Source organism: Eublepharis macularius, chromosome 6, assembly GCF_028583425.1.
Source record: "Eublepharis macularius isolate TG4126 chromosome 6, MPM_Emac_v1.0, whole genome shotgun sequence".
In the NCBI taxonomy this organism is placed as follows: domain Eukaryota; kingdom Metazoa; phylum Chordata; class Lepidosauria; order Squamata; family Eublepharidae; genus Eublepharis; species Eublepharis macularius.
Genome location: NC_072795.1, coordinates 31,642,287 through 31,930,644, shown reverse-complemented (window position 1 = coordinate 31,930,644; position 288,358 = coordinate 31,642,287). Strand labels below are relative to the sequence as shown.

At 42.8% G+C, this 288,358-nt stretch overlaps 3 protein-coding genes across 4 annotated transcripts; 1 reads left to right on the top strand and 2 right to left on the bottom strand.

The window, feature by feature from the left end:
- Positions 1-40,830: 40,830 nt before the first annotated feature.
- On the bottom strand, positions 40,831-53,788 carry CCNL1 (cyclin L1). 2 transcript variants are annotated; one of them, XM_054982414.1, is made up of 11 exons: positions 53,412-53,788; positions 52,989-53,063; positions 52,170-52,279; positions 46,982-47,102; positions 46,648-46,712; positions 44,973-45,072; positions 43,920-44,024; positions 43,672-43,813; positions 42,463-42,574; positions 42,240-42,338; positions 40,831-41,619 (listed from the first exon to the last, which is right to left on the bottom strand). In XM_054982414.1, exons 1-11 carry the CDS (start codon positions 53,688-53,690, stop codon positions 41,253-41,255), a joined length of 1,575 nt encoding a protein of 524 aa, XP_054838389.1. In that variant the 5' UTR covers positions 53,691-53,788; the 3' UTR covers positions 40,831-41,252. The 2 variants fall into 2 exon arrangements, with proteins under 2 accessions (XP_054838389.1, XP_054838391.1); XM_054982416.1 differs by having other exon boundaries at positions 40,831-41,601.
- Positions 53,789-97,636: 43,848 nt separating this feature from the next.
- On the bottom strand, positions 97,637-287,245 carry VEPH1 (ventricular zone expressed PH domain containing 1). The gene is made up of 12 exons (XM_054983455.1): positions 287,108-287,245; positions 281,317-281,532; positions 274,162-274,336; positions 245,576-245,742; positions 233,695-233,904; positions 202,059-202,279; positions 175,238-175,632; positions 155,152-155,291; positions 144,878-145,012; positions 131,641-131,758; positions 100,258-100,394; positions 97,637-98,020 (listed from the first exon to the last, which is right to left on the bottom strand). The coding sequence occupies exons 1-12, from the start codon at positions 287,243-287,245 to the stop codon at positions 97,784-97,786; spliced, it is 2,289 nt and encodes a 762-aa protein (XP_054839430.1). The 3' UTR covers positions 97,637-97,783.
- On the top strand, positions 258,003-268,953 carry PTX3 (pentraxin 3). Its single transcript, XM_054983454.1, has 3 exons — positions 258,003-258,248; positions 258,653-259,186; positions 267,156-268,953. The coding sequence occupies exons 1-3, from the start codon at positions 258,122-258,124 to the stop codon at positions 267,773-267,775; spliced, it is 1,281 nt and encodes a 426-aa protein (XP_054839429.1). The 5' UTR covers positions 258,003-258,121; the 3' UTR covers positions 267,776-268,953.
- Positions 287,246-288,358: the final 1,113 nt, after the last annotated feature.

Below are 288,358 nucleotides of genomic sequence, written 5' to 3'. Positions count from 1 at the left end.
TTTTCAACGATATCTCTGTTCAGACACCCTTGGGCCTGTGGTCGTCATCATCAGAGATCACAGCACTCTTTCTCTTGTGTCTCCCAACCAATGTTCTCTCTAAGCTTTGCAGTGTTGTGAGCTAAAAATCTACTTTGTGAGCCGAAACAACTTTCATTAAAGTTTTCAGTGCACCTCCTTTTTAAAAAAAATTACAATCAAATTGTTTTGATTACGATCAAAACAATTTAACAATAAAAGCCATTAGGTGAAAGGGCCACAAAAATCAGAGTATGCTTCTGTATAAAACTGGATATGGATTACAAAGGGGTAGTTGTATTAATCTGTTGCTACAAAATAAAGCAGACACACAATGGCACCTTAAAGACTAGCACATTTATTTCAAGATGAGCTTTTGTGAGTCAATGCTTACTTCTTCAGCTTCCTTCTGCACCAAGGCCAAGTTAAATGATGCCTTCACCATGGTGGTGGCTGAGACGCTACCTCCTATCCTGCACTCTCTGAGGCTGAGGGGATCCTAGCAATTTCAGGCTGTATGGGTCAGGCCAGACCCGATCACTCAGCTCTGCTCTGTTCCCCAGCTAGAGAGCCAGCAGTGGCTGGAGGCACTCTCTGACACCACCCTGGGGGCCAAACCGGCCACAGCCAGGAAGGGAGAAGTGGAATGAGGCTCCATCCCTGCTCCATCCCTATAGGGCTCACCTGCAGATGCTGGCCGAGTGGGAGGGCGGGGCCGCCTGAGGGTTAGTATCTGTGAGCTACATCTGAGAAGCTGTGAGCGGAGGAGTCAGAATCTGTGAGCAATTGCTCACGTGCTCACTTTAGCGGGAACACTGCTCCCCAACCTGGGGCATCTTGGCAGTTGAGCAGAAAGTTCTTTTGGGCTGGTAGGGAAGACACCAATAAGGAAAACCCTGGAATGCTATGGGATAAGAGTGATGTCATTTGGATTCTTTTTAAAAAACTGGGTGGACGTATGATACTTGGCTATGTCTGAATAAATAGCCAGTGTAGAAGCAAACATAGACACACCCTCTTCTCCTGGAACTCCCTTCTCACAGACAGCAAAAATCTATTAACTAGAAGAACAGTGGGTTACCATTGCCTCACTCATCAGTCCAGGTTGTGTTGTGAAGTACTCATGTTGCTCGGTACTAGACATTTGGTAATCAGTAAAACACACCAGAACTAAGTTTGCTGAAAGGCAGGGAACATTCATGTTCTTGGGATATAGCCAGTTTGTAAAGAGCTAGATTCAGTTGCTCAGCCAAAAAGCTCTGACCATAATATGTGGGGCCTATAAGCATTACTTTCAACACATTGTCAGCATCTGGAATTAGCAGGAAAAACATAGTTTTAAAAGAGCCATGGAACCAGGAGAAATTTTTCAAAAATGCTTTGTTGAAATTATAAAAAGTGAATATAGTTTGAAGAAGAATAATTCAGTAAATAAGAGAATATGAACTGAACATTTTTTTTTTGCTGTGGACTTAGTTATGATCATTTTTAAGGGACCAGTGATTATGTTGAATGCTGTATGCATGTGAAATCCCTGTGGGATTTTTATGATCTGCTATTTGAAGATATTTCCTAAACACATTACAAGCGATTGAATACCTTAGCTTTAACCTTCTTCAATGGCCATTTGAAAACTGAATGAATTCCAGCAGTACTTCAGAAGTCGTTCATTTTCATTCATTCATCACATTTATGTTCTATCCTTTGCTTGAGTAGCTCATGATAATGTGAATGGATGTGATGCCCCTTTTATTTCCTCCAACAACTGTATGAGGTAGGCTGGGATGAGAGAGAGTTACTGGTCCCAGAACACCCCATGAACTTCATGCTTCAAGTTGGGGCTTGAACCCAGATAACGTCCATCACAGGAAAGACTGCATAACACTTGCTCCTCAGATAAGCTGCTGCTTATACCATTCAGGAGTGGCAAGGGATGCTTGTGAGCCAAGCTACAAGTGACGCCTGACACAGGTTGGACACTTGCAGGGCCGGATCTAGGGTTGCCGGCGCCTGCACTCCCCGGCGCGGTGTGATGACATCATTTTGGTGACATCATCATGCAGGGCGGCGGAGGCTGCGTGCAGGGCTGGGAAGCTGCCCGCGCCATTCGCCTCCCTGCAGGTGAATGGCGCGGGTGGCCTCGCAGCCCCCCGTGCTGCCCCTGAAAGGTAAAACAGCCACTCAGGTGTTTCATTCCTGAACCTATGGGCGTGCTGCCCCACCATCCAATTGCCAGTGGGAGGTTGGGTGGAAAATTGGATGGAAACACAGCAGCCGTTCCGATCAGAGCTGCCTAAGGCAGAGAGCAGTTTTGTGTATAGCTCTGCTTGGTAGGGTGGCAGAGTGGTTTAACTCTACCTCTGGGAGAGGGCAGAGTTGTCTCTGGTGATGAGCAGATCTAGTACCCTTTCCTCTGACTCTTGGGAAAGGGCAGGCTGGTGTGGGTGGAATCCTATGCATGTATGAAAGTTTCTAACCTAGTGGCTAGTAGTTAGCAAAAGCCTGTGTGTACTTGAAAGCATTAAAGGGAATTAAAATCTCTATCTGAAACCATAATTAGCTGAAATGTAAGGTGCCTCAGGCAGGTTTCTCCTTTGAATGTTGGGAGACCTAGGCTGCAGATCTGTTTGTTAAAAACAACCTGTACATAAATAAATCTTTGTTATTTTTATAACTCTCTTGCTTCAGCAATCACTGAATTCTTACTGATCACAAAACTTACCTCAGAACAGAGAATCAGAGTTTTTACACTTCCTACCAAAAGTTCACCTAGCAGCTGAGGAGAAGGTTTACATTTCAAAACAGACGTAGTCTCCCTAAATTATAGGAGGCTGTGTGGGTCCCTTCAGCTAGAAAAAAAGGCATGTCACAGACACCAAACTGAACAAAAACTTATCTGCACTAAAGCTGGAATCTGCAACAGAGATGGGTAGAGTGATAGTTACAGAGACAGACAGACACAGAGGAAGAGCAGTCACAGATGGTTATTTTGTATGGTAAATGATTTTCTGCCACATGTTATATGTGGTAAAGATTAGCATCAGTACCAAATGGTAAGCCTTCCCAGCATTATTTACATACTAATGATTTGAGGGTTTCTTTTTTATATCTGGAGAGAGAAGAACTATATACGCCACTCCCCACTAGGGGAAAAGGCAGGATATAAATGAAGTAAATCATAAATTAGATAGATTTTGCCTTCCACTCATAATCCCCATGAAATCAACAACAAAACTGAAAAAGAAAAAAATTCCTCAGTTCACACATTTAAATCAAAATGTTCCCCATTCTTTGTGTTGCCTGTAAATGTTGTATGTATGGGTCTAGCAACTAAATGTGGAGTAGCCACAAAACATTACAAAAAGCAGTCTGTTCATTGGTATCATCGCACTTGAGCACACACATCTAAAAAGTGAGGAAGCTTCTCCACATTTCTCCCAGAGTTAAGCTGTTCACTTACCCCTAGTATTTTTGGTTAGTAAATGGGAATTATATCATTTAATGGGAGCGGGCTTCCTATTCAGCCCTTTTGAGCAAATCATTTGATTTTGTTTGCCTTACAAATGTGTCTTGATTGATTTGGCCCTTTCCCATTGGGGGGGGGCTGCTTATGCTATGATGTCTTCTGACCCAGGTCACAAATCTGCAACAACTTATTAGAATGGGCATTTCAGTACATTTTGTATGTTCATTTCATCTCCTCTCTGCTCGAATGTCCTGTTTGTGAAATGGCCTGTGAGAATTTTTTGTTTGCAAAGCTTGTGAAATCCAAAAGACTGTGCCAGTAGACATTGACTTCTCTGTGCTTTACTCCTTGTTTTAATTAACCAGACAGAGAGTGTGCACAACCTGTTCACTTAATGTTTTAAAGGATCGAATTTGGCCCTCCCCACATTTTTGTACTAACAATGTTCACTAAAATCTTAATTAGCACATCCTGGGCCTTGGCTTTCCTAATATACTTTCTGTTTCTGATTAACAATAACAAAATAGAGTTGTCAAGACCATTATTTTTTTATTGTTGTGACTATTATTGGGTTGAAGCCAATGTTTCTTAGCTGCCTTGTATTCATGTATGCTTGGAGTGTGTATTATGTACTGGGGTGTGTGTGCTTTGTTGAGTTACCATTGTAATTAATTTGGCAGTTGCTTGGGTGACTATGGTTAGCTGGCAAACAAACAGCCTGAAATTTTTATGTGTTGGGTCATCTAACTGGGTGTATTTCCACAATATGCAAGATGGACAATATCTTTTATTTGTTGATTTTGGTTTCCTTGATAGCAAACCACGTTCTGCAATGTTAGTCTAAGGAATAGTCACACATTTTAAAAGTATTGGCATAATATCTATGAAAGGATACTGAAAGGGCTTCAAGGAGAATACAGTCTTTAGACATACTGTCATCTGAGCCACAATAAAGAAGGAAAGAGGAGTGAGTTAAAGGGGACTCACTGTCCATAATGAAAGCATACTTCTATCTTGTAAACTAGTTACTGAGTGCAGAGTATGAAAAGTTGTGCCTTCTTGTATTTTCCAGTGATATGTTTTATTATAGCTGTACAGAAGCTTTGCACTGTGAGTCACTGAGGGCCAAGCTACACATGACAAATGACGCTTGAACGGCAAGTGAATTGAGTGGAGGGCAAGTGAACAGGGAGAAATACACTTGCTGTTCAAGTGTCATTCGTCATGTGTAGCTTGGCCCTGAGACTGCTTTTCAGCCTGAAGCCAGTTATTGTTTAATCCCAAAGACTCAGGTGAGCTAGGCCCAAAGACAAAGCTGGAAACAGATGACAATATATCTAATTCTCAACACGGCTCCATTTGTGGATACTTAAACCTGCAGACTGAGGTCATGAACAGACAACGACAAATCTGAGAAAAGGCTCAGGTTTGCAGAAAAATCTGAAATCTTAAAAAAAAAAGGAGGTGGATCCCCAAAAAGATAGAAAAATTGCCCATAGCTTTAAGAAAAAAAAATGCCCTCTGTTGTGGGGGTGTCTAAGCAGCCATAATACTATTGCCGGCCTTCAAGCCTTAGTTTCTCACAGTAAAAGGCAGAGAGAGGGGGCAAGATCTCTCTGCAGGGCTGTTTTGGCCTTTGAGGAAGAACTCAGCAGGGCATACCCTCCAGCTACCACCTGACTTGCCTGACTCACCCAAGCCTAGTTGCTTGCTACGGTTCAACAACAGCCACCCTATGAAATCCAATGTGCTGTAGTGGTTAGAGTTTCAGCTAATAGTGCCAGGTATCCCCTGGCAACTAGCAGCAGATGAGGGGATCTTACTGGGTTGTGGAGGGGCCCAGCTGGCCAACAGAGAGAAAAATGAGGGGATTGGGGGGACATTGTTAACATCCCAACCTGCTGATGTCACCCATGCACCTACTGGAACCAACATTAAACCATACAGTTCCCCCCAAATGTTAGAGCATCTTTGGCATTCCCTGGGGATACACTGACACATCTTGCAAGTGCACAGGGAATGATGTCAGCTCCACAAGTGCACAGGGAATGATGTCAGAAATGATAAGTCTGGTTTCAGCCTAGGATCTGGGAGACCCAGGTTAGAATCTTCATTCTGACATTTGTTTCAGGTAGGTAGGCATTTTTGAGTGCAGTAGAACAGTAGGATTTGAGTCCAGTGATACTGTAGAAGGGAGCTTTTGACTGTCGAAAGCTTATACCCTGAAAATCTTGTTGGTCACTGAGGTGCCAGTGAACTCAAATCCTGCAATTCTGATGTGTAAGCTCACTGGGTGACCTTGGGTCAGTCATACACTCTCAGCCTAACTCACCTCACAGGGTTGTTGTGAGGATAAAATGAAGGGGGGGAATGGTTTAGGCTGTTTTAGGTCCTCTAATACTTTCCAACTTTTCAGTGTAATTTGCCTCTAAGGATAAGGTTGCCACTGCCAATTCTGGGTTGGGAAATTCCTGGAGATTTGCTGGCCAAGAATGGGGAAGGCAAGGTTTGGGAGTGGAGGGACATAAGTGGGCTACAATGCCATAGACTCCACCATCCAAAGCAGCCATTATCTCCAGGGGGACCTATCTCTGCTGTCTGGAAATAGGGTTGCCAGGTCCAGGTTAGGAAATTCCTGGAGATTTGGGGGGTGGAGCCTGAAGAGGGTGGGGTTTGGGGTGGGGCCTCAGTGGGGTATAATTCCATAGAGTTCACTCTTCAAAGCAGCCATTTTCTCCAGGGGAACTGATCTCTGTTGCCTGGAGATCAGTTGTAATTCCAGGAGATCTCCAGCTATCACCTGGAGGCTGGCAAGCCTATCTGGAGATCAGTTGTAATTCTGGGAGATCTCCAGGCACCTCCTGGGGCTTAGCCTACCTAGCTAATCTAGCTGAAGGGCTAACCTACCTACCTAGAAAACCTAGCTGAGGGGTTGACAGAATTTCTGTAGCTGAGTTCTGCTTTGCCCCTTATCACCAGTGACAGTGGCCCACTGGGAAATTTTCCTGTAACTTAAATGGCCAGTTTGCTCCTTTAGGACATTAAGAGAGAAGTAATATCCAGAAAGTATCAGGGCATACAGGATTTCAAAACACACATGGGCCTCTTCTGGAAGGTGTCTGGAAGGTGAAAGTGCGAGGGAACTGCAGTACCTGAAACTAGGATATATGAAGCTCCTTTATATAGAATCAGACCATCTAGCTAAATACTATCTAGTATTATATCTAGTCCGCCTGACTGTGACTCTCCAGGAACCCAAGCACTTTTCTACACTCAGAAGTTGGTGCTGTGTCACTAAGTGATACCTCCTCCCTGACCTAGCCTAGTGAACTAGTTTTAGGATTGCCGCATGGCCTAGTTATCCACATTTTGTCCACATTCTGGAAATTCCACTTAGACAGTGCTTATTTGGATTTAGGCATACTACACTACATCATACTAAACTACATCGAGTTCAAGAGGTTCCACAGCATTACCCTAAATAGCAATTCATTCTTTTTACTAATTTTTTTTATATGTAGGGCCCCGCAAAATCTGAGGCCCTAAACTGTAGCATGTGTTTAAATCCAATTCTGCATGTGCAGGGGCGGCGCGCCTATTGAGGCCAGGTAGGCGGTGGCCGCAGGTGCGGGGTGCCGGAGGGAGCGCTGGAAGAGGCGCGGGGGGCGAGAGTGCGCCCCCCAAAGCAGAAGCCTCCTATTCCTCCCACCCCATGCCGCCGCCACCGCCAGCACAAGCCCCCGGCCAGGCGCAGCCACCGCAGGCAGGCATCTGCTCCGGCGGAGGCAACTGAGCGGGAGAGCTCGGAGGCCGCCCGCCGCAGCGATCGGCGCGGGCGCTCCCGTGATGACGTCACACATGATGTCATCACGCAGGCAGGTGCGCGCGTTCTCGTGCATGCGGGGGGGGGTGCTTGGCCGGCCGGCTGGCCGCGAGCGCAGCAAACCCTAGTGCCGCCCCTGTGCATGTGGCTAATTAGGTGGTTTAATCAGAATGTTGGACTAGCATCTGAGAGACCCAAGTTCAAACCCCACTATGCCATAGGCGTACCAGGTCTCCTGGTGGGGGCGGGGGATTCCCTGCTCCCACCCTCTGCTCCCCAGGCCACCACTCACATAGCTAGCAAGGGAGAAAGGTGGGGAAACCAGCTTCCCAGGTGCACTCCTGGGGTGGCGCAATGACATCACTCCCAGAAGTGACATCATTGCACCATCCGAAGAGCACTCTCATGCTTTGCACTGGGCCGATTTGGGCCCAAATGGGCCGAATCAGGCCAGTCTGGGGCCCAAATTGGCCCACCGTGGAACATATGCATGCTCCCACACCTGTGCAATGATGTCATTTCCTGAAAGTGACATCATCATGCAGGTGTGGGAGCACTCTCAGGGCAGCATGAAAGTGAGTGCTGGGTCCCCCTCCCTCTGGAAGGGTAAGGGGACCTGGCAAACCTACTGTGCCATGGAAGCTGCTGGGTGACATTGGGGCAGTCACCTATACCTACCTTACAGGGTTGTTATGAGGATAAAATGGAGAGGTGAATGATGTAAGCCACTTTGGGTCACCAAGAAAGGTAGGGTACAAATACATATGTACATTTTGTTTTAAGTCTCTAAAACTTAGTGATCCAGGCAGAAAAGGCCAAATATGCAGGCAGCAAGAAAATCCTATTTACTGTTCCACTCTTCTACCTGATGAAGGAAGTCATAGCTATGAATAACATCCCTGAAACAGCTCTTCCCTGACAAGCATTGTGTTCAAATCTTGCGTAAGAAAATGCTCAGGTGAGAGATGCTTCCTCTATGTATGTGCCATACAAGTTGCAATCAACTTATGGTGACCCCTGCAATTTGCCATTGCTGCCTTCTGCAGAATCTTCCATGGTCGTCATCCATCCAAGTACTGACCCTGCTTAGCTTCCGAAATGTGACAAAATTGGGTTATACTTTACCATTCCACATCCCATACATCCTCCAAGCCTTCCCCCAGTTTTTAATTTTTTGGTGGAAGTTGCCTGCAAAGGACATCAAACATCTGGGAGACTGTGCAACTCCTAATGTACTTGTTTTTCAAGCTGTATGCATAAAATGCAAACTAGGTTGCTCTGATGTGGAGAATGGGAATATGGCAGCCTCAGTGACTGTGGACTGTGTGCTTTCTTTAGCCATCCATGAGGAAAGGGGTGGAGAACAGCAACACTGTGATTAGCAGGCAGTGTCTAGAATTCAGAAGTATGTAAATACTAGAAATCTGGCTGACTGTCATTGCCTGGTCAACAAAGCAGAACCCTTTTCATGTTACAATTCCAGCTTCCATCTGATCTGGGGTATTTTAAGTGGAAGAACATGCCCTCCAGCTCAGTATCTATCTGGGTACAGCTCTTGACTCTCACTTAGGCCAAATGGATGTAATTTGAATAACCTTGCCTAGTGTTTACTTCCTGGTTGAAGGTTTTATGGGTTATCATTTGCTGATTGAGGGCTGTTTGGTTTCCCACATGGAAGGCACTTCCATGTAGTAAATAGAGTTGCCAACTCCAACTGGGGAAATTCCTGGAGATTTGGGAGTGGTGCCAGGGAAGGATGGAGTTTGGGGGGTGGGGAGGGAGTTCAGTGGGGTGTAATGTCTGCTCTCCCACACTACTATGGGGAAATGAATGATTATTATTTATCTCTGTTGTCTGGAACCATTTGTAATTCTGGAAGAACTTCAGTCCCAGGCCTCACTTTGAGGTTAGTAGCCTTTGCTGTAAATTGTCTGAACTGCGTGTGCAAACACACACACCCCTCCCACACACACATGCCTATCTATATGTGTACGGGGCAAAATAACCCCTGTAAGATTAATGTGACTAAAACTACAGAGATTTAACATAACTCCTTTATTTCATTTCTACTGTTGTCTCTATAAAAAGTCAACTAATACAAACAAACGTGATTTATCAGCTGGAGAAAAAATTGTTTGCCTTAAGATCCTTGGCACCAAAGTGACTGTCATAATATCACAAGAAAACTCTTATTAAAATATCTTTCTGTATTGACATGGTAATTAAGAACGATAGCAAATACTTCACTTAGTCATAGAGGAGCAAAAAGTTAAGAAAAATGCCCATAGTTTATTTTTAAAGGAAACTTACATTAATCTGCTGCAAATTATTTTTTTCAATCAATGTGAATGTTTTGGGAAAGTTTTGTATTTTTTATTTTTAGAAAAAACAGTTTAGGAATAAACTGATTGCCTTTTTACTGTGATGAGTAAGATATTGCATGCTTAATACATTGTCTTGTCCGCTTGTGGACCATTATGGCCGTTTCCACACACGTTGAATAATGCACTTTCAATGCACTTTAGTTATCCTTTAGAAGTGGATTTTGTGTTTCACACATGAAAACCCAGTTCCAAATGATCACTAAAGAGCATTGAAAGTGCATTATCCAACGTGTGTGGAAGCAGCCTATGACTCAGTCACAATGATGGATATCAACCGGATCCTGGGTTCTGTGAAGGCCACCAGTTGTGTACTGGATCCTTGCCCATCTTGCCTCTAACATCATGGAAGGGCCACGTGTATAATCCTGTGATGTCTATCGTAAATCAGTTACTAACTCAAGGCACCTTTCCTCGTCCACTCAAAGAGGCATTTATCTGCTTACTACTTAAAAAACCATCCCAAGGCAAAAATGATGCGGCCAGTCATCACCTATTCTCTAATCTGCCCTTTCTAGACAAAGTGATTGAGAAAGCTGTAGCTGACCAGCTTTAGGATTTCCTGCATAACTCTTGACCCCTTTCAGTCTGGTTTCGGGCCAGGCTATGGGACGGAGAGAATAATAGCAGTGTGCTTATATACCACTCTTCTGGACAGATTAATGCCACACTCAGAGCACTGAAAAAAGTCAGTGTTATTATTATCCCCACAATATGGAGAGCTGGGACTGAAAGGAGTGGCTTGCCCAAAGCCACCTGCAAAATTCATGACAGTAGCAGGAATTGAGCTAGCAAACTACTGATTTTCAGCCCAACCACTTAACCACTGTGCTATAGCAGCTCTGTGGTTACTGATAGCTTTAGTGGATGACTTCTGTCTGAATGTAGACAAAGGCCATGCTTAGTTGTTGCTCCTGGATCTATCTGCCGCCATTGCTATATTAGATCACGCCATCCTGTTGAGGTGTTTGGAGGCAGAAGTAGGTATCAGGGAATGTGCCTTGACTGGTTTAAATTGTTTCTCATGGAACAGACTCAAAGGATTGTGGTTGGAGACCAGCTTTCTTCAGCATGGGAATTGTCTTGCAGGGTTTGACAGGGCTCAGTCTTATCCCCCATTTATTCAACCTTTATGTAAAGCCTTTAAGAGAACTCATTTGTAGCTGTGAAATTGGATGCCATCAATATGTGGATAACACCCAGCTCTATATCTCTCTGTTGAAATGTCCTGGCAATGCAATAGAGATCTTGGGTCACTGCCTGACTGCTGTGGTCAAATTGCTGAAAGCAAATAAATTGAAACTGAGCCCAGGAAAGACTGAAGTGATGCTAGTTGGGAAAGTGGAGGACTTGAAGGACATTATCCTCCCCAGTTTTGGTGGGGTTCAGTTGATCCTTGCAGATATGTTTACGAGCCTAAGGGTTATCTAGAGAGAAGCAATTAATACAACTGCAAAAATCACTTTCTTCCAGCTCTGCTAGCCCACCTGATGGTCCCCTACCATTACATGGCTGATCTGGCTATCTGGATCCACATCACAGTAACACTGAGACTAGACTACTGTAATGCACTCTACATAGGTCTCCCGTCAGAATCAACTGGAGACCCCAGTTGGTGCAGAACACTGCAAACTGGCTTTTATTGGGAGCTAGATAAGCATGCATATTACTTCTAGTCTGCATTTACTCCATTAGCTACCATCAGTTGTGTGTGTTATATGCCGTCAAGTTGTTTCCAACCCATGGCGACCCTATGAATGAAAGACCTGCAAAACATTTTATCTCTAACAGACCTACTTAGATCCTGCAAACTGGAGGACATGGCTTCTTTTATTGAGTCAAGCCACCTCATTTTAGGTCTTCCTCTTTTCCTGCTGCCTTCCACTTTTCCTACCATTATTGACTTTTCCAGAGAATCTTGTCTTCTCGTGATGTGACCAAAGTACAATAGCTTTAGTCTTGTCATTTAACTTCTAAGGAGAATTCCAGCTTGATTTGGTCTAGTACCCACTGATTTGTATTTTTGGCTGTCCATGGTATCTGCAAAACTCTCCTCCAGCACCACATTTCAAATGAATCATTTTTTTCCTGTCAGCTTTCTTTTCGATGGTTGTTGTGGGTTTTCCGGGCTGTATTGCCGTGGTCTTGGCATTGTAGTTCCTGACGTTTTGCCAGCACCTGTGGCTGGCATCTTCAGAGGTGTAGCACCAAAAGACAGAGATCTTTTGGCGCTACACCTCTGAAGATGCCAGCCACAGCTGCTGGCAAAACGTCAGGAACTACAATGCCAAGACCACAGCAATACAGCCCGGAAAACCCACAACAACCATCGTTCTCCGGCCATGAAAGCCTTCGACAATACAGCTTTCTTTTCCATCCAACTTTCACATCCATACATGGAAATGGGGAATACCATAGTTTGGATTATCTTGAACTTGGTTCCCAGAGAGACATCTTTATCTTTAAGGATTTTATCTAGCTCCCTCAAAGCTGCTCTCCCAAGTCTCAATCTTCTTCTGATTTCTTCATTGCAGTCTCCCTGTTGGTTGATGATTGAGCCAAGGAATAGAAAATCTTGAACAACTTCCATTTCCTCATTGTCAACTTTAAAATTGTGTAGTTCCTCGGTAATCATTACTTTTGTCTTCTTGATGTTCAGTTGTAATCCTGCTTTGGCGCTTTCCCCTTTAACCTTCATCAGTAGTCGTTTCAAGTCTTCACTATTTTCTGCTAGTAATGTGGTGTCATCTGCATATCATATCTCAAATTGTTAATGTTCCTCTCACCAATTTTCACTCCACCTTCTTCTAGATCTAATCCAGCTTTCCTTATGATATACTCTGCATAGAGGTTGAACAGGTAGGGAGATAATATGCATCCTTGTCTGACACCCTTGCCAATTGGAAACCATTCATTTTCCCCATATTCTGTCCTGACAGTAGCCTCTTGTCCAGAGTACAGGTTGCACATCAAAACAATCAGATGTTGTGGAACTCCCATTTCTTTTAAGACTCTCCACAGCTTTTCATGATCTACATAGTCAAAAGCTTTGCTGTAATCTATAAAACACAGGCTGATTTTCTTCTGAAATTCCCTCGTATGTTCCATTAGCCATTGTAAATTTGCAATGTGATCTCTGGTGCCTCTTCCTTTCCTGAATCCAGCTTGAACATCTGGGATTTCTCATTCCATATATGGCAAGAGTCTTTGCTGTATAATTTTGAGCATCACTTTGCTTGCATGGGAAATTAACGCAATTGTCCGATAGTTACTGCACTCCTTGGCGTCCCCTTTTTTGGGGATTGGAATGTAGACTGAGCGTTTCCATTTGGTGGACCATTGTTTGTTTTCCATATTTGCTGACATATTCTTGTTAAGATTCTGATGGATTCCATTTCTGTGGCTTGTGGTATTCCATCTACTCCAGGTACCTTGTTTCTCTCAACTGCTTTGAGTGCAGCTTTTACCTCACTTTCTAGGATTTCTGGTTCTTCATCAAAAGATTCTTCGTCAATGGTATCTGTCATCCTTTCATCTCTTTTGTATAGTTCCTCAGTGTATTGTTTCCATCTTTCCTTTATTTTGTCCTGATCAGGTACTGTATTTCCATGTTGATCTTTTAGTATCCCGTGGCTTGAATTTCCCTTTGACTTCTCAGATCTTTTGGAACAAATCGCTTGTTCTTCATTTTTTGTTGTTCTCTTCTATTTCTTTGCACTGGTTATTATAATAGATTTCTTTGTCTCTGCATGCAAGTCGCTGAAAAGCTGCATTGAGAGTTTTGACCCTATTTCTGTTGCCTTTTGTTTTTGCTTCTCGTCTATCTTTAGCAATTTTAAGAGTTTCCTCAGACATCCGTTTAGGCTTCTTCTTTCTTTTGGCTACAGGGATAGTCTTTGCACATTCTTCCTTGATAATATCTCTAGTTTCAGCCCATAATTCTTCTGGCTCACGATCAATTTAACTTAGTATTGCAAATCTGTTCCTTACCTGGTCTTTAAATTCTTCAGGAATATTATTTAGATTGTATTTTGGCACTATGATTCTTTTAGTGTTTCTCTTCAGCTTTATTCTCATTTTTGATATTAACAACTCATGATCTGTATCACAATCAGCTCCTGGTCTTGTTTTAGCTGAGAGAATAGAGCTTCTCCATCTACTGCTTCCAATTATGTAATCTATTTGGTTCCTGTATTGGTCACCTGGTGATCTCCACGTATACAATAGTCTTTTTGGTTGCCTGAAGCAAGTATTAGCAATGAACAGGTTGTTGGCTTCACAGAATTCTATGAGCCGCTCTCCTGCTTTATTTTGTGATCCTAATCCAAATTTTCCAACAATGTTTAATTCTGCTTTATTGCCTACTTTTGCATTCCAGTTGCCTATGATTATCAGCATATCTTGTTTAGGTGTGTGGTCAATTTCTTCTTGGATACTTGCATAAAAGTTTTCTCTTTCTTCCTCTTCACCAGCTGTAGTTGGAGCATAAACTTGAATGATGGTTATGTTAACAGGCTTTCCCTGAAGTCTGATTGATATTACTTGGTGAGACTTTGTGTTGTAGCTCTTGACTGCTTGTGCTATGTCTCGCCTCACTATTAGAGCAACAGTTTCTTTTGAGTTCATTTCCGCAGTAAAACACTGTGTGATTTTCTGACTGAAAATGTCCTGAGTCGGTCCACATTAGTTCACTCACACCCAGGACTGCAATGTTTAAACGTTCCATCAGTTACCAGGCTCAATACAAGGTATTGGCTGTTGCATTCAAAGCCCTTCATGGCTTTGATCCTTCATATCTACAGGACTGCCTCTCTTCTTATACTCCACCATGGCAGCTTTGCGCATCTGAACAGGGCCTTCTGCAAGTACTACCCTGCAAATGGGCAAAAACAACAACTGCCTGTACATGCACATTCACTGTTGTGCCCCCCTTTTAGAATGGTTTGTTGGATGTTAGGAGGGCCCCCACTCTCCTGGCTTTATAGAAACTATGCAAAACTAAATTACTCAGGAGGGCTTTTTACACAAGTAAGAAGGCTGTAATGTAAGGAAATGGTGCGGAGAGATGTTGGTAAAGGGATAGGGACTGTGGACTATACTTCTGTGTACCTACTGAGTAGTTTCTGCATGTTTAATATGTAGGGTTGCCAGGTCCCTTCACTCTCCTGGTGGGAGATTGGGATGCTGGCTCTTACTTCCCCTCCTTCTCCTTACCTTCATCTCTCTCTCATGCGCGCTCTCGGCTGGCGTGATGACGGCACTTCTGGGAACTGATGTCATCACGTGGGTCAAAGGGCGGCCCGGGAGTGTTCCTGTGCTCGCCAAAGGGCTGAAACAGGCCTGCTGTGGGGCGTGGGGGTGGGGATTGGGAGGTGGGAGCAGGGGATCCTCTGCCCCGGGCATGGGAACAGCAAGCCTATTAATATGTCATGTTAAATTACTTATGCTTTGTTTCAGCATTGTGCACTGGATTCTGCTTATATTCAAATTTCTGCAATCCACACCTTACTGCAGTGTTTTTTTTGAATGTCTGATCGTATTGATCACACTGTGTAATATACCTTGAGTCTCAACAAGAAAGGTGGACTATAATTAAGACAAACAAACAGACAAAGGGGGATAAAGTAGACTCAGTGAAGTTTGGTGGGCTAATCTTTATTAACGGTACAACTGAAGGCATAAACTAAAATTCAGGGAAACCAGTTACAGTAGAAGGGTATTTAGTGACTTCCCTGGGTCTTTCTGGGGTAAAATGGCAAAAATATTAATGGACATTAATTGTTCTATATTTGCAGCAGTCACAAAGTCAAACTGTGGTTTCAATGACAATTATTAAGGCAAAGTTAAAAAGTGCATCGGCATCAGTCGATTTCCCACAATTCTTCTCCGCCCCAAGAGCTGGTTCGCTTTTTCATTTCCTGTTTCTTTGTATAAAGAGCCTCATTGTCGACATACTAATCTTGTAATTTCTTGCTCAGGTTTTTGCAAACTACGGGGTGTTTTTTGTTGCCCTTCCTCCTGGCTGCCGTCCTGATCCATCTCCTCCCTCACATCTGGAAATTTCTTCTGTTAGAATGCTGCAGGATGATTTTGCAGCTGTCCACATGTGCACCCCCTGTGATCATTACTGGAGACGTACGCCTCCTTTAAAGCTGGATCTGTATATTTCCTTTATTCCCTTTAGGGACCATGCCAATTTCCATTCCTGTTTTCTTATGGGAGGGAAGAGGGTTGCTCATAACCTTGTACAAACATAACTTACCTCACAACCCGATGGCATCTCAATGTCACCCCATTTTCCACATTATATCACTCTTATGTTGTGTGCAAATGAGCACATGACTGTAATTGCCTGTGATGAGCACTGGATCAATTCCGTGATGAATAAAAGCTAAAGAGACTGGCAGAGCAATCCTGTGGATCTACTCGGGATCCTACTCAGGTGTATCCACTGGGGTTTACTCCCAGGAAAGTGTGCTTAGGACTGCACTGTGAAACTTTTTCACTTTAAAAAAACTCCAAAGGGGAGGACTTACTAGAGTTTTATAAAATGATTGCTGATGTGGAGATCAGAGAAAGAAAACATTCTCATTCAAAACATTGGAATTTAGGATCATCGGATGAAATTGTTACCGACAGAAGAATTTTTTGATGCACTTTTTAATTAACCTATGGTCTAGGTGATGATTGTTTTTTTTAAAAAAGGGATTGGATGGATTTGTCAATGGCTATTAGCCACGAGTGTCCAAAATAAAACGTCCACAATTAAAGGCAGTATACCTTTGTTTACCAAATAGTGAGGATGCACAACAGGGGATAAACTGTCACCTTCACAGGTTGATTGTGAACTTCCCAGAGACGTGCCAGAGATTGCGTGTTGAACTACGTGAACTTTGATCTGAGTAGACTGATTATTTTCACGTGTGAAATAATTAATGGGAGACAGATGGAAGAAATGCAGGAAGGGGTTCTAGTTCAACCATATCTTTATGCTCAATGCTCTAAATAATGCAATCTGTTTATCATCTGTTTCTTGTTATACTCATTAGCTTGGCGTTCCAAGCCCAGCTGAAAGCAGTCTTTCTCTCCACCTTGTGAGTGACGGTGTGCATACCAGCCCTATAATATATATTCCTCTCAGTTTCCCATGTAGGCTGCTGGCCTAGCCATGTAAATGCACTACAGCTACTGTCAGGAACCAATGAGATTTAATCTTGTTCACCGTGAGTAATAAATGGAGGTATTTGTGCTGTCAACTGCAGCCTTGGCTGAACTCTCTATGGTTGGTTAAGCAATAATAAGGTATCTTCTTTCCACCACACATTGAAGTGGCTCTGAGTTCTCCCCAAAGAAATTAGGCCTTGCAGTGTCTTGTGCTTAGGTGCACTGTAGACAAATATTTTCTGTTGACCTGACCCTCTTCCTGCTATCTCACAAGTGCAGACATCTTTCTTTCAAAAATATTATTCAAGCCTTCTGTTCCTTCACACTTTTTAGGAAAACCAGAAAACTTGATGGCTTCTGAAGTGCCACTCAGTTCTGAATATTGATTTCAGAAGCCAGTAGATGCATTTCTGCCTTCTTCTCCTCTTCCTGCTTAAATCAGTCAGGCAATGAGCCTATTATTTGGTATCTGGAGCTGCCTTACATGGGCTCAGACCATTGGTGCCTCTATCTCAGTAACATCCACTCTGATTGGGAGAAGCTCTCCAGGGTCTCAGGCAGTGAAAGGTCTTTTCAAATACCTGCTGCCCTTTTTAACTGAAGATGCCCAAGTCTGAACTTGGGACTTTCTGCCTGCAAAGCAAATACCATATTATTGACCCATGGCTTCCATTCTTCTCTCCGTGACAAGGTGCCAAGAAGTATCAGTATCAGGATGTGGGATTGACAAAAGAGTGGGAGGAACAAGTGGGGCAGAAGCTGAGGAATGGGGCAATAAGTGGAGGAAAATTGGGGGGTGTAGGGCTCTTGACTCGAGAGCCATCTCACACAACAAGGGAAAGAGTCTTTATATGGTTCTCCTGGCACCCCTCAAACCCCATCCAAAAGTTATATGAAAGCAAGTCAAATGACTTGTCTAGCTTCACAAACCTCCAGAATTTTGTCCTGCTAAGAAAAGTGGTGAAGGTTTGAAGATATGGAACTGATTTTTGTTATGAAGCAAACAGGGATGGGGGGATTGCTAATTTTTGAACCTCTCATGCCACAAAAGGAAATTCAAAGGCATTCTGAAATGGAAATGCTGAATAAGCAACATATGCTCTTAGCTCCATAATTGCAGAAACAAAAAGACTGGCCACACCTTGCAGCGGATGGAACACACAACAGAAGATTAACGTGCTGAAAGGGGAACAAACAACAGGGAGTTTCTTTCCCTGTGTTCCTGCTGCATTCATGATGACTCTGGTCTGGGAGCCACTCTGTTCTGGGAGGCAGAGTGTCCAAGCCCTGATTTTCCTATTATTACAGAATGCATCATTCCCAGGCACACAGGCAGGCTTTATAAATGCTTCGGTTTGCCAATCTGATCACTCCTCTGTTCTTTCAGTGCATGCTGATCCCAGATCCTTCATCTGGACGCTGTGACTGCTTCCAAGACATAATATGTATTTGAGTGTGTTTATCCTTTTAGATTTTCCATACCGTATCTTTCTACAAATGCAGCCCTTTTGTTGGGTCAGATGTATCGCTGCCTAGATTCGTGTTTATTCTTGAACCTTTCTTTAGGTAATCTGATCCCGCCAGGATATGTTGCTGCAGCTGGATTCAGACTGTAGGTCTACCAAGCCTCTTCCGTGCTAGGGTAAGTCATAGGCCTTCTGGGGCCTGAGGAGTTTTATGAGCCCTTTGCCTTCCTCACATGGCGATTGGTCCTTGCTCTTTTCTGTCCTGCTAGAACTTTCTTTCCCTGCCAGAAGACTTTGAGGTGATGGTTAAGCGAAGCACTGTACAACACACAAGAGCATCTTTGGTGGTTAATCCCCACTGTCTACCGAGCCCACCCAGGGCATTATGCTCCTCTGGACATACTCTGTGTCACTGAAATAAGGCTCTACCATGTGCTGCCAAGATACTCAGTTCCGCATTCTCATCATGACTGATCCTGCTTCACTTCACTGGCCCTGTGAGCCTTTTCTAGTTCCTCAGTGATGCGGGTCCCTGCTCAGACTGCATTTTGGGGGTTGACCTTGGCTCGCTCCTCTTACCAGTGCTTTGCCCTTTTGCTAGACCCCTCGGGCCAACCCTCCTGGAAGGGCAGCTCTGGATGTAGAAACATCTTGCCTCCGCTCTCTCATCCATATCCTTGTCTCTGAATGCTTCATCAGCTGTGCAAAAATAGAGAACGCCTTGAAAACCTCAGTAGGAGTCACCATAAGTGGACTGTGACTCAACAGCACTTTGCACACACAAGAAGGTATAGATCTCGAGAGGCCGGCCAGCCTTCAGGGCTCTGAGCAACTGGTTCTGCTTTCAACATGCAGAACTTTGTTTGTTTCTTTTTAGGGTTTGACCCAGAAGAGGTGAGAGATGTTTGGTTTGCTCACAGTGTGGGTGGTTTTGGAGCAGCTCCACCATCCCTTTCAGCTGTGATGTCTGTTTTCACCCTGACTCGAGTTCACTTTGGGGATCATTTCTCAGTTTTCCATTTCAGATCACTTTTCGGTTGACAGATTCCAGAGTCTGAGGGATGAGATGAGCCCCCTCACATTCCCTTCTGCTGAAATCCTATTTGCCCCTCTGGCATCTGGTGAGAATGCCTCAAAGAGCCCTCTGCCCACTTGCTTGTTATAATGACAACATATCACCTGCCACAGGCATGTAGCGGAAGCACTTTGGTGTTGGCAATTAGGCTGTGTCATTGGTAAGGACATTTCCTTCAGGAGCCTTTGCCAAAAATGGCAAGTGGTGCTGTATTGCCCCATGACTGATTGGCACAGGGCAAAACATGCTTTGCCATCATCCTTGAGGGCCGGTGACACACGGTGTGGCCTGTCAAGTTTCTTACAAGAAAGCTCTGAGGTGTGCCCAGGCAGCCCAATCAATGCGTCCTAAACTGCAGGAACAGGTGAACTTGAAGTATTTCTTTCCTTCATCTGTGGAGAATGTCATGCTGAAAATGGTTTCCTGTCTTCTTCAGTGATGGCAAATTCAGTTAGACAAGGGTCAAAACAGACAGGAAATAACCCTCCAGCTCTAAAGAGCGGTCAGTAGAGAGCCAGTTTGGTGTAGTGGTTAAGAGTGCGGGACTCTAATCTGGAGAACTGGGTTTGATTCCCCACTCCTCTGCTTGAAACCAGCTGGGTGACCTTGGGTCAGTCACAGCTCTCTCAGAGCTCTCTCAGCCCCACCCACCACACAGGGTGTTTTGTTGTAGGGATAATGACGACATACTTTGTAAACCGCTCTGAGTAGGCATAGGTTCTTGTAGGCAAATCAATTTAGAAATAATGGGATTGATCCTATGGCAGGCACACTCTCTATTTGCCTGCCTTTGCTTTCCTGAAGCAGACCTCTGTGTCCTCCCAAAAGGCTCCCAGTGGACAAAAGCCTCCATAAAGCTTCAGTGAAATCCCACTCCACACTCTTATACTAATGGGGCTCTTATGCCTGTGAGGTTTTCTTCGTGGGTTTTTTGTTGGAGCAAGAGTGGGAGGGGGCATGGCTTAGTGGTACAGTATCTACTTGTTACACAGAGGTTCTAGGTTCAATCCCAGCGACTCTGGTTAGAAGGATCAAATGGTAGGTGATGTGAAAGATCATGTGAAGGAGCTGCTACCAGTTATAATAGACAAGACTGACTTCACAGACCAGTGGTCTATTGCAGTATAAGGCAGCTTTGTGGCTTCATGCCCAGTTTCCCTCTTCATTCTGGTGGCTTTTTGCCCAGAGGAGTCCTGTGATTACTGGCTATGACTGGGTTGGGGGTGGGGGGAGTCACATAGGATTATCATGGGAAGGCAAAGACAGGAAAAGATGCGCCATTGCAAGTGCCTTCCACTCGTGCGATGTGATAAATTTTGCATATTTGGTATAGCGATGAGTCTCTTGTTGCTTTTATGCTGGTGTCCCCTATTACTGAAGTGCTTCAAGGATAAGGTAAGGATTTCAGACTTTAGGTGGCACCGCCTCAAATGCCATGAAACCTCTGCTGATTCATTAGTGATAGACAGGGCTTTTTTTCAGCTGGAACGCAGTGGAATGGAGTTCCGGAACCTCTTGAAAATGGTCACATGGCTGGTGGCCCTGCCCCTTGATCTCCAGACAGAGGGGAGTTTAGTTTGCCCTCCGCGCCACTGGCGTGGAGGGCAATCTAAACTCCCCTCTGCCTGGAGATCAGGGGGCGGGGCCACCAGCCATGTGACCATTTTCTCGGAGGGCAACCCACTGAGTTCCACCACCTCTTTTCCCAGAAAAAAAGCCCTGGTGATAGATACATTGATTTCAAGAGAGCTGTGCTAGTCAGACCTCATCTGGAGTACTGTGTCTAGTTCTGTTTGCTTCACTTTTAGAAAGATGTAGACAAACTGGAAAGAGTACAGAAGAGGCCGTGAAAATGGCCGAGGGGAGGGTCTGGAAAACAAGTCCTTCGAGGAAATGTTGAAAGAGCTGGGCATGTTTAGTTTGGATAAGAGAAGACTGTGGGGAGACATGGTAGCATTCTTCAAATATCTGAAGGGCTGTTACAAGGCAAAGACTTGTTCTCTGCTGCTCCAAAGGGCAAAACTAGGTCTAACGGCTCAAGTTACAAGAGAGTAGTTTTCAACTGAGAATTGGGAGAAATTTCCTAATATCAAGAGCAATCGGACAATGGAACGACCCACCTAGGGAATGGGTGGGCTGTTGTTCATTGGAGGCTTTCAAGTAGAGATTGGACACCCATCTATCGAGAAGGCTCTGTTTTTTTATTTCCAGACAGGAGGAGACAATAGATGGCCTATAAGGCTGTTTCCAATTCTAGTAGAGCAATTATAAGCAAATGACAACCTTTGAAGAGCTAGACTAAATGCTACCTTTTTTAATAAATTCACAGTTCCACTCATGATGCAAGTTGGCTTGTTGGCAAACTCATAAAAAAGTAATATTTAGTTTGGCTCTAAGCCCACTGACCTCAATGGACTGATAATGATGTAGCTTTGCTCAGGATGATACTGTAGGACACTAAGACTTGAGCATTTCCAAACATAAAAATGAATTGGGGTTAGGACCACTTCATCTATAATGTTCCACATTCCTTCTTTCTCATGTACGAAAAAGTGCATGCATGTAGCACCAGTAAGAGCTGTTCCTTTTATTTTATTTACCGTATTAATGTTATTTATAGTCCACCTTTCTCACTGACACTCAAGGTGATTACCCAGTGTAATTTAATACAGTCAACAGCTGGGGCATTCAATAAACCATACAGTAGGGCATAGATTGCAAAAAGCTGAAAACAAGCAGAAATCTGATGCGATTTTGATGTGAATTAAGGAATCCCATCACCTGATGTGTGCAAAATAAATTTTGGCCTCTAACTTCTCACAGGACAGCATATGCCCTTTAGCGTGTGCTGGGATTGTCACCTTGGAAGCAAAAAATGTCAGGTGTGAAGCAACTCCAAAAGCACAACAAAACAAAGGCAATTGCTCTAGTACAAGGCGAGTGTGCTGTGCATGGTACTGTTTCTACAATTACCCCTGTTATCCAGAGGACAATTCCAGTCACTCCAAAGTCAACATAGGCAGAAAACAGCTGTAGTGTCACTGCCATCATTAAGGAGGTCACACGGGTTGCACACAGTCTGCTTGTATCTAAACCTAAATGGTATGTTCCAGATTGTATTTGGCATAAATGAAACAGACATCTGGACTCAGCACACACCGAAAGCAATCAGACTGTCCCTATTAAATAAGCAGACATCACTGGGTTTCAGCATGTTAAGAAACATACAGATGAGTTGGAGACAATGTCTCCATGTGCGTTCCAGGCCAGGAAAAAGGAAAGCTACAAATGAATGATCTGCACATAAGGGAAGAGCTGGATTGAAGCTTGAAGTTCCATTCCACTGATAATGGTACTTTACCCAGTGCAAGAGGCATTTTGAATGAGGGGGAAGCTTCTTGCATGGGAGGAAAGCACCACAGTTAAAAGAAAAGATCCCCAAGATCCATCCCACAACTAAGATTGAGTGTAGAAGCCACAAGGTTTCAGAACCCTGGCAAGGATCCAGGGTCCATCCTGAACAACTCGTGAGTCGTGACCCACCAAGTCAGCCACACGTCACCCAGCTTAGGAAGACACCATGGCTTAGTGGGCGGACATCTGGTTGGTACACAGAAGATCCCGTGTTCAGTCCCTGGAATCTCCCATTAAAAGACTCAGGTATCTGGTGACATGAAAGACCTCTACTGGAAATCCTGGAGAACCACACCAGTCTGAGTAGACAATACCAATCTTGAGGGTCTGGTTTAGTATAAGGCAGGTTCATATGTTCACATATCCATCAGGGGCTTACTAAGCTTCCTGTCTGTTGCTACAGGACCTTCAAAAACAAGGGGTTTGCATAGTACCTAGAAGATCACAACATATAACTGAAGGGCTAAGCTTGGCATGTGGGTGGATCACTAATTGCGCAGGCCTGGCCCCATGCCCTGTGCCACCATCTTTCTCATGGGGCTTCCATTCCTTCTTCCATCTGCCTCTGAAAGCAGGGCAACTTGTCCTGAGTGTTGGAAGAAGCAATGTCTGGTGTACAAAGAGAAAGAGAAGAAGACCCTACAGTGGGGAAAAAGGGCTAGTCAGAGAGAAACATGAGGTCAGCAGCACCACTCATTCTATTGAGTGTAATTTCCTTGTCTCATCTCCAGATTGGTACTCTCAGGGTAATATCCTGCTTCTTTTCTGAACCCTTCTCTCTTAGTAAGATAGCTAGACGTCTATCTCTATCACTCCACTTTACTATCAGGTATGTTAGTTCCTAACTTTATTTACTCTTTAATCAGCTTGTGTGACTATTGTTGTGTAGATCCTCTGCCAACACTGAGTCCTCTGTAGTTGCTTTATTAGTTCTCGGGATGAAGAAAACACTTTGTGGGGTGGGCAGGGTCAGCCAGATCTCATGCCTTGACCGTAAGACTTTAAAATTGTTCTAAGGGCAATAGGTTGAAACCTCAAAGCTATCTGCTAGCCTGGATACTTGATAGCTTCTTTTAAGCCTTCTATGACTGCCTGCTTGTGGTAACTACTGCACGTGGTAATTGGAGATGGGAGAAAATCATCCAGCACTAACAATTCAGACATGTTTAGCACATTGTTAGTTTTCTTGTTGTTTATTTTGTGTAATGAATAGACCCTCTTTTCAAAGCCACGTAACTGAAGATTACGAATGCCTGTGGCCACAGTTCCTAGTGGTGTGAGGTACCACTACCATTAGTAGTATGGTTCGATGTGATATCACCTAGCCCCTCCCCATGGGTCTCAGGGTTTGGGATGCTGGAGACCAAGTATGAGTGTTGATGAGTATTGCTGGGTAAAACATCCAACCGTTACTTGGCAAAGACCAACTCCTCCTCTTAAAGCCAAACACAATGGGAGCACAGCATGACCCTCCTACAAGTATCCTCCATCTCCTTCCTCTACATTTGGCAGCTGAATGATTATTTCTTGAGAACCAGCCTTGATGTGCATCTTTTACTAAATGCATCACTGACATCTTCCTCAACCCAACAGCGTGTATATTTAAGCTGGCCAGAAGAAAATGTTATGGAACGGTTGCATCTACATGTCTATATTTCTCCTTTCTTCTAACATCTTGCCCCGATGGAAGATCTGCCCACCATCAAAACTCAAAAAGTTGACTTCTACTGAAGTGGGCCTTTCATCCCAGTAACCTTGCACTTTCAATACTGAGTGTCCTCAGCACGCCGCGGTCTCAAGAAGTTGTCCGCAGCTAAGGACTGAACTCAAGACTTTCATTACGCACAATATAAGAGCTATAATTGCATTATGACCCCTCCCCACATCATCTGAAGTACTGTATCCATTGCTGAGAAAGAGTTCATCAACGCACCTTTGCATGATGGGATGGGAGATCTCAATGCCTTTCCTTTGTTAATTTTTTGGAGCAATGCAGCATCTCTGATTGCTTTACAAAACTGCCACCTACAGGCTGGGATACAGAATTACACACAGATGGAAGTACAGGCTGCTTTGTGCATGATATAACTCATGTTATGCTGAAGCCATGTAGAAGAACCAAATGTAAATTTAAGATCTCTTTTCTTTCTCTCTTCACCCAGTGTCAGTGTTAATCTCAAAACCCATCTGAGCTTGACATCTGTATATTGTTTTAAGTCTTAAAAACTGCAAGACCAATAAATGTGTGTTCAATTCACTTGCACTGTATGTACAACACTCCTTTATTATCGCATTGTTTATTGGGACGGGACCTCACATTAGTGGAACCGAGAGCCAGTGTGATGTAGTGGCTAGTGTGTTGGATTAGAATCTGGGAGGCCCAGGTTCGATTCCCCACGTTGTAGAAACTTGGGCCAGTTTCACATACAGCCCAATCTACCTCCCAGAGTTGAGAGTCACACACTCTCAGCCTAACCTCACATGCTTGTTGTGAGGATAAAATGAAAGCAATGTAAGCCACTTTGGGTCCCCACTGGGGAGAAAGGTGGGGTATAAATGAAATAAATAAATACATAAATATGAATAATGCAACAGCATATCAGGATCATGAGCTGAGCCATAAGTATTCCTTGCTACTCGATATCACTGCAGGTGGCTCTTTCTCCCCTTCCCCAAGTCTAGCTCTCATCAAAGCCATCAGTCTAGAGGGGTGAAGGTGAGGTAAAGTGAAGGAAAAGAGTGCTATATGTTGGTTAAATTTGTAGGCCAGACAGGGCATGGGACAGAGACATTACTAGTAGCGTTAGTGGATGATCTCTATCTGAATATAGACAAAGCCTCTTTATTGCTTCTATTGAATCTATCTGCAGCCTTTGATACATTAGACCATGCCATCCTGTTGAGGCGTGTAGAAAAAGAAGTGGGCATCAAAGGATGTGCCCTGGACTGGTTTAAATTGTTTATCTTGGAGCAGACTCAAAGGGTTTCCGCTCGAGATCAGCTATCTCCAGAATGGGAACTATCTTGAGGGGTTCCACAGGGCGCAACCTTATTTCCCATGTTATTCAACCTCTATGTAAAGCCTTTAGGAGAACTTATTTGCAGCTATGGAGTTGGATGTCATATACAGATGACACTCAACTCTATATCTTGCTATCCAGGTCCTCACAGAATGCAGTAGAAATCTTAGATCACTGCCTGACAGCGTTATTACTAGAAAAACAAGTTAAGGCAGCGGCAAAAAATGCTTACTACAACCTCACTCTAGCCTGGAAGATGGCTTCTTATCTTGACACAGCTGCCCTGGCTATGGCCTAGATCCATGCTATGGTAACATCAAGACTTGACTATTGTAATGCTCTATACATAGGTCTCCCATCTAAGTTAACTAGGAGGCTCCAATTAGTGCAAAATGCTGCAGCTCGACTGTTCTCAGGAGCGAGCAGGAGCATGAACATCACTCCCATCCTACATTCACTCCATTGGCTACCCATCAGTTACCGTGCTCAGTTCAAGGTATTAATTATTACATACAAAGTTCTTCATGGCTTTGGTCTGGCATACCTATGGGACCACCTCCCTCCCTATGTTCCTCTATGGCAGTTTTGTTCATCTGAACAGGGTCTCCTGCAGGTGCCAGGCTGCACATGGGTGAAGTCAGCAGCAGCCCGTACGTGGGCTTTCTCTGTGGTGGCCCCTACCCTGTGGAACCCTACCCTGTGGAACCTGAGGAGGTAGGGGGGACTGTGCTGAACCCAGGCACAGTGGAACTTTCATCAATGTTATTAGCAACACAAACTTTAGCACATATTTTTTTACTTTTAAAATTATAATTCTTTCCAAAGTGGTTGTAATAGTCTGAATCTCAATCAAAGAAAGAGGAGTCTGTGAGGAAAGATGTCATGAACTCCATCAATGAGGCAATTAGATCTAATATTTCATGTCTGTATGAAAGGAAATATTTCCTCCCCCCTCCCTCTTTTCCTCACAACTACCCTTTGAGATAGGTTAGGCTGAGAGACTATGGGACTGACCCAAGGTCACATATAGTGCAATCCTAAGCGGGTCCACTCAGAATCCTGTTGTTTTACTTTATGGGCCTTCCTCCCAGGAAACGGTTGTTAGGATTGCCCTGACAGTAAACTTCATGGCTAAGTAGGGATTTGAACTGTGGACCCCCAATCATAGACCAACACCCTAACAACTACACCGTTCACATACTGGATATTTGGTAGGAATCTCCACATGAATCTCAGAATCCAGACTAGAGGTGGGCACGAACCAAAATATGAACCAAAGTTCATCACGAACTGGGCTGGTTTGTGGTTTGCGAACCTGCGGTTCATGGGAGCTCATTTCTCACAAACTGTGAGGAATTTTAGCTCAGTTCGTTTGGTTTGTATTTCTGTTCATCACTGCAGACAGCCTGGCACCGATCAATCAGTTTCCTAGGCAACGAGGGGAGGATGAGCTCTCTGCAGACCTTCTGCTGACCCAGAAGTGATCTTTTCATGAACCGTAGAACCAGTTCATGAACCAGGGCAAGTTCGTGAAAGTTCATAGTTAGTTAAACTTGATGAACCATGAACTTCACGGTTTGGAATTCTCTCGGTTCATGCCCATCTCTAATGCAGACTAAGTATTGGTTTCTCAGATATCCTGGCCTAAAAGTATGAGAGCATTTGTTTCATTGAAGTACAGTCCAGGACAGCAGAATCACCTTAATTTCCATATTTGAGAAACCAGCTTTATCTCTCCCTCCCACCAAGCACAGACATACGGAGGCAAAGAAACAAAAGGGCTAAAGTCAGAAATATTCCCCTCTCTTCCATTCCTTTTTCTTTAAAGCAGGTTACAAGACAGCATACTCTCCCTCACACCATACATCACCAAAGACGGAAATATTCCATCTCCTCCATTCCTTTTTATCTAAACAGGTGATCCAGGATAACCAAATCAACTTAACTTCCACCATTTGAGCCACAAACCTCTGCTTACCCCCCACCTCCGCAACACATTACTTCTAATATCCCCCAAATACACCAGGCTAAATATAAAATGGAGATGGAAATATTTCTTTATTTAAAGGAGGACCTAGGTAGTAGAATAACCTTCTCTCCTTTGAGGAATCAGTTTATGTCCCCCCACCCATAGCTAAAGATAAAATGAAGATCGGACCTTTTCTTTGTCTAAGGCAGGGCCTACCAGGACACAGTAATATTGCAATTTTTACCATACCATTTGCAAAGGCAAACCATAATTCTGTTAATCCATTACTTCCATCAGAGCTTGTGTTGCCTTGCTGGCTTCAAGAAATACCTGCCTCAGTCCAGCCACCGAGGCCTTCTGATTTTCCCTGTAATTATCTGGATCTCCCTTGGATCTCTTTTTTAAAATTGTCATTACATTTGCTAATTTCCAATCCTTTGGAAGGGAGGTCAATTTTAGTGATATAATATTTTTTAATTGTCTCTTCTATATAATTGATATTTTGCAAGGAGCCATATTCCAGTAACTCTTCACTTTCCACTGGGCTTCTAAAATGCCAACTATATCTGTACTGTTGTTTAGTATCAAGCACTGCAGAGTTCCATTCTTAGTTTGGAGGCGTTTAGCATTTGAATATAAACACCTCTTTATCTACATGCCCTCAGTGTGCAGATGTACTCCCAAAGCCCTTTGGTCTCTTTCATAATGGCTGCCATATCCTGCAATACTCCAGTCTGCCTCATCCCCTTCTAGAACATCTATCCTACCATCCCTTAGGGATGATTGGTCCTCCTGAATGAGATTCTTCCCAATTCCTTGGAGATAGATCAAGATGAGTAGCCATGTTTGTCTGTAGCAGTAGAAAAGAGCAAGAGTCCAGCAGCAGCTATAAAACGAAGAAAATTCTTGGTAGAGTATGAGATTTTGTGAGTCACAGCTCGCTTCTTCAGATATCTGAAGAAGTCCAGTATCTGAAGAAGTGAGCAAAAAGCTCAAACCCTACCACAAATTTTGTTAGTCTTATAGGTGCTACTGGACTCTTGCTCTTCCCAATTCCTGATGGCTTTAGCTGAGGAGTTAGTTTAAAAGCTGTACTATAACCTGTTTGATATTAAGTGCCAGCAGTCTGTTTCCATTTTGCTTCACATGAAGCTGTTCTCGTGTTCCAAAATGTTCTTCAGTTTAACAAATCTAATCCTTTCCTCCTGGCACGATTATATGGCTACACATTGTCAGTGGACTTAGACTGAAGTAGCTCTTCTTAGGATTGCACTATGACCCCTAACTTTCACCTAGGTAGCTGGCAATAGGCAGAGAACAAACTGCATTTCTAAGAATGCTACCCCAGATGACTTTAAGAAAAGGAACACTATAATCCCAAGGGGTGGTCTAGGCTGCAGTACTTCTTTTGAAGGCTACTGTAGTCCTAGGCTACGGAAACAAAAAGGTCTTCCACCTGATGGGGAAGGCGGGTCAGAACATGTGCTCTGAATGCAGCAGGTTCGTTCCAGCACCTCAAGTTAAGGTTGCCAGCCTCCAAGTGGGGGAAGGAGATCCCCCAGAATTTCAACTGATCTCCAGGTGACAGAGATCAGTTCCCCTGGAGAAAAGGATGCTTTGGAGGATTATGGTATTATATCCTGCTGAGGTTCCTCCTCTCTCCAAACCCCACCCTTTTCAGGCTCCGCCTCCCAAATCTCCAGGAATTTCCCAACCTGGACCTGACAACCCTACCTCTAGTTAAAAAGATCAAGTAGCTGATGATGTGAAAGACCTGCACCAGAGACTATGGAGAACTGCTGCCATTCCAAGTAGGCCCCCATTATACTGTTCCTGGGGTCTCGTTCCCCAAGAGCAGCATTTGTATTGTTTAAAATATATAATAGAAGTCCTGCTCCACAGATGAAAACCCCTTACATCTGTAGAAATCTTTGGTGGATCCAAGATTAATTTTTTCAGCGGTGCGTAAGGGGAAGTGAAAGACTGTGTGCATCTTAGCACCTCCAAGTCTTGTTTCTGTAAAGACAAATGATTGTGTATGAATTGATTGTGTATGAATAATGCCAGAAAGATTCTTACTTTCACTGTGCGGACATAAAGTCGTCTGTTCTTCATATCTGGTTTAAATGCCAGCCTTCCAGGCTAACCGCAAACTCGCTTTATTGGTCCCCTGAGCTTATTACAAGGAGCGCTATCAAGCTAGAGTTTGACTTCTTAATTCCCAAATTTTAAACCTAAACCCAAAAGGACAAACCAAAATGTAATTGGAGATACTGGAACTGTCAAAAGCAGCAAATCAGGTTTGACAGTTTGATGACACAGCTGACGGTGAGGGAGGCCTATGAGTTCAAGGCAACACGCTCAAGGGTGTTCAAGTTGCTCAAGATCCCTCCAAAATCCACCAGGCCAAGTATTAATAACAAAATCCATCCCTGTAGAAAGAAGATGGTGACCCAGAACAATAACTGCAAAGAACATTCCAAGTGATCGGCCTGAACTTCTTACTCCTCACCCCAATTGCACAGCGTTAGATAAACTTTGAAACTGTCAGTGTAAAAAGAAGTGTGTGTTCTAGGCAACGTCCTTTTAAAAATCTTGGTGTTCCAGTGACATGGTAGTGCCTCAGCCCAGTACCCCTCTGTGTACCTTTTAAAAAGGTACACCATGTAACCAATGCTAACCGCATCACATTTTGCACTGGCAAAGAATGATCATGCTGATTTAAACTACATCTTTCCTGCGGTGCGGCAAGAATAATTTGTTTCCTTAACTGGAGCTATACTAAGAAATAGGGATGGAGAAAAAAAACCTTGGGGATATTTCCCTCCACAATAACTCTTCTCTCTCTCTCTCTCTCTCTCTCTCTCTCTCTCTCTCTCTCTCTCTCTCTCTCGTTTCTTTCCAGATTTATGAGCCACAGCAGATTTCTGTGTGATGGATGCTTCCCCTCTGTATTCTTTTCTCTAAGGTTCATTAAGTTACAGCTATCTGCTCTGAAATACACAGGCTGTTTGTCTTGCATTTACTGACTGTGTGCTAGAGACTCGAGTACACTTTGCATCCTTGCAAAATGAGCCATGATTTGCAGACAAGCAATATTGGTAGCTACACCATAAAATGCTATGGAGGGAACCAACAATATAACTTTACCTGTGCTGGGAAAGCTTGTAGTTCCCCTTAAGACTCAGCTGGGGCTTCCCTTCAAGCCAGCATTGGCCTTTGAAGCCCAGGAGGCAGCTGTAGCCAAAAGCGCCAGTCACCAATTAAAACTGGCTTGCCAGCTGCGCTTTTTCCAAGAAGACAAGAACCTAGGGGCCAATATGGGAAAAATTGGCCTCTGAGATCTCACAGTATAGCCTCATGAGATCTTGGTGGCTTACTTTTCTGAAAGCAGCAGCCATTGCTGCTATAATTTTGAGTTTTTAAAAACCCCATTGCATTTTCTTTTTGCTTTTCATATTTCTCTGCAAATCTGGGGCTTCCCTCAAGCTTGAAAACCTCCCCCATCTGTCTCTGGCCTCATTGTGTGGATTTTTTGATCCGCAGTCTAAAGCACTGTTCAGAATTAGATATATAAATGCAAGACTGAGCTGTTTAAGACGGCATGTGAGAATAGTTAAAAAAGTTTAGTTTTTTCATTGGATTTGTTGACTGGTTCTGCAGATGCCTGTGGTGTAAGTTTGTTTTATGATACTGGTTATTTTCAGCTTTATTCGTTGAATTGCATCTTTCTGCTTGTTCTTTTTGTTACTGGCTTTGAGCCCATTTGGGGGCTCATTACAATGATAAATATATGCATTATGAACTATATTCTCACCAAGCAAAGAACCCCCAAGTGTAAGGTCTTTTTCATAGGCACTGTTGCATGTGTGTGTGTGTGTTGTATGTTATGTGCCGTTGAGTCACCTCTGACCTGTGGCGACCCTATAACAAAAGCAGGGCTTTTTTCTGGTAATAGAGGTGGTGGAACTCAGTGGTGTAGTGTGAGTTACCACCTCCCAGGGCAACTCCTGGAAGGAGGTGGCACCCCTGGCACCATGTGTGTGCACTTTGCGTGCTTTCCCAAGACTTTGCAATGACATCACTTCTGGGAAGTTATGTCATCATGCAGGGCACAGCCACCCCCCTGGGAGTGCTCAGCATACTGAGGAAGAGCTAGGTGCCCTGGACTGGACTCCACCCAGCGGGGGCAGGGGGGCCAATTGCGCAGCCCAGCCAGGCTGTGGGCCGGCACCTCGGGGGGCAGGCAAGCAAGTGCACTACCTTGATGAGCCGCAGCCTGCTGCTTCACCCCTGCTGGCCCAGAAGGGTGGCAGAGGGGGTGCGCACGCAGCTTAGCTGAGCTACGGCCCAGGTCCTTCCCTGCTCTGCACAGGTAAGCCGGGCCAGCGAAGGTGCCGCACTGCAGCGCCATGACCCGCTGCTTCTCTGCAGTGGGGGCTGGCACGGGCTGCTCAGCTGAGCCGTGGCCTGGCGCCTCACCCCGCTCCACTGGGGGAGGCTGGGTAAGCAGGTGTGTCGCACTGCCAGCTGCGGCCCGGAGCTTCGCCCAGCCACAGCCCAGCTAAGGCGTGCCCAGCTCCCCCGCTCTGCCCAGGAAGTCCAGGCAAGCAGGTGCATCGTACCATCGGGCCGTGGCCTGGAGCTTCACCCAGCCATGTCCAGGAGGGCTACACAGCGGTGTGCGGCACCCAGCGGAGGTGTAGCGTGTTACTCTGTGCTGTTAGTAATGTTGTCCCTGGCAGCCATGAGGCAGGCAAACCCACAGCCCCACCGAACCATGCCATAGCCCCCCTTGCAGCCCACTCCTACACCCAGCAGGGGGGGTGTCAGCTTTGGGGTGGGTGTAGGCATCGCCGGAGGTTGGTGTCCCAACCTGCCTCCCTGACAGAGTGGAGGGGAGGAAGTGCCTGATGTGGGCCAGCATGCTGTCCCCCCCTTGCAGGGGCAGGCTTACCAGAATCCAGCAAAAGCCTCCTGCAATAGAATCCCCCTTCCAAAATGTCCATTTCCTCCAGGGGGACTGATCTCTGTCTGGATATTGGGGGGGGGGGCACCAGACATGTGATTACTTTAGAGAGGTCCCGGAATGCCGTTCCACCACGTTCCAGCAGAAAAAAAGCCCTGAATGAAAGACCTCCAAAGTGTCCTATCATTAACAGACTTGCTCAGATCTTGCAAACTGGGGGACGAGGCTTCTTTTATTGTGTCAAGTCATCCTGTTTTAGGTCTTCCTCTTTTTCTACTGCCTTCTACTTTTCCTAGCATTATTGACTTTTCCAGAGAATCTTGTCTTCTCATAATGTGACCAAAGAACAACAGCCTCAACTTTGTTATTTTAGCTTCTAAGGAGAATTCAGGCTTGATTTGATCTAGGATGCACTTATTTGTCTTTTTGGCTGTCCATGGAATCTGCAAAACTCTCCTCCAGTACCACATTTCAAATGAATCCATTTTCTTCCTGTCAGCTTTCTTCACTGTCCAACTTTCACATCCTTACATCGTAATGGGGAATACAATTGTTTGAATTATCTTGATCTTGGTTCCCAGAGAGACATCTTTATCTTTAAGGATCTTATCTAGCTCCCTCACAGCTGCTCTTCCAAGTCTCAATATCCTTCTGATTTCCTCATTGCAGTTTCCCTGTTGGTTGATGATTGAGCCAAGGAATAGAAAATCTTGGACAAATTCAATTTCCTCATTGTCAACTTTAAAATTGGCCATCATCACACGGGCCCTTATTTCGTCAGTTTTGCACTAGAAATTGTTTCTTCTGTTATCGTAATTAGAACAGATTCTCCCATCTTTTGACAACTGCTTGTATTTCCAGTCAGTCACATTAAAAGGGAAAAGTGCAATTCGATGGTCAGTCAAAGTGCATCTGGAAATGGGGCCCTAAAAATCCCACCCCTTTAAAAAAAATATTCGCATATTTGCGCTATATCACTCTTCTATTATACCAATGTTGTGCTGGGCCAACCCAAAAGCCAACCGTGACAGGTAGCAGAGGTTTCCTGCCCATGGTGTGAATTGGGGAGAATGGCAAAATCGCAAGACAGCCAGAATAAGGTGAGCATTCAGAGGGAGATGGCACTAGTTTGGCGCTAAATTTATGGCCGTGCGACGATGGCCATTGTGTAACTCCTCAGTAGTCATTACTTTTGTCTTCTTGATGTTCAGATGTAATCCTGCTTTGGCGTTTTGTCCTTTAACCTTCATCAGTAGTTGTTTAAAGTCTTCACTATTTTCTGCCAGTAACGTGGTGTCATCTGCGTATCTCAAATTGTTAATTTTCCGCACACCAATTTTTACTCCAGCTTCTTCTAGATCTAATCCAACTTTCCTTATGATATGCTCAGTATAGAGGTTGAACAGGTAGAGAAATAATACGCATCTTTGTCTGAACCTTTGCCAATTGGAAACCATTCTGTTTCTCCATATTCTGTCTTAACAGTAGCCTCTTGTCCAGAGTACAGGTTGCGCATCAAAACAATTAGATGTTGTGACACCCCCATTTAACGCTATCCATAGCTTTTCATGATCCTCACAATCAAAAGCTTTGCGGTAATCTATAAAATGCTGATTTTCTTCTTAATTTCCTTAGTGCGTTCCATTAGCCATCGTAAATTTGCGATGTGATCTTTAGTGCCTCTTCCATTCCTGAATCCAGCTTGAACATTTGGCATTTCTTGCTCCATAAACGGTAAGAGTCTTTGCTGTAGAATCTTGAGCATCATTTTGCTTGCATGGGAAATTAATGCAACAGACCAATAGTTGTTGCACTCTTTGGCACCCCCTTTTTTGGAATTTGAATGTAGACTGAGTGTTTCCAGTCTGTGGGCCATTGTTTTGTTTTCCGTATTTGTTGACAGATCCTTGTTAAGATTTTGATGGACTCAATTTCTGTGGCTTGAAATAAATAGCTCTGTTGGTATTCCATCTACTCCAGGTGCTTTGTTTCTCTGAACTGCTTTGAGAGCAGCTTTTACTTCGTTTTCTAAGATTTCTGGTTCTTCATCATGTGCCTTACCCCAATATGATATGTATTGGATGGGCTGCTCTTTCTTTTTTGTGTTGCTTTTTTCCACTGTCCTTGTGAATTTCAAAATGATCTGTGGAGGTCTGAGGAAAGGTGAGGTACAGCAGAAATATTTTGATGCAACAATATAATCTAACAAAGACTTCACTAGCAATGGTTTGTTGAAATATAGGTTTACAGGAGTTGGCATGAACTTACTATCCTTTCTTATTACAGCCATGACAACAGAAAGAAATTAATTTCACTTAATTTAAAATCACTCATATCACCCTATGAATCATTCCTTCTAGAAATTCAAACTAGTATCAATGTCTACTGCAATTTGTGCCATTCTTTCTGAGAGTCTGATTTGCAAACTATAAAGTGGAGATAAACATTTTTTTGCCACACAGGCCAAATTATGACTGACCAAGGCCCTAATCTATGTCAAATTTACAAGGCCCCATAGTGTTATCAAATAATATGTATTGTTCTAACATTGAAATTTAGCACATTTTTTGTGTTTAGTGGCACCTTATAACCCGTTCCCTAAACTGTAGCTTAGTTTGTAGTAAATCCAGCTATGTTGCCACATTCTAGTTTACTGTGAATGGGGTAAGAAAGAAGCACCATTTTTTTACGGGAGCAAAGATTTTTACGGGAGCAAAGATATTGTATTACAGGAACAAGATATATATTCAAATTGAATTGCATAACTAAAAAAGTTTTTTTAAAAAAATGTGTGTCGTGGATAGTGTTTAAAATTCCTCATTACTATGGAAGCGGTGTTATTTGTTCAAGCCGTTATCTTTTAATGCACTTAATGTGATGCTTGTCATGCACGTTGGAATTTGGATCCAGAAGTACACTGACAGATGGTTTTCCTTCACCAGGATTAAAAATCTCTTGACCTCAAACCTCTTGAGGTTCAAGGTTAATGAAAACAGAAATAGACACACAGATAAGCAGAACAACTCCTACAATTATAGGTGCATTTTAAAGGGGGACAGGTATTGAGTGACATTCCCTGGGAAGGATGCACACTGTAAATTATAGTTCTAACCCTGTGGGTTATAACATGTGGCTGGGGAAAAGGTCAGCTACCAAAGGGAAATTCGAGTTGCTTGGCACTCATAAGCACCCGCACCCAGGCTTACCAATTGCCCGCCAGTGGCTGGCAACATCCTGGGGGTTTGCTAAGTTGCCCACTGATCAGTGGCGATCAACAGGAGGTGGCAAACCCCCCCAGCGATCGGCTGCCACCAGCAGACAACCCAGGAAAGTGAGCACTAGGACTGCTCTGGGTGTGTGTGATGTCACTTCCTGAAATGGTGTCATCGTGCTAGCTGTGGAGGAGCTCCCGTTCTTTGTTGGCGCCAAACGGGCCAGAATTAGCCCTTCATGAAGCGTGGGAGCACACCCGTGGCTGGCGTGATATCACTTCCTGATAGTGACATCGTCATACCTCTCCAGGAGCACATGTGCATGAAGAGGCCTTGGAAGGTTAAGTCCTGGGTCCCCCACTTCCTGCCAGGTGCTTCTATGGTATTTTGAATTGTGTTGTAGTGTATAGTATTTTTGGTATTATTTGCTGCTTTGGCTCCCCATTGGGGAGAAAATCAGGCGATATTAATTCTCCTTAGGGCCAGTCTTGTACCACCATGGGAGTCAGTCATATTATGGGTCTAGCTCAGAGGCTCTTAATCAGAGAAGGCAATTAACAACTTCTGAGTAGGAATTCAGAACAGAATTCAGAAAGATTCTAGATCCCAAATTACAAGAGTTTCTGATAGCCCTTGGAGGAAAGTTCCTTTATACTGTGCACTAGATACAATCCCATATCCTAAATTCCTCCCTCTTTTGCTTAAAAAAAACAAGCTTCCAGAAAGAAAGAGTGTGCGCGTTGTAACAGATACAAAACCAAGGAGAAAACTGGTTCTTCTTAAAGGGCCATTTACGCTCAAATAAAAATGGATACATTTCAAGCACCTGTTTCTCAGTTGCCTGCATATCGGACTTTCATACAATCCCATGCACACAGCTAAATAATCTGTTCCAGGCCCAAGACACTTTTGCTTCATATCGGGTAGCCCTATGGCATTCTAGAAAGTGGTACGGTTGACAGTTAAACACTGCAGGGGCAGAGAAACCATAACAATACCATAACTAACAATCAAATTTTTAACAGCGAGTTTCACTTCAAATCGTACAGATCTTTCACCTTTAATTTTTGAACAATCTCCCCAGAATTTTTTTTTAAATCCTCACAGTAGGAAGAGACAGGGGAGATTCCTTCTCCCAATGAGTCCTCATGAGCCCCCTGGTTAAATAAATTAAGTTCCATACTGTGGTTTCTATAGTAGAATGGAAGAAGGAAAATAGGTGAGAACCCTGGTTTTGAAAAAGCCCAGTTACTCCCTCAAAATGGGCCATTTTTCTTCAGGTGTTCTGATTTGTTGTTATGAAGGAAAACGTCTGCAATTTTGTTTCATGTATTCTTTCGGATGGGATAATCCTACCATACATACCTGATATTGCTGTCTTGTACAAATAAGGTTTTTAAAAATTTGTTTCACTGTGACTGTTATTGGGATATGCGATTGTGGCTGTGACCTCTCACACTGACCGCAATGTATAGACTACTCAGCCAGTGAACTGATGACGGTTGTTAATGCGTGACTGCAATTGACTGCTTTCATTTCTGGGAATTTACCTATGTGCTGCAACTGCAAAGACCAGAACAAAACTGTAAAATACCTGGCTCAGATATTGCTACATGGGGCCAACCGAGTCTCTCCTGTGGTCAATGTTAAGCCGGTATCAGTGGAAGGGGAGGAGATAAATATGCTGTCACAGACTTGAAGTGCTAGGCTCACTGTTTTTTTAAAAATTGTTTTATGGAATTGTATACAGCTCATATCTGCAAGAGCTGAAAATTCTCTCCCCATTCATACTTAATACAGTATTGAGGGTGCATTGTATTTATGTAGCAGCTGACAGTGTGACAAAGCTTTAAAATCCTTCAGGCTTTCTTAGTCCAGACTCTGAATGGCTGGTTAATTAAAATCCAGATTGATAAGATTTTTCTGCCAGGAGAGTCAAGGCTCTGGCTTAGTGAGAGAAGACCAGTTTTGCCTACAGGAGGTCTCAGGTTCAGTCCCTGGGACCTCTAGATCAAAGGCTGCAGGGCCACAGGTGCTGGAAAGACCTTTCTTTACCTGCAGCCCTGGACAGCAGCGTCAGCAACAGGCCATTCCTGAGCAATAAACCAAACAGGCTTATATATTCAAGACTGATGGGCAAGTCTCATATGCAAATAAGCAATGGTCCTCCTATCCCAAGTGAAAAGGCTGAGCTTGGTTCCTCCACACCATCTGTAACAGATTAGCTGTCATTATACTATGATGAGGCTATAACCGCCACCTGTTGCTGGATCAGACCCAAAGCCTGTTGTTTCTAGCACTCTGTCTCCAACAGTGGCCCCAGGAGCTCTGAAATGATAGACAGCCACAAGCAGCGACCCACAGCAACACAGGATAGAGGCCTCTGTGAGGCAAAATGTAACAACACAGTACACCAAAGCTGAGCAATCTATTTAACATATTTTTTTGCTTTTCTCCATCAATTTATTCCAAAGCAGCTTAAAAACAAACCCTATCTCAAAAGCAGAATAACATAACAACATTCGATTTATGTACCGCCCTTCAGGACACCTTAATGCACACTCGAGTGGTTGACAAAAAACACCCTGTGAGGTGGGTGGGGCTGAGAGAGCTCCAGAGAGCTGTGACTGACCCAAGATCACCCAGCTGGCTTCAAGTGGAGGAGTGAGGAATTAAACCCAGTTCTTCAGATTCGAGTCCTGCACTCTTAACTACACCAAACTGGCCTTTAAATAAACAGATCACAACTGCTACTCACAAGCTACTGGAACCATGTTTAAAAGTTCTGCTTTACAGATTTCCTTAAAACTTTGTGGTGTCAAGGCCTATTGGTTGCAGTGGCAGGCTTGAACAAGTACTCAGCTATATTCAAGTCCTAGGAACATTCTTAAACTTCACTGGCTCAGACAATTTTAAGGGAGCTTGAAATGAACTGGTGGCAGCATGAACGTAACAGGAAACCCCCTGGCTATCGCCTGAACATAGAAACTTCCAGAAAACTCCTCTAAGTACATGGTTACTTGACACTAAACAGAACAGTGGCTCAGAGCTTTAGTTACTGGATTGCAGGCTCCAATTTGGCCTCTGTGGGTACCTTTCAACAAACCACCAAGCAAAAAAACATGGAAAGGCATGTACAAGAGAAAGCAGTATCTTTAAGTCTCTCATTCTTTGCAGCTTTCAGTATGCACCTAACATGTGATAGCTTCAACATGCTCAGGGATGTAAGTTGGTCTTGGGCTTGTAGAAAAATATGTACTTTCTCCCACATTCTCCCAGTACCTATTATATGCCATAGTGAGAAGCTGGTCTGCAGTTTGTTAATAAATAGTGACCTCTAGTGGCAAACAGTTGAAATAAAGTTCAGTATCTGCTTCTTTCACTCGGCACATCAATCTCTAGCATAGCATCTGTGGTATTAAAAAACCTGTCAGAGTTAAGTACATTAATACTTGCAAAATGGCACACTTCAGTCGTTCTTCCTACTAGTAAGCAATGAAAACAGCATGTACTTTTAGCTGCTTGCTATGTTCTCACAAAGGCATTTACTACTTGGGTTATTCAGTTCTGCTGGGCTTGCAGGAGTTTTAATTGCCATGACCGTACGAGAACCTGGCCTTTTCCCACTTGAGGTCAATGGTATGGTTCAGCCACTTTGGACTTTACAGGGGCTCTCCCTTTAGGTGCTTGTGTGCATTTCTTCAGCTACTTAACATGTAAACAAGCACCCCTTTCCAACGTCTCTACTCTGTGGCTCAACCTAATCCCATGCATATTTACTCAGTGGTTAAGTCCCATATGTTCAACAAGGCTTACTCAAAATAAGCATTTGCACAAGATTACAAGCAACCTTCACAGAAAGATATGACAGAAGAGACCAGAGAAACAGAAAACACAAAGGCACCCCCCTGCTCTGCCCCCATGGGACTACCCCTCAAAAATGTGGTCTGTGGCAGATGCTCCCCATTCCTGCAGTGGCATGCACTCCCCAACGCACCCTCTCTCTCACACACACAGTAGATAAGTCTGCCACACCTGTTTATGCACTCCTTCCTGCTGGCCTACAATCCACTCCCTGCTATGATCCAGTTCAAGGACTGTAACTCTTCTGGAAAGAGCACCCTGGCAAGAAGATGCAAACACCAGACAGCTGCTGCTATCATAGAACAGCTACAGATTGCTGTACTTGAGTGCCCCTTGCTACACTGGGGCTTCAGACTTCTATCCCAATGTCCAGCACTGATAGTGCTGCTGGTTATAATAGCAGGCTAGCAGCCAATACCTACAAAATGTACACCTTCCATCTCCAGAAAGTGAAGGCTCGCAAAAGGATGCAGTATAGTTCTGCAAACCAGTGGGAAATTTGCAAATTTAACAAGTTCCCCATTTTGATGGAACTTCCTGAAACAAACTTTATTGGTAACTGAAGACCTTCTGGAGTTAAAATGCCTCCTTCATTGAGTAGGCCTATTCCTCATCTCTTGGCAGCCTTCTAGATTTAAGCAAGCAATTCTAGAAACTTTCAAAAGGATAAGGCAGCTGTTGGTAGACTCCCTATTCCTATTGTGATATGTACTAGCTGCCTAGTGACGTTTTGGTACAAAGGCCCTTGAATAGCGAGCCTCCGCAAGACATTTAAAAAAGCTCACCTCAAGCTAATTAGAAAAAAGATTGGTGACATCAACAAGGTATTTCAGTAATATTTAAAAGAAGACTTCTACTGGTCAGCAGATTTTTCAATGCACAAGCATTCCTTGAAAACTGAATAGGAAGATACATACTGGTTAAAAAGTTACTTTGTTATGAAAACCTCAACATCTTGGCATAAAATAGTTTAATGAGGTATTCAGCAGTATAGTAAAAACAGCTGTATATTTTATTTCTTGTAAAAAAGATTTTTTTACACATGCAGACTAAAACCAGTGTAAGAAAGTATCCACCATTATTTTAAACAAATAACTATACTTAAATAGAAGTGTCTGCAATATGTTTTGTATAAAAATAAGATACATTTGTACAGAAACAATTGTCCAGTTTTCATACAGATACACAACTCTAACACGTACAATTTAACCTGATCAATGTTTTAAATCAGTTGGATACTGCTAAGGTATTTTATGTGCAAAAACTCAACACAGTTCTTCAAAAAGAAAAAAAAAAGTCCTACGTATTGAAGGTGCTGGGCTTCAAATCAAATCCTAATTGACTTCAAGTTTCAAACAGTCCCATACGGTGTATCATATGCAAGCACAACTAAGGCAGTTTTGCTTCACAGTCAGCGCCTGTGCCGGCTATGTCCTGAACGACTGCCACTGTGGTGTTTGCCTTTATGTGATCGCTCAAATGAGTGAGACCTTTCTCGCCTATCCCTGTGATGTCCCCGTTCATGCCGATGTTTCTTGGCCACATCTGAATGGTCCCTGGATTTGCTCTGGGAACGTGACCGAGACTTTTTCCTTTTGTGACTGTGTCTGTTTGCACCTTTCAACTCTTCCCTGCTGTGCTTGGGTTTTAGGTGTGGAGATCCATGATTATGATGCCTCCGTGGACTGCCGCTGTGGCTACGTGATCTACTTCTGGATCTGGAGCTGTAGGTTCCGGACAGGCTCCGCCTATTGTTGTAACTTAAGACACAACAATACCTATTAAAATGGTTAAAAACCAACTGTTAAAAAACAATCGATTCCCTTCTTCTGTTAAATAAAAAACCCCTGTCACTTATCCAGGGAGACTAGACCAAAATAGAATGATAATGTTGCTTGCTGATAAAAATAAATGGGTAACATCACAAATGGCAAAGTTTATCACCTGGGTGATAAAGACACTTGGTTTTGAAAGACACTTTCAAAACCATCTATTGCTAGTTTGGTTGATAGATAAACTGAAAGTACTAAGGTGGGTTCAATGTGTTAATATAGGAACAGTAAATTTCTATTTTATTGCTATGATTTTAATTATTACTATTTTCATTTTACACAGACATTTATGGGTTTAAATTGGTTTTGAGATTGTTTGTACTGTGGTTTTCTCCTGGTATCGTTTGCTAAGGCTATGGGCTAATGCAACAAGGTTGATGATGATGAAGTAAACTACTAGTAAAGCAGACCATTCCCTTTAAATTCAATTGTTTTCCCAAAGAAAACCCACTCATTTCTATATGCTATTTTCAGATGTTATGTTCATGCCACTAAGCTTCCTTAGAGTAATATGTAGGAAAAGAGAATGTCGTATTTTCCAATTACAAGTTAACAATTTTACTCACTGTCTCCTTGCAGAATGGGATCTAGATCGTGACTTTGTTCTCGACTTAGATCGACTAGCACTTCTGCTGCTTCTACTTCTCTTGCTCTCTTTTCTCATACTTGAGAGGAACAGGAAAAAAGTAAATACCTGATCAGTTACATGGATATACAACAGTAGATAAACAACCCAGACTGAACTGCAAAGGTAAACATCTAGATCTGTTGTAAAAGATTTCTACTTACCCATTGTAAGGGCTCTTGGAAACTACTTGTCTATCTTCTGGTTCCTTTTTGATAGTTTTTGCATTAATACATACTGGAGATTTCTCTTCTGCTTTCATTTCTCTTGGAGAGCCTAAGAAATAAAATAGTTCAAGGTCAGTATGCCCAAGCCACAAAACTCTGACCTTTAATTTAGTACAATTAATAACAACCAGGCTCTGAGTATCAAGTAACACCACCAAAATTAATCTAAGTTATTGTTTACGTGTATATTTTCTACAGCCTATTTCTACTACAGTAATTATATAGCTGACATGCAGAAAGTCTCAAGTTCAATAGTTGGCACCTACGGTTAAGAATCAGGTTGTAGGTGATACGAGACGACCTCTGCCTGAGACCCTGGAGAGCTACGGCCAGACTGAGTATTAACTGTAACTGACCAATTACGTGATTCAATACAAGGCAGCGTCATGTAACCAATCTTCTCTTGTACAAGTTCTAAAAACAGCTTGTTCAATTTAAGCTCAGAATGTCGCCGCAGTTACTTCGAAATTAAAGTGAAACCAAAACACTCTTAAGCAGTGTAATACACAAAATTATTTTCTAGATCAAGTATGACTAACATTCCATCCCGGTCAACTGACAGCACTGAAGTAAAGAAGAAAACCTAAGTGATACCCAATCTTTTAGGCAAACTTAATGGACACTGCACTAGACATGTAATTTCCATTCCTCCTCCATCCTGGTTCTTGGGTCTAATAGTCATGCCACTGAAGTTCTGAACCAGGAGACAGAAGCAGGAAGAGGAGATGCACACAGAGTGGTGGATTTTCAGCATGCTTGTATTCCTCAAGCTGAACCTCCATAGTATAGCTGTTTCAGTAAAGACTACACCCATTGACCAGGTTGACTTCAAGAGTAACTGTTCAGTATTGCACCATAAATTCCTACTGAGGGACTCCTGCTCTGCTTTGCCTGTTTTGTCCTGATAAAAGATGAAAAATGCAGCATGCTTGTAATAGGGAGGAGCAAACAGAAAAGGCTTAAAATTTTGACAATTATCCAAGTTAGGCGTGACAGCTAAAAAATTGATTTAGGGCAACTCCTCCAAATCAGTGCTGGAACAATCCACAATTGCATAAACAAGCCTTGAGAAACTGATATATTTTGTATTTGTGAAATAAGTGAACAGAAACAAGTGGTTTAAAAAAGAAAAGGCTTAAAACTTACAGGGCTTAGAAGCAGGTGAAAAACCTCCCAGTGTTGAAAGAGCTGGAGTTCCATCAGGATTTAATCCTTTTGCTTTTAGTTTAGCTTCCTGTAGTGCCATTTTTCTCTTCTCTACTTCCTTATCAAGCAATTCATAGTTAGGCTATAAAGAAAGGCAAAATATTTGGAAATCAGATCACACAACACTAGACAACCACTTCACTTTCCCTTGCACACATTTGCATGCCTGATTCAGCTAGACAAGTTACCTTCTTTCTTGTATAAAGCTTGAGAGTTGTTAAGCATATCTCCTGAATCTCTTCCTCGGTAGTACCAAAAAGCAAAAACCAATGAGGACGGTTAGGCAAAGGGATCTAGAAGCCAAAATATTTTAAGTTTAACAAATCTGAACACAAACATCACTAAAAGCTAAGGGTTACATTCAGACTAAATTGGCAATTTCTGTTGATTATCCTTTCCTTGGGCTCCCCTATCCCCCATGAGCAGAATTTCACGGAGATGAGTGGGCTCTCGTGGGAAAGCAGGATATTTCCGTTCTGCTACTGGTTAATTAAGTCTGGATCCAACTCAACATGTCTATGAATTTTTTTTTAACTTGTTGAAATGTTTATTGTACTTACAAAGTTATTCGCAGGTTTTTTTTAAATGCAAATGTGAAAACAACTATCTGATTGCAGGTTATAGGTCATGAGCTATAATAATCAATCTTTTTTAAAAAATATTTTTTTAAATTTATGCTTAATAAACAGTTACAAATATAATAAAGGTAGATATTATACAATATCAAATAAGTCTTCTATTACAGATGTTAAAGATAGTTAGCATACAATGATATTATTAGTTTTCTTTCCAATGTTTGCTACCTATAAAAAACAGTTAAATAAATGAGTAAAGTTTTTTCTTGAGCATTATCCAAAGGCCTGACACTATTATTGAAAAATCTTTATAATGTTATACTTGATATAAGGCTCTATTTCTATATTGATGATACTCGGTATATTGGCAAAGATAATATATAAAAAGAGATTCTTCTATAAAGGTGATTAAATAAGGATTGTCATAGTGCCAGATCTTCAGTAGATTGGTTACCGAAAATGATATATAAAAAAGAAAACAATGAATTGTAACCATTATGTAAACATTAACCTGCTTAACTAATCCCTCCTTCCCTTCCCCCCTCCCTCTCTTAACTCTATTCCTTCTTAAAAGAAAAATATTGATTTGTAGCTTTTATTAGAACTCTTATCAACTAAGATCATTCCTTCCTTCAACATGTCTATGAATGATGCACAGAAACTTACCTGAAGAGCTCTAGCAGCAAGGTAAATACAAGCACATGCTATTGTCTCTGGTTGAAATCGAACAAACACATTGGTTCGAAGGCTGTCATTCATGTAATTCCTGCAAAATATGAATCTGAATTTAACCTTGAGCTCTAAAGCCTACTATGGGAGCAAACATACCAAATTGGAGACTCAATCTACTTTATTATTTTTTCTTTATCTTTATTTCAATAATTTATACTTTAATGTGCCAAATGATATGCCTTAAATGGTTTTTAAAAAGGCTTCAAAAGTGTCCCTGGACCTCTGCAACAATCATGCTGTCTCATCTCTCTAAAACCCTACACCACAAGATGAATTTTACTTTCTCTATCATTACAGCAAGGTGCAAGTTAATCTAATGGCTGCAAAAACGTAAGAATTTCCTACATATTTGTAAATTTTTAATGAAGTGTCCATCAACTAAGATTTCATTTACTTCAAATTAATTTGTTTATATGAGAAAAGTGGTTTTTACAGTGAACCCACGTAATAATTTGAGACATTTAAAGGTTAATTCAGTCTTATGTCAACCAGATTCAGATACCTTCTACAGCACTGCAAATGCCTAAATGCATCCTTCATCCTACATTATTATAAGCAACATCTATATGGCACAATACAGACACAGTTAAGCATTTTCTATCCTGCCAATTTTAAGGAAATGGTTCATGAGCATATTGAGGCAAAAAGACAAATAGATGCTTAACTCTGGCAGTATCATGCCCTAGACATTTTATAAACAATTTACTGACTGCAGAATTACAGCTTCTAGATGCTGTGCAAAATGAATGATAGTGTACCAACCTGAAGTACAGGTAACTGCAACATACACACGGTAGAGCCACGAGCTAACAAGCATTCTTTCCCATCCAGTATGGTGTTACTGAAAACTTCAATTATTTTGGAATGTAGTAAAATTTCAGTTTACAAAAGGGGGAAGGGGAGATCTTTAAACATGCCAATTGACCTACAGTGGATATTTGCTATGTAGAAAACTATGCTCAATATACAGACAATAATTAGATTATGTGCGAGCCTTTTGCATGCACCAAAAGTACTTAAAAAGCAAAATTTAGATAAAACTGGAAAAGTCAGTCAATTAAGAATTCAGGCTGGCTAGAACCAGAATCTATCCAGTTTATGTCAATAGGCCATGCCACACAGCTACAATAACCAGGAAAACAAATATACATTTCATGACATGTATGTTGAACAGAGGTACTTCTAGAAGCAAATATACAAATCCTTTTGACACCCCGACAGAACTAGAAGATGCTGCCAGATGGACATGGACCACTTCAGTAAATCTTGGATGAGAGCTTGCACTGGATTGGCTGAAGAGAGAGAGAGGCAGCCAATCAAGCCATCCTTGGATCATGAGCTGTGGTGCAGAGAGCAGAGTTCTATGACTTACCATCAGGGACTACCCTTTAATCAAAGAGTAGAAAAAAGAACAAAGTTAAATTGAGTTCTCCAAAAAATTATGTTATGAAAGCCATGAAAATAGTAAGCAGAAAACAAGCAACAACACATTTTGCAAGGCACTGTTTTTAACTTACACTTCATTGTTTGGCTTATGGGACATCAAGCTTGTTTTTATTTTTTCTGTTACTATTTTCCTGGCTAAGACAGACAGAAGAGAATAACTTACCAGGCTGTCTGGACGAGCGTTTGGTTACGTTCACATTCTAAGACTTGCAAATACATAACAATGATCTGAAGGGAAGGGAAAAAAAGAAAGAAAATTCTTGAGTATGAACGACATATTTAAATGCTGAGTAATGCATTCTTTCCTCTCCCATCTGGAGCATAAGCCAACGTATAGTCAAGAACTGATCTTCCAACACATTCACTCCAGCCCCAAATCAAATTCTCTCACAAACATGCAGCTTATAAGCATGAACACTATTCTTCACACACTCCAATATTCACCTATCTGTGCTTCTCACCACGTATAGAACGATATAGTACAAAAACTGACTCACCTTATGAGGATGCTTGACATGAACACAAAATCCCAATTCCTTCAGCACCCTCCTTTCTGCCTTGATTACTTGATTTTTGGTGTTTATGTAGTTCTGATCAAGTATCAATGGGCTTGGAGTCCTACAGTTTGTAAGAAATAGAGTCAAAACTGTTTTGCATATTGAAGACTGCGGCTTCTCTGTTTTCCCTTCCAACCAACTAATGGCAACAGAAACCAGATTTTAAACTCCTGCAAACAAGTTTAAGCTTTAATCTTATGCTGTCCAAGTTAAGCTAATTTACTAGCTACAACTCTGTTTACTTGTTAGAGCAAAAACAGTTTTCCTGTTAACATTCAGAAATGGACGGAGAGATGTTAAATAACAGTTGACCTATAAAGCTGAATCCCAAGAAACGTTCACTGGTCTCTTATAGGAAGATTCCACTCCCTGCAAAGGAACACAGTGGTACATTTCTCTTCAATTACCAGTGCCAATTTTACATCTGTGAAATAAATGCCCAAAATACTCAGAAAAATCATGTACATAGAGCCACTTATTTTAAAATAATCACCGAGTGTGGGCGTGTATGTGTATATATAGCTAAGACATAGATATATACATGCAGTAAATTGAAAAATAGAGCCCCTTAAAAAAACCAAATCTTATCTCAGACACTAAGTAATGAGCAGATAAATCTGTCTCATCATTTACACCATAAACTGAGTATCAAAAGATGAGAAAGTAATACATAACTTGTTTTTCCTGTTAAAACAGCACCTTGCACTTTTTTCCATTAAACAAATTTTATTTTTTTAAAAATATAATGCAGAGAAACAGGTTTGTGCGCAACAAGAGAATGTTTTTAAGGCTGCCAGTAGATAGCATAACCACTTTCATGTGTCTGCTCCAAGAAACTCAGATGCATAAAAATTTAAGTTCCACCTATCCTGCTTACCACATTTGAAGCTCGGAATACTATTTAGAGAACGAAAATGAAGGAACTCTCAAAAATGATTACCATACTTTCTATACCAGATTGCCCCAATGACATAGCTTCAGAAAACACTTCAGCTCCTGGTTAATACAAAAAAATCTGTTTACATAGCATTCTCTATAGAAGCTCATTTAACTGGACTAGGGAAGAATAACTTCAGTATGAAGTTTGGCTTGAACACTACTGCACTAAAGACAGTTTAACCCCAATGAACACTGCTTGTTCCTCTGAAGATATTAAAGGAGGACAAAAAGGCTAACCCGAACAGCATTCTAATGCTGGACATTAGATTATATTCTGTAAGATTCCAGACCACAAAACCCAATAAAAGCTGACTTTGTGCTAAAGCTACAATACCATAATTTAAGATGGTATTTTTGCTTAAAGCATATTGACTATCAGGAGATAAATTAGGTTACCAATTCTTGCTGGTATACGGACTTGTAACATTTGTGCCTTAAAGGATATCCAGCAAGTTAACTGAACCTCTACTATGCACTTTTCATGGCAATGAAAAGTCTACAAAGTTCTGAATGTCTGAAGTACCATAACACTTTCTTCTTATGGATACACACTAGGCTACTCAAATGATCCATCATTTGAAGAGGCACTCATTTTTTCTGACGTTCATATTAAGATGTTTCAGACATATACAGCCAGATTTACTTATAAATATGCCTTTTAGTTCCTCAAATTGACTTCTTAAGGTCTTCAACTTAGGGAGAGGAAATTCACGCAAGGTAGACTTGATTATTCAACCGTGCTAACTTTTTCAACTCACTTTTTTGCAAACTTAGTTCTGCTAAAATTTTAAAGCTTGTAACTTTTGCTCTTATTAAGAGGATTTTGACACAAAAATATACAGGAGATGCTACCCCTTATAACAGCTGAAGAAAGTTCCTAGAAAGGTGAATACCAAGAAAAATACCACTCTTTGCTTATCTAGATTTTTTCCAGATGAACATGGCATGTTTTCCCATCAAGAAGATGCCATATTACTATTCATACTTTCTGGACAGCTTGATATACTGAAGTCTGCTGGTAGTTTTGTGTGTAGCCAAAGGATATTATTAAATATAACGAGGAGCATTTGTAGATCAATCCTTAAAAATTCCAATTAACACATATATTTTTACAAGAGCTCTGCTTGTATATTACCAACATGCTACTGCATTAGCATTAAAGTTAGCTTTGGTTGAGCTGTGGCTATATAAGCTTAAAAATTACAATTTTAAGGTGACAAAAACAAGATACAGTCTGAAAATTACTCTTCTGAGAAAACAAATGTCCCAAACATTCTTCTCCAATGTGTGCAGAACTGAACTGACAGTGGAAATGGCACATAAGCTAGAGTCTACCAACAACTAAGCTGGTGACATATGAAGACTTAAGATTACATATTCATGCCTAGACAGAAGTGCAAGAGCTTGATGGGATGCATTGACTTGGGAGTAAATCCCATCCTCTTTGGGCCTTACTATCAAATAAACGTGCATAGAATTGCAGAGGTGGTTTGCCACTGACTACCTCTGCATAGCAACCCTGGACTTCCATTGGTAGTCTCTCATCCAAGTACTAGCCAGGGTCAACCCTGCTTAGTTTCCGAAATCTGATGAGATCAGGCTAGCCTAGGCCACACAGGTCAGAGCAATCCTGATCTACACCACCTGTATTCGCCATCCCAGCACAGTTGTATAAAATAATGAAGTATTTCCCATGGCTTCTGATGTTAAATGGAGCAGCTGGTCAGCAAGCTTGTATTTGTGGCACAATACATGTGTGTAGCTATCTATGCAAATAAGCATGAGTTATTTTCACATTCATCTAATGGTTTCTCAATCCAGTTATGGGCTCAAAACAGATGGCTTGAGCCCCTAGTAAAGTGACCAGCAGCACATTTGATTTTAAACTTGTGAAATTTCAATTTCATGTTTAGTAATGAGACTACATGCGGTGCAAGCACATATTTGGTAATGAGACTACATGTGGTGCAAGCACACAATTACTAAATGTATTGAAGTTTTCCCTGAAGCTCATTTTCCTTTAATGTACAGTGTTTTTAAAGTTTTGAACCTATGAGACAGGTGTTATAAAACTCATATGCAATTAATATGGAATTGTGAAGAACTCAGGTTATTTTCCCTAAGTTTCTTCTAAAACCAATAGTTACTTTCCGATCACTACACAAATGTAAAGGTAAAAAAAAAGACGCCTTTGAATTTACTATATGAGGATAAGTTCACTGGAATGCTAGGACTGAAAAGCCTTCCCAAACATTGTTTTTAAGCATACCATTGCAAGCCTGTAGATATTACTCAGGTGTAACAAATAAGAACAGCATCTTAAAGTATCCCAGACACCCATTTCTTCCAATGAATTATTTTTGTGCAGCAACTGGATGATAGTACTTAACAGTAAAAGTCTGATTTTGGTGAACTTGACACTATGCTACTTAAAATAAAACAGATCAAAGTGTGACAAAACAAACAATAAGCATCTAAAATTTTAACATACACATTTAGCTAGTTTCCAAAACCCTGGACAGCAAAGATAAAAGCTTAAAACGAGAAACAGGAGTTCTTCGAAACGGTTCACCAGCGGCCAACCTGTCAGTCCCCCGATTCCAGTGACCTATTCTCAGAGCACTGGCTTCTCCTTGGGGATTTTCGATACTTCACTCACTGTTGCCATGACGACAGCTTCATCTCTATGAACCACTCCACATCACCCAGGCTTTGGTAAATGTAGCTGGTCGCTGTATAGTCGGTTGCAAGGGAAAAAAGAGCTGAAGTTAATAACGTGCACAACTGATTTACTCGTAAAACTGTAACACGCATAGAAAAATGCTTAAATCCTGTTGTTTAGAAAAAGTGAACCTGTGAGACAGGTATTAAAACTTCATATACCATGTTAGATAGATTTTTCACACACTTTTAGGTTAGTTAAAAATAAAGCCCCAAACCCATATTTGCTTGAATGTGACATCACTCACATGGTATATGCACATCTGACATGCCAATTTGTTTTTAATGAGAAAAGGATAATTCGTACGCATCTTTTTTTTTTTAGCTAACAGTATTTCAGATCCAACCTAGATTGGAATTATATTGACTGGCCATTATCCTGACTGGCCAAAAAACATTTACAAGTTATCAGTTAACTGCAGTTTTAACTTGATTTCCAAGTTCCCAAGTAAAAAATGCCCCAATTACATAATTGTTTCATTCAAATTACGTTGAATTTTCTGTTAAAATAAACACAGACTTGACTACTCAGGGCAAAGAACACATACACCTTTCTGAACCGCAAATAGTTGCCTAAATACAATCTATCTAAACCTAAAGATACAAATGTGGCAAAGAAAAATAACTTCGCATGCTTTGAGAGATTTATCAAGTTCACTGAAACGAAGTCCATTTTTACTACAAGCATAGCTTCAGGTAACTACAGCCCAAGAGGACAAAAACAGGGAATCTTAAAAAAAAAACTCAATGCTAGACTTAAGACTCTTGCGCAAGTTTTCCTTTAAGTACATTTGCACCTTTTCCTTCATTTAACACTTTATCTTGTCTAAGCCCCCACCTCCACCTTGAGCTAGATAACTGATGACCACTCTAGAGGGACCGTTATAAACACACAAAATTGAGACTCATCTGATTTAGAGACAATCAAGCTGCATGAAAGAGTGCTGTTCCTCTAATTCTAGGTGAATACTGTTTCCAGGATTCTCTTTATATTCTTGAAGATGTAGCTAAAAAAGGCACATATCATGAACCAAACCATTCTGTCAGCTTTCACAACGAACTCTCTAGTACAAGTTTAAAACCTGACACAAGGAACATGCTACCAAGGACCAACCGTAATTTCCTAAGGAGTTAACATCTAGCACGAAGGTCAACATAATAGGTACAAGAACTATGTAAGCAAATTAAGAAACCTACAAGTACTAGCATAGACCTAAAGCTTCCTTGCCACGCTGTTCAGTCTGTTCAATCATAGATAATTAACATTTCATGTAATAACCACTGATTCACATTAACACCACGGCAACAAAACTGATCAAAGTTGGTTTCAGAACACTCACTGTCCCCACACAGTCCAAAGATCACCCCACTCAAACTACAGAGATAAGCCTGCCCAATCAGAACCTCTGCAGCCTTTGGATTACATTACAGTGAAAAGTGCATATACTGAAAACAGAGCTGACCTTACCTTTTAACTCTCAACTGACGCAAGTGGTGGAAAACATTGATCACATCTCTTATGCGACGAGGCGCTTCTTCAATTTTGGAAGCAAGATTGATACAGGCCATAGCAACAATCTGAAAAGAAGCCCATTGTTGTGAGAAGGCAATTCGCCCAAAATCAGAGACAACACACAACTACTAAGCGAGTGGAAAATAAAATAGCTAAGCCCCAAAATAAGAGCTGCTGAGAAAACCTGCCCAGTCCCACTGCATATTCTAAAATTGCCTCAGTGAGAAAAAAGCATTGGGCAGGTAGCCCAACCTATCTCAAGATAGGATATTAAAGAGCATAGTAACCAGTATTTCTCAGTAGGATTGGAGTTCAGTGGCACCTTAGAGACCAACGAGATTTTCAAGAATCAGAGCTCCCTTCTTCACTCACAATTATGAATGAAGATCTCTGACCCTTTATACCCCATCCTAAAAGGTGGGTGAGGTGTTACAAAGATCATCAGGATGTAAAGGTGCAATGAAGCTAAATTACATCTTGATGCCCTTTCTTGTAACATCCAAGCAAAAATCATCTTCGGTGATTCTCTCTCCTTTGTAGTCTTTCTCGTAACATGGCATCTACCTTTTGGTTGGGATGCAAAGGCTCAGGGATTTCCATTCCTACTCAGTCTGAAGAAGGCAGCTGTGACTCTAGAAAACTGACACCTTGAAAATCTTGTTGATCTCTAAGGTGCCACTGGACTCTAATCCTGTTTTAATGCAATGCAACACAGCTACCACCTAAAAATATTTCCCAGTGTACCTCCTTCCCAAATATTCACCCGAAACTCACCTCGAAACTGTGCTTGACGAAGGACTTGGAATAGAAGAAGCGATGAAACAGCACCTGCCCCGTCGCCATCGCCACCTGCGAAGATAATCCCCGAAACGGGGAAGAGAGGAGGATGAGCGAGGTCAAGCCGGCGAAGACGGCGCAGGCGCAGAAGCCCGATCGAGCGAAACTCGCTCCTCCCCCTCCCTTCCCGGAAGCGGCCTGAAAGGCAGGCCGAGGGCCGCCAACCCGCCGCCATTTTGTGTCCGGCGCCCACCGGCACGCAGCTCCCCCCACCCTGGCATGAAGGAGCCCGCGCCCTTCTACCGCTCAGGCCCGGCTCTCCCTTCCGCCCGCGACGGAAGGATTCAAAGCCTCGGGTCTATGTCAGGACCCGGATGAAAGCCGCGCGCGCCAGCCCGGCCCCTCTCCGCCCGCCCTGACCTGCGGCAGGCGAAGGATGATCCCGGCGCCCTGGATGAGCTCGCAGCCCAAGATGCGCAGGTCGGTCTCGCTCTGGAGGTCCAGCCCGTCCTGCATGGAGGGGGTGGGTGAGAGCCGCTCCTCGGGGATGAGCGAGTGGTCGATGGTCAGCGAGACCTCCGAATACAGGCGATCCCCGATCAGGATCCCCGCCGCGGGCGGCGGAGGTGGCGCCGAGCCCAGGGCGGCGCTGCTGGTGGCGGCGGTGGCGGGAGAAGGATGAATCCCTACGGAGGCCATGACGAACGACCGCTGAGTGCACGTCCGACCGCACCCGGAGCCGGCCACGCAGAGAATAACCCGTCTGCGCCCGGCCTCCCGGCGCCCGATGACGCAGCTCCGAGCGGTGCCTGATGGGAAAAGAGTCCCTCCCCCCCCCCAGCCCTCTCTTCCGCGAAACGCTCAGTGCTCTCCGCCCGCCCTCTTGTCGAGTGACGTATTTGGCGCCAAAAGGGGAGGGGAAAACTTCTTTGAGGGGAGCGCGCGCGCGCGCGCGCTATTAATAACCGCCGCACCGAGTTTGTGCGTGCGAGAAACAAAGGCCTGCTTTACACGGCCCGGGGGCGAGCGCCTGAGACGATACCACGTCAGAATACGGAGAGAGTGTCTGTGACCTCTCTCAGGGCTTCTCCCATACGAAAATTTCCTGTAAATAAAAAAGCTGTCCTCGCAGGGTGAAAGATAGGAATTCAGCTCAGTGGCCGTTATACTGGCTAAAAAATAAAGGGAACCACCACTTCCCGTTCCCCACTTGATCTCTGAAGTGGTACAATCCGATGTTATTTCTGATGCAGGTTTCTTCCCTCGTTTGCTGCCCGCTTACGTATGGACTAAAAACTTCCATCTACACCTGAGTTGCCACCTCCAGGTTGGAAATTCCGAGATTTGGGGGAGTGGAGCCTGGAGAGGGTGCGGTTTATGAAAGGGAGGGGCCTCAATAGTGTATAATGCCACAGAGTCCACCCTCCAAAGTAGCCATGTCTTCAGGGAGCTTACCTCTCTGGCGTGGACACCAGTTGCAATTCTGGGAGAGCTCCAGGCTCCATCTAGAGGTTGGCAACCGTCATACTAAGCTAAGATGCTTTGTATGCTAGCGTGCTTAAAAAGAGTTGATAAAAAGATGGGGGGACCCATAATCAATATCCTGAACTGAACTGGTGTGGTGAGAAGCTGAGGAGGGGTGGGGGAGAGCTGTATTTTCACTCTCCATGACTCCTGCCTTTAGGGATTCCCCACCCCCCACCCCCAGTTATGCTGGGTGCATGGAACAGTCTGGGGATACTTGGTGAGCAGCCCTAACAGGCTCTAATCAGAAGGCTTTTTATTCAATGGGCTTACTTCCAGGAAAGTGTAAGATTGTAGCCTCTGTCAACTAAGCCCTGCAAGTCGCCCATATTACCCTTTTGTTGTTACATATGCCAGTGTAACTCTTTGAGTTACACTGGCATATGTGTTAGAGCTTAGTCAATATCTATTTGAAGGCAAGGTTTAGGATTGCCTTGTTAATCTGTTAGGCTTCCAGATGCTACAAGATTTGTTGTGGTATTTGACATATATTCCTTTCATATCTGGGTGCTTATTGGTATGAAGCGCTCATCAGTTGCTCAAAATATAAAAATATCCTTTAAGACATTATCACATTTGATGATCTTTGTGAGCTGTGTAAAGAAGCAATATGGTGTTCAGGAAAGAGTGCTGTATTTGGTCCAGGGAAATCTGTACACAGATTCCCATTCTTTGAGTGGCTTTGGGCCACACTGTCTCTCACTTTAACCTACCTGAAAAGATTGTTGTGTTAGGGAGGAACAGTTAAGTTAAAATATCCTTGAAGAAAGAAGGGATAAATATAATCAGTACAATGTAATTTTAGTATAAACTCTGCTTAGACTAAAATTATTTACTTCATTATACCCCCGCCTTTCTTCCTAATGGAGACCCAAAATGCCTTGCATCATTCTTCTCTCCTCCATTTTATACTCAAAACAACCCTATGAAGTGGATTTGAGTCCAATGGCACCTTAGAGACCAACAAGTTTTTCAGAGTATAAACTTTCAAGATTCTGAGCTCAGTTCTTTGAAGAACAAAGCTCTGACCCTCAAAAGTGAAAATCTTGTTGCTCTCTAAAGTGCTACTGGACTCAAACCCTGCTGTTCTACTGCAGACCAACACCTAAACAATCTGCACAAAAGTGCCTTAAACTGCTAGCTTGCATATTGGTCAGTTATGGGATGTTTACTGCCCTGTTCTACTGCAGACCAACACCTAAACAATCTGCACAAAAGTGCCTTAAACTGCTAGCTTGCATATTGGTCAGTTATGGGATGTTTACTGCCCTGTTCTACTGCAGACCAACACCTAAACAATCTGCACAAAAGTGCCTTAAACTGCTAGCTTGCATATTGGCCAGTTATGGGATGTTTACTGCCCTGCCTGCCTATTCACTTTTACAAGATGGAAAAGTACATACCTTAAGACCTGCCAGGTCAGTTTGCTGAGGAAAAGTACACTTTGATTATACTGCTTGTTCATTCGTGATCCATGTGAAAGAATATGAAGCAATTATTAAACCCAGCATACTGAACTCATGAGTTGGTAAGAGATAAGCTCCATCTTTTCAATCAGAAAAATGCATTAAAATAAGATTAATGAAATGTATAGAAACACTGGGCTGTGTTGCAAGGGACCTTAAAAACTATCTAGTTCAACTTGCAGCTCACAGCGCCATCCTAAACTTAGGTACACCCTTCTGAGCCCATTAGCTTCAAGACACTTGGAAGGGCGTAACTCTTTTTAGAATTGTACTATCGATGTAGGAAATCTAAAATTAGATCATCCCAGGCAGATGGCTGTCTGGTGAGAGAGAGAGCGCGCGCCCTTTGCCCTAGCAATTGGTTCCATTGTCAAACTACTGTTATTGTGAGAAAGATCCTCATAAGGTTCACCTGAAATTATTCTCCTGTTAACTTAAGCCCACTAGTTCAAATAAAATTTAATACAAATTTACACAACACCAATTTCATAATTAAAATATGAGCATGCCCCAGAACCCTTTCTCGACATAGGTTTAATATATATATTTAAAACTAGTAAATAAATGGGTTCAACAAGTTGTTGATGATATTGTACTATTTAATACCATGCCCATTTTATGTAGCGGCCAGAGGAACAGGAAGAACAGTAGTCAACAATTATTTCAACATGATTTACATTTTTAGAAGGCAAGAATAAACATGACATGACAGACTGTTTAAGGTTGCAGCAAATAACATTAAAACTAAAGTTGTGGAGGTTAATGCTGAATCCATCTGGTTATAGTGGAGGTTGCAGACTACGTGTTTTTGAAGTCTCTTTCATGATGACCCTTTGTTTTAACCAAATAAAAATAAACTGAACTAACAACAAACTTATACTATTTTTATATAATGCTACTCTTTAGCATAAATTCCTATCTTAAATCCACAGAATATTTCTTTTGGTTTAATTCAGAATGTTGCAACCATTACACTTTTGTCACACAACGCAGGAAATATGCAGATCTGTTTTACTGTAATCATATTCCTGGGGAAGCCAGGATTGGCAAATGTGTCCCACCATATGTATAAGTAATAAAACAAGCCTACATGATGACACAACAATTTTCTATGGAGGAAATATATAATGCCTGAAGCATCCTTATGTAGTAATCTAAGCCAAATGCAGCCAAAGACAAACACCTTAGAGGCTAACTTTTGTGGCCCATAAACTTTGGCAAGTCCAAACCCACTTCATATTGTGCATGAGAGCCAGTGTTGCATAGTGGTTAGTGTATCAGACTATGACCACCTAACAGAGATACAAACCCAGAATCCAAACTCTGCAACAAGCCAAGCCATAAACTTTGTCCCCATATACACTCAAGTGATGCGATTACAAAACTCAATAACCTCAGCTGTACCATCTTGGGTTCATTTGCAGGATTTTCTCTAGTGTGATATATGCCATCATGTGTCAACAATGCCCTTCTACTTTCTACACTGAGAGGGCATAGGTCAATTGCTATGCTAAAGAAAAAATGGACACGGATTTGACATTAAAAACGGAAATATTCAAAAGCTAGTGAGAATGTTTTAATTTTCCGTGCCCAAAGTGTTCTGTTGCTGATCTAAAAGGCACTATTCTTCTACAAAAGAACTTCTAAGGGAGAATTCAGAATGAAACTGAAGAATAAGAATTTAAGAAGTTTAGTACTAACTCCTCCCCAAGACTGAGCAAAGATTTGGGATTTCTGAATTAATATAGGCATTACTATAGGTCATTAATCTAGGACTCCCACCCTTTACAGGTTTTAACTACATTAGCAAAACCAGTCTCCGTACTTTCTTGATTGGAGTTTACTTTAGCATAATATATTTCATTCTATACTTTTCCTTGATTAGATTTGAGTTTACGTTCAACCTTGCCAATTCTTCTACAACAGGAAGTGGTCCACACCAACTCTGATTGAATTGTTTACTCTTTAGACTGTTAGGTTTTTGTCTATGCCCTGCCATGTAATGTTCCACTCCTCTCTCTCCTGACTTTCTGTTGTTTATAGCTTTGGGTTGAACATATAATTGAATGTCCACTTCATGCATCTGATAAAGCGACCTCTGACTCACAAAAATTCTTGCTGGAATAATTTTTTGTGTGTCTTTTATGTCGCCATCGGGTTCCTATTTCCTTTCTGCTATCTCAGGGGGCTGCAAAAATAAAATGAGGGCAGGGTTCCAGATATGCTGTCTTGAGCCTCTTGCAGGAAGAATGGGGGAATAAACAAAAATGTTATGCAGAGGTACACAGCAAGCCAAGAGATGGGTGTGTAACATTACTAAGCAGAGCACAGATGAAACAAGATACAGTAAAGGATCCAGTCAGGACTGGTATGGCCCACTGCCAACAGCTGGTGAATATCTACAGTACATGAACTTGAGAGCAATTCCTTTCTGGGGAGGCTGGCCACGGCCAGGTCTTATATACTAATAGCAAAGTGGCCCTGCTCTGTGGATACTTAAATCTGGAGTCTGGAGCCATGGACAAGACAGATCTTACACACCTGAAAAATGCCCCAGGTTTGCAGAAATATCTGAAATCTTTAAAAAACAACACCAAAACAATTAAAGCAGCTCCTGTAACAACAACATTCGATTTATATACTGCCCTTCAGGAAAACTTAATGCCCATTCAGAGCGGTTTACAAGGTATGTTATTATACCCACAACAATCATCCTGTGAGGTAGGTGGAGCTGAGAGACCTCCAAGAAGCTGTGACTGACCCAAGGTCACCCAGTGGTCTTCAAGTGGAGGAGTGGGGAATCAAACCCAGTTCTCCAGATTAGAGTCCTGCTGCTCTTAACCATCACACTAAACTGTAGCTTTAACCAGATGCTTTCAAGTGGTTGTTTTTAGGCAACCAAGTAATAGATCAGTATTCTAGGTTTCGTTTCTGTCAGGAAAAGGCAGGGGGAGGGGAAAAGGTCCCTTTTGAGGACTCGTGCAACCATTAGGTGGCTTGATAGCACATGAAACGCATGACTCACCCAGGCCAGGCTGCTTGCTACTGTTCAACAGCCCCCCCCCCCGCTGCCAAACAAAGCTAGAGTAGTGCAGTGGTTAGAGTTTCCAAGTAGGAGCTAGGAGACTCTGGTTCGAATCACCACTTTGCCGCAGAAGTTCACTGGGTGACTTTGATCCAGCCACGTACTCTCAGCCTAACTTTCATCTCAGGGTTGTTCTGGGGGTAATATGGAGTCGAGGAGAATGATGTAGCTGCTTTGGGTCTCCATTGTGGAGAAAAGCAATATGTAAATTAAGCAAATTAATAAATATAAATGAAAATGGGGGGGGGCAGGTAAAAGGTAAGTTGTTTAGTGGGTTTGAAGGAGAGGACAGGGAAAGGTGAGCATATGGAGGCCGCCAGGAGGAAGGAAAGAGGAAATAGTGATAGTGTGGAGAAGGGGATACAGGGAAAGTGAACTACCTCTCAGAAGTCCTTGCAGGTCACCCACTCTGCAACTGGGCCATAAGAGAAAGGATGCCTGGGGTGGAAGGAGGAAAAGTGAAGACAGACAGTCAGGCAGACAGAGTTGGTGGTAAAGATACAAGGAAGCGGGGAAAGGGGAGAGGTTTTGGGGGGCAGGGAAGGGGGAAATGAGATGCCTCCGAAAATCCTGGACCCCCTACTTGTTGAGTCCAAGTGCCAGATCTGTGGATGAATTCCAGGTCCAGAACTCCTTGAGACTCTTGTGGTACTGCAACCTTCATATTTTGCTCAGTGTCAACAATATTAGTTGAAACTGTTAATCAGCTTAAGGCCGAAATGGCGTTATCTGAGCGTTTCCATTTTAGAAGCAGGCAGTGTTGTTCTGCAGTAGAACAGCAGGATTTGAGTCCAGTAGCACTTGAGAGGCCCACAAGATTTTTAGGTTACGAGCTTCCCAGAGTCCTTTCAGATGTCTGGTTTGTGACCATTTATGGCGTAAAAACAGTTCAGGTGGGGCAACATTAATTGGGACTACACAGGTAAGCGCTACTGTGGTATAAGTAACTCTTTGGAAGAATGAACCGCTCATTTCTCCAAAATTCTCCGTTCACACGATGATTAAAATAACCCCTTTCTATTAAGTCTACCCAGCCTTTTATAAGAAGGGAAAGGACATTTCCTAAAAGCTAATCCCGGGAAAGGCGCTCTGTTCGTACACCAAAGCACAGCCGTTTGCTCGTCCGCTGCATAGAGTGAGCCCCACACTGACTTTTCCTTCCCAGTACAATCCCGCGCGGAGTTGCGCCAGTCTAAGACCACGGATTTCAAAGAGTTCACGCTGGACTAACCCTGCACTATCCGCCAGCTGTTGCATGCCTGCTCGCTCCGCCGCCTTAGCCTCTGCCCCGCAAACGTCACTACCCTCCCAGCGTTTCGCAACCCGCTGAGCAACGCCGCTCGCACGAGGGATATTCCCGACATACCAATCACTTTTCGGGAAAAACCACCCTCCTTCTTAGCCCGCCCAAATCCTTCCGCAACCTCTAGGGCAAGCCGGCTCTTCTTTCCACGCTGACCGGGTGAATCGAGCAGCGGCCTGAGCAACTGCAGGGGCCCGAGAGCCGAGTTAGCGTTGCGCGCAAGCAGGCTTATAGCTAGAGGTTGCATTACTGGCTGCGGTCAGTTGCCGGTTGGGGCTCTCTCTTTCCTCCCGTCCGGCGAATTTTCAAGAGCTGCGAGCCGTCGCTTTGTTTAATGCACTACTGCAAACCAGTGCTGGCCCCAGGGCTGAGAAGCATGCATCCTGATTGTTGTGCCAGGAAGGGGGAGGGGAGCAAAAGTGCACCTAAACCCTGGAAAGGTCCCCTGCCTGGTTAGCACATCCAAGAAAATATTCCAAAGCGAGGATGGCACAGTTCGTGAGTGGGGGAAACTGAGTGTAGGCTAGCACTAGCACATACGAAAATTGTTCTGTAAGCACAGGATGTTCTAAAAGAATACAAAAGGGACGGATAGTTTCAGGTGAGTAGCTGTGTTGTAGTAGATGAGCAAGATTAGGGTCCAGTAGCACCTTAAAGACCAACTAGATTTCCAGGGTGTGAGCTTTCGAGAGTCAGAGCTCCCTTTGTCAGAAAGGAGAGAGTGCAATCCAAAGGGCCCTTCCTGATACCATGCAAGATCAAATGTAGCTCACAGGACAGGGAATGTGAACCTGGAATCCTAAGACTGCAGAGAAGGAGAAATAACAGTTGATAGGGAGCCAAGGGGAGCTCTAGGCTTCCACCACTTCCAACTGCAACAAAAAAGAGGTCGGACTATAGAGGTAAAGAGCAGGGTTGCGGGACCCCCCCCCCCCATTCCTTCACTGATGACACAGCCTCAAGTGGAAGCTGTCGTATGTAGGGATGGGTGGGAAAGCATCCAGCTATATAATGTTTGGAAGATGTCAAACTTCCCCCAACATGCCTTCTTCAAACATGAGCGGGAGTCTGTATTTTCTTTGTCATTCACCCTAAGTAGGAAGGAAATTGGCAAGGGTGTTCCCTCAGTTTTCATTAGAAGGCAAAGATTCACACAGCAGAAGAATTGCCGCAGGGAATTGCACAGGTTGGAAACAGGACAAAGTCTGCAGAAATTGCTTACTGGTTTAATCTCAGCTGGGTCACTCTAAGCCTGATTTAAATATGATCTTGGCAGGTAAGAACTTTCCCATGCAAGGTTGCATGTGCTCAGCATCTCATTTAAAGTAAGCCTCCACACGTACAATGTTAGCATGCCAGTATGATGCCTGCTCAGCCTACAGATTTCTGGCATACTGAGTTTGCACATGTAGCATCTGAAAGAACAGTACAGACCAGGTGCTCAGTGTGTGTAATGTGTGCATCAGTTCTTGCCTGCTAATGTGGTAAAATTAGGGATAAAAGCAAGCAAAGGTTGAAGTCTCCCTAGTGACAGGGACTAAGTCACCTGTGGAACTTACTTACTTCATTTGTAGTCCACCTTTTTCACTGAGTGAGACAAGGCAGATTACAAAATGGCCTATGTGTGAGTGCCTTGCCTTTGTAATATATGGAGGTGTCGCTGGGCTCATAACAAGGCCATGCTCACATGGAGACACACATGGCCACTGATTAGTAAGATTGCTGTGGTCCACGGAGAGTTGGCACAGACATTTTTGTTTGAAGTTTGGATTGTTTCTTAATATGTCACAGCACAACGACTGAAGATCAGGGAGGGTTCCTAACATGTTCAGATGTAATGCCTGTTGGGTTGTTTTGACTGTGGCTGTAGCCATTGTGATCTTCTGCGAGTCCTCATGTCAAAGATTTATGCTGCTCAAGTATGTAGAACCCTTGCCTGAGCAGTTATTTACTAGGATGAGAAAGGGAATTATAATGACTGCTGTCTTGGTTGGTGATTGTACAAATTGTGGTGTAAAAGTGTACAGTTTCCGTGTGAAACCTTTGGTTGTGACAAATGTACCTTCAGCCTACACAGGCTTCATAGAAGGTGTTTGTGTGAGGCCAACATTAGTATGAACTGTACTGGAGAGAGAACAGAAAAGGAGCATTTCCATATCTTACCTGGGAGATTCCGTATTGTGGACCAGGAACTGGAATTAGGGTAACAGCATTTTGTGTGTGTGTATGTGTAAGTGGCCATGTTAAATAGGGGAAGAATATTCTCCCCTTCCAGGGGGAAGAGTGGAATTTTTATCTCATGCATTATAAAGAGGAAAGGCCCTTTAGGTTGCTCCCTCCTGCTGCTTCTATCTTTTAGGAAATCTGTTCCTTGAAAAGGCAGTTTCATAATTTATGTGCCATTTTTTAAAAAACAAATCAACCGTAGCATCTTAGCTTTGGAACACCTTTTCCTGAGGTGTGCACCTGGCTCTGGATCTTTTACCATCCCAGTATCTATTTGTTCCCTAGGAATGAAAGTAACCTAAAATTAAAGCCTTCCTCAGTTCAGTTGCTGTCTGACTTGTACTCCTTACCGATTTATTTTCACCCCTCTTGCTGACTTTTGGTTAAAGTTTGCTTTTTGTCTGTACTTTGAAAATGTCAGGTTTTGGTTTAGTTGGCTGTTTTAAATGTAACTCTGTTGGATACTGCTGTTTTATTCTGTATTCATGTTTATCATTAACTAATTTCAGCTATTTGGATTTGATGGTTTTTGAGTTTTTAAATTTAGTAAATAAATACATGAATAATTTATTTGACCTGGTTTTAAGTGTCCCTTAGAGCTAGTCATGTGCTGATGGACTGGGATATAAATCTTTATAACAATAGCAACAAGACCCCTACCACATTGGAACTGACACAACTGATCGCTTCTTAAGGAATTTGTGCTTTTCCTGTATGTCAGTCAATGATTGTATGCCATCTAGTGGCAATAGCTGGTTTTGCAAACAATGCTTTCAATCGAAAAATAAATCCTCCACAGAGCTAATAGGTCAAAGAAAAGAAAACAAGGAACAACAACAACAGAAAGAAAACAAGAAACGTAAAAGAAAGCAAGGAATCACTTCAAGTAAACTTCAGACCTAGAACCCCACAGATTCAGAAAAAAAATCCTCTTAGTGCTGTATTTTATTGACATCCATTTATGGTACGATATAACCAATTTAATGACAATCATAAATATATCCATATAGATATTAAAGATATGGCTGGGTTGACTTTTCCATAGAGAAACAGTGTTGTGTAGTGGTTAAAGTGTCAGACCAGGATTTGGGAAATCCAGGCTTGAATCTCTACTTTGCCGCGGAAGCTTGCTGGGTGACCTTTGGCTAGTCACACTCACTCAGCCGAACCTACTTCCCAGGGTTGTTGTGAGAATAAAATGGAGGAGAGGAGAATGATGTAAGCTGCTTTGAGTTCTCATTGGGGAGAAAGTGGGGTATAATCAAGTAAATAGACAGTATGTAATCGACTCAAGTGATTCATTACATCTTGGTGTTTTCCACATGGGGACAATCTTCTCTAATTTTTCCATTGCTGCTGCAGTTACTGATAAAGCGCAATAGCAACAGGGCATCTAAATTTTAGGTTACCCCATAGTTTTCCTTCCACAGACCCACAGCAGTAAACACTACCACCATGTCACTAGGGCATTTCCAGGTTGTTTTTTTAAAACTCAGCAATTGGATATCATTATAATATAACCATCTGTGGATCAGGTTCTCTGAATTCTCAGCTTTCATTTTACAAAAAGTAAGTCTCTAGTCCAGTCTATTGCAGATATACCTTTCTCATTATATCTCTGCAACAAAAGGGGCAAGAGCCTTACTTTTTAAATAACAAGCTAGGAAATCAGAAAGCCTGAACCACAGATGGCTATATATTGTTATGACGATATAACAATATTCACTTACTCATTAAGGAAAACAAGCCCTACAGTGGCAATGGGAGAAAATGGCTGCTGTGGGGGTCAGGGACAGGGTAAATGACTGCCATGTGGGTAGGACTGGGAAAATCCTAACTTTCTCTGTCACATAGCAGCCATCCAAGATTTGCAGTGATCTCTCCCAAACTTGGTAGTAAAGCATGCTTTGGAAAGATTGGAGATGGAATGGTGATGGAAGGGCACCGCTGTTGGTGGTGGAGGAGAGGAGAGCTGTTTTTGCCAATTTGCCCATTTCACCACAGACCCTCACTTTGCCCTGTATACTGTTCATAAAGACCAGGGCTTTTTTTCTGGGAAAAGAGGTGGTGGAACTCAGTGGGTTGCCCTCGGAGAAAATGGTCACATGGCCGGTGGCCCCGCCCCCTGATCTTCAGACAGAGGGGAGTTCAGATTGCCCTCCGCGCCACCAAGCGGCACAGAGGGCAATCTAAACTCCCCTCTGTCTGGAGATTAGGGGGCGGGGCCACCAGCGATGGGACCATTTTCAAGAGGTTCCAGAACTCCGTTCCACCACGTTCCCCCTGAAAAAAAGCCCTGATAAAGATCCCTGACATTCTAGAACAGAATTAGGTCTGGCTCAGTGGACTGAGTTGGAAAAGCCCATTTCTGCCTGCAGATCTTGTAGGCTACAAGCCATTTTTCTTTCTGATGTGCAGATAGTCTCTGAAAAAGCTGGTTTGTATGGTTATATAGCTGCGTGAGTGTATTTGAGGCAGCTGTGTGTATTGGCCTAAATGTGATGAGTTTTGCCTGGACATCTTTGATACAATGGTTGCCTTTTCTAAAGTCACTCTGTAGCAGTCATACCTGTTTAGCACACCTATGCATTTAGAGGCATGGTGGCATGAGAGCTTCCATCTGCCTGATCAGCACTTGACTAAACTGGAAGTTCAAGAAGCAAATCAGTGGCACTTGGGGCTTTGTGCAACATTCCCCTTTACGACTCTTCCACATTGGCTGACCTTGAAATTTTCCTCTCTGCTCCATATTGCATAGTGGCAGTCGGCAAGTTTGTGCTGTGTGATTTGCGGATTCAAGAGGAGCTGAAGCATATGTTTTCATCAGATAAACAGATATACCTTGAATCAATATGCCTTTCTTTTGTTTTTCTCTCAAGGCATTTCTTTTCAAAGAAATGAAAACCTGCACTCTGTGGTGTGTCCAGAGGCCGCTGCCAAGATTCTTTGATCTGCAAAGGTACGACCCTTGCTTACTTTCCAGCCTTTGCTCAAAGGAGAGACAGACCATCACCCTGTCACGGAAGAGACACTCAGGCTAATTCCAAGCATGTTTATACTGAAGCAAGTGATGATGAGTTCTGTGGGACTTACTTTCAAGTATGTGCCCTGACTACTAATATAATTAATAATCCACCATTATTGCAAGTTTAATTCCAGGATAACATTCAGTGACAAGAAAAGTTCATCGCATTCACGAGAATGATTCAATGTACAAACTCCCACCAATTGTTCATATCTGTCTGTACTTGGTTGTTCCGAACTAGATTTTTGGAGAGATGTGAAGCATTAACTGGCATTTCCCACGGCATTTAAGTGAGTCACTTCACTTTGACGTCTTTGGAAAACCAGCCCTTATGTATCTGGTGATAAAATGTAACAGTACTTAATGCTGCAAACTCATGTCCCGGTCTCCTAAATTCAGGCTCCTTGTAATGTTCCTTTCTGTCCAGCAGGAGGCACCATCCCACTGGAAGAACGATCAGAATAGCCTCCCAAACCTATAAGAAAAAAGGTGTCTTGAAACCCCTGCAACTGTGTAATTTCTTTCTCAGGGTCCTATAAGACGCTTTGGTATGGCTTTTCATATTGTGCCCAATCAGCTGTTTATGTAATCATTTAACCCTACAAGCAAATAATAAACGTGGCATATTAGTACAAATCTTGAGGATCTGGGCTTGCCCTGCCTCTTCGAAATCTTCTGGGCTGTCACTTAAACCTGTTGAACATGGCAGGATTATCCTCAGAATGAATAAATTTAAAGACGGGCTCTAAACATTAGCTGAGTGGAAGAGCACATACTTTGTATCTAAAATGTTGCTGGTTTATTCTCTACCATCTTCATTTTTGAAAGGCACTTAGCAAGACTGGGGAAGAGCTTGGCATGCAGCCCTGAGGAACTCCTGCTATTCATGGGGAGGGGGTGCCTTTTTCAGTCATGTACTGGGGGAGCACGCTGTGCATGCGATCCTGATGATAGATGCATTCACTATTTTGTATGGATAGGGAAACAAATGTATTTTCCAGCTTTGATACATGCATTCAGAAATGGAGACTTTGGGGGAGTGTGCGCTTATGTATGTCAAAACAAGCCTATTATCCTGGTCACACAAAACAGCGGACTTGGTATTGAGAGAACCGCAGGTAGTGTGTTCTAGCACATGAAGCAGGAGCCCCCAAACTGTAATGACTGAACTAGGCTTTTTCAGCCATCACTGAGAGATGGTAAGACATTCCTTCATCCTTACACAGCAGAAATGGCACCAGAGGCACTTTTTAAAATTTCAAAAAATTACTAACTGCTTTATTTACTTTAGAGGAGAAAGGTCAGGTGAATTCAGGGGTTGAACATTTCTGAAGTAACAGAATATGCACAGACTTCTGTTGTTATGCTTTTCACAGATACTTAAATGTTTTGAGGCTTTGGTTCCCTTGTTTTTCCCCAAGTACTCTAGTATACTTTCTTTTAGTATTCTCTTTCTTTTCTGGAGTTAGGAAGGCTGGTAGCCACTTTCTAGTATCCCAAGGCCCCTCTCTTCACACACACGTGCTTTCCTTCAGTCGTTAACTGAATCTGAAGGTCTCCTCCAGCAGTTTTCAACCACACCCAACCAGGGATCTCTCCACTCTCCAGAGCTACCTCCCTGTTTGACTAGGTAGGGAAAGTTTCCTCTCCTTAGAAGATCTATCCCCTTTCTTTGGCCCATTTGGGAGTCTTCACCTACTTCCAAAAACTCCTTGCCAACTTTCCCCAGTTCTCCTGTTGGTGTTAAAACTGCTCTCTCTGTTAGGACTCCATCGCTCAACTCCTCACACTCCATTCCACTGCTAGGACTGAAAAAAGACCCTCCTCTTTACAGTCTACGCTACCCAATCAAATGCCTTGGAGTAGCCTGTCACTCACAGCTCTTTGATTCTGTGAGGGATTAACCCTTAATAGTCAGCTGTTGTGTGTACAGCACTTCCAGGATTTTTTAAATATGCAATCCATCACAGATGGCTCTGAGGAGGGAGGGGACTGTGGTAGAACAGCTCTGGCATGCAGAAGGTCCTAGATTCACAGTCTAATCCTAAAAAGAATTATGCCAGTCTAGATCCGTGATTTCAAAGGACTTAGAGCAGAACCACAAGTGACAAAAGGCACAGATTGGACACTTGTCAGCTTCCCTCAAGTTTTGATGGGAAATGTAGGCAGCTTGGCGGAATGTTGGACAAGTGACAGTTGAAAAGTCCATTGGACAGCAGTCGGAGACCCAAGCTGCAAGACTAGGATGCCTACATTTCCCATCAAAACTTGAGGGAAGCTGACAAGTGTCCAATCTGTGCCTTTTGTCACATGTGGTTCTGCTCTCTGAATGGAATAGGATTGCATCTGTTTAGGATTGCACTGTCAATTCCAGCATCTCCAGCAAAAAGGATCATGGTAGGTGATGTGAAAGACCTCTGCCTGTGAACTGCGAGAGCCACTGCCCCTCAAAGTCGACTAGGATGAAGTTGATGGACGGATGATCTGATATGGGTATAAGGCTGCTTCATGTGTTCTTGGGAGCTGGGATTGGATGCAGTGTGTGCTTATTTGTGTTTAAAAATATTTGAATAGAATATTTCAAAAATGTGCAGCCTTTTGTTTCTCTGCTTATAGATAATGTGCTCCCAAATAGAGATGTATTTGCCCTGTTTCTGTCCTTTCTGTCTTAGAAAACAACCTTCCTTATTGGAAAAAAAGTATTCTTAAAATAAATCTTAAATTGAAATAAACGTATTTACAAAGGAAACCATTTATTTTTCTTCTGTGTTGGATACTTCATCTGTAATAGGCATCTCTTGGTTCCTAGTTTGATTTAGGAACTCCACTGATATCCATCAGATCTCCCTGTAGCGAAAAAAGGCACAAATTGGAAGGTGGGTCCAGGAGTGATTGGTGGTGCATGCCTTAAGCGTATTTGTGCAAGGGCACTGCTGTGCATTTTTGATGCTACACCTATCCTGCCAGTTGGAGTAAATGTTACTGAGATAGATGAACCAATGATGTGACACATTATAAGACCTGATATGAGCAAAACTTTAAAAGTATATAGATTTTATCTACATTTCCTTCTATCACTGGTGATAGAACTCTTGTTGGATTCAGCCTGGCCCCGACCTGGTGGAATGCTCTGTCTTGTGAGACAAGGGCCCGGCAAGATTTGCTTGCATTTCGCCGGGCCTGTAAGACAGAGCTATTCCACCAGGCATATGGCTGACGCTGGGCAGTGCCCCCCCCCCCGTGAAGGGGGGGTTAAACCATCGCCCCTATGCGAACACAGAGGCATGTATGAACCACTGTGCAGCATGAACTGTAATATTTAATGTTTTTAAATGTTTTTAAATGTATTATTTAATGTTTTTAAATGTTTTTAATGGTGTTTGTATTTGTTATCCGCCCTGAGCCTGCGAAAGCGGGGAGGGCGGAATATAAATATAATAAATTAAATTAAATTAAATTTTAACTGTCAGCTATTTTAGCTGTTGGCTATTTTAACCAATTTAGAATTGCCACATTTTTTCCTGAGCTCTGAGACTTTTTAACATCTGCACAGTGATCAGAAATTCAACAGCTAGTTTTGTTTAAAATATAGAAATGTAGTAAACTCATTTGTGCTTGCTGAACTCTTTTTCCTAGCATGTAAGTGTTAACGGGAAAAAATGGAACCAGGGTGGGGGAGTTAGGAAGCTCTCATGTCCAAAATTATCACAGAGAAGGCGGTAAACTCCTGCAGTGAGCAGTTAGCTCCAGCTTTCTTTCTGGGCTCAGTTCAGTACAGTGAATTTTAGGATGTCATTATGGATCCACAGTTTGGTTCCAAGCAACTTTTCAGCTGGCGAAAAAAGGAAGGCCCTCTTTTACCATCAGAGTGGCTGTGCTGGAGATGAAGGGGCCTGCATGGACAGATGCCATGTAGGACAGGGGCTGTAGCAAGGAAAGGAACTGGGCAAGGTTGAATGAAAAAGCTGGCTGGATCCATTCCCATGTGGGGAAACTGGGGTGCCTAAAGAAGCAAAATCCAAACGGCACCCGCATGGGATAAGATCATAATAAAATGGACAATTGGTAATTTCCTGTGTTTTGGTTCCTCCACATTGGCTGCATGAAGCGAAGTGGGTGGCTTGCTATGCAGAGCGATAGGCCAAGACCTAGGGGAAAATATGCCTCGTGGTAAATCACTACGACTTTGTCACTGGTTCAAAAGAACATCAGACTAGGTGCCATAAACAACTATGAAGGATAATCACAATGCTTTGCTGCTGGTTTGTGTTGAATTAAACCCAATAACTAAAAGCCGTTCTGTGAGAAATAATTGGCACATCTTATCCTGTTTTAGAAAGTTTGGCTTTGCAAACTTTACAGTTCTCTGAGCTCTAGAAGATGGCTCCTTCTTGGAGTCTGTAGACCCTCCAGAATTGCTCTGCGGGGAGCCATCCCATCAAGTTAGCATAGCAATATAAACATTATCTCAGCATCCTACTATGGGGCAAGTGACAGGACATGAAAACACCAGAACAAGAATTATGGGACTTTTGTCCCAATGAAACCTAAAAGACAGAGCAACTATTCCCAGTTTTAAATGAGCAAACTGAGTTACAAGTGAATTTATTTGTGACCTGTAGACCTTTAGCTGGAATTGTGAAAACCCTTTGCTCTCTGGACAGAGAGAATATTGTTCAAAACTGTTCTGGGGTTTAATTCTGGTTGTGTAATTACCAGTACAGGACAGATGAATTCTAAAAAATCCAGGTATGTTGAGGGCAACAAAACTGATAAAGTCCGGTCATCCTTTGCCTTCACGTGTTGAGCTTCTTGGTAAGCAAGAAGGGATTCTGAACACAAGGTGAGTGGACATTAACAACAACATTTAAAACTAGCAAGGTGAGAGGAAATTAGGGGGGGGGGATTAAGCTAGCTATTTATGTGTTTGTATTCCAACTTTCTTGCTGAGACTAAAGGTGGATTACAAATACAGTCACCCAGCACCAGACATCCAATGAAGAATGCAGTTGGACTGGGATTACAGAATTCATAGACAACAAGAACCACAACTGCCTAGGCAAGGATTTGTGGAGTTACAAAGGCAGAAAACAAGATAATAACTAGAATAATCGTTGCAGTGGAGTACAGTCTTGTTTCGTTAGAAAGGCACCCTCCTGGACTGTTCCATTGTACTTTTTTATGCTGTCAAGTTGCAGCTAATTTATGGCAACCCCTCAAGGGGTTTTCAAGGCAAGAGACAAACACGTGTTTTCCCCATTGCCTGCCTCTGGATAGCAACCCTGGACTTCCTTGGTGGTCTTTCACCTAAGTACTAACCAGGGCTGCCCTGATTAGCGTCTGAGAGCTATGAGATTGGGCAAGCCTGGGCTATCTACGTAGGTCAAGGCTCCAGTGTTCTACAGTTATACAAAAATGCCGTCTTGAATATTTCTGTTTAGCATATTCTGTGGAATGATACAAGTGTGGGAACCTTCCTGACCTCCTCAGGTAGGCCGTTCCATAAGGTGGGAGCCACCACAGAGAATGTGTGTGAATGGAATGGGCAATTGCCTATCTTACTCATTTGCAGGGTGCCTCGGTTGTCAAATCTCTCTTCTTTCTGACAGTCCTGTGTTCTGTCCCCTCATTTCCATTGTTCTTTCTGTTTTCCTTCATTGGCTGATTTGCTTGGATGTCACAGTAGGCCTTTTGTGCTATAAGGCCTTCCTTCATGGTACAAATGAGATTACCAGTCTTTTGCTAGTGCTATGTATTGCTGCCGATATAGTAGTAGTATTAATAGGGAAAGGTGGACAAAATGGTGATCAAGGCAAGAACCAGAACAGTGCTGAAGAAAGAGGGTGATATAGGTTCACTTTGGCTAGAAAGCGAGTAATGTTTTCTGGCAGGAGTATCTCCTCACAACAGATTCCTCCCTTCACATTGCTGTGTCTTTTCCCATTGGGCAAAAGTGTTGTGACTATACCCTTACTTCCCTACTATGGTCCGACTTTCAGAAGGGCAGTGGAACAGAAGACTCTGTTAGGAACATGGTTGCCAACTTCAGTTTGGGAAATTCCTGGATATATGGTGTGGGGGGGTTGAGCCTGGAGAGGATGCGGTTTGGGGAGGGGAGGCATCTCAGTAGATATGATGCCCAGAGTCCTCCCTCCAAAGCAGCCATTTTCTTCAGGGGAACTGATCTCTGTCATCTGGAGACCAGTTGTAATTCTGGCCACCACCTGGCTTAGCTGCCACCTTTGAGCCTTGACTGTTTGCTGCTTGATTGTTTGACTGTTTGCCTTATGGCTCTGTGAATAGCACTTTATGAATGATTGGTGGAATTTGCATCCACCCCTGAGGAGGTTCTTTACAAAACATCAGGTATTCAAGCCATCGGGCGGGCAGGCTAAGTCCCCTTCGGGCGACCCGGCTTCTTCAAAACCACCTGTTAAAAAGAAAGGAGGCATTAATTTCTTATCCAGCAACTTGATTTTGCTTATATTCTACTTACCTACTGAATATTTACTTACCTGGATTGTTCATCGGACTCTGCACCTGTTGAACAGTATGACTATAAGGACTGAGAATGTTGTAGTAGCGGCTTTGACTTATGACTTAGGATACGTTTGTTTATTAGAGTTTTCATATGAATATGAATGTTATTCTATAATTTATAATTTATACTTTACTTTGGATTGCTTGTTAAACTGAATAATTAATAATCTCTTATTTCTTTTCAGTCTTTCATTGGACATTAGTTGTAGTTAGTTGTAATACATTTATATCCTTCACGTGCAGTCCATACTACTCATATTATTGGACCACTTGGAGGTTGGCAAACCTAGTTAGGAATCATGAAAGAGCACAAAGGCCTACCTAACTGCTGTTTTCAAGCAGGCTGATGTATCATGCTTTGATTCCTCCTGTTATAGTAGAAAATAGGTAACATCAGCCTACTAGGGTAACTCTTGCTGCTCCGGTTCATCTTGTATAAAACCAATGGAAACGTAAGCAAAGCTGTAGTTTAAAAAAATGCCCAATCACAACCTCTTGTTTCTCAAGTTCAACAGTGGGCCAATTCAGATGTCATACCTCAATTTCCTAAGCCATAGTATGAAGTACATCTGAAAATCATAGGTGGAAGGAAGTGCTTTCCAGAATATACTGATGTCGCCAGAAAATAATGTGGTTTGGGAATACTAGGATGTGCAGAAAGTAATGTGTGCAAGACAGAGAGGAGGGAGAAAGCAGCATGCAAGCCCACAACCCTTTCCTGTGACCCCAAACCGTGCTTCAAGACATCTAAACCAGAATGGTATCTCCTTAATTATGCTATGCATCTTTCACCTCAAAAACAACCAAGAGGCTTCCCCAGGAAGAGCTAAAGAAAATACAAAAAAAAACCACACTTGGGGAAATGATCTTAATAATATCTAATAATGCCTAATAAATATTCAATAATTTCGCAGTCAGTTTTATAAGTGCTCAGTGAATTACAAAATTCAAATATATACATATATATTTTGTATATAATGCATTGTATACATATATACAACGATGTTGGTTCTGACCTCGTGCACAGAATGAACTGCACATGAGATTCTTTGTTGTTGCAATTGAATATTGAATGGTGGATTCTCTGTTGGCTCATGAGGAAGTTCTTGTGGGATGAAACAAGCAGAGAGCCGTTTGGGGACTCCTTGGAGTTCTCCCTTTCCACCCTTTCCACCTGCTGAGAGAGAAAAAGCAAATCAGATGTTGCTACCTTTTATGGACTTCTCTCACCTTTCAAGATACCTGCTTTCCCTTGAATAGATGGCAACGCGGGGCTCCTCAACATTTGATTTATTTGGAGATTGTGGACATTTCACCTTATTAAAATGAGACTATATTCAATGATGAGAGAGTGTTTGGGGGCTACAGTCTGTTGAAAGAGTTATATGTTGTTTCCTGTATTGATTCAGTATGATGGATTCTTGAATTGTATATATGTATATATTTGAGTTTTGTAATTCACTGAGCACTTCTTATAAAACTGACTGTGAAATTATTGAATATTTATTAGGCATTATTAAAGATTATTAAGATCATTTCCCCAACTGTGTTTTTTTTTTGTATTTTCCTTATGCATCTTTCACCTGGCAAGGAATCTAACACACAGTGAATATTTGTTTGCCTTTTTTCTTCTGAAGGCGGCATTTTGTTATAATGAGCCTTATATGCATACTAATTCTCTCTCTGTGTTGGTGATCTACTGTTTTTTGCAGATGTGCAATGCATACACAAGAGTTTCAGCACTTTGAGTTAGACAGACTTGTGAGACTTAGCATTAATACTGTTCTTTAGAAAAGGGGTCCCCAGCATTTTTGAGCCTGTGGGCATCTTTGGAATTTTGAGACAGGGTGTCAGTGACAAATATAAAATGGCTGTCACAGGCGGTGGAGCCAAGCACACATACATCAGTGCTGATGGGAATAGAAACATGCACACGGAAGAAGCCCATGGGGGAGAAGACAAGAATGCAGAAGACAACAATCAACGAGTAAAAGGGAGGATAAAACACAGTGAAAGGATACCAAGGGATGAAAGGGGTGCTCTGGTGTTCCCTAGGCCCTCCCTCTGCTTCATAGTGGATCCACAGGTCCTGTTTACAGGATTCTGGATACTTCTCTGGTGAGCAGTGGGGAGGATCCAAGTGAAAATCCCCTTTATTTGTGTGAAGGCAGCCAGTCTCTGGTTCTGCCTTCACAATGGCCCTACCAGCTTGCCTGGAGCATGTAGTGGGAGCCTGGGGAAGTGCCTGTAGATGTCATGGTGTCCATGAGCTCCACGTTGGTGAACATGGCTCTAGAACACAATCCTGGACAGTTTAGGGCGGACAAGAGACTTCCTTCGGCAATTTCCCGTCTAGAACCTCATAGAACTTTTTAGAGAGTCTAAGAGTTTCTATTTATGACTCCCCAGCTAGTGGTAAGAACTGCAACTTGTATTCATCTGTCTCTCACAGAGGAGGGTGACAGTTGTCACTTCACTTTGCTTTGTTCTGTAGTTGCAGCTTAAAAGCTTTGACAGCACACACCCACAGAATAACTGAAACACTAAAAAAGTGAGTCTTCCTACAGAGGGCAGGCAATCTTATTGAACCATAAGCCTTCCTAGTTACGCACTTTAAGCATCTTCCTGCCAACCCACTGACTCCAAATAATATTTCCAGAAGAGTAGCCGTTTTAATCTGTTACAGTTAAAAAATAAACAGGGCTCTTGTGGCATTTTAAAGACTAACAAGTTTTTGTTCTAGCATGAGTTTTTGTGGACCATAGTTTAGTGGTAGCCTCATAAGTTCCATATTATGTTGCCCATGAAGCAAATAAGCTAGTTTTAATGTTTGTTATTTGGACACTGTAGCGCCTCAAGCTCTTCTATACTGGAATGCAATGAATGTGAATGACAGGAGAATTCCAAGAGAGTGCAGCCAGAAGCAGGGAAAGAACTGTGGCAGCTAGAAACCCCGAGGAAAAGCATACTGTCAATAAGAAATAAAGCAAAAGGTCAGAAAAGCAATAACTTTGACATTTTGTTATTTTGATACAGCAGTAGTAAATATGTTAAAAGTTTGTTAGCTCTTATCCTGTTTAGTTACGTGCTTCTGAATGTTTTATGAAAATACAGAAATATCAAACTAACCACCTGGCAGTCTGGCTTGTTACACCTACCCAGGACTACTGTTTCTTTCTCCCTGCTTCTGTTCTTGATTCCTGCCTTGACCATCCTCCGTGCTCTTGGTACACACCCACTAACTGGCTTTGTACCCTGGTAGACAAACCTGGTCCTGATCTGAATGGCCCAAGCTAGCCTGATCTTGGAAGCAGGGTAAGCTCTGGTCAGCACTCAGATGAGAGACCACCAAGAAAGTTCAGTGCCTCAATACAGAGGTAGGCAATGACAAACCACCTCTGTCCATCTCTTGCCTTGAAAACCTTATGGGGGATCATGATAAGTTGGCTGTGACTTGATGGCAGCTCACAGAGCAACTTGATTCCAGGGTTTCCTTGGCCACTGCCCTCTCTTTACCCAGCCCAAATCCTGTCTTTCACTGCCTGAACACCCGCTCTGCCGAGAAGCATCCCCCATATTTCCCCAAAGACTGACTTGCAGATTTTGACCTTTGAGCCAGGAGTGTTGTCATGTGACTTATTACATTCTGTCTTAATATTAATCTTTGCACTTCATTTATATCCTGGCTTTCTCCCCAACAGGAACCCAAAGTGGTTTAACCTTGTTCTCTCCTCCCATTTTATCCTCATAATATTTTATCTCTGTGAGGGAAGTGAGTCTGTGAGTGTGTGATAGTTCTAAGGTCGCCCAGCAAGTTCCCAGGGTAGAGTGGGGACCAGAACCAGGGTCTCCCAGATCCTTGTCTGACACCCTAACCACCACACTGCAGTGGCTGTCTCACTGTGGCTTGATTCCCCAACTTGATCCCCTTGCCTGAATCTCCTTTAGTTTGTTCCCCCCCCCTGAACAGAACCACTTTCCTGAACCAAATTAATCCTGACCTTACCACACAATCCTAAGAATACTTTCCTGGGAGAAAGGCCCCTATGAACACGCACCCCCCCGCCTAAACTAAACATTTTGAATGGCACTTGTGGCATTTTGAAATTTAAAAATAACAAAATATTTTATTTAACATAGATGGGAAAGGACAGGTGAAATCAGGGTTGAAAATTTCTGAGGTAACTCTATATAGATAATTCTGAGGTAAAATCAGTACATGGACAGACTTAAAGTCTAATGTTTCACACTAATGAGAATTTCTTAAGCTCTTCACAGTTACTTAAATTTTTATGTTGAGAGGCTTTTGTTCTAGTGTTTTCCTGAACACTCAAGTATACTTTCTTTGAGTATTCTCTTACTCTTTTTGGTTTCTAGAAGGCTGCTGCCTCTTTCCAGTACCCAAACCCCTTCTCTTGAAACACCAGTACTCGTCTTTTTTAAAGGTCTCCAAAGGTAGTTTCTAAACACACCAGACCAGGGATCTCTCTCTTCTGAGCTAACTCCTTGTTGGACTGGGTAGGGAAATTCTCCTCTCACTAGATCTATCCCTTTCTTTGGCTCGAATGGGAGCCTGTGCCTACTCCCCAAACTTCCTTACCATTTTTGCCCAGTTCTCCAATCTGTGTTAAACTACTCTCAGCCGGGGCTGAGTCTTGAAACTGTCAGAGCTCGCCTCCTCTCAGCTAGGGCTAAAATCAGACTCTCTTCTCCCCAGCATGCAGTTCAGAAGTCTTTTCTCTGTTCAGCTCATGCTACCAAATCAGATTCCTTGGACTGGCCTGTCACTCAAGGCTCACTCTTACCATGAAGAATTAACCATTCACAGCCCTTCAGATGTTGTTACAGCACTTCTAAGTTTTTAAAAAGTGCAGTCTGTCACAGCCCCATTGACTAGGCCTGAGCAGGATTTTGAGTAAACCTCTTTTATGTATTTTTTTAAAAAAACATCTATATCCTGATCTCCTTGGACTCAAGCCTGCTAACAGTGCAGCAAGAGTGTTGTGAAGAGTTTAGGATTGCTCTCTTTATTTTGTAAGTGCCGTGCTCAGCCTGAAGTCCCACAGCTACCCCTGCAGCATGGGAATCTAAGCAGTTGAACTAATCTATTAGGCTTTGGAAGCATTGGCTTCCATGGCTCGTAGTGTGGCCCTTGAGCTTTCACTCAACCCTGCGTGTCATTCCATTTACGGCCTTTCTCTCTTGAATATTGCAATGGAAAAGAATGACCTTTCTTAACTGATTTGAAACATATGCTTAGACATGTGTTCCCAGGTTTGGCCATGTCAGCATTGGCATTTTGAAAAATCCCCTTCTAAATTCTGAATTATTGCTACTAAAGAGGAAATTAATGGGGTGTCATCTTCATGTTCTTTTTGATTTACCAGCATAGCTGCTATTTAGATTAATGGATGATGGGTTTTTGGAGAGGAAGGGAGAAGGAATCCTGTCTCCTTAAAGGATAATATGGATTAAAACAATCACCTTTAAAAAAAAAACATAATTAATTCCATCACCTAGAGCACTCTAGGGGACTGAGGAGGAAAATCAGGAAATAGCATATGGGAGAGGTCATGTATAACAAAGTGCTGTGGAAAGGAATATATTGCTTTTTATTTTTTATTTAAATACCATGAAGCAATTATGGTTGAAAGGATGCGGCCTTTAGCATGCGCAACCACAGCATGAAGCTGAGGTTGGAACTAAATGTTATGACAGAAACATGATGCTCCCGAAGCCAGGTTCCCTTGAGAGGAAGGCCAGGGTATGGCTTGAAGGCACATGAGGGAACAAATGTCGCTCTGGGACTGGTCATTGCCCTCACAGGAGATCTCCTGGGAAGCCTAGGCATATTACTTGAGTTCCAGGATTAAAGAAAGGTAGGATATAAATACAAGACTTTTTTTTAAAGGGAAAATTGGTGGGAGGAGAATTCTAACTATTTCCTCTGCCAGCAGGTCTCCTGTCCTACTATTTAAAATCACCTTTTTCCATAGCTGGACTCTGAAAGCCTGGCTGGAAGAAAAACAGCCCAGGGGAGGCATTTGCCGAATCAGTAGAAGATGATCTATGGGTGGGAGAGACACTGCTTAGCTCTTCCTCTGCTCACCCATTTACTTCTACAAATTTCTTTTTATATGTATCCCCCCCTCCCCTGGCTTTGAAAATAAAAGGAATCCTGGATGAAAGAAAAAAATATAGGGGAGCTATATTTACTGGGGGGTGGTGGGGAAGAGTGGAGAAAAATGAACAAGTAGGAAAGAGGCTGCTTCCAGGTGGCAACAATTCACTGTGTAGCTTTCATTACTGTTGTTATGGAGCATCTACACAGCAGTTTTGTCTGCTCTTTCCTTGCCTCAGCCTCCCATAGGTACCCTCCACCTCTGGCTACCTGGTGGGCTTTACATGCTATAAAACCTGCCAAGCAATTGGCATATCTCTATAGCATTATAACAATCTCTCCACTAGTTTCTCTGAATCTTTGAATTTCCACTTTCATGTTTAAGAAGTCTCTAGTAGAGATGGGCATGAACTGGAAAAAAAACGAGCCATGTGGTTCGTGGTTCATCACATTTCATGAACCATGAACTTTCATGAACCTGCCCTGGTTCGTGTGAACTGGTTCGTTTGGTTCTTGAAAATGTCACATCCAGGTCAACAAATTGTCATTTCCGGGCCAGCAGAAGGTCTACAGGAAGTCCATCCCCTGTTGCCTAGGAAACTGATTGATCGGCGCCAGGCTGTCTGCAATGACGAACCAAATGAACCAGCCTAAAGTTCGTGGCAGTTCATCAGAAATGGGCTCTGACGAACTGCTGGTTCACGAACCACGAACCGGCCTGGTTCATCTTGAACTTTGGTTCATATTTCGGTTCATGCCCATCTCTAGTCTCTAGCTCATTGGTTGTGTGGAAGGGGAAAGGCACAATGAAAAGTGCTAGAGACTACTTTTTTAAAAAAGGAAGCTAGGGTTGCAGTGGAGTTAGTGGATAGATCATTGTAATGTATAATGGTGTGTGTGCATAAAGTGCTCTCAAGTCACAACTAACTTATGGTGACCCCAGCACGGGGCTTTCAAGGCAAGTGAGAAGCAGAGATGGTTTGCCAATGCCTTCCTTTAGAGAGTCTTCCTTGGTGATCTCCCATCCAAATACTGACCCTGCTTAGCTTCTGAGATCTAATGAGATTGGGCTATCCTATGCCACCTTCCCTCTGCATAATGGTATAGTGATATGGCAAGTACCAGTTGAATAAAATCTTTAAAAACCATCTGTTATCATAGGGAAATGGTGCCATGGGGCAGGGGAAGGCAAGGGAAGGCAAATCGTGGTGATGTGGGCAGGACCTGCAAAAATGCACACTTTCCTGTCTGTGCGCATGCGTGTACGCACACGCACGCACGCACGCGCACACACACACAAAGGTTTTTACCAAACTAGGTTTGGGAAAGATTGCAGCAAAGTAGGAGGAAATACCAAAAATGGATAATTGGAGGATGACATAATGTGGATGCTCCAACCCGCCCCCCCCCCCCCAGCTCTGGTCTGGACACTAAACTGGAGTGACAATTCTATGTAGAAGCAACCAGAGATGATCAGTTCTCAATGATTTGTAAGAACACAAAACATAAGATGACCCCTGCTAGATCAGAGCAGTGGCCCATCTAGTCTAGCTTCCTGTTTTATACAGCAGCAAAATTAAGTGATCTTTGACTGAGTTACGTGGTTTTTCAATTTACACCTGGAATAAATAAACTTCAGTTCAGAAGGTTATAAGGCAGTAAAAAGAGACTGAGGAAAAGAATGCCTTTTAATACAGTCCCATGCTTTAGACTGCTTTAAACTATTGTGTCTATTTTAAAAATAAATATCCCCCTGCAGGAGAGGTAATGTTCCTCAACAAGGCAGAAGCCATGCTGATTTTCCCTTAGGAAGCTTTGTTCCTCTACATTCCCCAATAATTCTATCTTTGATTACAGTTTCTATTAATTTGCATGGGACAGAAATTAGGGTAACCGGCCTGTAATTTTCTGGTTTCCCTCTGGACCCCCTTTTAAAAATTGGTGTAACATTTGCTACTTCTGGTTCAGTGGCTGATTTTAGTGATAAGTGGCTGATTTTAGAGATAAGATAATGGGTTAGTAGATCAACAATCTCACATATAAATTCCTACGTCTTTCCTGCAAATGCCCCCACACTTTACGTGCGAATTATTTTGGCAACCACAGGCTTGGAAACCCATTTACTGAAATATCTAGCTCTCCCCCTACAATCAGTCAAAGATAGGCTTGGTTCTGTGTATATGTGCACACATGGAATTTTGTGGAAGGCTAAGTTATCCTGTTCTTTATCTTTTTAATGTATAAGTTTTATTTGTAAAGAAAAATAGAAATGACAATAGATAGTGCATAGAGACTTATACAGAATGCAAAGTACTACATTTGAACTACAACAGAAAAGTATATTCAAATATGTGTCAACACAACTAGCTTATGGGATAGTTCTCTTCTCCCTCTCCTTGATTGCTTATACCTAAACTTTAATATCAATATCTCTCTATGGTTTTACAACTGCTTTTGCAACAAGAATCAAACTACAAAACAGTCTCATCATGCATTTTCAGAAATTGAAATAGCAACCACAGGAAAGTCCAGTCCAGACTGGGATCAAGGAACATGTGGTGCAGTCTTAACCCTTTTCTGCCCAAATGGAACCATCCATGGCAGCTCCTTAGAACAAGGATAAATTACAGTCAGTGAAGGACAGAAGATCAAGGTGGGGGCTGCTGAAGCTACTTGGGTCAAGTCGTTCTTGAAAGCTTCTTAAACTTGCCTCCCAAAGGATCCAGGTTCAAGGGCCTTGTTGCCAGCAGCAACACATTTTCTATCTCTTCAGGCTGATTTATACATGTATCTACATCCTTTGATGTCTCCAGCATCAAAGGAAGATGCCCAGGTGTCAATAAGCCATCATGGATCAAAGAACTACAGCTGGAACTTTTACATCTGTTTTCTTCAAACAAAACATATGTCAACAGGAGCCAGTTCACACATGCAGTGTGAGTCCCTGAGATTTCAGAAATCAAGTGATATATGTGCCAGTGAGAATGATTTTGTTAGTCTTTAATGTATGCAAACAGAGTTACATTTCATAGTAATGATTAACACCTATTCAGGCTAGAGGGGTGCTGTAGGTTTCAGGTAAACAGAGTATTTTGATGTGCCAGGGTTGAATGAATCTCATATTAATAACAGAACTTCAGTATGTTCCCAATCATTTTAATGGCCCTGCAGGCTAAACCAAGCCCGATTTTGTTTCTTTCCTCAGCTAATTAGACAATTGGGAGATTTATGATGTAATAGAGTTGGTTTAATGTTTTCTTTAATTTGACATCTAATTCATCAATGCCCATTGCCTCTGCAGGTGTAATTTAAATTCTTCTATCCTGAGGCACAAAATTTTCTAATTATTGAAGGGAGTGCATTTATTTCTCTTCATCTCCCTGACATTTTTAAAGCACTCACCATATCAGGTATTTGGGACAAAGTATAGCAAGTTATTTTCATAGGTTTCTAAAAATGTTTCCATGGGAGACAGCAGCAGATTTTTTATGGGTGTGCCCCCCCTCCACTGAACAGTAATCCCAGGTAAATTGCTTTTGGAATTCAAGTGGACCAGATCTATTTAAACTTACCATAGTTGAAGGTTGTGTCTTCCACATGCTGATATTTCTCAGTAGTTTTCTCAATAAATCTGCAAGTGCTGATTCAGAGCAGCAATGGAGTTTCTACATGGCATCTTGCCCCTCATTTTCTCTGCTTCAGACACCGGTAGCAGCCCCGTTCCCTCCTCTGTAAAAGTGGGGGCATTTTTAGGGATTTTTAAAAAGTTTCACGGGTAATTGACAAATTATCAACCATGATACCAGAGACACTTTGGGAGGGAAGATTTTATGCATTTCTGACCTCATATGGAATCAGCTGATGAAACCGTAATAACTACACTGTACTGAAATATCTGTAAAAGGAAGAAGAGGGAGCTTTGAAATTTCAAAAAGGCTTTCAGCTGCAGAGTTGTTTATTCTAGCTGTATAGGTCAGCATAGTAGGGTATCCCCAGAAGAAAACTAAAGTCTAGAATTCATGGTTTGGATAACTATAATTCCAAACTCATGAGATGACTGAGATAGAGGACCAATGGCAACATGTTCCTTTGTGTGTTTACTTCATGTACAAACTCCCAATGGCTACATTCTGAAAGCTTTCATTAGCTCATTTATTCTGGCTTGCGAAAATGTTTCACGTTTACTGTATTAAGTAATTAATTAATTAAATTTATAGTCCATTTTCCCTGCACGTGGGAGACATTAGAAGGAAAACTAGGGTTAAAAAAATATTCTGGATAACTTCCTCGAACTGAATTCTACTCTTATTTATAAGCTCTAACTGTGATAGTCCTTTGGCTATGCCTATACCAACTAGCTACATTGGTGCCCAGTGTACAGGGTTGCTTTGTGGATCTTTTCTTTTGAAATCAGAGGGACATGAGATTTTAGCATAAAATCTAAAGAACCACAAAAGTCTTTATGTAAAGACAAAGATAGGGATGCATTGTTGTTTTCTAAATGTTTTCATAGAAAGACCTATCATTTGGAATGATTTGTGTAGTGTAAACCAAAAGACAGACTGAGGAAGAGTGATAATCTATTCTGAGTAATATTACATAATAGCAACAAATCAGTTATGTTATCAAGCAACTTTATGTAGTAATGCTGTGAGTAATGAGTAAGGTTATGTAGTAGCAATAGAAGGCAAGTGGCTAATGCACTCTGCTCATAGAGTGAGCTACAGATTTGAGAAAGCAGCACTACCCTATTGCTCTTCCAGTTCTACACCTCCAGCTTGGGGGTTCTCACACAGTGGAGTCCACCTGTAGGAGGAGATAGCATAGACACTGAACTAATAACACCCATCTGGGGTCTTGGGACTTCGATCCTGCAAGGCAAAAGCAGACACGTCAATGTTTTCACTAGTGTAATATTACATTCATTTCTGGGGAGAGACATTGGCTGAATGGTAGGGTACTGACCAAGATCCACTTCCTCCCTTAGCATGACTTCTGGTGCAACCCATTTTTACTCCTCTTTTACACCAACGATATCAGCAGTGTGCTACACTATGCTGGTGTAATCTCCAGAAAGGATAGATCTCCATATTACATCAGCATATCTTCTGGTTACATCTTTTATACTGGAATGGGGCTTAATTGCTATACTAAGCCTTTTACAGGCAGACCTTAACATTACCTTGAATGCATCTTAAAGAGCCAGTTGGGTGTAGTAGTTAAGAGTGGCAAGACTCTACTCTCCTCTGCTTGAAGCCAGCTGGATGACCTTGGGTCAGTCACCGCTCTCTCAGAGCTCTCTCAGCCCCACCCAACACACAGGGTGATTGTTGTGAGGATAATGACAAGACACTTTGTAAACCACTCTGAAGTGGGCATTAAGTTGTCCTGAAGGGCAGTATATAAATTGAATGTTATTATTATCCAAAGAGCCTAGCTCTCATTACCACCATAGACATAAGTTTTGACCTTAGCATTGCCTTCCCCATGGAAATCAGTGTGCCTTCACTTTTGGTTGCATTGTGTGCCCATTCAACTGCAATGACAAAATATTTAGGATAGCCAGATGGTGTATAATATATCTACCTAGCATGTCCATGTGAGCTCTGCGAGTGCATTTAGTTGAGCAAGGAAGCTATTTAGTTTCATTATTCTGATGCAATACTGTTGGCACATCTTCTATCCCCTGACCTATACACCTGCATGCTTGAATGTATGTTTGTATAGCTTCCTAAGGCCACTATTCATAGAGCATCTCCTAGATTTTCACATGGCTACTCAGAGGAATAGCGTCCTGTAAACTGTGGGGAAGCTTGGCGGTGGCGCTGCATGATCCTCTATGACTGGATCTTGCAGAAAAGCTAGAGAGGCCAGACCATGTACCATAGACTAAATTTTTATATATAGTTAAGTGTTCCCTGACCTGGATGGCCCAAGCTAGCCTGATGTCATCAGATCTCAGAAGCTAATCATGGCTGGCCCTGGTTGGATGGGAGACCACCAAGGAAGTCCAGGGTCACTACGCAGGGGCAGGCCCTTAATAAGATGACTTTAAAATGAGATTATAATTGGTCTACTGACAGCTATTAACTGAGATAGTTAAATGCTATCTCCATACTCTGAAGCAATACACCAGATGGTGGTTATAAACAAGGAGCAGTTGCTGTATTCATCAAGCTACTTCTGAGTTTCTAGAGGGGCCTCTGGCTGGCTGCTATATGGATCTTGGTTGGATCAAAAAAGCAATTCTTATGTCATTGGGTTGGATCCTATGAATCCATCTGCTAAACACATATTCTTCCTCCAGGGCAAGGAACCCTGCTCTGGTGAAAGAGCCATGTTCCACTGGAATAAGACTGCATGTTCAGTTTTGCTGGAACACATTCATAGGATCCAACCCGTGGTGTTTAAACCAATGGCATACAAGCCGAGCTCCATGGCTTCCCTCATTTTGAAAAATCCACTGGGAAAACAGATTTTTGGGGAAGAGATGATGTGGTTAAAATACACAAAAATATAACCCAATCTATTTTTTCTGAAGCAAAGATCTTCACAATGTAGAAAGTCAATGTAGTCTATTGTGTGGCCTTCATGATTTCCCCTCCAACAAATTGCAGCTAACTTATGGGGACTGCACAGGATTTTCAAGGTAAGAGACCTTCAGAGGTGATTTGTCATTGGCTGCCTTTGTGTAGCAGCCCTAGACTTCCTTGGTGGTTACCCATTCAAACTCTAACTAGGGCTGACCCTGTTTAGTTTCTGAGATTATCTTATGAGATCAGGCTAGCTTATGCTATCCAGGTCAGGAGGACTCCCTTCATGATACCAGATTGATTTTGAGCAGCATTTGTTTGAGACCTATTGAATGTGTCATATATACAGGAGAGGTTTGGTAGATGACAACAGCCATAAATTCTATCAGCCTTACATTCCAGTGTTTATTGGGGGCTGAAATCCTGGCTGTGCCTGTTGCAGTATTTTGACTTCTGCTTTGCCAAGTCTACTCCCTTTCCGGGCCTTGGAGTGTTCCTCCTCCAACCACAGGGGGTCTGCTGTCTAGTAGCAATCTCAGGGAGATAACATTTCTGTTCCATCCCTACTGCACTGGATTTGCCAGTGCTAGCTAGAGAGATGTGAGCCAACCACTGTCATTGCCAAAGTTGTCATATGTTTCCATTTTGCCTTCCTCGCACCAGCCAGCTAAAGCAGGAGGGTCTGTCATTACCAGTTCTCATTAACGGAGGAGGAGGAACTGCAGCAACCAAGATAACGTGTGTGTGTGTGTGTGTGTGTGTGAGAGAGAGAGAGAGAGAGATGTGCTGGATGGTAACTAAGCGGAATACAATTTGACTCTTGGCTATAAATGGAAAAGCAAATGACATGATTTTGGGATACAGCTGCCAACTTTTAAACTGATCCCTCTATCTGTTTCTTTATTATCAGTCTAATCTACAGCAATTATCGGGTGATATTATTTAGCTCCATGCCATGACAAGTTTGCACTGCAGATTTCTACATTATTAAATCTCCATTAAAGAGACAAGCCAGTTGATGACCTTTATTTGCAGCTTAATCACCTTCAGGAACATTCAGACATAACGTTTTTGAGGTGGGGAGAGGGATGGAGCAGGATAAATTAGCTACAGTTTGATGGATTCGATGTTGTTGCCTTGCCTCTGACCCATCCATACCCACCCTCTAAGTAGCTGAGATGTCCTGTTTTGACCAGTTATCTCAGAATCCATCTATACTTCTGAGAATTTGTTTCTGTTCTGCTTGAGGCTTTATGAAATAACTTTGGCAGAATCGTGGGAGGCTGAAGAACTACTGGATGAATGAGGGGGGAGGATTTTTTTTAATTAAAGGGACTTTGGCACACTAGTCACCTACTTGTCCCATTAATTTTTCACACAGCACAGAGTCAATAATACATTCGCAGCCAAACAGAAGTAGAGATAAGGAGCCAGGAATATTGCATAACCATCCCAATGCTTTTTTGTATCTGTGGCATAGGGGGTGTAGTATGCTTTAAAGTGATGATATTCAGCATTGCTGAAAGTTTAGCTAGTCTAGCAGCTGAGTTCTAGCTCACCAGAAGAGGCCTGGGGTTGGGGGCTACCTCTAGAGTGCTGCCACCACCACCGCTTTCCGGAGCCAGAGCTTGCTCCTGTTAAAGGTTAGGGAGCATCTTCCATTTGCCACCAGTAGAAATATGTGAAGGATCATTATTAAGCTGTTCAGAAGGTTCTTCTGTTACAGCGACAGTTTTTTTTTTAATGGCCAACCACCAAGTAGTGATCTCAGGACCTCTGGTGGGGGCAGGGGATCCCTGCTCCCACCCTCTACCCCCAATCACCCACCTGGCAGGGAAGAAAGGCGGGAAAACAGGTCTCCTGAGCACGCTCCCAGGGCGATGTGATGACATCACTCCCAGGACTGACATCATTGCATTGTCCCAAGAGCACTCCTGCAATTTGCAGGGGGCTAATTTGGGCCTCAAACAGACTGAATTGGGCCCGTTTGGGGCCCAGATTGGCCCGCTGAGAAGCGTGCACGCCCCTGCACCTGTGTGATGGTGTCACTTCCTGGAAGTGATGTCATCATACAGGTGTGGGCCATATGCATGCAAAGCATGTGCGCAAGGAATGCCCAAAGGTGAGCACCCCCCCCCCCACATCAGGAGGGTAAGGGGACCTGGCCTCCCTACCAATAGACCTAGGATCTGTGTTCCAGCTCTCCCATGCACAGTCACTCATTGGGAGTTATGGACAACAAAGTTTATTTATATGTTACCTTTCTGAAGACCTGCTTGAGATGGGTCACAGGAGTGGCAATGGTTGGTAATGTGGGGAATGAGAAAAATATATAGGCGGGTTTAGAACTGCCATTTTTCCCACAGCCCCATGTGCTATTGGCAGCAAACTGACATGTAGACAAAACTTCCCCGTACCTCTTGTCCTCTTGCTACAAAAAGCTTTACATACTTTCTGTATGTTAGCCTGCTGTTGAAGGGACCAGTAAAAGGTGTCTGTACATGGACTGGAGATATTGTGGGAACAGAAGTGTGGCACCTAGATGACAGTACAGAGCAGAAGGGCCTGTGAGCACCAAGTTGTTTATTTTGCAAAACATTTACACCTCATCTTTCCTTCCATTTAAGACCTTCAAGGTGACTGACAATCAACAAAAGCAGTAGACCAATAAAACAAAGAACTTCCATTATTCAAAAAACCATCATAAAAATGGCACAAAGAAACCTACCCATCCCCAACTTGAAGCATAGGCAAAAAGCAAATTTAATTTCCTGCCTGGGAGTTAAGACCACAGGGAGAGCCCTTCCGAACTGTCCCATCAAATAAAGAAACAAGAGAGGGCCTTTTTGCTAGCAGTCTTGAACTGTTTTTTTAAATTTGGGGGCTGGTGGTGCATTTTTATTATGGTTATATTATTTATCCTGTAAACCTCTTTGAGTTCCTGTAAAGTAGAAAAGTGGCCAATAAATGTTTTAAACAAACAAACAAACAAACAAACAAAATGCAATTGAATTTACTCTGCAACTTAAAGTCCACCAAATTCATCTGACATCCAAAAGAGAGCAATGAGGGAGATAATGAGACTTCTTTGGGGCAGAATTTCAGAGATTAGGGGCGACAGTCAAGAAAGACCTACCTCATGTATCCACCTGCTGTAATCCAGCCATGTACAAAAACCAGAGCAGGGTTTCTGAAAAAAGAAGAGTTGGAGACCCTGAATCTCCTTCCCTCAGGAAACGTGGTAAGAGGCATGCTTTGATTGTTCAAGCACAATTTCTCCTCAGCATAGGAAAAGCTGGGTTTAGTGCTGTTGAATTCTATGTATTCCTTCTAAAAAGGAGAACCACAACAAACTTGACTGTGAAAAGTCTGCGGTGGCCTCAGTTTCTTGGCTTCAGAAGAACATCATTCTGGGAAATCAGTAGGCATTTTATAACATCCTGCATGGGTTTTTGTTTTGTTATGTTCCAGATACCACAAAGGGATCCCTATAAAGAGATTTAAATATTTAAATGAAAAGAAAAACAAACTCCAAGCATCGAGATGATTTTAACTCATTTTGATTGAAAGTTAAATTGTAGGGGAGGAAAGGAGAATCTTTTCTATTGTGAGTTGTATAAGATAGATGAAGAATGGTTTCCTGGGGCACATTGACTTTAGGTATGGTTGCTTTTGTCCCAAACAATGAGGGGTGGGGTGGGGCTTTTTCCATTCTTGAGTGTGGTTGCTACCATCTATGGAAATAAGGATGGGATCAATAATGGAAAAACAAATAAATGTCAACATGTAATGCTGTTTCGAATCTTCTTAGAAACTGTTCTAGTTCAGTGAGCTTGGCGGCTATGCTTCTTGAAGAACTTTGCCCATTGTAGGTCTGATCCTCTCCTTGGCACGGGAATAAAAAGTGCAAATAATATTTTGCCAATTTGCCAGTGTAGCATTTGTTTCAGCGGTGCTTTTCCTTTGCATGGTTTTCACAGTTTTAATTACTAAGGTTACAATCCTTCCCAGGCTTGATGAGCATGGAAGCACAATGCCACATGGAAGGGAAACCACAGTCTTGCCCATCAGCAACAGGAAGGAGCTTTCTGGAGCCCCTTTATTCTTGGCAAACGGCTGATTGACAAGACTTTTTTTGGGGTCGGGGGGACAAGTACTGTGCATGCAATTATTTCTGTGCTCATAAAGCCTGGGGAGAATCATGCCCTGTGTGTTTTTGTGTTTGTACATAGGAACCTCCCTTAGAGTGAGTCAGAGCCTTGGTCTATCAAGGTCAGTATTGACTCCTCTAACTGGTAATGTCTCTCCAGGGCCTGAGCCGGAGGTCTTCCACATCACCCACTGCCTGATTACTTGAAGTGGAGATGCTGGTGATTTAAACTGGGATCTTCTGCATGCAGAGTAGATGACCAGGCCACTAAGTCACAGCCCCTCCCATGTTGTTCCAGCCTTGCACCAGTGCTAGGCAGTGTTAGCTGGACTCTGCTTTTCAAAAGAGATGAAATGCCAGTGTGCTATTTAGGGATCCACTAAATCCTCGCCATACTTAGGGTTGCCAACAGCTTGGAAAGAAAAAATTGTTCTGCCCCCTTAACAGAGGCTTAATGCGTGGAATTGGACAGTTTTCTTGGCATGGAGGTAAGTAACATCCCATTATGTCTATATTATAGGGTTAGAACATTTTTCTCCAGGTTGTTGGCAACCTAAATCCAGATGCCCCCCTAATCTTCCCCAACACAGTAATTAAAGATACAGGATGGTCCTCCCAAGTCTCTGCCCCAGGCTGTTCCAAGAAGTTGTTTACAACTGTGTCAGTCTGGATGTAAGATCCAAAAACCAGGAGCACAATCCATGTAATATCTTTTATTAGGACCAAGACAATGACACATAATAGTGAGCATGCTTCTGAGTTCACCCGAACTTCAGGCTGGTTGTTACAAAAATAAAAGTATAGAAAGAGTTTGGGGAAGGGAGAATGCTTCAGCAAAGGGTAAGTTAGTGGCATTAAGCAGAGCTGGTTTCAACTTATTCCAGGCAAGAGGCAATAAATTGGTTATGGTGGAAAGTGCTGTCACGTTGCAGCTGACTTGGTGACCCTATAGGGTTTTCAAGGCAAACTGGCAACGTTGGTTTGCCATTCCCTGCTCAGCTCCAAAAACAAAGCCCAACAAATGTTCAGTCTTGCACCAATGCTAGCTAGGATTGTGAACAGCCTGGAGAAAAAAATATCCTGTCCCTTTAATAGATGTTTAATAGGATCTTTATTGCGTGATGTTATTTACTTCCATACCATGAAAAGATTTAAGTGCCCGTTTCCACAGATTAAGCCTCTTATTAAAGGGGCAGAACGTTCTTCAAACTGTTGGCAACCCTAATGCTAGCCAGTGTCAGCTAGACTCTGCTTTTCAAACTAGATGAAATACTATTTTGCTCTGTCCGCCTGAACACCAATCATAGTAGGGCGTACTGTAGTGTCAGACAAAGATCTGAGAGACCCAGGTTCAAATCTCTACTCTGCCATGGCATTTTGCTGGGTGACCTTGGGCCAGTTACACACTCTCAACCTAACCCACCTCACAAAGTTGTTGTGAGGATAAAATGGAGGGGAGAAGATGATGGAAGCTGCTTTGTGGCCTCATTGCGTAGAAAGGCAGCATATAAATGAAGTAAAGAAATAAATAAAAACATGCCTAAAGATGTACATAATCAAGGGCTCTTGAGAGTGCTATTACTCCTCCTGATAAAGGAGGGAACCCTAATTTCAATGCAGATGTTATTCCTGCACCTATCAGCATATAACTACACAACAGGCTTCAACTTCTGCAAGGGTCCTGTTAAGGAGACTGTGCTCTCACCAAAACTACAATTCCCATGATTCTTTGGAAGATGTCACAATAGTTACTGGTGCAAAACAAAGATGTAGAGTTAATTGGTTGTATAATCCTATTCTGCTCCTGGTACAATATCAATAATTGAATATATACTAAATTAAATAAGACCATGTGAGCTCAGTTTGCACACTGCAGGCTAAGGATGGATGTTGCTTTGAATGTCCTGTGGAAAAACAAAACTTTGTAAAAGTTGATCTGGCGTTTTGAAGTAGCAAATGTATAGCAGCAGTGGGAGATTCTGTTTCCAGTTCTAGTTCCCTCCGTATTCTGGATGATGCTTTCTGCTTGTCTTTTGCTTAAAAAGCAACTAAAAAGAATGCCAATGAAATTTTCCTTTTATTGCATTCCAAAGAATAATAGGCTACAGGAGAACCAAACTTGTGCTCTTTAGCTGATGCAATTAATGCTTGGCTCCGAAGCCGGGCTCGCTTTCATTTCACAGCTCCATATTGTTTCAATAACATTTAGACTGAAGGATTGGATTTAAGATAGCTGAGAAAATAATAGGTTGCAAAATTGTATTGCAGTAGGCACAACCAACACTTCAATTCCTGAAATCCATACGAGTACTGCTGAAGTGTGTGTGTGTTTTTTTAAAGCAGTCTTGTTCTATAGGGCTGAATGGATATGGTAAGGATTCTCCTTGTAGCTTTTATTGCTGTTGCAAATGATTAGAAAACGACTTGTGGATGCTCAACAACAACAAAAAGTGTTCCACTTTGGAAGCAAAATGTGGAGCAAAATGTGTATGTGGAAGCAGGGTTTTAAATTATTGAAAAATTGCTAAAATGTTGCATTTCATACTTATTTCAGCTTCTGCCCTCTGAACCTGATCTCATTGACACAATGGGCCGATTCTTCCGTTACCACACTGATAGTCCTGCTATAGGCAGAGGGGAAGAAAGGAGACCCTTCTCAGCTCCTTCAATTTGTGATGTATCTGATTTACCTGATCTTTTTTTCTGGAAGCACCTGAAATGAGCACTTCCATTTCACAGGAAGCAATCCTAAGCAGGTCTACTCAGAAGCAAGCCCCATGTTATTCAATGTGGCTTTAGGGCTGCATTGTAAGCTTGAGAGTGTCTGCTTCATGTAATGGCCGTCTGTGTGATGGCCAGGAAGAGATGTGCTCGTGGAGCACTGCTGCTTGTAATCTCTGAACTAGAACAATACTTGTAGGCTACATGGGTCTTTGTGGATGGGTCTGTTTTGCCATCTACAGTAATTGTGTATGTGTGTAAAGGTCATCAAGTCACTCATAGCAGCCCTAGCAGGGTGCATTCACAGCAAGTGAGAAGCAGAGGTGATTTGCCATTGCTTTCCTCTGCAGAGTCTTCCTTGGTGGTCTCCCATCCAAGTACTCAGCCTGCTTAGCTTCTGAAATCTGACAAGATCTGGCTGTACCATGCCACCTCCCCTCCCCTCCAGTAATTACAGGACTTCATTTAAAATTCTGTTGCTGAATAACTGCAGAATTTAAGGTAAATCCTGATTTCAGAACTTAGTGCCTAGTCCTATGTGTTGGCATTCCACCACTGTATTGTTTAGGACTGAGTATCAAGGTTCCAGCTAGAGTTGCCAGATTGTCTAGAAATTGGCCCTTTATTTTTCAGTCTGTGGTTGAATCAGACTTCCAAACAACTAAGCCAGGAGAAAGGTTTCAGGGTTGGTTGGAGGGGACATGATGTAGCAACCCAGTTGATGCTAAGCAAATCTGGGTCTGGCCAGTGTCTTGAAGGAAGATATCCTGGGAACGCCATCTTTGAAATCCTGAGTTCCTCAAAAGAAGGAAGGGGGGCTATAAATGCAAAAAATAAACAAGCTACAGCTTCTCCCACATATTGTCATATCCTCCTCTTCCTGTTTGCTTTGCAGTATAAGTGGAATCCTGTAACAGCTTGGGGCAGGGGAATGGGAGAAGAAGAAAGTACCAGTATGCAGTGGCTGTAGAAGACACGGCTGTCTCATTTCTTGAATCAACCACAGGTTTCCTAGTAAAGAGGAACTCTCTTGGAAATCATACAATAACACATGCATTGCTCCTGCACTGGCAGTGGATGCAACATCTGAAGATGCCATAATGAGTCAGACCATCAATCTATCTCACTCAGCCTTGTCTATTCTGATGGGAAATTACTCTTCATGGACTTGGACAGTGAAAGATCTTTCCCAAGACCTGCGCACAAAGCATGTCTTCTATCACTAAGCAACAGCTTCTTCCTCAGTCTTGGCCCAATATTTCAGATAGCAGAACATTTGCAGCATCAAAAATGTACTTTAGATATAAACCTTTGAACACCTAGTTTATCTTTCAAGTCATTTTAATTTATGATGTACTGTGATCATGATCAATACACAATGTCATGTTGGGACTGGTAGGACAAAACTCAACAGTTCACAGTTGTGCCCAGAATACGTGTGTCTTCTGAAGCCAGTTCCTTTTTCCTTCCCACCCACCCTCTAGAGTCCTTTGAAATAATTTTGTGCAGTGTGAATTGGCTCTTTGTATGGACTATGCCCCTATCTTCCATTTTTCCCTCCATACAAAAGATAGTTTACAGCTTTCTAGACAGTGGCCTTTCAGACATTTGAAGTTAGCTATCGTATCTGGAAAGATGACTTAATATTTATTTTTCTTTTCCAAACACTGTGTTTTTGCTAGTGTGTTTATTATTGGGGATGGCAGATAAATCTACTTCTAGCAAGGGTATCAGAAAATCCTCAGCAAGGCTTCTCTGCTTTTGCTAGAATCAGCCGATTCAATGTTGATTTATGCCCGCTGATGTCAACAGCAGTGAAGGAACAGTTCCAGAACACTTTCGTATCTAAGGAGCTTAACTTTCTTCTATACTTATTCCAAGATCCCAAACATTTCAGAATTTTCTCTAGGCTATCGTAGCTGTTGAGACAGTCTGGATCTGGTTAAAAAAATTCTTTACTTGTCAGATTTCCTTCTCCCCTACCCTACATCATTAGGGCCATTGTTGAGTTTATCTCTTTTTTATCTCTGAATATCCTGTTGGTATGAAAGTTCTCCCAATTTTCACTTTATGTGGGAGCGCTTCATAAGGATTTTTGTTCTCAGTCACATACCATGTGACATGATTTAGGCATGATTTCCTTTTCTAATTACAGTGTGAAGACTGGGAATAAGATATACTGTCTATCTGAGGCAGACCTTGCCAACCTTTCTGAAGGCGGAAGCCAAGTCTATAATTTGAAATGCTTTGAGGCATGTGTTCATGTTTTATGTTTAGTGTGTCAGTAGGACCATGTCTAAAGAAACCCAGAGAATAATGTATGGATGTTTGGGTCTTCTGTCAAATTTCTCAAGGAACTTTGTCAAACCAAACATGGAGCAGGAAAGTCAACCAAACAAAATAAACATAAACAATGGGCCCTGTAAAGAATGAAGAGCTTGTTCTGCTTTTTGTTTAGACGATTCTTATCAGTAAGGAGAGAAAGTATTTGTGGTATGAGGAGAGAGAAGAAAGTGAGATCAGCAAGGTAACGATATTGTAGTTACCCATGAAAAACATACCTTTTAAAAATCATTTTAAAGAGGCCAGATTTGATAGGTTACTTGTTGCATAAGAAACATTTCCTTTTGTTTGTTCATAAGTTTTAGATATTGGAACCACTGAAAGAGCATTTTTGGGCCTCCATAAAGATCTCCATTTAAATATGTGCCCACAAGGGCTATATAGAGCATATATGTACAGCTGCTGTTTCCATAGTAGTTAGGTTTTGTCAGGGAGGCTTAGAGTTGCCAACTTCAGGTTGGGAAGTTTCTGTAGATTTGGGGGGGGTGTGCCTGAGGAGGGCAAGATTTGCAGAGGAGAGGGACCTCTGTGGGTGTAATTCCATAGAGTCCATCCCTTTTTGCCCAGGAGAACTGATGCCAGCCATCTGGAGATCAGCTGGAATTCCAGGAAATCTCCAGGCCCCACCTGGAAACTGGCAACCCTATGCCTTTCCCTTTTAGGGGCCCCAGAAAATAACAACAGCACCAGTTCTTGGCAAAGCATGATAGTAATTAGGCAGGAGATATTTTGGAAATGTAAATAGTGGCCACTGGGCTAGTTGACCAGCATGGACTAAAGGAGTGAGGTGCAGCTAAAGAACATTAGCACATAACTCAGATAGAAAAGGTTTACCAAAGACGATTCCTAGATTTTAATTTAAACATTATTTTCTAAAACATATTCTGTTAAAAGAACAAGACTCTGAAAATGTGGCAGTGTTAGAGATATAAAATCAGATCAGTAATAACTTCCAAATACTAAATCTTTTCATTTGCCAGAATCATTCACCAATGGAGTAGGTTTGCAGAGTGATTTGCAGTGAAATCCTCGACCAAGTTACACCCTTCTAAGCCCATTCAAAGCAATGAGCAGAGATGGGTGTACTTTCCTTAGGGCTGCACTGTTGCCAGTTATAAGATGTACAGACACAAATGGACATTTATTGTTTTAAAAATGAGTTAAATCCCCTCCCCATATAATGAAAGAACAGGTAGTCATGAATATATGTGTTCATTAGGAACTCGATGGTTTATGCAACCCCCTAAATTATCTAAGTTTGATGTGGGTCCCCTCCATCCATCCATCCATCCATCTGCACATCAATATAATGCCGTATAAATGGCATAATTAATATTCCTATTTTATTGGAACATTGTATTGGTTGTCCCCTAAACGACTGGTAAATGAGGTGGTTCACAAAAGTGTCCATCTCAAAATCAAAATCATACCTATATGAACAGACCTTGTATTTCCCACCAGCTGTACTCCTCCATAATATTCAACATATGGCCTTCAATATGGTGCACAAAGTCATTCAAACAACAATCAGAATGTAAAATCTCTTTAAGTCCCTAATTTAAAAACAAACAACAAAAAACAATAAAAGCAGCAGCAGTGGCAGAACATCAGTTCACATGTCAGCTAAAAGCTTGGTAGAACAAAAAGGCAACCTTTCTAAACCCCAAGTGAGACCATTTCTTGCTGGGCAACCAAGGCGCTGGTAGATAATGTTACAGTCATGCAGCAATGACTTATGGGGTAGTTTGGTGGGGATAAAAGACTGCTGCAGCTGAGTGGAAGATTATGGAGAATGGGATCTGATGTCCTTACCAGAGAATGTAGCTAGACAGAGGTGGAGGCATGAAGCACAGCTGCTGAGTGGCTAGCAGCGCCCAGTATAGAGGTGTGTCCTAATTAGAGATGGGCACAAACAGAAAAAAACCCGAACCATGTGGTTCATAGTTCATCAAATTTCATGAAACACGAACCACAGACTTTCACGAATCTGCTCCTGGTTCATGAATCAGTTCGTTTGGTTCGTGAAAACGTCACATCCAGGTCAGAAAATCATCACTTCTGGGTCAGCAGGAGGTCTGCAGGAAGTCCATCCCCTGTTGCCTAGGAAACTGATTGATTGACACCAGGCTGTCTGAAGTGACGAACCAAAAAATGAACCAAATGAACCAGCCTAAAAGTTCGTGGCAGTTCGTCAAAAATGGGATCTGATGAACTGTGGTTTGCGAACCACAAACCAGCTGGTTTGTCCTTAATTTTGGTTCGTATTTCGGTTTGTGCCCATCTCTAGTCCTAATGTCAGTAATGTACTATGGGCACTGCTAGATATTTAGTGATTAGATACCTAAACTGTGGTAAGCTAGCAGCTCCAGAGTTCTGCTGTCTCACAGTGCTATCTGGTAAAGGCATCAGGTCTCCTTTCATCTGAATTGCTGCTCAGTTTTTTACTTCTACTGGTTCTTCTGCAATACCGTAAATACCAATGCCCAGTATATTTATTACTCAGCATCAAAGGAACGCCTTTCAAGAAAAGATCAATGCATGGGATGTATTATGTGCCCATGTCTTACTCAGATCATTTATTTATTTACTTTATTTATAGCCCTCCTATGTTGCTGAGACTCAAGGTGGATTACAGCTAGACCCTTGTTTGGGACTCATCTCAACCATTGACTCACCAGTCACTTTCAGCCCGATTTCCCATTAGAGACACTAGCATAAGTCTGTCTTGCATACTGCGACTTTAAGCTTTAGGAAATTTCTAATATTTTAAAATCCTGATATGTTTCTCCACCAGTCTATTTTCATTAGGGCCACAGCAGCAAGGCAGTCCTAGAATTGGGTTGGATGTGGACAAGATGGCAGACAGGAAGCACAATTTAGTGGTAAAGCAAATGTGGCAGCTTCCCTATTCAGGGTCTAGGTACAAAGCAAACCAGAATGAGTCCCACATCCACCCAAAGTGCAGTCATATGATACTGGAAAAACTACATATGTACTAATATTGTAAGGATGAGATGAGCCATGGATAAGAGCTGGTGCTTTCTAAAGAAAAATTGTGGTGGGCAACTGTCAGTAATGCTGCACAAGGTGTCTGATGATGCTTAGAATGGAGTTTTAGGGTTGCCATCTGGCTGGACTTTTCCTAGCAGAGCTAGAGATGGGCTTCCCCTTGCTAAGCAACTAGTACAGGTTCTATAAAATAGCCCAGCCACAGTGTCTCTTAATAATAATACACAAGTCTTAACCCCATGCTTCTTAAGCTGTTTTCACAAAGACAATAGCAAATAACATTAGTACACCTTCTAGAGTGAGAGTCTTGCTTCTGTAGCATTCACACGTTACAAAAACTGGACATTCTCCATTTTCATCTCCTTAAGGAGGGGCATGTTCTGTGAATTCATGTAAAGATAACTGATTGTATTTCTATTTTGCTTCTTAGACAGGAATGCAGTTCTTTAAGCTGAGATGGACAGAGGTATCTGGAGAACAACTGCAGTGGGCAGTAAAATGGTACTGGACTCATGAACAAACACTGTAGGTATTACAGGACAGGAGTTAACATGGTTGTTTCCTAAACGGAAACGAACATAATGCTAGTGTGAACAATGACACTTCACTTCAGTCCTTCTTGCAAATGAAGTATGTAGCCCAGTTGATATCCACTGTCACTGAGAGATGAAATTCTCTCTTTTTTCAAATAATGGGACACTGTGTATTTCCATGTTTGACGAATATCACGAACATGCTCATCATTTTTACAAATATGTAGTCGCTTCTCTGCTTTCCCTTTCTTTCACTTGTGCAACTGCGACATTAATGCACTGGAGCCATTCCTCTGCATTCTTTTCATCTTTGGCCTTGAAAACATAGGTCTTACTGTCTGTGAAGATTTCAAAGGCCCTGGGAAGGCTGCGATCTCTGCGCTTCTTGGCCACAACTTTGACACTCTGGACCTTACTGAGCTCAATGGGGCAGTCATCTGGGTCATCCTTCTAGAACAGAAAAAGAGAAAAGAAGGGCAGGGCGTGAGACCTCAGCATTGGTTCTGACGTTTGGTTACCAGGCCTTAAAGGGCATACGTATGCAGGGCCGGCGCGCCCATTGAGGCCAGGTAGGTGGTGGCCTCGGGCGCGAGGGCACTGGAGAGGCACCGGGGGGGTGTCGGGGGGTGGAGGCGCGCGCAGCAGAGCTGGTGTGACTGGGCTGCAGCTGCTGCTGCAGCCAGCCAGCCTCGTGCCGCCGCTGCCACCGCCACCACATGCCTCAGCCTGGCGCAGAAGTCGCGAGCCACTGCTGGGGTGGCGCGCGGAGACTGCTCTGTGTTCCCCACGCCACCCCAGCCTCCACCCCACAGAGCAGCCTCCGCACGCCACCCCAGCAGCGGCTCGTGGCTTCTGCGCCCAGCTGGGGCATGTGGCGGCGGCAGCGGCAGCACGGGGCTGGCTGGCTGCAGCAGCAGCTGCAGCCAGCCACACCAGCTCCGCTGCGCACTCCTCTGCCCCCACACACCCCAGCCCGGCGCAGAAGCCGTCAGGCTGCTGCTGGGGCAGCGTGTGGAGCACGGAGCAGCTTCCGCGTGCCGCCCCAACTATCCTGTGCTGCGTGATGATATCATCGCACGATGACATCATCACGCAGTCCGTGGTGTGCGTGCGTGCTCTGTGCACACACGCACAAGTGGCCACAGGCGCCAGAAACTCTGGTGCCGGCCCTGTATGTATGTGTTATCCACTGTCAAGTCGCGCTTCCAATTTATAGTGACCTTATGAATGAACGCTCTCCAAAACTTCCTATCATTGACAGCTTTGATCAAATCTTGCAAACTGAAGGCCTTTGCTTCCTTTATTGAGTCAATCCATTCCCTCTTTTCCTACTGGCTTCAACTTTTCCTAGCATCATTGTCTTTTCCAGAGAGCCTTATTTCCTTATGATGTGACCGAAGTATGACAGCCTCAGTTTAGTCATTTTAGCTTCTAGGGAGAATTCAGGCTTGATTTGATCTAGAAAAGGGCTTATGGGCCCTTACTCACATTTCTTACTCACATATGACTGACTGTTATTCAGTCCTCTCAGGGTATATCCATATTGCAGGCATAAACTAGTTTTTCCCTCCTTCCAGAGATCTGAGGGGACTACAGTTCTGTCAAAGAAAATTCTCAGCATCCCTTCCAAATTACAGTTTCTAACAGTGACATCTTAAGCAGAGTTACACCCTTATAACACCATTGACTTCAATGGACTTAGAAAGAAGTAATTCTGTTTATCATTGTACTATAAGAGACTCTGGGGGAAGTGATGGTAGTTAAATTGGTATGAAACCATTATAAGTTTGAAATGTAGATAGCCTTTAACACTCTGTAGGGGGAAAAATCCCCTCCATTTTTGAATGCATAGCTCCACAACTCTTGCATAATGCTTGCACTGGATCAAACCCGATCTTTGCAAATTCACTGTTGTAGGCAACTGTGATAAAACTCTATTTGATAACCTTATTGGCATGGCAACAACTACATGGCCTAACCCAGCCAGGGACTGTGCAGTACAATGACATGTAGTGGTATTCCACTTGGAGCCCATCAAAAACAGCAATCTTGCATAGGACTGTAATGTTACTTACCTAATGCATGCAAGCTCAAACCACCCCCAGTCACACACTCTCAGCCTAACCCACCATACAGGGATATAATGGAAAGGAGAAGCATGCAAGCCACTTTGAGTCCTCACTGGGGAGAGTGGCTGGATGTGAATGAAGTAATTAAATAAATAAAAATAAAGAATAAACTGAATCTTAATCCCAACAATATGGAATTGCTATGGGTAAGCAGAAGATCTGACCAGGGATTTGTGGTGTCACCCATTCTGGATGGGATCGCTCTTCCCTTGAAGGAATAAGGCTATAGTTGTGGGTGCTATTGTCACAGGGCTATTGTGAAGATAAAATGGAGAAGGGGAAAACCATGTGATCTCCTTGGAGGAAGGGCAGGATAAAAATTCATTCAACAAATAAGAAAGGTAAGCAGTGGCATATTTGGGAGGAGATGTTCCTTTAAATGTCCAAGGCTTAGCCAGTTTAGGGCCTCAAAGAACAAAACTAGCAATTTTCTCAAGAAACTGTGCAATTGATGGTCGTATATTGTACACTCACCCTCTGTTCTCTTTCCAGCTTTTTCAAAAGTGATTTTGGTTGCAGTAGAACTACTAAATATAATGGATATTTCTGCTAACTTACTGATTTTCCTTTGCGAAAGAGAAGCTGATTGCCAGCAAGAGTGAAGTATCGGGTTTTCCACCTTTTGATGAATTTCCAACGGACTTGCTTTTCTTTCAGCTTGCCTTCAATCAGGGGTTGGCCATCTTGATTCACAACTAGGGAGATTTAAAATTTAACATTCTCATTCATTTTTCTTCTTTCTGCTTTAGATTTTGCCAACACAGCAAAAATCAGCCACCGAGAAAATAGCATCTTTGTAAGCCACTTGGCCACACTTCCCAGAATAAAACATTGTAATAGCAAAGATAGTATTGCTAATCCAGAATAATCTTTTTCAGGGAAAGGATGTATCTTATTGCCCTTATAACAGAGTCAAACTGAGTATCTGTCTTACTGATCCGGTCTGGTGTAGTGGTTAGAGTGCCAGACTAAGATCTGGAGAGACCCAGGTTCAAATCTTCTTTATACCATGGAAACATGGGCCCTCTTTAGGGAGAAAAGTGAGATATAAATATATCAATCACTATAACTCCTTAGAAGTTTTGCTCAATGTACGGTTGTTTTCTTCTGTCTCTGTCTAGCTGTTGCTACCCAATGCCCAGTATGTGTGCCATCAAGTCACAACTGACTTATGGCAATCCCATCAAGGAGTTTTCAAGGTAAATGAGGAGCAGAAGTAGCTTGCCATTGCCTTCCTCTGCAGAGCAACCCCAATTTTCCTTGGAGGTCTCCCATCCAAGGACCAACCTTGCTTAACTTCCAAGCTCTAACAAGACTGGGCTATACCATGCTGCCTTCCCATTATTCAATGCCCTATCAGAAGAATATATCACAAACTGACATGCAAGTTAGTAAATTTAGACTAATTACTTAATTTATTCCAATTACAGAGTTTAAGACTCCTGTTTACAAAAATACATCAGTACATGTATATTTTCTGTATTGGGGATAATAGCCACTCTCAGAAATAAGGCAACATGTTCAATCATCTGAGCCTCCAGAACCCCAATTTAATGCTTCCCTACAAATATTTATAGAAATTTAAAGAGATGGGAGATCTGTTATCATCTAGTTGCAAGATGATATTATGCTGAGAATGTTGATATATCTCTTAGGCCAAAAGTGGTCACAGGAAAATCTCTAAGTGGTAGCTTTTGTTCTATATATTTGGAGATATGCAGCAATGTCAGTTTTAAAGGACTCCCCAAGTGATGAGATGCCAGCATGTCTGAGGAGCGAATTAAAACAAAGAAGTTCAAAGAGGGTCACAGTGAACTAATATTCCAAATACTTTAGAGTCCTTTGTCACATATTTTGTTTGCAATTAAGCTGTCTAAGCATATACACTCTGGTACAGTAACCTTGTGAACCATCTTATTACTTTAATGGAAACAACATCTTGTTACAGGATTTCGGCCACTTGGTGCTTGTTTCTGAAGTGCTTTTGTCTGAGTCGGAGCAGCTTCTTATCGCAGTGTGTAAGATTAAAAGTCAGCAGCATTAATAAAAGCAAAACTGGATTCTAAGTCAGTGCCTTTCTAAGCATAAAGATTGCTGGATAGGAGCAGTCAGCAAAACATTTTAATGGGTGACAAAGCTGGGAGTGCTGGTGCGGGAATCCACTTATAAAAGCTGCATACATCAAACAACTAAATAAAATAACAATGCAATCTTAAACAGAGTTACTCTGGTGTAGTAACTCTGGTGTACACTACAGTTACTCTAGCGTAGTAACAGACTTGCTACACCAGTTTGGTGGAGTGGTTAAGAGCGCGGGACTCTAATCTGGAGACCGGGGTTGATTCCCCATTCCTCCACTTGTAGCCAGCTGAGTGACCTTGGGTCAGTCACAGCTTCTAGGAGCTCTCTCAGCCCCACCCACCTCACAGGGTGTTTGTTGTGGGGATAATAATAACATACTTTGTAACCCTCTCTGAGTGGGTGTTAAGCTGTCCTGAAGGGCATAAATCAAGTATATAAATCAAATGTTGTTGTTGTTGTTACTCCAGTCTAAGCCCATAGAAATCAATGGGCTTAAACTAGAGTAAGTCTGCTTAGGATTGCTCTATAAGTCATATACAGTGCAATCCTAAGCAGAGTTGATTTCATTGGGCTTACACTGGAGAAGCTCTGCTTAGGAATGCACTGTTAATAACCTTATTCAATCTCCTATAATTGCCAGCTCTGTCCCCAGTCAGTGAAAACAGGCAAAACATCTAGCCACTTTTAAACTAAGCCTGAACTTATTTCTTTGGGGAAAAAATTGTTTGCAACCTGGTCAATTCCCAAGCAAAATAACCCCAATAATCTTTAAATAGACATATATGTTTATTAAACATCTGAAAAGGGATAACATCCCCTTTTACCCGTAAAAAAAAAGCTGTACCCCAAAGTGAGAGAGGCTAGGGAAAGGGATGCTTCAATTGGATAGTCCAGAGTTTGGCAAGCATGTTCAAAGGAAAGGCTACTGTATGTCAACACTACGCACTACGCATTCTCTTTATTTATTTAGAAATATCTATGCCATTAGAGAATGTGCCCAAGGTGGCTTACAAAATAAAACATAATAAAAAGTATGAAATGCCATAAAATGATTAACAATTAAAAACGTAGCCAGAGCATAAAAGCAGCACAAAACCCTAAGCAGCTTAAAATGAATCTCAAAATAGTTCTCAGGCTAGAAGATGACTATTAAAAATCGTAATAGATCAACCCCTTAAATAAAAGCCTGGCTAAGAAGAAAAGTTTTGGCCTGGCGCCTAAAAGACAATAGTCTAGGCTTATTAGGGGAAAGGGGTAGATCAGCCGTTTAACTTACTGGGAAAGTCCTGGTAGGCCAATCCACTAGAAGGCTGGATTCTGGGAGCAAATCAAGGTGAGCTCCAGCAATGCTAGCAGTCTGAGCCAAGTGCCTGCAACAGGAGCTACTCGGGTCAGCTTACTCCCAAGCTGTTTTAATGGATGAATCTGCCCATGTCGGGCGGTGGTTGTGTACCTTATACTCTTTTCACTAGGGTTCCTCTCCCTTTCACGCCTACCACTCTCATCTGTTTCAGTAGGACTACCACGCAGATGCTAAGCCCTGTAAAGCTAAATTGTTTCATGAAAGAATAATGGATCGCCCTTGGGGCTACACAGATGCTCACTCTTTTCTTTCATTCTTTCCATTTTTAAAAAGAAAGACTGCCACCTTGCCACTTAGGGTAAAACTGGACATTATTTGAGAAATTAGGGGTTCTAACTATAGTTATTTTTAATTTATTAATAACCTCTAATACAAAATTATATTCAAAAGGTAGACAAGAGTAAGCATTTCAAACATAAAATCCAAAACACCAAAAAAAATCCAGAAACAGAAGGCCAATAACAACAAAAGCACTAATAAAACAGTGGTAAAGCCATAACAACAGATAAAAGCAGTAGTCAATAAGAAATCAACCTCAATGGAAAGCCATTAGAACAGATCAAAAAATTTTAAAATACCCTCCGAAACACAAGTTTTAATCAAATACTGGAAAGCCAAGCGTGACAAATCTTTTGGGATACAGAATACTACAGATGTGAAGTGTGTGCGCCACAACCAAAAATATTTTGTCCCAAGTGCAAGCTCTGTATCAGGACCACACAGAGTGGGGCTCTAGGAAAGTAGGCAAAGACTGGGGCACCAGCAAACTTCAAGCAGGCATATATATGTGGGCAGAGTCTGGCCTGTCCTTTCCCATGGAGTTTAAGGCTGGGGCAGCAATTCCAAGGATAACTGGTGGGAAAGGTGCTTTATCATTTACCCGTCTGCTGTTTTTCTCTGCAAATACTCTCCGAGATGGTTTTAAATATTTCCCCCAGCCCCCCCCCCAAATGGGTGTAAATCTGGCTGTGGGGGACTGCTGAGGATATAAGCTCATTCATGGGGAAGGGGTAGGCATGGCAGAATTTAAGCGCCCTTCACCCCTATCAATCTCCCCTCCATATTTATGATTTCAGAGGCGGTAGCCACACAAAGAAGCCAAGCAGAAAAATGGCAAATTATGAGGCTAATATTGCTAGAAATCTGAACCTCTAATTGCCGAACAAGTGAACTGACAAAAGGGTATAAAATGAGGGAATTTGACGGTGTCACATCTGCAACTCACAATGGGCTTGTTCAAGAAACACAGAACAATGTTCTCCATATGACAGGGGTTTTTTTTCCTTAGATAATTGGAAACAGCATGACAGAACCACCATTATTGCTCACATTGTATAAGTTCAATTTTAGGTGGCTCCATTATCATCAGGATGCACAAACACCCACTGGTTCAGCTCATGTCCTGCTCACCAGTTGTGAACAGGGAGCTGATTTTTCGATGGACATGTTTCAATAATGAAAACATAGACGTTTACCCTGTGTACATGCAGTGAAATACAGATGTGGTAATTTATACATGGGTTGTATGTTATTTTGAACATGCATTTATGATCCTAATACTTTGATCTGCTTTCAGAGTCCCTGGAAACATTGCAATTTATGACTATATTGAACAGCAGGATTTGAGTCCAGTGGCACCTTAGAGACCAACAATATCTTCAGAGTGTAAGCTTTCAAGAGTCAGACACCTTTGTATCTGAAGGAAGCTCTGACTCTCGAAAGCTTACACTCTGAAAATCTTGTTGGTCTCTAAGGTGCCACTGGACTTGAATCCTGCTGTTCTACTGCAGACTAGAGATGGGCACGAACAGCAATACGAACAAAAAAAAAGCCACGAACAGCCCAATCTGCTGTTCGCGAACAAGCTGTTCATGAGGCCCCATTCTAAACGAACAGGTGGTCGTTGCAAGCCTAGTTTGTTTCTGTTCGTTGCTGTTCGTCAAGCCAGACAGTCTGGCACCTGCAATCAATTCCGTTGGCAACTTAGACAAGGATTGTTTGAACTCTGTCTGAACTCCTGCTGTTGCCCTGGAAACCCCGATCTAAGCCCAATTTAGCTTGATAGGCAGGTATTCCTTTCAAGTGTGGAGCTCCAAATTTGTTACAAGGGAGCAAAGAGCAGGGGGGAGGGGGGCTCCCAGCTCTAGCTTAGTTTGCAGACAGTGGAGAGGGAGAGACAGTTGCTGTTGGCATTTTGATAGAGTGCATTGGAGCTTCAATTTTCTTTGTGTGTGGTGGGATAGGGATCTACCCCTTCAAGTTCCAGAGCTGCTGCCAGGCTCTGGGCCAAGCTATTATTATTGGTACCTTTCCTGCTGCCTGCTCAGGTCAGGTTTCTGGGAGTGGTGAGGTAGGGATTTACCCCTTCAGGTTCCAGGGCTGCTGCCAGGCTCTGGGGCCAAGCTATTATTTATTATTGGTACCTTTCCTGGTGCCTGCTCAAGTCAGGTTTCTGGGATTGGTGCGGTAGGGATCTTGACTTGAATGATGGCTGGAGGAGAGCTCCCACAAACAGCCAACCATGAACATGTTTGTAAACAGGACCATGTTCGTGGTTGTTCGTGAGTCCCTGTTCATGGATGGCAATGAACAACGAACATCATGTTCGGTTTTTTTATTCATGCCCATCTCTACTGCAGACCAACACAGCTACCCACCTAAACTATGACTATATTGAAATTTCAATACAAATGTCCTCTAAGCTTATGTTTGTTTAGAAAGGATTCATGATACCAAATGTTTAAATATTTGACTAACTGGGCAGTAAACATTTTTCATGGTACATGACTTCTTTGGAATCCCACAACAATGCTAAAAATGTTGGCTAAGACTTAAATAAACACAACTATCTTATATAAAAATTATTTCCATGCTGGGTTTACAGTGCATCAAAATAAGTGGTAGAATGCTGAAGTGCTAAAATTGACTCTACCACTGCAGGTTACCAGAGGACTTATCACTTTTTTTTTTTTAACTATTTATTTTTCATTTTACAATTTACAATATTCATAAATACATATAACAATAATACAAGAAACAAACCTTGGAACGGTCAATAACAATAACAAAGCCAATGTAATAGACTACAAAAACAGTGCAAGGGGGAACAGTGAGGAGATATTCTCATAATATAGCTAAGAAGCTAAAAGTATTGATGTCAGCATTAGGCAGTTGATTAGTATTGTATAAGTAATTCAAAAAGGGCAACCATTGCGTAAAGAATGATGACTGATACTGTGGTTTATCAATAGAATGAAGGTGGTCTGCTATTTTTTCCATAATAAAAATATCCCATACTTTCTGAACCCACTGTTGTAGCTTCGGAAGCTTGTCTGATTTCCAGTGTGCTGCTAGAAGCATTTTTGCAGCAGCAAGTAACATAAATATTAAATTTTTCCGCACCTTTGGTATGACAGGGTCTTCCCAAAGACCCAGCAAAATTGATTCTGGAGTCATGAGCAGTTCATAATCTGTAATCTCCTTAATTTTCCTTGAAATTAAGTCCCAGAATGATTGGATCTTGGGGCAAGACCACCACAAATGGATATAGTCACCAATTTGACCACACTTTTTCCAACAGAGCGGTGTTAAATTGGGATTAATTTGGTGTAGTAATTGAGGAGTCATGTACCATCTCGACAACAATTTAAAAGAAGACATTTTGATATTGATTGCGTTCGAATTTAGGGGCTTGCCAGACCATATTGTGGACCATTGCTCCTCTGTTAAGGGGGTACTGCAGTCCGTATTCCATTTCAATTGGTACCTTAATGAGTATTGATCATTCTGTGAGTTTAAATTAGAATAGATGCTAGCTATGAGGCCTTTACGATGAGGTTCTATTTTTTTTAATAAACGTTCAAAATCTGTAAACTCCCGTTTCCAGGAGTCGACAAATAATTGGCTGCCTATAAGGTGAGATAATTGTAAGTATTGATACCAAGGGACCACAACCTCTGTATCCCCTTCTATTTGCTCCTTAGTTAGGATGGCCCGATGTTTGGTGATGTCAATGATCCTAGATTTCTTAATTACCTTCCATTGCTGAAATGAAATTAAATCCTGACCTGGTGGAAACCACGATTGGTCCAGGAAGGATGATAGTGGTGACGGTGTAGGAGCTAGATAGTTTCTTACCCTGTCCCATACAGATATAGTAGATTTCAAAAATGGATTGGCAAGAGTTTGGGTAGGCCTGTGTTTAGGGTCTGTCCAAATTATATCCTTTATATCATGGGGAAGAAGATGTGCAGTTTCAGCATATGTCCAGTCTGAACTATCTGAGGAATGCAAAAGAAGCACTATGTTTGCTAGCTGTGCTGCCATATAATAACATTTTAGGTCTGGAATAGCCAAGCCACCCTTTTTGGTTGAACGTTTCATGGTTGAAAAATTAAGTCTAGGACGTTTATTAGCCCAAATAAATTTATTTATAAGAGTTTGCCACTTTTGGATATCTTGATCAGTGAGATTAATAGGCAGCATACGAAAATTAAATAAGAAAAGTGGTAAAATCATGGTTTTGACCAGTTGTATTCTTTCAGCCCAGGATAAAGTCAAATTGCTCCATTCTTTAAATTCACCTATAACTTTGAGTTCTAGGGTTTTAAAATTAGATTCCTTTAAATTTGCTAGGTTGACAGGGATCGTGATTCCTAAATAGACCCAGTTCTTGCTGATCCATTGGTATTCATAATTGGAGGCTATCTGAGCTTGTGTGTCTGGGGATAAATTAATAGGATAAATTTCAGATTTAGATTTATTAATTTTAAGACCTGATAGTTGACCAAAGGTATGTAACTTGTCTTCCAAGGGAGGTAATGAAGCAGAAGGGTGAGAGATATACAGAACCATATCATCAGCAAAGAGAGAAATTTTATATTCATGACTTTTTATTCTAATGCCTTTGATCTCAGCTGATTGTCTTATGGATTCCGCCAGAGGTTCTATAGCAAGGGCGAACAGTAGTGGTGACAAGGGGCAGCCCTGCCTGGTCCCTCTTGTAAGTTTAATATCCTTTGAATTTATACCATTTATTTTTAACCGGGCCGTAGGGTTGGCATAAAGTAAGCTGATTGATCGTATAAAAGTTTGGCCAAAACCCATTTTTGACAGGAGTCTCAGAAGGTAATTAGTTTCCAAGCTGTCAAACGCTTTTTCTGCATCAAGTGACAACAAGAGAGCCTCCATTTGATAGGTAATGCAATGATTGATTATATTAAGAGATTTACGCACATTGTCTGCCATGTTTCTGTGTGGAATGAAGCCGGTTTGGTCAGGGTGAACGTAATGATTAATGATTTTGTTTAATCTGTTGGCCAATATAGCTGTAAAGATTTTAGCATCCTGATTCAGCAAAGAAATCGGACGATAGGATGATGGGAGGGTGACATCTTTACCTTTTTTGGGGATCACAATGACCGAGGCTTCATTCCATGACTAAGGGAAGATGCCCTGGGTAAGAACTGCATTGCAAGTCAGCCTGAGTGGTTCTGCTAAGCTATGTGTGAAGCTTTTCTAAAATTCGGCAGGAAAACCGTCCCTGCTGGGAGTTTTGTTAAGTTTAAGCTTCTTGATAATCTCTGTGATTTCTTGGAGAGAAATGGGCGACTCCAAGAATTCCCTATGCGCTGGCGTAAGACTTTTTAGGGAGGTGCAGGATGCTAAGAAGTTGTCAATATCAGATATAAATGGGTTTGTGGTTCTATAGAGCTTAGAGTAGAAGTTGTAAAATACTTCCAACATTTCCCTGTTATTGGAAGTATAATCCTTATTGCCTTTTTTAATCAGATTAATTTGGTGGGCTGAGATCTTTTTTTTCACTTTCCAAGCAAGCAAGCGAAGTGTTCCAGGACCTCTGTGCCAAAATTTCTGTTTTAAGAAAAGTAAGTTCTTCTTGATTTTAGAGGACTCTAGAGATTCCAACTTCTTTCTTTCAAGCAGAAGTTGTTTGTAAACTTTTTTATTATTAAATTTTTTATGCTTAATTTCTAGTGCTTGGATTTTGCTTAAAATGTCCAATCTGAATTTCTCTCTTTCTTTCTTGTAGAAGGAGGCTACTGAGATGATTTTCCCTCTGACCACTGCCTTCATAGCATCCCAAATTGTTGCCTGGGAGACCTCCCCTGCAACGTTCTCTTTAAAATAATTTTCAAGTACTTTCTCTATTTCTTTATGTATAGATGGGTTTAATAAAAGAGATTTATTTAATAGCCAATGAGTTTCTTGTTTTATTTTATCATCTAAATTCAAGTGACTTTCCACCCAGGCATGATCTGACCAGATTTTACTCCCAATATTAGAAGAAATTAAATTTTGATAAAGTTTACTGGAGGCCAGAATAAAATCGATTCTGGTATGAACTTGATGCCGGGCTGAAAAATAAGTGAAATCTTTCTCTACTCCATGGTGAGCTCGCCAGACATCCTTAAAAGCAAATTTATCGAACAACATTTGTAGTTTCAGTTGACGTGGTATTTTCTTGCAACGTCTCCCATCCCTCTGGGACCGATCCAGATTTAAATCAGCTATACAATTAAAGTCCCCCCCAATCAGAATCTCACCTTCAGCAAACATACATAGGTTGGAAAAGGTTTCATGCAAAAAATCAAGTTGCTTATCATTAGGCGCATAAATCGAAGCTAGGGTTACCCTTGTCCCCTCCAGGTTCCCTTTGATAAATATGAACCTTCCTCTAGGGTCCACTTCAGAGTCTACCCATTGAAATTTGATATTTTTCGAAAATACAATTGCAACCCCCCTTGCGTTTGAGGAGCCAGGAGCTTGGAACTGCAAATTAAATCTATTAGATTTCAGTATCTGAGGCATTTCCTTTTTATAATGGGTCTCCTGTAAAAATAATATATCTGCATTCTGCTGTGCTAAAGCTGTGGAAACACGTTTGAGCTTAATGGGGTTATTTAAGCCTCTGCAGTTGAAAGTAACAATTTTAATTTTCCCTGTCATGACCTAACATTGTGAAGAGGCTAAGCTGATGCAGAGTACAAGTAATAAACTCAGACAAAAGAAATACAGCTCTAGAATGAAGAATTGCTTCTTCCTTTACCTTGCACGGCTTACCATAGGAAGCTAAGAATGACCAGACCTTCCAGGGGAAAACATTAACAGTACCAACTAACCCAAAACACCCCCCAACCAGTAACAACTTAGACATAACTAACCTAAACTATAGCTCCTTGAAACCAAAGAGCTAACCCCTCCAGAAGCACAGAAAGAAATTTCCTGTACTACTAATAGGGAGGAAAGAAATCTTTACCTCCCTATATCTGGAGGTCCCTAAGAAATTTGGGAACTAGAATGAAAAACAGGTAACTCCCACTCCCCCCCCCCGACCACAGATTGGCAAGAAAAAGATGAAATAGCTGGAGATGAAAGGGTGAAGGGCAGCGAGAGAAAGAAAGAAAAAAGATAAGGGTGGCGACAGAAGAGAACAGTCAGTTCTCAGACAAAAAAGAAACAAGCCAAAATTTCCCCCCTCTTTTCCTTCCCCCCCTCCCCCACCCCCCTTATTCCTTGCAAGCTCTTCGCATCAAAAGCCGAGTCAAACAGGAGACATTGGTGAACAATCTCTAGCTCAAGAAGATGATTTCGTGGGGATTGTGATCCATCTCTCTTGAGTGGGAAGGTTTTGAGCCGAGATGTTTTCTGCTGAGTTGACGATCAAGTCTTGGGTTGGCAAGTTCAAATCGGTGAGAAGTTTCAGGCCAGAGACTATATCCACTGCATGAAGAACTCTGCCTTGATGTGCAACCTGTAGCTTAGTCGATGACACCCACTTGTATCTGATATTTGCTTTAGTTAGCGTTGAGGTGACAGGCTTAAGCTCTTTCCTATGCAGCAGCGTTTCATTCGACAGGTCCTGGAAGACTTGTATTTTTTTCCCTTGAAAAGAAAACGTGCCTCTTTTCCTTGCTTCTTGAATGATTTTTTCTTTGGTACGGGAATCCAAAAAGCGGACAACAATGTCTCTGTTAGCATTTGCTCTCAGATTTTGAGGGGAACCCAGCCTGTAAGCAGACAATATGGTTGGTGCCACCCCCTTCTCCAACTGCAGCTCATGAGCAAGCCAGCCTGATAAGAACGCAGTTAAATCTGCTGTGCCTTCGTCTGACTCTGTAAATCCGCGGAATTTCAAATTATTGTATTTTATTTTATTCTCTAGATCCATGATTTTATTTTTCAGCCAGTATTCATTTGCTTGCATTATGCGCGCGTCTTTTTGCAAAGACAGGCTGAGGTCTAACGCTGAGTCAGCTGTTTTAGTAACTTGCTGAAGAGTTTCATTAATGAGGGTTACCTGCTCATTCATAGGCTTAAGCAACTTTTCCATCCGATTAGCAAATTTCTCCTCAAGTTGATCTAGTTTAAGATTAATATGAGCTTCCAGTACCTGGATTTCTTTGTAATCTGCCTTCTGACTGGCAGGGGCAGCAGCCATCTTGGTTGCAGCATGCAGCTCCATCTCAGCCCCGTTCTTTGATTCAGATGGTGAGAAAAAGGTTTTAACCGTTTGTACGGTCAATTCTGAAGTCTTATTTTTATTACCTCCTGTTTTGCCCATGATTTGTTATGAAGAGCTCGGGTTAAAAGCTGATTAAATCAGTCGGGAGGGAGTTTGAGTCAGGAGCCTGAACTTCACGCGTCTGGCATGCACGCTCACGACGCCCCGCCCCCAGGACTTATCACTTTTGAACACTTCTGTACATTTAAAAAACTTCCATACGGAAAATAAGCACCTCAAGGAGAAATATTTTAACTTAGGCTGTTACCTGCTCAGCTACTTTTCCATGGTAGAGAGTATAGCTTCACAAAGGTTGCAGTCTCAGCCCTTCTAATTCTAGTAATTAAACAATGCACTAAAATTGAAAGGGGTGTTGAACAACCAGCTATGGTTGTTCATGAGAAAAGCCAAGGTTATTGCTGATTAGGAACGTTTGCAAACTTCCTTAATTTTTACAGCTTATTGTACTGTTCATGATTAATCTATACACCTCCCAAACACACCAAACAATCCGTTGTCTACTGCCAAGCTCTACACTACAGCTGTATATGCTCCAGTCCCTCTGATAGAGATTCTCATCTGCCAGATCTACAACAGAGATTTCTGGAATTATAATACCTATTGGATGTAGTAAAAAAAAATCAACAAAACCAGAATGCTACCCAGGGATGATCTGCTACAAGATAAGCCCAAAGAAAACAACAACAGAACACCAATGGTAATCACATCCCCCACCCCCACTGGGGGACCAGGCATCCCTAGAGAGGGGGGCCCTTCCTTCCCTTGCGGTGGCATTCTGAGGCTGTTTGGGGGGTCTCCTTTATTTTTTAACCCAGACTTAGCTCTTTAAAAACCTGCATGTTTAGCTTGACCCTCATCTACAAAGACATCAATTCACTCAGGCCTTTCCACACAGCTTCCTGACCTAGATAGATTAATCTCTCTCAAATGTACATAGACTGCCCCCCCACCCCCGTTTGCCAGACAGCCAGAATAAAACTCTTTTCAGGCTTCCACACAGTTTGCTTGATTTAAAATAACCTCCCTCTGAGACATCCAAAGACTAAGTCTCTCTCTACAAAAGACATTTGACATGAGGCCACTCAAGTATAGGGAGCTGCAATATTAGCTGGGAAACGTAGTTTAAAAAGACTGCCGAGATTGCTCCTCAGAGGGTTTGTTAATTTCATCTTCGCCTCCCTGAAGGTCCTTTGGGGAGACTACCTCTTCCCTCAGCATACTAACTAAGCAGCTGTACCCTAAGGGGTGCCCTTCACTCCACCCCCTAGGGTACAGCTGCTGGCCACTCAGATTGTACTCCATTTACCCATCCAGCCCCTTCTTTTTCCCTCAGAGGCCTACATTTAAATGCACAGCAGCAACTTTAAAAACCCCTGATTAGCAAACAGAAATAAAATTCAAATTAAATGCATTACATGCAAAACATTACAATGACCAATCAGAATATGGTTTAGGAACTGTACCCTTCCTAGAATATGATGAAGTGAAAGTCATTGGTATACTATTGTATATTGAGATTAACAGATCTTTATGATAATAAACATCTTTATTGGAGACTGGAAGCAGACAGACTGAAGACTCAGGCTCAACCGTAACCAATTTATACTCGTAGAAACCACTCCCACTTTTACAACAACCAATACAATGTAAGCAGCTAGAATCCTTCGTTTGCATGAACTGTATACAAGTATCTACTTTGGAGCACAGCAATTGGACTTCAAAGTGACAGCTCTGATTGGCCGTGCCAGCGCCCAAACACCAATAGCTCTGTAGGCCTCAGGAGCCTTCGTTCTGCTCAAGCAATACATAACATATACCATCCTAGAAAATTTTTGCCAAGGGTTAAAAAAAATCTACGATGAAGAAAGAGTAGCTTGCCATTTGAGCTTTGAAAACAGTTACACTGTATTTAGGGCACCATTATTTACGGTGCTTGCCTTGCCATGGCTGCCTGCATTCAACAGTGTATTTATATGGTGCTTTAGAGAATTCAAAAGTCTTCACACACATTATTTCAATATGACTGTGTAAGGCAATTCAGTATTGGTATCCTCAGATTAACCTCCTTGCCTAAGCAGGCCTTCACCAGGAAAGGGGTCCTTCTTCAGGTGTCTGTACTGCATGACGGTGACCTCAGCAGCCAGGAGCCTGGCCTTCACTACTGCAGTCCTGAAAATGTGGGCCAGTCAGAGGCTTGTTTGAGTATATCCTCCTCTTGGCCTTTAGAAAAGGATGCAAAAAACATGTATTTCAAAACATTTCTTCAAGGGCGAATTGTGTCAGGGAATAAGGCTTGGGTATTTTGCTACAGTGTTAGGCTGGGACAAACTTTTTCGTGTTACTGATGGCTTGGATTGGTTTTATTAACATGAAATGCTGAATCCATAACAAATGTATAGCACAACAAATGTTTTTATTAACATTATATTTTAATTGTACTAGAAACCTTCATAACTTTTGGGGTGAGGGGGTTGTTGTTTGCAAGATTGTATTGCCCATATTTAGGAAACTGTGGACAAGGCTTGTGTAAGTGAGAAGGGGAATCTTTTTTTGTACTAATCTGTACAAGTTTGAAACTTTCCCCCCTATTTACATTGAGTAGTCACTATCCTAAGTCAAAACATGTTGCATTTAAAAGAAGAAAAATATTGCAGGATATACTAACTCTTTTAAGTGGAATGGATATTCTAGCATTCTGGGGTTTCTGGATTGGATCCTAATCTCTGCTGCATGAGCAGAAGGGAGGGAGATCTTTGCTGATTCCTCCTTTCTGTTACAGCCACTGTGCCACACCCCAGACTGTTCATAAAGGTCTCTCAAACTGCTTTTTGAAGAGGCAGTGGTCCGTTACGATTTTCTTTCAAGTGAATGAGATATTAAGAGAATACTTTAGAATTCTTATTGTCACTTGGAATAAGGTTAGATATAAACTCAAGATAACCATTATGCCTGTTTTCTTTAACAAAAAAATTAAACTGCAGTCTTTTTTTTAGGAATTGAGAAGCATGGTAAAGGAACGGTTTTAAGAAGACGGACTTTATTGTATTTTATGTGATGAAAAATGAAATCTTGTCTTCAAGTCATAGCTGACTTATGGTGACCTCTGGTAGGTTTTTCATGGCAAGTGACTAAGAGACGTGTTTTGCCATTGCCTGCCTCTGCAGCCCTGGTCTTTTTTGGAGGTCTGGCGTGCCAGACTGGGAGGCAGTCTGGCACGCCAGAGGTGGCTTAGGGATGTTGTGACAGGATCCGCCTCCTCCAGAGCGATCTCCGCCGGCTCTGTCATTTAAAACTCTGCTTCCAGGCTAACGTGTCTCCTGAGATGTGAAGAATACATGTCAGAAGTCTTGTGTAGTGAGACTCTTGAGCTATTTCTTATGACACAGCCCTACAATCTGAGTAGAAAGCCCTCCTCAATAATTCAATAATTTGTGGGAAACTGGGCGATTGGAGGCTTTCCTGACATCCTCAGGCAGGCCTTTTCATAAGGAGGGCGCTACCAAAGAAAAAACACACGTACAGGCAGCTTTTGATTTTGCCCAACTGCATGGTGGTATCTACAAGAAGGCCCTGTTTAGATGAGCAAAGCTTCTGGAGCAGCAGAACATAGGGGGAGAGGTGTCACTCGAAGAGCTGTTCATCCTTTTCTATTTTTATCTGATCTCACCTCTCTCCCTAATCCTCTTTATTCCTCACTGGCTAGTTAAACTGCATCAGCCAGGGCTATTTTCCATTTAGTGAGTCCACAGACACCACTTTCAACATAATGGTTAGTAAATCACTGGAAGGGGGTGCTTACCCTACCTACCTTTTCCCCACTCAAAAAATCACTGAAAGACATTTTTGCTTGCCAGCACACATTTTAAACCTGGGAAAGAGGACTGCTTGGGGCAGTACTGGTACCTAGGAAAGGCAGTACTCCATCCACCACCATCCCACAGCTTTTCTACTTTTGTTTGCTCCTGCTAAACTTTTTTTTTTATGCCAAAAAATGGTGTCAGAGCTTTAATAAGTGCATTTGTGCATAATCTGTAATCAGCTGTGAAGAATCCATTGTGTACTTCAGTACCTTCCCAGAGAATTAATTGGTTTAAAAGGTTACGTGGTTATTGAAGCCAACTGTTAATACAAAGCAGATTATGTTGAAACAGGTCTGTTGAAAGCCAGGTTTTTGACCAGCAGACAAAGACTAAATTGTTCCTCAAGTGACTCATTTGTTGATAACCAAATGATGTTTATGAAATAAAGTAACATTTCTCAGTAACAAGTGCAAATTGGCCTTGGAACATAAACCAGGTTCAGCCACACTTTGATCTCTCATCCTCTCCCCATGCTTTTGATTACCTGCAATCTTGTTCAAGGTACCAGCAGACTCATGACCGGGCACAGATGGTGAGGTTGTATGAATCAGTGTCTCCATGGGGAGCTACCTGCTATGACATTCATTTAAAATATTTGTATGCTGCCTTTCTACCTAAAATAGAGTTCCCAAGATGGTGACATATCTGATTGCGTGGTTGTGTGTGACTGGTAGTTTTTTTCTAACTCATGAAAATGTGTGTAAGTCCTGCAAAGAGGTGCTAGCTCACACAGTTGGTGAGGAACCATGTAGGATTGGCAGGAATCTGAGCCTAACAGCTGTTAGGGCAGGTTCACACATGTGTCTTCATCAGTTGGTGACTATAACATCATGTGCTGGCTCTCATGTGTGAATATGTTTTCTCACTTGTCACACTACAATTAGAATGTTATATCACTCAATGATGACTCTATTAAAAAAGGACTGGCTTTGATGTAATAATTCATACATTCTGAGAGTCACAAAGTATAGAATAATCAAGTGGTGTGATTGTGTGAGTAAGTTCATGGGCACAACTGTACTCATATGGAAATCCTTATACTATATCAATTGAGTGGTTTATAAATGACAGGAGATTGGAATACTCTACTCTCTGGTTTCTAGAGTAGATTCTAAGGTGTCTTGATCCTTTCCACCATCTTGGGTGATCTACAGCTTGAACCTAATCTTAAATTCTATGTTTAATTTAATGGATTGTTTTGAGAAACTTGAAGAAATCACTATATCCATGTATATGATTCCATTAACATGAATAAGGATTTCTTCGATTTGATTCGAATAAGGATTACAGCCATCTAAGTTTTCATTAAATGGCTCTCTAGGTATCAGAGTCTGAAACAATGGATTAGATCTAGACTATCATTTTTGTGAACACAAGGACTTCCACCCGCAAAGTTCTACTTTCCTGCCTCTCTGCCCCCACAACAGGTCAAAATGTCCTCTCAGATCCTGTTTCTGAGGGGCAGAAACAAAATTTTGGAGGGCACTTTGGGCTGCTGCAGGAGGAGGACAGCAGGAAAATCATACTCCATTGGCATAAGCTCTTCTACCTACAGAAAAGTTAGTCTGGATCCAAGCCACAGTGGAAGAAAAAAGATCTAATTTAATCCCAGAAGCCAGTGCTCCATACTCTACTGTTAGAACCACTTGTGATCCCTAGTAGAGATGGGCACGAACCGGAAAAAAACCGAACCATGTGGTTCATGGTTTGTCAAATTTCACGAACCACGAACTTTCATGAACCTGCCCCTGTTTCATGAACTGGTTCATTGGTTCGTGAAAACGTCACACCCAGGGCAGAAAACCATCACTTCCCAGTCAGCAGAAGGTCACTTCCGGGCCAGCAGAAGGTCACTTCCGGGTCAGCAGAAGGTGTGCAGGAAGTCCATCCCCTGTTGCATAGGAAACTGATTGATTGGCACCAGGCTGTCTGCAGTGATGAACCAAAAAACAAACCAAAACGAACTAGCCTAATGCTCGTGGCAGTTCGTCAGAAATGGGATCTGACGAACCGTGGTTCGCGAATCATGAATCGGCCTGGTTCGTGGTTAATTTTGGTTCGTATTTCGGTTCATGCCCATCTCTAATCCCTATGTAACAAAAATGGGCAACTCCCGGAAACAGTATGTGACAAAATGAGAAATACACGGGAGGAACAAAAATTACTATTGTTGTAAACTCTATATCACAAGTATTTACAATGGCATTACGCTCCAAAGCTTATAAAGGTTACAATAAATCATGCATAACACAGTTACCACAGGCAGATCCTATCTGCAAATGAAATATATACAACAAAGTACAATATGCTCCGTGGATTCTTAAAGGTACAGGATGTCTCAGAAATGAAAACATGCCAAGTGGATGTTTCACAGGTAGATTCTTTGATTTTTCAACAGGAATAATCAGATCACACCCAATCCGAGGCCGGCTAATTACCGTAGATTTCGTGCCCTTGCTTCCTCAGGGGTGTGATTCTTGAAGATGACGTTAATTCTAAAAATAAAAATATCTCTCTAATAACAACTCTCTCATGGAAAGCTTCATATAGAATAAAATTTAACAATATGCACACATGTGCACTGACCTGAAATCTAGTGCAACCTATTCCCAACATCTGTTGCATGTATGGCGTTATTCTTTTGTGTACATTTCTAGAATAAAAAAATACATTTAAGAGAAACCCAAACAAGGTTTCTATAAACTAAATATCTTTTTCCTTTCTTATAGTACTAACCTCTGCAATATATGTAAGCAACCTCTTCAGTTTGTAAACATGCACTTCTGAGACCTTGATACTGGCGGCAGTGAATTCTCATGTCCGCAACCACTCAAAGAAAACTCAGCTTAAGACGTCTTGCTAATTAACCAATTAGTTATTCGTATTAAAGGGACCTTTGTCCAAGGCAATCCATGTTTACACAAAACAACTTATAACTAGCTCATTATTTACAAAAAACAACTTAAAACTAGCTCATTATTTAAACCGGAGGGCTTAACAGTTTGCAAAAACTGTATCCAGAAAGCCTCCCGTCGTAACAGGGCAGTTATATCAGATCTCTCCTGCATCATAGCTTCCAAAACTGCCACCCGAAAGGAAGTGTCATTATGATCTTTTTCCAAAAAATGTTGAACCAATGGAGCTTCAATGTTTCTACTCCTTATACGTGATGAATGTTCAGATATGCGAGTCTTAAGGGGTCTACTCGTGCAGCCAACATATTCAAGGGGGCATGTACATTGTATCAAATATACAAGCCCTGCCGTCTGGCATGTAGCAAAATGGCTAAAAGACAAAGTTTTGGATCTAACTTGAATATCTTTTCCCTCCCACATCAATTTACACATATTACAGTGACCATATTTAAAGTTTCCCCTAGGTAAAGTCACTAGTTCCCGTTGAGGTCTGATCCTGGAATGAACTAGATGATCTCGGAGACTTCTTCCTCTATGGAATAGTTTTGAATATAGATTTAGTATTTGTATTTGTAAAGCAAAAAGAATAATTGAAATCAGGGAGTTCCCTTTTTAACAGAATGGAACAACCTTTCCACCCTCTCCCAAATACAATAGGCATTGAGAAAGGGGTATGGAATTTTCAAGTTTGCCAGCTGAAATTATTGTCAAGGATACAGAATGTCCTGAAATATTTTTTAATCAGCTCATTAATTTTTTACCTCTCCAGTGTCATCAGACCAGATTCTTTTTCTTTGTGTCCATGGCAGTTCAGGATGGAATAAATGGATTTACTGGAAGGTAGAATTAGCATTTATGAAGAACAAAAACAGTTCTTGGCTAGTTGAGTTTTTATTCTATGCTGGAGGTAGCTGGAGGCTTTTTTAGATGACTCATTTGTTATCCATCTAACATGAAATGGATCAGCCATGGATGAAGACTCCAAAAACCTGATGATTTTCTATCAGTGATTATATTGTTTACAGGCTGTACAGTTGTGGACACATCATCCCACTCTTTTATGCCTCACTGAATCTTTTTAGAGTCAGTGCTGTATAGTGGTTAGAGTATAGGATTAGGATCTGAGAGACCCAGGTTAAAATCCCCACTCTCAGCCTAACCGACCTCACAGGGTTGTTGTGACAATAACCTGGAGGAGAGGAGAATGATGTAAGCCAATCTGGATTGTCATTGGGGAGAAAAACTGGTTATAATCAACCAACCAAACAAAAGGTGGCGCTGATGGTTGCTGATCTCTATGGCTCCCTCTGCCCCCCAGCACTCATTTCTGACTCTGAGAATGTTTATTCTCAGGTTTATGGGACCTGCATGGAGCAATAGCTGCATGAGCTGGGTGGCTACATTAGGGAGGGGAGGTGATGAAACTGCTCCCTTCCTCCTTTTTTATATATTGTATTTCTCCTTTTCTGTTTTGCCCTTTGTATTTTCTGTTTTTCTTCTACGTTTGTGTTCCCTCTTCATCTTTCTCCTTCTCTTAAAATAATCTTACACAAACAAAGATATGGTGGTGGTCACTGTGCAAACTGCCTTAGGTTGTGTTATGACCCCCCCCCCAAGTTAAAGACCAACAGTCTAATGGGTATCAGTAGCTGCAATATGCCTATTTCCAGGGGTAGGAGTCCAGCTGTCTGTAAAATAATATACTTCCCATCTGGCAGATGACTGCACAAAAAAAATAAAATAAACCCTTTTCATTTTTGTTATGACAGCAGGAAATGAGCAAAGAAAGCCCCCAATATAGCAAGGTTTCTAACGTCAAACATTTTGATTCAATATATTCTACACTATAGCATTGGGCCTAATATATTTCCACTCCTTGAGAAGTGGCTACATTTAAATAACAAGAAGACAGGAACTGGCACAACCATATATCCAGGATTTTTTTTAAACAGGCACTTTTATATGTACAATTTTTCCTAAGAACTGTCAAAAGCAGACACAGCATTACATTTAGGAAATTCAAGATGTTAGCAGTCTGCTTAGATATTATGAACGCAGACTTTTAAAGACCTTTCTTTGATGCCAAAGTTGTAACTTTGAATTTTTCATTGATTCAGATGCAGTTTCATATACAACCATTTTTTGAATCAAAGTCTAGATGCTTATTTGTTATCTTTTTTCCTCCAGTTGCCCTGACCTGGATAGCCCACATGAGCCTGATCTTGTTAGATCTCAGAAGCTAAGCAGGGCATGCCTTGGTTACTAATTGGATGGGAGACCTCCAGTGAAGTCCAGTGTTGCAGAGGCAGGCAATGGCAAACCACCTCTGTTAGTCTCTTGCCATGAAAACCCTCACCAGGGGGGGGGTCACTATAAGTCAGCTATGACTTGAGGGCACTCTCTACCACCATTCCAGTTAAAACTTGGCAAATGCATTTCTAATGGTGATATTTACTCTAAAAATATCACATCAATGAAGCCAAAGTATGTGGGTTTTTTTTTAGTTTAGAAAAAGATAACTATATGTATTGTCAAAGTCTTTCACGGCCGGAGAACGATGGTTGTTGTTGTGGGTCACTGTGACACTGAGAGATCTCTGTCTTTTGGTGCTACACCTCTGAAGATGCCAGCCACAGCTGCTGGCGAAACGTCAAGAACTACAATGCCAAGACCATGGCAATACAGCCCGGAAAACCCACAACAACCAAGATAACTATAGTTTTGAAGTTTTGAAAATTAGAAATAGTACAGAGGAAAAGGGACAGAGAGTACTTTGTCCTCCTCTCCCACAATATTAGAACTTGGGGCCACTTATAGTGCAGTCCTAAGAGCACTGACTTCAACTGACTTACAAAGGGGTAACTTTGCTTAGTTAATTAACTTGTTGGGCAATAGAATTAGGAAAGAGAGAGAAGTGCTTCACACAATGCATGATTAAACCATAGAACTGACTGCCACAAAATGTGCTGATGTCCACTGGTGCAGATGGCTTTAAAAGAAGACTAAAGAAATTAATGGAGGATAGCTCTATCAACAGTTATCATAGCAAAATGGAATCTACTTGTTCATCTTCGTTCTTCTGTGCCTCCACACATGGGACTGCGCAGGCTCAGGCCAGCCGCCGGAGAATTTTCTAGAGCTTCCATGGCTCCGAAGGGGCCGTTTGTCGCGCGCCTCAGCGACCGTTTTCCCGCCCAAACGGTCACGTGATCCTCCAGCGACCAACGGCCCCTTCCCTCAGTTCTCTTCTTGCCGCCGCTTGGAGAGAACGTGAGCTTCGTTGCTCTGTGCTTTTGTGCTTCGTGCTTTACTCTAACTGATTGCTTGGCTTTTGACTTCGGACTTCGTGACCTCGACTATTCTTCGGATCTCGCTTTGGACTTTGACGTGGACTCGGTAATTTGACTCGGACTGTTTTTGACCCTTCTTTCGCGTGCCCCTGAAGATGGCCTCTACGGCTCTCTTCAAGCATTGCCTGCAATGCCACACTAAAATGGCCAAATCCGATGGCCATGATTTGTGCCTTTTTTGCTTGGGGGAGACCCACAATGTCTCGGCCTGTAGGATCTGCCAGGGTTTCACCAGCAAGGCCCGACAGGATCGCAAGGCCCGGCTAAATTCCTCGCTGTGGCAGAAGGTCATGTCGGAGGGAACTCCGTTACGTCCGTCCAAGGCCGGCCCTAGCCCCTCTGCCGAACGGCAATCGAGAGCTGGCTCAGTGGCCTCCGCGAGGTCGGGGTCGAAACCGCGTCCCCCGAGTGCCTCGGCGTCGAGAGCGGCCTCTCCAGCGCAGGGACCGGTGCGGCCGCCCCGTAGCGCGTCATCCACCAGGTCGGATCCGAGACCGACATCGGAACCGAGGATCCTGGTACCGAGTCCCCGATCGGAACCGACGACCGGATCGATTCCGATAAAGTCTAAGAGGTCGAAGCCGAGGTCCCCTTCGAAGGCGAGGAGCGCGTCGGTTCCGAGGTCTTCTTCGGAACCGGCAAAGAAGAAGAAGAAGACTAAACATCATCGGTCGCCGCATCCCGCTCCACAGGAGGAGGTCATCGTGCTTCCTCACACGCCTTCCCCTCATCTGGATTCCCCCGAACCGGAGGAAGTCTCCGGGCCGGTGCCAGATCCGATGGCCTTCGAGACTGTGCCCGCAGAGTTCTCGTCGGGGCCGGAGCCCAGCCCGCGCCGTCGGAGCCGACCATCACCTGCCCTTCGGTCGCCGAGGTTGGAACCGAGCCCGTCTCCACGTCGGAGCCGCCCTGCCCGTCCATCTCCACCTGCTGCCGGTCGTGAGCGACGTCGGTCCGGGGACAGTGTCCGATCAGCCCGGTCCACTGCATCCCAACATCGACAGGCCTACCTCCCCTCGCCATACCGTTGCCAGTGGGAAGGGGCACCTGCGGGCTTCTCCATGTCGGAACCGAGGCCTTCGACATCAAGGCCGGCGTGGGCTCCCCCTCCAGTCCAGGTGGAGGAATCCCAGCTCGGTTCCGATGAGGAGGAGGTGGAGAGCTTTGGCGACTACCAATCGGAGTCCTGGTCCGAACCGTCGCCGGCTGAGGAGCTAGTGCCGTCTGCGGGCTCACCGTTCGAGGACCTCCGCATCTACTCGGACCAGATGGCAAGGATGGCTCAGGCCCTCGAGATGGACATCTCTTCGGCAGTCCCCCAGACCAAGGACAAGCTCCTCAAGCGGATCTACGGGGATAATCCGGCGTCTGTTGGCTTCCCCATGCTCGAGGGTATTGAGGAGATCGTGGAGAAGGTGTGGAAGGTGCCCTGTGATCAGCCTCCAACATCCAAGCGCATCGAGCAGCTTTACAAAATCAAGCAGGGCACCTGGCCGGCGTTGGTGAAGCACCCTCCACCTTCCTCCTTGGTCACAGAGGAATTCAACCCCCGACGATCGGGTCACTCCTCGGTGCCTGCCGATAAAGAGGGCAAGAAGCTTGATGCCATGGGCAGGCGCCAGTACATTGTGGCTTCACTGGGTCTGAGGATTGCCAACTACCAGACCATCATGGCAGGGTACCAACTGTACCTCTGGGAGAAGTTGGCGTCCTATACCAGAGACCTCCCGCCTGAGCAGAAGGCTGTCGTCTCCCTGCTGCAAACAGAGGCTGTCAGGCTATCTAAACAGCAAATGAATGCTGGGAGCCACGCTGCTGACACTGCTGCTAGAGGGATGGCTTCGGCGGTGGTCCTCAGGCGCCACTCCTGGTTGCGGTCTACGGCCCTGTCCCAAGAGGTGCGTTCCAGGGTGGAGAGCATGCCCTTTGAAGGGGACTCGCTGTTCTCCAAGTCCACCGACGAGACCCTGAAAAAGAAAAAAGAGGACAGGCAGACGGCGCGGTCCTTGGGTCTGGCTCCTGCGGACAAGCCCTCCTCCAGGCCACGGTACGCTCCCCGGTCCGGCCCTTACCATTACCAGGGCAGATACCAACAGCAGCGGCCGGGCTACCAACAGTATCCTGCCTACCAGCAGCGGCCTTACCCTCCCGCACAACAGCAAAGGAGGCGTCGGCCCTTCAAGCCTCGTCCGGCACAACAACCGGCCCAGCAGAGAGATCAGCAGGGCGCCGGGAGGCAGTACTGACGGGTCACGCCAGCCGTATCCCCGAACTTTTCGGACAGACTGAGTCCACTCCTCTCTGAGTGGGAGTCAATAACATCTGACTCATGGGTCTTAACTATTGTTGAACTGGGATACGGGCTGGAGTTCGTTGAGCTGCCTAGATGCAGTTCACCCCTGACAGCTGTCAATAACACTATGGCCGAGCTGGATGCGGAGATCGTGTCGCTCTTGGCCAAGGGTGCTGTGGAAGAATTGCCCTATGAGGACTCTGTAAAGGGATTCTTCTCTAGGTTCTTCTTGGTCCCCAAGAAGGATGGGGGCTTACGTCCCATTTTAGATCTGAGGGGCCTTAATGCCTTCCTCAAGGTGACCAAATTCAAAATGGTTACGTTGACGGCTGTGATCGCCTTGCTGAAGCAGGGAGATTGGTTTGCGGTTCTTGACTTAAAGGACGCATACTTTCACGTGGGCATACGGAAGGAGCACAGGAAATACCTGAGCTTCGTTTACCGGCAAAGGGTTTTCCGGTATAAGGTGCTCCCCTTTGGCCTGTCCACTGCCCCACGAGTGTTCACTAAATGTGTGGCCCCTGTGGTTTCCTTCCTACGGGAAGAAGGCTGTACCATCTTTCCGTACCTCGATGACTGGCTCATCGTGGCTGAATCGGAATCTAGGCTGGTGCAGGACATTGGCTTGGTACTTAGCACTTGCCAACGCCTGGGGCTCCTGGTGAACTTGGAGAAATCCAAACTGGTGCCCAGCTGCAAGGTGTCCTACATTGGCGCACTCTTAGACTCTGTGGAGGGTAAGGCTCTGCTCCCCTTGGAGAGGGCTCGGTCCCTAAGGGGTCTGGTGTCCATGTTTAAAAGGAACCGATTCCAGTCTGTGCGCACTATCCAGTGCTTACTAGGGCATATGGCAGCGGCTACCTCTGTGGTGCCTTTTGCTAGGCTGCGTATGCGCCCGCTCCAGAACTGGTTTGTGCGGAGGTACGATGCTCTGCTACACCCTCCGTCCCTCAAATTCTCTGTCCCAAGGGTCATCCTCTCCTCCTTGGACTGGTGGCTGTCTGATGACAACTTGTTTAGAGGGACCCCCTTTGGGTATCAGCACCATGACGTCACGGTTACCACTGATGCCTCTCTGTTGGGATGGGGGGCTTACTGTGGTGATGTGTCTGTGCAGGATGTCTGGTCTGAGAGGGAAAAGACCCTCCATATCAATGTGCTTGAACTAAGGGCCATTCGTTTCGCACTTGTGTCTCTTACAGCACTGCTGAGAAATCGTCAGGTGTTGGTGCAGACGGACAACACGACTGCCATGTACTACGTGAATCAGCAGGGGGGCACAGTGTCCATGGCCCTGTGCCGGGAAGCCACGCTCACTTGGCAGTGGGCTATCAGGAACGGCGTATCGCTCCGTGCTATACACGTGGCTGGGTCAGACAATGCCCGGGCAGATGCCCTCAGCAGGGTCCCTTTGCTGGACCACGAGTGGGAACTGAACGTAGAGTGCGTTGGGCCGATCTTCCAGATGTGGGGTCATCCAGTGATAGACGTGTTCGCCACTGCGGCGACCACCAAGGCCCACACGTTCTGTTCCAGGGCAGGGAGCGACCCCCTCTCTATTGGGGATGCCTTCCAGTTTACGTGGACGCAGGGCTTGCACTACATGTTTCCTCCATTCCCCTTGATTCCCAGGGTCCTGTGCAAGATAGAGGAGGACGGGACGGACTGCATCCTGGTGGCCCCCTTCTGGCCACGGCAGGTTTGGTTCCCGAAGCTCCTGCGGATGTCCCAACGGACATATGTGAGTCTGCCCCCTCGGCAAGACCTTCTCCTAAACGGGAGCCTGGTCCACCACGATCCCAGGAAGCTGCACCTAACGGCTTGGCGGATCGTTCCTCCCCGATAGGCTTTACTGACGAGGTACAGAGGGTCCTCCTGAATGCTCGTCGGCCATCCACTAGGCGCGCTTATGCGGCCAAGTGGCGCAGGTTTGAGCTCTGGGCACTTGCCAGAGGAGTGGTGCCTGACAGCAGTCCCTTGGGGGTTGTGTTCGAGTATTTGTGCCACTTGCGTGGCCTGGGCTTGAAGGTGTCCTCCCTCAAGGTCCACCTGGCAGCGATATCAGCTGCTCACACCCGAGTTGAGGGTGCTACGGTGTTTTCTCACCCACAATCCCGCCAGTTCCTTAAGGGCATGTACAATCTTTACCCACCTGTGTCGACGCCAGTGCCTCAGTGGTCACTGTCCTTGGTGCTCTCACGTCTCATGTTGCCTCCATTTGAACCTATGGCTACATGCCCCTTGGATATGCTATCCTACAAGGTAGCATTCTTGGTGGCCGTCACATCGGCCAGAAGGGTCAGTGAGCTGTCTGCACTGCGGTCTGACCCTCCCTTTCTTGTGTTTCATCCCAACAAGGTGGTCCTGCGTCCCTGCCTCGGGTTCCTGCCCAAGGTGGTGTCCGCCTTCCACCTCTCGCAGGATATCTCACTACCTGCGTTCTTTCCTCAACCTTCCTCTAAGGGGGAAAAGGCCCTTCATTCCCTAGACTTGAAGAGGGCCCTAGCCTATTACCTGGATAGGACGAAGGAATTCCGCTCCAGTCCTCACCTGTTTGTGTGTTTTGGGGCCAAGGAAAAGGGTAACAGGGCTTCCTCACAGACCCTGTCTAGGTGGATTGTGACGGCCATTAGCAAGGCCTATTCCCTGGCAGGGGTGGCTTGCCCGCTTCGTGTCAGGGCCCACTCCACGCGGTCCCAAGCATCCTCTTCGGCACTCCTCAGGGGGGTGCCCCTGGTTAACATTTGTAAAGCAGCCACATGGTCCTCTGCAGACACCTTTGTCAGGCATTACGCCATTGATGTCAATGCGGAGCAGGATGTATCTGTGGCTAGGGCTGTCCTACACTCCCTTTTTTCCTGAAGGAGTTTTGGGATGACTTTCTTGGCGTACCTGCTGGGTACCCTTGAGTGAAAGAGTGTATATATGTACCTTGGGGTGTATATATGTAAATATTGAGTATTTATGTGTCCTTACACAGTTTTTTACATAGATGTATATATGCATATCTATTTGTTTTTGCTTGTTGTTCAATAAAATTGTGTTGGACTTCACCCCCGCCTTCACAGAAGAACGAAGATGAAAACAGGGTTAACATACCTGTAACTTATGTTCATCGAGTTCTTCTGTGCTGACACACAACCCTCCCTCCTACCCCGCTGTGAACTCCAATGCACAATAATGTGATGGCTGTAACGGAAATTGGTGTTTTTAAGGTGTTATGGCTGAAGTGTGTTGGTCAAGCGGCGGCAAGGGAGAACTGAGGGAACTGAGGGAAGGGAAGAGAACTGAGGGAAGGGGCCGTTGGTCGCTGGAGGATCACGTGACCGTTTGGGCGGGAAAACGGTCGCTGAGGCGCGCGACAAACGGCCCCTTCGGAGCCATGGAAGCTCTAGAAAATTCTCCGGCGGCTGGCCTGCGCCTGCGCAGTCCCATGTGTGTCAGCACAGAAGAACTCGATGAACATAAGTTACAGGTATGTTAACCCTGTTTTCAGAAGCAGTTTACCTCTGAATATCAGTTTCTGAAGGTCAAACATAGGAAGGGTGTCATGTTCAGTTTATTTTTTTACCTAAACATTTATAAACCTGGACCTCAACGTTGATAACACAGTAACAGTAATACATCATCAAAACATTTTACAAAACCATTAAAACAGACAGCAATAACATTTTTTAAAAAAAAGTCTTTTCAAAGCCAAACCTTCCTCCTATAAACCAAGAGCTCTTCTAACAAGTTCAGCCTTACATCACTTCTAAACTTGCAGAACGGTCTTTTAATGTAAAGGGATCTTTGACCATCCATTGGAAGGTCATTCCATAGCATCAGAACAGCTCCCTCAAGAGCCATGAACAGGTAGTCATTGCTTGTACTCTTGTAGGGGAAAGGATTGATTACCAAGGTTTGTGGGCTTCTCGGAAGCATCAGGTTAGCTACAGAATACTGAGTTAGATGGACTTTTGGTCTAATATAGCAGCACTCTTCTGTTCTTTCACATTTTTAACACTGAAAAAAATATGCACCATGTTGAACGTTTGGATTGTTTCAATTGGTGGGTTTGACTGTTGCCATTTTTCATGGTTCTTTTTCTTATTTTCTTTGCTCAGACTTTTGTAGGCCTTATTTGCACATGCTAATCATTGTGATTTTATCAAGCATCCATGAAGATACTGTGACTTTGGTCATATTGTCATGGTATCGTTAACAAAGTTCACATGATTCATCACATCTAATAGGATAAAATAGCAGTGCAGACATACAAAGCCAAGGGTCATGATGGCGCAGAAGAGGTACAAAACATCTGAGAAGAACAGTATGGAAACAACATAAGTGTGTTTGTATCAAGTGCTGAAAATTACGCAAATCATAAAGCACTTCTTGTTCAAGAAAATGAATGCAAAATAAGATATTTTTCCTCAGACCTAATTTCTAGCTTCTATGCCTAAATACCTAACTTCTTTAAAGACCACAATTTAAAGATGTTTGCCTTAACATTATAGTTTTCTGCACATTTAGATTCAGCCCAACATGTCAGGGTCATTGCTGGTAAGTTCAGCCAAGTTGACTGGCTGGCATCCAGAAAACCACTTAGGCACGTGCCTTTGAGTTCATGGAACTAGTTGTACAATTATTTGGAGTTTGGCAATTCTCTTTGAATACACAATCTATGTACCAAGTTTGTATTGCAAAAGCACATAAAGAGGCAATCTTGGTGGGCTGCCTTACACCTGTGAAGATTTTTTTTCCTCGAATGGGAATTTTGCCTTATTTGGGACAAACCTGATGGTTGAAGTTATTAAAGAGAGGTTTATGCTTGGATTTTAATTAGGATTTTATGGCTGCACTCCTAAGGCTACTTCCCTGGGAGTAAGTCTTATTGAATAACATGAGATTTCTGTATGAGTAAGATCTGCTTCAGCTATTTCTCCTTCCATGACCTCATGTATAATTCTTGTAACCTGAATATTCAGAATGGGGTGGGCAAGAAATTCAAACATACATTTGACACTTGGAAGTGAGTCTCACTGAGTTCAATAGAACCTGTAAGAGTGTGCTTAGGTTATTAAGTTAAGAAATTGCATAGGAATGTTTTAATCGAACAACAACTGGGTCTGAATCTCACCATTTAATAGATGTGTTGCTAGATAAAATGAATTCAGTTTTGTTTTTAAAATACCACAGGCTTCATTTGGCTTGTGGAAAACCTGAACTGGGTGAAAAACACTGAAAAACTCTTCACTCACACATATTCAAAACCTTTTGATGTTAGTGGACATTTTGAAAATCTTTAGCTTAGTGTAATAGCCAGCACTCAGTATTAAAAAGTCAGCCAAACTCCCTAATTACCAGGTGTTTCCATCCTGTTATATGGTTTCAATTGCTTTGCTTGCAGTTGTCATTTTTTAGATGGCAACTCATTTTAATTAGCATCCATTTCCTTTTCATATTTCCATCTGGGAAAAACAACAAAATATTTCTAGCACAAATAGATTTAATTTTTCAAATTATAAATTCTTAAACTGAATTTTCTTTCGGCTCCTATACGTTGGAAGCATTATTGAAACCTTACAGACTAGCATAAGCAGGGCTTTTTTTCTGGGAAAAGAGGTGGTGGAACTCAGTGGGTTGCCAGCACAGGGGGCAACTCTTGGCGGGAGGTGGTGGCCCTGGTAACACATGCGCATACGCAAAGTGTGTGCACGCTCCCAGGACCAATGATATCACTTTGGGTCAGCTGGAACAAGGGGGGAGTTTTTAAAAGTTTATATTGCCTTTGGTGAAAATGGTCACATGGCTGGTGGCCACACCCCCTGATCTCCAGACAGAGGGGAGTTTAGATTGTCCTCCATGTCGCTCCAGCGGCACGGAGGGCAATCTAAACTCCCCTCTGTCTGGAGATCAGGGGGCGGGGTCACCAGCCATGTGACCATTTTCAAGAGGTTCCGGAACTCCGTTCCACTGCATTCCAGCTGAAAAAAAGCCCTGGGCATAAGCCTAACTGTATGACCTCAAGACCTGCTGCTGAAACTGGGGAGAAGCCCATCTTCCCTGGAGCTCAATAGCTCTAAAGTGTGAACCTGTGATAGATCATCCCTGTGGTTGCTTACAGAAGGGTAGTGAGAGGGACAGCAATTAATTGGGGCCTCTAAAAAGGCAACACGGGTATGGATGTATTCGATGTATGACTCTGTCTGGTGGGAAATACTTCTAAGAGTCATTGGTGGCTGTCCTGGTTGTAATAGTCACTCTTGGGGAGTGAGGGGAAGGAGTGCATTGCCAAGGAGATTTGGAGCAGCCATAGTGTTTTCCTGACCTGTCCGGAGTCCCCTCAGAAAGAACAGGGTAGGGGTTACAAGACTATTACTCAAAAGCTGATTTTTATGGTCTGCTTCTAGCCTGAGAGCTGTTTTATAAACATTTATTTAGGCTATTTACAGTGCAATCCTATGCAGAGTTACTTTGGTCTAAGCCCATTGACTTTTTAGGAACTCTGTTTAGGATTGCACTATTAATGTTGTTTTTGATGGCTTATTGATAATTGTATGGCAATTGTTTTTTATGATTTTACTGCATTTATTTGTACTTTGTGAACTGCCTCAAGCAAGTCTCTGGATAGGTGGTATATAATTTTAGAAATAAATATATTATGTATTTATTCATTTTATTGGACTTTTAGTCCACTCTCCCCACAGAGCAGGTTCAGTGCAGAGTACAACATAGTAATGTACACAGAGATAAAATCAATGGTAGCAGTTACATTGTGTTAACACATCATCGTAATGCAATGCACACAATGCATCCCCATTCTCCAAATATTGGGGCCCGTGGGCAGGGTGACCATCCACCTGTTGGCAACCTAGAATGATACGGCACATGTCCCCCCCCCCACTGGTTAACATTGATTAACATCCTAAATGCTTCACTGTATATCTAAAAGGGTTAAACAATAGCATTGAATATCAGCTATCAAATACTACCAAATTTTTAAAAAATGAAATCAAATCCTAAAGTCAAATATTAAATATTGAAATAAAATGTCATATCATGTCAAACATGGGTATCAGATATTTCGTGAATGTTTGAATATTCAGAAAATATCCCATATTTTGAAATTTATACTGTGAAATTGGAAAAGAATGTTCTGGAGGAAGTTTGTTGGGCTGAATGTTCCATGCAGGGTATATTTCTTTCTGATACTGATTCTACAGAGAGGTACAATGATATATGCAAACTGGATTCTCTTCACCTTGCTGCTCCCACTGAGGAGCTCTAACACCTCTATGATGTGGCAAATAGATTTGTGGTTTAGCCTTTCCATCAGGAAGAAGTGCCCTGCTGTCATGGTGAATTTCCACCCAATGTTCAGCTGAGATGCAAAACTTAGGAAAGTATCAGTTTGCACATATTCATTAAAAACACTCAATCATTAGGTTGCATGATTTATGTAACCTGCACAGAGCAGCCCTTCATCTCTGTCAGAATCCATACTTCACTACTTGTCTATCTCAGTGGAACCTGAAGAAAAAATTCCCTTACCTGTTGCCTTTTCAGGATTATTGCACATGAAACATTGCCAAGCTCCTGCTTCCTCGCTGTAACCAAATAAATCAAAGAACCTCACTTCTTCCAGCTGTATCTGCACATGGTCCAGATCCTAGGAAAGCAACAAACCAAGACTGAATAAAAACGCTATGATCTGATATGACTGATACACAATTTATTGGCTGCAACATTAAAATGTTGCATACTTCCTAGGCATACAGTGCAGTCCCTAAGCAGAGTTAACTCATCTAAGTCCACTAACTTTAATGGAGTTAGAAAGTTGTAACTCTGTTTAGGATTGCACTGGTGGAAACTGAAAATGAGAGTTTATATACATCATTCCAGAAGGTTCTTAATCATGTATGATCATTCTTCTATGGCTTATATCCTACAATTACAAGTGTATCTTAATGAGCAGGAATTCCTTGGCTGCCCCTTCCACTGTGGGCCATTGAGCCCCCCCAAATTCTGTTCTGAGAAGGGGGGGTCAGGGCAGGGGACCCTCCTGAACAGCCTGGAAGAAAGGGCAGAGTCTGGAGCAGAAACAGGAGATCAAAGGAAATCTCTTCCCAATGGAAGTGTCTTTCCATCATTAGAAACAAGACTGTAGGATCTAAACCCATGTGCCGTTTTGTTAACACATCATTAGTTAAACACGCATGTAGTGACTGACTAATGAAAGCAAAGGAATACATATGAAACTTTCTTGTGCTGACCCTACTCTCCAGAATAACAGACAGATCTCCAGCACTGCTACACACAGTCCTTCGTGTTGGATCTGCCAGGGCTTCGGTACAGAAATAATCTCTGCTTCCACTCAGCTATGGCCCCCACAGCACTTTATATTCAGAAAGAGAGATATTTGCTGGAACTCATGACCACTTACTGATTCTGTAACATTTTTTACTGTGCAGCACTCCAACTTATAATCCTTCTCTAATGTAGCTTTACACAGTTTTGTCAAACAGATAATTAATATTAATTAATATTTTATGTGTGTGGCTAGAGGCATTGTTATCCAAGGAGTTCATGCATAAGAGGAAACTTACTGTGTGGCTTAGTTCTGAATGGCTTCCTTTTAAAGATAACTACTCTACAAGGCAAACTAGATGGAAACTCTACCAGAATGGTTTTGAACTAGAAAGTCTCATCATAGTGGAGAACATGAATGACCCTCAAAACAGTGTGTTAAAATGAAGTTCATTGACGTGTCTTCTGTGCAGTCCCACATGGGAACTGTGCATGCACAAGCCAGCTTGTTCAAATGCAGTTCCCATGTGGGATTGCACAAAAGAACACTCAATGAACAACAGTTACAGGTAAGTGCAACCCTGTTGTCATTGTACCATCTCCGGGCTACAGAGGATTTGTTATCTTTTCTGGGTTCTGACATTGAGGTGACAAATGTATTCTGGATCAGAATAATTAAAATGTAGAATAACACTAAAGCGATTCTATGTAATTAAGAGGAGTGCCTCCCAATGTTGTAGCCTTGGACTCCATGGTGGCCACTGATGAGTTCCCTGGTGCCCACTTGCTTCTTCCCCACAGTGTCTACTCTCTGAATCAGAGATCCAGTTCTTGCTTTCTCCCAACTCTTTGGAGAAAGAAGTACTTTCAAAAACCCCAGGAGGCATCAGCTGCCCCCATCGTAGCAGGATGTGTGGCATCAAATATCCTAACATTTTATAACTGCCCTCCCTGACATTTTTTGTGATTGGTGCTCTGATAGTCATTTTGTAGTGACATACACTGTGCGTTCTCAAAATTCTAAAAGTGCCCACAGACTCAACAAGGTTTGGAACCCTTGATTTAGAGAGAAATCTTGGAGAATACACAGTGACAAAAATGGAATGGCTTATGTTTTTTTCTACAAGGCATTTCTTCATGGTTTCTCCAGATTTAGCAAAGGAAAGGGTAGTTTGGTAGATTTTGTTGACATGTAAAAGTACACAAGAGTAATTTTTCACTGACAAGTCACAGCACAAGCCAACACAATGGATTTTACAATGAATCGTTAGAGAGGTTGCTGTGTTTGTTTTCTCCCCAAATATAACATAACCTATGTCCTTCGATAAATATCTGAAAAGCAATTGACCGGAAATCTGTGAGGAAACAAACACATCTGGAAACATTTTACTTCCTAGCAAATTTGAACAATGTTGTAAAAATATTTTCCGTGGCATGAATATACTGGAGAGTACAAAACAACATTGCTTGCGAACTGATTTTATAAAGAAATGGATCCCAGCAAGCTGTTCTGGTCCAAGTCTGCTGTCCATTTATGATTATGCAAATCATAAAGCCATCCACTGAAGCCACTGGGGCATATTCACTTTTCAAGGCAACTTGCTGACTGTACAAAGTTAATTCATATTTATCTTAGTGGAGGTAACAGCAGGATTTAGCAATTTTAAAAATTAATACTTGTGTAACAGGCAGCCCCATCCTAGGTTGGTTAGGTCTTTCTTTCTAAAGTGTTCTTTGCATTGTATTGCTTGTGGACTTGAAAGGGATTCTATATAAGTACAAAACAGTAAAGAGTCCAGTAGCACCAACCAACTTATTTGTAGCATAAGCTTTCGAGAACCACAGCTCTCTTCGTCAGACGCATTTAAACCAGAGAGCTGTGGTTCTTGAAAGCTTATGCTACAAATAAGTTGGCTAGTCTTAAAGTTGCTACTGGACTCTTTACTGTTCTGCAACCACAGACTAACATGGCTAACTCCTCTGGATCTATATAAGTACAGTGTCCCTCGTTTGCTTTCTGTTCTGTTCTCTCTAGTGTGGACACTGCCATTCAGAATAGATAGTACCTGGATGCAGCAGTGGGCCTACTGATGGCCAAACTATGCAAGATGTTTTTAAAGTTGGATCTAGGATCCCAGGCTCCACATGCAGCTCCAACGTGGGGCAAATAACTTCCTCTGGGGCCTTTGGCTTAGGAAGATAGTGTGTGTGGGGGGTGGGGGAGGATCCTCTCCTCCTCCCGTGCTGGGATCCCAACATGAATTGGTCTCCTCCAGACTTTTTATCAATGTTCTCTGCACCTTCTGTGTGGCTACAGGGAAAGTGAATCAAGGGCAAGGAACCCGATTCTGCCTTGTTAAAAACATCTTGCGTCATTTGGCCCATAGCTTCAGGTGTTTATGTCAGTTCAGGAGGGCAACTATGTCACCTGCCATAGGTCTTGAGAATAAAATCAGAAGGGGTTTGAAAGGAAGAAAAAAACCCACCCAGCAAGCTTTGGGTGGCTTCCTAGCACAGCACTGAGCTAATTCTTGGCTGGCATGTCTTAGCTATGCCCCCTCAGCTTGGCTACAGAAACAGACCTTCTTACATCGCTGGGTTTGGCAAGCTCTCCCTGTGGCCATGCAGGGAACAAACTCTCCCCTTTCTTTTAAAATGAAATTAAACAAGGTATCAGGCCCAAAGCAGAGAGCGGATCCTACCCTTCCTGCCTGTGGCAACCATTACATGGCACACTCTACCCTTATAGAGTTCCCACAAGCTCAACAGGAATGGGAGTCCCTGAGATATAGTCAAGAAATGTGTTATGACCAGGATTCTTGTCTTATCCATGCCATTTCCAGTTTTGTTTCTCATTATCTAGTCTCCACAATAATCTTTGCAAGGTCGTCTTATGTATGTTCTTTTCCCTCCTGATATTTCAGCAAAGCGGCTGTGCACACGCCTAGCGGAGCTTCGCTTTGCCTTCCCTTGCTTGTCCTGCTTTGCTGATGATGAACCTACAGAGTGGTATGGAACAAAGAGGTGGGTCACCTTTGGCGAGGCAGAGACTGAACTCTGTTTAAATATATTTAGAGACAGTATTTGTGGGCTGATTTCTCCCCAAAGTGGCTCACAGACAGATACCAAAGTTTAAAACACCAAATTAAACCATTTACACTATTAACAAATGAAGCAGACAGATCCTGAGCTGCTTTTGATTGATGAGGCTGCCTAACATGGCCCCCAGTCTAAGAGCTCTTTGGCTCCTTGCCCATGGCCTTGTGCCTCTGTCCTTATCCAGGCTTTCAGTACCTGCAAGGAGAGGAAGGCAAACTTAGCCCAGAAGGAACTCTGCTGCTTCTTTTTCACTCTCCTCCCAAAACGAGAGCTAGTCTAGTGTAGTGGTTAGTATCAGACTAGAATGTGGAAAACCCAGCTTCAAACCCCGCAAGCTTGCCTAACCTACTTCACAGGGTTCTTGTGAGGATAAAATGGAGGAGAGGAAAATGATGTCAGTTGCTTTGGGTCCCCATTGGAGAAAAAGGCAGGGTATCACTGAAGTAAAGAAATACATTAAAAACAGACTAGGACAGAAGTTGTAGACTGGCAATCCTTTCCAACTGCACTCCAACCAGTCTCTTCTCCGAAACAAAATACAATAAAATGCATTTCCCCCCAAATCCCTCTTTAATAACTCTATGTGCATTTCGAACTATTCAGCAAAGACTAGAATGTGTTCAGGTTGCAGGAGTTATGCCAAAGAACTGATAGACAGGATGGATCAGGTCTTCCTTACCTCCTGAGTAGTTGTGACAAATGTTTAAAAATGCTATTTCAATTGGCATGGGGAAAACTGAAGCCTCCCCCCACCCCCCGAACAGAACCCTCAGCAAAGAGTGGTTTCCATGTTCTGACTGTCAGGCGTTCTGGATTTTTCAGGCTGATATAAAACATCTGGTTGTCTCTGAAGAAATGTAGCAAAGAAGTGTAATTGACATGCTTTATTATGATAGGGTGGGCCAGTTGTAAATTAAAGAAAAAACAGATTTATTAAATCACCACCAGCAAGGGGAAACTTGTTTCCTTGCTGTTTATCCATTTGCCTTTTTGTGTTCAGGATTTTTTTTTATTAAAGATCTTTCCCCATTGAAGTTTTGCCTAAGCTACATGTCCAGCTGCAAAGTAACATTCCTCTACTGAAACCAATGGAGTAAGATTGATTTATGTCATACATCTGGCAGTTTGCCTGATTATGTAGATTTGCTGCCAAAGACAGCTACATGGACTGGTAAGGTGTTTCTGTACCAGCACTGGGCATTTTTCCCTCCGGTTTTGTTTCTATAGGAGTAGGAGTAGTAAATGGCTTTTAGGAGCACAAATGACGTAGCATTAGAGAAACTTCAACATTAGTTCTGGCATGCAAACAGCACCTGTAAAGTTGCCAACTAGATGGAAAATAAATGTCCTGTCATTTTAACAGAGGTTTAATGTGTGGAAATAGGTGGTTGACACTTTTCATGGCATAAAGTTAAAGAGCGTCACTTGATAATTGTTTGCGGATTGAACTGATATTCAAAGGACTGATAGAGGGACCAGTGTAAAAGCTGGCAACCTAATACACGTGTCATTCTGTTTGCACACAGTGTGTACAGTCATGCATCAGAGCAACTTGCAAACAGATGCTGAATTGTTAAATGATCAGATCAGATACATAAACATGTGCATCTGATGAAGTTTCAAACTCTGCATGTTTGGGGCAGAAATGCTAATGGGAAATTTGTACTGAAATTGCCCCCTCCCTCTCACCACATCCAAGTTTCTTTGGGCCTCGTTATTAACATGAATCACTTCTACTCAGGCCTGGTTATTAACAGTGCAAAACATAAGTCATGCAAGCCAAAGTTCTTGCACTTAAACTAATAGGGTACCATTATAGTCAAGGAGATAAATGTTACACTACTTACTGAGAAGGAAGTTCCAGTAAAATCCATGGGATTTATGTGCAAGTAACTGTGGTTGCACATAGACTGCATAGCCTTAAGCACATGAATGCTAGACAGTGGCTTTTCTCATCATAAACTTCAGGATTATCATGGCCTGCTGTAGCACAGTGGTTAAGTTGTTCGGCTGCGAATCAGCCTTCTACTGGTTCGAATCCCACTACTACCGTAAGCTCAATAGGTGACCTTGGGTTAGCCATTCCTCTCAGGCTCAGCTCCCTAGCTGTATTGTGGGGATAATAAGAACACTAACTTGTTCACCGCTCTGCATGGGGCACTAATCTGTCATGAAGAGCGGTATACAAGTGCAGTTGTTATTACGGGTTAGATCCAGAAAGTTTAGGGACAAGAACTTCAGCCCACTGAGTGTGACTTTCTCAGCTCTCTCCTCCCGCAGCAACTGAAAATGGCCCCCCAAATTCTGCTATAGGGGACCTTTGAGAAGAGGATTTGGAGAATCATATTGTGTGAGGAAATGCTGCACTCAATCTAACCTTGCAACTGGGACCATTTCACATCTATGTATGTCAACATAATGTAGGGTTCCCAGGTCCCCTCGCTGTCCCGGCGGGAGACTGGGACTCTGGCTCTTACCTCTTCTGCATCCCCTGTGTGCGCGCGCATTCCCGGTTGGTGTGATGACATCACTTCCGGGAAGTGACATCATCATGCGGGTCACAGGGCGCCCCCCCGCAGGGCCCGATTTGGACTGAAACGGGTTTGTTGCAGGGCATGGGAACGTACTGCCACAGGGTGCAGGGGGGGGGCGCTGCGCTGGCTGGGGGTGCACCACACTGCCAGGGGGGCACCCTGGGGGTGTGCCCCCACTAGCCAGGTAAGTGGGGGTGGGCGAAGGAGGTGGGAACAGGGGATCCCCCACACTGGGTGGGGGAATGGGAAGTCTAACATAATGTACAGAAAGTGGGTGGGGCCATTGTGAGGCAGAGCTTGTTATTGGCTACCTTCATTCAAATGAATGGGTTTTCCACTGCAGAATGAGGAGGACTGGTAAGAACCTGGGCTTTCCTTAGTCAATGTGAGGTTCCGTTCCCACTTTAGAATTTCCTTCTTTCCAGGAGGTGTGAGGAGGAAAGTATTCTGTTTGGCTCTGCCTCCTGTGGTAGCCATTTGGGATCTGGCTTCACCTTCTGTGGCCGCTATTTTGGGGTGGTACTTACAACTCCCTCTCGAAAAATGCCCATGGGCTCAAAAAGATTGGAAACATCTGGTCTAGGTCTAGAAGAGAAGTCATGGTAAGCTCTTTAAAGGTGGGTCTTCTTGAATTGTATAAGGAGGAGGGAGGGTTCAAAATAGTCTCAGGAACAGACAGGTGATGAACCCTGCCTGCAGTTGACCACCTTGCAGTCTGATGCCATGTTTCTTTCTTCTGGCCTCTGATACTGGAATGAGTCCAGCTGCAAGCATCTTCTTGAGGAGACAAGCAGGGAGCCTGTGGAGGGTTCAGCACTCTCACTCGCATGCTTTACACTCGCTTGTAAGTCAGACTCTCTCTGACCCGCTCCCTTTACATGTAAAGGGAGATCTGCTGCTATCCTATCTAGTTTGGCCTATAGGATGGGTTGATGTTTTAAATGATAGCCAGAACTTGGGAAGTTTCTTCCTTTTTTTACCATCTGGAACCTGCCAGGATCAGCAAAGAGGGGGAGGACCTTTGGAAACTTTGCTGGCTTAGAGAAAGGATTGTGCAATTCTAGAAATGCCAGAGTTCCTAAAGTCTTGTTTTCTACAAAAAATTAGCATACATCATGTTTAAAAAATAATACAGCTGTTCTCTGATATCTTTTGCATATCTTGCTTTGCATATCTTGCTTTGCAGAACAGGCTTGTGAGTGGTAAAAACCATTCACCCAAATGGTAATGTGATTATGCAACGTGTACATTTGTGAGTAATAGCGTTTGTGCTCTTACTGCACGTTTCGTGTAGTTGGGGAATTTTATATGACATATTAGACAAAGAATTCTGCCCATGAAGATTTTTCTCTTTCCTCAGCACTTTCCTCTCCCTTGGTGGCTTCCCTGGTCTAGCATTGTCTCTTGGAGGCTCAAGCTGCTCACTATGTAGAATGTCTGAGGGTTTTTTTCTGCATTTTCTTAAAAAAAACCAAAATCTGCTGAGGCAGGCTGCAAGTCAGGGTGAAAGAAGAGCAGATAGAGGTCATTTCCACATGCCCTTACAGGGACGACCCACTAATGGAATGCTGGTGGCTTTCCCCCAGGAATCCAGATGTCTCTGTTTGCAAAACACTTGCAGGCCATTTGGCTTCCATTTTTTCAGCTCTGAAAAATGGAAGCCAAATGGCCTGCAAGCATTTTGCCAATGGAGATGTCTGGATTCCTGGGGGGAAAACGCCAGTGTTCTGTAAGAGGGCGGTCCCTATAAAGGCATGTGGAAATGGCCAGTGAGAGGTTGCTTAGCCCTTTCTCCTCTGGTCCTTTTCCAATTCAAAATCATTCCTCCCAGTGTATTCTGTTATCCCCAAGGGAAGAGATCTGGGGAAAGATGTGGGGACCTTACATCTTTTCCCCACAGGTGAAAAAGCAGCTAGGAGAGGGGAATTTTGAGCATAAAAATTACAGGAATGATTGAAGAGTCACTCTCCTAGAGCCAAGCTAAATTTTACTTTTTTTCACAAGTCCGTCATGGAACCAACTCATGTTCCCTGCAGCTACACAGCAGCTGTGAGGAATGGCGTCTTTTAAAAAAGGAGAGCCCAAATGGGCTCAGAATGCTGCTTGGGGTGGGGGGACTCCACTACTGCCTTCCTCCCAAGCCTTTTTCCTGCATAAAAACGGTGCCAGGGGAGTAATTTGCCTATTTTTTGCTGCTGCACATGGAGTATTTGTGCACATGAAGCAGTGAAAGTGAAATCTTATGCAGGGCTTTTTTCTGGGAAAAGAGTGATGGAACTCAGTGGGTTGCCCTTGGAGAAAATGGTCACATTGCTGGTGGCCCCACCCCCTGAGTTTAGATTGCCCTCCGCGCCAGCCATGTGACCATTTTCAAGAGGTTTCAGAACCTCTCCACTGCGTTCCTGCTGAAAAAAAGCCCCGATCCTATGTGAGAAAACAGCTTTGAGGGGCGGTAGGAGCGGAACCCTCCCCCCCTCATGGCAACAATCCAAGCCTGTCTGGGCTCTCTTTTTTTAAAGAATCCATTCCCCACAGCTGCTGTGTAGCTGCACGGAGCACAAGTTGGTTCTGTGATGAACTCATGAAAAAAGTAATGTCTAGCTTGGTTCTCTGCATGGTCTCCTTGTGCCTGCTGAGAGGCAACCCATCCCAGTCTCACAGATTGTATTGTTTGAGCCTCAGGAAGATGAAATGGCAAAGATATCAAGTGATGATTTTTGCTCTTAAAAATGGAGCAGTAACATAGTCCCCCTGAAAGTCTTGTCAGTTCTTTGGGATCAATTTCTGGGCACAAAAACAGAAACATCATTCTGGAAATAACTACCTCAAACATGGTATTCAATAGATCATGCCACATTTTGCTTAAAATTCTATTTTTTTTAATATACCCCCCCAGCCCATTAATTCCCGCTCATTTCAATAATGGCCACATTGTTCCTGGTTAGTTAATACCAAATCAAAATAGCGACCTCTTCTGATGCATGGTTTCTCAAACAACAGCCATGCCTATGCCCCATGGGAAGCTGCTAATGAAAAAGAAGGGCCTTTCAAAAGCTGTTAGCACGGTTGCATCTCTGTTTAGCATTGTGTAGTGGGTTTGACTGTTATACTAAGATCTGGGAAACCCAGGTTTGCATCTCAACTCAGGGCCAAGCTACAAGTGACGAATGACACTTGAACGGCAAGTGGATTGAGTGGAGCGCAAGTGAACAGGGAGAAATACACTTGCCGTTCAAGTGTCATTCGTCACTTGTAGCTTGGCCCTCAGCCATGGAAGTTCTCTGGGTGACCCTGGGCCTCTCTCTCAGTCTAGTCTACTTCACAGAGTTGTTGCTGTGAGGATAAAATGGAGGAGGGAAGAACTTCATGGTTAGTTGCTTTGGGTTTCCATTGAGGAGAAAAGTAGGGCATAAATAAATAATCTACTGGCTAAAAAGGCTCTCATAGAAGATTAGACAAATTGATGTATGTCTTTCAGTGGCTATTAAGTAATTCTCTTAGCATAGTGTCACAGATATAACCAGGAATATAGGGGAACAGTTGCTGGAATTGACCAAAAAGAACACGGAGGATGTTTCTGCACACTAGAGACAGAGCTAGTGTAGCCTCTCAGCTAAGCATGCCAAAAGGGAGTTTAGAGACACAGACGAGAATAGCTTTGGAGAGGGGCAAGAAACCAAGAAGTGACACAATTATATGGCCCTGTGTAGATTAGAACGCGTCTAACCCACATCAACAGATATTACGTGATGAGGCTCAGGTGCAGAAGCATCTGAGAATGGCAAGAGCATTCAACTTCATAGATTCAGGTGGGTAGCCATGTTGGTCTGTAGTAGAAGAGCAAGTTTTGGGTCCAGCAGCACTGGACCTGAATCTTGCTCAACTTCATACAAGTGAAGATATTTTTTAAAGATGGCGTGCATTGATTGTTGGCTAACAGATATTCATGTGTATGACAAACTTGTGCTCCCTGCTTTTAAATAGACGTTGTTAAGATAAGAATTAGCAAGAATGAACTAACAATTTTACATGTTTCACATATAGACAATTTTGTATGGTGTTTGAAGTTATAAAATAGTTAGCCAAGAAGTGCACCCTTGTCAAGTGGGAAAGCCGGCTATAGTGAGGAGATGATTTTAAAAAGTTGACTCAATTGGGAGCTTTTCTTAGAAGGGACTCTTTGAGAGCCAGTTTGGTGTAATGGTTAAGAGCGTGGGACTCTTATCTGGAGAGCTGGGTTTGATTTCCCACTCCTCCGCTTGAAGCCAGCTGGGTGACCTTGGGCTAGTCATGGCTCTCTGGAGCTATCTCAGCCCCAGCTACCTCACAGGGTGTTTGTTGTGGGGATAATAATGACATACTTTGTAAACCGCTCTGAGTGGGCATTAAGTTGTCCTGAAGGGTGGTATATAAATCGAATGTTGTTGTTGTTGTTGTTGTTGTTGTTGTTGTTGTTGTTGTTGTTGTTATTGATTGTGACCTGCTTATCTTTGGGTAAGACATTTTAATGGACTCATGTAATTGCTCTCCTTCAATGTAACAGTAATAGATGAGTAGGTTTGTTGTGTAAGTTAATATTAAAAATGCAATATAGCTGTGCTGTAATGAAGATTAAGAATAGAACCAGAGATTCTCTAATAGTATCATTTGTGTACTAGACCCACAATGAACCTAAAATTCTGTTGAGGTGTACCTCTTGCCAGGAATTAAATGATTTGATATAGGAAAAACTAACTTGACACCTAGAGTTTCATAAGTCCACACCAGTATCTGAATCCGGCCTGACCAGAATCATCCACAACAGAGAGATCCAAGATGTCTTGCAAATCATCAATAAATACAAAACAATAAAATTCATTTTTAAACAAAACCCAATAAAATACTAATATAAAACTGAAGAACACTTTACAATCTGGTCAGGAGCAACAGAACAGCCAGACTGAGTGGGGTAAGACAAAACACAAAGAGGGGGTCTAAATACTAGTCGCTGTGGGCAACCAGAGGGAAGACCCTTATCTTTTTGCCCTACTTGTCAACTTCCTGGAGGCACCAGGCTGGTCACTGTGAGAAACAGGATTCTGGTCCAGAGGGACCTTTGTTCTGATCCAGCAGCGCTTGAGGCAGCTGCTTGGCTAATGTTGCTCTTCCCTGGCTTATGCATTTTATGGATATGTTTTCCCTATCCATCAAAATGTCAATGGTGGTTTCAGAAAGAAGCTTTCTTCTCTTGGTTTCAATTATGCAATTTTAAGTTAGGACTGTGTAGTTTTTAAAAAAAAGATAATTATAGGCAGTCCAGACTTACCTCAAATATGTTTTTCTTTTAAACGAATTCCACGGTGGTCACTTGCATGAACCCCAATTAAAGATTAATAACTTTGACCAGAAATTTCTGCTGTGCTTTGAAACCGGTATTCTTTACAATCTTTGAAAATGTAATTGCTTTGAAACAGTAATCTCTTCGAAGGGCAAAGGTTGAGAGAACCGAGCATGCACAAGTCGTTAGCCCTCCTGGTGTCCATGTCGTTGCCCACAACTATGTGCGTTTGCACACTGCGTCTAAACAATTCATTATGGACAACTTCCTCTTAGCCTGGTGTTTGAAACTATTCTCCCCTCCACTCCCTTTTTGTAAATAAGAACAAATGCCACATACCATTTGCAGTTTCCATCCACATCTTGAAAGCATGTGTACAGGATTAGGAGCAAAGCCCAAAGACACAATACAGATGATATTGGAAGAGTGCTCAAATTCTTAATTCTTGCTAACATCTCAGCCCCTATCCTCCAGTCCTGGAAGATAAGCCTATTAATACTTCGCAGCCATGACTGCGAAGTCTAAAGAATAGGTACATCTTAGAGTCTCTTGGGATGAACAGAGGGGAAGACCTACTACATACCATTCTTGTCCACTTCTTTGAGTTATCTCTTGGACAAGATAGACCCTTGGTTTGATCCAGCAGGGGAAAGTAAGAATAGTTCAAGAACTATATGCAATTGCATAGGCCAAAATGGTTCGTTCTCCCTCACTTTTCTTCCAAAGAGCTGAAAGCAGCATATATAGTCCTCTCTTCATTTTATTTTCACAACAACTATGTGAGATAGAAGAGCAAGTTTTGGGTCCAGGAGCAACTTAGAGACCAAGTAGATTTCCAGGGAATGACCTTTCAAGAGTCAAAACTCCCTTTGTCACATACGTGTGAGATAGGTTAGACTGAAAGAGAGTGACCAGATCAAAATTATCCTACAAGAGTAGTTATCTGAACTAGGGTCTTAAAGGTCCTAGCCCAGCATACTAACCATTACACAACAACTGCATTTCCAACTGCAGGTATGGCTTGCATAATTAAATGCTTCTTCAAAAAACAAAGCCATTGTACATCTAAAAGGATCATACTAGGGAAAAATATGCTAGTATTCATCTCCTTGATATTTCGTTTGCTACATAACAGGGAGTTTTGATATGGAGAAACATTCGATATGGCAATCGCTCTCCTGTAGCCTAAGGCGGTATGGTCCCAAAACTGTTTTGGGACCTTATCTTCTGTTAGTATAAATTACACCTTACATAGCAATGGATTTCTGAAAGTTTAATGTTTATTTCAGTGGGCCTCTTAGGTGCATTCTCATCTTTCTGTCTGCCTTATTGTGAGCCAGTCAGACCACACCAAACCAGTTGATCAATAGTCTCATACTCAGAATAAAGCAGATTCATCTGTTTAGTATAAATATGGGATTGAACCAAAGTCCTTAAGAAGAGCATTCTCTGGCTACTCCATTGCTTTTCATATGGTGAATCTGTTACATAAACAATTTAGGAGTTACCCTACAAAGGAAGAAATGCTTACCTTCTGGGGTGGAAACGTAGATTGAACCATAGCTGTCTCAAAGCTGTGTGTTCCCTTCAGCTGGGTTTTTTCCCACAAGGCTTTCAGGGCTTGCACAGAACTATTTTGCATGGACAAAGGTTCTGGAAACAGGTTCTGTTGGACAATATTGAAAGAAGAACGTTTCATGTATAGTGTTTTCCATTAGATCGAGTCATACACAAGTTCAGCTAAATGGTATTTTCAACTCGATAAGGCATGCAAAATGTACTAAAATATTTATTATGTACATTCGGCACATTCCAGAAGCAGCTCTTTGGAGAAGTTCCACTGTATATCCACCATCCCCCACCCCAAATTTTGCAAAATCAGCTAGATTCCATCATGTTCAAAAACTATACAGCTAAAATTACATAACTGAAATGTGTGCAGAATGCAAAATTTGGGTTTATTATAAAAATAATATATTTATCATTGTATAAATTTAAAGAGTTTATATATTATATAAGGATTTACTACACATTATTTGCCTTGAATATGTAGCATGTTTGCCTAAAGAATAATCTTGTGGAATAGGGGTGCAGAGGGCCGCTCTGTGTATTGACAACTTAAGGCAGCTAACTGAAGAAGCATATGTTCCCAAAAGGGTTTTTAAAAAAGTTTTGTAGTTCAAGCATTGACCCAAGAGCACCTCCATACTGCTCTTTACAGACATTTAGATTTGAAAAGTATTTGGGAATTTGGCACGCAAGTAGTTCTAAAGGGAATCTGTTGTTAGAACACGTGTATAGTGTTTAAGAAAGAAAAGAAAGGAAAATACAGGATATCTCAATCACCAAGACAAAGACTTGCTATTTAATCATCTCAGTTTGGCAACAGTATTTTGGGGGGAGTTCAAAACACAGTAAATGAAAAAAGGAAAAAGAGAAAGCAAGATAAAGGTAAAGATGAATAGGGAAGGAGAATGCACTGAGCTACACTATACTACACACCTATATCGGTTCTGTTTGTTACATTACATTATCGACATTTCCCTGAAAGATTTATGGGAAATGTAACTTGGTGAAGGTAAGATAATTATCTGTACAAGTTCCCTTCTTCCAGACAGCAATAGTTTCTAGAGTTCTCTGGGTATAAGAATGACAGTTAAGCTCACATTTCCAGTTGATTGTATCATTTCCAGCATGACTTTGAAGCAACAGGTTACTAATTCAGTAAAATTTGGGATAAAACAAAGAAATTTCATAATAACATTCGATTTTTATTGAATAGACCCTGGCATGACCTGCTGCTTCTGGGTCACACTGAAAATGATGTCATTGGCTGGGGACGTGGATGCATGTGTGCCCGTCCTGGCCTGTTTCCCCTCAGCTTCCCCCAGGAAGCCATTTTTGTGAGGACAAAATGGAGGATGTAAGCTGCTTTGGGTCCACATTGTGGAGAAAGGCAAGGTACACACAAATTAAACATAGATGAAGGAGCAAATAAATGGTTGGTTGGCTGGCAGGAAACAGAAACGGAAGCAGGGGAAGTATATGGGGACAGCCAGGAGAAGGAAAAGAAATAGTGGGGAGCAGAGAAAGTGAGGTGCCCCCCTCAAGTCCTTGTGGGGTTCCCACTGAGCAACCAAGCCTGGCCTGGTGGCTGACACCCAGAACCATGCAGTGTTTTCCCAGAGAAGAAGAGTAAAGCTGAGTGCGACAGCTTTATCCCTACAAATAAAGGTAGCTTGGCAGTGGGTGGGGAGAAGGAAGGTGGAAAGGGGGAGAGGCTATAGGAGCTTTCAGTGAAGGGAAACAGGAAACAGTGTGGGAGGGGAAAATGAGATGCCCTCCCACCCCCCACAAATCCTTGCAGGTCCCCTGCTTGTTACTTCTATTTCAGTATAAATTGTATCAATGGTGCCAGTAATTCTTTCAGCATTTTACAAATCCCGGGGGCGAAGTGAAACATTAAACACTTTACAAGAATTGGCACTAGAGATTGTATCAGTGATACAATGATTGGATGTATGGATAAATACTGGATCTAAAACTATATTATGACTGAAAGAAACAGACTGAAACAGATGTGAAAAAAATCTGCTCATTAAAAAAAGATAAAATTTTAATGTCAAAAGTTACAAAGACTCAGACCAGGGTGCTATTTTTCAACTAAACTAGAAGCATGAATCTATTTTTCCTTACACTTTCCCATTAACTTGCCAAAAAACTGTTTGCCAGGTCTCCTTAACTTTCTGGTGGTGGTGGGGGACCCGGTGCTTACCTTTTAGCACCGCACTCCTGTGCCTGCATGATGAAGTCACTTCGGAGAAGGGTCAGCTCCAGAAAGTGACATCATCACCCAGGTGCAGAAGTGCGCACACACTTCTCAGTGGGCTGAGAAAAGGCCTGCTGAGAAGTGCGGGAGCACTCTCAAGGATGGTGCGATGACGTCACTTCCAGAACTGATGCTGTCATGCCACCCTGGGAGAGTTCCTGGGAGGCCCTTTTCCCCACCTTTTCCCTCCACCAGCCAGTTGAGTGTAGGTGGAGGGCAGAGGTGGGAGCAGGGGATCCTCCACTACCACCGGGGGAACGGCATCTCTATTTCCAACAGTGTATAACTAATACGCTGATTATTTCTCTCAGGATCAGACTTCAGCCTCATTCATCAAGGCACTTGTTTTCCATTCTCAGCTTTGTATTTGTTTCTTTTGTTTTTTTCATTAAACCCTCAAAGAGTACCTTCTTTAAATGTTCTGTTTCCCCTTCTTGTTTCCTTACCCCACAATTCCAATTCTATTCAGATTTGCTTAGTTCCTTTAGACCCCCTCCTTCCCTTACCTAGAGTTTCCCTCCATTTGGGATTTCAGTGTGTAAGTGGGGTGGGTTCAATGGCTATAGTAAGACCACATTGCCAAAAAACCAGTGCATTTTTAGTTATTTTTTATACCAAGAAACTTGTGATGATGTGCCATCTGCAAGTGGTGAACAGAGCAACTATCCTCCCCTCAGCCCCCTTCCTAAATGGGGCCCTGACATCTTGATCACTCATCTATTCCCTGAATTAAAATCTGCATGAACAAAATTAATTTTGACAGCACTGAAATTGGGTTGGATTCCTGGAACAATGTGCATATTGACTCCCTTGTTGTATGCTAATATATTTCCTCTTGGTGGAAATGAAATAGTGAAACCGAGCCACGTCTTGCGGTTCATTGGAACTGTCTGTTATCCAAAATGTATTTAGACTATTGTGTAGGTAAGAGTCAAAATACCATGAGGGCTGGATTCCTTACATGATAAAAGAAAAAAAAATCCACCAAGAACATGTACTTTGTTTTAACATGGTTATATTCTTTGTATTATTATAGCCTCCACATTAAACAGTCTCACCAGTCTTTCTCTTTTCCTATATGATTGTAAAATCATAGAAGTATTTTGTGGTGACAATTGCAATGTTACAATATGTTGCAAAATAATTTTTTAAAACCCACAAAACAGCTAAGTTAAAGAAATGTTAAACAGCCTGTTTAGTTAATGAAATGTTAAACAGTATTTATAGAAAATCACTGTGACCACAATCCTGAACCCAGGTCTATGTAGATGTGAAGCTGGCTCTCTAAAATACAGTTTGTATGTCAGGGGTCAGGCTCAGGAACATCCCCTCCCCCCGCCCCTGACTGAATTCCTCTGTCAGAATTAACTACAATTCAGTTACATGCTATAGTAACACTGATCCTATTTAGACATGGGCACGAACAGCATTACGAACGGAAAAAAACCCCAAACAGGCCATTCATCTGTTCGCGAACAGGCTGTTCATGAGGCGCCATTCCAGACGAACAAGTGGCTGTCGCAAGCGTCGTTCATTGCGTTCATCTGCTGTTCAGGAAGCCAGACACTCAGGCGCCTTCAATCAGTTCCCTCGGCAATGGAGGGAGGGACTGCCTGAACGCTGTCAGCACGCCCTCTGTCGCCCTGGACACCCCAATCAAAGCCCAACTTAGCTTGATGGGCAGGTCTTCCTTCCAAGTGTGGAGCTGCGAATTGGTTACAATTGGTAACATGGGAGCAGACACTGGGGGGAGGGAGGGAGGAGGGGGGTGTTCTGTGGCCATGGGAACTCCAATTTCATCCCTGCAAACCCTGTTAGGCAGTTCTTACTGCCAACCACAGACCTCCTGCTTTTCTCAATGAGACATCTGGTTATAAAAGGACACTGTGCTCCCAGTTCTGGCTTTCAGTTTCAGCAACCATTGGAGTGGGACAGAGCTGTTGCTAGCCTTTTGGGAGAGTCAGGGAGAGTGTATTGCAGCTGGGTTTTTTGTGTGTGGTTCGATAGGGATGTATCTCTCCACTAGTTCCAGGGCTGCTGCCAGGCTCTGGGGCCAAGCTCAGTGGGTACCTCAGCTGAGGGCTCACATTGATTATTATCAATATCAGTGCCGGATCTGGTCAGGCTTCTGAGTGTGCTGGGCTAGGGCTCTAGCCCCAGCCTCTGGTTCCAGGGCTGCTGCCAGGCCCTGGGGCCAAGCTCTGTGGGTACCTCAGCTGAGGGCTCACATTTATCATCATCATCATCATCAGTGCCTGATCTGGTGGTCAGGCTTCTGAGTGTGCTGGGCTAGGGCTCTAGCCTCAGGCACTGGTTCCAGGGCTGCCGCCAGGCTCTGAGGCCAAGCTCAGTGGGCACCTCAGCTGAGGGCTCACATTGATATCAATATCAGTGCCTGATCTGGTCAGGCTTCTGGGTGTTCTGGGCCAGGGCTCTAGCCCCAGCCTCTGGTTCCAGGGCTGCTGCCGGGCTCTGGGGCCAAGCTCTGTGGGCACCTCAGCTGAGTGCTGACATTCATTATTATTAGTAGTAGTATCAGTGCGTGATCTGGTGGTCAGGCTTCTGGGTGTGCTGCGCTAGGGCTCTAGCCCCAGCCTCTGGTTCTAGGGCTGCGGCCAGGCCCTGAGGCCAAGCTCAGTGGGCACCTCGGCTGAGGGCTCACCCTGAATATTACTGCCTAATCTGGTCAGGCCTATGGGTGTGCTGGGCTAGGGCTCTAGCCCCAGCCTCTGGTTCTAGGGCTGCTGCCAGGCCCTGTGGCAAAGCTCAGTGGGCACCTCGGCTGAGGGCTCACCCTGAATATTACTGCCTAATCTGGTCAGGCTTCTGGGTTTTCTGGGCCAGGGCTCTAGCCCCAGCCTCTGGTTCCAGGGCTGCTGCTGGGCTCTGGGGCCAAGCTCTGTGGGCACCTCAGCTGAGTGCTGACATTCATTATTATTAGTAGTAGTATCAGTGCGTGATCTGGTGGTCAGGCTTCTGGGTGTGCTGGGCTAGGGCTCTAGCCCCAGCCTCTGGTTCTAGGGCTGCTGCCAGGCCCTGTGGCCAAGCTCAGTGGACACCTCAGCTGAGGGCTCACCCTGATTATTATTGCCTGGTCTGGTCAGGTCTCTGGGACTGCTGGGCTAGGGCTCTAGCCCCTCCTTCTGGTTCCGGGGCTGCTGCCAGGCCCCGGGGCCAAGCTCAGAACCACTGGCACCTCGGCTGAGGGCTCAGAGGAGTGGGAGGGAGCAGTTACTTGGGAGAGAGACAGGGAGAGTGCATTGAAGCCTGAATTTTTTCAGTGTGTGGGGGGAATAGGGATCTATATCTCCTCTGGTTCCAGGGCTGCTGCCCAGCCCTGGGGCCAAGCTCTGTGGTGGGCACCTCTTCTGAGGGCTCACAGTGTTCTCTCCTTTTCTGTCCTCCTTAATTCTAGTTTGGTGGCAAATGAGTCTTCATGTTGTGGTGGCCACGGGTGGTCGTGGGGGGAAGGGTAAAGGTAGTCCTCCTGGTTTTCTCATGGCAAGCAGTACTGGGTATGGCTCGGGGGCAGCAGAGAGTACTCCCGCTCTTCCAGATTCACCTGTGGGGCTGTGGGGGAGGCCAAAGAGGTCTTTCCACTGTGGGGAGAGGATCTCTCTCAACATTTTGAGGAGCAGGTGGGTGAGGGATCCCTGGAGGAATGGTTTGTGTTTTATGAAACATCCCTCCCATCCCCATCCCAAACTCTCGGTGGTGTCCCTACCTGCAGTCCACCCCTCACTCCGTCTTCCGTGGCCAGCTCTGCAGCGCAGCTTGTAACCATTCATCCTCCTCCCCCTGGGAGAGTTAGTGGTCCATGTTTCAACGCCTCCATATGGAGGCACTTTCGGGCCCTTCCTAATGACCCCCATGTGGTGCGGTGCTGTGCCTGTGATGTCCTGGTGCACAGGGGCAATAACCCAAAGCACCTGTCGTCGATGGTCCTGACTTGGCACCTGAAGAGGCACCACCTGAGCCTGTGGTCTCCGTCCTCGCCAGCAAAACATCCGTTGTGGGGAGAAAGAGAGCTACCAGCTCTTCTGAGCAGGGATCAGTGGGAGGGTCACCGGAATCCACCCCAAGCAAGAATCCTTGCCCTGAGGGTGATGCTGGTGGGAGCAGAGCATTCAGATAGGCTGTGCTCACAGAGGTTGTTCCCTCGGAGTCTAGGACAGCATCACTTAGAACGGTGAGGTTGAGGGCTCAGGAGGTGGGCCTTCGTGTCTTGGCAGAGACGATTGCCCTACATGGCTTGCCCCTATCCATCATGGAGGGCGTGGGCTTCTACAATCTACTTAAGCATCTTGCCCCTTTTTTCTACATGCCGTCGCCGCACACCCTTGCCCGTTGAGTCCAGTGGGTATTTCGAATGAGGGCTGGCACGTTTGGGTCAGGTGGGAGTGGCACGGTCAGGCAGGCCGCCCCTGAGGAGGTTGTTCCCTCAGGGTCGGGGAGAGTGTCATTTAGAACAGTGAGGTTGAGGGCTCAGGAGGACTCATCAAGATGCAGGCATTGGTGCCGCCATGGCTTCCCAGTCCAGGGGCCAAGCTGGGGGGGGCACCTCTGCTGAGGGCTCACCTAGATAATTATTAGTGCCTGAGCTGGTCAGGGATCTGGGAGTGTTGGTGTCACACTCTAGCCCCCCTCAGATCCCGGGGCTTCAAATGTCCAGAGGCAAGCCAAGTGGGTTTCTCAGCTGATGGCTCTCTTAGGTTTGGATCTTCTTGATCCTGTTCTGCTAGGTAACCCTTTGTCCTCATCTCCCTGAAAAGTTCCACATCACTCTTTCTACCTCTCCCTCTCCGGATGGAACCACTCTGACCCTTCCCTATGACCTCTCCTGTCCCGCCTATCCCCTCCTTTCTGTGAAGGCAGGAAGGTGGGTGATTCTGGCGGCAGCCTACTTTGGGCATTTGTGCAACAGCTCAGGAGCTGTTGCACATGTAGTTGAGCCACACGGTGCCCCTATCCATTGCAATCGCTGTGCCCTCTGAGCAGGTGGGAATGGGTTCAGCAACACCATCCTTTCCTCAAAGGCAGGAAGGTGGGTGCTGTCAGCTGCTGCTGCTTTGGGCCATGAGGAACAGCTCAACTGCTGTTGCACATGAAGTTGAACATCATGGTGCCCCCTATCCAAGGCACCTGCTGTCCTCTCCAAGCAGTGGGGAATGGGTCCCGCAATTCCGTCCTTTCCGCAAAGGCAGGAAGGTGGTCAATGTTAGCTGCTGCCGCTGCCCTATTTCTTTCTCTCCCTCTCTGGAACCACTCTGACCCCTCCCAACTACCTCTCCTGTCCCATCCATCCCATCCTGTCCACAAAGGCAGGAAGGTGGGTGATGTTAGCTGCTGCAGAGTACCTCTGTGGGTTCCTCGGATGAGGCCTCACAATGCTTGGGAGCTTTCCAGTTCCCAGTCCATACCTCTCCCTCACAGGTACTGCGACGACCCTTCCCAACGACTTGTCCCGCCCCATCCCCTCCATTCCGCGAAGGCAGGAAGGTGGTTGATGTTAGCAGCTGCTGTCGGGTTGGGGTCTACCCTTTCCTGTCAATGGGTCTTACATGTCCGGCTCCTTACTGTGGCCGGAACCCCTTGGTCCCCCTCTCCCTGACCACTTCATCTTCCCTCTTTCCTCCTCTCCCTCTCAGATACTGCCATGACCCTTCCCAACAACTTGTCCTGCCCTGTCCCCTCCTTTCTGCGGAGGCAGGAAGGTGGTTGGTGTCTGCCGCCGCTGCTTCTCAGCAACAGGTACAGCTAAGCTGCTGTTGTGCAGATGGTAGGGCAACACAGTGTCCCCTGTCCACGGCACCGGCTCTACCCTCTGACTGGGGGCAATGGGTCCCGCCATGACTCATGTCCTTTCCGTGAAGGCAGGAAGGTGGTTCATGTCCACAGATGATGGGTTCGGGCACCAGGGGCAGCTCAGGAACTGTGGCACAGGCAGTTGTCCTGCATGGTGGCCCCAATCAATGGCACCTGCTGTTCCCGCTGAGGAAGGGGGAATGGGTCCTGCAATGCCATCCTTTCCATGAAGGTAAGATGGTGGGTCATCTTGGAGGCAGCCTCTGCTTCGACACTGGAGGGGTGTCCAATGCTCCATGCATGTCCAGCTGGAGTGTTTTGTCCGGACTCTACACCATGCGAGGTGTGGACAACACCATTGGCCCCAATGCTGTGAAGTACCCCATTTGGTGAACGTATGTCGGTGTCTGACCTGCCAGGTTGTGTATTTGTGTGTATGAGGCCTCCACATACGCCAACTTGTCTTGCTGGAGGATTTTCTTAGCAGATTGTGGCTGGGTCATTTTGGTCTGTGGTGGCCAACGACATCACCCACCTTTTATACTTTCTGGAAGGCACCCTCTGGGAGGCCTGGTGGGTGGGCACATGGGGGGTGCCACCAGCCAGCAGCCAGACTCCCCACCCCCTATGGGGGAGACAGCCCCCTGCCTCCTTCCCTAGCCTGCCAGGCCCAGTGGCTGCACTCATCACCCACCTTCTGGCCTCCACCAGGAATAAAAAAAGTTAGGCCTGGCGGGCGGGCACATGGGGGTTGCCACCGGTGAGTGGCCAGACACCCCCCTCCAGGGGAAGCAGTTTGCCGCCGCCTCCCCTAGCCCCCTAGACCCAGCTGCTGCCGACATCAACCACCTTCTGGCCTACGCTGGAAATAAAAAAAAAATTAGGCCTGGTGGGCGGGCACATGGGGGGTGCCACCGGTGAGTGGCCAAAGCCCCTGCCCCCTAGAGTCCACCGCTTGTACATGGGGCAAAAGACAATTGGTGGCTCCCACTGTGTCAAATGGGAGTTTCCTGGGGGCGTCGAATTTGGCAATGTATAATTCCGAGATCTGCATTGCAATCTTGACCAAACTTGGGTGATGGCTGGAGGGGAGCCTGCTGAACACTCCCTGTGAATATAGGCTCTCTAAGTCTAACGGGGGCTGCTCTGGTGCCGACGAACAACGAACACTGAACACATTCGTTAACAGGACATGTTAGTTTCTGTTCGTCTGTTCATGTTAGTTGGTGGCAACGAACAACGAACAGCATGTTCGTGGGTTTTTTTCCATTCGTGCCCATGTCTAATCCTGTTCTCTCATAACCACAATTTACTGAACCACTTCAATTGTATTTTAAAATCCAATTTGTCAGCAATAGTTTCCAGCAAGCCAGCCTGACACCAACATCAACTCATAGGAGTGCTTGATGTTCAGCCTAGAAGACAAAATTTTGTTATAATTTGTACTACGCTTGTTTAATTTAGATCTGTTAGTATAATAAAGGCAATATTCAACAGTAATTTAAAAACTCGTAATAAAAAACTTGGATTTAATTGAATGAGTAAAGAAAAATGATTATATCCAGTAGACTTGGTTGCACCAAAATTCCCTTTTAGGTCTTTGACCTAATAAGGATAAACATATTTGTTTCTTACTAATACTGATGGGACCATTTCCTCCAAATATCCAATCATGGAAGCAGATCTTAATGTTAGAGTCTACGATCCAGTGATTCAGCTCTCCTTTGTTTCCAACGGCAAAGGAAAGCACCCCATGCACTAGCAGTTTCTGATATAGCCGGCTAGAATTGTAGATGACACCTAACATAACTTTTTTGTGCATTAAAAATCCACATAGACACCAGATAAATGTGAATTGTGCTATTGTCTTGGGGAGGTGTCCTACTGGATTTGCAGCTCTATCATTCATATTGTCAGCCTTTTTGTTTCATGTATGTATAAATAAATGCAAGATCACCATGTAAAAACTTATGTGCCATCACTTCACTATAGCTAAAACAATTAACAAACCCAGATTCAGCTACTCACCTCTCAACGTGGAAAAAAAGACTTGTGATAACAATGACAAAATTCAAGATCTCCCAAATAGATTACAATTAAAACATGAACTTTATTTAACAAAGAGTGGCATGATCAAGGTGCCATCATATGTATGTTCGTATTTCACACACCTGCTGAAAGAGAAACATGATATGGATCCAAAGCTGAGGCTGTCGGCTGATGAGAGTAAAGCTAGATTTACTGTACAAGCAGTAATGGCCTTTCAGGGGGCAGCTGAAGAACAACTTCGCTACAGAACTTCTAACAGTATCTAGGAACAAATAAACATATTAATCCCATCAGCTACTTTAGTATCAATCAGACAAACCATTATATTTTTATACTTAAATATAAGCAGTCTTAAGGATACATAGTACTGTACTGCTATGAACACTGTATAAATGCCAACCTATATGGGAATGGAAATTCCCGCATATACAGCTGGAGGGGAACTTCTGCTAGTCAAAGGTAGTGTCATGGATTCAAACCTGTGACACATAAAAGCATTTTGTTCTTTCTGGTAAGATGCAACAGTTCATTTGCACAACAGGAAATGTTAATAAATGAGCACAGTATTGTGCACTCATATGGATATGTAAATGGAAGGTTGGGAGGCTTGGATCCCACAGAACAGTATTTTGATCTACAGAGTGTTACCTTCTTATCTCCCTTCCCCCGCAGCCCAAAATGCTCTCTGAAATTCCATGGGTTTGGGGGGGGGGGGCTGCAGTGGGAGAGGGAAGGAAGAAGATCATGCTGTGCAAAGAGAAATCATTCCTTCTGCAGAAATGTTCTGTTGGATCTAAGCCCTAGACTGTACCCTGTGCTTGTTAAAGAATAACAATGTTCAGACCTGAAAAGTTTATTGCCGCCTTCAAGCAAAAGACTTCACAATTAACATAAGCAATGTGGATGTCTGCCAAAATATTCTTAACCGTATCTAAAATTTCTAGTCCTTCAAATTATCACTAATATATCAAAATGTACAGCCGCTTCCAAATGCTCTTCTTGGATTCCAAAGGATAACTAGTCCATTCTGGAATAACTCATCAGAATTTGTATTTATACAGAATGTCCTGGATAGCAAATCATCCACCAATAGTGTTCTAAAAGCTTGAAACTTTGACTACAACTAGGGAAGCGCACCAAGAAAATTTCCATTTCAGTTTCAGTTCCAGGGGTTCCAGAATCATTCTGTTCCATCACTAGTTTGTTCTGGGTGGGCTGGTGATGGCTCAGAATGGATTCACTTGGGGTTTTTGTCTTCATGAGTTTCTGCCCGTTGTGCGCATGTTGGCCACACGTGGCCAACGTGTGCTGTTCTTTTCAGGGGTGGAGTGGGGAAATTAGGCTCTGGGGAAGCTGGTTTTGCTCTTAACCAAAAACAGCATCAACCAATAGTATCTCTCCTAGTCTAAACCATTGACCCACTGATTTTTTTCCTCAAGTACAATAACACATACACACAACAATGGACCCATAGATGGCTGACTTACGGAGACTTACTAGAATTCTCACAAGGAGATTGCAAATTGAAGACAAGGGAAGATTTAATAGCTAAAGGTTATAAATGTCAATGGTTTTTCTATGCCCAACTTCTAGAACAGTTTAAATCAGATAAAAAATTATAGGGCTTTCATTACGAAAAGAGTTTGAAAAAGAGCTTTGTACAAATGACGAACATGTTATTTCCAAAATGCACAAACTTTTGTTGAAATTTGAAATGGAAGAAGAATGTGTGAAAGATTGTATGGTAAAATGGGCTAAAATTTTGGGTATAATATACCAATGGACCAGTGGGAAAATATGTGGGTAAAGGGGCTCAAATTCACTTTGAGTTCCACACAAAGAAAATTTCTATAAAATGATGTACCAGTGGTTTATGTCTCCTGATAAATTAGAAAAAATGAGTAAAAGTATGTCAAACAAATGATGGAAATGTGAGCAACATGAAGAAATATTTTCTCATCTTTAGTGGATTTGCCCTAAAGCAAAAAACTTTATGACCATGGTGCACATTGATCTCATTCCTCCTTCCTACCAACAGAGTTAATTAATAACTTAAGATCTCGCTGCCCTTGAGATCTAATTGGTGCTGTTCAGGAAAACAAGCTACTGCCCGGCGAGGTGAGCCCAGCGCCTGCTTGCTAACTTGTGACATGAAATAAAACAAACTTTTTGGTGGTAGGGACTTGTTGCAATTTAGTTTCCTGTATTTGGTTTAGCATTCCAGAAGCTGCTTTAATGAGCTGAACCAGCTTTTTCTATGTGCATTTTTGGTTTGTTTTTTCTGTTATGCACACCCCTAACTACAACCAACTCACTAGAATATTTTTATTGCTGCTGTACCAAGGAGCATTAAGTCCGACATTAGTTTTATTTAAAATCTTGTGCACTATAAATTATACATGTTTTTTTCCAAAACATTGCGCTGAATTGTTTTTCTTATAGATGTATGTCTATGGCTGTCCAAAAAAACCTGGCATTAATTCAGACACTTTAAGTGGACATATTCTCAAATAAGCTCCCAATAACAAATTCACATTTAGAGCTAAATTCCTTTGACAAATGTAGACACCCACATGCCTATATTCCGACCAGCTTTGAACATTCTACAGCTCATTTACATTTTTAACTAACACAAAATGTAAAATAACCAGGCCTTCAGTGTATACCATCTGTTGCTTTCATTACAAAATATTCTACTGCATTCTATTTACATTCAGAATTCTGCTTATTAAAATATGCATGCACAGTAAGCCACTCATCACAGTTGATAATTGTCTGTAAAGAGTTCCTTGATTAAAAAGCTTCCTAGCTTATGCCGACTGAAGCACAAGGTTCAGGTTGTTCACTAAGACATGAGGCCATCATCAAGGGCCAGACACTTCACTGTGAAGTAGACCATTACTCAGTGCAAAGAAAAGTTTTCCATTTTTGAGCCATATTGCAAATGAACAGAGATGGAGAGAGAAGCATAAACATGTTACCTGTTTTGTGATATTATTATCTGAAGAAGGATGCTCTGACTCTCAAAAGCTTATTCCCTGAATATCTTGTTGGTTTCTAAGGTGCCACTGGACTAAAATACTTGTGTTCTACTGCAGACCAACACTACCCACCTAAAACCAACTCCACAATGTCCATCAGAAAAAGTAAACCAAAACTGGCCACATGTACAGAGGCAGAAACCATGAGCCCGAATTTTTCAAATCTAAAAAAAAAAAAAAAAGACTTAAAAATGACAGGATTGCTTTTTAAAAAATATATAGCAAGACAAAACATTTGACACTCACTAGCATTTCTCTTTTGATTTACATGCTATTGGGTTGAATGGAAAGGTGGCCTTGGGCAAAGGAGAAGGTGGCTTGCCTGATGAGGTCAGGGGAGCCCCCACTTTTCCTGGATTTCCACAAACTATGCAAAACTGAATTATTCAGGAGAGCTTTTTACACAGGTAAGAGAGCTATACTGTAAGGAAATGGTGCAGAGAGATGATGGTAAAGTGACAGGGACAGTGAACTATACTACTGAGTAATTTCTGCATCATTTAATAAGTCATATTAAATTACTTTTGCTTTATTTCAGCACTTTCCTTAACTCCATATCAGCTTCTACTTATATTCAGATTTCTGCAATCCATATGCTAGTGCAGTGTTTTTTCAGATGTTTGATTGTCCTACACTGTGTAATCCGCCTTGAGTTCCAGTGACGGGCAGATAATGTAAATAAAAATAAAGTAAAATAAAAGCAGGTGCATGTATATCTGTGACTTCTATAGATTTCCTATCTCCTGACCTGGTTCTCAAAGGGAGAACACCTAGTTGTCAAGTATCCCACCCAGTGTCTCTGCTGTGAGCTCCTAAAGGTACTACATTCTCCAACCCCTTTCATTGATGTAAAGTGTGGAAGTTTGTAGTACTTCCATGACCTGCCATTAGTGAATTCAGACACCTGGGCAACAAGAAGGGAAAGAATGTTAGATACTTCAGCTCCTAGAAGGCAGGAGTGGGTGATGGTGAGATGTGGTGGTAGCAAAGGCAGCTGCCACCCTCTGAAATCCACCCCTTGGCAATTGCCTCAACTAGCCTCTCTGTAGAGTCATCATAACTGAGAAGATGGATAGGGCAGGGACCACAAAATTGGACCGTTGGAATGTTCTGTATGCATCCCAAAGACACACTCAGCCATTCCTTGCTGGATTCCATTTATTCCATCTGTCTACGGTGACCCTTAAGAAGTTCACAGATCACCAGCTGCCAGCATGATAATTAAATATGTATGGGATCAATGCCCACCAAATGTAATAGCTTTCGACACTTAAAAGAGAACATGGCGAAATGCCGATCATAGCTTTGGTTAAACTTCTTTTGATAATATTTTAAAGCAGGCAAATCAAATGGAACTATAACTCTGTAATATATCTGGTTATGAGGGGGAGGGGATAATGCCAGAAAATGTCTTTGGTATTAAGGATCAATACAGAAAGTTGGATAAAATGGCCTTCAAGGTCCTTCCATTCCTCAATGCCTTGGCCACATTTATAAATGCAGTAAATCTCAGTGTTTCTCATCTTCAAATAACAGATTGATGAAATGTCTTCTGTATTAAGCCAACTCATTTCCTAACAACACTTTACCCCAGTAGTTCTCAGGCTATTGGTTGGAACCCCCAAGTGGGCCATGATGACTCTTTCACAGATGGATCATGAGGCTGGGTGGCTGAAACAAGATGAGATGGGTGAAAAGGATGGAAAATGAGGGTGGAAGAGGGAAGAGATGCCACATTCCCTTTCACCTGTTTGTTGGCCCCCAAGAGGGAGGGAGGGAGGGACTCAGTAGGTCATGCACCAGATGAATGTTCCATTCTTTGATCAAGCTAAGGACCAAAATGTACAATACCTGTGACACAAGTCAGGACACGGGTGCCTGACCAGTCTCATGGTCACACATAGGATCAGTGTTACTCATCTTGAAAGCACTGTATTGTTCCACACAAAGGGGAAGAGGGGCATCAGGCTTCCCTCTCACGTTGATTTTGCCAGGCCAGCTCCTGGGTCCATACCTGTTCTGAGCTAAGCTCCAGCCTACACCACTTCCAGAATCAGTGCAGAAACTGGACTTGCTCTAGGCTGCTACTGGTACAGGAGGTGATGGCTGTGGTCCTATGTCTTTCACCTCTCTGACCCACCCACTGGCAGTTGGGTCTCGCCAGAAACCCAGCAATGGCCAATCCCTCTCCCTTTTGCCTACCTCACAGGGTTGGTGCAATGTGAAATGAAGAGGGAAGAACCATGTACATCATCTTGAACTTTTTGAAGGAAGAGGAAGAATGTGCAAAATGTGATGGAGTGGTCAGCCTTCACCAAGTACTGTTCAAGACAACCAGCTTACATGCCCTTCATTGTCTCGCTCATTAGGTTACTTTGGGCCAATAACACATACTCAGTGTAACCCACCTCACTGGGTTTTTGTGAGGAAAAAATGGAGAATGATGTAAGCTGCTTTGAGTCTCCATTGTGGGGAAAGGCTGATCTAAATGTAGTAAATAAATAATAAATATCGCTGAAGATGAGAGATGAGAAGGAAGCAGGGAAAGGTGAGGATATGGGGGGGAAGTTGGGGCTTGGCACCAGAGTTCTAACACTTTGGTTGCTTATGAGGAAATCATTTTCCATTCATGTCTTTGAAGCCCTACCGGGTAATATGACAGAGTCACTTAGTGAGGAAGGCTGGAAATGGCCCTGGCTCAAGAAAGCTGCATACCCCAGTGGGAGGCAGAATCCAAAACACTGCCTCCTTTCCCATTCATCAACCTTCACCTCCTCTGAAGGAGATCTCTGACAACTTGTCTTCATGATGACTGCACCAAACTGAAGCACATTGCAAGTTGTCACATGGATCAGGAAGGGATTATAACAAACAGCACCTCAAAACATCCCCAATGGCCTCATGTGCTCTCTCCACATAAAAAAAAAATAACCCAAACTTCATTCAATATGTTGTATATTTTATAGAGCTTTATGAAGAAGCCAGTCAAATAGACTCACAGACACAAGGGGCATTATTACAGATTTTAGATATATGAAAGCTGCCTTGAATTCTTCAGAAACAGGTGGGATGCAATAAATATTAAAATCCACAAGGATGGAGATAAGTGTGTACACCACAAACTATACTTTAAGAAGTAGGGGGAAATGTATGTTTAAAAGGACCCATCGTGTTATGAAATATGGGGGAATTCCTTACATTAACAACATCTGGTGACCTTACTTAGTATCCAGTTCTGCATTTCCTTCATGGCACTGTGCAAGAACATTATTGGTTTCCTCTAAACAAATTCTACCTTTGCAAGCTCTGACAATATGAAAAGACAACAGTAAAAACCAGAGATCCAAAGTATTAGGGGAATATGGCTGGACTGATGAACGCAGATTAAGAGAAACACCTACACTGATTTTTTTAAAAAAAATACATCTTTGTTTTTTAAGTGTATAGGAGTTGCAAAGGGAAAGGGAAGAGAAAATCAGAAGTGCAGACATTTTTGTCTAGAGAAAATGGTTGCAGGCATTGTCCATCTATTTGAAAATCCGGCCTTCGTGAGGCCGGAGACAGTTGTGTAGTGTGTTGGGGGGTGTAGTGAGGCAGGAGAGTTATTCAGTGATAAATGGAAGGCACTCTGTGCATGCTCAGTAGTACCTTTTCCAGCATCAGCTCCTAAGCTGAAAACAAACACCAGCCCCCTTCCACCAGTGTTGTCTTCTGAGCTGTGCCAATATAACCAGGCCTGCCCAGATTGTCTTTATATCTCATCATCTGCTTTAAGTTTTTAATGGAGAGGGTGGGGGATCATAAATTAGTTTAACTTTGTATTGCTTATGTATTTTAGTGTGTACTTGTGGTCACCTGTGTGAGGGAAAATGGAGTCCAAATATTTAAATGAATAATAGTTTTACATTGTTATTCAGCATCTCTTTATGCTAGATTTATTGTTCCTCCTCAGGGAGAGACAAAAACCTGCAGTTGGGAGGCCCATTAAAATCCTTTCCTCCATGGAGTTGTAATCTGTTTAATGAATCAGTAAATTAAATATATTGAATGTTCAAGAAATCAAACATAAAAGAAAATTATATCCTAGGAAACTGAAGCTTATTTTCCATAAACCCCCATTGTCCTGTTTAGAAGCTAACAAATAGGTCAACAAAATGAATGACTCCAGAGACTTTGAATGACTCTAAAATGAATGACTCTGGAGGCCAAGTGTAATGCCCATTAGTTAAAGCACCCCCAGCTGGTTGGCAGTATCTTTGCCCTTTAAAAATTAGAGTGTTATTATTTCAATGGGGGTAGGCCTGGCATCCACATTAAAAATAATGCCCCTTTAAAGTTTAATGGACAGATGTGCCTCTGACCAGCTTGGGGGCCAGGAACTCTTTCTTTCTCTCCCTCCCTCCCTATTTTAATTCTAGAGCAAGAAGTCAGGAAGGGCCTGATTACAGCTTTAATTAAATTTCAGAACGATTGTTCTGGTATTTTCTGGAATTACTTTCTGGAACTATAAAAATACTCCCAGCATTTAATGAAAACAATAATCCCGCTCAACTGGACTTCCTGATATGGAAATAAAATACATGCAAATACAAAACAACCCTAGTGTAGACCTTTAAAGAGCTGCTGAAGCATAGTGGTTAAGTGGCTGGGCCACGAATTGGCACTCTGCTAGTCTGACTCCCAGGACTGCCATGAGCTCTGCAAGTGGCCTTTGGTAAGCCACTCCTCTCAGTTCCAGCTCCCCAACTGTATTGTGAGGATAATAATAACACTGACTTTGTTCACTGCTCTGAGTATGGCACTGTTCTCTCCAGAAGGGCAGTATATAATCACGTTGTTATTATTAAAAGGGCATTATTCAAGCCCTAAAGGATTTGGGGCCAGGCTATCAGAAGGATCTACATCCCATGTAATCCATTTTATCCTCTGAGATCACCAGCAGGAACATTTCTTCCAGTGATACCATTTTTGGAAGATGTCTACTGGAGACAGGACCTTTTAAAAGGCTGCACTGTGCCTACAGAATTCTCTCTTAAAAGATGTTTATTGGCTCAACATTGCCATCTTTTAAGTGCCGGGCAATGTCTGTCCTGTTTTACTTGAGATTTGGAGGCTATGGATTTTCCCTCCAATGTGGGTTCTATTGCTGCTCTTTTGGAGAAAACTTCATGCCCTAATGTTATTTATCATTGCAAACAAAACAGCAAAAATCCTGGATCTTATGTTAATTTGGCACAGCCCTGATGTTTATGTGTATAAATCTTGGAGTTCAAGTTCTGTGCTTAAGTATTTCAAAGGGCTGTGAAGAATACCTAAAATATGTATTTAATTTTGGAGTAGAAATGGGTTTATTTCTTACTTAATCCCCACAGGATCACTTTTAGTTTTTTTTTTCTTTAAAAAATATCACTAGCCATTGTCACAACGTTTTTCCCTTAAAGAAAAACAAAGCAGCTATATTTCTCCAGATGTTTTGTCATCTTCCTTCTTATCAGCTTCAGGAATTTTGCTTATTACAAAGGGTAAGCTTACTGGTATAAAATTTCTTGAAGGACCAGTTCCTTTATTAAAGTTAGTTTTATGTTATCTGGGATTTCCAGAAAATACTGACTGTATATCTAGAAGGAGAGGACACTCTACCTATTTTATTACATGATCTTACAAATATTAATTATTTTGTCCTATCGTGAAAGCACTCCCAAACGTCCACCACACAGACTATTTTTAGAATTAATAGCATGACCTTTAAAAATGAACAATAAGTAAGATAAAAAATGCAGGAAGAATTTATTGCTGAAGTCACAGATGATTTTCAGCAGCTATTTATTTTTTATTTATTTACGTCATTTATAGTCCGCCTTTCTCACTGAGACTCAAGGTGGATTACACAGCATGAGGTTAATACAATCAGTATCAAGTACATTTCAATACAATACCATAAGGTAAACAGATACAAGTTTAAAAGACATAGCATTAGCAAGGATCCAAGACAGAGTAGGAAAAAATACTGGAGCAAAATATAATCAATTCATTAGACAACATGGAGTGCTGGTTGTACATAGGAGTACATATTTAAAGCAGCACATAATATATAAGGCAAAAATAGTGATGAAGTCTATGATCCTCAACTTGTTAGTGAAGCATCTGAGACCCCATCCCTATAGTATAGCCCTCCCATTTGAGTAAAAAGCCTTTTTGAATAGTTTGGTTTTGCATTGTTTACGGAAAGCCAGAAGAGTGGGGGCTCTTCTGACTTCCTCAGGCAGGTCATTCCACAGGATAGAGGCCACCACAGAGAAAGCCCTTGTACGGGCTGCTGCTGACTTCACCTGTGTGCAGCCTGGCACTTACAGGAGACCTTGTTCAGATGAGCAAAGCTTCCGTGGACAAACATAGGGAGGGAGGCAGTCCCGTAGGTATGCCGTGAAGAACTTTGTATGTAATAACAACTAATACCTTGAACTGAGCATGGTAAATGATGGGTAGCCAGTGGAGCGACCGTAGGATGGGAGTGATGTTCATGCTCCTGCTCGCTCCTGATAACAATCGAGCAGCAGCATTTTGCTCTAATTGGAGCCTCCTAGTTAACTTAGATGGGAGACCAATGTATAGAGCATTACAATAGTCAAGCCTTGATGTTACCAAAGCATGGATCCAAGTGGCCAGGTCAGCAGTGTCAAGATAAGAAGCCATCTTCCAGGCCAGAGTGAGGTTGTAGAAAGCATTTTTTGCCGATGCCTTAACTTGTTTGTCTAGTAATAACGCTGGACCCAGTATAACCCCTAGGCTCTTAACTGAGTCTGCAAGGGTCAGAGGAACTCCATTGAAAGTGGAGAGTACAATGTCCTTCAAGATCTCTGCCTTCCCAACAAGCATCACTTCAGTCTTGTCTGGGTTCAATTTCAACTTGTTGTTTTTCAGCCATTTCACCACGGCTGTCAGGCAGCGATCTAAGATTTCCACTTCATCCTGTGCGGGTCTGGAAAGTGAGATATAGAGTTGGGTGTCATCTGCATATTGATGACATCCAACTCCATAGCTGCGAATGAGTTATCCTAAAGGCTTCATGTAGAGGTTGAATAACATGGGAGATAAGATTGCGCCCTGTGGAACCCCACAAGATAGTTCCCATTCTGGAGATAGCTGATCTCCAACGGCAACCCTTTGAGTCTGCTCCAAGATAAACAATTTAAACCAGTCCAGGGCACATCCTTTGATGCCCACTTCTGTTTCTGTCTTAGACATCCATTCCTAATCTGAGTGGCATTGTCCCATTTTTTCTTCTTTAAGATGGTACACTAGCCCTACACACAGTGAAAAGCTGGGGGAGCAGGAAAAGCACCTCTTATCCCCTGCCTGCCTGGCACTCAGACCTTTTCTCTGACCCAAATGGGCATTCATGCTATGATGACTTAATGAATGGATGGGTGAATAAATCCTTGATAGACTTCCTATGTGCAGTTGAAATCCTGTATTTAATCTAGGATTTCAGATATGTATATGGAATGCACGCATATTTCATTTTGCTATCAGACATTATGCTACCTCACATATGCCTTTCAGAAGTGAGGCTAGCATACCAGATGGGTAGGCAGATAAGGAATCCTGCCCTCAACCCTGCTCCTCACTTAGGGCAGGTGGGGCATCTGAACTGGCCCATAAATTCAATCCAAAAACCCATCTGTTGGGCTAATTTGGGCAGAAATTTTAGGACTGGTCTACGCATAACTTGACTGGTCAGTGCTTGACTACCGGTATCTGAATGTATGGGTGGACACTCTTGGAAAAGTACTATGATTAAAGTGGCTGACCGATATGAAATTTCCATTTGTAGTAGTGAAATCTGCAATGGTTGCTTCAGACCTACAAACCATCCCTTAGCGTAGATTGTGTCACCTTACACAGGCAGTTATGCAATATTCCCATTATAATTAAACCAGGAAAAATTGAATTGTTACAGTAACTGTCAAATCCCAGTGTTGACTTGTTTCTTATTGTTTTTTCTTGAGGATAAACCTTAATCGGCAAAAACTTGATTGAAGGCACAACAGAATTCCTCGTAAAAAGAATGCCCTGGGCCTGAATTTGGTTGGTGTTATGTTTTATGCTGTACTGTGAGATAATTAGTACCATATGATGGAAATAGATGGAAAAGATCGCTGCTCCCCTGCAGTGCTTGCTTCTGGAACCTTTTTGATACATTTAGGCATGGCATGAGCCAAAGAGTGATTGAAAACACATGGGCCCCTGCTAGCTCAGTACAACTACAAACTTGCAGAGACGAAGACCAGCATTTTTAGACATCAGTTGTGTTTTCACTATGCCAAGAAGAAGAAGCTGGATTCTTATTATTTAAATTATTTTTATTATTTAAACTTCGCAATCAAAAGTCCTGTTCACATTCTGTGGAAAAGTTCACACACTATCAGGTTGACTTTTCTGATTTTTGCACCAATAGCAACACAACTGGTATTATAATGAGAGTACTAATCCACAACTCTGAAAATAAGGAGAGTAGGCAAATTAAGAGCCTTATCATGTTTCCTATTGACGGAGGGATTAATTTAGCCATCAATGATTAATTGTTGAAGGGATCTCACATTTTACTAGTAAATCCCTATGGAGCTTTCTGTTGGGAAGAAGGAGTTTTGGCTTTGTTTCTGGGAGATGGTTTGGAATGCATCAAGAACGTAGGGAATGGACACTGATGCAAACAGTCTCTGCATAACTTGAAACTTTATCCGGCTGCCAGCCAGACACCATAAGTTGCATTCTATAGCTATTTCTTCATGTTTTTGGTAAATCATAAACCACAGGGAGAAACAATGGACTTATTTTCAATAATACATTTAACCTAATATTACCTTTCAAAACTCTCTCTCTCTCTCTCTCTCACACACACACACACACACACACACACACTGATAGATCTTTACTTTTGCCAGTCAACATGGATGCAATTGTCGTAATTATGGATATTCTATGTGATCATTGCAGTCTGTGATCTTGGTTATATGGTCCACTCATAATATAGTGGAATGAGTTGTAACTCTGATTCCATCTAGTTCAGGAGATATTTATTTGCTCAGCCCATTCTGAGTTAATATGCAGTGATACAAAGTTGTAAAGTCTAGTCATATATTCATAAGAGTTGTTGATACAGGAGGAATCAACAGACCACTTTAACTAGTACCTTGGAAATGTCTTTAAGGCACTATTGGAACTGGATCTTGCTCTTCAACTGCAGACCAATATGGCTGGCTACCTACCTGAAGGTTGTAACAAAAGACATTTAGACATGGATATATATAGAAAGAGGGGCATGGCCAGTTCATGGTATTTTGAGAGCAATCCTAAGTAGGTCTTCTCAGAATCTTAGGTCTGTTTAACCAAATCTTACTCAGGTTTCTTTGAAGTGAAAGATTGTGCAGGCCAGGTCTACTATCCATTAGTCAGAGAACCTCCCCGCCCCCAAGCTGATTGGTGGTGCATCTGCCCTATAAACTTTAAAGGGTCATTATTTTAAATGAGGAAAACAATGGCCCTTTACATTTTAAAGGGATGATGTGCCACCAACAAGCTGGGGATCACACCCTCTTCCCTAGCTTCTCCTGCCTTCCTGACAGCATTCCTGATTCTGATATTATTGGGAGTGGTAATACCGGAATTAAAAATCAGGTCATGGAGGCAGGACCAGTATCTGATCTGATATTGCTGGTGTGATCTCTGCAATATTGGGCATTATATTGGATCAGTGATATCCAACTGCACTCTCCTACATCCAAAGCTTAACTGAGACTGAAAAAAGTATGCATATTGACTTTATGCAAAACACCCTGATGACCTCTCCTAGGGATGTCATGTAGATGTTTAAAAAGATGTTGGGGAAACTGGAATCCAGTGGCGCTTCAATGCCAAATGCCACGGTACAGAGCAACAGTTCCCAGCCCATGCACCACTACTACCTGCTTTCTGGAATTGGACTACATGGTAGAAAGCTGAACCTTTTGGAATTCAAATTCTAGCCATACTAAATAATCCTGAAATCATCAGATACTATAGTTAATGACAATAAGTTCCTGAAAGATCTGGGAGAATTAACAAGGTTGAAAAAAGCATTTGTGAGAAGTCCTTGTACTCACTAATTGTACACTGCAATATAGCCATGTTGCAACTTACCAGCATGGGATTCAAAAGAAGTATACTTTCAAGTGGCTTGATTTAAGAACGCCTTTTCACTTTACTCCACACTTTATTACTAATAAGATCTTAACAAATTCCAGTTTAGCTAATGAAACCAGCTGTGTATTCATGGCGATAACTTATGAGCAGGCTCTTAAGATACAAGAAGAAAAAATGTGCAACTCCTGCTATGCCAATGCAGAAAATATAGGAGGTCAAATTACTGCCACGTTTCAGAGTAAGTGGTTTATGGAGTATCTGAAATATTAACTAGCTATATCCCTTGTGTAATCGGCATGAGCGCACTTTGGTAAATGCATGAAGAATGAGTCACATCAATCTTACAATGTGTCCATGCTCTGGGAATTTGTCTGCAGAATCTTTCTATAGGAATTTCCAGGAAATTGCATCAGGAAAAGTGAACTTTGCAATAATGGCATGGTTAAATGACTACCATACAAGGGGTGTTAAGTTTATTTTGGCACTGGGAAGAAGCAAGGGAGTATGTGTTGAGTAATCACTATATGAAAAGGGACACTAAAGATGGATTATTTGCAAATGCTTAAAATGATGATTATCATATTACAGTTTCAAACATCTTCAGACAATTGCATTCACCAATGGCAATTACTAACTTCTCTAATAAAATGTGTGAAATCTCTAAATAAAAAAGTCATGCTAGTCTTGGAAGATGCAGATATATTCTCCTGAGCCATAGGTACATCTGAAGATTCTTGAAACATCAGTAACAGGAACCTCAGCTTATGGCACCTAGAATTTGGCTGCCAAAGAGGAACATAACAGCAGTTTCTGAAACGTTCTGATCATTTCTCTAACGGCCTTACCAGAGTCAGGTCTCTCTAAGGCCCGGTCTACATGACATAGCACTCCACATTCCATGTTGGTGAAGTGATGACTGGAGCAAGTACTCATGGTTGTTGTTGTTTTGTTGTTATTAATTAATTTACTTATAGTCCACCTTTCTCACTGAGACCCAAGGCAGATTACCTTGTGCAAGTCAATACAATATAATTAATAGCCAAGATATTCTCTGAGCGTTGATTGTGCGAGCATTAATCTGTATTGCATGATGTGAAGGATTTCTTTTTAAAAACCATGTGTTTTCCTTCATCCCTTCTCTCAGAGCTCTGGAGGTTCCTTATCCTGTCACTGACAGCTTTCTACAGGAAGTTTGTAGCTGTTAGAAATTTAAAGGAACATAGCCATACAGACAGCTAGATAGTCTTCATTCTTTCAAATGGTTCAGAACCAGAATTCTTCAAGCAAGGATTTATGGGGGGGCATCTTATTTTCCCTTCTCCCATTATTTCCTCCTCCCCTTCTCTGCCAGCCCCACTTGGATTTCCCTGCCCCTTTCTTCCTTCCCCTTCCATCTCTGCCCTGGCAGCCTCTACCTGGGAAATCTCAGGATGGTTGTAGCTGCTGTGTGGGGCCAGGCTAGGGTTATCAAGTCTCCCTAGGCTCCTGGTGGGAGACAAGTGACCTGGTGCTTACCTTTCCAGCTTTCCCATGATCCTACTCATGTGCATTCGCCACCACACCTACATGATGATGTCACCTCCAGGAAGTGTAGTGTGGGGTGGCTGGTGTTGAATAGTAGCAAATAGGAGGGCTTGAGTGATGAAAGTCAGGTTGTTGCTGTCCCAATGATTCCTCCCTCAAAGGCCAAAACAGCCCTGGAAAGGGCCCTGCCACTGCCCCCCCCCTTTATGAACAGAAACCATGGCTGGAAGACTAGCAATACTATTGTTGTTGTCCACTAAGTGCATTAGTTTCTTAAAGCGACAAGTGCTCTGCAATGTTTTGAATGTAAGTTTTTGTATTTCATTTCTTTTGGTTAATGTGGTGTTTTTAATATATTTGTTTTTGTGGGTTTAAATGCAGGCCTCTGATGTGAGAAGGAGGGGGATTTGATGGGTGTGTGGAGAATGACCTGTTCCTAGTAACTGTTCCCTAGGGGGTGGAGTAAACTGCAGTTTTGAGTCAGAAAGCTGAAAGAAAAGTGTTCATTCTGGCTAAGTCAGGCAAACTGTAGAGCCTGAGAAAGTCTGTGTCTGTGGGAATGAAAGAATTATTTTGTGAATGAATAACTGTGTAGAAAATTAGTCTTTGTGACTGGGTCTGTGAATAACACTTTAAGAACAGGTAGCTATCTTGAAACCACCAAGTTCATGAACCTCTTCTGAAACCATTACACTGATCAAATCTCTGCAACCATCTCACATATGTGATAAATTCTACTTCAGGTTAAGCAAAATGCCTATTTCCTCTGGAATACAGAATCTCTTTTTTTACCCCCATGTGTGGACCCTTCTGTCATACTACTAACTATAAATAAGGTTCTGCTAGCAGTGGGATTCAAACCCAAAGGGAAGGTATTCTTGAAGTAAAAGTCTGGGTAAAATAGAGGACACCTGAAGTCTTGGGTATGAGAAGAAAAAAAAGGAGTGTTGGTTTTGACCAGGTTCTTCCTGATGTAAAAGTTGAAGGTAACATAAGGAAGGGCTGTAATAAGGGTCCAAAGCAGTTTAACTGAAATTGTTACATGCTTCTTCTATCATTTTTTGGGGAGGGATGTAATTTAATTTAATTTCTTACATTTATATTCTGCCCTCCCCGCTTTCACAGGCTCAGGGTGGAGCCCCTCAATAGATTTTTCCAGATTTTTCTGCAAACCTGGCACTTTTCTTAGGTTTGCAGTCTGTCCATGGTTCCATCTCCAGACTGAAGTATCTACAGATAGGGCCATGTTGAGAATTAGATTTATGTATGGCCAACAGCAACTGAAAGTTGCTTTCCCAGGAGTATAATGCAAATGTCCAGAAACTCAACACTCCAACTGCATATGGTAAGTCATAAATTAATACATATGTCATGTGAAAAATGATATCTCCCTGTGATGATTGTATAATCTAGAATAGACCTAATTACATAGTGCAGGAATGAAAATACTGGTTTCTATTGGGAAAAGAAACAAGTGACTTTGGATCCCAGTTTCTCACAACCATCCTCTTTCCCATCATTTAAAACCAATGGATGGTCCCCTTGTCTGGACAGGAACCATACTGCTTTGGGCTCCCCAGCAGCTCCACACCACAGCTGGCCCAGCTGAAAGTAAACACAGCCAGGCCTGAAGTGACATGGAGCCACCAGTGCTCATTTGCTGGTTTCCCAGAAAACACCAAAGTGAAGGACACAAGTTTTTTCCAGAAGTAAGAAAGGTAAAAGCCAAATGCTGATGCAGAGCAGAGAATATAAAGGGACCAAATGGGTTCTTGAAAAAAAGCCGCCATGTTGCTCTTTTTAAAGAAGTCTGGTTTTTTTTTTTAGTCCCAACTCAGAATCAGAGTTCTAAATTGGAATTCTGCTGAGATGGGCACCAGCTAATCTTATATACTAATACTGAAGTGACCCCTATCTAGGGCTGACAGGTCCCCAGTGGGGGCGAGGGATCCCCTACTCCCACCTTCTGCCCCCCCCCACACCACTTACCTGGCCAACAGGGAGAAAAGGTGGGGGAGCAGGCCCCCTGAGTGCTCTCCTGGTGCAGTGTGATGACATCACAAAAAAAGTAAGAGCCAGTATAATCCCTATGAGGTAACTGGTTGAGCTCAATAGGACAGAGTCAATAGTTAGAGCCAGGCAGCTAAGGAAGAAGCTGGTTGCTGATGAGCTTAATAATAATAATTAATATGCTCTTATCACCTTGAATAAGGGCTGTAATTCCCCAAGAAGAGGACAGAAGCCTGGGCTACAGTTGCTTTGAACTGGAAGAGAGTGAAAAAGGACTCTGTAACTTGGTGGAATCAGACACATTGAACTATTTACCCGTTTCAAAGACATTGTTTAAAGTTTCTGTGTGGTTGCACTTATGAGTTTAGTTAAAGAAAAAAATAGTTGTATTGTATTAATTGTTAAAAGGTTTTTAAAAAAATTCTTAACTTAAATTTGTGTGAAAGTTTGCTTCCTAAGCCCCATAGAACCTATACAAGGAGAAGTTACACTGGGCCCCCCTGTCCTGCTGTGAGAGTAAAGGGACCTGGCAACCCTACCCTGATCTGAGGATACTTAAATCCAAAAATTGGAGCCATGAATGGGCAAGATAGATCTTCCTACAGACCTGAAAAATGCTCCAGGTTTGCAGAAAAATCTGAAATCTGAAAAAAGATATATTGGTGTTTTTTTTTAAAAAAAAAATACAAAATGATAAAAGTATCCCCAGAAACTTTAAGGATCAGAAGCCTTCAGTGGCTGTTGCTAGGCAGCCATAACAGTCTTCTAGGCTTGGTTTCTGTTAGTAAAAGGGACAGGGCCCTTTCCAAAGCTGTTTAGGGCTTTGAGGGAGGACTTATGGGACTAGGCCAAAATGCAACCATCAGATGACTTGATACCATAAGACTTGCATGAGTCACAGGTCCAGCTGCTTGCTACCGGTCAAAAGCTAGGGATACCAGCTGCTTGCCAGTGGCAGACAATCTCCTGACAGTTTGCCTGTTTGCTCGCCAGTTGCTGGAGACCGGCAGGAGGTTTCCGGTCGCCTGGAGATACTAACCTGCCACCAGCAGGCATCCTGGGAACACGAATGGCACACTCGCTCTCAGTGAACATGATGATATCACTTCTGAAAGAGACATCTTTGCACCAGCCATGGGAGTGCTCCTGCAGTTCATGGAGTGCGGAAGCACTCCCATAGGCAGTTTGATGTCACTTCCAGGAGGGAAATCAGCATGTCAGCACCTGGAGCATACATGCACAAGTAGAAGACTCCTGGTAAGTACTGGGTCCCTCCTCCCATCAGGAGGGTATAGGGACCTGGGAACCCTATCAATAGCCCCCCCCCCATCAATGTAGTACAGTGTAGAGGTTAGAGTTTCAGAGAGGGATGTGGGACACCCAGGTTGGAATCACCACTCTGCTGTGGAAGTTCACTGGGCCAGTCTAACCTACCTCTCAGGATTGTTTTGAGTATAATATGGAGGCAAGGAGAATGTTGTAGCTGCTTTGGGTCCCCACTGTGGAGAGAGGCAGTATGTAAATGAAGCAAATTAATAAATATAGATGAAAATGGGGGGGGGGCAGCTAAAAGGTAAGTTGTTTAGTGGGTTTGAAGGAAAGAAGGACATAGGGAAAGGTGAGCATATGGGAGCTTCCAGGAGAAAGAGGAAATAGTGTAGAAAAAGGGATGCAGAGAAAAGAGAAGTATCCCCCACAAGTCCTTGAAGATTCTCCACCAGCCAGCATCACACAACTGGCTGTAGGACAGAGGCTTCTGAAGGGGGAGAGGTGAAGATGGTAGTAGACAAAAGTGGGTGGGAAGGAGGGAAGAAAGCAGGAAAAGGGGACAGGCTATGAAGCAGAGAAGGGAAAGAGGACATGGTGGGGGAGGGGAAAATGAGATACCTCGCAAATCCTTGCGGGTCCCCCACTTGTGATGTTCTAATCTAGACAGAGGGGCAAGGGACCCAGACTTCCTAAGGGCTGCTGCCAGATGAAGTCCATGTCTTTTGAGGTCTATATATGTACCCCTCCAGGGCATTCAAATGTATCTCAGACTCAGGGCTTTTTTTCTGGGAAAAGAGGTGGTGGAACTCAGTGGGTTGCCCTCGGAGAAAATGGTCACATGGCTGATGGCCCCGTCCCCTGATCTCCAGACAGAGGGGAGTTTAGATTGCCCTCCGCGCTGCTGGAGCGGCGCGGAGGGCAATCTAAACTCCCCTCTGTCTGGAGATCAGGGGGCAGGGCCACCAGCCACATGACCATTTTCAAGAGGTTCCAGAACTCCGTTCCACTGCGTTCCTGCTGAAAAAAAGCCCTGCTCAGACTGAACAATTTGTCTGGAGTACTGAGTTCACAGCTTAGATATTTTTTGATCCATAGCTCCCTAAAAGATAGCTATGGCTCCAAAGACACAGAACTGGAGACTACAGTTTTCCATGGATCATCTTGATATCAGCACATTGTAAAATAAAGCTTCTTGTCACTTCTTCCAGCACTGTTTAAGAGTGTTCCCCCCTACCAACATCACAGCGTCAAAGGGCTGGTGGGCGGGGACAGTAGGGTACCTCCCATGCTCCCTCATTGTGTCAGAAAATGTCATTTTCTGGTGTGACAGAGGATCCACAGGAAATGTTGAAGCTGGAAAATGAGCATGATGAAGGAGCCATGGGGCTTGCTGAAGCCCAGTTCAGTAAAAATAGCCTGTTTGTAGGCAGTTCCTTTATCACCAGTGCAGTGGGGGAGCACGGGAGTGCACACATGCACTTGTTCTCCCCCATGCCTTTCCCCCCTGCAGGCCAGGTGAGGAGGACTGGGGGGGGGGTGGCAGTTGGGGATAGGGGAGGGCAAGCCTAATGTCAATCCAGGTTATAGAGTTGAACTTCTTTTGGACAGCTTTAGGTATCATTGCTCTTAAGCCTGAACGATCAATAACTTTTGAGATGTAAACACAGTATAAACACATTGTCCCAGGTTCCAGTAAACAGATTTTGCAGGATCTGGGAACTATATGAAAACCTACAAAACCTGTTTACCAGAGACAAAAGCAGGATAAAAATATACATGTGATAAACAGTGAACCCCCCTTCAAACTCACTGGAAAGAAAAAAAACCCTGTCATCTCTTTCTAGTCCCAGTGTAATGTAATGATGCATCCTCAAGGGACATGAAAAGTATTCCAGGACCTTTGAGTGCACTTAGCACATCCTTTGATATTTCTAGGAGATTACAGCCAGCGTTCAAGGGCAGCAAACAAGTCTTCTAGGGGACAAATCACAGTGCGGAACAGAAACAACAGAGCAGCAAAAAGAAATCTCCAAGAGATGCCTTTTAAGATGACATCATTATGGGAATACATGGTTCAACTTGTGTAAAGAGCTTTTTCTTAGAGGAGATTGGTTGACAGCTTATATGAGAGCTCTAAAATATTTTTAATACTTCCATTATTTCAAAGGTTCAGGCCTCTTACCTTCAATAACACATTCATCTGGGAGTGGAATTTTCTTCCCCATCTCCAGAACATATGCTTTCACTTTAGAGAGATTTTCCTTTAAGTGAAAGTAAAGCTTATCTTGATATTCCACAGGTTGCTTTGTTGTCTTCGGGCTCTCTTCATAGCAGTTTTCTTTAACATGTTCTGGCAGGTTTTCTGATTCTATATATTTGATATTTGGGTGTGAAAGTAAAGTGTTTTCCAGCTGCAGCTCTTCAGTGCCTGCTGTTGAAGGCAATTTGTTGCTCTCCTGGCTCAAACAGATATCTGTGAAAGAAATGCCAGCTGTAACATCTCCACTCTCTGCCTCTTGCCCATTGTCTGAATGAATGTTCTTCATACGAACAGCATGCAAAGCCAGACTTTTGGACCTACAATGTGGATAAAGGCACAGACAAATTGATCAGGGTAGAGACAAAATGGTCCAGGATGTGTGTGTGTGTGTGTGTGTGTGAGGGAGGGAAATGTCGTATCTTTGGGCCAAATTGTGTTTTCCATTGTATCTCTGAAGCTGCTCTGAGTCTTATAGGAATGGTAATCCTACTGCTTTGTCTCCTGCAAAGGAGAACGCCACATAAGCCATCAGCAATATGTACCCCCTGCTGAGGGCAGTTTAAAGGTCAGCAACTGCACACTTACAGAGGGTTGGGAATCCCTTACCTCCCCTCCTATACCACAATTGTTACTGGTAAGGGTGGAAATACCTCTCCCCCATCCTTGATCACCACACAGTTGAAGTTGAGCTTTCTCAGAGCTAAACTACATGAGATGCCTGGCACATGTTGGTGTCGCAAATCCTTGTTGCAAACTCAGGCTTGGGCTGGCCTTCCTCTACCCTGAGGTAAAACTTCTCCTCGCCAAGCATATGAAGCTGAATACTGGGCTGGGAAGCCTTTAGTAGCATGGTTGAGGTTTAGCTTCAACCTTCTTTCTTGTCCCACCCTTAAGAACCATATAAATGGTATGGTTACCCAGCCAAGTCTAAGTACGGGAAAGATCAGGGGGTTGTGCTTCCCATAGAAAGGAACTGGCACACGAGGCTTAGGGAGATTCAAAATGAAACAAAATGTTTATTTACAAGTAGGTAAAATAAGAAGGCATGTAGGCAGGTGTTTAAAACTGAAATAACTTAGAGGATTTTGAACTGAAGACTTCACTGGCATGAGACACAAAACACTTGGAGTGGTTCTTAAGTTGCTGGCTTGTATGAGAGATGATGGTGTTATGAGACTTAAAGATGTTAAAGTGAGTTCTTTCTGAGGTTGGCACTCCTTCACAAATTAGGTGCTCCAGGTTTAACACCTACATAGCACGGCTTTACCTTTCTGCAGTACCTCAGGGTACTCCACCGAGTCAAAACCCTTTAAAGATATTGGGCAGGAGTTATAGTTATGCCCCAGCTATAACCCTGTTCCTGGTGCCGAAAGGGAGACTCCTTTCTACCTACTTCCTTGGCCCACTATAATTCCCAGTTCTCTTGTGTCTACACAGAAGTTAGTACCATCTGACCCACTTTAGTCCAAGGACTAAAAGTGCTTCATAAATGTTATGATTTGTCTTGTAAGGGTACACATTCCCTTTACTTCCTCCCACCAAGGACTCTCTGGCTGACCCTCTCTGGTCAAAAGCCAGACTCCAACTCTCCTCACTCTTCAGTTTACTCCAACTGTCAACCCCTCTCTCTGGTAGCACCAACTGTCACCTCAACATTCCAACACCAAACTGCCATTTCAGGCTAGCCACAGAAGAAGTGGAGGGGACAATCCTCCTCCCCTCTTTACTGCCTGGCAATCCCAGCATTTGAAGCCGAGTCTGTCACAGTTGGGTTCCTGCAAGTTTACCTGGGAAGTGTAGTCAGGCACTGTCCGCAAGCTCCTGGAGGAAAACCTAAGCAGAGCAAATTTTTGCAAGAGAGCTGAGCTCAAAGCTGACAGGCAGCTAGCAGCAGCAGAAAGCTCTCTTTGGGCTCCCCTTGCTGCCTCCTTCCCTCTTGTCCTTCTGGCCCTGTTGCTACTGATGCTCTGACATGCCCCCTCTGCCCGAGCTCCCGGAGGAAAACCCAGAGAGGATTTTTGCAAGAGAGACTCTTGCCAAAATCTGCCCTGCTTGGGTTTTCCTCTGGGAGTTCAGCAACAGGGCTCAACTACACTTCCCAGGTAAACTTGCAGGAACCCGACACTTGTCGGGTGTCTCATGTAGTTTGGCTGTCAGTAGCAAAACCATACCCCTAGCTTGCTGTTGCATAGAAGGACCTTTCACAATCATCATACAAAACATTAATTTATATCATATCTCCTTCAGCCATTCTTTTGAAAGCATTCATTCTTTATGTCTGATGGCATGTTAACTAAGGATGATCAATCATCAGATTAAGATTCGAACATACATTAATTGTATCAGCTATTTATTGCAAATTCTGTCTAGCACGTTTTCTCAACCAGTAGAAAGCACATCAGTCTAAATAATGCATCTGCTCCAACTTCCTCTGTCTGCTGATCTGAAGAAGAAATTATCCATTTTCTCTCCAAGGTGAGAAGGTGTCTCCCTGCACTCTACTAACAAATCATTTATGTCAATTGTATTTTCCAAATCTTCACCATACATAGCTAAGTAGTTATTCCTGCATAGGGGAGTTCTTTTTGCTATTCTGGTTTCACCACAATTAATAGGTTTATTTACCATTTTGTTCTTAAATTCTGTCATTCCATATTCAGCCTGGCTTTCTGATAATCCTTTTATCAACGACAATTGATAAAAAAGGATATATATATATCCTTTCCCCCTGCCATAAATAATTTTACAGCGCCATCCTAAGGGGAATTGTACCTTCCTAAACCCATTAACTTAAATGATTTTGTGAGGATGTAACTTTGCATAGGACTGCATTGCTAAACTAGCTAATTAAACAAAAACCAAATACAATTCATTATGCCATAAATCATTCAACAGCATCTGAGTTCATTTTATGCAACTCAACCCAAATAATAAGAAAAACTACCCTTCGATTCAGAGCATGCTCAATTAATTAGATTTAACATAATAAATACACTCCCATCATAGCAAATTAAAAGTTTCATGCATTAACAAAATTCAAGAAGGCACTTGGGTATTATTATAAACTAATCAAGTGGGTAGGCTTTTCAGTCTGCAGTAGTAGAACAAAATTCAAGTCAAGTTGGCACCTTAAAGACCAACAAAATATTCCAAGGTATAAACTTTTGTGAGTTAAACTTCACTTAGTCAGATACGTGGCAGATACTATCTGATGAAATAAGCTTTGACTCATGAGAGCTGGAAAATTTTATTGGTCTTTGAGGTGCTACTGGACTAAAATTTTGTTCTATAAATTAATCAGTTACTGAAAATTCAAACAGAGAAGCAACATTAACGTTTCAAATGAACTCCATCAAGGAATCGACTGGGATCTGCCTGGCAACTTTTGATATTGTCCTCTGGTGTGTCCTCCCCACAGCAGTGTGCAGCAAACATTTAATGTTTGGAGCTGAACATGCAGGCATTAACCCAATCACTATCCAATAAGCTTCACTGTTGTTAATAATTAAAAAAGGACTTGTCAAGTTCATCAAAAGCAGTACAAAGTCAGTGGGAACAAGGGGGCAGAAGTTATCTCACTGGTAGGGTTGCCATAAACCTGGAGAAAAAATATCTCTCCCCTTAATAGATCCATGTAGAGGTCTGAAGAAAGAAAGAAAGAAAGAAAGAAAGAAAGAAAGAAAGAAAGAAAGAAAGAAAGAAAGAAAGAAAGAAAGAAAGAAAGAAAGAAAGAAAGAAAGAAAGAAAGAAAGAAAGAAAGCTCTATGGCATCCAGGTCAGATTCTCTAATCTAATTCAACAAGATTAGAGAATCGCAAATTTATCTGACCTTATTTCCTATGGGGAAAACTCTCCTCCTCAAATTAGACCCAGGGATCCAATTATATGGGCCCTTGAACAAGCTGCCCCTGCCACTCTCCATTGTTTCCTATGGGGAAAACATTTCCAAGGCTTTCCAGGCAAGGGAAACCTTAAGCAAAGGCAACTTCTGGCCAAAAGCCAGTCTCAATGCAAGTCCCATTCCCATATGCAAGCTGAACCCAAAAAAGCCCAACAGAAGCAAACAACAGTAAAGGAATGTCAAACTAGATTTGGGGAAATCATTGGCCTTATTGCCTCTGTTAATATTTCTTTGTCTTGCTCCACTCTTGGCACTACGATTGGCCATTACATTTTTCTACGGTTATGAAATTTCCACTTCTTGTTAGCATACTTAGGCTTGGTCTTCACATGCTGTAAAATGAGGTGGTAGACTCCTGGGGTGGAAGATGCACCACTTCAGACTGCAATGAAGGGGGGGGGCATGTTTTAATACATGCCAGTGTAAAAAAACGGCAAATAAAAAAATAAAGTATCAGGGATAAATGTCTTATAGCTATTTGAATGTTTCACTAGTTTGTGTAAATGTTCACACACTCTGTTCCTCAGTTCCACTTCACTTTCTGACCTTGGAATTTCTTTCCTAGTTTCCGTGCCCTTATGGTCCCAATACTTGGTCTTCTTTCTTGTACCTGTCTGGAGTGCTTTTTGGAAACTGAGGTCTGCTTGCCTCTCTAACTTTACAATTCTGCCTTTCTGCTTAGTTAGGACTAATGTACCCTTTAAGAAAGGAACAACTTCATAGAGGACCAGATCTTCCCTCTCTTCATCTGACAAGCACTGAACAGAATAGGAATGGAGCCTCACAAATAAGATATTCAGAGAATAAGGCTGGAGTAAATGTCTGTCAGGGCCTAGAACACTCTGGGACAGGCCAGGGAATATTGGCTATAAGAAAAGATAAAACAGATCTAATTGCACTATCCAGGGCTCTCTCAAGTTTTTTGGCTCTTCGGATGAACTATGAGTCTCTGTACATGAGACATCTGAGATGTGAAGATGTTGGGAGATGCAATGTCAGCCAGGAAGGGTAGTTTTAAAAGACAGAGCCGGTGGCAGGGCAAAGGCTTTGCTATACACTGGAGGTTTGTGAAGGGGCTGTGAAATGCCAAAAGGGAAACTTCGGCCCCCTCCAGGTCCAAGCCCAGCTCTGGAAGGCAGCTCCAGCCCATTTCCATTCCTTGCTGGCCCTGTGATTGCAATTCCACACAGTTTTAGACTGGAGAGGTGAAATTAACAGAGCTTTAGAGGAGGCAAACATGAAATTGACAAATCCTCTGAGAAGTGATCTTTGCTGGCTCTGTCCTTTTAAACTATCCTTCCCAGCTACCCTTGTGTCTCCCTACACTTGACAAACATGCACCAAGGTGTGTAGAGAGACACTATGATTTTGGTGTCCCTATTCAACAGAGAGAAAAGTGAGGAATTTAGAGTGATGTTTTATTGACTGGTATTCAAAAATGAACAAAGTAAAAATAAACATACTTCTCCATGTTCCCTCATGGCAACTATAGAAGCCCAGTGTTTGGAATAGCCCTGGCATGTCCAAATTCCATGTAATGAAGCATTATGAGAACCTCTAAACTGAACCACAGAGGGTGATGCAACATGTAAGTTATATACAGATTTTCAGACAATCTTTGAAGCATATATCACAGAAAGCTGTGCCTGGCAAAAGTATCCTTCACAGCTATAGGTAAATTTCAATTATTCTACACTCTGAGCTGAATCCAAAGATTGATTTCTACCAGAGGAAATTTTTTTGCCAGTTCTCACTTCCTACTGCAGACCCTGATGCCTTCTCATGCAGTCTATAAGGGTCAGTCGGCTGTAGGGAGAGGGAGGAGGCAGAAAAGTTTTGTTCCACCATTGGAAATGTTTCTATCTGCAGATAATGACCATTAAATTCAGCCTTCCACAGTCTGTCTGTATTATTTCTGTGTTATGTGCCATCAGGTCACCTCCAATCTATAGCGACCCTATGAATGAAAGACCTCCAAAACATCCTATCATTAACAGACTTGCTTAGATTTTGTAAACTGGAGGATGTGGTTTCTTTTATTGAGTCAAGCCATCTCATTTTAGGTCTTCCTCTTTTCCTACTGCCTTCTACTTTTCCTAGCATTATTGACTTTTCAGAAAATCTCGTTTTCTCATGATGTGACCAAAGTACACTAGCCTCAGTTTTGTCATTTTAGCTTCTAGGGAGTTCAGGCTAGATTTGATCTAGTACCCACTTATTTGTCTTTTTGACCCTATATTATTTACATCACTTAAAATCTCAGTAGAACTCAACATATCTTCATCTTACCTAACCAATGCATACAGCTGATTAAAGAATGTTTCCTATCAGAGCTTTTTTCAAACAAACTTCCCATATGGGGAATGCAGGTTTGAACTCACATTTTGCTTTATTGTATTGCTTGTTTTATGTAAAACTTTAAAATTGCTAAGTATTCATGTAATACTGTGTTAGTGCTAACTATTTGACGCATTTATGCCATATGTTCATTTTCTCCAAATTGACTATATATTTATGTAAGACTGCATACTCATTTTTCATTCTTTGTCAAGGCAAATAAACCATGTTTTAAGGGGGGGGGAGCAAAAAAAGGAGTGAAATTTGCTGTGGTCAAGTCTATAATATTGATAGTCTTTAAAAATGGTTGTTGGGGGTTTTCCGGGCTGTATTGCCGTGGTCTTGGCATTGTAGTTCCTGACGTTTCGCCAGCAGCTGTGGCTGGCATCTTCAGAGGTGTAGCACCAAAAGACAGAGATCTCTCAGTCTTTAAAAATATCTGTTGGCAAAGGAATTGTTACTACATTTAGAGAAAGCAATTTTCATTTTCTGAGGTTTGCAAATCCACAACAATGTTTCTTTTGCGTCTCCCACTGTACTCTGGGGTACAGGCCAGGTTAAACAAATAATTCATAGCGATCTTATCCAGCTCTCAGAGTTATTGACAAGATGTCTGGATACGATTAAATGCCTGATGCCCACAGGTACTATGTAATTTGGCTGTTCCCCTTAATGTCTTGCTAGATATGTTTTGCTTGTGTAGGAATGCTGATCAGCATGCAAAATCACTGACACATTTCATAAAACTATACCTGTTAAATCTCATGTCTTTCCTTTCTTCTTTAGAAACCTGGCTGAGACTATACCTGTGCACAGAGCCAGGAGTACTGTTGTCAATGTTTATTTTCTCTTCAAAAGCCTGTATTTTAACCTGAAGCCTTTCTTCCTCTTCGTTTCCACTCACAACGGATTTTAAATCATCCAGCTGTGAAGGAGATTCTGTTTCAGCAACATCTTCTACTCTAGAGAGGCAAAAACCAGACGGTTAGAAGAAACAGTTTTGTATTTTGTGGATAGCTGGAATTTTTTTTTTAAAAGTCTCTCTAAGGGTTTGTACACATGCTAACTTTTATTCCATGTGCCTCTATGAGCATATTAATTCAAATTATAATGGCATATCTCCTACCACTCCGCTGTGAAAGTTTGAAGCCTTCCTCCAGCCAAAGCAGGCTTCATTTATTTAATTAAATTTATATTCCGCTCTCCCTGCAAGTGGGCTCAAAGCGGATCACGTATATATACAATGGAAGAGCCACTTAAGCTCCTTCAACTTAAGTGGCTCTCCCACTGGAGAAATCCTAAGGCTTCCTTCAGCCTAAGGAGCTTTCCTCAAAGCCAAGGAACTTTCCACCCAAGTTACTCTTTAATTGGAGAGGAGCCATTTACGTTGAAGGAAAGATTCTTCCAGTCAAAGGCAAGATACGTGCCAATAATTCCCACTGGTCCTATATCTTTTTGACTTTTCCCTTCTCTATCCATCTATCCTCTTGCAGCTTCCATCAATATATTTGCAGCTACAGCTTCTTCAGAGGAAATCATCTCAGATGGATGAAGGATTCACAAGAAGTTGATTGACTCAGCTTCAGAGAGCAAGCAACAGGATGAAAATAACATTATTAACCCCACTTGAAAAGTGTTCAAACAACCAAAGAACATCAGTGCAGTTGTTTGTGAAAATGATAATTGTGATGGTTAATGTGGATTTTCTGCACACTCGAGCTTTAGAAACAGCGGCAAAGCATCTGCTTGCGTACAGAGAGTTCCAGCTTCAATCTCTGGCATCTCCAGTTAAACGGATTAGGTAATAGGTGATATGAAAGTTACTGCCAATCTGAGTAGTGTTGCCAGGGACCCCCCTCGTTATGGAGCCCACCCTGAACTGTGCCAGTTTCCTGCCTTGCTGTTTTGAGGCTCCACCAAAGACTCTGTTTAAGGGCAGCATTTCCCATGCCTGTTTCCTGTTCTCTCTGCTATGATGGACTGTGCCACACATGTCTGTTTACTGCCTCCTTGGACACTTACCTCACCTGGGCCCAGAGCCATGTCACTAGCAGCACAGTGCTAGCTGGAGGGAATCTCCACGAGCCTGGCCAGGCACCCCCTGGTCAGTTCCTGCGGAGAGCCCCTTGCAGGATGGTCACTGGGTCTGCCCTCACCACTAGGCAGCCTGCTAGCAAGCCCAAGACATGCCAAGGAAGAAGCCATGTTCCCAGGCAGCAAAGAAACAACGTGGACTGTTTGTTCTGAGGCTGTCATTTCACAAATGCATGCCTGTCACATCCACAGCGCCCAGCCTCGCCCTGCTATGCATATCTTAGAAGCCGCCCCGGAATGGAAGCTACATGCCGACTGCCCAGAACACTTAATGGACGCATCTCAATACAACCACCACATTCCAGAGCTGATGCCATCAAGACAACTCCAGCTTCCTGGCAGATTCAATCAACCCACCCAGCTCTCCCCTCCCCTCCTTTGTCCCCTCTTCCCGAGGTGTCACAATCATATATTCAGATACTAAAGTGGCCCATCAGCGATAGGTGTAGACCCATTAAGCCTTTGTTTCCCCTTGTGAGAACCACATGGAAGGCACTCGCCTCAGGGTACATTTTTGGGTACTTAAGCAGGCTTTCCCTGCCATGAGGTGTGCGCGCCATTCCTATCGTGAACCCCGACCGTCTCTCTATGTGTCTAGTGCAGGCATTAGATATCGCCACGCTTCGCTGCTACATCTTTATTCCACGCCGTGACCAGGTGCGTATTACCCCTATTTATCGATCTCAAGTGGGTTCCCTGCTCATGCAAACGGCTCTACTTTTCCTACTCTTTATTTCCTAGTTCTTGTATGTACCTTACTTGTGTGTGTTATTGTAGGCATACGCAACACTATTAGTAAAACATGTTTTATCTTTATTAGTCTTGCCTCTTTATTGCACAAGTAATCTGGAAGATGGACTCTGGTATAGCTGGTTAAGATCCGCAATAATTAAACCTAGACTGCAGCTAATTTCCCCATAAATAGCAGTTCTTGTAACAGTAGATAATACTGACCTTCATAGATCAGTGGTCTGACTCAGGCAGTTTCATGTGCTCAAAGTTTACCATGTAAAGGTACAATAAGGCTGGGGTTGCCAGTTACCCACTTCCTGAACAAGTTCATTCTTATCTGTTCCGTTCAAACATCTTTTTTCCTTGAGCACTTTTATTCTTTCTTGTTTCAGTCCTCATTACTGTCCGCAGTAACAACTGAGAATATTGGGCAAAAAATGAGTGAAATTTGGAATTGCCTCCTCTGCTTACAGTGGGGAATTGATTCAGGAGTAGACATGGGCACGAACAGAAAAAAAGGCATGAACATGGTGTTCGTTGTTCATTTCCATCCACGAACAATGAACACTGATGAACATGATCCTGTCACGAACATGTTCATTGTTTGTTGTTTGTGGGGTCCAGCAGGCCCTCCTCCAGCCATCAAGATCTCTACCACACCACTCCCAGAAACCCTACCTCAGCAGGCAGCAGGAAATGTACCAATAATAAATAATAGCTTGGCCCCAGAGCCTGGCAGCAGCCCTGGAACCTGAAGGGGTAGATCCCTACCGCACCACTCTCAGAAACCTTACCTAAGCAGGAAGCAGGAGAGGTACCAGTAATAAATAATAACTTGGCCCAGAGCCTGGCATCAGCCTTGGAACTTGAAGAGGTAGATCCCTATCCCACCACACACAAAGAAAATTCAAGCTCCAATGCACTCTCCCTGTCTCTCTCTCAAAATGCCAACAGCAACTGTCTCTCCCTCACTGTCTGCAAAACCAGAGCTGGGAGCCCCCTCACTTTCTTGTAACAAATTTGGAGCTCCACACTTGAAAGGAAGACCTGCCTATCAAGCTAAATTGGGCTTAGATTGGGGTTTCCAGGGCAACAGCAGGAGTTCAGACAGAGAATTGATTGCAGGTGCCAGATTGTCTGGCTTGACGAACAGCAACGAACAGCAATGAACGAGGCTTGCAACGATCACCTGTTCATTTAGAATGGGGCCTCATGAACAGCTTGTTCGCAAACAGCAGATTGGGCTGTTTGTGGGTTTTTTTAGTTCGTATTGCTGTTCGTGCCCATCTCTATTCAGGAGAAGGTAGAGTCATGGGAGGAGATACAGAGACAAAAAAAGAATGCCCAGTTTATCTCAACCATGTTTTCACATGTCTTAACTGCAGCGCAAAATCATGCAAAATTCACGGAACAATGGCATCTTCGCGCCACGGGAAATCGTGCCATGAAGACACCATCGTTCCATGAGTTTTGCATGATTTTGCGCGGCAGTTAAGATGTGTGAAAACAGCCCTCATTATTAATCAATAGCTGAAAGCCACCTTGTAGCAACACGTGTGAAAGAATGTGTGCCTCTAAGCATGTGTAGAACTCATTTTACCAGTAACAAACAAACATCACCCAGCTGCATTTAATGAATGTCAGGGTTTGAGATTATGGGCACTTGACGAATGAAACCTTATGTCCCATATCCATATTGTTTCTAATTATGGGCCTGAATAACTACCTGCCTTATCTGAGGTGGCAGAGCAGTAGAAGTAATAGCAGTATTTCCCATGTTTCATACAAGATAGAGGGATATTTCCAATGGAACATTCAAGAAGCCTGAAAACTATCATCTACTATCTTGGAGGCTATAAAAGGAAGGCAAGTGTGTTGCTGGAGCTCTGGAACACGGTGATGTTGTAAGGGGGCTGCAGCTAAAAAAAATGGAGCCAGTAGTATAACCCTATAAGACACTTCTTTCATTAAGTCTCCCAAAATCTAGCTAAGCCGAATACGTTGGTGTCAAAATGTGAGAAATATAGCTGTGCTAACTCCACAGTTTTCTTTTTGATTCTGTATAAGGGCTCCAAAAGTATGGGAAGATAGCATTAATGAACAGATGAAAGAGGGGTTGACTGATAGCTGAAAAAGTGGAGACTAGGCTTGACAGGTCTCCTTACTGTCTTGTTGGGAGGGGGGAACTCAGCATTCACCTTTTCTGATGTCTTTGCTTGGATCCTAACTGTGGCACTATGACATCACTTCCAGGAAATGATGTCATTGTACAGGGACAGGCAGCACAATGATGTCACTGCTGGGAGTGATGCTGTTGTGCCACTGTGGGAGCACGCCTGGAAGGTCTATTCCCCTGCCAGTCAGGTGAGTGTGTGTGGGGGGGAGGCGGAGTGGGGGAGACTCATGAGCATCAGCTTCCTTTGACCACAAACATTCACTCATGGACAATCCACTACCAGCTACCCAGCACAAATTATTGTGAAGTGGAGATTTAGTCAGGAAACAAGCTATGCTAGTAAACAGAAACCAGGCATGGTAATGGCCAATGAAGTACATAACACACAACCCACAGAGCATTGAAATTTTGGTAATTGCCCCACAAAAAACAAATATGAAATAGGAACAAAACTCTATAGTCCACACAAACTTCTAGAATACCAGTTATGAAGTACTGACCAGTGTGTTTCAAGCAAATATTACAATAGAATCCCATTTTTGCATGCATTACACATACATAGATGTTGTAAACTAGTCCTGTTATTTTGCAAAACTGCAGTGCTGTATTTGGTTTCATATCAACACGATCTCTTTGTCTTATGTTTATTCCCAGAAGCAGTCTGCTTCTCTGATGAGTTAAAACAAACCATTCTGCAAAGCTTAGCAAGTTTTCATTTGTTGGATCTTGCTTCCATTCACACTCATGCGTGGAACCGTGACTCAGGGTTCACGGAATGCAAGGGGCATCTTGCCATCATCTTCAGTGGACCAGCAATAGAAGGAAGTGTTTGGAAGATCCAGTTGCTTTTAAGAGAACATTATGTTCTATGTTTGAATTTACATTGTTCACTGTGGCTCAGCAGTCTATAAAATATATAACTTGGCTCAGGCTCCATGAGTTAGCTAATATGACCCACATGGGATCCTCAGCATGGCCAATTTTACATTATCTTGCTAAATCCAAGCAACTAAAAAAAAAAAATCTTATCCCTGGAGACACACTTCAGGGGGTACATTGTTATTGCCTTGTCTCTGTCCAGGATCACAAAACTCTGGCTTTCTTGGCAAAGAGTACTTCTTGGTAAAACAGGACTGATGCAACAAGTATGAAATGCTCCATACTGAACACATCTAGAAGACCTACCTCCTTCTTTGCTGGCTCCTTCAGTAAAAAAAAAGAAGCCAATAAAATTAACTACTGATAGAAATTAGGGATGAATGAAGCCACTGGGTTCTAATCCGAATAGTTCTGTCAGAAAGCAGACTGAATGAATTCTCCTATGCCAAAAACTCTGGAGTGAATTGTAACATCTGGGACAACTTCCAGAGTTACTCAGGGCGTGCACAGAGTATGCTCCAAGTTTTGATGTCAGCAATCTATACGACAAGCTTGAAAAGCAGGCCATATTTCAAATGGAGGTGAGAGTCAAAGATAAATCTGTTCAACTAGTCTAAAATGATAAATAACATAACTGTACATTATGAGTACAATCTGAGTATTGGGAGGGTTTTTTTTTTGTAATATAATATATTTGTATTTAGAAAACCAAAGTAATAGTAAGAGGGGATACAGAAAGAAAAAAAGGGATTGTATAACTGACATTGTGCCATCCTGAAAAAAGTGACAACTTAGAGAGGGTTGATAGGAAGATCTGTGGTCACTAGAGGCAGGCGTGGACTGGGAAAAAAACATGGACCGTTGGTCCATGGTCCATCACGTTTCATGGATCATGGACCACGAACTTTTCACAGATTTGCCCTGGTTTGTGGACTGGTTTGTCGGTCCGTGGTCCGTCTCTTTCCGGGGTCCTAGGACAGCCCCTGCACACTCAGAGATGCAAAACTCACAGGGAATCTTCAGCAGGCTCTCCTCCAGCCACCCTCCAAGTTTGGTGAACATTGGATTTCCATTAGATATAATAGGAGCTGCAAATGCCAATTGATTTGCATTGGCTCCATTGAGATATATTGCAGTACCAAAAAGTTGCAATGAAAATGTGGAATGGAGTTAAGAGAATCTTCCTCTGAGAATGGAAAGTGCTCTGCAGAGGTATTGTTCTCTGTTATTTCTGCACAAGCTTAGATGCACGACTCTGCTCTGGGCCTAGGGATGCCAGCCTCCAGGTGGTGGCTGGAGATCTCCCTGAACTGATCTCCAGGCCACAGAGATGAGTTCATCTGGAGAAAACGCCTGCTTTGGAGGGAGCTCTTTATGGCATTATACCCTGCTGAGGTTCCTCTCCTCTCCAAAACCTGCTTTCTTCAGGCTCCACCCCCAAATTCTCCAGGAATTTCCCAACCTGGAGCTGGCAGCCCTATCTGGGGCTGGAATGAAGGCCCCCCCCCCTGCTCCACCCCCAGTGGAATGACAGTCCCTGAGAGATGCTAAACTGCTCTGGGGCTGGAATGACAGTCATCAGAGTGGAATGACGGTCTCTGGGAACGGATCAAAGGGAGTGGGTAAAAGTCGGATCCAGATGATTTTAAACAGATTCTCATGAATTCATGATTTTTATATTGAAACAAAACAGCACCGAAACATTGAAACAGCATTGAAACAGACAGCACCGGAACAATCATGAACCCACTGATTCATGGCGCCTCATGGATCTTCTTAATTTTTACATGGGGCCACCCAAAATCCACCACACAATCCCATATCATGTCTATTGCCACAAATTGCCCCCAAACCATGCACTCACTGCTTCATTGCACCACCACAGTGCAAAAACTTCCTTCAAAACCACGGATCCTCATGGTCTAGTGGCAAGGAATTCCCAAGGGCGGGGGGTTCAGATCCTCCTAGAACAAACCCAGCTAAGGATGAGTCCCTCTGCTGGGATGCAGCCAGAGGATGACAGGCACTGGGTGGACTAAGGGACAGGAGGACCCATGGGGCAGGAGGCTAAAATTCCCCTGGGGGGTAAATTTGCACTTGGCAAGGACAGGGGGTGGTCCAGAGCCCTGATCCACCCAGGCACCTTCCCAGACGGGACAAGGGCTCTAAATAATAATGATACTGTTAATAAGTATAATATATAAAAGTATTCTGTGAGTCCTCACAGGTTTAGCCTCTGAGCCCGGCTGTGGAACAGAAGCAGCCAGAATCTCAAGAAAAAGCTTCAAATACCTCCCTCTGTGACTGAAAAATCCACCCTGCAGTTTCTCCTGCTCTTACTGCCTGCTGGAAACTGAAACCACTTGCCTGAGAGTTGTGTGTGTGGGGGGAAATTTACTCCTTCTGTTCTCATAGATAAGACCGGGAGGTCTCTGTTTGACAACCAGAGAAGGTCTGCGGACCCTCCATTGCCTAGGGAATTGATTGTGCTGCGCTGGGATGTCTGGTTTCACGGACCAATGGACCAGCCCAAAAGTTGTTGTGTCCGTGAAAAACGCACGTCCCACAACCCGCCTGTTCACGAACAACGAACTGGGTCGGTTTGTGTCAAATTTTGGTCCGTTTTTTGGTCCGTGCCCACCTCTAGTGGTCACAATTCTTTCTTTTATTATGAACACATTGTAACCTGTGGAGGAAAGTCACTTAGTGAGCCTTCTTAAAAATCTTGCCAAGAAAAGATAGCTCACGATGAAAAAACATTGTCAAGGGCCCTGTTAAAAAAAACAGTCCCTGTGTAGGATTACTTCCAAGGTATGCATCAGTACCATTATGCATTTCCAACAATGCAAATGTTGGTATTGTTATAATGAGGATAGTGAAAATAAAAGTTGTAAGAGCCAGGTCACTTATGCCACATTGAGCTTCTCTTGTAAAGAGAAGAAATACTTTTCATCCAGCTACTAAGTAAAACAAATAAGAAAGGATGCAATGAAAATTGCACGCCTTGTTATTCTCAAGAATGGTGGCCGGGAGGTTTCAATAGATCTGCATTTTCTCTTTGTTAAGTTGGCCATGTAAGATTTCTAAGATGAAATCACTATACATTAACATTCCCAGTTCATTTTAAAAAGTAAGCTCTGTGGGCTGAATGACCTACATCTTTGGGATAAGCTGGGGGCAATGGTATTTCAAATACTGAATGGTTTTAATTATGTGTAAATGGGATACATGTAAAATTCCCTATGTTAAATGATTTGGGCCAACCATTACTTTTTGAAAAGTCATTTTCCTGCTCTATAGAACACTGATGGAGCCAAAGTCTTCAATTAAGGAGTTTGTAGTACAAATTCACTCAGTTTGGAACTTTCAGACTAATTATAAACCAGACCCAAGCCTTTTTTTTAAAATGGGCTTAATTCTTAGAAAGTTAACTTTTAAGAAAAATTACAGCACGAAGGGAATACAAGACATGTAGTGTAGTGTTTGTTGTTATGTGTTGCCCTTTCCCTTTTCCCACTCCCCCCTTCCCTTTTTTCCCCTCTCTTCCCCTTTATATTTTGGTAGTTCTTTGTAGTTTTTTATGTTAGATATTAAAAATAAAAAAAAATTAAAAAAATGGGCTTAATTCATAACTAGATTGCTGCCAGTCTCAATACCAGCCCTCCCTTCAGCTACAGGTACCTGTTTCCCTTTCTCACAGGAACTTACCTGTGACCAGTTGTGAGACAAGCTACTGCTTCAGTCTTCATTAGATAGTGTCAGCAGCATCAGTCTATTAGGAAACTAGTTTCCAGGAGCCTTAGCACTTGGGACACTACTGCTGCATCTTCACCTTAATCAAAGCTGCATTCCTAATGGCTGTAATGTCTTTATTCCAAGTGGCTTAGAACATCATTCTCCTCTCTTCCATTTTCCCACAACAATGACCCTGTGAGGTAGACCAGGCTGAGAGTTTGTGACGGGCTCAAGGTTGCCCGGAGAGCTTCCATGGTAGAAGCAGGGACTTGAACCTGGATCTCTCAGATCCTCGCCTGGTGATCTATCCACTATGCCACTGCCGGCTCTGTCATGGTGTGATATATTTTTGGAATGAGGCAGCAAGACATGAGGCTTCCAGGCACCTTGGGGGTTCTCAGGAGCATGGCAACATGTTTAATGTCATCAGATTTAAAATGCTCTAATTTGGGATCAATCTAAATGGAGCTCAAATTAGTTTGTTTTGAGCTCACCTATTATCAACTCCAGCTCATGGAAAAAAATTATAATTTATGATGCTTGAATTTGGTTTTAGGAGAACATCAAAATTTGTAAAATTTCAATCTGGAAAGCACTTGCATTTAGTAATCTGCTCCAAGCCACACATGTGTATGACATTGCATGCTCATGATGGGCACATGTGAGTTAAAAGTCATGGCCAGCTGCAGTTTCCAAGCATATCACACATGCAAGTTTGTGTAGAAATTCCTCCTTACATAGTAAGGAGAAGCAAAGAGCAAAACTAATTTTGTGGTGTGAGAACTACTCTAGCATTGCAAAGGCAGCGTAAGAATCTCTGGGCCATATTGAAAGATCTCACACTAAAGTTCCACCCCATGCCAGTATTGCCCAGTCTGGAAACTAAAACTGTGGGCTTCTCTTATGTGACCCAGGGCATCGCATGTTCTTCACAGTGTGCCAAGGAACTATATTGTGGCAGCTTTCATGCCATGAAGATCACACAACTGAGTACTTCTGATGGTAGGATGAAAAGGAAAAGGCAAAGATGGAGAAAAGCTATTCCAATGTGGCATAGCTGGAGTATTGACTTAAATATTGCTACATTAACTCCTCTTCCTTCTTTCCAGGAAAGAACATGAGATTTCTTTGTGTTTGTCAAAAGACAATGAACACTTTCAGTTAAGTCCTGTAATACAGAATTTCTTTATACCATTCTCACAACATCTATGTTGAGTTCATTACTTGGAAGTCAGTCAATATTCCTGTTCACATCAGTGACATCAACTACTGGGACATGTTTGAAGCAAAGGCATAAACTACACCTATCAAATGGAGGGGAATGGACTGAAGCCATAATGTGCTCAAAATGAATATTGGGAAACAAAGTACCAGAATGCAATAGTAACAAATGGTAAAGTAATCCTCTTGTTAAAGAACTGAGGCCCATATCAGTGCTGAACTGACTCCGTGTATGTCACACACATCTCCAATAGGAAATACCAACTCACTTTAGATAAAACTTTCTGTCACTATAGCTTTTCACACCAGGAAATAGTTGAATCAGGGCAGCAGGATTTGTTTTGCCCCATCATCAACACTGTGCACATTTCTTAAGATGACAGATTTACCCAAATCAAGAAAAGATTATTTTATAGGTTCCTACATCAGCATGGGAGCCTGATCACAAATCCCACCTTGGAATCCTGCCCTGGTGAGCCCAAATCCCATTCCTTTTTTTCCCCTTTAATTTTTTCAGAATCCATCCTAATTAGAGATGGGCACGAACAGCAATACGAACAAAAAAAGCCACGAACAGCCCAATCTGCTGTTCGCGAACAAACTGTTTGTGAGGTCCCATTCTAAATGAACTGGTGGTCGTTGCAAGCCTCGTTTGTTCCTGTTAATCTTTTTGTTCATCAAACCAGACAGTCTGGCACCTGCAATCAATTCCCTTGGCAACTTAGGCAGGGATTGTCTGAACTCTGTCTGAACTCCTACTTTTGCCCTGGAAACCCCAATCTAAGCCCAATTTAGTTTGGCAGGCAGGTCTTCCTTTCAAGTGTGGAGCTCCAAATTTGTTACAACAAGGGAGCAAAGAGCGGGGGGGAGGGGAGCTCCCAGCTCTGGTTCTGCAGACAGTGGAGAAGGAGAGAGACAGTTGCTGTTGGCATTTTGATAGAGTGCATTGGAGCATGATTTTTCTTTGTGTGTGGTGGGATAGGGATCTACCCCTTCAAGTTCCAGGGCTGCTGCCAGGCTCTGGGCCAAGCTTTTATTTATTATTGGTACCTTTCCTGGTGCCTACTCAGGTCTGGTTTCTGGGAGTGGAGCAGTAGGGATCTTGACTTGGATGATGGCTGGAGGAGAGTCTGCTGGCCCCCACGAACAGCCAACTACAAACACGTTCATGAAGAGGGCCATGTTCGTGGTTGTTTGTGAGTCCCTGTTCATGGATGGCAATGAACAATGAACATCATGTTCATTTTTTTTTCTGTTCGTGCCCATCTCTAATCATAATTACAAGAAAAAGAAAAAAACTGTCATCATCATCATCTACCTTTACTGGCATAACAGCAATCACAGATTGGAAAGGTATCCAAACCATATCATATAAAAACTCCAAATGTACAAATCCATACAGACTACTAATTAAAATTACCTTTAAATTTAAGAACTTCCCCAAGACATTTGGCAACTGCTTCAGTAATTTCAGTTTAAAAGAAACTGACATTTGTGGTTGTTACTCAGATGACGCTTAGAATGTAATAAGTTAGAAAGCAGATTCATAAAAAGGGCGATTAAAATTAAATGGTCAGTTGTGTCTGAAGAATTGAGACCACATGAACGTAAGTGCTCTTGCCTCGGGATCTGGAGATACCTGCCAGCAAGCATCCTGGAAAGGAATGCATTAACCCTAGCCAATGAAAAGGCTCTGTGCTGAGCGGTAATATCAAGAGCATGAAGATAATAAGCCATCCTACCTGGAAGACTAACAAGCATGGCGGGTGAACAAATACTAGGTTCAGCTGGACACAACTTTTGCTGTTCGGTGTCTATAAATCATTGCATGATCGATTTAAAGATGTAAGATTCATCAGCTAAAACTAAATCATCAAGGGTGATTCCAATTTGATTAAGTTTAAGCTTAATTGAAGCATCCCAGATCATACTCTGCAATTCATTTTTCAAAGAGTTTACATGGGATCCTGGTTCAGCTTTAAAATGAAGTTTAAGCTAGCAACGTATTGTCAAAATCTAGGCCTTGGTACTGATCAGATTATGGCCAGTTTCTAGACAAATCGTAAAATAGGACACACATTTGAGTAGTCCCATGACTTGTCTAAGAAATATTGCTTGTATGTTTTCCACATCTTGATTGAGGGCATTAAGCCATATAGGGATATCAAATAGAACTTGAGGCAATAATTTGGAATTAAATATTCTAATTGCTGCAGGAACATATTGATTCCCTCTAATAAAGAAGAAACTCTTTAATTGATTTAGAGAAGCCCTGGCTAGTTTCATAGTTCTATTCTGGTGCACTGATCAATTAAGATTATAATTGAAGGTAATACCCAGGTATTTATAACATTGAACTTGCTCTGTTCTAACATTCCCAATGTACCACCTATGTGGAGCCCATTTTTTAGAGAACACAACCACATTTGATTTAGAGTAATTGATCGAAAGTAAGTTCAATTGGCAATAGTTGTTGGAAGCTTCCAAGTACCTTCGAAGGCCAACATAGGTAAAAGATAAAATAACAGTATCATCCGCATAAAGAAGGAGGGGTATTGATTGACCTCCTAATCTAGGTGGGTGACCATTCACTGAGTCCAAAAACCAAGTTAAATCAGCAAGAAAAAGATTTAAAAGGAGGGGGGCAAGTACACACCCTTGCTTAACACCTTTCTGAACTGGGATTTGATTAGTTAGCCTACCATTCGATGTAAATTTGACTTGATGTAGTAGCTGCGTGTAATTTTTTCAGGAGAAATAATAATCGTGAGAGTCAATTCAACATGGGAGCCTGATCACAGATCTCACTTTGGAATCCTGCCCTGGTGAGCCCAAATCCTATTCCTTTTCCCCCCTTTAATTCTTTCAGAATACATCATAATTACAAGAAAAAGAAAAAAAAATGGTGTAACGTAATAGCTGTCCCCAATTCCACACAGGCCCATGTCAAATACTAAGTGTATGTGTTACACTTTCCACCAACCATTCCATTTTTGAAATAGAAACCATAGTGATCAAATTATGAAGGAAAAAAGGTAGGGTCAGCCCTTAAAGAAATCTATAATCCTTACCCCGACTTCTCAGTTTTAGCCCCACCCACTCATACTGATAAATCACACCCTCAGCTCTGTTGCTATGCACAAATTATTCATATAATTACTTAAATTATGAGCAAAACAATCAAGAAAGTGCTTGAAATCTTATTCTCTCTTCAGTTGTTACTACAAACTGCGTATACCAAGACCAACAACTTTCTACTCCTGCATAAATACACTGCAATTAGAGAATTCAAGAACATTATTTTTTTTTCAAGAACAATTAGAGAATTCAAGGACATTATTTTTTTTCTGGTTACTTCAACAGAAAAACACCGTAACACCTCTTGGAATAACCCATTCCCCTTTGTTCTCACTATGCTTGTGGAGTCCAAAAACGGAAGTAACTGTAATGCTGGGCTTATCGAACAGAGGCAGTTTCCACATGGGGATTTTTCTCCAGATGGCAGGAAGTGTGCCCTCCCTTTATTTGGGAGCTTCCATGATGCCATGCTGTTTCTGAACATGCTCTTTCTGAGCATGGCTCATGGGGCTTCCAGTGCTTTCCCTTTTTAAGCCATAGAAAAGAAAAACCTCTTTTGCTTAAAGATGAAATGGTAGGCTAGCTACAGGCATAGCTTCTGTGCATAAGCTTTGTCCATGGCCAATCTGTGGAGGGAGCTCCAGAGATTTGTACACCTTCAAAACAGTAACAGTAAGCTCTGGGGTTCCCCTAGGGTTGCCAGGTCCCCCAACTCCCCAGGTGGGAAGTTGGAGGCCTGGCACCTACCTTTGGGTGTCCTTCTCTCTCTCTCTCTCATGTGCAGATGACATCACTTCCAGGAAGTGATATCATCATGCAGGCCACATGCCACCCTGGGTCAATACGTAATATGCTCAGAGACAGCCAGAATAAAATATTTGCATTAAGTGCTGACTGTCATGTGAGAATGAGCCACTACAGAAACACTACAAATGCTGCCCACCATGACATGTTCTTAGGTTGATTAGAACCCCCCTCCCATCAGTCAGAATCTATAGCCACACCCCAAGAGTCCTGGCTGCTTGTTTTAAATTCCTAGTTTTGCCAGTGGGGCTTATGGTTGGCAGTTGAATTCTACCTTGAAATGGCTGTTGTTAGAGGAACAAGTACATTGTATGCCTCCCTGAGGTGCTGTCATCATACCAGGGACTAAAGTAAATGTGGCTTCTTTGATCGATGGTAATTGTTAATGCCACAGAGTGACCACCACAGCCACAGACATAACTTTCAAATGATGCCAAACGCAATTGCTTGGATCCTTTCTTGAAAGAGCACAACAGTACTCATGGAAGGGAACTTACTTATTTCCTCATCTTCATGGTGCCCATCATACCTTAAAACCCTGCTCTTGAATGTAGGTGGACCCCTTAGGAATAGGAATAGCATGGGGGGGGGGGTTGCAGCAACCATCACTCCCTCCACTTCTGCTAGTAGACATGCCTCCCATCGGTGAAAAACGCAGTTAGGATCCAAGCAAATGCTTTTTTCAGTGGAACCGCTTCACACATTCAGGTGGGCACTGGGACAAGGAGACAGGTGACTGCCCACTTCCCCTTTCCTCATTTGCCACCAGTATACCCATAGCTAGCTGAGGTAAAGATACAAAACCAAGCAGTTATTTTTTCTTTTTAATTAGGGAGAGGAAGTAAGGAAAATGCAGGTGACACAGCCTTGCCTTTCTAGCAACTTCTCCACCTGTTGAAAGCTTGCTATGAGGAAAGTGCCTGGTACTAAAAAGGCTGCCTTTAGCCACTAGAAAGACACTGCAGAGTGGTGGCCCAACTCCAGGTTACAAGAAAGCCAGGGATGACCCACTGGTAGTCTGTCACATGTCCCTGAATCACAGAATGTAAAATATGATTACTATTATTAAAAAGAACTTACAAAGGGGTGATAATATCAAAAGGGATCATGTTTGAAATCAGCCATATGTCCAGCACTGAACAGCAATGGTGACTGGAAATATCCTGTCAGAATAATATTTGAACTTTAGTTAGTTTGTTTAAATGTCTCACAACTTAATCCACTACATTTATTTTTTAATTTTATCTAGTAGGCTGGCATCTACTCACAATGTTACTCTAAGGCAGCTTTTCATATTTATAAGCTCAGCAACATCTGTGTTGAGTTTTATTATGTGCGTAATTTCCCATCTCCTCCTCTTGACCATTATAAGGCTTTCATTTAATTTAAAAGGGACTACTGTTCATTAGCCACATATGACAGTAAATATTATTTGGCCTGAACTCATTAGGACACATGTTGCATGAGTAAAGTGCGTCAGACAAATTGGCGGTCTTAGGTCATTTCCACACGCTCTTAAAGGGACAGCCTACTCATTGAATGCTAGTGGCTTTCCCCCAAGAATCCAGATGCCTCCATTTGCAAAATGGTTGTGGGCCATTTGGCTTCTTTTTTGGGGGGCCTTTTCTAAAAATGCACTTTCTGCGGTCACAGAAAAGGCGTTGAAAAAACTGACGTCAAACAGCCCACAAATGTTTTGCAAATGGAGACATCACCAGTGTCCTGTGAGTGGGCCATCTCTTTAAGAGTGTGTGGAAATGGCCTTAGACAGAAATGGGGCCATCTTTCTTAAGTGGAGTAACATCCTTGTAAGTCCATTGAAGTCAGTGAGTTTTGAAGGGTGTAGCGCTGCTTAGGATGGCATGGAAAGTGACTGAACTCACTTTATTTGGCATGTACTTGTGAGTATTTTTAGGATAGGTGTGTTTAAAAGAGACTTGCATGCCCCACATTTTATATTTATCATCATATTGGATTGGAATGTTTTTAAATAATAGGTGTGACACAGCCAAAGGCTCAAGCCAAGCCCACATTTTAGTTAAGAATGCCACACTCCCACACTCCCATACACACTTAATTAAGAATAAGTGAATTTAGTGGAACTTACTTTTGAGCAAACATTCAGAATAATGGGCTGTTTAAGGCTACAATTCTAAGAACGCTTTTCTAACAGTAAGCCCAATTTAATAAAATGAGACTTACTTCCCAAGCTTCTTCCATTTAAATCAATAGGACCTAAAACTTCTTAATTTTAACAGGATTTTCCCCATTGTTTTACTGCTGTCTTCCAAGCGGTTGATAGCTTTTAAATAATTTAGTTGTGTTTTGTGCATTTGTATTTTAAATGGTTGTTATTTGCTTTCACAATGGAGCATAGGGGTTTTTAGAAGTTCAATAATCTGTTGCCGTTTAAAAAGCTGGACATATGAAATTATTTAAAATTTGCTTTGGAGACCAAGTACAGTGACGTGTTAATGATGTTAAGCTCTGTACAGCTAATAGTCCGGGTATTTGAGAAACAGCTGGGCATATCACGTGATTGAAGAGATACTCCAATAGAAAGTGAAATGAGATATTTTTTTGGGATTTTAAAGTATTAGATGTGAGACAGGAAGACTGGAGGTTGTTGTTTTACTTACAGATGTTTGAATAGGCTTTTCTAAGACATTCGTAATCCAAATATTTAAACCAAGCTAATTCATACTGGGGGGTTGAGGAAAACACTTTTAAAAAATCTGCTGTGTGAAAAAAATGTAGTAGTATATAGCTATACCAGGATGGCTACAGACCAGCATTATTCTTCTTGTTTCCTTCAACTCTTTGTGGCCTCAAGCAATCAACCCTTGTTGAAATATTGAGATTATAGATGTTGACTAATTAATTTCATTTCTGGCAATAATTGTATAATGGAGATAATTTTATAATTGCAATGAAGGAATTTAAGTAAGGTGGGAAAATATATATTAATGTATAGATCATGTATTAAATTGATTGAATTGGTTTGGAGGTATATATGGGTCAAATTGGTTGACTATTTTTGGTGGATAGTTGCATAATGAAAGAATAATATAATTATATAATTAAAACAGTATGAAGATAAGATATGTAGAAAAAGTAATATATAGAGTATAAGTTAAATTGGTTGACTTATATGAAATGTACTGTTTATAGAAGTATCTAAAATTATGCTAAATGAGGGATAAATTGTTTGTCCCATATTGAAGATGAGATTATAAGATAGAGTATAGAGTACCAAAATTAGCTAAATGATTATTATCAAAAGAAAATATGCCAAGAATGTATTATTTAGTTATGTATTATTTAGTTGTTAAAGTAAGTAGGAAGACAGAAGGAGCACTGTGTTATATAGATAAGCTTAGAAGAAAGTGAAAGTTTACGTTTGACAGATAGAATAAATTTAAAATGAGTAAGGGAAAAGGGACAAGGGGTTGGAAAACTGTTGGAAGTCAACAAAAGGGGGGGAAAGGGAGGGGGTTAGAATTGGAAAAATTAAAGGAAACTGATTGTAATGTACAATTTAATGACATCTAATCCAATTAAAAAATTTTATAAAAAAAAAAGAGATTATAGATGTTGACTAAGTCAAGGTTCTTTTATTATTTAATCATTTAGTCATTTGTTTAACTGATTAACAATAACTTTTAAATTAGTCTACATAGTACAAAAAGTCAGAGGATGCTTTCTGGGGACCACAAAAGTGTGTGCGTGTGTTTGGGGGGGGGGTTCACTTAAATATAGGATAATCTATCTCTCATTGTTAGAAAATACAATGATTTGACTGACCCCAGTTCAAATCAGGGCTCTGAATGATATATTTTTTTTATCAGTAATGGGTATTAGTACCTACATCACCAGATTATACTAGAATCATGGCACCCAAACTTGAAACATATATTCCATTGGATGGAATGAACCTTACATCAAAGGGAGTGTGCTTAAGAAATAAATTGTGTTGAAGGTAATGGTACATAATTTCCATGCATGTTTCTTTGATTTGTGGTATTTGTGTTTACTTAAAACTCACTGAAGATCCAAAAGAATCTTCCAAACCTCTTTCTGCAACAAAATGCCACCAATCTAATGGGAGGGATAAGCTGCATAAACATTCTGTATACAGATTTGTTCATGCAAGTATCAAATGATCTGATCTTTTGGGTAAACAGCAAACCTCTCTCTCTCTCTCTCTCTCTCTCTCTCTCTCTCTCTCTCTCTCTGTGTGTGTGTGTGTGTGTGTGTGTGTGTGTTATTACAGGGATAACTCAATGGAATTGCAGAAATAAATATGGGGCGTATTGTTTGTTTCTTTTTCAGAAAGTTCTTTTCAGAGTTCCAAACCAAAGTTATTTGGATTATTTTTGTTATTACAAAATCTGAACAATTCCCTCAGGCTATTAAACTGATTTACATTTTTTTAAAAATCTGCAAAACCATAGAAGTCCAATTCCCCTTGACACATAGTAGGTTTAAAGTAGTATTTAATTATCTTTTTTTCTTGCATTACTTCTTATTTGATGGCTAATCTGGGAAAATGGAGAACAATGATTCATGTGAAAATCAGAAAAGGCTATGTTATGTATTGGCATAGCTTCAGGCTGAGCTAAGGCTCCTGAAGCCTTCATTACTATTGGTTGTTTCATACTGGCAGTGGCGAATCAGATCTGTATAATAAAGACCAATCACCATACTGGAAATAAGTTACTATGTATATGGTTTATGTAAATGAAGAAGTCTAACTACTTGTTTTGTATTGGTTGTTGTTAAAAAGAGGTGCGGTTTTCTTATGTATAAATTGGCTCTTGTTGAACCTGGTTTCGGTCTGTGTGCTTCCATCCTTCAATAAAATTGCTGTTATGAGCTGTTAATCACAATACTTAATAGACTATGACAGCTTAGTACTTCTTGTGTCTAAGTCTGAGGCCCCCTTTGAGCTCAATGGCAAGGAAAACATTCCTCCTGGCCACCCATCTGACTGGTCGTGGTCTTCCCAGCTCCACTACACCACCACATCTGTACAGAGTTCTGCGGGGGGGGGGGGAATCTTTGACAGGCATGTACTAGATCAAGACCTGATGGCTAAGGAGGCTGCAGGTATCTGGAATTCTAGATACAAAGGAGACAAACCAGAATGGAGTTTGAATTCGAACCAATGCTACAGTTCCTGAGATTAAAGGCTATGGCAGGGTCTGTGAGGCAGGGACAGGAAGCAGGCAGGAGGAAAAAATCACATTGCTTTTCTGAGAAATGAGTAATACAACATATGTCAGTGGCCTTGGGACTGGCTCCATGGAATCACCTGATTCCAAATATGAGGAATGGTGTTATTATCCTGTTTTGAATGGCTTGCAATACTTCCTTCTAACCAGCAATGGACTATAGTATGAAGAGAGCTCTGACTCTTGAAAGCTCATACCTGGAAATCTAGTTGGTCTTTAAAGTGCTACTGGACCAGAATCTTGCTCTTCTACTATAGACCAAGACAGCTACCCACCTGAAAGAATTGCATTGACTCTCTCCCATCTGTCTATCAGAGATCTGGTCATCAAGTACCGTTCCAATCAACCAATATCCTTTGCCCTTCGTCATTAAGGTTTGTCTTTTGGATCTCTTAAAACTACAGCGACAATGACAAAACCTTCAATTACTGAACCACTTGACTATTCAGCAGTCAATGACAAAATGCTATTGAATATGACTGTAGATGTCTGCCACTCCCACATAAATATGCTGTATCAAGTCATTCATATAAAGGGATGAGAAAATTTTACCTGCTGTCTGTGGTAGTGTCATTTTCCAGCTGTTGAATGAGAAGTTTAGCGATGGCAGTGAAACTGTTACTCATGCGATAAATGTCTCTGCTCTGGATGCCCAAGATATTGGAGAAGGTGTCTGTGATGTGCTTAATTTCTAGCAGAAGAATATGATGGAATGAATGTTCCATGTTAGCTAGTTGATTAACCAAGTAGATCAGGCAGATTCGGGCTCTCTCCTAAGTATTAAAAAGAGATGGTGTTGAAGTAGAGGCCATTACTTTAAAATGCACGTAACTGTGATTGTGTTACTAAAAAATGTTATGAAGCACAACATTGCTAAAGTATTTGTTTTATGAACATTTCTAACATTTAGGGACCCTGTGAACATTTCTTTTTAAAGAGCAAACATGCAAACAAAATATTTACACGTGCAACTAGGCTATAAAAATATTAGAGAAGTAGGCAAAGTAATTCTTAACACAAGAAAGCCACTTATAAAATAGAGCAGGGCTGCACAGAATCCATTTAATTCAGCAAAACCTCATCTGCCATACCTATACTAAATAAAATGTGAAAAATGCACATTGACTGGGAGACATCTAGTTTGTAATATGTTGTGTTTGTAGAGTTTTTGTAGCTTGGATTGAAAGAAGAAAGCAAGGAGACTGGAAATCAGCCCTAGATTAGCAGGAACCGTCACAACAAGTACCACTTCATCAAAGCAAAGGTGGGTAACCTGACTATCCACATTTACTCACAAGTATGTGTCATTGACTACATTATGCAACTTTACAGCCTAAACATCCTCTCCATGGTCTGCTGTTGGGATTAAAGAAACATGAGCATTATAGGACCTTCAGTTTTAAGGAGTCCTGCTTTATCTCTTCCAGAGATTGCAATCCTAAAAATACTTTCCTGGGAGCAAGCCCCACTTGCAAGAGAGACAGTTTTGTGTAGTGTTTAAGAGCACGGGACTCTAATCTGGAGAACTGGGTTTGATTCCCCACTCCTCCACTTGAAGCCAGCTGGGTGACCTTGGGTCAGTCACAGCTTCTAGCTCTCTCAGCCCCACCTACCTCACAGGGTGTTTTGTTGTGGAGATAATAATAGCATACTTTGTAAACCACTCTGAGTGGGTGTTAAGTCATCCTGAAGGGCGGTATATAAATCGAATGTTATTATTATTATATTATTACTAAATCAATGGGACTTACTTCTGGGTAAAGCTGCTTAGATATTTGTTCCATTTTTAAAAACCATCTGGTTTAAGACTTTTTAAATGCACTCTTTTACATGACATTTGCTTCCCAGAGGTGTGAATAGGCTGGCATTATCTTTGTTATTTTGGCTTTCCTCCCTGCTGTAAACTAAAAAGATTTCAGTGGGCCTGAGCAGGAGCTTTCTTCTCTTCTATCACTGCTAGTGAACATTATTTCATTGAAACTAAATCATCATTTTTCACACAGGACAAATGTTTCCATGACGTTCTTCACTCTCTCTCTCTCTGTAAAGAAAACAACCCCTTTATTTCATGAAACAAACCTAGTTCAATTCACAAGTGTTTTTGGTTTTTAGTAAGCTTTATTTCAAAGGCCATTATCAAAGGTCTAGAACTTGGCATCATGAACAGATTATCTTTGTTTTATCCAGAAGTTACAGATTGTGGGTGATTGGCAGGCTAGGAATTTCTCTTCCATCAACACATTTGCATTGTTGAATCTAAACAACAAGCAAAACAGGATAATTTGTGTTTCAAAGGAGGGGGGTTACAAGGCTGAGGTTATGTACGTAAATGTCATTGGTAATTGCCACTAAAATATCATATAGAAGAGAGACAGCCTAATCTCATTTCTAATTACATACTTATTTGTCACTGTAAAGCTGATGAAGAATAAAATCTGTTGCTTTGTGAAACCATTCTTTATGTTATGATATAATTAATTATGACATTTTATGTATTTATTATATATTTATTTAAACATTTATATGTTGCCTTTCCACCCAAATAGAGGACATTTCCACACATCCATAAAGGGACAGCCACTCACTGAATGCTGCCAACTTTTCCCCTTCACTCTACATGTCTCCGATTTCAAAAGCAGTAGCAGGCTGTTTGGCTTCCATTTTGTTGGTGCCTTTTTGGGGACTACAGGGAAAGTGCATTCTCACAAAAGGTGCTGAAAAAACAGAAGCCAAACAGCCTGCTACTGTTTTGAAATCAGAGATGTGTGAAGTGAAGGAGAAAAGCCAGCAGCATTTGGTGAGGACGTGTGGAAATGGACAGTATTCCCAAGGTAGCAAACACCATTAAAATGTTTAGAACATTAAGAACAGCATTAAAATGTGTGTGTGTATACATAAAAACATATAGACATTAAAAAAACACAACCAGGAGGACGGCTAAAAAGAGTTTCCTGGGGGTACACCAAACAAAGGAGAAAAGTCTTCACCTGTGGTGGAAGACAAAGACAGATTGAGCCAGATGAAGCTCCCTAGGGAGGGAGTACCAAGCTTTCAGTGCCATAACCAAGAAAGGCCTTTCTTGGGTTACCACCCATCTAGCCTTGGCTGGTGGAAGCACCAGAAGCAAGGCTTCTGAAGATGACAGGAGCGGATGGGCAGAAGGTAGTCCTTAAGTTATGGTGGCCCCAAGCCATATGAGGTTTTAAAGGTCAATACCAGCACCTTGAATTGGGCCCAGAAGAAAATTGGGGGCCAGTGTAGATGGAACAAGGCTGAAGTGATATGGTCACTGTAACCCACTCCAGTCTGCACAGTACAGAATAGAATAATTTTAAAATGCTATTACAGATGACAAGGATAGACTGGGAACACTTTGAACCACTGAGGGAAGCCAAGGAAAATTGGAAATTACCACAACAAAAAAAAAAAACCAGCAAAGGACCCACTACCCATGACACAAATAAAAGAAAGCCAGTAAAGGAATTTTTTAAAAAAGACAATAGCATAAGCAATCTGTTAAAAATGCCATAAATTTAATGCATTCTTCTTGAATACTCAAATTGAATTGACATACCCGCTAATTTTTCAGGTAACATCTACTGGAGTCATTCTACTGTTTGTCATCTATGCATGGACTTAGCAGCAGTACATCTTTGTTTCAAGTGCATAATATTTATTTATTTATTGCATTTATTTGCCTTCTTTAAGCAGGGTTCACAAATTCAATCCATGTACAGCAAGATGTTTTGCCTCAAAAGGTCACCCAAGGAGTCTATTTCTGGTGGGGATCAGGTTTTGCGACCGGAAATGGAAAGAAATATAAATATCTGACCTACAATCAACCTGTAAATCTGTGAAGACCCCTTATTGTGGATACAATATTCAGGGTTGGTACAGTCACGTAGTGTACAGGTTAAAGTGTTAGACTAGGCTTGGGGGAAACCCAGTTTCAAATCCCATCTGATCATGAAATTCACTGGGTGACCTTGGGAAATCAGGGTTGTAGTGAGAATATAATGGATATAATATGTCACCCTGAGCTCTCTGAGGAAAGACTTAATAAAAATGTAAAATGGAAAGAAGGTGGATTCTACTAAGGGCAAAACATGTGGAATTTAGTCCTTGGAAACAGCAGAGAATGACACAGTATAGTGAGTCTAAATTAAGTGTAGGCAGGAGAATCTTTGCATCTAGAAAGCCACTAACACATTTGGAAAGCCAAGATTGTATCCTCACTCCTATTTCTCTCATTTTTTAAAAAAATTAAGGCTAGGCAGATTAAGACATAAACAAAGGCTTAATTAGTATTTACAGAAGAATTCTGTTTCTCAAACAAAAATTTGCTATAGATACAAATGGGGGAAAAAAGTTTCTACTAGGCTTTTCCAACTTTTGATCCATCTGGCAGGAATCCATAAGTGTCAAAATTTTGTTACTTGTCTAGTATATTGTCAAGGAATAATAAATTGTGCTGTTGTAGGATATGCAGTGAATATGCAAAAAGAAAAAGATGCCAAACCTAAACCTCAAGCTCTTCTAGCAACATCCACCTCCCGCACTTAAAAGCAATAATTATCCGTAGCATAACTAAGATCAAAAGTATCTGGTAAAGTGCTTTCTGAATTTTTTACCATTGTTATTGTAAGGTTGGGGGGTTTATGTTTATGTTCCCTATGGGTAATAGATTTTACATTTTATGGTATACAATTATATTTGTTGACGGGAAGAATGTTAACTTAAAGAGTTGCAACAGCTTAAAATGTTTTATTTTGCTGCATCAAAGAATATAAGGAAACAGCAGAAGAAAATATGGAGTGATTCTAGATTTATCTTGGCAAAGGGATCACTCATATCAAAGTAAATAATCAGCACATCATGAAGGGCTTCTGATTTTACTTTGGAGAAGTTATTAACAGACGCAGTATTGTGTTGAGATTTCTGCAAGGGACTCCTACAAAAGTCCGTCAGAAGTGCGCACTTAGCCTAGGAGCAAAAACTGAGCCAAGACAGACACAAAGGGCCTTTTTGCTTTTTACCAGATTGCTTGCCTTTTTAAAAAGGTCAACCCAAGGCCAGTCCTGCATAAGCACCAAAACCTGTATGCTGCCAAGGTTGCATACAATTTGACAGTGGGCCCAACATCCTTTGCAAAGGATTCTGGGGCACTCTTCTCAGATCATCCAGAACAGAAAACATCTTGGGCCAGCATAGGGTTCCGTTACAAATTGCAGGGCAAAAACTGAATTGTCTTCAGCACAAACATTTGATTTACTGTAAGGTAAGTTCATGCCTTAAACAGCTTCTGTTGCAATCTTTCATTAAGCCAGTGCTACTCACTCTGTGGGTCTCGGAGAGCCACATTCACAAGTACCATCAACCCAAAGAGCTACATTTACTTCCATCCCTTGCAGGAGGCCTACACCCCAAGGGAGGCTTGTAGTTTTCTGTTCCTCTGGTAGCAGCTGTTTCAAGGTGAGAATCAACTATCAACCACATCCCTCACTGGATAAGGGCCTATCCCATTCTCCTGAAACACAGGGTGTGTACCACATTGAGGAATGGTGCTCAGAAGAGCCAAATGTGGCTCCAGAGGAGGGTTGCCAGGAAATCCAGGGCCTAGAGTCATGGGTAGGGATCCCATTCCCCTGATGGTTGCAGGGGATCCCCCACTCCTACCTTTTGCCCCCAGCCACCGCTTACCTGGCCAGTGGGCAGGGGAGGAGGCAGGGAACCGGCCTCACAGGCACGCTCCCAGGGCTAGCACGGCAACATCACTGACACCATTGTGCTGCCCCGAGAGCGCTCCCATGGTTTGCAATGGGCCGACTTGGGCCTCAAGTGGGACAAATCGTGCCGGTTTCAGGCCCAAATCAGCCCACTGCAAAGCCCAGGCACACTCCCTACCTTGCACAATGACATCAATTCCTGGACGTGACATCATCGTGTGGGTGTGGGGCTGCGCACGTGAGGAGCATGCCAGGAGTAGGCAGAAGGTAAGCACTGGGTCTCCCCTCCCACTGGAGGGGAAGGAGACCTGGGAACCCTAGTCATGGAGGCAGTGGGTACTTACCCCTGTGTGCATGCAAAGTGCATGGTCCTGCACTCACCCATCACACTGGAAAATGACATCATTTTTTGCCATGATCCAGAAGCTAGAGGTCATGCTGGGGGATGATTTGCTAAAAATCACCCCCAAACTTAGTGTTTGGGGGCAATTTTTAGAGAATTGTCCCCCAGCATGACCTGATTCTTCCAATACACCAGAAAATGATGCCATTTTCTGGCATGACAGGGAACTGGACACGCAGCTTGTTTGCATACCTTTCCCCCCACTGGCAGGTGAGTGGAAGCTGCGGGGGCAGGGACTGGGGATCCCCTGCCCCCAATGGGGGAATAGCATCACAGATCCAGAGCCACTGAGTGCGTATCATTCCATTAAGCAATTTTTATTAAGAAACATTTCAGTTTTGTTATTCAATTATTGACTTTGACTATCTATCAATTATTTGACTATCTATTACTACTGTCTACCAATTCTTAGTGTAAACACCTAGAGCACTGAAAGTCCATAATTTCTTTTCTAAATAAGGAGGAGGACAAATGTGAAGAAAATGATAGTAAAAGGCACAGAAAAACTTGGACAGGATTCACAAGTATCAAAAGTCTGCAGAAAAGTCAATGCCACGATAGCCTAAGAAAAGAGCCTGCAAATTTCCATGGGACTATAAGAGTCCTGTTTAATCATTTATTTCAGTCTCTTTTCAGGTCTTCACTTATAATAGGGCTCACCCCTAGAATTTTTTTTTAGTATCATGATCAGCTCCTGGAGTATGTGAAGAAATAATAAGGAAAAATAAACATGTACAGAATGCTTAAACCACCTGTCCACATACATTTGAGATGAAGAAGAAGGTTTTCCTGGGCAGATACTGAGTTGGATTCAGTCCAAAATTTCTGCTTGCATGAAAAAGACTATGGTAACCCCTTGTGCTATGTCACACTTCCTGCTTGTGTTTCCACTGGCACAAGATGTTGTGCACCCAGTTTCCAGGCACTATAATGTATATATATGGAGGAAAGCACTAGGTGTTGCACAAGATCTTGCACAAGCAGAACTGTGCTAAGCCCATTTATAGTTCTGCTTGTGCACTGCTGGATCCAAACCCTGGAACCTCTGGTTTTTGAAACAAAGTACTGAACATTTCTGTTTTATTTTATACCATTTCCTACAGAAAAAGAAAGCAAACTATCATTGCAGTTTGGAAGACATCTATCTATTATATATGCTATATATGCTACAGCCTATGTGCTGTGGCTATCATCCAGTAGTCAATGGCTGATATGCTCAAAGGGGAGGGGCTGTGGCATGATAGAACATGTGCTTTGCATGCAGATGATCCCAGGTTGAATCCTTGGCTTCTTTCCTTAAAAGTATCAGGTGATGTGAAAGACCTCTGCTTGAAACCTTAGAGACCTGTTATGAGTCACAGTACTGACCTTTATTGGGATTATAGTAAAGAGTCCAGTAGCACTGTAATGATTTCAAGAAATGGGTGCATGTGTCTTTAAATGTTTGGTGAGATAGGTGAAGAGTGGGGGGTGAAAGAGAGAGACGAGTGAGTGATATGATTGGTTGATGACAGAGAGTGGGCGGAGTGAAGGCAGTTTTCAGTTCACTGTCCGTCTTCTGTGCAGCCCCACATGGGGACTGCGCCTGCGCAGGCCTGCCGACCGGATTTTTCTTTTCTAGCAAACGTCCACTAGGGGGCGCACGTCCAACCCAATGCGCATGCGCGGCCGTTTCCCGCCCGAGCGACATTGGGCGACGTCGCCCCCTTTCCCCTCAGTTTCTTCTTTGCCGCCGACCGGTAAAGACCTAGCTGTCCGCTCGTGAGGAAACTCTGTGAGGAAACTTGTTTTATCGGTGAGAGAATGTCGGAGAAGTCGCTGTTTAAGCGTTGTTCTACCTGTTCGACGAAGATGACAAGGACAGATGGTCACTCCGTTTGTCTCGAGTGCCTAGGAGAGGGGCACATCGTCGAAAAATGTGAGCACTGCCAACGGTTCACCCCGAAGGCCAGGGCTGAGAGGGCTAACAGGCTGAACGCCCTGCTGTGGAGAAGGGCTATGCGGGCGTCGGGGGCCCCTGGTACCCCGGGGGGGGGCCATCACCGGCTGGTGGTACGGCTGAAACCCCCTCTATGATGGAATCTGTCCGAAGCACCGCTGCCACCTCGCGTTCCCGCTCGCCGGAAAGACCCCAACAAGCCCGGCCCCAGACCCCGGATCCGAGGGAAGCTATGGGTTCCACGTCGGGTCACAAGCACTTGGCTTCGAAGTCGGATCCGACTCGGAAGCGTCACCGTTCCAGGTCCCCGTCGAGGTCAGAACCGACTGCCACGCCGGCTCCGAAGGTGCCGAGAACTTCGTCGGAACCGAACATCCCGGCTGGATCGGTTCCTAAGTCGTCGGATCCGACATCGGCTCCGACGTCATCGGCTCCAAAAATTGTTGGGTCGGCGCGCACCGGCCTCGCTCCGAAGACGAGTGCCCGATCGGATCCGAAGACATCGGATCCGTTACCCACATCGCCGGCTCCGATGGACTGGAACCGAAGCGCGGATCAGGCTTCATCCGCCAAGGGCGAGATGAAGTCCAAGAAAAAATCGAAGCACAGTCAATTGGCTTCGGTCCAAACGGATGAGGTCCTCTGGGAGCGGCCTTTGACTCCATCGCCGCATCTGTCGCCTCCACTGCACCACTCCAGTGATGACGATGGTGACCTGCCCGACGCTCCGCCAAGGGCTGCCCAGCCGTGGCGTGCTGGTGACTGTGCGGACAGGGAAGACCACCCTTATCACCTCCCTCGGAGTGGATATGACAGAGAGGGTTCCTTGTATGCCAGCTCTCCATCGTTTGGCAGGGAGTACTGGGGTGACACTCGGAGTGAGTTCTCCCACTATGGTTCTCCCAGGCACGTGTCGCCTTACCAATATCCTGAACCTTATCAAGGCCCGAGTCCCAGCCCTCCATCTGACCCATCGCCAGATGACATCATCATTGGGACCGGTCGGGTATCGCCTTCTGAGGACTACCGGCTCTATTCTGAGCAGATGGTCAGAATGGCCCGTTCTCTCGACATCGAGATATCGGCTGTCGACCCTAAGCCAAAGGATAAAATCTTACAATATGTCCAGTCTGGGAACCCTCCGACCATTGCTTTCCCATTCACCGAAGGCTTGGTGGAAATCATTAACAACGTCTGTGAGAAGCCGGCTTCGGTGTACCCGACATCCCGCAAACTGGAAGCTCTGTACAAGACACGGGATGACGTCTGTGCATACCTTTTTGCGCATCCACCTCCTTCTTCCCTCATTACGGAAGAGATGCAGACCCGTCAGCGACAAGGGTCTTATGCTGTGCCCATTGACAAGGAGAGCAGGAAGCTCGATTCTTTGGGAAAAAAATTGTATTCCTCTGCTGCCCTGACGCTGAAAATCTCCAACTATTCAGCCATCATGGGGGCATATCAAATTTTCCTTTGGAACCGCATGGCGGCCTTTATGGAAAAGCTCCCTGCAGACCAGAGGGTGTTGGCTAAGGTGGTTCTTGATGAAGCCTTGCGCCTGTCTCGGCAGCAAATAAATGCTGGGCGTGACACCGTCGACACCTCTGCGAGAACATTGGCCTCCTCAATCGTCCTCCGCAGGCACTCGTGGCTCCGCACGACTGCTCTACCCGTCGAGACGCGAAATAAGGTGGAGAATCTGCCCTTTGAAGGCCAGTCCCTGTTTTCGTCTAAGACGGATGACTACCTTTCGCAGAAGCGCAAAGATCGGCTGACGGCCCGTTCCTACGGCATTCTCCCGACCAGGCCATCCGAGAATCGTTTTCAGTATCGCTCTTCACAGGGCTATCGTGGACGGCAACAGCGATACCAGCCGTATCCACGTTATGGGTCCTACAGGCAATTCCAGCCGCCTGCAAGTTCCTTTCAGCGCCGGAGGCCTAGCTACCGCCCTCGTCGCGGTCAACAAGCCCACGATGCCAAAGAGTCAGCAACGCAACCAAAGCAGTTCTGACTGGAATTCGAACAGTCTGTCGTGTTTGGAAACAGATTGGTTCAGTTTGCATCAGCATGGGCAGAGATTACCTCTGATAGTTGGGTTCTTAATATCGTTAAAGTTGGCTATAAAATTCAGTTTGATGTTTACCCAGTGTTGTCTCTTCCTGACCTCTCAGTACAATCCTCTTCTGATAACTTACAGGCTGACGTTGTGGCACTACTAGAGAAGGGGGCTGTGAAGGAGGTTCCCCCTCAGGGCCCCCTCTTAGGTTTTTACTCCAGGATGTTCCTGGTAGACAAGAAAGATGGAGGGGTACGACCCATCTTGGACCTACGGGAACTGAATAAATTCGTTCTCGTTAAGCGGTTCAGGATGCTTACCTTGAACACAGTCCTCCAGTTAATGCCTGAGGACATGTGGTTCGCTGTCCTGGACCTCAAGGATGCATATTTCCATATTGCCATCCATCCTGATCATCGGAAATACCTTAGGTTCCTGTGTAACAATAGGGCCTACCATTACCAGGTACTTCCCTTTGGCCTCTCAACAGCCCCACGAGTTTTTTCTAAATGTATGGCTGTGGTAGTGGCTTATTTGAGGGAACGGGGTTGTACCATCTACCCCTATCTTGACGATTGGCTCCTAGCAGCACCCTCTGATAATGCACTCCTGGCCCAGATTCATACTGTGATGCTCACCTGCTCCAGATTAGGACTTTTGGTTAACTTACAAAAGTCTAACCTTACCCCGTCCAGACGGATACTGTTTATCGGTATGGAACTGGACGGTGGCGTAAACAGAGGTTTTCTGCCCAGGGAGCGTGCTTTAAAGATTGGCAGGATGGTGAACCTTTTTTCTAAGTGTAGGTTCCAATCCGTAACGGCTATCCAGAGGCTACTGGGCCTCATGGCCTCTTCTACAGCTGTCACCCCTATGGCCCGGTTGCACATGCGACCTCTCCAGCTGTGGTTCCTATCGGTTCATGATTTTGAACACGAGTCCCAGAATAAACGATATTCCATCCCCAGAGGGATTATCTGGGCCTTACGATGGTGGCTTGATGAGGCTAACCTTCTTGGGGGTATTGCCTTTGGGTCCATCCAAACCGAGATCACAATCTCGACTGATGCCTCCACGGTAGGATGGGGAGCCCAGTGTGGTGCCCTGAGGGCACATGGGGTTTGGTCGGAGCAGGAAAGGAAAGATCATATTAACCTGCTAGAATTGAAAGCGGTCCGTTATGCCCTTATCGCGTTCGCAGACACGCTGCAGCAGAAAACGGTTCAGGTGCTCACAGACAATTGCACCACGATGTTCTACCTGAACAAGCAAGGGGGCACTACATCCAAGGCCCTCTGCGACGAGGCCGTTCGGATCTGGAACTGGGCCATGGACAGAGGCGTGTTCATTCAGGCGGTCCATATCCCTGGCACCACCAATGTCGTCGCGGACAAGCTGAGTCGGATGCGATTCGACAGCTACGAATGGACCGTAGCAGACAATTACCTGAACGCCATCTTTTTGGACTGGGGATTCCCAGACGTAGACCTCTTTGCGGCAGAGGCCAACAAGAAGGCCCCGCTATTCTGCTCCAGGGGAGGGCTAGGTCACCGCTCCCTGGGGGACGCGTTCCAGATACGCTGGACAGGGCACCTGTTTTATGCCTTCCCTCCGTTCCCACTGCTGTCTCGGGTCGTCAGCAAAATCCAGAGGGATGGGCCGCACTTAATTCTGGTGGCGCCCTTCTGGCCCAGACAGGCATGGTTCCAACATGTCATGCAGCTTTCACAGGGGTCATATTATCGGTTCGCACTGAACCCAGACCTTCTGTCCGACGAAGGGGTTTGGTATCACGACCTACCCAAACTCAGCCTCACTGCTTGGCACATTCGGGGACGGAGGGGATGTCTGACAGGGTAGCTGAAATTTTGCTGAATGCCCGTAGGGACACCACTCGCAGGTCATACGCAGCTAAATGGAAGCGTTTTGAGGCCTGGGCTGCTGACAACGAAGTTAATGTTTGGGATTGCCAGTTGTCTTCTGTGTTTGAGTTCCTCCTGTCCCTAAAGGACGGGGGACTCGCTAATTCTTCTATTAAAGTCTATTTGGCTGCCATTTCAGCCTTCCACCCTAAAATAGATGGGAAGACAGTGTTCTCCCACAGTTTGTCGAAGTCTTTTTTGAAAGGGTTGTATAATATGTTTCCACAAGTCAAGGAAATTGTTCCCCAATGGTCACTGCAGGTAGTGTTGGCGGGGCTTATGAAATCACCCTTCGAACCACTGGCTACCTGTGATTTAAAATGGTTATCCTGTAAAGTGGCCTTCCTGATTGCCATTACATCTGCCCGTAGGGTTAGCGAGCTGGCTGCCCTGAGGTGGGACCCTCCCTTTTTGAAGGTCCATCAGAATAAGGTGGTGCTGAGACCTGACCTTCGTTTTAGACCCAAAGTCTCCACTCAGTTCCATACCTCACAGGACATTGTCCTACCTATATTTTTTCCTGACCCTTCCAGTGGCCCTGACAGGACCTTGCATTCCTTGGATGTGAGAAGGGCTATTTTATTTTACCTACAACGTACATCACAGTTTCGGAGTGCCAAACAACTGTTTGTGTGCTGTTATGGGCCCAGAAAGGGAAAGGCTGCTACAGCCCAGTCAATTTCTCGCTGGGTTACTCAGACTGTTAGGGCCTGCTACTCGCAGGCTAAGTTACCTTGCCCTTTGGAACTAAAAGCTCATTCCACCAGAGCGCAGGCTGCTTCTGCGGCCTTCCTTAGGGGCGTACCCTTGCAAGACATCTGTAGGGCTGCAACGTGGTCGTCTTCTGACACGTTCGCTAAACATTACGCACTAGATGTGTGGGAAAGGAAAGAGGCTGCTGTTGGTCAAGCAGTGCTTCAGTCTCTTTTTCGGTGAGAACACATGCCCGCCTCCTGGGTAAGTGGCTTGTGAGTCTCCCATGTGGGGCTACACAGAAGACGGACAGTGAAAACAGAGTTGCGCTTACCGTAACTGCTGTTCATTGACGTCTTCTGTGCAGACACACAACCCTCCCTCCTACCCCGCTGTGTTCTTCCAGATAATGTGAAGGCATTCGGCGGCAAAGGAGAAACTGAGGGGAAAGGGGGCGACGTCGCCCAATGTCGCTCGGGCGGGAAACGGCCGCGCATGCGCATTGGGTCGGACGTGCGCCCCCTAGTGGACGTTTGCTAGAAAAGAAAAATCCGGTCAGCAGGCCTGCGCAGGCGCAGTCCCCATGTGTGTCTGCACAGAAGACGTCAATGAACAGCAGTTACGGTAAGCGCAACTCTGTTTTATTGAGGGAGCGAAAAAGATTCAGTCAGGGCAAGAGAGGAGGGCTGTGTGCAGCCTGAGGGTGTTCATGTATTTGTGAGGGAAAGGCAACCTGAGTGGAAGCCTGAACTGAGTGTGTCTCTGAGACTATATATTCATTCTGTTTGAAGCAGGCAAACTGTGTGTGCGCCTGACAGAGAAAGGATTGAGAGTGAAAAGAAAACAGGCTAGCTGTGTGCTGTCTGAGGAGGTCTCTGTGAGAGAAATATAGAGCCTAGAGAAAGAGGCTAACTGTGTGTGAAGCCTTACAAGAGATCTGTGTGAATGAGTTTGGATGAAGCAACTAGAAGAACTAAGAACGACTTTTATGTAACCAATACGCTTCTAAAAAAAAAAACTTTTGTTTCTTATATCCCGGAGTAGCAGTCATTGTTATCTCCCATTCCTATCCTCAGGGCCACATAGAACCACAAAGGAGCCTGACGCATAAACACGTTACCAAAGGGAAAACTTAAATAAAATATATTGGAATTTAATATTCCTGGCGGCAGCTAACTACCCAGAGAGTGTGAAGGGAAAGATTAAAGCAGAATCCACCCTAAAGAAAGTGAAGATCATAACAATCTCTCTCTCTTTCACCCCCCACTCTTCACTTATCTCACCAAACATTTAAAGACACATGCACCCATTTCTTGAAATCATTACAAGCACCTTTAAGACTAACTCCTCCTTGGAGAGCCATAAGAGAAGAGAGATGAACAAAGGACACATGAAAAGGAGGAGGAGGAGAAATGCTCCCAGATTAGACAAAGAGAGGCACCCTATTCATTAAGAAGATAACTCATATACACAAAGAGAATTATAGCTTCTCCCTCTAATGTTCAGGCATACTGAGTAATTTCGATTCCAACACCCTTGACAGGACAATGGCTTAACTCAGCTTCATTCATTCATTCATTCATTCATTCATTCATTCAATTTTTTAACTTTTTATTTTAAAATCCCAATAAAAAGGGAAAAGAGATAGAAAAAAGGAGAGAAAAAGAACAAAAATTAAAGCAAAAGACAAAGAAAAATAATACATATTTCCATTTTCCTCTACAACACCTATCTTTATAAACATTATACTTGTAGTTTTGACACCTCCAAAATTTACCTTTCAATACTGCACTGCTTCTATTTAATTTCCCCAAATTTATCTTCTTAGAAATCAAATCCACAAATCATCAGTTCATTTTTTCTCATCTCACGCAGAAAGTCAATAAGGGGATTCAGTCATTCAATTTTTATACCTTTTCCCTTCAGTTAAGACCTTGAAGTGGTTCACAACAATGTGTTTTAACCACAACAATGGTTAAAACAATACAAAAATATCATATTCAATAATATCACAATAAAAAAGCCTAATGCAATAATTAAAGATCACTATTGTCCCAACCCCAGCCTATAAAACCCTGCAAATAACATAAAAACTGCAGTTTGGTAAAAATGCGCAGCAATTTGCTCTGCCTCACAAAGAATCTTAGCACACTGGAAAAGTTCTACATTACAGAGTTTCTGAAACATCAACAGGTCCTGCTGAACACAAGTGCCTTCTGATACGGCATTCCTAAAGGGAGGGCACCACAATTGTAAAGGCCGTCTTCCTAGTGGAAGAAAGCCATACTACCCTGGGGCCAGGAACCACCAGCAAGCCCTGTGAAGATGAACAAGCAAGTCTGTGCATTGGAGGGTTCATAATGGGAGCGACAAACACAAAAGTATCAGGGGCTCAGACTGTGATGGGTGTCAGAACTGTGGCTAGATAATGTCCTTAATCCAGACTACCTTCTGCAATCAGACAAAAGCCCGTTGTTTTCAAAAGTTTACTGAAGAAAGAATTCATTATAGTCCACGGGCCCAGATACAATATCCAGGCTGGTACACGTGTATTGTTACGAATGACAGGCAAAGCATGAGTTACAAAGTATCAGAACCCAGCAGGCCCAACCTCCCCCCATAGTTCTCAAAACAATCCCTTTGAAGCTGAGAAAACGAAAGTTTCCCAAGGCTGGAGAAGCGATAGCCAAAACAGTCCTCTTCCGTGAGATAGCTGCTGGGAACATCTTGGCACCTGGGAACAAAGCACTTAGAATACTGAAAGAATTAATATGAAGTCTCTTCGGTTACATACATGCCCTTCAACCCTGACAATGGGCTTTATAGAGGACTAACACCTTGAATTGGATCCAGAGGCTAATTGGTAACCAGTGAAGCTGCTTAAAATCAGTGTTATATGAGCAGCTGCATTACACTGGGAACTTGGTCAGCAACCTAACAGCTGCATTCTGAACCACCTGAAGTCTCCTGAGTGTCTTCAAGGGTAGCCCTATATAGAGCAAGATGCAGTAGTCTAAATGAGAAGTCACTGTTGCATGGATCAAGGTGGCAAGGTTGGGCCTGGCAAAGATAAGTTGTTGGGCCTGGCAAAGATAGAAAAATGCTGTTCTAGCCAACATGGATGCCTGTTTGTCCATGGAAAGCTTAGAATCAAGCCAAACTCCCAAACTTTTCATAGAGTCCGCAGCAGAAAGGTGGACTCCCTCAAGTACTGGGAGTGACAAATTCCCCCAAGCCAAAGTTCTTCCCAGCCACAGCACCTCAGTTTTCAAAGGGTTTAACTTCAGAGAGCCACTCCACTATGGCATCCAGGTGTTGGACCAAGGAAGAGAAACCTGCTTCTGGTTGCTTTTCAAGTAGAAGGTAGATTTGGGCCTGTATGTATGGATGATCAATTAAATGTAGTTATTACAATGAAACTATAGTTTTGCAAGATGTTGATCCAAGCCTTCATGTTTACATATTTATACTAGTAGTCCTTATTAGCTTGCAGGATGACGTACGAATAAGACCTTAGTATTGATTTTATAAACAACAAGACTCTCTGGAGAAGGACATGGGTTCTCCAGACAGGATGACTCACTGTGTTTACTGTAAAGATAAGAAAAAGGTAAACAGGGTGTATATATAATAAAGCCACTTTTTAAACTTGTCACCGTAGTAACAAAAATGAGGCTATTTGTTTTTGTGTTCTCATGCAATGTTTATATGCAAATAGCTATGCGTACATTCGCTTATTTTTAATGGATATCTTGATTATTTGTTTTTTTTAATAGTGCCAGCTGTATTTCTGTTTATTTCATCTTCAAGTTCATTTATTTCTGAGTAGTGAATTAATTTACAGAGGCACACCTTGCTGGAATTCTTTTAGAATAAAAGTGGTTCTTATTTTTTTTCCATTTGTAAAAGTATGAAACTATACCATTTTAAATTATTAAAAGTTACAGAATTTTTATTGAAAGATATGAAGAAATACTGATACTATCTTAAAATCTGGGAAGAAAAATAACCAAAAATGAAACTTAAAACCTGAAAAAGCAAAAAAGAGCAATTTGAATATCATCCTTTGAGGGTTCTGAAGTTTCCCATAAGCGTGCCTGAAAATTACAGGAGGAATGTCAGTGTGCAGTTGTCTCCTGATCCTGACCAGAAGATTTATTGTCAGAGAACCAAAACGTCAAATTTTGGTAAGTTTCAGTAAATGGTCAATGCATTGAATGTAAACTGAGAAAGCCTTTGATGTTTTTGTGCATGCACGTTTTACTCACAGTCACACTGCTGCATAGGTTTTATGGCCTAAACAGTTCAAACATTTATTCTTACCCATATGTGTTTAAGTCACAACAATAAAGGTCTTTAGGTATGAAAATGTGAAAATACTATGAAAATACAGAGTTAAGTTCTTGGATATTCGTATTTTGCTTGCAGTAATGAAAATGGTCCAGCTTGAAATGGTTAGAATATAAACAGCAGACCTTGCTTATTCCCAACTCAAAAGTTGTGGGAGACACTGTGGATTTGGCAGTGGCCACCGTGATTATAGGATAAGGCTTCATAAGTGCAAGAATGCATCCCAGATTCCACCACCATTCTTCATAGTCTTGTTTTCCATCTTTCACAGATATGTAAATTCTTTCACAATGCGTCCCTATAGCACTAAATGCAGGCTCCACCTTGGGAAAAATATTTCCAAAGCCACTGGATATTTTAACTCCATTTACATGCATAGTATTAATGCAGAGCTAAAACAAACTGTCCGGGGGCATGGACCTCCCAGGCCTGCCAGTGGTTTGTTTCAGGGTGGTGGTTCAGGCAGATGCCCCAGGAGCCCCTGGTACAACCCAGGACTAGTGGCAGCTTTAGAGGAGGAAGATATTGGCTTCTGCTACTGACTGGCCAACTGTCCCCCTCTCATGAAGAAAGGAATCCCTGTGAGAGGAAATAGCCTGCCTGGCCACTTTTCAAAGCAGCTGGGGAGGGGTGGGGTTTGATGAGGACAATGCCCAGCTACTCTCCACAGGCAGCAAGTATGGAAGCTAAAAAGACGAAGAGCAACAAGGTGCTGGAAACCCTCCTGACTCTGAGGCGTTTGGGGGCTGTCTTGAGGAAGACCAATATGCCCCCCCAGAGGGCCCCCATATACAAACATCACCCCCATATTTAAAAACAATCAAAAGAGTAACACTGTCTCCAACAACCAAAACTTTAAAATGTGCACATTTTAAATAAATCCCAATGTACAGGGCACACAGCCAACAATAAACTGCATTTGCTATACTACCATTAGCATTCACAAACGGGTTAGCCATTTGGATTAAGAATGAAAATGACTTTTTGCAAAGTAGAGAGGGGCAGATGCTGAAACTGAGCTGCCAAGTTCACCATTGCTGAGCTTCTGTCACTTCCATAAATATTTTTTAAACTATCTAGTGAAAGGTCTTTCCGGATGTCACTGAAACTGGACCTTAGTTATGGAAAAACCCAATCTATGTCATCCCTTCAAATATTGTTTCTGATGGCACAGCCAGCTGTAACCAAACACGCTGCTAAGTCAGCATGTCAGAATGACTTAAGAGAAATGAGCAAGGCAGCAGGATACAATGTCAGTTGCTAAACACTTAAGCAGATACATTAGGAGGAAATATCACAGGTATGCAGTCTAGACATGGGCTGTGATGAGCTTAGTAACTGTAGCAGGGTAAAAATGAGCCCTATCCCTATATGATACTTGCCTCCTGAGTTTGAGTTTACCACTACCTGGACATACTAATCTCATTACTAATACCATTACTTGGCCCTCTAATTCCTTCAACTTTCCTCTCCTCTGGATGTTTGCGTGAATGCATAAATACGAATTTGTGCCTAAGTGTCTGGCTCCAAACTTTTATGATACAGGTTGGTGTACATCTGCCTGTCAAAGTCAGATATAATATTTTTAGTCATCTTTAACAAATACTCAGGGTGACATATAAGAATACAAATGACATATGTAAAATATTCTTTCCACAAACAGTAGCTTGAAACAACAAATTAACAGATTTACTTTCAGAAATTTCAATGTAATCAAATTACAAATAGATATCTTATTTCATAGAATGAAAGTAACAACCATAGAATGAAAGTAACAACCATAAGGCACAAATAACTAGTCTGACTCTGAAGCTGTTCAGGGCATTAATGACATAATGACAAGATGCACACATATATTAGATGGAAGTATGAATTGCAGATGGAAATATGTGCAGCTACTGTACATTATATAATACACTTACTATTTATTTATTACAATATTTGTATCCCACCTTTCCTTGAGGTGCAAAGCAGCTTATTAACATAGGGGCTGATTCTGCACACATTGGATAATGTACTTTCAATGCACTTTAGCAATTGTTTGGAAGTGGATTTTTTGTTTCACACACGGAAAATTCAGTTCCAAATTATCTCTAAAGAGGATTGGAAGTGCATTATCCAATGTGTGCAGAATCAGCCAGTGTTTTACTACGTGCTGCATGATTACTACGTGATTCCATGCTGCAGAATAAGGTGGTAGAATTCTGAGAGGGCAGAATGGCCTGTACCACTGAGATGGTAGAATGGGCTGTACCACTGCAGACTGCAAGGGTCATATTCTTAATGCTCATCTATGTAAAATCTCCCTTCAATTTTTTGAAGTAGTGCATCAGGGATGAAGGTCCTAGTCCTTTGCATGCTGGGCTAGTTTTTCCACTTACAGGACACTGTTAATATAGAGGGAACTTGGAAAACTTTAATCCCTTACTTGCCATCTGAAGTGCATTCTCACACCCCAGAACTTTGCCACCTAAATTCTGCTGTCTGTGTAAACCAGGACACTGATCTGATGTTGGGAATGCCACATAACAGATTTTTCTAACTTGTTTGGCAAAAGTGTCATTTTTTCTCACCATCTAGAAAAACAGAAGACATCTAAGTAAAATCTAGGCTGCTGCTTTCTTCTAGGACTCACTCTGCCCTCCCTGTTGTAATTCACCCATGCAGCTTTCCAGACTGCCTGCACCTACCCTTACTTGCAAAGAACACCAAGGTGCAAAGCCTTGCAGAACAAAAAAGATGCCAATTAAGTATGTTTTTTTTCTGAAATCCCTCTCTGCAGGTTATAAAGCAACAATCCCAGTCCCAAAATGATGCAAAGTTGATGTATCTTGACTAGGGCTGGTTCCACATAGGGCTTGAAATTGCCCCTCCACAGTGGAAGTGGGTTACAGGCAGACAGAGACGTCATTAATATGCTGCTGCACCCATATTGCTCCCTGATGGTAACACCCTTCTCCACCCCCTTCTCCCTTTTGTGCCAGTGCAGAGGCATCCACTCAATGATAATCATGTCTCCTGAAGCCCAGCAATCCCCCTTTCCACCTAACAGCTCACAGAAGAACTGTCCTTCAGCTATTCAAGAAAAAAAGCCCTGTTAAAGGTCTAAAGGGCGTATGAGTGCCAGAGCTGAAGGCAGTGCTAGTCCCCCCCCCACCCCCACAATTGGCTGTGGGCAGAGCTTTCACACAGAGGCTCTGTCCTCTGCTGTAGAGCTATTTCCTCTTGAAGTTGGAGCAAATGAGGTTTTCCTTTGCTCTGGCTTAAAAGGGAAAGCCTGGGAGCCACACAAGCCGTGTTTAGAAACAGTTTGGTGTTGTGTAGAAACTGTCCTTGTCTCCCACAACACATTGTTGCTGCCGTCATTGGAGAAAGAGGGTTTTTTCTCTTTTCCTGGTACCTGTCTCTATTTAGGATTTAGATGGCCATCTTCCTGCTGTTCTAGACAGTAGAGGGCCAGGACCCTTCTGCCTTGACTGCCATTAATGAACACTCTCCAATCAACAGAGGAATCTTCTGCCGGAGAAACAATGCCAAAACAAATGTCTTATTTTGGGCCTTTAAGATTTGGGTCACAGTTCCCTTCCTCCCAAGTTCTCCTCCTTTCTCAGGAAGGAAGCAAATAGAGGCAAATGACTCAGGGATGTTGGCAAATAGCCCACTGACTGTCAGACATACCAGATTAAAGCTTCTTCCTAAAATCTAGGGGAAGCCAGACTTAGACCTTGGCTGGAAACCCGACTGGCTTGTTATCAAGATGGGACTGCAACCAAACAAAATAGTGCATTTGCTGGATTAGAAATAGTATCCTGTATGACGTAAACAGCTCACCAGGTCCTGTGACAATATTTTAGGCTTATCATGAGTAACTGGACAAATATGGTAAATGGGAACAAAAAAATATATGGCTGATACCTACTTTAATTTTTTTTAACCAATAGAAATTGTTCTAGATCAATAGAAGTACATGATGCATTTTATTTGAGCAGTTGTGAGTTTTGAGCACAGCCAGTGAATAATACTGCATTCATACACCTTAAACCACTGAATATGAGGAGTTAGTCTAATACATAGCTTGCAGAATCAGTGCAAAACCTCATGGGGCCATAAATTACAACTACTAGATGTATTTTACATAGAATTGGATTCTGCTAACATTCTACTCGGGGGTCATAGATGTTTCTCTGCCTTCCCATCTTCCAGCCCTAAAAATGGCATTGATGGGGTAGGGAGGTGGGTGAAAGAGTACCCTCACAAAAAACAAGGTGCATAATCTTCCCTCTTCCATCAGTGGAATGTCCATTGGATCCAATCCATCATCACTGCAGTGGAATAAGCATTTACTCTGGACTATATAAGTGGTGATGCTTATGCTTCAGATATATGTATAAAGGAAGCCAGCAAATGTATCTGTCATGAGGTAGCTCTTGAAACTGACACACAGTGTTCAAACCTGCTTAACATCCTAATCTGTTTGTGAGCTGCTATCATCAAAATCTCTCCATATGACCAGGTAGGTAAGCAGTTGGAAATATTTATAACCATGATGAACCAAATTTCTTTTATGGTTTCCTTTCCAGCTCATAGAGCATTTTTGTCACACTGAAGCTTCCTGAGCACAAGAGGCTTTGGAACATGAAATCAAGTGCCTCTTTTTTAATTCCAAGACTAAACGGGTTTTGCCTTAGAAGAATTAGTATTAAATGGCCTTAGAATTTAGAAGTATTTATTTAAAAAGGAAGATGCAATAAAGTCATAGTATAGACATTGCAAAAGCATGCAAATGTGTGTTGATACTAGTAAATTAGTAATCTTATATCTGACCTGCCAAGAACTGAAAAACCACTCCAATTAAGAGGGAACAGAGAGATGGCTGACTTTGTGAATGGCTCCAAATTCCTCAAGACAGTGAGACCCAAAGCAAATTGCAAAGTGCTCCAAAAGCATCTTTCTAAGTTCAGTGCATGGTTGACAATGTAGTCAATGAGTGGGCTGGATTCTGTGCAAAATCTCTCCCTCTCACACTGAAGTCCAAAATGCTCTTCCAAAGAGGACTTCCAGGAGCAGCATGAGATGGGAGTCTGAGTGTATGAAACATGTGAAGATCTAAACGTACTAGAGGGCCTCAGTTCAAGACCCACTCACAGCCAAAGCCACCACTGTGGGGACCCCCATCAAGACTTGGTCACTTGTTCTCCACCAGGAAACCTGCCCAAAGCCCTCCTCCTTCTGTAGCAGCCCTGTTTCCCAAGATAATACTGTCCCTCCTCCGTGTAGTATACATGGCAACTCTCCTTACCCATTTTACCTCACCATTTTACCTTGAGCCTGTAACTGGCCCAAGATCACCCATTATGGTAGATTGGGGACTTAAATCCAGGTATCTCCATTCTTAGTCAATTATTACATCACACTCTCCTTGGCTCTTTAAATTATGAACAGCATTTTAAAAAATCAAAATCAGTGCTATAAAGCCATATTTTCAGCATGAAGTTCTTCACTTTTTATGTGCTCCTGTTATAGTGGTTACTTCTGCCATACCAGAGACTGAATCTAACACAACCTACAATAATTTGGTAAAGTTTTACTGAGTTTACTGCAGTGTAGTCCCTTGGCTCTGCCACCTGAACTAGGCCTTCAAGTCTGAAGGCAGATCATTTATCAAAGAGCTTACAATCTGTCTTCTAGTACTGTCAATGGCTACATTCTCATAAAGTAAGATTTATTACTTGTAGGTGCTGTCAGCATGCCACCATATGACAGTTTTCACGGGGGGGGGGACATCATAGTTCATTCTGCAGGATACTGAAGAAACATTATGAGGTGAAACAAGTTAGATAACAAGAAAAGTAATATTGTCCCAAGACACTCAGTTCAAATTCAAAATCACAGTAATAAACAAAGGTCATGTTTCAAGAGACTCAGATCATAAACTCTGCAGTGTCAGATACCTCAGGAAGTTTTTGTTGTTGTTGGAGCAGCAACTGTCCCATCCCACCTACCTGTGCCAGCCACCCATCACCTCCACCTCTGCTGCCTCCACCTGGGAGTTATAACAGTTAATCCTCCTCATCCTTTCTCTTCCATCACTTTTAAAAAAAACTGTATGAGAAGTCATGCATCTAGGCATCTATCTCCGAAAAGGAGCTGTGCTGGACCAATCTAGTTGGTCATCTAGTCCAGCATCCTGTTTCACACAGGAGCCACAACAGCCCTTCTTATCATAAGAGTTTGGCCGTCATTCTGGCTGTCAAAGCAACCATGGTAATTGGCAGGGTTGATAGGGCAACCAAAATTATAGCCAAGCTTTTGACAGAGGAAAAAATTTCACACGAGTTCATAAAAGGCCTATAAGGCATGTACAGTTTGCTTTGCTGTTTTTAAAGGGAGTAGAGAGAGAGAAAGCAAGGAGGGTGAGCTGTTTCAGCTCTCAAGGAGATGTGCTGTGGCAGTGAGAAGGGACAGCCAAATTGTTTGACCCAGCACTAGCCAAAATGAATATAAGGTAGAAATTGGCACAAGGCTGAAAATTCAACATAACTGTGTACACCAGAGAGGGTCTAGTCATTGGGAATGTTCTAGGGATCCCCCGATTTCTAGGGTATTTAACAGTCTAAGCTCATGGTCTTTACTAGACATGGGCACGAACCACATTATGAACCAAAAAAACCCACGAACTGCCTGATCATTTGTTCGTGATCCAGCGGTTCGTGAGGGTCCATGGCCAATGAACCAGCGTCCGTTGGAAGCCCGGTTCGTTGTGCTCGCCTGTGGTTTGTGAAGCGAGACAGTCAGGCACCATCAATCAATTCCCTTGGAAACAGAGCTGGGGGAATGCCTGAACTGTCTGCACTCCTTCTGTTGCCCTGGAAACCCGAATTGAAGCCCAGCTTACCTTGATCGGCAGGTCTTCCAACCATGGAGCTGCAAATTGGTTACAATTAGTTACATGGAAAAAGACACCTGGGGGAGGGAGGGGGAAGGGGGTGTTCTGTAGCCATGGGCACTCCAATCTCATCCCTGCAAACCCTGATAGGCAGTTCTGATGGCCAACCCCTTGTACACTGGGCCAACGTCAACTGGTGGCTCTAATTGTATCGAGTGGGAGTTTCCTGGGGGCCTCGGATTGGAGAGGGTATAACTCCAAGATCCCTATTTCAATCTTGACCAAACTTGGTTGCTGGCTGGAGGAGAGCCTGCTAAACACTCCCTGTGAATATGGGCTCTCTAAGTGCAATGGGGGCTGTTCCAATGACCACGAACCATGAACCGGTTCAGTAACGGGAAATTTTCATTATGGTTCATTTGTTCGGGTTTGTCAGCGGCACTGAACCACGAACTGCAGGTTCATTAATTTTTTTTGGTTTGTGCCCATGTCTAGTCTTTACCACAGAGATAAGGGGAATTCCTAGAGTGTCACTGTAATGTTTTGCATGTAATGTATTTAATGTAGATTTTAGTTCTGCTAATGTTAGGTTTTTAAAATTGTTACTGTGAGTTTAAATCGAGACGACTGAGGAAAGAAGGAGGGGCTGAATGAGTGAATGGCGTCTGCTCTGATTGGCTGGCAGGAGTACCCAAGGTGGCAGAGTGAACTGCAGTTTTTAGTCAGCGCTGAGGGAAAGTAATCATTCTGCCAGTAAGTCAGTCATTGGATGTATCAGAGAAAGGATTCTGGCTAATGGTTGTTGTGGGTTTCCCGGGCTGTATTGCTGTGGTCTTGGCATTATAGTTCCTGATGTTTCACCAGCAGCGGTGGCTGGCATCTTCAGAGGTGTAGCACCAAAAGACAGAGATCTCTCAGTGTCACAGTGTGGAAAAGATGTTGGCAGGTCATTTATATCTACTCAGGAGGGGTGGGGTTGAGCTGAGTCATCCTGTAAGAGTTTCCCAGGATGTGGAATGCTAATGGCGGGAGGCTTCACGGTATCTGAGGAGGTTCTTTTGCATATGGATTGGTGCTTGATGTGCTAATCTTCTCTGCAGGGCTATTGTCGGGTATAGAGTGTTTTGTTAGCCTGGTGTTTTTCAGAACTGGAAACCATGCTCTGTTCATTCTTAAGGTTTCTTCTTTCCTGTATACAACACCAAAACTGACAAGTATGTCTTGTGGATTGAGTTTCAGAGAACTGATTTTGTTGATGAAATCTGCTGAATCTTTGATGTAAGACAAGGTTTTCCCGATGTGGTCCTGCAGGAGATCGGCCATATGTCTAGTTAATTGATGTTGTATCCCTGTTTACCAAGGTTCCAGTAAAAGACACTATTGCACTTAGAGATCTCTGTCTTTTGGTGCTACACCTCTGAAGATGCCAGCCACAGCTGCCAATGCCAAGACCACGGCAATACAGCTTGGGAAACCCACAACAACCATCGTTCTCTGGCCGTGAAAGCCTTCAACAATACATCGATTCTGGCTAAGTCAGGCAAACTGAGTACGTGCCTGGGTCAGTCTGTATATATCTGAGTGAGAAATTAATCTAGCTAAATCGGGCAAGCTATGTGGAAAGGCCTGAGTGAATCTATGTCTGTGTGGCTAAGAAGAGAGTTTATTCTGATAGTGGAGTTCTGTGTGTAAAATTAGCCTGACTGGTCTGTGAATATACCTTTAAGAATATACAATTATTTGTGAAACCACCAAGCTTAAAAACTATTCTGAAACCAATTTGCTTATCAAAATACTGCAACAGTTACACTTATGTTCTTATAAATAAATTCTACTTTTGTTTAAGCAAAAAAGATCCCCTTTTCCCCTCACACACTGATCGTTCTGGCCAATTACCATCTCTAACAAGCTTTCCTATATTAACAGTTAAACCAAGGAGCTCTAAGGTGAAAGCCTTTGGTGGCAGCAAAAACCTTTTGAGGGAGTCAGGGAGGCAGCAATATAAAGGTCACACAGACACAAAAAGGAAGGGTTTTTTTGAGGTAAAAGTTGAGCAAAGTAGAGAAAACGTGAAGCTGTGTGTGAGTGGAAATAAAAAGAGTGTTGGTTGTGGCCAATGCATTCCTGAGGTATAAGTTTAAGGTAAATTGAAGAGGAGCTGGATTAAAGGTCCAAAGGCAAATGTTTAAAAAGTTTTTTTTAAAAGCAAATCATTTCGGTCATTATCAATGCTATTTTTCCTGCCATTTTTTCTCCCATTTCACAAGTCATCAAGGACAGAGGATTGAAGGTGAAGGCAGGGGATTGTCTACTTTCAGTGGGCAAACAGAAAGTCTAAAATCAGTGGCTAGCTCTACTGAAACTATTAGTAAAGCCTGGAACACTTTTGGAACTAAAGGGGGGGGGGAAGAGGGAAAAAATGACAGCGTTGATCACAGAAGGAGCAGGCACCCCTTCCAATAAAACAAAAGCAGCTTTCTAAAACAGCTACACATGAGAAAACAGACTTCATTCTAGTACAAAGAATAGCCAAACTGTTTCCTATGGCACCCAGCCAGGGAGGTTTGATTTACTTACTTCATTTATAGCCTGCCTTTCTCCCCAATAGGGACTCAAAGCAGCTTACATCATTATCTTCTCCTTCATTCTATCCTCACAGCAACCCTGTAAGGTATGTTAGGCTGAAAGGATGTGATTGGCCCAAGGTCACCCAGCAAGCTTTCATGGCTAAGAAGGGTTTCTAACCTGGGTCTCTCAGATGTTAGACACTCTAACCACAACACAACATCAGGTCTCAATTCCCAAAATATCCAGTGGTTTGGACAGCCACCCTCCATTGGAAAGCATTAAGAAAGTGACTTCTTCTAGAAAGTACCAAATTTAGGTCCTTTTGTGTATCCCAAGACTGTGCTTGTTTCCTTCATAGAAGCCATGGAAATATTGAAGCAGATTATCAGTACAATCCTATGAAGACTTCCTCCAGTCTAAACTCATGAATGTCAATGGTCTTAAAACAATTTACAGTACAACTCTATGCAGAATTACTCCAGTCTAATGGCAGTTGCTGAAAGGGATTTTACAGTATTAGGAACAATGTGTGCCTTAATAAACTTGCAAACTTCCTGACTTATAATTAACACTATAGCAGGTATTTACATAAAAATCCCCCTCAGGGTGTTAAATAAAGCTCGTAGTTCTGGCTCAAACATGACCCATGCCAGGAAAAGCACAGTATGGCAATAAGCATATTGCACTTCCCCTGTTGCAGGTCAGCCCTGGGTCAGAGCTACTTCCTGAAGTACCTTGATTAGGATACTCAAGAGAATACTCCATGAATGTGCAATACAGCATTTTGCTGTCTGAGGATGGAATGCAAATTACTTTAATTTGTTTGGAGGCAGGCAGTGTGAAACAGCTCTATAACATGATTTCTTATCCACAACACTGTGGTGCTTCTCCGATGCATAGTGAAATTAGATAGACTTTCCATACTCTACTTAAATGATCATACACTCATCATAAGTGTTTCTACCAATGATGGGTACAACTTACATGTTGTTGTACCCATCATCGGTAGATGGGCACAACTTACATGTTGAAAATGGGGAGGTAACTATCACTAGGTTATCAGAAGGATTTCGCATTAGGAGAGAGGGTTGTCATGTCTTCAGCACTCCCTCTGAGGCATTCCCCCAAGCAACAGGCCTACATTCAGTAAATTGCTATATAAAAAAGAATCTTTATACAATCATACATATAGTCACATCAAGATTGCTTTTTTGCAGTGTTTTGTGTAAAGGTAGTCCCCTTGCAAGCACCGAGTCATTACAGACCCATGGAGGGACGTCGCATCACGACGGTTTCTTGGCAGACTTTTTGTTATGGAGTAGTTTGCCATTGCCTTCCCCAGTCATCTACACTTTACGCCCAGGAAACTACTCATTTTACCGACCTCGGAAAGATGGAAGGCCGAGTCAACCTTGAGCCAGCTACCTGAACCCAGCTTCCACCAGGATTGAAGTCAAGTCATGAGCAGAGCTTGGACCGCAATACTTGGCAGACTTTTTGTGATGGAGTGGTTTGCCATTGCCTTCCCAGTCATCTACACTTTACCCCAGGAAACTGGATACTCATTTTACTGACCTTGGAAGGATGGAAGGCTGTCAACCTTGAGCCAGTACCTGAACCTGGCTTCCACCAGGATTCAAGTTCGGTCATAAGGAGAGCTTGGACTGCAATACTGCAGCTTATCACTCTGTGCCATGGGGGTCTGTTTTATGTGCATTGTAAACAAGGCTTTTTTTCTGGGAAAAGAGGTGGTGGAACTCAGTGTTGGAACTCAGGACTGCACAATGGCGTCACTTTGGGTCAGCTGGAACAAGGGGGGAGTTTTTTAAAGCTTAAATCGCCCTTGGTGAAAATGGTCACATGGCTGGTGGCCCCGCCCCCTGATCTCCAGACAAAGGGGTTTAGATTGCCCTCCGCACCGCTCCCCGATCTCCGTGTCTGGAGATCATGGCGGGGGGGCCACCGGCCATGTGGCCATTTTCAAGAGGTGCCGGAACTCTGTTCCACCACGTTCCCACTGAAAAAAAGCCCTGATTGTAACAGAAAACTTACCATAACACAAACTGTTCCAAAGAGGTAGTAGTGATGGGAGAGACCTGTTGTAACTTGTACATATTTAATCTCTGGAATTAAATTGTTATAAATTCTCCTATTCATGCAAGGAAAAGTGGGAAAAATTTGCAGAACAAATTTCCAAAACAAGGATAGAACAAAACTCTGAAAATCCACTCTTATGCAGTTTATTTCCCTGAACATTTTGAAAGGGAAAGATGGTTAGGTATAAATGAGGAACTGTGCAGGTCTTGGTTATGTATAAATGAAGGAGAATCATTAGGTTTTGGCCTTATAATACAGAGCTTTGCAGTGGAATCCAAAGCAGAGTTACACTTTTCTAAGTCCACTTGAAGTCAACTGAAATACATTGAAGGGCACACTAGCTCATCTAACCTCTCTGCCTGAAAGGAGACTCATGAAATTAATCTCAATAGATCTTTAGTTAAAGGTACTTTGTTCATTTTTATACTTTATAGTTCAGTCGGTAGAAGTGTCTTGTTCACCATCTGGTCCATTTATGGGTCTTTTTGATTTGATTACTGTGATGGATGTCAGCAAGGCACTTAGAGCCTGTGAAAGCCATCCCCATTATCCTGGTTACTGAAATCTTTTAAGGAGCAGATTAGCGAGTCTGCAGTGTCCATTATACATCATTCATTGACTCGGGGCATTTTTCTTCAATTGCCAAAGAAGGTGGTTATATTTGTCCTTGGCCATTTTCACACGACTTTAAAATAGCATGATATTTACGGAAGGCTGCCGGCTTCCTCATGCAATTTTTGGTGCCATCTGTGATGATGGTGCTTTCGTGGCTGCCTGCCTCCAATTAGTAAATGGGTGGCATCAAAAATTGTGCAAGGAAGCCAGCAGCCTTCCGTGAGTATCATGCTATTTTAAAGATGTGTGAAAATGGCCTTTTACTTAAACAAATATTGCTGGAATAAGAATTTATTGTCCACCCTCTAATCTGCCTTTTCTAGGCAAAATAATCGAGACAGTGGCAGAGTAACCAGGTCTCCCTGGATAGCAAATCTGCTCTAGACCTCTTTCAGTAGGGTTTCAGGCTAGGCTATGCGATGGAGATAGTGTTGGTGGCTCAGTTGATGGTCTCTGCTTGAATATGTATCTTTGTTGTTATTATTGTATTTATCAGCAGCTTTTGATATGGTGAACCATGTTGTCCTGCTTAGATGGTTGAAGATGGAAGTAGGTGTCAAGGGCTGTGCTTTTAAATGGCATAAATAATTTCTCATGGCATAAATAATTTCTCACAGGGCTGCTGTTAGAGACTGGTTGTCAGCAGTGTGGGGCTTACCCTGTGGGGTTTCACAAGGCTCAATCTTATTTCTCAGGCTGCTTAATCTTTATATAAAGCTCTTAGGAGAGATAATTCATGGCTACAGGGTTGATTGACATCCAGTTCTATATTTCTTTGCACAGATGCAGTTAAAGCTACCCTGAGCCAATGCTTGGTTGTGGCAGTTAAATGGTTAACGGAAAACAAGTTGAAACTGAATTTTGATAAGACAGAGATGATGCTGGTTGAGAAAATCATGGTCTTGGAAGGTATTGCATTTCCCACATTTGATGGGGTTCATCTCACCCTCACTAACTGCTACTTGGTCCCTTGGCCTTTAGCCTGTGAGATCCCACAAGGCTCCATCTTGTCCCCTATGCTTTTCTACATATACATGAAACTGCCAGGTGAGGTCATCGAGTCTGGATTGTCACCAATATGGTGACAGATCTGGCAGATTCCAGGGAGGCTGTAGAAACCATGAACTGATACCTGGAGGCAGTTTTGGGGTAGATGTGGACTAATAACCTGAACCTTAATCCTGACAAGGTGGAAGTATTACTAGTGAATGGAAGGATTGACCTGGGAATTAAACTGTCACGTGTTCTAGATGGGGGTTACACTGCCCTTGAAGGAACAGGTCCATAGCTTGGAGATTTTCCTAGATTTAGGCCTACTGCTGGATAATCAGGTGACAGCTCTAACCAGGAGAGCTATTATCAGCTTCAGCTGGTTACCCAGTAGTTGCCTTTTCTGGGCAGAAAAGATCTGGACATTGTGGTGCATTCATTGTTAATATTTAAACTGCATTACTGTAACTATGGAGCTGCCTTTGAAAACTGTTCAGAAGCTTCAGTTGGTATAGAACGCTGCAGCCAATATTTTGAGTGAGTCATAGGGACTATATCACTCCAGTCTTGGTCCATCTACACTGGCTTCCTATTTGTTTCTGGGCCCAATTCAAGTCCTATATGGCTTGGGATCAGCATACCTGAAGGATGACCTGGTCTCATATGAACCTACCCAACCACCATGGTCATCTTCCAAGGACCTGCTTTAGGTGCTCCCACCTTCTGAGATTAGGCGACTGGCAACCCAAGAGAGGATCTTCTTGGATATGGCACCAAAATTATGAAATTTTCTCCACAGGGATTTTTTCGTCCCTTTCTGTAGCTGATATCTGCCAGGAGGTGAAGACATTTTTGTTTTGTCTGGTGTTCCTTCAATGATCCCTCATTCCTGTTCTATGTTTTAACTATTGTCTGTCTTTCCTTTTAAATATGTACTTCAGTTTTGGTTTTAAATGTTTTTACAATGCATTTTTATAACAATTGTTTTAACTCTTAGCTTTGGTTGACCTTATGGAGTAGACAGGCCCGGTATAAATTTTGTAAATAACAATAGTAACTTACTATCGGGTCAAGGTGGAGAATGCATATTAAATCAATCCTGCAGTCACTCCATTGGTACCTAATTAACTTCCAGGTTCAATTCAAGTTTCCAAGTGCTGGTTAAAGCCATGCATGGTCTAGAACCCATATATCTGCAGGACTTTTAAGATGTTCTCCTGAGACAGCTTCACTCATCTGAGGAAACACTTCTGAAGCTGCGACTCTGCACAGTGTAAGAACAACAGCTGCCCATACCAGAGAATTCTCTGTTTTGGCTTCCACCTGGGAGAATGGCCTGCCTGATGAGGTCAGGAAGGCACCCATGCTTCTATTGTTTTGCAGGATGTGTAAAATGGAATGTTTAGCAGGTCATTTTAATAAAGGGAATATAGTTGTTTTAATTGTCTGTGAAAAAAATTGTACATAGGTTTATCATATTCTTTCTCCGCCTCAGATTGCATTGTTTATGGGATGTGTTATACTTATTTTTATTTCACTGTTTCTCTAACCATGTAATCCAGTTTTATTGCTATGCTTATTGTATATATTATACAACAGCCTTGTGTGGTAGGTTATGCTGAGAGAGAATGACTGGCCCAAGGTCACCCAAGAGGATTCATGGCAGAGATTTGAAGTCATCTCTCACAAATCCAAGCCCAATATTCTAAACACAACACCATTTTGTCTCTCCTTGACTTCTCCCTTTATTCAAGTAGACCCCAGTGCAACAAGCTTTTGGCTACAATCTCTTTAAGAGATGTTCAAAGCAGATGTCATTCAACCTGTCTTTACTCTTAGTTTCTGTGACTACTGATGGGAGAACTTTTATGTTAGGACCATTGTTCAGGCAGAATATATGATTATAAATAATAATTCTCAGCATATGACAATTTCCATACCTCATCAATGTGTCCAACAGCTCCATAGATCTTTGCTGTTTGTCCAATCAGACTTGGGAAACTATCTCCAATCTCTTTCAGTGTAGGAAGCAAATTGGCCAATACTTCTGGCTCATAGCTTGATATTTCTATCAGTATATTTAGGATGATGTCATTATTATTGGGATCTCTTACATGACTAATTAGAGAGGGAATACATTCTTGAAGCACCTACAAAAATAAAGGAGGAAGAAGAGATTAATCACTGATAATCTATAGGGTTTTTTGAAAGCTAATTCATTTTTCAAAACATTCCATCATTATCCTTATATGTAAGATTTGCAAAAAAGTCAACACAAGTTTATTTTTCCACAATGCATATGAGTAGCCTCAGGTTAAAAATGCACAAAGTCAGCATTTCATAATTAAGGAAATTCTTCAGTGTCAAAAAACCCCCATCCCTATAAAATTCTCAAGTTTCTCCCTTTAGACGAGTATGAAATTGTATTGATTTTAAAAACGTGTCAAAGTCTCCGATGTCATAGTAAATGAAAGAATAACAGGAATCCTCTATTGTCCCCAAGGAATTTTTGAAATCCCAGTCACGATGGAGCAAAGAATGAAAGTTGGGATCCAGATCACCAGCTGTTTTAAATCAGTGTCAGTCCATGAACTGCAATGAAAGGATTACAGTGGCAGGGAATTGGGCCCTCAACAATAAGCATCACATTGTTGTAATATCCATATATACAGGACACACTGTTGTAATACAGATGTTTCATCTAATGTCTTAGGGAACATCCTAAAAATCTGAACGACCGAAATTATGGGCAAATGGGAATGCTTTTATGGAACTACTTTGGCAATTCGCACGGACATATATGAATTTGCAAAAGTGGAAATTCTTGGAAATCAGACACTATTATTAATTTTAATGAGTTTATAGCCTTTCTGCTTTCAACAAAAGAACACCAAGTGTGGCTTAGAATCATAAAATAATATCAGTACTGTCAGGCTTTGGCAGGGGTATAGCTACACATGGTGTCAGTGTGCCTGAACTGCGGCCCTTGGCTATGGACAGGGCCTGCACAGGACTCTGCTCTGTGGAAGGAGGGGAGGTATACATCACCCTTGCTCCCTCTCTACCACTCGCAGGCCTGCTCAACCTGTCAGGGTCCTTGAAGCATCCTCCTACTTCCAGCCTTCCACAGCTTCCCCCCTCTTCACCTCCTCCTTGCTGGTTCCTCCTTCTCTCCTTCCTCCCTCCATTTCTTCTTCCTCCTTCCACCCTTTCTCTCACTCTCCTCACTTCCTTGTTGCTCCTACACAACCCACTTCCTGCTCCTAACTCACCACCCCACCTTGTGGGAGAACTTCTCTTATATACCTTTACCCATTCTCAGCTCCACCTGTCAACCACGCCCCCAGCCCTCTAGCCATGGCCATGGCTCTCCTAGGCAGCCACACCTGTGGTTGCTTTGCTGTCTGCTCTGGGTAGCCGCACCTGCGCCTGCTTTGCTGGTTGCTGGGCTTTCTCTGTTGATGGCCACAGGCAACCACACCTGCAGCTGCTGTGCTCCTAGCTTCACTTGGTCCCGGCCAACTCCTTCTGGCCTGCCTGCAGGTTGGGGTGCGGCCCTTGGTTGCTCTGGTTGCCTTTCCTTCCCTGCTGCTAAGGTTGCTGGCTGGCTTGCTGCTGGCTGGCTGTCACTGCTTCCTGTGCCCTCTCCCTCTGGTCGAGTCCCTTCCTGGCTGTCCTTGCTCTCCCTGTCTGGGCTCATAGCCTCCCACCAGAGGGTGGGGCTAGCTGGCTTCCACCTGCCCCATCTGACCCTCTGAGGCTTGGGAGCTTCTTTCCCTCCCTCTGGTGCTGGTGGGTTCTGGACCTGGGTGTCCGTTGGGCAGCCATGCTGCTGTCTCCCAGCCGTCCCCTGTCCTCTTCTCCTGGTGAGTCCGGGGCCTAAGCCTCAGACCCTGGACAAGTACAAAGTGAAAACATCAACAAGTAAACCAGTAAAACCACCACAATATAAACTGACATCAAATCAGCAGCGACAATAAAAAATTAAATCAGCAGCAATAACAATTAATAGTAACTCACTTGCACAACAAAGGCCTTCTGGAACAAATAGGTCTTTGACACCAAGATTATTATTTGCTTCAAGTGACCATGTATCTGACCACTAAATGAAAACAGGTTAGTCTACCTATTGAATAATCTAAATATATAAGTTTGAATCTTCTGTAAAACACACAGATTGTATGAAACAAATTTTGAATCCCATTGTGAATCTCATTCAAAATTAGTAGTAGTTTGGACAGCAACCCACATAATTAAATAGTTAGCAATATATTAGGATTGTTTATGTCATGCTTCTACATTTGGATTAGATAATCCCAATTATCTGACTCCAAAATGCATGTATATACGAAATCACTGTGCAGTTCTTCCCATTTTAACAGAGAATTTCCATGCAGATATTCACCTTATAAAGTTCTCATCAAAACCTCCAAACTATCTCCTTGTTCTTAAGGATCTCCTGCTAAAGAATATTTCAGTCTGGCATCTCCTAACATGCATTTTTAATTAATTAAATTCTAATGTAAACATGTCAGTCAACACAAAGTTATTTAAAACAGTTTCATATATACATTTATCCTTTCCTACTGTGCTCACAATTCTAGCCCTGCACAAGTTCCTTCCTATTAAAAACTGTCAACTTCTGTATCTACAATCTCACTTCTATAATGCCACAAAAGCAAAGTAAAATAAGCAAAAAAAGAGGAAAAAAAGAGGAAAATAAAATAAAAAAAGAAAAACCAGATACAAGCTAGTATTTGGTATCTCAGGGCCAAGCTACACATGACAAATGAACAGCAAGTGGATTGAGTGGAGGGCAAGTGAACAGGGAGAAATACACTTGCCGTTCAAGTGTCATTCGTCATGTGTAGCTTGGCCCTCAGTGTCTATATTTGGGTGTCTATACAGGCTTGTTATAAATGGCTGGAATGCAACCTTTAATGTAGAATTTTAACCATGTGTGCTGACCTGCATCAAGATGCACTTTCTACCTTCTTCCACTTCTTACTAGTTCCAGCATATCATATAAGCCAGCCCGAGATAGTTGTAAAGGAGGGACTTTAGCTCAGGTGATCTGCTTTGCACACAAAAGATGCCTGGTTCAGTTCCCAACATCTCAACCACCAATAACCTATTGCATAGCAAACCCTTTTGATCATACCTTTTTGTGTTGGGTAAATATGCTTACCAGCATTCATTTATCCAGGGGTCATTTCATAGAAAAAGAGATGGAGGAACTCATTAGCATAACTCATTAGTATATGCCACGCCTCTTGCCATCACCAGAAGTGTGTCATTAGTATAACTGATTTGCATATGCCATGCCCCTGACATCACCCATTCTGGCTGTTTTGGACCCAATCCTGGCCATTCAGGGCCGAAATTGGGCCCAAAAATGGCAAAAAGGGGCTGAAAATGGCTGAAAAGGGGCCCCAAATGGTCAGGATTAGGCCGCTGATGAGCGGGAGAGTGATCCACCATCAGTCAGAGACTCGATCCAGGCTGTTTCAGCCCCAATCCAGGCCGAAATGGGCCCAAAATGGCCAAGAGTCAGGTGGGCAGATCACCTGACATGATCTCTTTGGAGGAACTGCCGGAACTGTGTTCCTGTGCATTCCCCCTCAAAATGAGCCCTGCATTTATCATATTTTTATCCCACCTTTCCCCCAAGGAACGGATGGCAGTTTCAGTCTTCGCAGCAACCCTATGAAGTGAGTTGGGATGAAAGGCAGTGACTTGCCTAAGTTTTCGCAATGAGCTTTATAGCTGAGCATATATTTGAATCAGGACTCCAAATCCAAGTCTAGCTCCTCATCCACCAGAGCATAATAAGGGCAAATTTCTTTAGCTTGAAATAAATGCGCTTAAAGAAAAAAAAGAGGCCCAAACATGTTTTTAAAGAGTACAACAGAGACCCAATGGTACAACAAACTGATATTAACAAGAGAATGGCTATCATGCTGAAAAGAGGTCATTTGGCTTAGGCACCAAAGAAAGAATGAAATGCCTCATCAGACTGGAAAATATTTTTCATAGAGCTAGTTATATACCCTCTGCAACTGTATATTTTAAGAAGGTTCCCTTGACTGTAGTGAGAGATGGATATTAAGTTTCTGTTGAATTTTTTTTATGAAGGCTGCTGAAATTTATACCCTGTAAATAAGGCATCTTTGTACCTTGTTATAATGCCCTATGCCTCATAAACATCCTGCTTGTGTGACTGTGTGAACTGTACACGAAACATGTGATACTTCTGTTGGCTTTCTCCCCCTTGTTCCTATTCTGGCAGTTATTCCCTGTAACTAAGCTTTAAAGACTCCAAAAGCCTTTCAAATAGCTTTATCTTTACAGAGGGAAATAAAATAATGGCACACAATATTTCATGCATAAATAAGGACAGTCAAAAATGGCAAAAGGTTTTGGTTCAAAGATGGCTTGATAGTCATCTCTCAGTTCTGTCCAGCATACCACCATTTTTATTTATTTCTCCCAAACAGAGTATCTAGCAATCACTTTAAAGACCCTTTTAGCCTATTTCAGTAATCGATTTCTTTCACCATATTAAACCTCTTTTGATCCACTAATTGCTTTAACCCTTCATTAACATCACTTGAAATAAATGATATTTTTCCTATTACGATTTGGCAATTGATTAACATCATTTTATTGTGCCTTTTATTGAGACACTATCCAACTCTGTCAAGCAAACTTGCAAAGTATACTGACAAAATTTTCATTCAGGAGAAACACTACCACTACCACAGTCAAGCAATGTCCAACATGGCAGTTTCCTGGCAAATATTTATAATAATAATAATAACTACAACATTTAGCTTATATACCACCCTTTGAGACAACTTAATGTCCACTCAGAGTGGTTTACAAAGTGTGTTATTATTACCCCCACAACAATCACCCCATGAGGTGGGCAGGGCTGAGAGAACTCTGAGAAGCTGGGATTGACCCAAGGTCACCCAGCTGGTTTCAAGCAGAGGAGTGGGGAATCAAACCTGGTTCTCCAGATTAGAGTCCTGCATCTCTTAACCACTACACCAAACTGGATCCCAAATATTCTTCAACAAATTATTTTTGATATGTTTAGAATAATTCCTTTTTTGATATTCTGCATTACATTTCAGACTATGAATGGAGAAATAGTATCTTGCTTCCCTCATTTACAGGAAAATGAAAATTTTGTCAATAAAATAAAAAACTGCAAACAGCATCTGTTTTGCATGTAGAAGGTCCCAGTTTCTTCAGTTAAAGGGATCAAGTAGTCAGTGATGTCAAAGACACCTGTGATCCTGGAGAGCCACTGCCAATCTTAGAAGAGATGATACTGATCTTGATAGACCAATAATGTGATTCATCGTAAAGGTGGCTTTATGTGTTCGGTTTAGTATTTTTGCCAACTCTCTGGCTGGGTTTTAGGTAAACAGAACTGATACGTTTTCAAATGTTAGAGATGCCATGATCAAGCCGGCCCTCAGCTTGGAAGCTTCTAATAATATTAATGTATGCATGCACATAACTCCCTCTCTCCACACATGATAACTTGCAGTCAAATGACCTTATTTGAAAACTACTTTTCAAAGTTGAAACTGGATTGTGAAGATTGTTTGGAACAGCCTATTCTGAAACATCAGAATATAACTGATGAATGATGAACATTCACATTTCCTAAGGGAAAACTACCTTGCAAAGGGAATGCCTTCTGTTTTATTATGCTACGGGCTGCATGCTGAATTGATCTAAAGCGCTGTTGCTGACTCTTTTTACCACAGCCGGCCTGCTGGAGCACCTAAGAATTCATCCCCACCCTGGATTAGCACAAAAAGAACTAGAGAACCCAGACTTTGATTCCAGCCAGGAATTCTTCCCTGTAGGGCAGAGTGGAAACTTGAACAGGTTTCTCAGGGAAACTTGAACAATACCAGTAAAGTAAGAGTATCATGAGTGGAAACCTGAACAGGTTTTCTCAGGGAAACTAGAACAATACCAGTAAAGTAAGAGTATCATGCATGGCTTTCATTCATTCATATCCCACCCGTTCTCTAAAAAGCTCTTGGTGACTGACTATTCTACTTCCCCCTCACAATAAGACTGTTAAAGAAGGCCGAAAAAGAATAACTGACTCAAGGTCACCTATAATACAATCCTCAGCTGTGGATTTAGCAATTCTCTACCAGTAGACTTAGACGGGTGTAACTCTGCTAGTGAGTTTCCTGGTCTGAATGGGGATTCAAATCCAGTTCTTCCTGCTTCATATCGAACCACTATACCACACTGGTATCTGTTTGATCAGCTATTGAGCCAAGGATCTGGTGACAACTGACAACCTAGTAAGTCACGTATCGTTAATCTCAGGCATGGTCTATTTGTTATGTTTGGACGAATTGGACATGGCATCACCTGCCATTTCAAGTAATGAATAAGATAAGTAATTGCATCACCACATAGTGAGAGCCAGAGTGCACACACAAGGGTATTTTGGAGGGGGGGGGGTTGCCATTCTTCTTGGAGACATTTTTATTTCTAATCCCCAAAGTGCTTCTTGAGTTCAGCAAAGCTTAAATAAAATTCTATGGGCCTGAGAGAGGCACCTTGAAGGTTGTGTAGGAAATAAATTGGAGTTGCCATCAGAATATTTGTCCATAGACATCCAGAGCCTAAACTGGTGGGGCTACACAGGGCTTTTTTTGTGGGAGAAGAAGTGGTGGAACTCAGTGATGGAACTCAAGACTGCACAATGACGTCACTTTGGGTCAGCTGGAACAAGGGGGGAGTTTTTTAAAGTTTAAATTGCCCTAGGTGAAAATGGTCACATGGCCGGTGGCCCCGCCCCCTGATCTCCAGACAGAGGGGAGTTTAGATTGCCCTTTGTGCCACTGGAGCAGCGTGGAGGGCAATCTAAACTCCCCTCTGTTTGGAGGTCGGGGGCGGGGCCACCAGCCATGTGACCATTTTTAAGAGGTGGTAAACAACAAGGAAAAAGGAAGTATGCCAAAAAGTGTCTCAGTACAATTATATTATCTGTACCACACTACGAGTAAATCAGTATATTTACAATGAATCTTCAATTATCTACAGCAAATCAATACATATGCATGGAGAGAGAATTAAGTCCCAATACAGTAGAATTCTCTCAAACTTTGCTCATGACGCCAGAAGGTAAACGGTGCCAGAAGGGTCCAGAATATAGCTGGTTGGTGGCATCCAAGGTTGCAAGGTTGCAAGAACAGGTGGCAACGAGCTACACCGGTCTCATTCCTTTCGGCTCGTTTCAGAAAGGGTCCTTCGTCAGGCCACCAATATCCTACAATTCATATTACAAAATATCAATACCAGTCCATTTAGGGACATCCCGGTAGTTTCATTTATCCAGCCATACTTACTATTTTATCAGGCAAATTCGTATAAGGAGTCAATTATCAGTCAGTATCAAGTTCTGAAGTCAGCTACCATATGCGGTGGGAAGGGCACGCATATCATCAGTTAAATACAAAAGCTCAAGGTTAATTACCAATTAACACATAATTATTTCATTTAAAGGAACTTGACTAATAAATACATTGCACTTCTCCCTAATGCATTCCTATATTCAGTTTGCACACACAGTACCAATATGAATTGTACATCAAGGGGGTTCAAACATCAGTGAGGGAACAGGGGCAGTTACCTTGCCAGTTATATTGCCAATCAACACAATATCACTACATTTAAAGGAATATGTCTAATAAATACATTGCACTTTTCCCTATTGCACTCCTATATTCAATTTGCACAATCGTTACCAATATAAGTTAAATCAAAAGGATTCTAATATCAGTGGGGGAATAGGGAGCAGAACGGGAAGGGGAAGGGAGCCAAGGAACGAGATTGATTCAATCCCAACCAGAGGGAAAAATTTTTTTAAGAGGGTATCTTTCAAAAAACCAAATACTAAGTTTAAAGAAACACCGAGTAGTCAATGTCGTTATTCAAACCCTCTGGTAGCATAGTGTGTAATCTAAAAATCCACCTAATCTCAGCCTGTAGGAGAAGGCGCTTATTAAGACCAGGTCTCTTTATCACCTCCAAGACTGAGTATCTAAAGGTTCTATCACTTCCGTGTTTGTTCCAAAGGTGTTGATAGAGGGGTGTGTCTTCACAATGATTTTTGACCCTTGATATATGTTCCTGCATGCGTAAGCGCACTGGGCGGGTGGTGCAGCCCACGTATGACAAAGGACAACTGCATTGTAAGAGATACACTACATTGTTAGTATTGCATGTGGAGAAATCCCTAGATGTTGGAGGGTACCGTAATTTCGGGAATTTCATCTTCCTGAGGTCTAGACAGAGGGCACATACACTACAGTGACCGCACGGAAAGTGTCCGAGCGGTAAGTTGGTTTACTTAATTGGACTCGTAAAACCCGAGTGTACTAGAAGGTCTTTTAAGCTTTTAGTTCGTCGGTATCCTATTTGGGGCGGAGCCGCGCAGCCTGGAATATCTAAAAGGACACGCCAATATTTTCTGATGATTCTCACTATTGGCTCGGCCAGGGGGGATTGATCAATGGCCCAGGTGATACCTGTTCTCTCTGCCTCACGTTGTCTATAAGATAGCAATTGCGAGCGGGAAGAGCGATCTGCTCTCTGTTTGGCCCGGGAGATCACCCAAGCTGGGTATCCGCGCGCCTTAAAGTCATTTGCCATCCTCCTGGCTTCTTCCTGGTAGTGGCATTGGAAGGAAGCGTTCCTTTTAATGCGCAGAAATTGTCCTACCGGGATGTTCTTTTTAAGCACCGTTCGATGGTAGGAGTTGTACTGCAGGTAGGCTGCCCTATCTGTGGGTTTTCTGAAGGGCCTCACGCCCAAAGACGTGGCTGACCTCTTAAAGACCACCACATCCAGGAAAGGGATGCTGTCCCCGCTGCCCTGGTGTGTAAATCGTATATTTTCATCTAATTTATTCAACCACTCCACAAAACTCTCCACTGCTAAAGAAGTGCGCATTATACAAAAAATGTCATCTATGTATCTTCTTATGCAAATTATCTGTTCAAAAAACGGATTAGTTTCAGGGTCATACAGATATTTGTTTTCCAAAAACGCCATAAACAAAATTGCAATGCTCAGGGCCACGGGACACCCCATCGCGACCCCCTTAATTTGGTAAAAATATTGGGTCTCAAATCTAAAGTAGTTCTTTTCCATAATGAAGTCCAAAAGATCCAAAAGAAAACTAGTCGGGGGAAAAAGAATGGACCTCGTATTCAATGTCCCTTCAATAACTGTCCGGACCTCGCTATGCGGGATTGAGGTGTAAAGTGACTGAACATCCAATGTAAGCAAATAAGCCCCTGGGGGAACTACCATATCCTCTACTAATTTTATGAAGTCAGTAGTGTCCTTTATAAAGGACTTTACCGTCATCACAAAGGGTTGCAAGAAACTATCTAAATAGATCGCTAGCGGTTCCAAGATTGAATTGCACGCGGAAATAATCGGATGCCCGGGGGGGGGGTCGCCCTTGCTTATGAATTTTGGGCAGGCAGTAAAAGACGGGCACCCGTGGATCTTGGTTAAATAAAGCTTGATGTAATGATTGATGTATGAAATTATTGGCCAACCCGTTATCCAGTAGTATTTTTATAATTCTCTGGATTTCTGTCGTGGGATCATGGTCGATCCGGGTATAATATTCCCGGTCTGATAGTTGTCGTAGGACCTCCTGTCGGTAGTCCTGCCTATCCAACAGGACAATCCCTCCCCCTTTGTCTGCCGGTTTAATAATAATTCCCTCGTCTTTTTGTAAGGATTGTAAAGCTGCCCACTCAGATCTGGTCAGATTTTGCCGCGTTCTTTCGGGCTGGCTCTCCACTTTTGCAACCTCCTTGAGTACCAATCTCTCAAATGTTTCTAGTTGGGTGTCTACAACTAGTGGAGTAAAAGTGGACCTGCTCTTAAGGCCAGCACATAAAGAGACCGAGGGGATGTTGCCAAAGAATTTTTTTAATTTTAATTGACGAAAAAGTTTGTACAAGTCAATCCTAGTGTTGAGAGCGTTATATCTGGGACGGGGGACAAAGCCTAACCCTTTGTTCAGAACCTGCATTTCCAAATCCGTAAGCGGCCAGCTGGATAAATTAAAAACTATGTTCTGTATCTGCCTCTGCGCGAGAGTCGGCCCCTCGCTAAAAAAGCTCATCTCGAGGATTGATTTGGTATCGTTCGACTCCTAAGGGTCCGCCCCTCATCACCCGATTGGTCTGTGTCTGAGGGATCGGTGGTATCAAATTCATTCGTCCCAGGGATCGAGGGGGCCCAAGTGACACGTTTCTTGGAGGTCCATTCCTTCCAGTTATAAATATTACCACTGGAGTAGTCATGTCTGTCCCTGTTTAATTTCTTTAACTTTAAGTCCTTAAGCTTAGTTTCACATTCCTTGATTAGTCTCCCTATTTCATTAGATCTAGCCTTAAACTCCTCCTCAGAGTATTTAGTTTTAAGTTCAGTCTCCACTTGCTCAATTTCCAATCCCACTTCATCTTTTTCTTGAGCAATACGCTCAATTAGCAACAGCATGAGATCGAAGGAGCACTTATTCAGAATTTGAGCCCACTTTTTCTTAAAGGACTCATCATTCGTATACATCCCTGGGGGTTTGTGTAACCGTAGACCTCTGGGGATGATATTTTCTTTACTATATTCTATCAGGGAGGAGGCATGGAGGGTCAGCTTGGTAAACTTAGTACGCTGTTCCAAATAAAGGACCCAGTCCTGGGACGGCGTGACCCCTCGTCCTTCCGAAAGAGAAGGAAGAATGGACAGGATTCTCTCTCGTTCATCAGTGGAAAAAGCAAAAATATCTATATATTCCATTATGCTCTCCCGGCAATGCACAAAGTGGGGGAAAGGTTGAAACTGGCAAGGTAACTGCCCCTGTTCCCTCACTGATGTTTGAACCCCCTTGATGTACAATTTATATTGGTACTGTGTGTGCAAACTGAATATAGGAATGCATTAGGGAGAAGTGCAATGTATTTATTAGTCAAGTTCCTTTAAATGAAATAATTATGTGTTAATTGGTAATTAACCTTGAGCTTTTGTATTTAACTGATGATATGTGTGCCCTTCCCACCGCATATGGTAGCTGACTTCAGAACTTGATACTGACTGATAATTGACTCCTTATACGAATTTGCCTGATAAAATAGTAAGTATGGCTGGATAAATGAAACTACCGGGATGTCCCTAAATGGACTGGTATTGATATTTTGTAATATGAATTGTAGGATATTGGTGGCCTGACGAAGGACCCTTTCTGAAACGAGCCGAAAGGAATGAGACCGGTGTAGCTCGTTGCCACCTGTTCTTGCAACCTTGCAACCTTGGATGCCACCAACCAGCTATATTCTGGACCCTTCTGGCACCGTTTACCTTCTGGCGTCATGAGCAAAGTTTGAGAGAATTCTACTGTATTGGGACTTAATTCTCTCTCCATGCATATGTATTGATTTGCTGTAGATAATTGAAGATTCATTGTAAATATACTGATTTACTCGTAGTGTGGTACAGATAATATAATTGTACTGAGACACTTTTTGGCATACTTCCTTTTTCCTTGTTGTTTACCAGTGCTTTCGAGGAAGTATATTCTCCCTTTCCCCCTTTCCCCCATTTTTAAGAGGTGCCAGAACTCCGTTCCACCATGTTCCTGCTAAAAAAAAAGCCCTGGGGCTACACTGAGTTTATGAAGAGTTGCATTATCAAAATTATAAACCCTTTCATGACTTAACAGAGTCAGACATAGAAGGAATTATTAAGTGTTACCTCTGGCTGTTTTTTCTTAGCAACTAACATCAACAGTTGTAACAGATGATGCTGTTCAGGTGGTTCCAAGTGAGACATCAGTGCAACCAGGTCTCTCAGGTGGCTGTTAATTGGCTGTGATTGCTTTTCATACAAAGATGGCAATACACGTAGCAACATGGAATTCCCTATTGAGAGAAAGTACAGTCATATATTTTTAAAACACTTTCAAACTTTTTGCCTTTCCAGTCAGTCTTTCATATTGCATTATCTTTCTAGCTGAAGCGATAAAGCAATACAGAGTCAAGATTTTATTACCAGTGATTTCTGGGAAAGATATTTGTGGGAAATGATGTTTGTGCAGAAACATATGGTACAACAAAAGAAAAATGCATAGTGCACCAAGATATCAAAACATCATCTACTGAGGAATGTGACTGAGACAACATGTCCCTGCCTATGAACCAGAGCTGTCTGAGTTGTCGAAAATCTGGATATTTAATTGAGCACTGAACTATACCTCCAGAGTGAACTGTTCAATGAACATGAAAAGGAAGGCGAGCCAATGAAATTTAACTGTCCTCCCTCCTTTCTGAGTTTAAGAAATCTGAATTAAACAAAAATCTGGATATAATATTTATGGATTTTTACAGCATAGAATTAGCATAAAGATATATCCAGTTAGATGCAGTTTCTCAACACTGCAGAGCCAGTCAAGCAGAGAAACAAAAGAGAGCTAGCAGAACAAAATATTCTCACACATTTTTGAGAGTGTGTTTGAAGATGTGCGTGCACAATTTAATTTGAAACCAAGCTTCAGAGAGAAATCTATAACATGAAACACTGTACTAACTGGCCTTGGCGTGATTGAAGTTCCATGCTGACAACATATGGAAAACATCTGCCTATCTCTGTATTACAGGGTTTCACTCTCTAAATCTTCTAACATAGTTAAAAACCTCTATGGATTCACTTTCCAGAAAGAAAAAAAAGGCTGGAGGGAGGGGGAGAAGAATGCATGATGGTCTCCTATACTTTCTCCTATACTTTCTTTCATTTTAATCTATTTGCACCCTTAACGTGAAAGTCAACCAGGTCACTCATTAGTTGTATGAAAGCAAAGCATCAGGGTGTTTCCCTTCTCCAGTAGTTATCATCTGGAGTGCCATGTACATGGTTCAACATTGCCTAAGAAAACTAAATCATAACTGACCCAAAGAAGAACTCATAACTGTTGAGTCGCAACTGACTCATAGTGCCCCCCCCCCAGGGCGTTCCAGACAAGAGGGGAGTGCAAGTGGTTTGCCATTGCCTTCCTCCATGTATCAACCCCTGTCTCCCTTGGAGGTCTCCCATCCAAAATACTTGCTTAGCTCCCAAGGTCTGATGGCTGCTAACTGACCCTAAAGGATATCCCCTCTGCTAGGATAGGATCAAAGTTACTGTTAAAAAATACCCATATCTTTATATATATCTTTATATCTATATCAATATCTATATACATTTATATATATCTTTATATAATAATAATAACAACAATAGCCACATCATTAGATTTATATACCGCCCTTCAGGATGACTTAACACCCACTCAGAGCAGTTTACAAAGTATGTTATTATTATCCCCACAACAAAACACCCTGTGAGGCGGGTGGGGCTGAGAAAGTTAGAAACTGTGACTAGCCCAAGGTCACCCAGCTGGTTTCACATGGAGGAGTGAGGAATCAGACCTGGTTCTCCAGATTAGAGTCCCGCACTCTTTAACCACTACACCAAACTGGCTAAGATAGTTTGAAAAGTTGTTTGATATATTGCTAAGATAGTTTGAGAAGTTTTCTCAAGAAATGTTCTGTGTCTTTTAAGTTTTGTCGGTTTTGGATGCCACATCCTTATTGTTCAAGCAACACCCACCAGTTTAACTTACAATCTGCTCACTGGTAGCAAACAGGGAATCAGTTTATCATTGGGCATTTCAGCTGTTCACAGGCAGCTCAAGCTCATACATTGGGTTGCTTTCCGCACATTCCAAAAGTATGGTACAGTGCAATCAGCAGCAATTCAGACATACATATTCTCACCCAGCAACATGTGAATTCCTAGTTTCCTCCCCACTGATCTGTTGTCATTGTGCGCTACAGATGCAGACAGTTGCTTAGATAAAGATTGAGGAGACAAGTCAATTAATTATTTATAAATAAACACTATTTTTCAAGAAGTCTTACAGTTTGGTGTTTGTCTACATCTATATAGATATTGTTTGGCACGTATGCATTTTTCCACACAGCTTTATAGGAGATGTGACCTAGGGAGCAGCATTAAGCAGGCCATTTTATTCAATGGGGCTTACTCCCAGGAAAGTATTCTTAGGATTGCAGCCTCTACCATGTATGGCCCTGGGGAAGAATGGATTTCACCTACTATGTAGGAACCAAGATAGAAGGAAGGTAGCCTGCAAAGCAGAAGGAAACAGAACTCCACCTCTACTGCTACTGTGCAGCTGCAAAGCTGTTTGGCATAGTATTCAAGCTGGATGGCAGCTTGGCAAGGAGACCCAAGGCTTGGCTCACAACAAGCACAGCTGTGAAAAGCAGTATGCTCACTGAGATGTACTTTACATCTCTTATTGTAACTTCACGGTCTGTTTTCCTGGGTTATGCCCTGTAATGTAATGGGAACTGGCTGAGCCAATCTGCTGTGGATCCTAGGTGGTGCCCCTACTTGATTAAGGTTCCGTTTCTGGGACCTGTTCAAAGTAAACCAATCTCTTGTTAAAGAAGTACTATCATCTTGCAACATCACAAGAAATATTGTCTGCTTCAGGTTTGCTAAATGCCTATCTCTGAGTAATTTTGATGGCAGATAGCAAGCTAGAACGCCTTCCAAGACCAAAGTTACATACACAGCAACCACTCCAGCTGGCACTCCAGCAGATTTTTCTCTCTCTCTATTATCTGCCTCATCTTCATCTTGGTTTGCAACAGGGAAGCTCTAAACAAAACTTGTATGGATTCTGTGGCCTACATTTGACCAGTTCTGAGCCAGATTGAGGTTTGTTTTTACGCTGTTTTATGCTATTTTCTCTGAAAATGTTCTGTTGGGTATTTTTATACCAGCTGATTTGAGACCACTTTATCTTTATTGTTGGCTGGGTTCATTTTGCTTGGGTCAGTTGAATTAGTTGTATTTGTAAGCCTCCTCTGGAAAACTATTCCAGAGCATAACTATTGCTCTAATCTAATAGTATAACTATTGCTCTAATCTTTTTTCCTACTCTGAATGGAAGGCCCACTAGAACTGGAAGCATAGATGCTACGTTTTCGCAGCGGGGGAAAATGGTGATCAGAAGCCAGCAACGTGTTTCTTTAAGAATGTATCTGTTCAGAAGAACAGGATAATGCACACCAATCAGACCATTTGAGTTAAATAGAGCACATCTAGGTAAGGAAGTATATCAATGATTATTTATAGGGGGTGTGCACTGAGAAAAAATTCGTTATAATTTTGAATCTGGATTTCGAGGGAGGGAGGATTTATCATGAATGCTATTTCTGGGTAGGATATTACCAGTTTGGGAATCAAATCATGTAATTATTTTTTGGTCTCAGAGTAACGGGATCATTATTTTCATTGGGGAATTTATCTGAAGCACCAAACCTGCACAGATCGCAGTCCTCCCTCTAATAAAAAAACCTCCTAAGTTTCAGATTGAACTAAGGGGGTTGATTATACAGACTTCTGGAGTCCCTCTCTGAGCAGCTGCATTTCTCTCTACTGGTTCCTATACTGGTGATAGCCTAGCAGGAGACCTCCAGCCAGCCATTGACATTTAAAAACCCCAAACCTGTCTGCATTAATTTTATTTTCCTACTCTTACAGTGACTGACTGATATATTTTTTTACCTTTCTGCTGAAAATTCTGTGTTTGCCATGTTTTCTTGCTGTAGTCTGTTTGTTTATCAAAGGGGTTAGCAGCTTTTCCATTATTCCCTATAGGGAACTTTGGGGGTGCTGGGAAGGATATTTTTCATCCAAATGACACCAAAATTGCAAGGAAGAGTTTACTGACTATCCATTAAAGACCCTCCGAGATGCAAATGAATTGGACCAAGCGTTCCAGTTCTAAGGGCTACTGAACAAGATTCCCCTGGGCTTTCTACTTTTAGAAGAAAAAGCCCACAAAGGAGGGAGAAAGGAGGTTTGCAGCTTGTGATTGGCTGGGAATGCCTTCTGCTTACTCCCTTGCAAGGATCCAGTTGGAAGAGAGAAATGCCATCAGTAGAATCAAAGAAAAACAGGAGCTCATGCTGAATGGCTGGTAAGCACTGGAAAGTTAAAAAAAAAATTTTTTTTCAGGGAGGGGTTTTCTCAGTTCCCAACCATCTTGGATTTGTTTTACTGTTCCAGAAAATCACAATAATGACATGAAACAAAAATTTCCGTGTATTTCACTGCTGGAATTTCATAACACATACCCCTAGTTATTAGTTGTGATAAACAGAATCTCCATGTGTCACAAGAAGGGTGCTTCTGAATACCAGTTGCTCCGGAGTGGGGAGGGGGGAACAAAAGCAGGCAAGAGTTGTTGCCTTCATAGCTTGCTGATTGGTTTCCTAGAATCTTCTGTCTAGGACCACTGCTGAAAAGAGAATATTTGAGTAAACTACTCTTTAGTTTGATTCAGCAAGGGTTTTTTAATGCTTTTGTATTCATAACTGTGATTTAAATGTAAACTGTTTCGTATCTTGCATCCTTACATTAACGTTGTTCAGAAGGTACTATCACAATTGGTATATTTTACACCATTTTGAAACTCTGATGCAATCTGAGCAGTAATTGAATTTGGCTGTCTCCCCCCTCCCCCACAACTGCCATGGAATGAACAGCATCATCAACTGTTCCCTCTAGGAATGTCTGAGTCAGGAGCTGACTGGGAAGGTTTGCCTCATAGACCTGACCTGATGCTTCCCAGGCCTTTCCTCATTGCTGCAAGTCAACCACCAATACTGTCACTGACTTGGACCAAACATAGGATGCTGCTGCTGAAGTAAAAGTCAGAAAGTTCCCAGCCAGACCTTGGATTAAACACCCCTATATTTTATTCTTTTGATAGAACTCTACATGCCAGGTCAGGCCTCTTTAAACCAGTCATTCTTGCTTTGAATATCCAAATAAGGCATCTTTCAGCCTTCCTCACACTGCCAGAGTAATACACAGGGGCACCCTAGGAGCAATGACCTCATGTTGTTATTATTCACCCATCTTTCTTAAAGCCTTCATACTAATTTAGAACTAATGACGTATTTTCATATCAATAAAGTCAGCATCAGCCTAGGATTTCCAGTTTTACCTCTTCAACAGTTCATGAACTGATGTTTATTCTTACACCCAGAAGTGCTTTCTCATATAGTTTAGGAAACAGTTAAGTAATTGTAAATTAGAAATATGTGAGGTAAAAGTTGACTAATGAATGTTTCCAGTTGTAAAATGTTCAGCTGATGAGTTATTTCAATATAATGAACAAAAAAATGCCCAATTCTTATCTAAATCTCCTGGTGATGCAAGAGATGTCCTATCTGCTGTTAGATGGCCAAAAGTGAACAAACTGAAACTAAATCCAGACTAGACAGTGGTAATGCTGGTTGGGAAGGCAGAGATCTGAAGGAAACTGGGCTTTCCACCTTCAGTGGGGTGCAACTGACCCTCACTCAGTCAAGAGCTTTGACTGGATTCAGCATTACCACTGGAGAAACATGTTAATGCAGCAGCAGAATACATGATCTACCAACTTAGTTTGGCCCCCTACTTTAACTCAGATGATACAGCTACCGGATTCATGCCACAGTAACTTCAAGACTGTACTTCCATAATGCACTCCACATAGCACTCCCCACAAAGTCAGCTTGGAGACTGTAGTTGGTGCACAATGCTGCAGGTCAGTTATTACTGTTATTACTAGGAGCTAGGTGGAGCATACATATTGGCCCCATTCTGCAGTCACTCTATTGGTTACTGGGTTCAATTCAAGGTGTTGGCTATCACAAACAAAGCCCTTCATGGTCTTGGCGACCTCTCCCCCTATGCTCCACCACAACAGCTGATCTGCAGAGCAGGGCCTTCTGTAGTTGTCTGCAAATTGGCAAGATGAACAGCAGCCCACAAATGTTGTGGCCCCCCTCCTTATGGAGCGGCCTACTTAATGAGTCAGGAAGGGTTGCACTCTCCTGGCATTTTGAAACTATGCAAAACTGAATTATTTCAGGAGGGCATTTTTATACAGGTAATAGGACTTGACTTTAACATAGCTGATTCAGGAAGAATGATTTAATAAAGGGAAAGAGACAGTGGAGTATAGTACTGTGTCATGTATGTACTATCTTTTACTGTATGTATTATCCTATTATGTATTTCTGTATTGTTTAATATGCTGTCTTAATACTTGCGCTTTGTTTCAGCTTTGTTCCAGGTTTTTCACTTGGTTTTAATTTCCGCATCCTAATTCTATTACATTGCTTATTGGATGCCCCATCTTATGGACGGCATTGACTTACACTGTCTAATTCACCTTGAGTCTCAACGAGTAGTTAAATGAATAAATATAAAGGAAGCATATCATGCCTGACTAATCCAGTCAAACTACAACAGAAACAGTGTTGATTACACACCAGGTTGAACTTTGAATCTAACACTAGACTGTATTCTTAGAGGCTTTTGATCCTATCAGCCGTGGCTGCTTCCGAACTCTCTAGCTGGGATAGAACTTCAGTGGTACTAATTTGAAATATTTCCTGTTGGATAGTTTCCAAAAAGTAGTGCTTGTAGGTGACTTTCTATTTTCTTGGCATATGTGTTTTAAAAGGGTTTCATCTTGTTTTCTATGCTATTTACCATCAATAAGAAACCAGTGAAAAGGTTTTCCAGATATTTGTAGTACAGTGTTATTAATATGCTAATGATACACAACCCTAACTATCCTTTCTATTTAATTCCAGAGATAAAGTGGAAATACTTAAATGATGTTTGAAGGTGGTAAAGGGCTGGGTGTGGGCAAACAAACTGAAGCTTAAACCAGACCAGACAGCACACTGTTAGCTGGAAGGAGAGCTGAACCGATTAAATTCGCAATCAGTTCTGAGTGGAATCCTCCTCCTCCTGAAGAATCAACTTCATGGTATGGGGATACTTATTGGACTGGTTCTGCTGCTTGAGAAGCAGGTAGCAGAGGTTGCCAGGAATGTGTTCTACCCATTCACTACTTGGGGCCATTCCTAGAGAAGGCAAATCTGACTCCGGTTACACATGTCTTGGTAACATCCAGATTGGTTCACTGCAACATGATCTATGCTCAGGACTTATAAGAATGTCTGAAGACTTTAACTGGTTCCAAATGCAGTTACAAGGGTTTTAACTGGAGTCCACTTCAAAAATCATATTTCAAGAGCACTGGCAGCCAGCCTGTTTCTTGATTCAACTTTGGAAATTCATGCCCAGGAAACTTGTCTTGCCCCTTAATATGATTACTGCCACTACTAATGTCCAGTTTTACACCCTTTGTATTCTAACAAGATAATACTCAAGCAATAGATGGGTTATCAGCATAGATTTTTTTTGCAAGCAAACCATGCTTGAATTGTGGAAGTTCAAAACTGAGTGAAACATATTTTATAACAGATGTGATAAACTTTGTGACAGAATTGCTCTGTCTTTTGGAGTCAATGTGACAGCCACTTCTCACCTTTCTCAGCAATCCAAATGAAAAATGGGTGGTTGTGGTGCTTTCCTATAAGCACCACTTCCATATATTTTGCCAAGGAAAGCAGCATTTTAATATACTTGCACAATTCCAAACTGATGTGATGTGTATATTTTGTATTCATGTATCCTTATTAGGGAACAAAACATTATGTGTGATGTTCTCCTGAGAATTCCCTCTCAGTTGGAGTTCTGTCCTAAAATGACTGACAAACAATGTTCCGAAAATGTTCTGTTTTTTGCAGCAAAACAAAATCCACATTCATCCAACACTGAACCAAGTCTTTTAGCAGACTTGCCCAACTTCTGACTGACCAGACTGAACACATCTCACCAGTCATCTATGACAGCTTAAAAAGGTGTTACTAAGAGCTAAGCTACAAGTGACACCAGACACATGTTTTTTACCTGGGAACTGTAGTTTTCAAAGACAATTTTCAAAGACAGAGCCATGCAGGATCGCTGGGGAAGAGGAACTTTGCAATTGTTTTCTTGCAATCTCAACCAAGAGATGAACTACCAGCTCTTCTCCTCCCCTGTCACTCTATGCTAGGGACAGGGTCCTTTAACAGTGTGTGCAAGCATGCCATCAAACTTTCCTTTATAGAACTAACACTAGGACCTGGGGAGGAAAATTTAGTTTGTGAAAACAGTACAGGAGGAAAGGTTTAAAGCTTCTCTGCAACCAAATTAGCAGCCTCACATGGTTGCTTTATAGTTTTTTTAAAACAAAGATCTCTCAGATCCCCTGCATTATTGTCCTCTTTGAGCTCCAAGCAAATTTTCAGCATTGTTCCTAGCATGGGGCCCTGACCTGGATACCTTAGGTGAGCCTGATCTCATTAGGTCTCAGAAGCTAAGCAGAGTCAGTCTTGGTTAGTAATGGGATGTGAGACCTCCAGTGAAGACCAGGGTTGCAGAGGCAGCCAATGGCAAACCACCTCTGTTAGTCTCTTGCTCATGAAAACCCCACCAGAAGTCACCATGACTTCTGGGCACTCTCCTCCACCACCATCCTAGTGTGGGGAGACAGGGGAGGGGAAGAGCTGGTAGTTCCTCTCTCAGTTGAGATTGCAAGAAAACAATTGCAAAGTTCTTCTCACCTAGCGATCCTGCGTAGCTCAGTCTTTGAAAACTGTCTTTGAAAACTACAGTTCCTATAAATTTGCCTCCCCAACATGTTAAAAAATGTGTCTGATGACACTGTAGTTTAGCTCTAAATCATCAGTTTTATTGTCTCCTATTGAGCACTAATACAATACATGGCTGTGCATAATATTTGTGTTGGTGAATAAGAAGTTAAGCAAACCTTGCTTACAGAATGTCTCTGGTGTGTAATAATGCTGGAATAGCCCAATCTGCAGCTAATTCCTATTAGCAGGTATCAGATATTTCACTCATGTTACAGATGGACCGAAGCAACCATTTTAGTTTCTTTTTTTATTCTGTATGTTACCATTGTCATTGGTTTTGGCCTTATTTTTTTGCCATCCTCAATGATCTTTTTGCTTTTATTAAGGCATTTTAGTGCCACTTATATGCAAATAACATGCAATGTGTATCCTGACCTGGATGGCTAGCCTGTTTTTGTCAGATCTTGGAAGCTAAGCAGGGTTGGCCCTGGTTAGTACTTGGAATGGAGACCACCAAGGAAGTCCAGGGTCACTATGCACAAGCAGGCAGTGGCAAACGACCTGATTGTCTCATACCTTGAAAACCCTATGGGATTGCCATGAGTTGGCTGTGACTCGACAGCACTTTACATACAATGTGCAGTTGATACGTAAAAGCATGTACATTTTACAGGAAATTATCAGCAAAAAGAAACAGAAAATAAAAATGTGACGGGTTCATTTCTCACAAGGTGAAGCAGACTCTAAGGGAATATTCATGCCAAACCAGGGAGTTCGTGAACTTGCAGTGCAGTCCTAAACAGAGTTACACTCCTCTAAGTTCTCTGAAGTCAATTGGCTTAGAAAGGCATAACTCTTCTTGGAATTGCAGTGTTGGTGTCCTCTTTAATTAAATGTAGAATGTTGGAGTTTAAAAATAAGAATATTCTGCTTTGAACCAATGAGATTGGCAAAGAGAAAATTAAAAAACAGGATTATTTAACTATCTAGAATCAGAGCTAAAAGCAGCCATTGGGTTCTACATTCACTCTAATGCTCGGTTATTGAATCAGAGGGCTAATTTTCAATGTTACCTCAATAGCAAGATGAATCATGAACACCTCTTTTGTATGGCAGAGCATGTCTGTAAGTATCTGGTTCCAACATGGATCACACAGATTTCACAGCTGGCACTCATGTCATGCCAGAACTAGACATGGCATGAGACACAAGGCTGCTGCAGAAAATGGCAGTATCACACCTCCTCTATCTCTTGCTCCTCTGAAAACATCTGAACAGAGGAGGGGGAGGAGAAAATGCAGAGATGCAGTTTGGGGTGGCAGTCATAAGACAGTGCCTTTCTGAAACTCACAGGGAAATTTCTTCAGTACATTGTACACGAGGGCACCGAACAGATTTATTTATTTACTTCAATTATACTTTTCTCCCCAGTGAAGACCCAGAGTGGCTCACATAATTCTTCTGTCCTGTTTTATCCTCCTAACAACCCTGTGAAGTAAGGTCAGGCTGAAAGTCTCCCAGAGAGGTTCCATAGCAGATTAGGGACAATAAAAACTGCTTATATAGTGCTTTTCTAGACAGATTAGTGCCCCACTCAGAGCAGTGAAAAAGTCAGTGTTATTATTATCCCCACAATACAGCTGGGGAGCTGGGGCTGAGAGGAGTGGCTTGCCCAAGGCCCACCTGCTGAGCTCATAGCAGTAGTGGGACTGGAATCAGCTGAGTGCTGATTTACAGCACAACTACTTAACCACTAGGAACTTTGGTCTCCCAGATCTGAGTCCAAATCTCTGACCACTTCACCATACTCGTATACTGAACCATCAATAAAGTGTAGTTTTAAATGAGCTTTCAAAAACAGCCCACTCTTGGGCAGGGCCAGATCAAGGGGGGCGGGGGGGGGGTAGTTTGCCCCTGGCGCCACCAGGGAGGGGGTACTGGAAGCAGCTGCCAGCTGCCAGACGGCGCAGGCAGCAGCGTGGGCAGCCTCACAGCCCCCCGTGCTGCCTTTCGCCCACCCCGCAGGACAGGGGGCGGCTGGTTTGCCGCGCACCCCCTGTCCTGCGGGGCAGGCAAATAGCGCAGGTGGCCACGCTGCCTTTTGCCTGCCCTGCAGGGCAGGGGGTGCGCGGCAAGCCAGCCGCCCCCTGTCCTGCGGGGCAGGCGAAAGCAGCATGGGGGGCTGCGCTGCCTTTTGCCTGCCCTGCAGGGCAGGGGGTGCGCGGCAAGCCAGCCGCCCCCTGTCCTGCGGGGCAGGCGAAAGCAGCATGGGGGGCTGCGCTGCCTTTTGCCTGCCCTGCAGGGCTGGGGGTGCCCGGCAAGCTGGCCGCCCCCTGTCCTGCGGGGCAGGCGAAAGCAGCACAGGGGCTCTGAGGCCGCCCGCGCCATTCACCTGCAGGGAGGCGAATGGCGCAGGCAGCTTCCCAGCCCCGCATGCTGCCTCCGTTCCGCCCTGCATGATGACATCACTGAAGTGACGTCATCATGCAGCGTGGGGAGCGCGTGTACGCGTGCGCGCACGCACGCGAGGTGGCCAGCCGAGGGTTGCCCCGGGTGCGGGCAACCCTAGATCCAGCGCTGCTCTTCGGAGAAGTCTCCCTTCCTTTGACCTGTGAATTGATCAGGAACAGTGGAATAAGTCTTGATATACTAATGAATGTTGAACCTGTATTCAAAAAATGGTTCAAAAACTGAGCCTTGGTGTCCCATCTGTAAAATGGGAGATTACACATATCCATCATGTAGGATTATTGTGAATGTAGACAAGACAAAGGATGCTTTGGGGTAACCGAGCCTCAATATTTGTGGGGGAGGCTTCCTGGATGGGTGAAGTATGTACAAAAGGGTGCTGTATGTGAGTAAAAAAAATCCATAGTTTGCATTTGTGAATCGTGGTCCTCCCTGGGTCACATCTACAATAGTTAGCCAACCTCCAGTTTAAGGGAAATGTGGAATATGTGGTTAGCTGAGAGCACAGACTGGTGTTTTTCTTTTTAAAATCTGCCCATCCACTCCTACTACAAAAGGGGGCCTCAGGGCTCTTTGCAATATACAGGACCTCTCTTCACCCCACACATATTAGCAGGCATTTTTCTAGTCAATGACGATACAATTGATAACATGATATTTTGAAATCGTCACACAGTAATCTCCAAGGACATTTAATTTTTTAATCTAACATTAATTCCAAAATTATATCCATTTATTCACTCTACTTTTTGTCCTATAGTATGACCTCTCTCTCTCTCTCTCTCTCTCTCTCTCTCTCTCTCTCTCTCTCTGTGTGTGTGTGTGTGTGTGTGTGTGTGTGTGTGCATGCTTTAAATGTAGTCTCAAAGGAGTTTTGCAACATAAAGGAACAATTTTCCATTGTTTCTCCATTCACTTTCCTAGTTAATCCGCCCATCATTTCAAACTTTTAAGGTTTGGGATTGTGCAACCTCCATGCCTCCCCCTCCTCACAACTCCCATCCAAAAAAAATTAATAATAACCAGAAGCACTCCTATTACAGCACCAGCACTAGCATTACTCATTCATTCAAGTTCAGGCACTCTCAGAGTAATATTTAAGGGCTTCTGTGACTCCGTCTTATAGAATCATCTCTGCTTGGGGCTCACTGGAGAGCTTTCATTCTGAGAGAGGCTGGAACTGGCAAGGAAACTGCTCAAGAATCCTAATCAAAAGATGTTTTCCTTTCTGTTTATATTTTTTTCCCTCTGGTCTTTCTCATCTACCCAGAATGATGATGAATATGAAGATCTCTTCTTCCTAAATGTTGACAATGAAATAGAAATTCCTGCAACAGAGGAAAGTAAGTAGAGGTTGGGGTGTTTTGTGTGTGTGTTGTAGTCTTTAAGTACATGTTAGATGTTTGTTTGGGGGGGGGGGAAGAGCATTCAGACTTTGCAATATTTATTCTTTCCTTTTTGTAAAAGCTGCAGCCAGCCGATGCAAAAATAGCATTAGAGTTACAAGACCCTCGTCCTCGCCTAGTAGATTCCTTAGCTCATTCCTCCAGGTCCCTTTTATAACGCAGAGATTGAAATAACAGCCTCTGCTTTTTGAGGAAGCATACCTCTCTCATACATTCTCGAAAATTACTGGCACATCAGGAGTTTGCAGATGGCTGAGAAACACATATAGCTGCCCTTTTGCTTAAAGCAAGTAATCAAGCACAGATAGGAGGTATAAAAGTTGCTGTATGTTTTACTCTAGCTGTTTCATGCGATTGCCAACGAGAGCACACAGAATGGGACAAGCTCTTCATTATGCTTGAGAACTCACAGATGAAAGAGAACATGCTGCTTCACTCCCTGGATGAAATCCTTAAGGTGGAGCTGCAGAGACTGAGAGGGGAAATGTTCCAATTTGTGGAAAACTTTTCTAACCTTTGCCTCACATCCACCGAGCAAGCCACCTCCCGGATTTCAAACCAACTAGACCAGATGCTGGCAAAGAACAATGAAGAAGCCAAGGACCCCTCTGGAATGCCCCGTGAATCGGAGCAAGGCAAAACCCTCCAAGAAATTCTCCAGCTGAGTCAAAACGTGTCCAACAGACTCAGCCATCTGGAGCGCGCTTGGCAGAGGAAAGCGGAGGTGGATATTCAGCAGAGGGGCTTGCCTCAGAAAGACTACATGAGGAGAGGAGACAATTTCATTTTGAACTCGCTCTGGCAAGAACTGCAGGAAACAAAAGCTGAGCTGAAAGATTCCCACAGCAAGAAAATACAGCACTTACTGCCAATCGGTAAGTTAAAACTCTATTTGAATCAGCGCTACTAACATGTTTTACACCTATTTCCAAACAACTATGTTCCAAAATTTGGGGGAATGCTCTCACCTGATGCCTTGATTATGCAAGAGGAAACATTGTTCCAAAAACGTTGTGTCAGCAAAATTGTTCCAAAAACGTTGTGTCTTTACAAAAAGATATGGCCAACTTATACAATACAGTGGCCAACTAACATGTACATACAGTACTATAACAAGCTCAATTATTGTTTGACTAGGATTATATGTGAAAAGATGTTGATGGAAACTTAAAGGCTCATATTTGACCGTAAACAGAAAGGTTCATGAACTGGTCCAAAGACATCAAACATTTGGAAGGCCATACATAGTTATTGGAAATATTTGCAAGGCCTTGACTTCTTGCCTGCTGTGTGCATAGCCACAGATTTCTATCCTTATCTATACTTTGCAACCGCCCCTTTCCTTAAAAGTCTACCCTGTTTCTTTTCAGTCTGGCCTTTCCTCCCCTCCTGGCTAACCTGCCTCCTTCCCTGCATTCCTTGGTGGCTGCTTATGTGCAGAATGTGACCCCGTCAGCCCACTGATTATGTCAACAAGCTATTCATCAACTTTCACGCTTCAGGGCATAGATGGATTCTCTGCAGGGGTTCAGGAAGGCAGAACAGTTTTTACCCCATGTAGTAAAACTGGGTAGTGGATGCATCACAAAGATTTTTCTACCTCCCTCCTTAAAAAGACCAGCGCTTTGATATCTCAGCTCCGACAATCATTCATATGGTGACATTTTTGATGTTATGATTCATGATATAAAATTAATGAAATAATATCTTTGAATTTCAGACCCATTGCCTCCAACTTGTTGCATAACCAGGACTTCTAAGATGACTGTGTTAGTATGGTCCCTGGCTGAAGAAATCCAGAAATGTTACTTTAAAAAAGTAATGTAGCAGAAATGTTAGTGTCATATAGAAACACCAACGAAGGCTTTTTAGAATTAATCACACAAAAATGAATAAAAGTTAGTGCACCTACTCTGTGAGATTAAAGCTGCAGCTGAATGGAGATAAACATTGCAATCCTAAGAAGAGTTATTCCAGTCTAAGCCCACTCTTTTCAGGATTGCATTGTTAGCTTAGTAATGTCTGTCTCAGCTGCCTGTGAAGCTACAGTATAAAAGCAGCTTTTATTTTATTTGAATTTCAGGTAGGGTTGAAATTTAGGCAGATGGCTAAATATGTGATATCATTTGTTATGCATTTCCATGTCCCACTAGGTAAAAACATACTGCATATTTCTTTTATAAATAGTAAAATAGACCCTTGCACATCCAATACAAAGGGTATGCATGAACTATCATCAACACATAAAATCTCTTCAAATGTGTTAGAGGGGAGAAAAAGTTCAGCCTTATTTTAAGCATTCCAAATGTTGCTTTTCTGCTGTCATTTCTGGTACAAAAGTTACTTCAGTTAGTACAAGGTATATACACACATGCCTGTGGCAAAGTGGAAAGATGTGCTCAGTAACACAGATGGTGCTAATAGCTGCATAATAAAGGACAAAATATTTATATATTTACATCCTGCCTTTCTCCTCAATAGGGACCCAAAGCATCACTCTCCTCCATTTTATCCTCAGCACAACCCAGTGAGGTAGGTTAAGCTGAGAGGGCTGTGACTGGCCCAAGGTCACCCAACTAGCTTCCATGTCAGAGTGGGGATTCGAACCTGGACCTCAAAGATCCTAGTCCAACACTCTAACCACTTTGCCATAAGACATATGGCATAAGAAATATGAGGTTCCATTGAAATTTAAGTAGCTAAAGATACATTTTGGCAGGCAGCGCTTTCCCCCACAATTCTTATGATCCTATAAGAAAGTATTCACACCCCTCTAATTATTTTAGTAGGGTATGAGGAATGATTAGTGACCTGCTTAATGCTTTGTTAACATCAGGTTAACACTCTGTTGTAGTCTCTCTCTTTTTGGGATACACTAATGAAATAAAAGAGAAACTATTCACGTGGATCCCAGTTGTGCCCATTTGTATTAAAGCAACTAGAAATGGAATGATCCAGCCAAAGGTAAACTGGATGCATTCTGGGATTTCCATGGGAGATTTATGCCAGGACTATATATTATGATCAACATGTGGCTGCAACTGGAAGCAGCAACCCCCTGTCTCCTCATACTCCCAACCTTGTAATATTTAGTGATGCAAAACATGACATGATTCCATTGCACGTTTCCCCACCCCCACCTAACTTCATTGGCTACCCGCATGAGAAAAGCAGGGGGGTGGGAATCACAACACAGTGATGTCATTAAGTCACATGTTTTTTCAGTAGTATTAAATGTTACTGGGAGGAAAGAGAAGAAGGAGTTGTGGGAAACACCAATTGGCTGCAATGTGTAGCTCCAGCCTTAGCGTCATACTTAGATTTTTCCTTGTTGAAGTAAAAAATGTTTAACTTTGGCAGGATTTGTGCTCTACAGAATAACTCCACTGACTTCACAGAACCTGTTCTTAATTCATAATAGAATAATTTGGTTTCATATGTTTTGAAGAGGGGGAGGGGGAAAAGTCGAAAATGTCATAATTTGATTATGAACAAGAAGAGCAGATTTTTCAAATACTCCCTAAATCCCTATGGAAATCTTTTCTAAAAGACTTTCAGTGACTGGTTTTGATTTCTCACATAACCTGGATTCCTGCCATGTTGACTCTTAAGGGGTTTTCTAATTATACTGTTGCTGGTCTCTTATGAAGCTGGTTTTGATTTTGCTTGCTCCTTGATAAAACTAGAAGTTCTACCAACTAAGAAGTTGTTTATACATAGAACTTTTTGCTCTTTAAACAAGCACCCTTGCTAAACCATCTCTCTGTGTCCAGTCCTCAATGCTCAGAATTATTTAACACATTCAGTGAAGTTCAAAGCAAAACAGCCCAAGAAGTAGAAAAGGCTGCGAGCTGCAAGCTGTCTTTTATTCTACAAGACCATGGTTCAGTCACACAGTTATTGCAAATAATCCTGATAACACTGTAATCATAGTGATGCATTTGAGTGCTTTCCAATGTGGTGCAGTGGTTAGAGTGTCAGAACTGAACCTGGGAGAATTTTGGGCCAGTCACATACTCTTAGCCTAACCTACCTCACAAGGTGGTTGTGAAGATAAAATGGAGAAGGAGAAAATCTTGTAAGTCACTTTGGATCTCCGACTAGGGATAGAATTGGGGTATAAATGAAGTAAATAAATAAGTTTCTGTGTGGTTTCCCCCTTTTTTTTTAACCTAACCCTTTTCACTGAAAACAAAACTGCAGAGCCAGGCATCCGCATATGAACAGACAAGCACAACTGAGGCATGCCAGGCCTTATTCTTCCCTCTGTTGTTAAAAAGTTTTGATTCTCCATGCTCAGTTAGTTTCTGTGTTGGCCCTGGTATTTCCAAATGGTTCCTTTTTCTGTATGAGCGTGTGTTTATGCTTTCTTTTTTCCTTTACAACAAAAATATAATTCTTTATTTTTTATGATTAAAACTGGAGTCCTAGGGAATTATTTTTAAAAATCAAAAACATCAATGGGCACACACTGCAGTCAAAATGAAAAGCAATCGTAGGACTGCGTAATCTCATATGAACCTCCCTGATCCCTCTGGCCATCTTAAGGTTGCCAGATCCTCTTATCCTCTCGGCACAATAAAGGAGACCGAGCACTTACCTTTCCCAGCCCACTACAAAGTGCAGGAGAACTCCTGGGCCCTGCGTGATGACGTCACTCCCAAGAGTGATGTTGTCACGCTGCCCTGGGAACTTGCCCAGGAGGCCTGTTCCCCCGCCTCCCCCACTGGCCAGGTGAGTGGTAGCAGGAGGTGGAGGGTGCAAGCGAGGGATCCCCCAGTGGGATCCCTAGGCCATCTTCAGAGTGCCCTCATCATCTACAGCTAGATTAGGCAGACCAGGTCTCCTGCCACTGATGGAGACTGCTTATCCATGGCCTTTGGCTTCCCACTGCCACCTACTGCCACAGCAAAAGCAAAACGGATGGGGCAAGTGCCGTCATGGTGACATCACTTCAGGTTGCCTAACTGGAAATGACAATACACATTAATGTGATACTCTAGCCAGGGCCGGATCTAGGGTTGCCAGCACCCAGGGCAACCCTAGCCCAACTGCTCTCGCGCTCGTGCACAGCGCACACATGCTCCCACATGCTCCACATCATTTCGGAGATGTCATCAAGCAGGGCGGAACGGCAGAGGCAGCGTGCGGAGCTGGGAAGCCACCCGCACCATTCGCCTGCCCCGCAGGCGCTATTCGCCTGCCCCGTGGAGGCAGCATGCGGCCGGGCATCCCCTGACCTGTGGTGCAGGTGAATGGCGCGGGTGGCCTTACAGCCCCCCACGCTGCCTTTCACCTGCTCTGCAGGACAGGGGGCGGCCAGCTTGCCGCGTGCACCCTGTCCTGCAGGGCAGGCAAAAGGCAGCGTGGGGAGCTGCGAGGCTGCCCATGCCGTTCGCCTGCCCCGCAGGACAGGGGGCACCCGGCTGCCCCCTGTCCTGCGGGGCAGGCGAATGGTGCGGGTGGCCGTGCTGCTTTTTGCCTGTCCTGCAGGACAGGGGGCGCGTGACAAGCTGGCCGCCCCTTGTCCTGCGGGGCAGGCGAAAAGCAGCGTGGGAGGCTGCGAGGCTGCCCGCGCGCTCCTGACAGCTGGCAGCTGCTTCTGGCGCCCTGTCCCTGGCAGTGCCGGGGGCAGACTACCCCCCCCTGCCCCCTCGATCCGGCCCTGACTCTAGCAATCCCCCAGATCTCTATGGTAAAATCATTGAGATTTTGGAGATTACTAAAGTGCTGTGGTGATGCATGATGTCATGCCACCCCCTAGCCCCCCCAAGTTCCCAGGTCTAGATGGGTGCCAACCTGAGAAAGGTCTTTCTATGTTGTGGAACCAAAATCAGGGATTGCCTCCCTCTGGTCTGGTCACCTCTATCATTGTATCCTACCAACAGGTGAAGACTTTTCAGTTCTCTTTGTGTTCCCTAACTAGCTCTCCTTCCTGTATATATGTCCTTGTGTTTTGTTCAATTGTTTTGTACATGTGATTGCTGAAATGCAGTTCATTCACAAATTCAGAACAATGGATCCCATCCCCAAGGGCTGAATAGAGACCTAGAATTCTTATCTCACTACAGATGCTAATTTTTGTTCCAATCAAGCTGCATTATATCATTGTACCTTTGCATCCTGACATATATACTGATATATATATATATAGATAGAGAGGGGGGTGGGTGGGTAGGCTGAGATATAAAGGCTCAGGAATCTCCCTGCTCATGCCTGAAGAAGGAAGCTTTGACTCTCAAAAGCTTCTATCCTGAAATGTTTTTGATTGTTCACTGGGTACCTCATTACCATTTCTGTTCAAGCTAAATGTATAAAATGAATCTTTCAGCACTGCGAGAAATCCATAATATCTTTTCTTTATTAAAGCTATGATTTTAAAGATGCATTTAGCTTTCAGGTTTAGACAGCAAGAAATGGGGTCTAATTTGAGATGCATTCTTCATTTACTAATATATATTAATCTGGCAAAATTGTCTCCAAAATCCTCACCCGCCTCCTATTTATTAAAATATTCCTACAATTAACCACTACTGACCAAATATTATTTATTGGCTACATTTCTGCAAGTAACTCAGGTCAGCATATTTGCTCCCCCATTTGAACATCACACCAAACCTGTGATGCAGGCTGAGGTATAGTTTACATGGTCAAGTTCATGGCTGAGGCTTTGAACCTAGGGCTACCCAACCCTGATCTACCATTCTGCTTTAGACAAACTGATTAATTATTCTTTGGTGCCATATATAATGATAGACAGTACCCTCAAGTTATAGCTGACTTATAGCAACCTCTGGGAATATTTTCATGGCAATGGTTTGTCATTGCCTGCTTCTGCAACCCTGGTCTTCATTGGAGGTCTCCCATCCAATTACTAACTAAGACCACCCCAGGTTAGCTTCTGAGATCTGACAAGATCAGGCTCACCTGGGCAATCCAGGTCAGGGCAGTGCCATATATACAATGAGATTCAGTCCTTATGGCAAAATCGTCATAATCCTGTGAGTAAGATAATTCACTCTCTTTTTTTTGTGCCAAAAGGAAGCCAATAAATAATTCCACCAACAAGTAATTCTGTAGAGAAATCTAGTAATTTCTGCACCACGAAGTAAATCTGTTAAGAAGTCTAGTAACATTTGCACCAATAAGTTAAACTGCAAGGAAGCCAAGTAATATTTCCACCAAGAAGTAAAGCTACAAGTTACCCGCCCCCCTCCAATTAATTCTTTTTAAAAAGCAAAAACAAAAACCTTTCCAATAATTATTCTATGAAACTGTACAGTTTTACTGCATAGAAGGCAGCATCATAAAAACTCCTTACTCACTGAGAACGATGTGGGAAATTTCCTTACTATGTCAAAGGTAGTCATTATAATCTGGCACAAACTCTCATAACTTGACTAATGTTATGTACCAGCCATATGAAATCTGTAACCAGACATAAGGCATTAACACCACCAGTAATGTAGATCCACTCCCTTCCCCATTGATTGGGCTATAATTGTCTTGATTTTTATTTCCACATCTGTAGTTACAGGTGTATGTGTTTGGTAATGTTTTTATGCCAAAATGCATGTTCGAGACATTATCTAACATTAGATAATAGCTTGCGTTTCTGTTTATAATGTATTTCATCTGTGATCAAACTGGATTTCACAAGCTACGACAGAATACTCTAACCATGACATAAGGCCAAAATGGACATGTGGAACTTAGTCAAGTATTTTTCTATTAACAGCAGTATTACTGTTTTTTTTCTTGGTACAATATTCGAAGGGAGGAGAACATATATAATAAAAAGGGTCATACAACACATAATGAAAAATTGATACCACATTGTTTCTGGTCCTAGTATTTTTATTTACTTTAATATCACTGTGAGAATTTTTGAGAGCTGCTTTGGAGGGCCCCTTGGACCATTAAATATTATATTGGGTATATATTTAAATAAATATATAAGTTGCAATAGGATCCATGCAAAGCAAGTATGGTAGGTATAGCCTGGGCTTGGGTTGATTGATTAAATTGGTGAAATGAAATCCTGCCCTCAAGTCATAGTTGGCTTATGGCAACCCCTGGTGGGGTTTTCATGGCAAGAGACTAACAGAGGTGGTTTTTCATTGCCTGCCTCTGTATTAGTCTCCATTGGAGGTCTCCCATCCAATTACTAACCAAGGCCGACCCTGCTTAGCTTCTGAGATCTGATGAGATCAGGCTCTCCTGGGTTATCCAGGTCAGGGCAATTAAGTTGGTAGTATTATGGAAAGATTCAAGACACTTTTTATGTTTGTGGGGTGGGGTTAGATGCAGAGTATGGGAACAAGCAGAATTAGAAATGTTAGTATAATATGTGCCCTTTGATACCCAGTTTGATTTTGGATCTGCCCGCTAGGTGAGAGGGGGCCCAGCAGCAAAAAAGTGCCATGATATGGTGGGAGGGACTAGTCATAGTTGATGGTGAAAGTTGTAAATGTGGTAGTGGAAAGGTACTGGAGAACCCTATTGATGCTATGCCTACCTACGGGATATTTAATTTTATTGAAAAACTTAGATGCCCATATTTTTCAGGTTCCTTTGAGGATTTCTGCCTAAAACTGCATGTAGTAGAATCCGTAAGTCAAGCTGAGTTTGCCAACTACAACATTACTGCACAATGTGCATCAAATCCATTATTTGTCCCATAAGTTCTGTATCCATGACTTTTGCTTATTGGAAACAGAAGTTTCCAGAATCACGTGAAAAAGTTATATTGACCTATAGTTAGCTGAGATGCACTTGAGACTTGTAAACAATGTAAGTGGTTTATAATGGCTTCTTTCTTTCTCTCTTTCTTTCTTTTGGCAGGTTGTGAGACAGCTCTTTTATTCCCAATGCGTTCCAAAAAGATCTTTGTGAGTGTTCATCCAATAGCTGAAATGATGCTCTCTTCCTTTACTGCCTGTACGTGGGTCAAAGTGACTGAAATGCTTGACAAAACTATTATTTTCTCATATGGCACCAAGAGAAATCCTTATGAAATCCAGCTTTACTTTAGCTATGATTCTGCAGTTCTTGCTGTTGGTAGTGACTTGAAAAAGATAGTTGCCCAAAACGTCATTTTCTCTGGACAATGGACTCATTTTTGTGGCATTTGGAACTCAGTTAATGGGAATGCATCATTGTGGGTAAATGGAGAGTTGGTGAAGGTCTCCTCAGATATAGCTGAGGAACACATCATACCAGATGGTGGAATTCTGCAGATTGGCCAAGAAAAGAATGGCTGCTGTGTTGGAGGTGGTTTCAACGAATCTTTAGCTTTCTCTGGAAAAATAACTGGCTTTAATATTTGGAACAGAGTCCTCAGTGACAAAGAGATAACAAGACAGACGGGAGAAGAATCATGCAACATCCGTGGCAACATAGTTGGTTGGGGGGTTACAGAGATTCTGCCTCATGGAGGAGCTCAGTATGTTTTCAGTTTCTGAACAAATGCAAAAATTGTCCTTTCAGACTACCTGAACATATCAAGCACACAATGTCTAGCGAACCTGAGTATCTACAAATCTTAGGACTGATATACATGATATGGCCTCCACATAGGGGTTGCTCTAAATCTTCAAGGTTTGTGATGCATGTGGGGAAATGTCTGATTAGGACATACCACGAGCTGATACTCCACCACTGTTCATAAAGAAACTCCTGAATGAGACTCTATATGGCAAAAGGCTTCTTGGTGAATGTAGCAGCTAACAACTACACTTGCCCTTACAACAGATTCCCTGTTTATTTGTGCTATTCAAGCAATGCCAGGAGGAGGAGGCAAATGAATGAGTGGATGGGTGGACAGTGTTGAAAGATGGTTGGAAAGGAGCTTTTTGCAGATGACAATAGCAACTGTCAGAACAACTAACTAGTATAGTTGCCTGGAGGCCTCCCAGCACATAGAACTTTATTCTTGGGCTACAAGATGAACCAAAGTGAAGAATCAGCAGCCCCTGGGAACAAATTAAAATGGCATTCCTTTGGCAGCAGTATCATAAGCACTGGCTCTTAAATATAGCTTTAGAAGAGTCAGTATAGTAGCATGCAGTTCTAAATTGAGGTATGGATTCAAACACTGGCTTGGCAACAACAACAATAAAAGTTAAAACTTATTCAAAAGTGTTTTTTAACATACTGAAGAAATGTATTGGAACAGCCCTTCTTAATGCAGAGGCTGCTGTTACTCTAAGCTGGTTCCATAGTAAATAGATATCTATTTAGTGTCACATAGATATCTGAGGTCAGATTTTTGTTCAAGAACTTTCCTCAATTAAATAACTATACAAAACTTGGCTAGAACTTGTATCTGTGGAGCTAATAATACCCCATTTTCTGTAGAATCCCCTGTCTGTCGATGTTATATTACTAAAGTGAATTTTCCGGAAGAACCTAATAAGAGTCATGAAGTAATAGTTGTTGATTTTGTTCCTTGTTCCTGGTTATGCACACCTGAATAAAGCTAGTGCTTTGTCCAAGATATTTATACTGGAGTCAACCTAGCATTCAGATAATTACAGTTTTTCTGCTGTGTTGTTCTCTGAAGAGGATACAGCTGTATTATATTGTAAATTGATTCTGTACTAATTTTATTGAAATTATTTTTATAAAATTGTACCATAAATAAAAAAATACTTTATGAAAATTGTATTTTCTGCATATACCCTGACCCTGAGGTTGAAACCAGCATTTCCCTTTTGCCTTGTATTCCTTTCCTACATATTCTTCATTATTTGTAGAAACATCTCATAAAAAATGTTATTATAGGTCTGGTGACTGAGAAGCGAATAATGTTTCATGGCCATATTCCAACATAAGGGTTAACCACAGTAAGTACACTGAAATCAATGGGATTCAGCATGCTTAACTCAGCATTATACTGTAGCCAAGCTTGTACTAGAGATGAGCATGAACTGAACTATGAACCAAAGTTCGTCAAGAACCAGGCCTGTTCGTGGTTCACGAACCAGCAGTTCGTCAGAGCCCATTTCTGACGAACCACAATGAACTTTAGGCTGGTTCATTTGGTTCATTTTTCGGTTCATCACTGCAGACAGCCTGGTGCCAGTCAATCTATTTTCACCTCTCTAGACTGGCACAGCAAGAACGCTGCTCTGAGGGGAAGCGGAGGAGAAATTGACAGAGCCTTCAGGGAGGCAGGGAGGAAATAAACAAACCCTATGTGAGTGAGGGTCAAAAACACAAGACGCACAGGTGAGTGTCGGATCCTGCAAGGATTCCTGGGAATTGTAGTTAAAAAAACAGCCACTTGATATGAAGAGGGACTTTATCTCTCACACACTCTCTTTCTCTCTTTCAAAAATCCTCTGGGAGCCCAAGATGGGGGAGTGGGAACAACGTAACAAGAGGCAGGAAAAAAGCCGAGGTGTTTTGCGAGCGAGAAACCCAGTCCTTCCTCTTCTTCTTCTCCTCCATCCCCGTCTTTGAGATCCTGAAGGAAAACCAGCTGATTGGATTTTTGAAAGAGAATCTTTGAAAGAGAATCTCTTTGAAAGAGAATCTCTCCAGTTGAGCAGCTGTTCTTTTTAAGAAAATCTACTTTGCTCGGTTTTCCTCCATTTGCTTGGAGAGGGGAGGCAGTAAGGCTACCATTCCCAGGGAAGATTGCGGGACCAATCAAGTGCTCTTCATGTGAAATTCATCTCATGTGTTTCCACTCTGTGTGTGCACAAGTAATCGGGGCGGGCAGAACTGAGAGCACCGGGAAACCTTTGAAAAAAAATCTCATTTCTTTTCTCCACATGGGAGCAAACCCTTTGCCTTTGCTGGAGCTGCTCTGTTTGGTTCTGCACGGGCATCTATCCCTAGGGAGCATGGGGGCGGGATGATGAAGAGGCCTACATTCTCCACGGATAGATGCCCATGCAGAACCGAACAGAGCAGCTCCAGCAAAGGCAGAAGGCTTGCTTCCAAGTGGAGAAAAGAAATGCGTTTTTTTTAAAGGTTTCCCGGTGCTTTCAGTTCTGCTTGCCCTGATTACTTGTACACAGTCGGAGAACCATGAACCAAATGAACTGGTTCGCAAACCAGGGCAAGTTCGAGAAGTTCATGGTTCGTCGTTTTTCACAAACCATGAACCACCATTTTCCCAGTTTGTGCTCATCTCTAGCTTGTCCTGAATCTTTGGTCATCCCAGCTAAACTTACCCTCTGAAAATACCCTGATAGTCCCACATAGCATTCTGTTAAAAGGAATCAGCTGTGTGCTCAATGGCTATTCTAGCACTTACACTTCACCCAATAGAAAAGAGTCCAGTAGCACCTTTAAGATTAACCAACTTTACTGTAGCATGAGCTTTCGAGAATCACAGTTCTCTTCGTCAGATGCATGGAGGGTAAGAAAAAACTGGTCTTCTTACCCTCCATGCATCTGTCGAAGAGAACTGTGATTCTTGAAAGCTTATGCTACAGTAAAGTTGGTTAGTCTTAAAGGTGCTACTGGACTCTTTTCTATTTTGTTCCTATAGACTAACACGGCTAACTCTTCTGGATCTACTTCACACAATAGTGCAGGTTTGAAGAATACTAAAGAAATCCAGTTATTTCCACGCACCGCTGCCATTATTTCGGTCCTTTTCAAATGAGCTGTCCAGCATCCCAGGTTGAAATCTTTCACATCACATTTGTCCTGTTCAGGTTCACCTTCCTCAGAGGTAAGTAAAGAAAACTCCAGGACAACTGCTCCCCCTTTTTCACCCTCTCCTAAACCCACAGCTACAGTGAAAAATTAGATTCCACAACAGTATGTATTCCCTATTAACGGAATGCAGACCTTAGCTACATTTCACATCAAAAACATCAAAAGTAGCCATGTACAATCCAGGCTGTAACTAATGAAAATTCTGCCTGTCCCAGACATAATTTCCTAAAAACAGTGTGATCCAATTCAAGTAGCACCTGTTATAATTAAGCTATATTGTACCTTTATATCCTCACTTTCCTCTTTCCAACACTGTTCTCACCTTCTGACTGGGATATAAGGGCTCAGGGATCTCCACTCCTATTTTATCTGAAGAAGGCAGCTTTGGCTCTTGAAAGCTTATACCTTGAAAATCTTGTTCATCTTTAAGGTGCCACTAGACTCAAATCTCAGTGTTCCACTGCAGACCAACATGGCTGTAACTAAAAAATGTGTGAGTAACTAATCCTCATATAATCCATACAGAAAAACTTTTAAAAGTTTGTCAGCATAGTACTTTGCAGTGGAACAACACTACATAATGTGGCTCATCCTCCAAAGATAAAAAAGATTTTTTTAAAAAGTCTCCTTACCAGGTGCAGTTTTCAATGAAACTTCAAAAATATGCATTCTATTATGATATCAAATGCTCCAACAGGGTACATATCATCACAAAACAGAACTATAGCATAACAACAAGAACAGAATAAAACTTTCAACTATTAATTGTATTCAACAAGTATGGCTACAAATAAGGAATGCTTCATGCTATCTTATCAGGCCAAAATATGCTGTAAAATAAGCACACTGCAAGAGCACCTCTGGAGGGGCTGAAATATATAAGCTTTATGTTGCCAAAGCATCAAGTATGCTAGCTTTTTGCCTTTGACCTTCTTGCTGCATGGAAGCATGCAAGGTGCCAAAGAAGTCCTTTGATCCTAGCAGTTTTCCAAACTTCAGCATCAATATGAGTCATGGGTGTTTCAAAGTAGGTTCTTTCTGTCTTTGTAAATGACATCCTTTGTCTTTGAACAAACTTCCAACTTTATTTGAATAACTTATTTACAAAGTTCTCTCTTCATGATCCTTCTTTCACTCTCCTCAGGCTCAACTAGGGTTACCAGCTGACCACTGGTAATTGGCCGATAGCTTGGGGGCGAGGAAATGCAAACTGATGTTGCCCTGACATCATGACATCACTTCCAGCATGAACCTGGAAGTCAAGCTGCTGTGCCAGCACTTCCTTTTTATAGGACTGGGCCAAATTCCGTAGTGCAAATCGCTATATCAACCTAACTGGGTTGCGCAACCCTCTGGTGTTAATCATATTGTTGCAGCTGTCAGGGTTGTAACACAATTATTGAGCAATTATAGAAGTATTTACTAGAGAGAAGCAGTTAGTAGATCTGAATCCAGTTCCCTTCTTCATCCCAAACAATTGATTAGTGCTATCATCAACCAGGAGTTCTGTGCCTTCCGAGCTGGAATCCAATCCACTGAATCCATTTGCATGAGAGGCTTCTCATCTAGACAGGGATGCATGCACGGAGGACTGCTTCTACACAGTCTCTATTAGAATCAGGATGATGCAACATATATACCATTTTGCATTTACATAAAAATTCACAAATATTTTCCCCCCTTTTATCTACTTCCTTTTGTTCTTAGAGTGAACTCAGTCATTCATGATTCCTAAACTTTACAAGATCATTGTGAAATGAACAATTTCTGGAATTTCTTTATCAGACATCCAGAGCAACATCTTGTGGTTGAGTAATGTAAACGCAAAGATACATACAGGAGATAAATGAAATAGAGTTAAGAAGAGCTGAACTACTTCTAGCAAAACTTTAGACTAATAACAGTGTCATCCTAAGAACACTTTCCTGGGAGTAAGCCTCTTTGAATAGATCTGAGTAGACTTGCTCTCTAAATTTCTGTTCTACTTTCATCTCAAAGGAATCCTTCATGTGCTAATACACAGATTCATTCCAAATATTTGTCAGATTCAATTTAATTGTCAATATAAATGGACAAGACTAGGTTCTGCTTTATGGATTTTGACAATCAACTACATTAGTAAGGTTCTGGAGTCATTTCATAGAAAAAGAGCGAGAGGAACTAATTAGCATAACTCATTAGCATATGCCACACCCCTTGCCATCGCCGGAAGTGTGTCATTAGCATAACTGATTTGCATATGCCTGACATCACCTATCCTGGCTGTTTTGGACCCAATCCTGGTCATTCAGGGCTGAAATTGGGCCCAAAATGGCAAAAAGGGGCTGAAAATGGCCAAAAAGGGGGCCCAAAATGGTCAGGATCGGGCCACTGCTGAGTGGGAGAGTGATCCCCCACCCATCAGAGGCCTGATCTGGGCCATTTCAGCCCCAATCCAGGCTGAAACAGGTCCAAAATGGCCAAGAGTCAGGTGGGCGGGGCCCTGAAAATGAGCCCTGATAAGAACTGTAGAACTGTTACATGGCCTATAGTGAACCCAGTAGGACATTCTTGACAACCCTTACTGAACAAATGAGAGTTGTGCAAAAACAGTACTGTGGTTTCAGGTTTGTAGTAGACCCTATTATTTACTGATTAACAACTTGATTTTATTTGGAATTCAAGCTTACTTAGATTTTTTTTTAAAAAAAGCTTGAAAAGAAAGGACATTTCTACTGTTAATATATCACCATCACCTTCTTCTGTAAGAACTGTGTTCATTCAGTTTTTTCACTTGTAACTGAGAACCGTAAAAACAATGACAAAAAGACTTTTGCAATTGAGAGCAAAAGAGTGTCTTCCCCCCCTTTCCATCATCATGCACAACTGCCCAGCTTCTGTCTATGTAGACATGTAATGTTTCTCATTCAATGAAAAGCAGGCTACAAATGTTCTAGATAAATAAATAAATATACTAGGGAATCTATCTTATTGGAGACAAGGATCAAGGCCTTTTGAACATCAGCTGGATGCCTCATCTTGTTGATTGCATTGACTTATGCTGTGTAACCCGCCTTGAGTCTCTGTGAGAAAGGCAGACTATAAATGTATGAGAACAAACAAATATATGAAAAATCATTCTGGACAGCTTAATGATGACAAACAGAAACAGAGTAATTCTGCTTTTCCTTACCTTGCAGGACACTTTTTACAATAGCTTCTGTGTGCTCAGCCAGTAGATCTGCTTTGCTGATGGCCGCTAGGGAAAGGTAACTTGACATGTTCCGGCATAGCTCTTTGTTTCCCCTTTGCAAGAATTTCACCGCCACTGGGACAGCCAATGCCATAATGGGAGGACGATTGTAATTCTGTTGGGGAAAATGGTGGCACCAAAAAAAAAAAAAAACAAGTAAGTGAAGAAAATTAGTTATTACAAGCTATTGCACAAAACAGGAGACTGCCCAACCATTCAGGTTAAGCTTCTGTGCTTCTCCTTGCCCGTTTAGGCCTAGGACAGGGCTTATACAGCTTTTAGTCATGAGGCTGTGGAATGTTGTTCTGAGCATGTCCTTTTAGTACTGAGTCCTCAAATTTTATCACAAGATTTCACAAGGGGCTACAGAAAAACAACAGATGCAACATTTGTTCCATCTGCAAGTGAAACTGCTTCTGCTCGGCCTTAGGGTGTTCCAAGATGTTTCTAATCCATGCCAAGCAAAGTAGAGGCACTGCATGGTGCAACAGTGCCCACCAAGATTTCTTTGTAATATTGTATAACAGCAACAACAACAACAGTGTATTGTCGAAGGCTTTCTACATGGAACATTTTGAAAAAACAGCTCTAGAATCAGCACCCCACAAACCTAGTGTTTGGTTCCGGTTTGTGGATGATACATTTATCATTTGGAGCCATGGGGAGGAAGAATTGATGGGGTTTTTGAATCATCTCAACAACATCCACCTGAACATACAATTCACAATGGAGAAAGAAATCGAGGGAAAACTCCCATTCCTGGATACCTTGGTCATCCGCAAAGCAAACTTTCAGTTAGGTCACAAGGTCTACAGGAAACCAACTCACACTGATCGGTACTTACACAAAAACTCCAATCACCACCCCCGACAGAAAAGAGGCATAATGAAAACATTAGTGGATCGTGCAAGACGGATATGTGAGCCGCACTTTCTCAGTGAGGAAATTAATCATCTAAACCACGCACTTCAGGCAAATGGCTACTCCAGAAATGAAATCCGAAGAGCAATCAAACCCAGGATGAATCAAACAACCAAGGAAAAACAGTCTCCTACAGGAAAAGTGTTTTTGCCATATATCAAAGGAATTACTGATCAGATGGGAAAGCTTATGAAAAAGCATAACCTTCAAGCAGTATTCAGACCCACCCGAAAAATACAACAGATGCTACGATCAGCAAAAGACAGTAGAGACCCCCTCACCTCTGCAGGAGTATACCGTATACCCTGCAGCTGTGGACAAGTTTACATCGGGACCACAAAGCGTAGCATCCAGACAAGAATAAAAGAACATGAAAGACACTGCAGACTTGGACAACCTGAAAAATCAGCAGTGGCTGAACATAGCCTAACTCAAACAGGGCACAGTATCTTATTCCAGGACACCAAAATACTGGACAACACTTCCAACTACTTTGTCAGACTGCACAGGGAAGCCATTGAAATTCACAAGCATAAGCAAAACTTCAACAGGAAAGAAGAAACCTTAAGAATGAACAGAGCATTGTTTCCAGTTTTGAAAAACACCAGGCTAACAAAACATTCTATCCCCGACAATAGCCCTGCAGAGAAGATTAGCACATCAAGTACCAATCCATATGCAAAAGAACCTCCTCAGGATACAGTGAAGCCTCCCGCCATTAGCATTCCACACCCTGGGAAACTCTTACAGGATGACTCAGCTCAACCCCACCCCTCCTGAGTAGATACAAATGACCTACATCTTTTCCACACTGTGACACTGAGAGATCTCTGTCTTTTGGTGCTACACCTCTGAAGATGCCAGCCACAGCTGCTGGCGAAACGTCAGGAACTACAATGCCAAGACCACGGCAATACAGCCCGGAAAACCCACAACAGCCAACAACAACAGTGCTCTTATATATCACTCTTCTAGACAGATTAGTGCCCCACACAGATCTGAACCAGCAGAATGCTGATTTTGACCCCACCACTTAACCACTATGCTACAGCAGAACAGGCTGTATCTGTGAGATACACCTCCAGCATATCTGCCATGTGTTATGAATTTGTGGGTTTTCCGGGCTGTATTGCCGTGGTCTTGGCATTGTAGTTCCTGACGTTTCGCCAGCAGCTGTGGCTGGCATCTTCAGAGGTGTAGCACCAAAAGACAGAGATCTCTCAGTGTCACAGTGTGGAAAAAGATGTTGGCAGGTCATTTGTATCTACTCAGGAGGGGTGGGGTTGAGCTGAGTCATCCTGTAAGAGTTTCCCAGGGTGTGGAATGCTAATGGCGGGAGGCTTCACTGTATCCCGAGGAGGTTCTTTTGCATATGGATTGGTGTTTGATGTGCTAATCTTCTCTGCAGGGCTATTGTTGAGTATAGAGTGTTTTGTTAGCCTGGTGTTTTTCAGAACTGGAAACCATGCTCTGTTCATTCTTAAGGTTTCTTCTTTCCTGTTGAAGTTTTGCTTATGCTTGTGAATTTCAATGGCTTCCCTGTTCAGTCTGACAAAGTAGTTGGAAGTGTTGTCCAGTATTTTGGTGTCCTGGAATAAGATACTGTGCCCTGTTTGAGTTAGGCTATGTTCAGCCACTGCTGATTTTTCAGGTTGTCCAAGTCTGCAGTGTCTTTCATGTTCTTTTATTCTTGTCTGGATGCTACGCTTTGTGGTCCCGATGTAAACTTGTCCACAGCTGCAGGGTATACGGTATACTCCTGCAGAGGTGAGGGGGGTCTCTACTGTCTTTTGCTGATCGTAGCATCTGTTGTATTTTTCAGGTCGGTCTGAACACTGCTTTTTCCTACAGGAAAAGTGTTTTTGCCATATATCAAAGGAATTACTGATCAGATGGGAAAGCTTATGAAATAGCATAACCTTCAAGCAGTGTTCAAGCAAGAACAGAGCATGGTTTCCAGTTCTGAAAAACACCAGGCTAACAAAACACTCTATACTCGACAATAGCCCTGCAGAGAAGATTAGCACATCAAGCACCAATCCATATGCAAAAGAACCTCCTCAGGATACAGTGAAGCCTCCCGCCATTAGCATTCCACACCCTGGGAAACTCTTACAGGATGACTCAGCTCAACCCCACCCCTCCTGAGTAGATACAAATGACCTACATCTTTTCCACACTGTGACACTGAGAGATCTCTGTCTTTTGGTGCTACACCTCTGAAGATGCCAGCCACAGCTGCTGGCGAAACGTCAGGAACTACAATGCCAAGACCACGGCAATACAGCCCGGAAAACCCACAACAACCATCGTTCTTCGGCCGTGAAAGCCTTCGACAATACATGTTATGAATTTCTTGCTGCAATCTGTAGTGTACCTTTGAGAACATGCAGAGGGAACCTGTTTTGCTGAGTGGTTGCTAGCTGCTTATCTTGCAGGTGTTTTGGTTACCATTTCCTGGCTGGCTTGTGAATGTGGCCTTGAAATTCCAGCCGAGACTGTACCACCTCATTAGAGACTGAGCAGAGCTCATCCTTTCCGTCCTCCCTTCTCTCCTGGCTCCCTGGCTCAATGCGCCCAAATCCTAATGGTCTTTCTTTCCCATTGGGGGTGGGGACCTTGCCCTATAATTAACCTTGCTTTGCTACCTTGTGTCACTTCAGCCAATGATCCTGTCTGACCATCTTGATACTGGTAAAGTAACTTTAACTCATACACCTGAGTGATGTAGTGAAGTGCTTGGGGAAAATACCTGGCAAGATCTGACATTTTGGCTGAAGTCCTAAAGTACCTTCAGAACCAGAGCCCTGAACCCGGTTACCTGCACCATGGCAGATGGAGCAGATACAGGAGCTCCTGAGAAACCTGAAGGACTACCCAAAGACCCCGCAGAACTTCATGGGCTCGGTGCTGAGGCACCGATGGAACTTAGAAAAATGATGGAACGAGAGAATGCTATTCCACCCTGGTTGGCAGTGACACTGAAACTATGCTGGACCCCACGCGTGGCAGCGGCGAGAAGTGAGTGGGGTGCAATGGAGCATTATGCCAGCTCACCTCTGGGGAAGGCCAGCTACCTACTCTGGTTGGAAGACACTCCGCCTGGGACACATCCATACGTGGCAGTGGACCACGAGGCAAGGAGACGGCGGAGGAGTCGATGGAAGAGTTTTTGAAGACGGAGTCTATTCTTAGACAGAGGTTCCTCTGGAGGGGAAGAAGAACTGGTGCCGGGGGAAGAGGAGGCAAGCCCTATGGCAGCACTCAAGAGAAATTACAGGTGGTGAAGTGTGACCTACTCGCCCTAACTAGACTCACATGAAGCTTGCTGCAGGCGGCCGCCCAGACGCCCTAACCCCAGGGACCACCAGAACCACCAGCACCCACGGATGCCCCAGGAGGACTGAGGGCACCTGGGCCTTTGCCAGAGGGGGGACCACTAGAGGGTGGAGAGTTCCCAGCCCTGCCGCTGCCTGGGTGGTGCAATCTGAAGGCTCGGTTCGATGGCGACCCTGAGAAGCTAGGATATTTCCTGGTGCAAGCTGCAGAATTTCTCAGGGAGTGGGGGCACACCTTCCTGGATGAAGCCAGCCGAGTAAGCTATTTTGGATCCTGGCTGGAGGGCCCCGCATCAAAGTGTTATGTAACCCTGTACAGCACTCGAGCCCCGGAGTTGAGAAGTGTGGAGGCTTTTGTCCGAGCTTTGAAGGAACAGTTTGAAGACCCTCTCAAGGAAGAGAGGGCAAGGTTCAAGTTGAGAAGTCTAAAACAGGGCAGCTGGCCTGTGAGAGGTATGCCACAGAATTCCAGCAGTATGCAGCCAAAGTGAGAGACTGGACTGAGGGAGTAAAGATCGAATTCTTCAGGGTGGGCCTGAACCCAGACTTGGTGGCAAAGGCATTGGTGCAAGACGGCCCCCGGACCCTACTGGGATGGATTCAACTCGCCTGTGAGATCGAGACTCAGTCTCGCAGGCTATACTATGGGTATGCTATACTGTTTCCAAATAAAAATCTTACTTTCAATGAAAGAGGGCAAGTTATGCTTTTGAGACTGTATTCTGTTTCTTTTGTGCTTCTGATAGTTCTGACCCAAGCAGGCTTGGATTTTTTATGCATCAGTCCAGCTACGGAGATGCCATGCTGGGCTACCAAATTATACTATTACTCCCCCCTACCCAGCTCCTTTCTTACAAGAAGAACCATAATGAGAAGAGCAGAAGTTCTTGGGACAGGCTGTCTCAGGACCACCGAACGCTTTTCATCACCTGTCACCTGCACACATCTTGAACGGATATGCTGGATTTAATGGTAATTAATAGGCTTCAGCTAACAGGGCCTTTGTTTTGACAGAGTTACAGTAACAAGTGAAGAAGAGACAATGGGGGGCTTGTTCTGTTTACTGGAAAATTATATTCCTGGAAATCAAAACCCACTGAGGAGTCAAGATTTTTTCCCCATTTTTTAATTCTATGAAATGTTTACTTGGAGCTGATCCTAGCAGAAAAGAACAGAACTGGACATTCAGAGAGTTTTAATTCACCATTGCATTGATGCGGAACCAGGTTGAGGAGGGAACCGTGTTCTTGTTCCTTTTGGATGGAAGCAGCTAAGAGTCAAAACAGATTATCACGATATCTAAATATCTTTAAAGTTACATTAAGTCTTTAGGGTTATTTCTGAGTGGTAGCCACAGCTAAATAATAAGAAACATCTTAGCACTGTTGAAAGTTTGCTGTCAGGAGTGACAAGATTAAAACTAGGAGAACAAACTCCAAAGGCAAATACACACACACACAGAGCCTGGATCAGCCTCAGGCCTCGCTGATGAAAAAGAACAGTCTCCTGACCAGTTATTCTCTAGGATAACTTCTGTGCTCTGATTTATGCCTGGGAGACAATGCTTTTTTGATTGATCCCAGACTCAACTGCATTCCTTTCTTACCAGGGCTGGTTCATGGCACAAGCAGCCAATTAGGGCACTGTAAGGACAAGACAGGAGCATCATTTTTGCCCCAGTGGCCCCTGACTTCTTTGGATGTCCTTGGATGTTTCCATATCGAAGTTTTGCTAGGCTTTGGCTTCTGCAGCACTGTTTTGGGGATCATTCACATGACATCATCCTTCATGCATCCTGCTTCTGTACTTTCCCCAGATTTGCTGTGATCTTTCCCAAAGAGCTAGTTTGTTACGATCTTTTTGGAAAGACAGTAGTCAAAAGTGATTTTCAATAATATGGGGTGAAAGGTGTATTTTTTCAGGTCCTGCCCATAGAGCCAATATTTTCCTTACTTAGGCTCTGTAGCCACCATCCTCCCAGGCTATTTTCAGGCTTTTAAAAAAATCAGTAATAGCTATAACACTATAGCTATAACTATAGTGTTCTATAGCTATAACACTCTACTGTTATAGGATTATAACAATCAATTGCAACAATGTACTAGTCCCTAGCTTCCATTTTTAAAAAGGTAAATCTCTAACCCTTTTTGCTGCAGAGTTATAAAAGAAAAGCTACTGACTGCACATTTCTTCTTATAACATTGCAACAAAAAGTGCTACAGACTTATTCTTTTGTTTGCATGAAAGTGAATATGTTGTTGCAATACATGGGTATAATGCTATCACAATATACCTATTATCAACTTTTAAAAGTCCTTCAAAAGTCTTCTGGTGGTGGTGGTTGGAAATGTCAGCCACGAAGGACTGAGACAAAGGAAGTAAAGCTTTGGGGTGGGTGCTCAATTTGCCCCTGCCAATTCCTCTGCATTTGCAGCAGCGACGTGAGCTACATAGACAATAATCTTTGTATGCAGCCCTCACTGAATGCTCTCCCTTCTTTTTTCCTAATTTAGATCAAAGTAACCCTAAAGTTCTGATGTCAATACATCATGCATCCAACAGTGCATCCTTGGCTGTCACCAGCAGGAATGGACGACATAATGATGTCAAGTCATAATATAAGTTTTACATTATGTTACAGAACAGAAACATTTGACATAGGGATGACATTTTGGATAACAAACCTATGTTTCTTATAACATGTAGTTTTTTTGTTCTGATTTTTCTAATGAACAACATTCCAGTGCCCCCCCACCCCCAATCTCTTAATTAAACCACTGGCCATTCTCAAGGCACATGTTACAATAATCCAACATTCTTCACAAAATATTCTTACCTGCAAGATGCAGCTCATAATATCAGATGCAATTTTTGCATGTGGTGTGTCTTCATCTTTTCCTGAAGGTTTCAGGTTGTGCTCCAAGCACGACTCCCAAAGAGCAACAAGAGATTTTCCATGTTTCTCTATGGACTCTGTCTCCCTGATAGCTGTAGTGATTCGAGTGATACAGATTTCCACAACCGCCTGGTTGTTATCATTCGTTTGGTAGTCCTGTTTGAGAAAAACCATTTGTATGCAAGCCACATCAGAATCAATCAAAACCCTTTCCCACTTTCTATAAACTTGCAGTTCTAAGAGGAACTTTCTATTCTCTTTCTGGAACTTCCAGAACAAATTAGACTGATGAAACTATTTCTGATTTTTGTACAGTTCGTCCTGTGGTTGTTACTGCCACATCCAAACCTAGATCTGGAGGTATGCTTTCCAGCACTGGGTTCCTGGGGTTTATCTGTCTAGAAATGTTTCATCCCATCCCTCTACCAAGGAGTTCAGGGTGGTGTACATAGTTCTCCCTGCCCCATTTTACCCTCACAACAAACTTGTGAGGTAGTGCTTTACCCATAACACCCAGTGAACTTCATGGCAGTATGGTGATTTGGGTCTCCCAGATTTTAGTCTGATTCTCTAAGCACTGCAGCATACTTGCTAAAAGTGAAGCTAGAAGATCCAGGGCTAAGTGGATCCAAGTGCAACAGGCACTGTTCTATTGCCCAGGCGAGGGATAAATGACTCCTAATGTATCATATCTGGCCAATCCTAAAGGCATATATTGCCTGCCAAATGCAGGTTCTGCACTCCCTTATCACTTTATCAGTGATTCAGCACATGCACATTTATACAGGGCAAGTCAATAGCATTCAACAGCAGCCATTGCATGAAAACCAGTGAGCTGTAGTGGCAAGATTATCAGACCAGATCTGAATCACCAATCTGCTATGAGTGGGTGACCTTGGGCCATTCACTAACTCAAAGTGTAACCTACCTCACAGGGTTGTTGTGAGGATAAAATTGAGAAGAGAACAATACAAGATGTTTTGGGTCTCCACTAGGACCAACTGAATTGCATAAATAATAAATAACACTGATGACTAGAGGCAGGGAGGTTGGCGGATGGGAAGGAGAGAAGGAAGCTGGGAAAGAGGAGAGGATATGGGGGCTGCCAGGAGGAGGGAAGAGAAAATCATGCGGGAAGAGGGATACAAAGGGAAAATGAGGGCCCCACTGTCGGCCCTTGCAGGTTCCACACTTGTCAATATATCTCATTTTCAACATGGCCTCATCTGTGAATACTTAAATCTTTACATCTGCACATCAGGACCATGGAGAGCAAAGGGATTTTTTTGACAAAACTGGGGAACCCCTAAGTTTGCGGAAATCTGAAAAGTTAGTAAAATGGAGGCGGGCTAAGCCTGCTCAGACAGAGGAACCATTGTCTGCACTTGCACAGGCAACATACACTTACCATGAACAGGCAAGGAAGGAGCCCACACACCCAAATGCAGCTGAGGTACTGGCTCAAGCACCATCACCTCTCCACTCTAGGCCAATGGGTGGTGAAGGAGGACCAGAAGCTGCCACCGCCCTTTCACTACTTGAAGTGGATGGGTGGGTGAGGGTGTGGCATCCACCACAGGAGCTGAAGTGTTCCCCCTGTCACTGAGGCCTGAGCAGAGGCCGTAGCAGTCACAGCACAGCCAGGTGGACTGGCTAGTGAGTAGCCACCACATCAAGCGAGTGCAGGGGGAGGATGAGGGAAGGGGCCAGAGAGAAGACTGACTGTGAGAGAAGGAGTGGGGGAGGGGTGGAAACAAAGGCAGGGGGAACAGAATGCCGCCTTCCTGTGAGTTTATTTATTTATTTAAAGTTTCAATACACTGTTAGGTTGGGGGGGGCAGAATTGTCATTATGCCATTAAGCAGCAATTGAACCAGTGCCATTTTGAGAGTTACATTTTGGGCTTAACTCCCAAAATGTAACTTAAACTGTGTGTGTCAGTATTGTATAAACAATCCTTGAAGCACAGACACGGGAAGTATGGAGAAAATATTCCAACTGTATAGAGTACTGGCACTAATAAAGGAACTTGGCAAGTTCTTAGCTGTCAGTCACAGAGGAATTTCCAGCACTGCCCCAGACTAGTGATTTGGGCTCCATGAAAGAATCAAAAGAAAAACTTGGGTGGGGGTGGGAACAGCGAAAGGATGGTAGCATTCAATAAGCGCATATTGAAAGCAATGGTATGTGGCAAGTGACATTCAAAACAATGAAGCAAGCAAATAACTGGATTCCTTTTGCCTTTGTCTTTGTTGCTTTGCATTTTTAATAGCCCTGTTGACTATTAAGAAAATGAGCAAAAACCAAAATCCATAATGGATTTGTGAGCAATGTCATGATTGCCTGTTCTTCACCTGTGTTCACTTGCAATTTATGTTAGGTTATAATATAATCCCTGTATTATTCTCTTATTTCCTTGCAAATCAGGATTAGAGTCACTCAGGTTCTTCCTATCAGGTTCACACTGTAAAGGTGGATGTTCTCAAAACAACAACTATTTATTAACAATGAGATACAGGGATGGCAGCAAGTCGTTTCAGAAGAAGGGACTTTATGCATTCTATACTTCTGGCTAACATACAAAACTAAGTAAGCGGGGACTCCACCCAACGAAACCAAACCAAATCACCCAAATATCACAGGCCATTCCACTGTAATGTATACAATAAATATACCACAGTCCTTCTGCAGAATCAGACCAAAGGTTTATTTATCCCAGCATAAAAGTTTACGAGAAGACATTACAGACATGGCTGCCTCCTGCTGTTATTGTTTAGCTCATCCTATGGTAAGCAGAATGAGACTGGTTCGGAACATGGTACTTGCATTTTTTAGCTACCAGGGCCCCAGGGTCAATGAGCAGAGTTAAAACTATCCTTCATAAATCTGTCTACTCGTTTTTAAAGCAGCATCCTAAAGCAATGCATTCAATACATTGTTTTTTCTTTTTTTCCTGTAAGCCTGCCGCCAGTCAATTGGAATGGATACTGCGTTTAGATTTCCGAGGGAACAATTTCATAATTTTTTTTAATAGTTGTCATGTTCAGCCATGCCATTTCTGAAGTATAAAGTCCAATTCTCATGACTTTCTTCTAAAGGAAGAAGCTCTGGTCATTTTATGCCCCGTATCTTTATACATTTTGAGTTTGAAAGGGGGGATATGTTGAAGCGTGTAGACATAAAAATTTTTCTAAAGCTCCCTTAATTTCTGAGGGATAATGTTTGGATCTTCTGGAGTCTGAATTAGAAAATCCCGTGAAATGGTATTTCCCACCAATTACGTATCACTAATGCCCTCTAGTGGAATTTAACTTGTAAAAGTTCTTTTAAAAGATTCATGCAGCTTTTTTTGTAGACAAAGTTCCCCAAAACTTACTAACCCAGACTGAGGGCCAAATGAGATGAGAACTCTGAATAGATCTTCCAAATGGATTTTACTGGTGAGGACCTGCAATTCAAATGAGCCCATAGTGCTAAAAAGATATTCTTTTCCCCCTGTGCTGTTTGATCCAGCATTAGACTGCTCGGACTCACATGGTGTCTCCCAGTGCAGCAAATAGCAGCTCCAAGACTCTGAGGTTGGAAAAACAGTCTTAGGGAATGTATAAATCCTTATTCACCTGTGCCACAGTATCAGTCTGAATCAAGCATTCATGAATGCCCAGGATCTTGTCTAGTTTGGCCCTGTGAATGGATGCTGTGTAGAGAAAATCTGCTAGAGCTGATACAGACAGAAGCCAAACTGGAGGCACAGCAATTTAGGTGCTTTGCTAACTCTATTAGGCACCTACCTTTTCATTTTTTTCCTGCAGACTGGGCAGCATCTCCTGATGCCTCCTTTGAGGGAGGTCCTCCAGTAGTTCTAAGACAGTAAAATCAGAACAGCCCACCCTGGGATCAACTGCTTTTCTATATCCCCCCAGTACAAGCCTGCCCCACCTCAGCCACCTGGATCACCAGAGAAAGGAAAATTAGTTCACTTACCATGAATTTCCTTTCCTAGCGTTCCTAGGCTGGGGCAGTCTTCCCCACTTAGGTTCAATTTTTAATATGTGAGAGTTCCTGGGGGAGAACCATGATACAACTTCCTTGGGGATATTCTGATCACTTGGATAGTAGGTATGTGGGTGGGTAGCTGTGTTGGTCTGCAGTAGAACAGCAGGATTTCTGTCCAGTGGCACCTTAGAGACCAAACAAGATTTTCAGAGTGTAAGCTTTTGAGAGTCGGAGCTCTCTTCTTCAGACATTCTATGTCTCTATGGTGCCACAGGACTGAAATCCTCCTGACCACTCCGTTACAGGAGTAGATAGTTTGAGTCTAATCGGATGTCCCTATAGATTCTTTCTATCCCTCTGCTTTTTGTATCTATGGATGTTGTTTGGATTTTGAATGTTTCATAGTATAGTTATTGGGAATTGTATGTAGAGATGAGCACAAACCAAAATACGAACCAAAATTAAGCATGAACCAGGCCAGTTCGTGGTTCTCGAACCACAGTTTGTCAGATCCCATTTCTGATGAACCGCCATGAACTTTAGGCTGATTTGTTTGGTTCATTTTTTTGGTTTGTCACTGCGGACAGCCTGATGCCAATCAATCAGTTTCCTAGGCAACAGGGGATGGACTTCCTGCAGACCTTCTGCTGATCCGGAAGTGACCTTCTGCTGGCCCAGAAGTGATGATTTTCTGACCTGGAGGTGACATTTTCATGAACCAAATGAACCAGTTCGCGAACCAGGGGAAGGTTCATGAAAGTTCGTGGTTTGTGAAATTTGACGAACCATGAACCACATGGTTTGGTTTTTTTCCGGTTCATGCCCATCTCTAATTGTATGGCTTCTGTCATCAGAAATCTCCCCAAAAGTCTGATGTCCCTGCAGGGACAAGAGGAACTCTTCCCAAGGATACAAGAGTGCCCTGCCCTAGGATATATAAACAAATATTTATGTATATACATAAATAATATACATAAATATTATACATAATATACATATGCATAAAATGTATTAACAAGTAATCTCCTGCTTACCATTTTAAGAATAATATATATAAATATAGACATAAAAGGATATATTGGCTATCACATACAAACCTCTTCACAACCTCAGTCCATTGCATCTATGGGACCGCCTCTCTTTCTGTTTCAGCACAGCAGCTTCACTCATCTAAAGAGGGCCTTCTGCAGGTGCCACCTTGCACATGGGCAAAATCCACAGTTACCCATAGATGTACATTCTCTGTGGTGGCCCCCATCTTATGGAACAGCCTACCTGAAGAGGTCAAAAAAGTTCCCACTTTTCATAAACTATTCAAAACTGAATTATTCAAGAGGGCTTTTTACTCAGATAGGAGGGCTGAGCTGTAAGGAAGTGGTCTCAAAGCGAAGCATCAGTAAAGGGATAGGGACCATAGACTTTAGTACTATGTACTGTCTGTTGCTGTAAATATGATCCTACTAGATAGTTTCTGTGTTGTTTAATATGTCAGTCTTAGAATTTCTTATGCTCTGTTTCAGCATTTATTCAGCTTTGTATTGGATTTCTGCAAGCTTAAACTTTTCTGTGCATTTATGTACCTATTACATTGTTTATTGAAATGTTTTTGAAACTGGCTGTACTGATTCACACTGTGTCGTCTGTCTTGAGTTTCAATGAGAAAGGTAGACTACAAATAATAAAAATGAAATAAAATAAAAATGTAAAAAAAAGGAAAGTGGAATGTTTTACTTACTGGAGAAGAACTGATAATTTTTATTTGCTCAAGAGCTTCTGACAGGCATCCTTCTATTTCAGAATCATCTAAGGAGAAGAGGTCCCCTGCACGTGAAAGGTCCTTTTGTCCCAAAACAATTCCAAAGAGATGGTGCATTGCGGATGCATACAGTCAAGCAGCCAGGTGCCAGGTGCTTCAATCAAGCCAGGTAATGCATAATCCAAATGGCACCCCCTCTTCTATATAGATGACATTGCTCATGTATTTTGACCCCTCTTCTATCACAACCTGAAGGAAGGGAGAATGGAGAAATGAATCAGAAGTTGTGGATGTTGCGTTGTAAGCTATTAAGGATTTCTAACCCCCGCCCCCACCCCCCAAATAATGGTTCAACAAATTCAGAGCATTCAGTATTGTACTGTAGTCACTGCAAAAACTATTTGAAAATATGCTTAATTATGATTCCAGAGATGTTAATCTTCTGCAGCAAAAACACTGACAAGTGAGCGCATCATTAAAAGCTAACATGTGGATTGAAACCAGAACCCGCTTCAGAGATACATGCGATGAAATGAGCTCTGGCCCATAAGAATATTTATTGTAATATCTTGGTTAGACCTTAAGGTGCTACAACATCTGTCTCTTAGCTGTAGGTAATATGCCATACAGTGGCTCTTCATTATTATCATCATCATACAATGAGCACTGTCAAAAAGCCAAAAACACCATCCATTAATACTTTTATTATGACCAACCCAATGCTACAGAACAGTATGCAAGCTTTTGAGTTCTGCAGAACTCTTCATCAGGCCAGATGTTGCAAAATAAGAAAGAGGAAAAGCAGCAAGTTTCAGACACACCACAAGTTGGCATAAGAGGGTCCTAAGATCATGATGATCTGAAATCTGCTTTTGCCCCTTTTTTGGCCCGAGGAAGAGTTCTGATGAACTTGAAAGCTTGCATACTGTTAATGTCATGACTCATTGGGTTGGATCTAATAAAAGGTATTACATAGATGGTTTTCTTGGCTTTTTGACTTTTACTTCCGGATTAACAGGGCTCCAAACAAGTTGTTCATTCATTCAGCCATTCTTGTTTGTAAAAGTATTTATTTATTTAGATATTGATGTATTACTTCCCCCACCAATGAGGACATAAAGGTCACAATCCTAAGAACACTTTTGCGAGAATGGGACTTACCTCTTATTTTTGGAACACTACTGTAAGCCACTTTTCAAATAATCCTAAGCAGATCTACTCAGAAGTATC

Excerpts from the sequence above, each read along its gene's own strand:
- CCNL1 (XM_054982414.1), bottom strand. The coding sequence starts at position 53,690 with ATGGCCTCCGTAGGGATTCATCCTTCTCCCGCCACCGCCGCCACCAGC. Across the intron at positions 46,713-46,981 it reads ATGTCAAGCATCCTCATAAG|ATCATTGTTATGTATTTGCA; the intron begins GTGAGTCAGTTT and ends CCTTCCCTTCAG. Across the intron at positions 44,025-44,972 it reads TTGCTGCTAGAGCTCTTCAG|ATCCCTTTGCCTAACCGTCC; the intron begins GTAAGTTTCTGT and ends TTTGGCTTCTAG.
- VEPH1 (XM_054983455.1), bottom strand. The coding sequence starts at position 287,245 with ATGCACCATCTCTTTGGAATTGTTTTGGGACAAAAGGACCTTTCACGT. Across the intron at positions 281,533-287,107 it reads AAATTATCAGTTCTTCTCCA|GACTACCAAACGAATGATAA; the intron begins GTAAGTAAAACA and ends TTTCTCAAACAG. Across the intron at positions 98,021-100,257 it reads TCTTTCGCAAAGGAAAATCA|AAGGATGACCCAGATGACTG; the intron begins GTAAGTTAGCAG and ends TTTCTGTTCTAG.
- PTX3 (XM_054983454.1), top strand. The coding sequence starts at position 258,122 with ATGTTTTCCTTTCTGTTTATATTTTTTTCCCTCTGGTCTTTCTCATCT. Across the intron at positions 258,249-258,652 it reads AATTCCTGCAACAGAGGAAA|CTGTTTCATGCGATTGCCAA; the intron begins GTAAGTAGAGGT and ends GTTTTACTCTAG. Across the intron at positions 259,187-267,155 it reads ACAGCACTTACTGCCAATCG|GTTGTGAGACAGCTCTTTTA; the intron begins GTAAGTTAAAAC and ends TTCTTTTGGCAG.